Source organism: Aythya marila (assembly GCF_965140915.1).
Source record: "Aythya marila genome assembly, chromosome: 1".
NCBI classification, from domain to species: domain Eukaryota; kingdom Metazoa; phylum Chordata; class Aves; order Anseriformes; family Anatidae; genus Aythya; species Aythya marila.
Genome location: NC_139042.1, coordinates 26,896,939 through 27,185,296, shown reverse-complemented (window position 1 = coordinate 27,185,296; position 288,358 = coordinate 26,896,939). Strand labels below are relative to the sequence as shown.

Genomic DNA, 288,358 nt, shown 5'->3' with positions numbered 1-288,358 from the left:
GGAGCACCGCTGGTGACCTGGAGGAGATTTGTGTTAAGCAGTGGGGGATGTGGCCAGACTATCTTGAAGGGGATGAGCCATAAGTGCTGAGCCTGCAGGGCTGAGCCTGCAGGGATCACCCTCTGAAAATGATGTGTTTAGCAGCGTATAGCTGGTGTGGGTCTCCTGGTTTGGATGACTCCCAATTCATACATGGAAATGAGAAGCAAGGCTGGGGGACTTGCTGCAGGTCACTTCCAGTTACATGCCTTGGTATGGCCAGTTGGCTGCTGCAGAGTCCAACTGAGCTTTGTGAAGGGAAAAGGGAACAGGATTTCTACTGAATGCAGACCATTTCAGACCTGGGACCAAGCGTTTCCATAGGATGTGTGCAAAGGCGGCTACCGCAGAAGAGTATAGTACAAAAGCTCATGAAGCTTATGAAATGCAACTGGCCCTGATCGTCTTTCATGCTAGTATGAGTTACACACAGTCCAGGACACCCTGTTTCTCAGAAATGAGGACAGCGGTCCAGGAATGAAAGCCAACCCTGTGTCTGCTGCCAAAAGAAAATGAAGAAAAATGTTAGCAAAGCTGTATATCAGTGACCACAACTTAATTTCTCTCTATATAATGGAATTAGCCATTCTGATGCTTTTTTTTTTTTTTGGTGGTGATGGTGGGGGGGAAGCCCCAAAATATCATCACTTTCCCTGTTAGAGAATGTGACTCTAGTTTTATTTTAAGTGCCATTCCTAGGGAGTGTTTTTTAAATAACCAGGACTGATTATTGAAAAAGAAAAGAAATCAGTAATCCATTTTGTCGCCTCTTCTGCCCCATAATTGTCTTTGCTGTAAGTGTGTTCATCATGATCTCTGGTCTGACTAAATATCAGCTACAATATATTGACTATTTGCAGGAAAGTAGTGAGGTAGTGAGCTCTATATTTAATTCCTTCACCTGATTTTTTAAAACTCTCAGTAACAAGAACAGTTGTTTATATGCTGTGGTTTGAAACTGTGTTGGAGGCCTATTCCCCAAAGCCTTAAATACATCCAGAAGGCTGCAAGAAATCTCTTGGATTTCATCTACTCCTGTTTTCAAAACATCACGAGCAAGAGGAGCTTTGCGAGCAGTAGGCTTGCTGTGCATCTTTTTGATCATTCAGAGTGAGTTTTAATTTAAGCTGGCACTTGTAGTTGGGAGCATCGCATTGATAAAAAATAAGTCGCTTCAGGTATTTTTTGTGGTTTCTCATTTTCTGAAGCCTGGCTTATTTCGCAGGAGGCTTAGCATGAACAAAGTAATCTCATTTAATGCGGTTACATGCTAGAGCACAGTTGCCTCTGTGCAATGGTATGGAGCGCATAGCACAGGGCCTTAAGCTGGGGGCACTTCTGAGAGATTTGTGGGGCTAGTAAAGCAGCAGACAAGCTTGGCTGTGGAGGGGGGCCTGTCTCCTGAAAAACTAAGTAGCAAGATTTCCTTTTTTTTTTTTTTTTTTTTTTTTTTTTTCACATCATTTTGGACAATTCAGCAGGCGGAAGAACTGCTGCATGCCCTGAGGACCCGGACTGTGATGCACAGCCTGGACCAGTCCTACTTCTTGTAAGGCTGAGACCTGAGTGCACACCCCCACCTCAGCACATCTTTCTGCATGGTGGGGAGGACAGTTAGTTTCCAGAGGTCTCCTGGGTGGCTATGGCTGTGGGACAGCTCAGCATGAACACCTAGCAATCCCTGATGTGCTCAGGGATTTAAGACTACAAGCAGCTGGAAGATAACATATTAGGAAGCTCAATAGTAGCCAGTGCAGTCAGACCCAGGGATTAATCATATCAGCACGTTATTAATAACAGGAGATATTGTATGTCCTGCATGCATATGTGCTCATATATCTTACAAATAGATCTGCCCGTGTGTGGTCCAGCCACTGCGAACTGAGATCACCCATGTCACAGGAGGTTTGTCTTTGTTTATAAGTCAAGTAGTAAATTATACAAAATAGTAGTATTTACTAAGCTGACGTTTCAAACCAGAAGACAATGTGTTATGGGCTATGTTGTGCTTTCAGTTTTGAATGGCTTTGCTTACATCAGTGTTTAAACTGGCAAAGTGCACACAAATGCAAGGTCAGACAAAGTTTAAGCTAAAGTATTCTGTGCCATTTCTTCAAGTGGATGCTAAAAACTTAAAATAAATACACTCTGTTCAGCTGCCCTTTGGGTATTCTAGTATTTTAAGTTACACCTGAGATAAGCCTACTAAAATAGTTTAAAAGAAGAAACCTTTATTTTTTTTTTTTCACCTCTGGGTGTGGGATGAGGTTATTTTGTTCCTCCTGTACTCTCAGGGAAGTTATTTCCCCTGTTTTTCTTGGTTGCTCACAAAGCAAAAGGGGAAAGGGGAAAATGATCAGTCATGACAGAAATAAAAAAATACTTGGGAATGTAGAACCACAGGGTGCTCCAACGATATTTCAGTGTTGCTTTAAAACACCACCAGCATGTTTTGGTTTGCACTCTGTTTTTGAAGGACAGCTTTGTCAATTTGAGTCTTCTTGGCTCCATTTGAATCAATGACAAAACAATAATCAGTTTCAGAGAAAAAAAAATATTATTTCCACTGGGAACAAATTCTTTTTACTTGAGACTTAACCTGCACACTTCCTCCGGCTCCGAGTTCCTCAGACCCGATGGCTGACTAACAGAATATAACTTTGCACTCATTTAAAATGCAATTGCAGAACACACCAGAGAAAGTCATTTAGCAGTATATCGACAGAAGGGCAGCTTGTAAATCTAATAAGCTTCTTCCATTTCTAATTCCTAGGATCCCACTATTAACAATATTATATTGCCTTTGGCAATATCTGACACGCACATATGGCAATGTACCAAATGGTCTATTAATATGACAGATGCATTTCAGAAAAGAGTAACTCTCTCATCCCCCTCGGATACATAGATGAATCGAAGAATGTCTGGAACAAAGCTCGCTATTTACTCCTTTCCCATTCTCATGCTGCTTATTAAACCGGTGTGATGTAAAACCGTGGTATAAAACAGCCTGCTACACCAAACGTAATTCAATAGCCTCACTTCAAAGATAAGTATGTTGCTAACTTTCTGTTGGAATTAACCTGTCCCAGGCAGCATTTTGTAATTACAGGATAGCAACTGGACCTTCTGGACCTTTGGACCTTCTGACATATTGCACGCATTTGGTGAATGCCGGTGATTTTCACATCATAATGCAATCCTCATATTCAGTGGAAAGCCAGCACTGAAGAAATGCAGGTCTAATCAGGTAACAAAGCATGCCTGATAGTGGTCTGGAAGTGAGGAAATCTGGCATTTCAAGTGTGCCTTGGAAAGGAGTCTCTGGGGAATTCACATCCTCTGATTTGAATCTTTTCTAACTCCCTAATGACACCATCTTGAAATAAATCTTACCTGAAGCAGATGCCTCCTCCAATATACCTATATAAACCTTTTGTTCCAACACACACAAAGAACACTTCAAGTTAAATACTCTTCTAGATGGCTCTTACAAGCTGTCAGCATTAAGTTTCATAACAAACAGATGTTCATATTTTATAAGCCTCCTCCATAAAAGCCTTCCAGTATTCTCTATTTCAACAGAGGCACAATGGAAAATTATAAGGGTCTAGAAACAGTACTCCTGTGGGATCCTGCAATGACTAAGTTTGGCTGCATTAAAACACATCTACAGCTGTGGGGATATTGATAGTGAAGGGTTGGGAAGTGGTGCATGGGCAAGATTAGATAAAGGCCAAAGGTTTGACATCCTGATGCTGGTGAGATTTCCATTGGCAGTGGAAAGAGGAGGCTGCCCTGCTTTGGTGGAGGCAATGACTTCAAAACTGACATTTGGAAGAGGTGGCTAGGGGCTATTTCCTAATTCCAGCATAGGCAACAGAGCTGTGAGTCAAATATCACCCACCTGAGTTCAGTTAAGTGTGCCGTTTGACTCCTGGACACAATCACAACCAAATTTTGAGCATGGAGTCCTATAGCTCACCCTGGCTCTACGGGAACACTCCCCTCTGGGTCTGGTCCTAGCAGAGGCCGTAGGTCTGTTGCAGCCATAGCCTCCAGGCTCCTAATCCTCTGGCGCTTGGCAAACTGTGCCACAGGAGCAAGGAAAGAAGGGCAGAGCCCTGAGATAGGGCTGAGTAACCTCATTGACTGAAGAAAGGTAAATTTGTGTGCTGCTTTGCAGCCTGTCACCCTAAAACCCCTCACCTAGCATTGTCTCTGGTTTTACCCCTTTTTAAGACAAGGTATTCAAGCCATAGCAACAGCTAAAGGAGTCTCTTTGCACACTTCTTGTCCGTTATTGCAAAGGAGCAAGGATGCAGCTGGCTTAAAAGAAAATTAGAGATAGTCCAATGCTGTGCCATCCTTCCAGAGCTTGTGTTTCTGCCTCCTCCCCTATACAGCACCTCTCTCTGTACTGAAAAGCTGCCAGCCAGATCAGGGGCTCATCAGGGGCTCATCAAGATGACACAAGTCTCAACCCCTCCTCCCTCTTTTTTTTTTTTCTTTCTTTTTTTTTTTTTTTCCCCTTTTCTGCTGTGTCAGCTCACTGGTGTAGCTAAACAAAACAACCAGGGTGCCAGGTGCAAGGGAAGGAATGGCAGGGCATAGCCAAGGCTGGCAAAGCATCTTTTTTTTTTTTTTTTTTTTTTTTGGCAGTGATGCAGTCTTAAATTGGTCTAAAATGAATTTGGAACACTAGTGGAAAAGAACGATTCTGAGCTCTTTTAAAGAGCTCTGTGCTCTTTAAAAGTTCTCAAAATATAAAGGGATTTTTTTGAATTTATTTTGTCAGCATTTAATTAGCCCTTAGGCAAAAAAAAAAAAAAACAAGCAACAACAACAATAAGCTGGAGTAGGTACCTTAAAAAGATGATAAAATCTTGTCACACTGCAATCTATGGACATTCTGTTACTGAATTCAGAAGAACTAGGATTTCACCCTTGAAAAAGAGCCTTGGCTTGGTCAGTTTGGACTTGTCGCTTCAGTTACTTTGCATTCTTATTGCTCCTCAACAGGAGGAACAAACCTAACCCTTCTGAGTTTTTGTTTGCTTGTTTGTTTGTCTTCTGAAGCAGAAAGCCAATCTCAAATTTCCTTTGGACACATATTTGAGTGCTTTTACTTAATATTTACATTGAGAAGAACCTTGTTCTAACAAAATATATTGCATGAATATTTGTGGAAAGCCAAACCAGAGCAGATGCAAACAGAACTAAAGTGGATTCATTAAAAAATATTTCAACTATTTGTGGACACTTCATAACATTCATCCTGTCTGGCTGGTAGAATGAAGCAGTTTAGATTTTTGAGAGAAAAAAAAACATTCTTGCAACAGATATCTTCATGGACAAATAAGTTTGAATGACCCATTCTTCATCTGTAATTTCTTCCTGACTAGTTACAGATGGAATGAGTTGATGAGAAAGGGAAGAGAGATTCTCACCATCATGTTTTCATACGATCATGGAAATAAGAATTAAAATAAAAATCAAACAATCTCCTTCTGTCTTCTGTCTCCTTTTTTTTTTTTTTTTTTTTTTTTTTCTTTTCCTAGTTCGTTATGACCTTTAAGTGCATATTTTCCATTGGCTTTGTTCAGATTGGTGCTGCCAGTTTGTGATGAAACAGGAAAAAGAGCCATCTTTCAAAAATGTTATGAACTTTCCAAAAGAAGTGGAACCTGGTAGCTTTCACAGCTCTTGCTGCCACACAGAGTTGCCTTGGGAAGAGTGAAGGTATGAATTGGAGAAAGATGGAACACATGGGAAAAAAGGAGAAGAGTGGCTGAAATACCCAAAAAAGTGTCTGTGCATGGGTAGACCTTTTGACTCTGATATTTTAATCTGACTTTCTCCTTCTGGAAGTCATGAAATGAGCCTAGGGTACTTGCTGGGGTGGGCTCTGTGAATTTTTCACTGGATCTGTCTCTGTCTCTGTAAATGGAGAAGACAACCAGCTTAAACCAACTGCCCAGTTCAGAGTTGAGATGAATCCCTCTTTTTCATGAAGTCACAACATTTTCCTTTTTCTTTAGGATGGATATTATGGGAAAGTAATACTTGTGCTCAACTAAGGCTCAATTCAACCCAAATATCACAACAGGTTTGGGTCCCATCTTTCTCAAAGTGAGTCAGGTCTTACAAAACCTCATCTGTGAGCCAGGAAGCTGAACCAGTCAGTTCCAGTTCAGGTTCAGCCATGGATGGAGTTCCAGTTTCAGTTTGGTTCTTGTTAAACCCATCAAAACTTTCAGAAAGCAGTTTAGATTCAATATAAGAAAAAAAGTCCTGAATGATTTGGACCAAATTCAGTTCAACATTCTGTGTTAACAGAATCTGGAAAGAAGCTGATCTCCAGCTGGGACCATAAACACATTCTGAAATAAAGAGATTTACTTCTTTCATTTATCATTTAGAAAAGAATGGGAGCTACACTTGTCCTTGCACGATTTTACTGGCATTTGTACATTGTATAATGTATGCCTGCCATCCTGACAGAGATCCATTCCAGAAAATAACCCATGACCGTTATGGATGTGAATTGCATTCCTTTTAAATAACAAGAAGAGACTGGAGAAAATCTGAACTACTTTAAGAGATGACCAAGAGACACTTTTCAATAGAATGGATTTTATTCTCCTAATAAGGGAAAGTCATGTTGTACAATAACTGTATCATCTCATTCCCTCAGTAAAGTTTATGAAGAATAGACTGACACATTTTTTCTTACTGCTTATATATTATGCTGATACACGTCAGTAGGTATTAATTTAGTAAGCTGCTACTTTTGTGCAAAAATGGATTGGTATGAATAGAGCAAAAACCACCTTAGAGTGATGTTTTTAGGACTGATTTTCCCTGGCCTTGCTCTACTGATCAGATGTGGTATTCAGATTAAAACAAGAAGAGAGCCAGAACAAGGTTTCCAGCTGTTATTAATGAAGCATTTCTGCTTAATCCCCATGGAAGGCGCAAAATCAACATTGTCATGGTTCTTCTTTGAAAAATCCTTGGTCCAGTAAACTCTGGAACATGTTTGTAGAATTTTAAGTGGAGGAGAAGCTACACAGGAGGGAAATGTGGAGAGCAGGATGAACACACTGCTGAGATGTGGTGTTCCTACAGCCTCTCTTGTACGCGACCACCTACGTGCTTTGCTCATGGACAACCAAGTGAAGTCTGCAAATTCACTACCCTTCTTTTGCCTACTTTAACTCCTTTGGTCCCTGGCAAATAACCAGATCCATTGTCATTCACTTGGGGCCAGCCTTTCCCATATTCACAGAAGAAGCACAGAGAAACAGAGAGATCTTGTAATGCACTTGCTTTAAAACGTGCTGCAGCAGCCAAAAAAAAAAAAAAAAAGACCCCACCAGATTTTGAAAAGAAATAAATCTTGCTGAAAGCAATTGAATCGGGAATATGCTGGGCAAGAAGGACTTTCTACTTAAATAGTTTTTATTTTCCTGATAAGGAAAAGTCAACTGGATGCCAAAAATAGCATATACCTGTGACGTGAATGAGCCACTGTTCTTGTCTTGCTGAGAATTCACTGGACTCTGCCTGCTTCAGGGCTTTATAATGCCAGGTAACACTATAGCCTAACATTCTGCACATCACGTCTTTACAAGAAAAGGGACTTTGAGTTCCTGCTGGTGAGTCTGTCTATCAAATATTCCCCTACACCAGGGGAAAAATATCTCTCCTAACTTACACTGGTAGGCCTTCTGTAATTTAAACAAGTTTGTGCCAAGTGAGTAGAGTCCAAAATACTACACCTAAGCTTTCCAGATCTACACCAGCAAAATTAATTGTACTACTATCCTGGATCCAACCTTAGCAATTAATATATTAAAACCAATGTGTCATCTGAGTTGATAGTAAACTGGGGTTATCAAAAGCATTTTCAAGAACCAACCAAAGAAAGAATTATCATGTGGACACTGAAATAGTTGCAGAAGTTGTCACCAAGATATGTGCTGATCTGCTTGAAGGTAGGAGGGCTCTGTAGAGGGATCTGGATGGGCTAGACCAATGGGCTGAGGCCAACTGCATGAGGTTCAACAAGGCCAAGTGCCGGGTCCTGCACTTGTGGCACAACAACCCCAAGCAGTGCTGGGGGGTGCAGGCTGGGGGAGAGTGACTGGAAAGCTGCCCAGCAGAAAGGGACCTGGAGGTATTGGTCAATAGATGGCTGAATATGAGCCAGCAGTGTGCTGAGGTGGCCAATAAGGTCAACATCATCCTGGCTTGTATCAGAAATAACATGGCCAGCAGGTCTAGAGAAGTGATTGTCCCCCTGTACTCAGCTCTGGTGAGGCTGCATTTCAAGTACTGTGTTCAGTTTTGGGGCCCTTGCTACAAGGATGTTGAGGTGCTTGAGCGTGTCCAGAGAAGGGCTACAAAGTTCTTGAGGGGTCTAGAAAACAGGTCTTACAAGGAGCAGCTGAGAGAACTGGGGTTATTTAGCCTGAAGAAAAGGAGGCTTAGGAAAGTTCTTATCGTGTTGCACAGTTACCCTAAAAAAGGCTTTAGTGATGTGGGGATGGGGCTCTTCTCTCAAGCACCAAGTGATAAGATGAGGGGAAATGGCCTCAGCTTGCATCAGGTTTAGGTTATACATTGGGAGAAATTTCTTTACTGAAAGGGTTGTGTGGCATTGGGCCCCTCACTACAAGAAGGACATCGAGGTGCTTGAGCGGGTGCAGAGAAGGGCGACGAAGCTGGTGAGGAGCCTGGAGAACAAGTCCTACGAGGAGCGGCTGAGGGAGCTGGGCTTTTTCAGTCTGCAGAAAAGGAGGCTCAGGGGTGACCTTATTGCTCTTTACAGATACCTTAAAGGAGGCTGTAGCGAGGTGGGGGTTGGCCTGTTCTCCCACATGCCTGGTGACAGGACGAGGGGGAATGGGCTGAAGCTGTGCCAGGGGAGTTTTAGGTTGGATGTTAGGAAGAACTTCTTTACGGAAAGGGTTGTTAGGCATTGGAACAGGCTGCCCAGGGAAGTGGTGGAGTCACCATCCCTGGAAGTCTTTAAAAGACGTTTAGATGTAGAGCTTAGGGATATGGTTTAGTGGTGGACTTTAGTACTAGGTTAAAGGTTGGACTAGATGATCTTGGAGATCTCTTCCAACCTGAATGATTCAATGATTCGATGATCTAAATTGTGTCAAGCACATAACTGTGAATAAACTGGGTTATGAAGCACTACCATGGCACTGTGACCCCTCATCTTCTCAGGAAAGAAACTGCTTCCTAATGTCTCATTAACTGAACTCTCCCTTGAGACATGATAACGGGCTTGAAATCCTGCATGCTCACAGGCTGTATCCCCTTGGTCAACTTATTGCAAGAGAAGTAATAAATGGGGGATTTCCCTTCTCTGGACAATATAAGATCTCTCTAAACCTCTGGGAACAATAGATATAAAAATCTGTGCCATCCAGAATTAAATTATTTTGATGTAAATGACAGCCCAATGAAACATTTATCTTTAACAACAAAGGCTTTTTCATGGGTTAGTATGGTAGGATGTAGTAAAAAAATTGATTTAGTTTTTTGATTTTATGGTGTTAGAATTTTCTCAGATATGGAGATAAACGTTCTTGATAGCTATTTATGACCTTTCTAATAGTGGCAGTGCACTTAAATTTATTACTGATTCTGTAATCATGTAGTCCCACTAAATAACTGCATCTCAAAGATGCTGTTTAACAGCATCTTTAAAGATGAATGCACTCATCTTTAAAGAATAGCTGGAAGGTGATGCTCTGAGAAGTGCATCAGCTACGCTTTTTATGACAGAGCTCTGGATGAAACGATGTTGAACAGGTTTTCATCAGCACAATTAAAAGCTACGAGTAGGATTTTTTTTCCTCAGTAACAAATTACCCTAACTTGTTCTAATCCTGATCAAGTTCTGATCAAGTGACTAGGGACATGTTTTTTGTGCTTCTCTTCCAGCTCCTATCACACACAAAGGACAATCATGACCCAGAATTTGTCTTGTGGTGGTGGACCAGACAAGACATTAGGCTGAGACCCGTCTGTATGACTGTAAGATGAAAAATATCTGAACACCAACAGTGCTCTCATTGTTGTCTGAGAGCCTTAAGACTTAAACCCAGACTACAACATGCCAATCTCTTACACCAAGGCACTTCTTCACTTCTTGCCAAATATCTCTGTAAAGAAACAGTGAAATAGAACCACCTTTGCTCAGAAAAATATGTGCAAATGGATGACATTCATACAGTGCCTCCAGGCATCCACAGTGTTTAAAAAATAAGCAACTGATTTAAGTTGGAAGACCCAGATCTCCAGACAGTCAGTGCTACTGTTTTGAAAGTGGATATTTTAAAATTTTATTTTTTTCATTACCTTTTTTGAAAGTATTTTAAAAAATGGAAATGCCAAACTTTCCTTTGTGCTGCTTCTAACAGAATCTGGCAGAAATGGGCAATTCATGTAATTCTACAATCTGTGCTTCTGTAAATGATGACAACAATTTTGTTGTGAGGCCAAGACTTCACTTGAGACCCAAAGGAAGGCTCTGTCTGTGAGCCCTTGATCTAAAAATAGAAGACTTGTACCTGGGGAATTCATAGAGGAAGGGATTTCTACAGAGAGATCTAAAAAAAGATACTGCATGTTCCCCCAGGAAAGAAGCTTTTAGCCCAGAGGGCAGAGTGTAAAAACATGTGTAAGTAAAGATTAAAAATAAAAATAAAATAAAAATAATGGATAGATAAAATTCAGGAGTAGATTGAGCAGGGAGCTATACCAAGTGATTAAGTTGAACTTGCCAAGAAAGGAACAAGGGATGTTTTCCATACTATATATAGTAGGGATAGTGACCCTTCCAACTCCTCTGTGAGGAGTCCAGAAGCTGCCCCATGTTAGATAAGAGCCAGCTCTAGCCAGCTCCAAAAGGGACCCGCTGCTGGCAAGAACCAAGCCAATTAGCAATGTCTTTTGTGCCTCTGAGAGAGCAAATTAAAAAAAAAAAAAAAAAAAAAAAAAGGAAAAAATTGCTGCACAAAAGCAGCTGGGAAAGAGAGGGCTGAGAAACAGCCCTTCAGAGCCTTTCAGACCCCAAGGTCAGTGCAACAGGAGGGCAGGAGGTGCTCCAGGCATGCAGCAGCAGTTCCCCTGCGGCCTGTAGAGAGGCCCCTGGTGGACCAGGCTGTCCCCCTGCAGCCCATGGGTCCCACATGGAGCAGATCGCCACGCTGCAGCTGTGGAGGAGCCCCCAGTGGAGCAGGTGGATGTGGCCTGGAGGAGGCTACGGCCCATGGAGAGCCCCTGCAGGAGCAAGCCCCGGGCCAGAGCTGCAGCCTGTGGAGAGGAGCCCACGCAGGAGCAGGGGGCTGGGGGTGCCAGAATCCCGTGGGAGGGACCCCACAGGGAGCAGGGGCAGGGAGGGACCGTGAAGGTGTGGTGGAGACGAAGCATCAGGGACTGACCACAGCCCCCACTCCCTGTTCTCCTGCACTGCTTCAGGGGAGGATGTAGAAGAGGGTGGATGGGGGGAAGGTGTTTTCAGTTGACTTTTAGTTTCTCACTGCTCTAGCTTGTTAATAGTAGGTAATAAATTATATTATTCTCCCTATGCTGAGTCTGTTTTGCCTGTGACAATAATTGTTGAGTGATCTTCCTGTCGTTATCTCAACCCTTCAGCCATTTTCATCATATTTTCTCCCCCTTTCCCTTTGAAGACAGGTAGCGAGAGAGAGGTTTTGGTGGAGTTTGGCTGCTCAGCTGGGTAAAACTGCCACACCAACTCTACAAAACACAGCTAAATCTCCACACATCTGACAACCAGAAGACATTTATGGCACACCTCAGGGAACTGAGGGATGTGAATGTCCTTGGAGAGTTCCCAGCAGGAGATGGTAGTGGGTCTTCTGGACATGACACACTGTAGGCCTAAGGCTTCATTGCTTTCTTCCACAGCTGGGGATTAGGATGATTCATGAGCACAGATGTTGAGCTATCCATGGCCATGCGCTTTGGTCTTGTATAAACTGTTCTTAAATGGTTTTTGGTCCAAAAGTCACACACCACGCCATTGAGTCTGTGCCCATGATTTATACAACCATGATCAAAGGAACCTCCTCTACTCATCTCCTACTCACAGTCCATCTGTGGCTTCCATAGAGACAATAATAATCTCTCAAAAATACCCTGCTAGTACTAGGAAGGGGAAAAAAGATCCCAAATCTCTTGATTTATCTGAAACATAAAATATGTACATATATATATATATTTATATATCTGGGGTGCATCAAGCACGGCATTGCTAGCTGGCCAAGGGAAATGATTGTCCTAGTCTGCTTTGCACTGGTGTGGTCTCATTTCAAGTACCGTGTGCAGTTTTCGACACCACAATATAAGAACTATCTGATAAGTGTCCATAACTATCATAACTATCTGAAAGTGTCCAAGGAGGGCTACAAAGATGGTGGAAGGTCCAGAGGGTAAGATGTTTGAGGAGCAGCTGAGGTCCCTGGGTTTGCTCAGCCCAGAGCAGAGCAGGCTGAGGGGAGGCCTCATGGCGGCCTGCAGCTCTCTCACGAGGGGAGCGGAGGGGCAGGCGCTGAGCTCTGCTCTCTGGGGACAGCGACAGGACCCGAGGGAACGGCATGGAGCTGGGACAGGGGAGGGTCAGGCTGGGGGTTAGGGAAAGGTTCTTCACTGGGAGCATGGTTGGGCACTGTAACAGGCCCCCCAGGGCAGTGGTCACGGCACTGAGCCTGCTGGAGTTCAAGAAGTGTTTGGACAATGCTCTCAGACACATGGCATGATTTTGGTTGGTCCTGTGTGGAGCCAAGAGTTGGACTCAAAGATCCTTGTGGGTCCCTCCCAACTCAAAATATTCTACAATTCTGTGATTCTGTGTTATATGGTGGATTAGCTTTCTGAGATTTAACCCTACTCCCTTTCATAGGAGACTGTAACATCTTTTTGGAACTGTCATGTCAGCAGCTTAAAGGTAGCTATTAGAATCAGATTGTAACAGTGTCTTGGAACTTCAGATTACTGTGTCATTAAATAATTTTTAATGGATCCAGCTGAGATGAATTGTACTGCATGTTTTGTATTATTGGAACTCCAAAGCAGTGATGGTAGATAAGAGGCTAGGAAAGTAAGAGCATTGCAAACATTGTTTTTTTAGCAATAACTCAGGGATTTGCTGTCTTCCTGAAAAGTGGGGATGTACAGTCAGTCTCGTTTTCTTCTTGGATAGTCTCTGCTCTTTTGTCTTTGTGCTAAAAAATTCCACAAGTGCAGAAGCAGGGATGGTTGGAAGGGAACATCACTATATGTTTACATGAGAGAACAGAAATTATAGAGCAAATTCGAGTGTTGTTTTTTTCTTTTCAAGAGTGCAATACACTTGACAATATCTGTCAGTCTTTTGAAGGGAATTGGGTCAAGAAGAGAATGTATTTCTCAAGGACCTGCTTAGGAAAGTGTTTTACTCAGCAACAACAGCAGACACTACACTTATTTTAATAGCCAGTGTATGCTGCAGTGCTGAACTTCTCAACACCTTCACAATAGGGTAACCAAATGACAAAACACTCCTAGGAGGCAGAGCAGCTATACATGGTAATAACTCCTCTTATGATCTCTTTGACCATCTGGCAAATGCATTTCCCACCTCTTCTTTTGAGATTACTGCAGCCCCTCAAGTAGGTGCACTCTGTCCCACAACCACTACTTGCCCTTTAAGGTTCACAATGAGAACATGATTTGAAATATTCATACTCTAAACCACTTGATTTTACTTGCTGTTTGCATGGAGGTAAGATTTAGGAGCCCAGCAGTACTAGATTTTTTTGTGACACCTCTCCATGCTCTTCATCTAAACATAGTTTCCAGGCTGTAGGGTATAATAGCTAAGAGTGGAATAAGGGACGAAGTGAAAATAACACATGAAGAAGACATGGGAAACCTGAGTTAAGAGTGAGAAAGCACACAGTGGTCTATCAAACCCAAGGTCACAACAGAGTGGCTGCCACCACATTGGTATGACAGAGGACTGTCATATCCAGTTGTCCCCTTGACCTCTTTTCCATTCAGCAGTTAAAAGCCCCAAACTGTCAAAAACTATATCAAGAAATGCTTCAAAAAATCTTGTTCCTGGATATAAAAGCTGTCTCTTGTACCATGAAGGCTGTCTCTACACCCTTTTTTTTTCAGCCTTTAGCCACTTTTAATGTGATCACATCTGTCATGGGAGAAGGGCTTTTCATTTTAATGGATACCCTACTTCTGTGTTCAACAGGTAAAGCTGAAAGCAAATAATCAGAGCCTGTTAAAAGTCAAACTAAGTACGTACAATCACTTCAGCTTTCACCAATGCAAATCACTGGTTCTGCTGGTTAAAATATCTCTAGCAAATTTGAATGCAAAAGCTAATTTTCAGCATTACACAAATGCATAAAAATGTGTGAAATCTGCAGGCATCTGAAGAAATTAGCACAACTTCCACAAACCACTGAAAATGACCTTAGCAGGCATTTAGTAAGAAGCCTGGGAATAGAGTTTAGGGCAAGACCTAGGCTCAGGCTTGGACTTGCTGAGAAACAGCTGGGGCTGAGCCCATGAGGACCACTGTGCTGCGATGTGGCCCCCTGGACACTGTTATTCCCATGCCATGGAGGATAAGCCCCATGAGTGGGTGGCCAGCCCCACCCCTGCTTTTTCCAGCCCATCCAAAGGTGAATGCAGGACACATCAGAAAAAAATGAGAAATAAAAATCCTAATTCTACTGCCAATTTGAACCGTAATTCTTTTTCTTATTTAATGCATGTTGATATCCCATCCACATCATTTCCAAGACAAACAAACGAAAGGACAGAACAGTACAGTTCTGCTCCAATTTCACCGGGCTGTCTCTATACTACATCAGACTACTCTAGACTACTATTGCCAGGGAGCTGGGCTGGGGTTTCTCTTTGTCTGTTTTTAAGTCCCGAGCTGTCTCTATGGGCTCTAACCTCAGTCATTAATATCAATTACTGTAAGGACAGCTGCCTTGTTCTCCTTGTCAGAACTTCAGCATGGAGGGTAATAGACGGCTTCAGGCTGGCCTCCTGCCAAGAGGGCTCCATTGTGTTCATCTGTGATACACGAGGAAGAAAATAATGGGGTTAAATGAATTTGATTAGACTGAACTCAGCCTAGCATAGCATTTAGGCTCTAATTTTGCTCTTCTACAGTATGATTTTACATCCCTGAAATCAGCACAGGTTTAGACATTGATTTAAGGCTTGTTTAGAAGGTCGGTGACTCCTTTTAGGCTTTATAACTACCACCTAGACTCTCTCAGAGCTGGGTATGTTGATGTGTTTAGATTATACATAGTCTTTTTTTGTTAACAAATACCAAATAAGTTTTGAAAGAATAAATGGACATCCATTATTTCCAGGCAATGACATTTATTTTTGCATCTTGGCAAAACAGTGAGTATTTAACAAGTATTTAACACAGAAATTCTTTCTCCTGACACACATCACTTTTTTCCCCTTTTTTTAAACTCTTTATTTTATTTTATTTTATTTTATTTTATTTTATTTTATTTTATTTTATTTTATTTTATTTTATTTTATTTTATTTTATTTTATTTTATTTTATTCATCCACAGTGTAGTATCTTCTGCCAATTCATCACTTGTACCAGCCACGGGAGTCCCACACACCAGTGTGGCAAAAGGCTACAAAAGACCCAAATAAAAAATAGCAGAGAATGTGTAACACAGCTCTTCGTCACATATAAGAGAGCCACAGTATGCATCAAAGAAGATAGTTTTGCTGGAAAAGAGAAAAAAAAAAAAAAAAAAAGAAAACAAAACACATATTAATATATATACTGATAAAGTTAATGGGAATAATCCAAATGGCTTTAATCATTGTGGTATGGGGCTCCAGTCTTTTATTACAGAGATTTTAGGTTCTAAAAGCTGTCCTCACTTGGCGTCAGTTGGCATAACTCCATCTGGAGCACCACCAGTCTACCCTTTTGAATGTCTAGCCCAGGGGAGGTGCTAGCTTTATTTCAACACTGAATGAGCTGATTAAAGAAGAAAACCACTGTATAAAATGCTCAAAGAAACCATGATGTTAAATCTGGCTCTGATGAAGATGCAGGAACTCCATAACAGCATTGTAAAAAGAGCTATTCAGGTTCAGATGCAGCGGCAGGGAGAAAAAAAAAAGGAAAAAAAAAAAAAAAAAGGTTGTGGCATAGTAAATAAAAAATATTTTGAGCATTTACAGAACCCAAATGAGGCCAACCTAAAGAAGTTTACATTTTCATTTTTAGTTGAAAGACTGTTTTGTTTTTGTTTTGTTTTTCAATGTATTTGTATTTTTTCAATGTATTTGTATTTGTATGTATTCAATTACTATAACAAAATGTATGTAATTCCACGATAACAGATATGACTGTTTTGACATAACTTTAACGCTGTTGTTTGTATTATATTAATGCTGGAAATCTGTAAGAGTAAAAGTAAATATATCTCAACGCCTATCTTACTGGGAAGAACAACAGCGTAGATGCTGAGATACAATGGCATGGAGGTCAATATCAATACCACTAAATTAAGTAACAAATCTGGCCATTAGGCTGGGAACTCCCCTGACAAGACCTGCTCCATGGAGAATGGCCCCATAAATCTTCATTCAAGTGGGCAAACATACTAAGCCAGGCTGGTCTACTTGGAGATGACTCTCCATGTTTATTTGTTTGTTTTTTTTATATTTTTAATTTTAATTTAATTTTATTTTTTTGAGAAGCAATGCTGAGCAAGGGAAACTATTTACTAATTCAGTATAGTAATTCAGTAATGCAACAACACTTACAGACTTGCTTACCCTATTATCTTGAATAAGGCACTACTCATGGTAGCAAAGTGAAGCATATATACAAGCATTTGTAGGTTTCAGCTCTCAACTTTGAAATTCACATCTCAAGGATGAGTTTTTATTATGTGTGCAAAGTCAGCCTGCTGCAATGTGCTTCGTCAAATCCTTATCAAAAGTTTTAGGGCAAGCATAAATAAATGAGTAGCCACTGCTTTCCTACCTGTTAGGACATGTAAAGCTGTGTATTCACAACAATGCTGAATTAGTTCAGCTCCTGAGCACATTTCACAGGCTGTGGAGAAAAAAAAAAAAAAAAGAAAAAAAAGGAGAGAGTTTTTCCCTACCACTATGAAATAACCAGAAATTGAAAGGTCTGACATGAATCTAAAGTTTCCTGACATCTTCCTTCCTACTATCCAGACTGATGGTGAAATAACAAATACTTTAGCATGTTAAGCCTCAGTAGTAGTTTTTTTATAACTTCCAGGAGGTTCTGTGGGTGGATTTGTAACCATGTCGACTAGCTGAAGGACATTTAAGAGCAGATGTTTAAGCATAAATTTCTCTGTAATGTAAGACCTTGCCCAGCTGTAAAACCTATTCATGCTGAAAAACCACTGTGAGGTATCTGAGGATCTTTTGGAATTATAGTTACTATAAATTGAGTTCATTGGCTAGGTCTGAGTAAGGGAACAGCTTTTGGGCTTTTTATATACGATGGAATTTGTAATAAGAGAAGTTCTGCCATCTTCGTTTTGTCCTGTAAGTGTAGAGCCACATGTATGAAAACAACTGACATTTTAAAAATAGTGAAGCTGAAGGATGCAAGCCAGGGAGAAGTTTGTGACTGCCCCTATAGTTTCCTGTTCAAGTAACATGGAGGAAGATAAAATGTCAGAACAGAGTCAAGAAAAGAAAAAGCATGAGGAGTGCCATCCCTTCTGCCTCAAGAGTAGATTTACCCACCCAATGACAGGGACCAGCAGGGAGCTCTCTATGTATTTTGTGGAGAAGCTTGAGGTTAAAAAATAAATAAATAAATAAAAATAAATAAATAAATAAATAAATAAAATGGAGCTGCAAACGTGGCAAAGCCTCCTGGAAAGTAAACACCACACAGATAAAAACAGGTCCATTGAGAAACGGGAGGGGAAGAAAAAGATCAGTTATCTAGAGGAAAGCAAGTGCTGACTCAATTTCTTTCTGTTTCTGGAAACAAAATTATGGTTTCTGACTAAGCAGCTCATCAAATTGAAAAAAAAATAAAATAAATATCAGTGACATCAGATGATCAGGGGACTGCTACTGGTTTGTTACCGGTTTGTTACTGGTCCCCAGTGCCATGCAGACATTGCATTGCAGGTGAGGTGCCACTTGTTCTCCAGTGGTGCCTGGGAGTGGAGTGAGCCAGGGAAGCATGCAGGTCCTGGTGGCTGCCCCAGTGCCCGATCCCAGATGGGTTTCCATGTGGCAGGAGGTCACAGCAATAGGTTCAGGATGGTAAGGGCATGGGAGAGTTGGGGAATGTAGCTCCAGGTAAGGTGAGGGTGCTGGGGAGCTGCCTGTCTCACTGGCAGAGATGAGAGGGAGCAGAGGGGAAGGACATGTGTTGCTGCAGGGCTGTCTGCCCTCCCCTGCCACCTTACAGGCTCCGAGTGGGGCTCCTCCGTGTCCACCAGCCACACACTGCAGGGGCACAAAAAGCTCTCGGACTGACAATTACACATCCTGCAGCACATTCATTTAAAGGCTCTGCCTATTTAGCATGGTTTGCTATAAAAATGTGTTTGCTATTTATCCTAGGTTGGATTTCCTTCTTATTGCAGAGAGGAGCCTTCAGCCTGGTGATGTGCAGTGGTGCTGGGTGCTGCACATCTCAGTAGTGGGAGTGAATCCATGCAGATGGAAAGCATGGACCACGGGTGGGCATGCCAGGAGGGACTGGAGGGAGCCTGCTCAGCAAGCAGCTTTACACCCAGCTTTGCAGCCTCCACACTCCACCAACCTGGTGCTGGAGAGCTGCAAGCAAGAGCTGGCAGATGTGAGCACCTTACCTGCCTGCTGGTGCTGCCACACTGGGAATGCTTTTTAGGAGAAACAGCCTGCAGTCCTGCCGGGGGTTTTTGGAAGCTGTTCAAGATTGTTTCCACATTGCCAGGAAAACACATGGCCCAAACTTATGAGCTTAATAATCACTTTAGCCCTCAACAGCAGCTGATAGTGGCTTATCTTCTCAGGCTTGTCTACATTGCCTACTAAACGATAATCCTAATTACAGCCCTAATTATGTTTCTGCCCAGAGTATTTGTAGATAACCTTAACTCTTGATCTGTTTAGTCTAGTTTTCCAGGTGGCAACAGATTTAAAAACAGGTTTTTAAACAAGATATGACTATTACATTTCTAATAATAGGAGAATGTGATCTCAACATTGCCTGTTATTTACGGACACGTGGTACAATTGGTTGACTGTGGTGGTTGTGAATGCAAGCTCATAAATCCAAGTTCACTTCTTACTTAGTTTGTGCCTGTGTTGCCTGATTTAAATCTTTACATAGTGAATTGGAAATGTCCTGGACTGAATTGGAAATACTTTAAGTATTTCAGATACAGGCAGCTCTCCCTAATGCCAGTTTGGAGCGGGCATCTGTCAGACATTGCTTTGAAACTTGCCTCTCAAGGAAACTCTCACCATTCCTGGGAAACAGATCCCTTTTTCATCCCAACACTCTTATCTCTCACAGAAGCATCTGAGGCAGAGTCACGCTCACGGGTTCAGCCTGCGCGCTTCAGAGGTTCCCTGGCTTGCAGTGTTTGTGTCCAAGGTCACAAAGAGAGCCATAAAAATGATTTGTAGTCTGGAGAAAATGCCTTGGAGGGGAAACCTTAAAGAGTTAGGTCTAATTATCCAAAACAAGGCTTCAATATGACCCTGTTATAGGAGAAGTACCGTAATGGGTACCACTGCCTCTTGGGACAGCGTAGCATTGAGCAAAAAAGATTTGTCTAGTTGAGAGCTCAGGCCAATGTCCAGCTGCAGAAATCAGAGGACTTCAAATCAGAAAAAAGCCAAGATTTCAAATCAGAAATATGGTTATTCAGTGGAACCAGCTACATAAAGCAGTGATGGGTTTGCCATCGCTGGATACTGTTCTGAAAAAAAAAGCTTTCAGCCAGACCCAAGTTATTGAACTCAACTAAGGGTGATGGGATGCAACACTGTGGGTTGTTTCAGAAGAGGGATTGAATTTCCCCTGAGTTTTAAACTCTCTGAATCTGTTAAGCAGATCCATCATGCTTGTATAGTACTATCTAGGATGGATTAGACTTCCGTGTCATCAGAACTAGAGGGAATGTGTCCTTAAAGCTGTTACACCACTTCTCCGTATGGTCAAGAGCAGCATAACAGTAATTATTGCTGGTATTTTTCTTTTTTAAAGGGCACAGCATAAATTAGTGTATGACTTATTTATTTATTTTTTTACCACAAAACTCCACAATGTTGTATGAAACTGATGAACTCAGGCTCCTGGAACAGGCAATAATGGGGCTTCCAAGCCCTCCTGTTTCCCTGTGTAGCACCAAGCCCTCCTGTTTCCCTATGTTGCACTATAGACTGCTTCAAGGTCTGTTCCAGACACACTGTGTCACTGGGATCAGTTTGAACCTCCTTTAAGGGTGGCATGTGCAGAGCTGCACTGTGTACTACCTTTGCTCAGCTCTTCGTGCTGAGGTGGGTTTTGAATATAGGCTGTATTGGCAAGGATGTCACTTGCATACGCCTCACATGAACACAGAAAAATACTGCTGTATTCTACTTCAAATTCAATTCGTAAAGCACATTTTATTACACTCTTAATCAGAAGGGAATTACATTCCACATGAGGCTTGTTATCTGGCCCCAGCCTGATGTTTGGCTCATTAAACAGCCCTCCAGGAAGAAAAAATTAGGAACCCCGGTCTAACATCTTGTAGTCTGAACCACTCGAGCACCAGTCTGAATGCTGGAGGAAGTGCTTTAGCTAGCTTCTCTGGTTCTGTGCCTCAGGGGACCTGTAGCCTTTCGAACTTTGTTGAAACACTAGTGACTCAACCAGGCTAATGAAGATTTGTATTTGTTTGTGCTTAATTCCTCCCAACCTACTGACTTACTATGGGTTATGTTGAGTTAAGGAAATAAGATTTGTCAAGGCATTTGAAATTTCCCTGACAAACACAGAGGGCTCACTTAATCATCATTTGTCATCAGCATCAGCATCCTATTACTACTACTACATACTAGCGCTCAAAGCCATGGAAAACTTTGTGGCCATGGTAAAAGTTTTCCATACACAGAAACTGATTAGTAGATCCAAATAAAGATTTGTACAGCTGAGCAATGAGGGTGCCATGATATCCAGCTTTAAGACTTCAGGTTCTAAGTGTAATCCATAAACTTGTGTGAGATGTGTAGACCGTACACGGTGCTTGGGAGAGTTGGTCAAACCTCCAAAATAGCCAAACGCTAAGAGGGCTGTTTGAAGTTGCTAAACACTAGCCCAGAGATAGATGATAATAAAAGATCAATGGCAAGGATTGCTCCTTGAATTATTTCTCATTGACTAGAACAGGGGAATGACCTTGGACCAAGGTCTCCTTCCTCCAAAGTCAATGCCAGACCCACTGACTCTTCTTGTGTTTTCTTTCTTCAATTTTTGTTTCCCATTTTATGTCACTCCTAGGAGAGTGGAGAGGAGTGCAGCTTCTCAGGGGTGAATCTGGCTGACAGGGAGAGGCAGCGTTACACACATCAGTGCAGGATGGCACTGGACTCTGCTCCCCAGCTGCCTGCAGACATGCACTAACCAACAGCTTCTACACTTACAAGTGGCACATCCAAATCACATGGGACTGAGTGCCACTAGGCACATGGCAGCAGAGCAACAGGTCAGATCCAAACTACTTGCAGGTGGGTAAGAACAGTGATGCCTAGAAGTCTCAGGTTCTCTTGTAGGAATAAAAACAGTTCCTCATTGTCTGGGTCACTTCCACCTATAGCTAAAGAGATTGATTTCACATCAACCTCTGCACCATCTCAGTCCAGATGTTGATAAGGTAACATCACCTCAACAATAGTAGTTTTCCTTAAGTCCCTCAAGAGCCCTTCAGTCTGTGATGTGAAAGGCACGAGCTAGCCTTTTTCCTTTCCAGACGAGATAGTGGAAACTCACTGATGACAGCAGGGTAAACAACACCAACACAACATTAGCCTTCTTCTGAAGACCTGGAGGTCTCTGACCTCTTCTGAAGACCTGGAGGTCTCTGACATTGCCAGTCGTATTGCACTGATCTTAACACAAAATAGATATGCACTCATTAGGTGGGTTCCTCAAGCAGCCTAACCAAGAAAATTCCTGCTGTCTGCCCCTTGTCTGAGCTTAGACACCAACTGCGCCAGATGCCAAGCAGGAGGAAGAGTCCTTTTCATGGACTTACCTGGCTAAGGTCAAGGTCCTGTTGGCGTTGTTGTCCACCAGATCCTCTTATGCATTTTTTTTTTCCCATACGAGCAGCCCCCTGACTGTCCTGTCTCCATCTCAGATGCAAGACTTCCTCTTATTGAACTTTATGAGGTTTCTGTCAGTCTGTTTATCCAGCCTGTCCTTCAAATGTTAGCTGAGCCATTGAAACAGTGTTGAATGTTTGGTGTTATTCACAAACTTGCTAAGAGTGCACTCTGTCCCGTCATCCAGGTTGTTACTATAGTCATGAGGAAGCAATACTGATCCTTGAGGGACCCCAGTAGGTACTGGGCGTGAGCTGGCCTTTGCATCACTGACCACATCTCAAAACTGAGCAGCTCCTGCAGAAGTGAAAGCTTTTGTGTTTGGGAAGTTTTATTGCCCAGAACAGAGGCAGCTGTGGTACCTCAAGGGGTGCAGAAGACAAGCTGGGCCAACCTCCTCTCAAATCTCATGCTACACTCTCAGGCCATATACAGTGAAGCTGGAAGGGACAAGTTCTTAGCCTGTATCAACAAGAATACCTTGGTAAGGAGATCCTAATGAGGTAGAAATAACCCTAATTGTTCCACTCCTCCCAGCAGAGGGTTTATCCCAGCTATTTCCATTACCTTAAGGTTGATCTGGGCAGGATAAGCCCCAGTGAAATTCATTTTTTTTAATCCTCTACTGTCTTTTTAGAGGAGAAAAAAAAACACGCTGTTTAAAAGATGACTTTCACTGTAGAGTTGCATTCTCCATTTCACTGCCTTTGGTTCTGTTTCCAATGTTTGGTATCTCCATTAACATGTTAGGTGCAGGTCTGACAGACAGCTGCTATTCTTGGTCTTGTCGACACATTTCACTGTACTAAAATGACAGTCACAGCTGTGACTCATTACAAGAAAATGGCCTAAATATAAAATTAAGGCTGGGTCAGAAAAGCCACAAGAGTTAAAAAGAGGCTGAGATTAACAGCTTGACTGGGAACAGGTCTAGGCTTGGTGAACCAGATGAGAGAGCCTGCTGTTGCTTTTCCTATCTTCCAAATAAGCACAGAGCGAGACTTTCCGAGAAAAGGTTTCCCTTCAAGGAGCGAGTCTGTCAGCCCTCACCAAACGCCTTCGAGCACCTGCGCATTGAGTTCCTGGATGTGCCCATGCACAGTGCAGAAACAGACCGAATTATGGTAGAAAGGTAACAAAGTGACTATGTGCACCCACAAATTTGATCTCTTTTTATGGGAAGTTAGTCACGCTTTACAGTAGAGTGCATTCATTAATAGGTTAAGAAATGATTCTTGCACCTTTTAATAAATGACTAATTTTGTAGAGTCCGACAGTTTCTGAATCACTTAGCAGCAGAATTTGCAACCAACTTTAATAATTTCTTTCTGTTTTGGTAAACCTGCTTTAAAAAGTCAAAATGTTCAAGTCTGCAGCAATGTTTATAAACCATATTACAGTCCTGCTTAAAATAGAGCCCAAAAATTCTGGCAACAAGTGGTTTAATGTCTAGGTCTCAGCATCACAGGTGCTAGACTGCTGTATGTGTCCTGCTAATGACTTACTGAAAGGTGCTGTCTGAGGAGTCATTTTGTTCTCGCTGCCCCCATGCCACCGTATCAGCAGTGAGGATCCATTACCAGGTGTGTGCATAACGCCTTGATTAAATAAAGCCTCAAATTTGAGGCTGTGGGCAAAATTCCTGGTTTTAAGGGAGAACAATGCAGAGCTATTTTATACTGCAAAACTACTAGTCTTATCCTCTTCAGCCATAACTCAAAATTAAATAGGAAAGCAGATCTCCTATTCACCACATGCCACGGAAATTTTGGATACCATGAAAGCATTGCTATGACTGTGGCATGGGAGGAAGCTGGATGTGAATTTGCAGAGGAGCTGCCCTTCATCAAATTCCCTCCTTATATCTCATCTAAACCTTCACTCTTTTAGTTTAAAGCCATTACCCCTATTCTTCTCACTCCACTCCCTGACAAGGAGTCCCTCCCCAGCTTTCCTGTAGGCCCCTTTAGGTACTGGAAGGCCGCTGTAAGGTCTCCCCAGAGCCTTCTCTTCTGCAGGCTGAAAAACTCCAACTCCCTCAGCCTGTCTTCACATGTATGGTGCTCCAGCCCTCTGACCATCTTTGTGGCCCTCTTCTGGACTTGGTCTAATACTTCCATGTCCTTCTTCTGCAGGGGGCCCTAGACCTGATCGCAGCACTCCAGGTGGGGTCTCATGAGAGCAGTGTAGAGGGGGAGAACCACCTGTTGGCCACACTGCTTTTGATACGGCCCAGGATATATTTGTCTTTCTGGGCTGCAAGCACATGTTGTTGAGCTTCTTGTCAACCAACTACCCCAGGCCCTTCTCCTCAGGGCTGCTCTGCTCTTAATCCATCCTCCACCCAGCCTGTATTTGTGCTTGGGATTGCCCTGTCTCAGAAGAAGGGCCTTGCACTTGGACTTGTTGAACCTCATGAGGTTCACACTACCTGTAGACTCTTCACAGTGTCATTTTTGCCAGCATCAGAGCTAAACATACTGAGCAGGATGAGAAACCAAATGCCGTGTCATACCCCTAAGGCATGCTTGGTGTCTCTCTAGGGACAGACAGAAGGCAGTGTGCACCAAATGAGCAGCCAAACCTGCTGCTTAGCAGGGTGGAAGCTGAGGCTGTGCTTACTTCACCCTGCTTCTGATCTGTATTAGGTTGTCCTCAAAGCGACCAAGGTCAAATCTTTGTCCCACAGTACACCTCAGGCCAAGCTTGTGATATTGAGAGATGCAAAAGCACTGTATCTTTGGGGTGCCCTGAACTCTGAGACTCCCATTTAGAGCCAGCCTTGAATCCAGAGCTGTCTACAAATGTACAGCAGTGCCTGGTCTGGCATTTGCAGAAGCATGAGCCTCCTTGCCTGTGTAGCCTCTTCCAACATAGAGTTACCCTTCTATTGTTTGGGAGTAAGGGGGAAGTAAACATAGCAGGATCAGACCCTGAGACTCAAGAGTATGTTCTTCATCTTAAAGAATCTCACTGTGGGAAATCAGAACCATACACCAAAATAAATCAACGTAACATCTTATGCTTTGTAAGAGACATGAATAGCCTGCTTTATGTAAGCTTCTTCAGTAGTGTGGGAACTGCTTCATCTTCTCTGATCTCTGCACTGTTATCTTCTTCTCTTTGCAACAAGAGTGTTAAGCAGCAGAACAGCTAAGACTTTTTCTATTGTTCTGTAATACAAAACATTTTTAGGAGAGGATTGGTCACCTCATTAACTAGTATAACAACCTATATCCTAGTCCCTGTGTCAGAGGTGTGTTTCACTGCCAGCTCAACCTTCCTGCAGCCACTCAGGCTTGGTGCAACAGAAGTGACATTGCAAACATATGAGAAGAAACTTGAGAAGAAAGGGATTGTTCTCATCCAGATCCTGTGAAAAGTGTGGTCACAGATGGAAACAGTTTTGCAAATTAAACTGCTCTTGTTGGCACTGCTGTGAGCAGAGGGTTTAAACTAGATGGTCTCCAGAGGACCCTTCCAAATGATTCTGTGATCTGCCAACCACTAAGAAACCAGGTAGAAATGGAAAATATCCTCCATGCTGGTTTTGTGACTCTATCCCTTACTTTTCTTTTGTTTTTATTAAAAATAAAACAAAATGAAACATTTAGTTTCTGGTTGATCTCAGTGTTCCTTTCAACCAGAAAATTATTATTATTTTTTTTCATTTTGGCAAGAAAATCCCCAAAATATTGGTTTTGGCTTTAGCTGTGTTCTGCTGAACAGAAAAATCAATTATTTGCATAGCCCTAAGTGTAAGGTAAATCTCATCAATCTCTGTAAAGTAAAGAAACCTAATGGCCAAATCTTTTCAATGAAAGGATACATTTACTGGCATAGATGTGATATATTAAGACTATTTTCCAGCAGTTAAAAGTCTTCAAATTCTGCAAAGCCCGTGAAAACCAGTACTGGAGGGCAAAGTAGCTCATGTGCTTTAATCTCATAATAGAAACTACAAATATAACCTCTGGAATTACATATCACCCTGTGAATGTTGTTTCCTCAAGCTTGCATCTGCTGCTAAGAGGGAAAGAAGTAGAAATGTTCAGTAGCTTATAGTACCTCATCACAATTTTTTAGTGTTTCATACTTATGTGTATTTAAAGGGCTTACAGTATAACTTGATGAAACTATTATCTCTTAGCTGTAGCAGAAATAGCTGTCTTGAAAAGCTAGAGTCTTTGCAAAAGCAAAAGTGTTCTCTAAAACAGGCTGAGGAAAAAATATGATCATTCCTAGGGGCATTTTGATGTTAAAAATCCTCTATTTTTTAAAAATTTTGCATTTCCATAAGTAATTGCAGAGACAGTTTTTTTTTTTTTTTTTTTTTTTTTTTTTTTAATTTTATGTTTTTAAATAGCAAAAGACAAAATATGGGAAAGTAAAGAGGAAACTAAAAATGCCATTGGCATCGCAAAATGCAAGGGAAGATCTTACCTGCCTGCTGGTGCCATGGACAGATACAGGTTCTGTAGTAAGGGTAGAGAGAAAAGGAGAGGAGAGGAGGCTTTAATGATACACAGAGGAGGGCTTTGAGAGCATTAAGTTTTGCTATGGAATGAGTAACAGACCAATCAATTGATTATTGGACAGAATCTTCCCAACTTCAGGGAAAGGGGAAGGGAAGGGAACAGTTCAGTTGGAAAGAACCTTCAGAGATCATCTAGTCCAACCACCTGACTGCTTCAGGTCTATCTGAAAGTTAAAGCATATTATGAAGGGTATAGTCCAAATGCCTCTTGAACAGTGATGGGCATGGGGCATCAATCACCTTGCTAGGAAGCCTGTTCCAGTGTTTGACCACCCTCACAGGAGAGAGTTTTCCTAATGTCCAGTCCAAAGCTGAACCTTCCCTGGTGCAGCTTTGTGACATTCCCTCACAATCCAGCATTAGTTATCAGGGGAAGAAACCAGTATCTCCCTCTCCACTTTCCCTCCTTATTGGAAGGCAAGTCTGGGAACATGAAGGAGAAAAAGATGACAGAGGACATCCAGCATGGATTTACCAAGAGCAAATCATGCCTGACCAGGATGATTGTGTTCTTTGATGAGATGAATGGCTTGGAAATCAAGAGCACAGCATTATCAAGGCTTTAACGAGGCTTTTGACACAATTTCCCATAGCACTGTTGTGGTCAGACTGTGTGTACAAGGTTGGTGAAAAAAATTGTCTGAACTGCCCCACTGAAAGAATAAGGATCTATGTCTTGGTGGCCAGTCATGAATGGCATTGCTTAGGGCTTAATAAAGGGGGGCTGATAGTGTTTAATATCTTTATTGATGTCATGTATGATGATACAGAATGAACCTGCAGCAAGTATACCAATGACACCAATCTGGAGGGAGCACTAGAAAGTAGGATTTCCATTAAGCAGGATCATAGCAAGCTGATGAAACAAGCTGACAGAAACCTCATGAAACTCAACAACAGCATGTGCAAAGGTGGAATAACCCCATGAACTGGTATAAGTTGGGGACAAACTGGCTGAAAAGCAGCTCTGTAGACATTAACCTGGCAGTCTGTGGACAACAAGTTTGGGTGAAGAAGGCCAGCAGGATCCTGAGCTGCATCAGCAAAAGCCAGATCACAGGAAAGTGATTCTCCTTTCTATGAGGCACTCCTGTGGAACTGTGTACAGTTTTGTGTGTGTGGTCATTCTGAAGCAGGTTGCACAGAGAGGCTGGGGAAATCTTCATCCTCGGATATAATCACGTCTTGACTGGACAAGACCTTCCAGCTTCTGATCTAACTTTGAAGTTGGTTCTCAAAGGAGAAAAGGGCTGGATGAGGTGGTTGCAGAGGTCTCTTCCATCCTATATTTTTCTGTGAACATCTACTGGTAAATCTTATTTTGCTAGTTATGTATAGTCACGTTTTAGGCCCCTGTTACAATATTGTTTCGAATACCTGGTGTTTTTTTGAGGGTGAGGGAGAAGAATTTGAAGAGAAAAGGAAGTGCTTATAGATGCAAAAGATAATCAATGGATGCAGCCCTCTTCCTTGTTTAAGTGTACTCTTGCCTGGAAAAGCATCAAATATCTAATCACCCCCTTAAGCTGCCTTATAGAGTGAACAAAGTGTGTAACTGCTTTCAACCACGTGTTGCAAAAGATATCCTGGACCAGTGTGAGGAGGTTCAAATCATCACTTCCCACTGCCTGGGAAAGATCTCTATTCATCAAGTTATCTGCTACTCTTGGTGTAGGCACTGAGAGTGAAGCCAAGGGGTCTCTAGGAAACTGAAGCATTTCCAGCCCACATGATTTATTGGATCAATCCTTTAGTGCCTTCTGAACAACACACATCTTAAGTTTTCAGATGAGTAGCAAATGAAGCATATTTTAACACAGTACTGCAAAAATGTCAGTGACACTTGATAAGCTCATCTGTCAAGCAAAAAGAAAAATCAGCAATAGCTGCTGAGAACAAAATGCTCTTTTACATCTACAAAAACCAAGTGCCACTGCTGTATCTCATCAAAACTAATTTTCCTCGGTTTTAAAGTGTTAAAAAAATTTTAAGAGTTTAACTCACAAAGAAATGATTAATTTTCTTTTTAATAAGCAGTTATGGCATTAGTCATCTCTTCTGATTCACAATGAAAGCTACGGGGCACAGTGGGATGTATTTACCAGGAGAGGTGTTGAATTTAGTCTGACATGTAGACTTTTTGAAGTATTATTTCTTGAAGTTTTATGTATGAAGGAAGAAAGGCACAAAGGCTTCGAAACTGGAAATGGCTGAGTACAGAGAAACAAATGGTAGGTAGGAAAAAAATTCTTCACAAAGTCCTAGGTTTTCTTACAGGCCTTCTGCGTTTTTTGGTTGTTTGTTGGTTTTGTACACTTACACCGCCTTTGGGACTTACAGAAATGCCAGCTCTGGCTCTCCTTTCTGGGGGCATGTCCCTCAGTCATGGACTCACCATGATCAGAATGATGATCCTTGTTCTGCTTTTCTGATCCTGATCTGCTTCTCCCTCTTCTTTCAGGACTGCCGTACCTCAGGTTCACTACCTCCATCAGGATATTTGAAGAGGACAGAGGTGCTGGTCGTCTCACAGGAGGAATGTGTCATGTTGTGACAAGGATCTGTAGCAAACCATGCTTCTGTGCTCTCTGGTTTCTTGCTGAAGGGTTGGGGGGGGGGGGGGGGCTTCAAAATCTCAAAGTTACCTTGAACATCACCAGTTTTTCAACATACGTTATGCATAAGGTGGTAGGTATAATTACCTTCCCTTTAACTTTAAGCATAGCTTTGAAGTTAAGCTCTGACCTTTTCCATGTCTGTGTACATTCTAGAAAAAAGTAGATGGAGAGGAATTAAAAATGACTTAATACAGTATTATAGTAAGGAAAAATAGATAAATAAAAAATACTCATAATACTCAGTTGCCTGATGGAAGAGAAGCCTGATGGAAAAGAAGGAAGTGCTGAATGCAGTTTGCATTGCAATGGGTTGTGAAACAACATACAAAAACTTGAAAATGAGGACTGACTTTTCTGCTTCTCCTCAGCTTCCTCACAAGCCAGAGGAGTCAGAATAGTTACATTAGCCATGGTGAGAAAGTGGCTCAAACACAAGCTTCTGCTCTCATCTTCCTGCCTCCTTCAAGCAGTAACTTCCCTCAAGTCCCATCTCCTCTCTTATATTACCATGCTTTGATCAATGTTTTAAGGGTTGTTTTTATAACTGTTTGCCTTAAAGGAGTGATGTACCCACTGAGTTTAGGTAATCTGAACCCCACAGGTTCAAATTAAGAAAGAGGCTGGACTGGATTACAACTAACAGGTAAGGCCCAGAATGAGACAAGTTAGTATACCGTCTTTATGACTTTATACATCTGTAGGATGCCTCATGTTTTCAAGGTTTAGATCCTATGGTTTTACTTTTTAAAAACAAAACAAAACAAAACAAAACACACACACACAAAAAATTATTTCTTCTACTACCTTACCTGTTTTGTTTTGTTTTTAAGCTTGTTTTGCAATTTTTATCAGCCTGCAGACATTTTAGCTGGTTAGTCAGTTAAAAGATACGCACCTGAAATTTCAGAGCAGCTCAAAAGCTTGCAAAGTTTAGTGCTTACAAAAGTGAAAGAGCAACAGCGCTGGCCTGACTCATACCCTGTAGGAGTAGGTGCTAGCATAAACCTCCCCACATATATCTGCTGGTTCATCTCAGCCCTTTTAACAAGCTGTAGTCTGTTTTAACTCGTTACAGCGCAGTACTAGCAAGCTTAGGTAGGAGACTGCTTTCCTGGGTTAAAATAGCTTCTTCAGCACCTACTGAACAGAATTTTACAAGCAACAGTTTATATTATTATATACAATTGGGCTACTTGAACCAAGGTATAGCAGCTTTTATGTTAAAGGACATTGTGTGTGTCAGCAGGTGTATAGCTCAAGAACCCCTTGCCAGATTTGGGGCAGATGCTATATTTTTGTGTGGTATGTTCCCTGCCTCCTGAGTCTCTGTTGTGCCTTACAGATACAGCCTGACCTGTGGTAGAAGCCCTCTTTCAAAATCTGATCAAAAGGACTGTTTTTGCCTGAATACAACATAGATATGGGAGATATAACTGTATATGTGTTCTTTTATGCCTTTACTTTGCATTGTGCTGCAGGAGTGTAAGGGTAGGTGGTATGTGGTTGCCCCCAGGTACGGGGGCAGGCCAGCAGGGCAGAGTTAGGCTGTTTGTCTCAGACCTACGTTGTGCCTCTTGCTGGCATTGACCTACAAGGAATATTTATTGTGAATACCACTGTGCTCCTCTGGTCTGTGGCCAAGAGAGAAAAACAGGAGGAGGACCAGAAATCCTGTGCTTTGCTTTGTAAGTTCCTCTGTAGTTGTGTTTCCTCTCTGGTAGGCCCCTAACGCAGATGATACAAGCGTATGTTTATGTTTCCCTGTTTTTCTCTGAAATGGTCTTCAGTAAAGTGCTCATTCCAACTTTGTCCATGTATTTTCATTTTGCTACTTGATATGTTCAAAGTTCTTTTGCCTTCACTCCCTCCTTGCTTTTACTTTTTTTCTCTTTTTGTTATGTGAACAGGTGCTATGGAAATGATCCTGCTAGGACAAATAAAATTATTTTCTCTCCCCTTGACGTCCTAGGTCCCTGTAGAACTGGTTACAGGTGTGGAAGTGAACAGAGAAAACAGATGGAACAAAGGCTGCTTTTTGGGGGTCCGAAAAGAACAAGGGTTCAGATCTCCCACAGGACTGAGGCACCTAGATAATTTTGGCAATCTTGGCTAGCCAGGAGATGGTATGCAGTGTGAAGTGCTACAATATGTTATGGAAGGCAAAATGGCAGAATCTTGTCTGGAGTAACATTCTGGGATAGTGCTGAATTTATAAACCATTCATGCCTTTCCACAAAAAGACATGCAAAGGGACAGAAGTGTACTTAGCTGAACCACGAACAGCCTACTCCAGCGATACCTTGATTTGCTCATGCTGATACCATCTGCAAGGAGAGGGTGTTGGAAATGAGACCAAAGCATTTTTGCAAAAAGAAAAAAAAAAATAGCATTCGTCAACTTGCAAGCAATATAACTTCTGGTATTTTCCCTTCAAATTAAAAACACTTGTCAGGCAGATTTCCAGCATAGCGTGTGGTGAGTTTGTAGCAAGATTATGATGAACATAAAGAAAACACTGTTAAGTTCAGTTCAGCTCTATATCTGGGGTTTGGGAAAAAAAATAAAAAAATAAAAAAGTAACACACACACACAAAAAAAAAACACAATGCAAAGATTTATGGCTGGTGTGCTTTTTTAACAGTAATGAAAATGGTTAAGGAGAACAAGAATGCCAGCATGTCTTGCAGGGTGACCATGAGCCACACTGTGGCTGTGTTGGTGCTGAGGTTCCCCAGCCACAGTATGGAGCATCTCCTGGGGCTCAGACCGCTTCAAAGCCTATGTGACCCAACACAGATCTGGGACATATTGCTTTCTCTGGTGTTACCTCTGCTCCCCCACCAAAAAAACAAACAAAACAAAACAAACAAACAAACAAACAAACAAAAAACAACCAACCAAAACTATTCTATAGGCACCTGTCTAAAATCATGGCTTAAAAAAGCAGCTATGTTCGAGTCAGAGAGGAACCAGGGAGGGGGCAATGCAAGCATAAGATGTGAGAGCTCTTTAATAACAATCAAATATTCAAATATTTTTATCCCAGCTCTCATCCTCAGGCTATGAGTCTGCTGTGCAGGTGGCACTACCCATGTCTAACAGCACAGCAAGTCCCCAAAACATGGAATTGCCTGGTGAGGAGACCCACTGGTGGGAAGTGGCCAGGGTTTGGAGAGACACAATGTGTTTTTTTAATCAGAAAATGCCAGCATTTTAAACCCATAGCTTCCAGTGAAATTATGTTGGTGAGAGGCAGAAGAGAGGTTGGTGGGGAGAAGAACCCATCTCCCCACCCCGGGGGTGGCTGGAGACCTCACCCAGTCTCCTTCAGCATTTTTCAGGTTTCCTCTGTAAAAATAGTGAATGATGGCTTGGGTTGTATAAGTGGGTTAAAATAAATTCAAGTCCATTTTTAACGACCTGGGCCCTTCCAGTCAATAACTCTATGACTATCCTGTAATCAAGCATGGCTATTTTAAAAGCTGACAGCTCCGGTGGGGCAGAGGCAGGCATCAATTCAGCCACTGTACCTTCCCCAATCCCTGCCGAGCATCCCGAGGTGGGCCAGGGATGCGCTAATTAAAAGAAAATACAGCAGCCTCCAAAAACAGGATGCTACAAAAAGGGCATGAAAGAATCCACCGCATAACCATGTGAGTAATTTAAAAGACAAACTCGGAGTCCTGGCATGGTGAGAGCCAAATGTTCCTTTTCCTGTCATCAAATATTATTTACTCTAATGTGCAAACAATGAACAGAAGCTTTTTTTTCCCCTCCCGAACTGTGTGAATTACTGTTTAAAAGAGTTTTCCAGTGCTGCTGATCAAGTCCACACACAGAGTTAAAACACAGCCCGCCACACTGTGGCATTTATTCCTTCTCATACCTGAAGCACTTCCTCACTGGAGGCCACAGACTAAGTTTCTTCTCTTTGCATGTTGAAGAGAGTCTTTTGTCTTCCTAGCACGCACTATCAATCTGATCATTTAAAGACTACATGCACTAGTCAATTCACCCCCCTGAAACTGAAAGTGTATTCAGAAGAGCTTAGCAATAGCAGTAAAAGAAATGTTTCACTCAAGCTGTTAATTATATCCAGGACAGGCTGGGAAATTCTTCACAATAATCGTGAATGTTAAGAGCTTGAAAAATAAGCTGCTCAGGATAGTCTCCTGCAATTAGCACCAATGTGTGTGAATGAGAATCATGTATGCCAACAGCCACCCTATTACTCGACAAATCAAGACATTAAAAACCAGCTCAGTGGGATGCAGTTCTGCTTATCTGGCTCATACTTGAGATATTATGGAGAGCAGCCTGGAAATAATAATAATGAAGAGTATGATCTGTTGTGTTACCACTCTGAAGGTCACTTGAAGGCGATCATTTCATGCAGCATTGCCAATAGAATGTGTTTATATTCTGTTGCAGACTCAACAATATCAAGGCTATCATGTTTTGGATGGTGTTTTAATGGCAGCGAAGAAGTTTTTATTTTGCAGCAGAAGCACCATAAAAATGTAACAAAAAAAAAAAAAAAAAAAAAAAAAGGTGACTTCTGTTTTCGTTCTTGAACATGCTGCACCTTTTAAGGTTACATGCCGATCTCCTTAAAGGCAGCAGCAAAACTCCCCCAACTTTCACAGTAAACCTTCTTCCACTTTTCTCTAATACTCTGAATATTTGTACTGCTACTCTCAAATATAAATTATTTTGTTATGTATCCAGTCCCAGTCTTATGTCTGATTCTCTGCATTGAATTTGTGAATAAAACAGCCCCTGACTGAGGATGAAGTTGTTATGATGATGATGAAATAAGAGATGCAGTGGATGCTATCATATATCTGAGAAGCTGGGATGATGCCTCTGATTTATTTATTTTTTTATATATACTGCAGTTCTGGAGAATTTATCCAGCTGCAGGTCAGAGCAGTCAGAAACGGGTCTCCCAGATGTCCTGCCTCGATGAATTTACAGCACATTATTGAATTATATACCAGCTTCTACAGCCTGGCTCTAAGCTTGCTATAACTCTTATGTAAGTTTGCTCAATTTATGCAGTGCTCAGACCTGTCACTGCAGCAGCACTAAATCCCCATAGCAGCTTTCTTGCTCTGGCTGCACACATGTCATTGGAGAGGCAGAAAATGTGAAGGGTGGGAAGGTAATAATTGGGTCCAGCATGAGGAGGCAGCTGTGGTGAGAATGAAAGGGAAGGCTGAGGTGTACCAGGGTAACTGTAAGGGCTGCACAGCTCCTTGTGAGGCAGATAAATTGAATGCCCCTGAAAAGGGAAGCTGCATGCTGAAGAAGGAAATAATCTCTTATGGTTGGGTTGAGGGCCTCCTGTGGAAAAATCCAAGTGGGAATTTAGGCTGCCTGCCAAGGCTGCCAAACTTTGACACCTCTGCCAGTGCCCATCTCTTTAACAGAGCCTAGGGGAACATAACTTCAGATCCTGGGTGCATCCATCTTCTGTAGACTCCCTTTGCACATAAGGGTACCTCTGGAGCCCATGCATGGTGGTCTCATGGTCAGTGTTGTTGGCAGGATCTGGAGGACTTCTGCCAGAAGACGGTTCCACGTATAACTGTGGGTTTTCCTGACAGAGGGCTTGGATCTCAGGGTCAATTCTTTTCACAATTACAGTAAAATAAATGCTGAATTGAAATGTCTCAGAGGAAGAAATTTAAGCATGTGCAAAACTCTGATGGTTTTTGATTTTGCTGAGCTGGATGCCAACATAAATAGATGGTGTAAAAGGATGGACCTAGCCATTACTTCAGAGGAAGGGTAATATTTCAGCTGGAAATTGTATTTGCTGCTATGGCAATAATGAAAAAGCAACCAGGTGTGGATAAATTGTACCAAAGGAGAGAAAGAAGACAGGGCATGTTAAATTAATTTGTATAACTATCTTCAGCTTTACTAGGTCCCTTTTACATGTGGAGTGGATGTAGTGCCAAGTAAGTCCCCTCATTTTATCTCCTAGGTTTGGGTACTTCCCACTTTTGCCATCCAGGAAGCTCCATTGAACCAGAACTGACAGATTCTCCCAAGAAAGAAAAAGCTATTGTTTATGATGTGCTGGCTTGAATGCAGACAGGTACTCTGACATCTATCTCTAACACGTTGGCTTTGAGCTCATTAGTTTTTTTCCTTCCTAGTGAAGTCTCTGTGAGGCCAAGGACATATGCCATCTGTCTGTGTGAGGGCAGATCTTAAACCTTTATTCACGTGTGCATCGGGGATCTAAGAACTTTGCTTCATCTCATGGTGCCAACCATGGTTAGTATGAGTTCAAAGGCTCCAAAAACCACGTTATCATAGTCCTTGCTCCTAGCCAGCCTGCTCCCATGGCATGGCAAAGCTCATTACTCTGTACAGAGCAAAGAGAAAGCAGAAGTCTGGGGGTAGTGGACATGTTAATCCCTGGAGATAGTGAATAAAGGAGGAGGTCGGTCAGAAGAAAAGGGGCAAGATGTATTTGGGCCTAAACTCTTTCTAGATGCATGGAGTAGGAGAGCTAGTGCAGTGCTGAAGACATTTGGCTTTTGCAGCTCCAGACAGTTCATAGCCCAAGGGGAAGGCAGGGCTGCTGGTGGAAGGAGACGTGGCGGCATGCTTGGGCTTACTCTTGTCTCATTTAACATTGGGCAAAAAGGCTCCTGCAACAAGCTGAGACTTTGCAAATGCACAAAGGAGCTCCACTGCTGGTTCTGGAAGCACTGCAAGCTCCTGCCTGAGCCCCAGCGTTATCCAATGGACAAGTGTTGGCTTTGGAGTGGCAACAGGCTTCCCCCCTCCCTGCACTCGGCCAAAAAATCAACTAGCTTGTCCCTTCTGGTCAAGGACACAGCTCCAAAACAGAGTCATTTGTCTGTCTGAGCCTGAGTCATAACCCTGCATGGTATAGATGGAGAGGGCCCAAGCCAGGTCCCTCAGGCTGAAACAGGTTTGCTTGTGTAAAAACAGCTTGGTGGCTATTCTAGCTGTATGTGTCATGTTTTGTATTTAGTAACAAAACAGTCTGTATATTTAACAGGAAGAAGAATCCTGTAGGTTTGAACCTAAAAAAAAAAAAAAAAAAAAAAAAAAAAAGGAAAGAGAAAGAAAAAGTGAAGTTGTTTTTCTTGTCTGCTGAGTGTCCTTGTTCAGGAAAGGACAAAGCTTTAACAGAAGGGAATTAGGGAATTCCTGCTTGCTTAACTGGAGCTGAATCCACAGTGGAGATGTGGAGTGCCTTTAGTTAATGGATCTTGTTTGGTAGAGGAGGTGGATGGTTTCTCTGAAGTGTGGCATATATCTGGGTAAGAAAGGAGCTGGGAAAGGCTCTGATGGATGAGGTGGAGGAGTGCTCTGGGATGGCAGCATTTTCTGTGAGTGCTCCTTCTGCAGTGTGAGGTGAAGGCTAGGCTGACTGCCCTTGTCATGCAAGAAGTATGCTGCAGGATTCCTGGGTTTTGTAGCCATGAGATCTGGAAGTCCTTGCACAACTAAATCAGGAGAAGGAAGCACCTACCCTTGCTTGACTCAGTTGCTGCCCAAGAGTTACTGCTGTAACAAAGTGGGCAATGGAACAGAGTAGAAAGGATCGTTCCTTGCACTTCCACGTCTTCGTGCAAAGCTGAAATGATTATGACTCCTTCAGCTTTCTACAGACACTCCACTAAAGAATTGCTCCAAAGACTGTGACTAGGCAAGTTACAGCTAGCCCATCTAAAATGTCTGTGAAGGATAGATGCCTACTGCAGAGGCAGCAGCACCCAGTGCCCATGGGAGCATGCTGCAGAGCTGGAGTCAATCAGCTTCTTTCCTGGTGTAGACCAAAATGAAGCTCATGTACCCTAAGTCCTTTTATTGAGCCATTTACTACTAATCACATTATAATGATGAACCAGGCTTAGGAAGAGGAAAAATGCTTTATACTCTGGTAAAAGATTTGCCAACAGGCTTAATTTCAGATTTATATTCTTTGTTATGTAGCTTTTTCTTGGTGATTTATCTTATTTGGATAAAGCTCTTCTATACAGCTCTCAAGCTAATACATTATCTCTGAGATGTGCTGAATAATGGACTACACTTGATAGTTTCTTAAGATTTACAAACAGAATACCCTATGGAATTTCATTTGGCAGAAGTGTTCATGCACGTGGGATGAATTCACATTTCTTTAAACCACTCCTGAAGCAAGACAGTAGTTGAGGAACTCTAGGAAAATAAGATTTAGGAGTTATCTACATGGGGGAAATGACCAACAGATTGCACAATTTCATTATAGTTCCCTAGGTACACATTCTCTCCTGAAATAGAAGTGATTTTATCCTGGAAGAATTACTCCACTCTGATTCTAAAATTTAGTAGAAAAGGTCAAATATTCAGGGCTAGACACTCTTTTATGTTCTCGTATTCCTTATGCCCTCTAAGGATGTGGATGGGGGAATTTATCCTATTATAATTACAAAGAATTAGCTTACATAAATAGCAATTAATTGCTTAGGGTTCTGCAAGCCAGAGAAAGGTTAAGCCCCCTTAATAAAAACCTCAGCAAAACATACTAGGAATGAATGTGCATCCCCTGGTGACTGCCTGAAGTTGGCTGTTTGCTTCCTAAATGCAGTCACATGGGTGCCTGCAAGAATCTCCCAGAATGTTTAGAAATATTTTGGTCAGGGGAATGGCAGGACAGAAGATTTTTCAGTGACTCCCACAGGAAGTGGTGGGGTGGGCTGTGCATGGCTACAGGCTTTCCTGCTCCAGAATAAATTGGCCCAATGTGCACAAAACATTCTTATCTGATGAAGAATTGGAAACTGGACTGGCTTTTAATGTGCTGGAAAGACCATTGTGTTTTAGCTTTGTTCTTCTCTGGGTATTTGAAGAAGGGCTTTCTGCTCTAGTTGCTCTGGTTTCACCAAATTAAAGACCTCCTTGCCCAATTTTAATACCTCACTTCAATCTAAAGGTCAATTTGCACAGTTTCTAGTGGGACCTTATGGAAGGGCAAAGCTTGATTGCGTGAAGCATCTTGACTTTACACTGCCACTAAGAGCAGGACCATCTCACCAGTAGATGCAAACAGCAGAGACTGTATTTGGTCTGCTGAACCTTACCCTGATGCCTACATGGGGGCAGTTGGCATAATGATGGTGTTTTGCTATTCTCCTCCTGTCTCGTGCTCTTCTTCACTGTGTCTGTCCATGTGAGTAATATTTATTGTAAAATATAGCTGTAATAAAAGGCAGGGCAAGGTCTGTATGCAGAGATACTATCATCTCTTATTAAACAAACAACTATAGTTTGGAAAAGCAGGCAAGCTTTCAAACAAGCAAGCCATTTTTTCAGGGTTGAAATAGAAGCAGCAAATTCTGAAGCTGAATACAGATTGTGAACAATTGCCTGAGTGAAATCAGACAGGTATCAGAGGATCTGAGAGGAGGTAGCTGGGATCTGTGAAGAAGAACTCATTTCATTACGAAAAGAGAGGTAATGTGTCTCCTTGGAGAACAAAAAATAAGAAGGAAAATAAAGAAGGAAAGAAGGAAGGAAAGGAGGAATAAAGAAGGAAAGAAATAAAAGAGAAAGAAAATAGGGAAAGGAGAGAAGGAAGGAAGGAAGGAAGGAAGGAAGGAAGGAAGGAAGGAAGGAAGGAAGGAAGGAAGGAAGGAAGGAAGGAAGGAAGGAAGGAAGGAAGGAAGGAAGGAAGGAAGGAAGGAAGGAAGAAAGGAAGAAAGGAAGAAAGGAAGAAAGAAAGAAAGAAAGAAAGAAAGAAAGAAAGAAAGAAAGAAAGAAAGAAAGAAAGAAAGAAAGAAAGAAAGAAAGAAAGAAAGAAAGAAAGAAAGAAAGAAAGAAAGAAAGAAAGAAAAAGAAAGAAAGAAAGAAGGGAAAAGCTAATTTACAGCCTACAGCCAGTGGGGAGAGCAGGATTATGAAGGGCTGCAAAGCTGGTATCTCCACTTGTCCCAGACTTAGTGGGAAGTGGGCTTTGAGGTTGGTGTGAGTCTGCTGTGAATGAGGAACAGAGGTCTAGAAACAATAGGGAGAACCAGCAAAGACTTGAGCAGGAAAGGAAAGCAAAATTAAATGAGATTTAAATCAGTTTTGTCTGGAAGGTCCTTATGGCAGGGACATTTGCTGAAACACATTCCCTCTACTAAAAAGGGCTGTGTAGAAAACAGTTTTTTGCATTTCAAAGGAAAGTTGGTGATTCAAAAAATTTTCCTGTTCGGAATGGAACCAAAAAGAAGAAGACGAAAAAGAATAAATTGTTTAGGAGACAAAACTGAAATGAGGAAAATAATGCTTCTGGTCAGATAATTTCTTTTTGCCAAAAGAAAAATACAATGTTTTGTGGGGAATTAGAACATCTGAAAAGTTCCTAATACAAAATTGAAGCATTGCTTTGAAATGGAAAAATCAAATTTTGTCTCAAAGAGACTGAAGAGAAATGCTTTTGACTGGTGGCTTTTGCTCAGTTTTTAGAAAACAACATTTTCTGCAAGGAGTGTTTTCCTTCATGCAACCAGCATTTTCCAGCCGAGAGACACTTCATCACAGAAACAGATTAATTCATGGATTAAAAAAAAAACAAAAAACAAAAAACAGCATCCTGACTGACAATTCCTGGTAGGAGAGCAAGCATGAGGGTCCAGGATGCACTCACGTTAGCTGCTGCTGTCAGCCATCTCGGGTTTTGGAGCAAGGTTGGGTTATAAATGAGTACAGAAATGCCTGAAGCCCACACCAGCCACCTGTCTGCAGCTGGCATGGTGAGCAGACAGGCGTGACCAAAGCTCCACGGCCAGATTAAATCCTCCCTACAGCTCCTGCAGGGAAGCTCAGCGTGCGGCACACAGATACCGAACATCCCTGCCATGGCCCCATACTACTCCCAGCGCTCGCCACGCAGCCCTGGGATGAAAAATCTCATGGCCATAGCAGGCAGAGGTGGAAATGCAGTGAAGGCTCCAGATGAGAGCTGTGGTGGCAGCAATAACAGCTCAGAGACCTTTGCTCCAGCTGTCACCGAGAGACAAAGCGCTCCGTTTGCTACTGTCATTTTTTTTTTCCTTTTTATTTTTTTTGTAAGGAGCCTTTTTATATTTAGCCTTTGTAAGTGTATCAGTTAATTAAAGGCCAATAAAAACAAGCGACAACTACCACTGGGCTAAGTAATTCAGCAGCTAAGTGGTTTTCAAGCTTTTCTTCACGTACTTATGCTAATTAGAGTAACCAAATCATCTGCTCTGGCTAAATAGCTCAATCAGTTAGCCATCCAATCACTCCCTAATTTCTGGGAATTGGCTGATTATTTGTATGGATTACAGGAATGCTTTTTTTGTGTAGGCTGCTCCTGCCCTGGATGTTTTAGATATACAATAGTTGCTCTTAATGAAGTGTAATCAGTCACTCAAATCATGTGGTATTTGTCCTATCCCTTCTTTAAATGGCTGCCACTCAGAAGCTAGAGAATATACAGATATGCACTTCATAGCAATAATATTTATCTGAAATAACTATTTTTGAAAAAGTAATCTTTGAAACTCTTGGAAATCACAAGCAGGAGCTGATTCTGACATTGCTAAGCAATAAAATAACACGATATCACACAGCAAACTTGTTTCGATTCTTTCTTTCTTTTTCTTTCTTTTTTTTTTTTTTTTTTACTATTCTTTCATCACTTTTTTATATTTCATCATTTTTGTTATCATTTGATGCCATGACCCTCAGCTCCTCATTTCCTGTCTTAAACTTCTTGTTTTGTATTTGGGTTTGAAAGACGAGAGGAAAAGGAGCAGGGTGCCAAAAAGCCCATTTTCACAAATTCATGGAAGAAGAGTTCCTGGAGGTTTATTAAGTATAGCTTCAGTTCCCTGAGACATGGAGAGCTGGAATTTGGAAAGGAGCATCTGAGAAGTGCCTTCAGACTTTCCCTTTTCACTGAGGACCTTCAGATTATACCAGCAGAGAAACAATGCTGAGACACCGGGTGCTTTAGTAAGAGCCTATCTGGGCACTCTTATGGTTCAAACACCTTACAAATACCAGGAGATTTACTGAACAAAACCAGCACTGAACCCTTCTGCTCTTGCTTTAGCACATTTCTCACCACTGCTATGTCTGAGAAAGGCCTTTCTGGAGCACCTCTGCAGCTGGCTGGACTCCTTTGAGTCTGTGGTCAGGGATGCTGATCTTACTGAACCCCCTTGTCCACCGGTACCTTCAGAGAGAACTTGTCAGGGGTCCATATTTTTGAGTGCAAAAAATGTTACTGTTAAGTGTGGCTTTTTTATTTTTATTTTTATTTTAAAGTAAAAGTAGAGTTAGGAAGGAAATGTGAAGGGGAAGGGAACCATGTAGAAAGACAAAGCTTTTGAGCAAGGGTTTTGTGAAATCCACGGGGAACAAAATCTTTCCAATCTAGGTAGAACTACATTGACTTTTTCCTTTATAAATCAAGTGCCAGAATGAAATGCTTAACTAGACGTACAGTCAAGTTACCAAGCCTTGAAGTTCTGGAAAATCCCTCTAATTAACAGCTTCACAGCTGGGCTTCAGTGAACATAGGCTATTGCCTATTTTTAATTTTTCCAGGGCACACATTTCAGGGGAGGGGTCTGGTAAAGGAAAACAGAGCTGACCACTGCTGGGAGAATCTCTCCAAGCCACCAGTACCACCACAGAGGGCATCTGCGGGGACTTACTTAGGAATACTCCTTAAATAAACAAAATGACACTGGTTTTGAACTGAAGTTTAAGGGGGAGCGAGAGCTATGGAAGTCCTTCTGCATTCAGGAGTCAGTGATGCTGTTTTTTCAAATAATCCTAGAAACCCTTTATTACTGTGTGTGCAAAGGCAGAAGACTCCCAGCCCACATCCATTACAACCCTCTCAGTCCCAAGCTGCCTTTACGGTCATTCAGATGTGCTCCAGCCTGGACAGCATTCTTACACGTGCTCATCGCATTGGTATTTTACACAGCTGATACAAAATATTTACACTCTTAAGACTTTTTGAGAAGGTCATATCCGGTCTCCTCTCTGATTGGAGTGAATCTTTTATAATGCACTGTCATGCAGCAGCTTGTAAAATTGTGTTTTCATGTCCTAGCTGCTTGAAACTGGTGTAGTCGATTTAGCCTTTTTAACCCTTTTTTGTAGGATCGTTATGGTGGAGTAAGTGACAGGGTAGCACTCTGCACTCTGATGAAAGACACACACAGGTATACTAAAAGTGATCAGCAGACTTGTGCAAATTTCACTAAAACTCGCAAGCTGTTTTTATAAAATACAATAAAATAGTATCACAGTACTGAAAAAGCATGTATTGAAAGCATCAGCCATGACATTCAGCTAATGCAATGTCTGCTTTCCCACTGCACAGCTCTCGAGGTTAGCCTCAGCCTTGTTCTTTGTCTCATGTTATCCATCTAAACTAACATCTGAGTCTGTGTGGTCCTGAACTCTCTTAACACCAGAGATGCAGGCCCACAAAGATTGGAGTGATAAGATGCAGCTGAACTGACATGCCTTTAGAGAGCAAGGCGGAAAGAAATGCAAGCTCTCTTCCAAGCGGGCTTGCTTGTCCTCCTGTGCTGAGGGGGAAAGGCGAGAAGCAGGATTTGATCACTCACTTGGACAGAGTTCAAGTATTTCTGCTGGGAAATCAACCCACAGCATTTTTGAAAGGTGCAAAACTGCCCTGTTACCTCCAGAGCTGGGCCAGGCCAGCTAAACTGGAAATCTTGCAGTACAATGTAGTTAATGATCTGTCTAGCTAAACGAAATTTCACTGCTAATCTTCTTGACCTCAGAAGCATTGCCTTTCTTAACCTCACTTCAAAATATACCTTTCTACCAAGGCTCGGGAGTGTGCTGAATAGCTACCGGAAAATTTGCAGGAATACCCAGCCACACGGAAACCAAGACACAAGGGAAGCTCTCTAAGCTGTGCCTGCCAATGCACAGGACAAATCAAGTTTATTTCTTGCAGGAAAATTGCCAGTTCAAGTTAAGAGAAAGACCTGCTTTCAAGTCCTTGAGATACATCCCTGTTGCCATGATATTGCCTTTGGCTTTTGGTGCTAGGAAGGGATTGTTTTTATTCCTCAGCAACTTTGGCCATGACCTACTTACGCTGAAAGGACCTAAGATGTAGATGACCCCTTCTTTCTTCTGACTGGGCTGCAGTGGAGTCTCTAAACATCCGAGCCTTTGTTACTGAAGTCTTCAAGCTTGTTTTAGCCTCTTGCACATGACTTCTGCGGCTTCTGCTATGAGGCGGCTGGAGCAGATGTCCTTGTGCTTGCTCCAGGCCCGAGTGGCTTACCACAGCTGCTGGCAGCCGCACCGAGCAGCCACAGCTCCCCTCCCAGCCCTCCATTTCTTTGTGAGGTCTAGAAGTGGAAGGAATGAATGGTCAAGTCATTTTTAGAAGACAGATGTTTGCAAAAAAGCCAGCCAGGCCCTTGCTGAGCAAGGGGCGTGGGGCAGCTGGGGTAGCTGGGGAAGCTGAGTGCTGATGTTGTTGTTGTGTCCCCGTTTTGGTGCAGCATTCATCTTCAGGGGCTGGACCCCTGTGTGAGAGGAGCTGCGGTGCTGACCCAGGATTTGGGCAGTGTCTGGGGGTTGAAGGGGATGAGAAATGAAGGTCAGTGGGAGCCCAGGCCTGTGGGCCTTCACAAAAGTGTGTGGAACTGGCTTACCTTCAACTGTTTGCCATCTAGATAGCTCTCACAACAAAAACACCTGGATACTGTTCCCTTTCCTGATTTGTCCCTTCACAGCAGTAGTTTGGGGCAGAGATGGGGAGTGGTGAATCCACCCCACCCACCCCAGTACTTGGCTCAGATGGGAAAATCTGGTTTGTCATGGGAAATTGTCATTTTGCTTGTTACACTGCTTGCTTTGTTCAAAGGACTACAACCATGAAGGTGATTTTCCCCTCTATATCCAACACAAGAATTTTTCCTCCAGCTCCTCTGGTTTCAAAGGTTCATACATAAGAGCAAAGAATAATAAAAAAGGAAAGAAAAAAAAATAAGACGCACATGCACAAGCAAAATAATAACCAGTTTTAAAATCTGACATAGAGACACACAGATAGAGTTGGACCCCAGAACCAAGCCCAAAAACATGGAGAAAGGAAGATTTCACAAACAATCAGAATACAAAATGATAAGATTATCAGGTGTCACCATACCTGATACATGCAATAGAGGATCATACCAGTTCTCCACTGTTCCCAACTCATAAAGAAACCAAGTATCTAATAAGAAATGTTCCCACACACAAACATTATCTTGCTGCATGAAGCTATCTTGAAAGGAAGCATCCTTACATTTGCTCAGAAAAAAAAAAAAAAAAAAGCAGCAAATGAGCAAAAAATAGTTGTATGTACCATAGCAAATGCATGTAATTGTCCTTGAGATTCTCCAACTGGAATGACCAGCTAGGTCATTCTCTAGGTCAACCTCTATAGAAAATGTTTTTCTTCATATGTTGGGATTTCTTGGGCTGTTGACTGGAAGTGTAGATAATGTGACAAATGCAGCTCATGCTCTGGTATACATATAACTTGTAAGCTGGGCTGTAAATCTCTGCAAATGAAAGCCAGCCTTTTCTGGCTTGGGTCATATCAGAAATAATGCAAAGGTGGGCTGCCTCCCAGTACCGGAACAGTAGTTGAAAAAGCAGGGAAGGAAATGAAGACAAAGCAAGGACATGAAAAAGTAACAAAAAAGTAACTTAAAGCTTAAACAAACAAATGAAGACCTGTTCTATTTAATGCAAATTTGGAGTTGGCTTACTTTATCAAGAAGCTTCTGTAACTATTAAACAATTCAGGGAAATTTCCCTAAATCTGTACTAATTATTGGGTACATTCACTTTGTCCATTTCTGGAAAACATCAAGTCTTCCTGCTGCTATGTGCTGAGCACCCTACAGCTCCTATTGTTGCTTTTGAGTCACAGGTAATACTGACCCTCAATACGTACAGAGGCACCCCCTGGCCCTGCATGTCTGTGCAGCTCCTCTTGTACTTTCTGCCCTCTCATCAGGCTTTGGGAGGGTGATGGAGTTGGACAAGCACATGGGCTTATGTGAGAACAGACAAATTCTCACCATGACAGAAGGCAGAGTGGAAGTAAGACCTAACATTGATGGTACTGCATCTTCACCACGAGGAGGAGTGTGGTACAAGGCTATGGGGCAGGGTTGCAAGGCACCCAGGCTTTCAGGATCTGAACTGCAGGCCAAGTCAACATTTCAGTGCACTAGACCAGTTTCCTAGGCCAGTTTCTGCTGTGCAAGGTTCACATGAGGCCAAAGAGGACTCTATTAAAAAAAAAAAAAAAAAAAAAAAAAAGTTGTCTGATAGCAATTTGAGTCCAAATATACCTGGTAGGTGCATCATTTGAGCTGACATAGGCATACTCTCACTGATGTGCTCTGCAGCGATGAGTGTTAGCCCACAGAGAGCAATTTCAGTGAGGTCTGACGTGACAGCATAAGAGGGTTTTGCAGGATGATACAAGTTTAGTGGTGAATCAGGGCATCTGAACTTCAGAGGTGAAGAGACTGTTGCTGTGCAGTCATGAGAGTGGGCAGGAAGGCAGCGTCTAACACCAAAACATACCCCCTTATCATCATCATCATCACCCATAGGTAGGGTGTGTGCGTGCCCTCACCCTGTCACCCAGCAGCTCTGCCACCCTCAAGCACATCGAGCCATGATCACAAACAGACTGGGATGGGGGAGTGAGGAGGAGAAAAGGGAGCAAGCCCAGGCTGCATCACCAACACCACAACATGATCCAAGTCCAGCTGCATCTTCCACATGGTCACAGCAGGAGCTTGTCTCTATTGGGCTGCCTGCAGGATGTGCTTGAGTACAATCATTTCTACTCTTCTTCTGCAGAATGTGTTTTACTCTTCCTTTTGGTAATGTATTTGCTTCTGGCACACTTGTGTTTGAACCAGAACCACTCCACAAGCAGATCACATAACATGTTTTTCCAGCCCAGAAGCTGATTCCTCTGTGCTAAATGAACTGCTGTAACCTCAGTGTTACCCTGGAGAGAATTCCTCTGTATTTTGCCTTGCAAATAATTCACATGGGCTGACACAGTCTGTGAGTAGAGTATGCAGCGTTTGGTACAGTATGTGTACAGTCTGTGGCTCTCTGCAAAGCGCCACTGCATGTACATGCCTGGGATCAATTATTTTCATTGAAACAAGAGAAGCCGCATGATGAGTAAACCATTAACTATGACATTTTATTCCCACACTTGATGAATATATGCAACAAAATATACTGCAAAAGGACTCTTTAAAAACAGACTTTAATGCCAAGCATACTGAAGTCATATTTCATCTCAGGAAAAGGAACTGGGGCAGATACTAATGCCTTTGCCTCAAATCATAATGTCAAACTTAAGAGGCAAAAAAAAAAAAAAAAAAAAAAAGGTTTCCTTGCAGAATAAACACCATTCCCAAAATCATTTTGTTGCTGTCATTTCTCAGACCCTTTCAAACAACCCACTGCTGCAGAGACTTTTATTTACAGCACCACAAACCCCGCACCCAGCAAGGGAGGTGTCCTGTGCTTGTACCCCCAGCACTGCCCTGCTCCCCAGGGCACCCCAGCTCCCCACATGTGGCCAGGCTGGGCACTAGCCACAAGTGCCACCAAAGGTCTCAGCCATTCCTCACTCCCGTTTGTCAGGCTGACTTGTCCAGGGTGTATTTTTGAAGTGTTAAAGCTTTAAGAGGCTTAAAGTGATAAAGTATTCGGATAGGGTTTAAGCACATCTAAGCCTTTGAATAGGATCAAGCTGCGTGCAAAGTACCAGCAGCCTGTGCCAGGCACACAATCTTATGTCTGCTGCCCTCTGTATTATAACTGTCTTCATGTTCATTGTGTAATAACTGTAATGTGAATAAACAGAAAGAAATATCACTGCACCAGGGAACAAGTCTTCTGCTTTATTGTATTCCTGGCATCTACTAACACCTGTAAATAGACACACACCAGAAGGCATCCTCGATGAAGGAAATGTAGTGCTCCTCACTATGTATGTATAAAGCCTTCCCAGAGCCTTCTCTTCCCCAGGCTGAACAACCCCAACTCTCAGCCTGTCTTTGTAGGAGAGTTGCTCCAGCCCTTTGGTCATCCTCAAGGCCCTTCTCTGGACTCATTCTAATACTTCAATGTCCTTCTTGTGCTGGGTGCCCCAGAGCTGAACACAGTGCTCCTGATGGGGTCTCACAAGAACAGAGCAGAGGGGGACAATCACCTCCCATGTCCTGGTGGCCACAATGCTTTTGATGCAGCCCAGGATATTTTTGGCTTTCTGGGCTGCAAGTGCACATTTCTGGCTCATGTTTGCAATAGTAAGTCAGGACCATAGTGTGCAGAAAGAAGTTGAAGTCCTTTGGAGGGCATGCTGGACACCTCCTGTAGAGTTGTCACTGCAGTTTCTGAGAGAAGGGAAACTGGAGAATTTGGTGATGATGTAAAGATGCATGAACAACACCTGCATGGGTGCACCTCCATCTACCTAACAAAAGAACAAATGACTGAGCCTGCCAGAGCTTTGCTGAAGTTGTTGTTTGGACCAGCACAACTTGTCCCTTGCAGACATAAACCACTGTTATATGCAGCACTGCATGAAGTGTGTGCAGAGCCACACAAGCATTGTGTGTATAACTTCACTGTCCTGACTTTTCTAAAAACAGACCCCATCCAGATTCCCAACCAGCTCTGAAAAAAGAATGAGGGGTGAACCGTGGTGTTTTAGTATCACTGGCCAGCTCCCTTTATGGGGAGAGCTGCATGCAAGTGTATTGGTTCTGCACCTGTTTCAGCATCCTTAAGCATGTTGTTTTGAGAGGAGCCTGAAAGCTTGACACCTAGCTCCCATTGGGTTTTGACTCTTTTCTTAAAACAAACAAACAAACAAACAAACAAAAAAAAAAAAAAAAGAAAAACACACAACCAAACAACAACAACAAACAACAACAACAACAAAAAGCTTATTTTTCAATCTCAGTAAAACAAAAGTGCTACTGTGTAAATAAATGTACCTGAAGGATAAATGTACCTGGCATTTACCACTGGGACACTGTACTGAAGTGGACAGCTATATGGCAATAAAGGCAAGGTGACATTGAGGTATGAGAGTTGTCTTTGGTGCCATTTCAAAGAGGGAACAAGCATCCCAGGGGGAAAAAATTGTCATTAAACTACTCATGAATATTCAGAAATGTTGATTATCATGTCTAGTTTTAGGATCAAACAGGTTGGTGGGTAAGAGAGAACTGGACCTCATACAGTAAAATCCAGAGAGCAAACACACTGAATTTTCCAAGTACTGAAAAACAAATAAAAGATGTATTCATTTGACTGTCTGAAATAAAACCTGGGGGAAAAAAAAATAAAAGAAAGCTTCTCAAAACAATATATGTATATATATTATTGGCTGACTGAAAAGAAATTGTTTCAATTCCATGTACTTACACTTACTTACTGTGTACTTTCACATGTGTGATTTCAAAACCTGAGGAGAGATTTCTTTTGCCCAGTGTGGCTGCTGATCACTTCCCAGCTGCCATGAGCTCTGCCATTGCTGTGGAAGTTATCTGATGTCCACAGCATCTGCAACAATGCACAGCATTCTGCTGTCCTCTAGAGGTTTGGATTTAACCACGAGTAGTCCTGACACTGCCTTTGAGGAGTCCCAGACATGCCACATAAGAGATAAATAAACAAATACGCACCAAGGGGTTGGCTGCCTGTAGTAAGGTGCAGTAATACTGTTCTTCAGTTCTGAACTCATATGGTTTAGGCGTTCATTCAGGGGGTGAAAGAGGCAGGTCAAATCCTCACTGTGATTTGCATTTGGATTTAAGCCAAGTTACCTCTATCTTATAAATGCACCTTAACCATCTCTCTTGCATGTGACCTCAGAAACAATACTTCTCCCACTTAAATATTTCTTAATAAAGAATAACTATTTGATACTTAAATATTAAGTGAGAGATGTAGGAACAGTAAACTGGCAGCTGGGGACCAGGATCTGCTCCAGTGATTACTGAAATACTATGCACCATATAGAATTACTGTACTATTACTGTACATTTATAATTACTCCAGGAAGAGACACCATGACACAGTCATGGAAAGTCCTCCTTGTCTGGTGGCTGGCACACTGCTCGAGGAATGCAGGTTCAAGTTCTTCTATGCAGACAGAGCAATCCACCTAGAGAACCCCAATGCATCCTGAGGGTCCACATGCTCATCATATGAGCAGAAAATGAAAGGCCTGTTGCAGCTGTCCCAAACACAGCATGCCCAAAACACTCCTGTGGGCTGTTGCCTTAGTTTGCTTTACGGGGTCAGACCTCACTGGGCCTACATTTGTGAAAAGCACCAGTATTTTCAGAGTGTGCCAGTTCACAAAAATACCTGTTCCTGCTCTAGCTGCATCACATGCACATTTAAAGGGAGCCAAGAAGTGCCTTTGTGGCCCTGGGTATGCGGGCTGGTGTACGATGAGCTCTGTGAATGAGTGCTTCAGCGGACACCACAACCAACAGGACCACACTGTGGCTTCACTGCCCACATATGCAGGGCTTGCTCCAAGGCCTCTTAGAATTAATGGAAAAGATTGCACCCTTATTTACTTGGCATGGAAGGGAATTTTGAGGCAGAGCAGTGAAATTATTGTATACCAAGGTGAGCCGGGGTGAAGATTGCAGGAAAGTAGCCAATTACTTGCTATCCTGTTGATACGAGGGATGATTATACATTACCTCCAGTTCACTAGCTGCGCTGAGGCTTCATTTAAGGTAATTAGCTTCTTATTATGAAGTGGGATTCAGATATTACAGATAAAATCCTCCTCACCAAGTCTGCAGCAAGGGAATGAATCCCTGTGCCTCATACCTGGTATCAGCCCTTGGCTGAGCCCTCATGCAGTAGAGCTGGGGGCCACCAGGAATACCTCTCAGCTTCAGGAGGTGATGGTCACCAGGCAACTCATCCACACACGGATGTTCTCCATAAGAGTGACCCTTCATGCAGCCCACACCCCATGTGGAAAGGAGCTTGGATGAGAAGTGAAGGTGTGGGTTTTTTCCTTCATTCCCTCACAGCACTGATGCCATGATGCTCTTCTGTGGCATGGCTGGATGGGAGCTCTATATACACTTGGCTGTGCCGTGGACATGTGGGGAGATTTCCCACATAATCTTATCAAGTTTGCAGGCATGCACATGTATATCCTGTCTTTATGATGCCTGAACCCAGTGGCTTAACTTCTCAGTTTTGAGGTGTATGTGATTATAGAAGCATCTTGAAGTCAGCCCCTCCTTATGCACTAGGTCGGGCAATGGCTGATAAGCTTGTTGTTGTCCAGACATCTGAGAATCCACACAGAAAAGTGGTACTAAAGAGGTTTTATTCACCTTTTCTTTATGGCATCAGTACTTAGTGGACCACATATGTGGAAAGCATCAGAATTTTCAGTGTCATTTCCCAAAAATATGTGTTCCTGCTCTAATTCCACCCTGCTCAGGAAGCTCCAGTTTTTGCTTCTGCTGGCCTTAGGTAGTGCTTCAGACGTATGAGATGGTCCAGGCCATTTTATCCTTTTTTTTTTTGTATATATGAGAAGAAAATTTAGTAGTCATGGGCCTCAAAGTGATCATGAGCCCTACCTGGTGGGTGTTTTTTTTTTTTTTTGTTTGTCTTGTATGTATGCTTGTCCTTGTAAGAGGTGTCTCTGTAATCCCATATTACTGATGGAAATGGATTGCTGAAGAATTAGCAATTTAAGCATCCCATTCAGCAACAGCTATGCACGTAAGCAAGTGGGGCCAGCTCTCACACAGCTTAGTTTTCTCCCTTCAGTTGTGAAACAAGAGCCTTGGTCTCTTCCGAAGGTTGGCAAACAGCCCCTGTCCAAAGAGCACAGCATCACACATTTACATACGTCACCCAGAGCAGGGGGCAGCAAGCAGAGCCCACAGGTCAGCATCCCATGTGACCCATGAGAGAGATAGGCCGGGATGTTTGCTTTCCTTGGCTTCTTTATAAAAGGGAAAGCTCCTGCTGAGCCACAGCTTTGGAGGCTCCTAGTTCAGGTCAATTCAGTTTGGTACCCTCTGAGCCCTGTTTTGCAGGCTTTGTGGCTGGGAAACGGCAAACCAGGTCTCCTTCAGAAACTCTGTCGGATGAGTTATACGCATTAAGCCCTGGTACTGGCTGGGAAATGAAGTGCAAGATGGAGCTTTGGACCAGGCTTATAAGTGGAGTGAGAGCCACTTCAACGCCTTGCTTAACTTTTGCTGCTTTGCTAAAAAGCACACTCTTCAAATAACAGCTCTAAAAAACAGAGGAGGGCATCCTGGGGACTGGCAAAACGGCTGGGCTGCAGTGACTTCAGTGTCACCTGCTTGCATCAGCTGAGGGTGGACCAGCCATGAAAATAGTGCTTATCCCAGAAACACAGAAAATGCAAACTCTGCCCATCTGTCTTCTGCAGTACGAAGGCCGAGAAGGAATGTGGTTGTTTTCTTTGCTCTCTGAATCAGCGTGTTTGCTCTGTTTTACTTTTCTGATCCCTTAAATGATCAGAATAGGCATTCTTCAAACCATAAAAAGCAAGTACCCGTTTTGCTGTGCTGTTGTTCTCTCTAACATTTGTTGCCATCTATTTATTAAGGTACATCCTTTTAATAAAAACATCCAAGAAACCAGCCTTTGTTTGCTGATTATGCAGTCAGGTATTCCAGATTTATAGCGCTCATTTAGCGTAATTGAAGCTTATGATGAGTACAAATTTTCTGCTAAAAGAAAAAAAGAAAATAGCAAAACGGTACGGGGCAGCGTTCATGTAGAGATAAAGCAATGATTGTGTCATTTGTTTTGGAGGGTAGATTTGCTATTAAGCTGAAGTCTAAAGTAAGGTACATTGATTTACAGGAAATTGCTCACTTACACACATGTTAGACATTTACAAACCCTACTTCAGAAGCCCCTGAATACTGATAAGCCTTTGTGATTTCATCCAAGTATGTCATCAGTAACATCAGTGTCTGTTTATAAACATTATTTTTTCCTGATTCAGGTAGTCAAAGTTCAGGAAAATATTTGTCTTAGGTCTCTGCAAATGAATGGCTTGAAATTCAGTGACATTGCCCTCTTCAAAGGGAACCGAAGGAACCCCATCCTATTTCCTAGAAAAACCCCCGAGAAGCAAGCGATTCAATGTGGCTTTCCTGAGAAGTGGCTCCCTTCTTTATGTTTTCACCATTTAGTGGAATATAAATAAATAAATAAATATTTCCTCTAATTGTCCCCTTGGATCTTGGGAGCTTTGAAAGATGTTTTCTTGGTCTCCTGGATTACTTGTGGAAGAGTTATATACGTGAGTTGAAAGAATACATTAATAAATAAAATACCTTCCTATAATTAAGACAGAAAATTTGGACTTGGCCAGTGTCCATCTGATAGCTGGCACTGGGACCTTTTTCCTGAAAGGCTTTGGTTGATTCTGAAGGGCCTGATTTAGCAAATCACTTCAACACACGCTACTGCTAAGCAGATGTGATTAAGATTTGCTGAAATGCATCCTAGACCTTGCACATCCTCTTGTGTGTAAAACCACAGAAAACAACCTGGTTTTTATCTGTCCTGTCCGCTGAGGGAAAAAGCTCCCTGCGGAGCAGGTGCTGTCCCCGGCTGCATTTCAATACGAAGAATACACAATAACAGAATCTGGCACAAAGGCACAAATATGTGGCACAACTATCTGTTACTCTGAAGCAGGCGCTAGGAAGTGAATAATATAAATAATTACATACTAGAGGGCAGAGGACAGACCACCATGATGCAATCTTCCTCTGCTCAGAGACAGCTGCCAGTGCTGCAGGGTTTCCTTCAAAGCTGGACACTGTCCTCCTTCCCTCAGATAGACTTGGCCCTGAAATACCCCACACTGTAAAAGCAGCATGGAGACAATCTTCATATGGTGTACAGGGTTGTAATTTATTTGCTCCGCTGAGTTTCCATATCTCATCCCCACCTTGCAGTAGGGTGCTCTGCTTCCAGTCTCCAGCTGGGCAAAGCTCCAGATTTGGCTGAATGCAATATAATAACCAGAAATACATCAGTAACCAGCAGTGCATCTTGTTTTGCCTGGGGACAGGCTTTACATCAGCTAAGCTAATGACGTAGCAGAGATGTTGCTGTTCCTTAGCACTGCATTTATGCAGGGGTGTCCCATGGCACTGTCAGCTCATCCTGCTCAGGTGAGGTCCAATGCACTGGTCTTTAGGAGCACATGAACCACAAGGAGAAAATAAAAAATAAAATAAAATAAAGAAAATAAAACAACAACAAAAAACCACCTAGTTGATTTTGCCAAGCAGCACTGGCACTGTTGGATGCGATTACTCTGGAGAGGACTTTCTGTTGTGTTTTCCTACTGGAGACCCTGAGATAGATGGGGACCACATAGTGCAGAAACACTTGCATCAAACCAAAAATAATGCATGGTAATTTATCCAGATGTGCCTGTGTGGCTTCCTTGTGACAGCTGGGAGCGGAGCAGAAAGGTCCCTGGGGCTCCATCAGTGGTGCACAGGCATGACCAGCGGTGGGCCACCTCCCTGCAGCTGCGGGGACAGCCCCACAGCCCACTGAGAGTATCTCTTCAGAGCACCTATTAGTTATGAGTTGGGTTTGCCCTGAAGCCTGAGCTCTGACATCCCTAAGCTTCTTATCTCATATAATTGTGTGTATTCTCATTAAGCACATTGGTGTCTTATCCTCATTAAGTGACACCAGCTTTTTTTTTTCTTCCTGCACCCAAAAGCTGTTGTAGGGTACGGAATGTAGGGGAGGATTTACTGGTTTGTGGTTTATCCCCTTGTCAATCAATCAGCAACAATCCCATTCAGATAATAACAGAGGAATGTGTCTGTGCAGATCAGTAACTGCTCATCAGCCCTGTGAGAACCTGCTGGGACCGAGCTTGAAATCAGCGTATTGAAATACAGTATGCTGGCTGAGCTAATGAGCTGTATGAGCAACGGGGAAGGGAATAAGGAGAGGATTTTTTTACCCATAGCCTTTCCCCATAGCCTTTCTAGACCTCTTCAGATCATCATCTTAGTTCTCAGCATCTCTCCAAAGCTCCATGCCTTAAGCAGATGTGAATATGTATACATATAGCTACCTATATGTACGTATATATGTATATATATACCCTGGGGGTGAAATTGAATGGACAGCATTATGGTGCAGCTTTTGATGTGCAGTTTTGCACTCAGTCACACCTCTGCCATCAGCAGATAATTTGGGGGCTGTTGTAAGCTTCCAGACTGTGCACATGAGGTGCCTGCACCGACTGCCCCTTTTGAAGCAACCACAGCTCCTCGGGAGACACAGAGGCATCACCTGGGGGAACACCCTACTGTCTGTAGCTGTCCTTTAAATAAGGGGAACCCAGTTTTGGAGGTCATCTCCAGCATTTCGCAGGTAGCACAGGAGGAATAGTGAGTTTGTTGCTTTCTCAGCTTCACAACAAAGCTATCCAGTTCTAAAATTATCAAAGTGAAATGGAGGCTTATGAAACGTGTGTGGGTGTTAATGGAGACAGAACCATTCTTATAACTGCCTTAAAAGCTATTTCATAAAATAGTTTCATTGTCAGGGACTTTAAACATACACGATTAATATCTTAACTGACTGTGCCTCATTTTGCATTATCTCAAAGGACACATTTATGAGATGATACACACTATTTAGTCTTTATAATGCTTGCATCTGTAGCTGGCATGCTTTGGGAGAGCTTTACTATCATTGCTAGTTATAGGAACATATTAACTTGCCATAAAAGACAAGAAATAAATTAATCAGATTCACAAATGTGTTAAGGAACTAGCTGCTATATATAAACCACCAAAACAACCTGAAATCTATATGAAGTGAGGTAAATATTGCTTAGAGATATTAAACAACACATGTATAAATTATCTTAGTTTAAAGCATCCTTGAGACTACCAATTCTGTTTTGACTTGTAACATAAGGTTGTATATTTTATCAAAATACTTTTACTGGAAATGTTTAGATTTTAAAAATATGTTACAAATATTTTACAGATTTCCCATTCCATGAATTTTCATTTTAAATTTTTGAATAGTATTATTAGGGCATCCATCCATTTTATGAGGTAGTCTCGGTATGTTCAGAAGGAAAAATAATAATAAAAAAACTGATTATAGGATGCCTCAAAGCACAGTACTTTTTCAGAAATGTTTCATGCCAGGTTGTAGTCTATACACTTCAGTGTACACATTGGAATCCTTCTACTTGTTCATGTATAACTCATTGTCATAATTGCGGGATGGTCAGGGTAATGAAAACTTTTCTGCAAATGGACAATGAAAGCTGTTGGCTTCCTTAGTCTTGAAAATCAAAGACAGAAAGATATATTTGGTACCTCTAAATACATTAAGGTAAAACACCTAAAAGATCTTTCATCTAGTGGGAAATATTGGCATAGTAATAAATACACACATGTTAAGAAGACAGGAATTGTACCCAAGGTCTGTGCAGCCTAGACATCCCGCTTCTGATGTAGTAATGCTTAGGGAAAATATAAAACCTGTCCCTTTTGAGCTATCCCCAACACCCCTCAAATATTAAAGGAGTCAAGAATGATATTACAAAGCTCTGAGATTAAAGAGAGAATGTGATGCCTCGATTTTCTCAGAAAGAAAAGGTAAGCCATCCTTGTCTTCAAAGATCAGCACCAGACATCTCTCCACTGACCTGGCAGCAGGTCTCCAGGGCCCCGGGGGGAAGATCAGTCTTCAGTCTGGTCTGAAAGAGCAGCTGGGCTGTCGTACAGAAAAGGCATTGAGATTCCTGACATCAGGAGGAGAAGCAAGAAGCAAGAAGCAAGGAACGTGCTCCACAACAGGACCAACTCACACCCTGTGTTTCCATTAGCTAGATGTCTCCAGCACCCTGAACAATGTCAATTAGCCTCTGAAGACTCCCCCTGAGCCATAACACTGTTTTTAGACACCGACTCCATCCCACTAAGGCAAGGTACTAACCTTTAGACTATTCTAGTGTATATGCTGGGCACCTGAAATACACTTTCTGCCCAACACAGGATCTAGCAAACTCAACTGGTTCCTCACGTTCCACTGCATGTCCTCCAAAATGCAAGTAGTGAGAACAATGGATAATCTACATGAACTTTTTCACTCTGTAAATACATTGCTATTTTGCCATAGGGCTTCTGAATGTACACAGCCTGTGTGATCTTGAATCACAAAGCTAGCCCTAGCCTTATCTAGCAAGGAATTAGCTGTCCTTATTACCATTTTTGGAGGTGAGAATATTTTGTACTTCGGAGATCAAATTCTTAAAGATGTATTAAATTAATTCTTCATAACAAGTCTTTAAGACTGATGATACCTGCCTTCATGCTCATGTATCTTATATAGTGACAGTAAAATGTTAGAAGCCCATTTAAGACATCTTCTTGTACTTAAGAGAGAGCTTTAAAGCATGTTAAGCAACTTATGTGTTTTGCAGTGACTCTTCAGCAATAATAAATTTTAATCATTATGGAAATTAAATAACCTCAGTATGGCAGGCTGGAGAAATGAGCTGACAGGATCATCGTGCAGTTCAACAAAAGCAAATGCTGAGACCTGTACCTGGAGAGGAGAAATCTCATGTACGAGTAGATGCTGGAAGCCAAATGGCTGGAAGTGATGTTTGCAGAAAAGGTATTGGGGATCATGGTAGACACCATCCCTGGGGGTGTTCAAGAAAAGGTTGGACATGGTCCTTAGGGACATGGTTTAGTGGGTGACATTGGTGGTAGGGTGATGGCTGGACCAGATGATCTTGGAGGTCTTTTCCAACCTGAATGTTTCTATGATTCTATGATTCTATGCTTCTTTGAGCTTGTTTTCAATATCTCAGTAAACCCAGGCACAAGGCATACACATAGCAACTGTTTCTAAAAGTACCATTTTCTCTTGTCTTTGGGGTTATGTGTGAAACCCAAAAGCCTGTTGTGGCAGATGACATTCCTGTCACCCACATCCTTTGGAGGACGCTTGGATACACTGCTGAGAAAGACCTCATAAGATCTTAGAAAGAATACTAGAGAGATCTACTGGAAAACATGGCATCTACAGAAGGCATGCTCTTGCTGCTCATGCACCAACCCATTTCCACTCCTTAGTATCCTTTACTGCTTTGATTTATACCTCTGCAGAACTGCATCTCCTGCTCTACCACTGCTGCCTTCTACCCTCTTCCAGAACAGCCTCCCAAACAATTTGTCCTACTTAAAATTAGACACCAAACAAGGTAACTAAATCACCAGTGTAGGTGCATTGTCAATTAAAGGGAGACACCCCTCCAGAATGAGGTTGGGATGGGGTTTGGAGTTTCTTCCTTTTCCTTGACTGCAAGGTATATCTTGGGGTAATTACACCTCTAATTTAGATGCTACTTCTGGGGTACTAATTGTAGCTAGGATGACTCATGCAGTATAAGAGAAAAGGTGTTATCAGCTGTCAATTAACTGTCACTGTGGTGACATCTTTTTTAGCTGAGATGGTTTCAGGATTTATGTTTAAGGCTGCTCTTGCAAGTCCTGCTGGCTCAGGGCCTACTTAAAGCTCCTCTTGCCACTCTTCCACCTCCCCTCTCTTCACTTTTGGGACACAGGGGCTTGGCCTTACTGAGCATGTTGTTTTGCCTGCTAGACATCTTCCAGACCCTCCTCCCACCCCTGTAAACGAATGCCCTTGCATTGGCTAGAAGTTATTTTCAAGTGCAGAAATGTCATGGTGGAGTTTTGTCAGTTCTGAGATATTTTATTTATTCATACCCCAACAGTTTGTTGCATCTGGGTGCTTTGCAAAGTTGCTTTTAGGTGAGGTACCCCAATTCTTCATGCTTGCAGCTCTCCACCGTTTGAAGACAGTGACAGATTTATGGATTTAAATACAGAAAGTGTATTTTAAGAATAGCTAAAACATCTCCTTGTGCAAGTTCACATTGTCCAGCTGAATCATACAAAAAGGGCAGAGAAAAGAAGGGAATTGTTCACCTTTTCAGAGTTATGCCTTCAAAACGATCTTCAAATCTTCCTTCATCTTTGGGATTCTGTGTATTGGCATTACTTAAACCTTGCCTTGAACTCACAGCTTCTCTTTGCCTCTACAGATTGCACTATTTTTCCACTCTGCTTGTCGGGGTAAGTCTCCTGCTCATACACACAGGCTCAGAAATCCTAGTTGTTATTCAAGGCCAAAGCAAGAGACTTAAAAGGTAAGCAATCAACTGGATATTTGAGGTTAGACACTCTGATAGTAGCAATAGCCACCCTGCTCTAAAAATATCTTGTAAGACTACATTAAGTGCCCAAGGAGCCTGTGTGAGAGCTATTTTCACAGGAAAACAATGTCTGCGACTTTCAAGGCAAGCATATTTGTTGTTTTGCAAAAACCTTCATCTGCAGAATTTCTCTATCTTCTCCTGTTGCCTCCTGCTCACAACCCCCATCATATTTTTGTTCTTTGCACTGTTTAATGTTTATCTTCCTTTGCAAAAATAAAAGTCAGATGGGAAACTGTCTTTTCTGGCCATTCCCACAGCACATATTTGCATATTTGAATGGTATCTCCATAGCAGAGTGTTCCTCAGATAATCTGAGATCACGGGGGCTATGCAGGTAGCAATCACAGCACTATGCACAACATAGTAAGTTACTGTGCCAAGCAAGAATCAACAGCCCAGAAACAAAACACATCTGCTGAGAGTGCAAAGGTTAGCTGGCAACTTTGCCCGAATAAGTTTGTGTGGTCCCGTCTCCTGTGAACTGCAGGTTAAAGGGCAATGGCATCCTGGGATGGTGATTTCTTCCTCTGTTGTCCAACCCCAACTAATTTCAGGTATATTTTACAATGCTGTGTGGACCAGCAGCAGAGTGATATCAGTTTCCGAGGAAGCCTTTAATCTGAAGATACTTCAAAAGTTTCAGAAAACCTTGATCTAATCTGACAAATTGCAGCACCTCCAGAGGATTCATTCACCTTGAAGCATTCCTTCTTCCTTTCCTTTCCTTTCCTTTCCTTTCCTTTCCTTTCCTTTCCTTTCCTTTCCTTTCCTTTCCTTTCCTTTCCTTTCCTTTCCTTTCCTTTCCTTTCCTTTCCTTTCCTTTCCTTTCCTTTCCTTTCCTTTCCTTTCCTTTCCTTTCCTTTCCTTTCCTTTCCTTTCCTTTCCTTTCCTTCTTTCCTTTTTTTTTTTTTTTTTTTTTTTTTATCCTTAGTTGTGATGCAAGGAGGTGATAAAAGTGGCCCCCCACTGCTGACGTGAAAGGTATCCAGTTTCTCCAGTGCTGATGTTCTGACAGCTCACATAGTAAGCAACAAGGATTTATTTTATTGTTGTTACTTTTTTTTTTTTTTTTTTTTTTCCCTGCCTGCATGGGGGCTGGCACTGCATTCAAAAAGACACCACCAGCTTTAGACCACAGAAAATGACAGAGGTGGTCAGTGGTGAAATGACCAGCTACTGCTGGAAACAGTATGGCTCTTGGTGGGCCTTAAGTAACACAGGTGGGTGGAAGAGGTTTGTGTAGGAGAGGAAGATGCTAACACAAGCTTGTGTATTAAAGTAGGAGCCAGGTGTTATATTTTCACAACCTTTGGCTTGCATCCAGCTTTTAACCTCTCCATTCCCCCCTGATTCAGGAGTGCTTGGCTCTCGCTGAGCCTTGGCTGGCTTTTTGGACAACTTCATTCAGCCGTGTTGATGCCAAGCAAAGGACCCTGCTTCAAGGTTTTCAACTGGAACCACACTTTCCTGGTGTATCTCTCTTGATAAACTAAAGCTAAACAAACAGCCACTGAAACAGGTTTAAGGAGCACCAATATAAACAGGAACATTTTGCTGCTGTTTTTACTTGGCAGGATCAAATGCAGCTGCCTGCTGAACTGGGTAAATAGGGAACAGGGCAGGATTGCACTTCAACCCTTTATCAGGGTTCAAGGCAAACCTTTCCCTCCTTTTATTTATTTTATTTTTATTTTTATTTTATTTTTTTTCCCATTCTGTGTATATTTTGGAGCTGTTTTTAGAAGTTAATCTCTTTTTAATTTTCAGTCTGGGTTTCTGGAAAATGAACTAGCTGAAACTGATTGTGAAATTATTCCCTGGCAAAAGGTAGGCAGAAATCATGCAGAAATGATGACAATAGAAAGAGGTTTCCACACACACACAATAAAAATAAAAATAAATAAAAATAAAAATAGAAATAAAAAGAAAAAGAAAATTTTGTTTGTAAAATGACTAATTTGTGGGGGCTACCAATTTTATGCTTGCATGTTTAACTTTCTATGTGTATCAAATATTGCAGAAATTGCAAATCTGCCTTCCTGGACTAGACCTAAAGCTGAGCTGGGTCCTTCTCTGCGTACAGGGGCCTGGGAGAAGGAGCAAGCAGCAGGCGTCAGAAGTTCTCAAAGGGAAGCAGGGAGGAATCCATCTTCACACAAGGTCCCCGGGATGGAGTTCATCTAAATATGAAGAGTGATAAGTATTGCACAATGTTTATTCACAACATCAGATTCTGATATTCTCATTCACCTTCCACATGCGTAATGGTGCTTTAAAACCCACAGATACTGGCTTATGACACCTCCAAGTATGGACTTCAGGAGGCTTCTCTCAGCCCATTTCTCCAGCCTGTCAACGTCCCTCAGGATGGCAGCGTGCCCTCTGGTGAATCAGCCACTGTCCCCAGTTCTGTAATGTTTGCATTTAGTGGACAGAAATTTGACAACAAAAGAGGTGAGCAGCCCCCCAGATCCCAGAGGAAGGCTGGATAAAACCAGGAAATGTCTTTAATCACTAATTATTCTTTTATGTGCAACTCATCTCCTGCAGCTTAGTACAAAATGCCTACAACAATAGTGTAGGCTTTAAAGAACTTTACAGGTCTCAGTGTAAATCAGGACAGTGAGTACAGTTCTAATTGAAATTTCTCAAGTTTTGTTTAGTATCTCTTGCCTTGTAAATATCTTCTACAAATACAGAAGTGCTATTCTGCTGTTTTGTTTGTTTTGTTTATTTTCCTCCCAATTAATCTTTAAATGGAAGAAGCACAAAGCGTTCAGGAGTCTGGGGAAAGCCATTTGTCCTCCCTGAATAGCATGAGTCCTGTTTCTTGATGATCCTTGGCAATAAATGGGAAAGACAGGAACATGTTGGAAATGTCTTCCTGGCTGTCCTGGCTGTCTGGGCTGGGCGATGTTGGAGGGGAAAGCACACAAATCTTGCTGCTACCCAAGGTCTGGTGTGCAGGGTGCCTCACACAACAGTTGTAAGATTAGGGATGATATAGGGATATTGTGTGGTAAATAAATCATAGATGATGGTTCCTCTGGACAAAGAGCCAGGAGATGGAAAACAGCAGAAAGGGCTTCAGCAACTGCTGGGTGCAGAAAGAGAGGGAAAATAACTCCAAACCTTCTCTCCTAGGATTTGTGGCTTTTAAAGCAAAACAAAGGATGAGGTTAAGCAACAAGAATAACCTCTAGTACGGAGAATATGACTTAATGATCCACAAAGTAAAGAAGTTGTAGAAAAATCCACCCTGAACCCTTTTTTTTTTTTTTTTTTTCAGTAGAAAGATGATTGAAAGTAGTAACAACAAACAGTAGAGCTACTTAAATTCAGATTACCACAGGCTAAAATCCCAGTGTAAATGTCTGTGATTTTATGAAAGCAACCTAATTAGTCACAAGTGACTAGGGATATGGATTAAAATCAGGCACTATGGGAGAAGGTTAAAAGATCCTGGCTCCAGTCTGTGACAGAAGATTGCTCCAGGAAGAGAGCAGGGGGGCAATGAGGCTTTACACGGGAAGCAGGGTTTATGGGGGAAACTGCTGCAGGGACAAAAGAAAGGAGTCAAAATTGCAAGATAAATTCTGATAGAGAGAAGATAAGGCCAGAAGAAGATAAGAAAAGAGGAAAGGGTTTTAATATAGAAGGCAAAAGATCTTGAGGATTTATGTGGACAATGAAGCAAATATCTGTGCAAAGTGTCCCACTAGCACTCCCCATCACCAGCTTAGCAATGGTGTGGCAAAGTGGACCTGAAGAGCATGGGGCTGGAGAAAGCCAACTCTTCTCTGGTGTAGAAGAAACAATTCTGTGGATATTAGGCATAGCTCTGAGTGAAAGCTTTTATCTGGCTGGGTGGAAAATAAAGAAATAATCCCTCTCCATGAACATAAACAACAGCCAGAAAATAAGCAGGGCATTACACCTGCAGTTGCCTTAGGTGGGTGTTTAGGTAGGACCAAAGCTGTGTCCCCGTGGGAGCTGTTACCATTGGAGTTATGGTCCACTGAGGGCAAACATTCAGGTTTTTGTCCTGGGCTACCTTCTGTGTTTGATGTTAAGCATTTCTTTTTTTTTTTTTTTCTTCTGGCATTAAGACCTGATCTGGCAGTTAAGTGTACAGCTATCCTTACTGCCTTGCTACCTCCTAGTCCTTGCTAAGTGACATTTCAGATGAGGGCAGTGACCTGGCATCCATCCGAGACACCGCTGGAGAGGCAGAATAAGAAGGGCACGTAACCAGATTTAATCTTGTGCTGCCAGCGGGTGCTATGGGATGCGCGGTGCGGGCCGAGCGGAGCCTCCTCGCCAGCCTCCTGCCGGCTGTGGCCAGATAAGGGCACAAACAGAGCGGAAAGATTCAGATTAGACTGACAGCATCGGGGTAATAAAAGATCTGCTTATTCAGTGCTGTGGTTTTGGATGGGAGAGCAAAGCACGGGGCCCCTTTCCTCGCACACGCCTGGGTTCAGCCCCCTCCATCCCGCCGGGGCCCACGGCTATTCTCGGCTCCAGCCGAGCTGTGCACGACACCCAGAGCGGGGGAACTGAAGCACAGAGATTAAAAGTGACTTCCCCACCGGTTGTGACCACCAGGAACGTAACCCGGATTTCCTGCTGTGCAGTTTGGGGTTTTAACCACAAAGATTTCCTGCAAAACTGTCCTTTGCTTATCCCCCCCCTCTCTCCAAGCAAGCTCATCAGCAAGCAAAGCCTGCTCCCAGCACGGCATTTAGCCCGCCCTCACCACGGCTTTGCAGGATGCAAAGTATAAGGATGCATCAGTGCAAGCTGCGTGGCTATCAGGTTTGTGCAAAGGGGAGCACAACTCTGACGTTTTCTAAATAAATGCTTGACTTTTGGGTTGTTTTTTGTTTGTTTGCATCTGGCCTATAAACACCTGCAATACGGTGTCTTAACATTTCTGCCTTCTGCTATAGATGGGCCTGTCTGAGGTGTCATTACCTGAAGCCTGGAAAGCCTTTATTCTTGCACACTAGGCTCTATTTTAAATGCATGCCACAATCCTTTGCTCTGGAAAGTTCACTAGCTCCCATTTCATTCCTCCTCTTGCTCCCACTTCTTACAGCAGCTTTTGAAGCATCTTGTCACTGCCCTGCAAGCGGTGTCAGGAGCATCCTGGTGCTGTCTGCATTACACCTGCCCTGCTCGTGCTGCGCCTGCTGGCCCTGCTCCATCCCTGTCCCTGTCACTGTCCCCCTTATCTGGGCCGCAACCGCCTCCTTTATCTGCCCCCAACAGCCCTTCCTCCATCCTTGCACCCTGCCAGCAGGGTCTAGAGCGGCTTCCTGTCGTACTTTCTCTGCTGCTTGTATCTTAATTCCTGCCTTGAGTAATCTCTGCCTCCGGTGAGCATCTGCCACGCCGTGTCTTTCTGCAGACCATATATCTTGCTCTGCCTCTGTCCCTCTTGTTTCCTCCTGTCCCACTGAATCCCTTCTCTACTGGCTTGGGATTTTAGTATTTCCTGTCCTTGGGAGTCGGGATCTCTAGGCAGTATAATACAGACTTTTGATCTGGTTAAGGTATTTCAGCTAACTCCATTGCACTCACAGCGTACCTTGCACATGCTGGTTCCCCTGCTCCAGCACTGCCCCTTGCTATGCTGCTTGTGCCCAAACCTGCCTCTAATCGTGGCTGCAGCTCGGGCTGTTCACAAGGAATTGGGTATGTGGGCAACACATTTAGCAGCTGGGATATTTAATAACAGCATATATATAAGTAGAGTCAAAGAAGTTGAAAATATTTTATGCTTTATTCCTTGAAAGTCAAAAGAAGAGGCTTCATAAGAAAATACACATCTAAATTCACAGCACTCTATGTATTTCTACAGGCTTAGGAGAAATCAGGACTAGAAATCTAGTGATTATGCTTAAATATACAGACCATTAAGAAATATGTTGTGTAAAGCAGATATATGGGAAAGGACCACATCTGAGGATTTCCATGTGCCATACTCTGTTATTTAACACAACATAGCATAAAAGGTCCAAATTAACACAGTTTATCATGAAATCCACCTGTTTTGTTTTTTTTTTTCTTTCAGGAGAGGATACAAAAATAACGCAGTGACTAGATTAGTTTAAACTGAGGTTAATGAGAGATTCTTCAAAAGCAAAAATAGCAGTGGATAAACATGTTTAAACTTTGTTTGTAATTTTAACACACTTAAAAGCAGCAAGAATCAATTTCTATTGGCTTGTTAGAAACCAGTCTGTCAATGATCTTTTCCATGGGGAGAGCTGGATAGGGAGTTTTCCTCTAAGCACATTTGTTAGACTTGCTAGTCCTCAGCCAGAAGAACATTATTTCTCTGCCTTCAGTTGCACTCAGAAGTAGCTCAGATGTGCTGGGACACTCTCAGAGGTTGCTCCTAGACCATGCCTCTGCTGAGAGCCCGAACCTCAAATGAGCTCCAGCATCACTCATCCCTGATAGTAGAATTCATGAGAACACACGTGCAGATGCCACCTTCCTTTGAAACCCCCTGTTTAATTTGAAACATACACACACAATAGAATTACTCATGTACTAAAATGTATGCCTAAGTTTCTACAGTATCAGGAACTTACTGAAGAAATAAATTATTAAAAAAAAATAAAAAATCTGATGCTCCCAGCCTTCATGCTCTGCCATCCCTCCCAGGGCAGAGGCACCTGTAACAGAGCCCTGGGCTGACTTTAGTGCCCACTTAGGCAACACTTTTAACGTTTCTAGGCCAGCCTCTTTTATGTTTCAGAAAATACATTGAGGGTGAGTATGCCTAGGAAGCTAATATTCATTTGTTTCTAGTCTTAGGACATAACCAACACATTTCTGCACACAGAAAATCAGGAAAATAAAATTCAGAAAGGCTGGTGCACTGTTCCCAGAAACATGTGCTTACCTTGTGAGAAAATGTGACTTTAGGGGGTTGGGAGAAATGATACCTGCCAAATCCATGTCAAGCAATCCCTACCCAGCTTTATACACTGCACAATCCCTACAGCTTTATACACTGGCATCAACGTTTTATACACACTTTTTTTTTTTTTTTTTTTAATATAAAGTTTATATCAACTTTATATACAACAATATACACATTTTATATGAAAGTTTATATCAACTTTTTTTATACACTGGCATCAACATATATTTTATATGGTAATTAAGGGCTCTCACCCTCATTTTTTGTTGTATGTACTCAATGGCTGAGACTTGCAATGCTCAGGTTAAGTGGCATCCCAGGTGTGCTGGGGAAAACAGCTCTCCAAAGGATCCTGGAGAGGTTTGCTTTGTATCCAGAAAAATGCAGGCAGGAGTGTATGCATGTAGCTGGCTGGCTAAGTGCCCAGTGAATTATTTCATTTCTGCTGTGCCTGTGGCATTTAAGGTCGTTTTAGGCCATGACCTGGGGCTCAGGGCTCAGTCCCACCCAGGGCAGGTGGCTTGCTCTAAACTTGTCTTCTCTGCATTGTCTGAGGGAGTAAATTAGCACTTTTGCAGCACTGTCAGTCTCTTCTGAAATATTCTCCATCTGATCAGAAAAGCATCACTTTGAGCACCAGCCCTGTGCTGCTGAACTCTTTGGGAGCTATGCCTCAAACAGGACCTGTCTTTGGCTCTTGGCACCTATTGGACTAAAAGTTAAAAATTACAGCACAGTAAAAATTTGAAGTCACTTGTATATATTAAGTACATATTTAACGACACCAGCCCTTGCAAGGTTGATGCCAGTGTTCAGTTGTAGCAGGAGGGAATGTGGTAACTGCAACAGAGAGTCAGAAAAAGTGGAGTTACTCTCCACACAGAAGCCTTGTTATATTCTTTATTCCCTGTTTAACTTATGAATCTGCCTGGTGGGTGAAGTTGTGGTTTTCAGCTCTTTCCCTTGTGATCTCCCTGCCTGTTTTCTCTCCCTAAAGTTAGCCTGAGTAAATGTTTGACTTTGTCCCCTAAGCCCCCGCATACCGTTGTGTAACCTAATAAACCCTTTTATTTCATTAGCACCAGTTTACCCAATGTTCCTGACTAATTGAGAGTGGATTTCCAAGAAGAAAAAGGAAGAACATGTTCACAACCACAGACACCTCTTCACCTGTTTACGAAAGACAACGCGGTTTCTGTGGCACAGAAAAAAATATTGGCAAAAAAAAAAAAAAATCGCATCTCACCTTACTGCAATTTTGTCAATCCCTATCAGTTCCCTGAACTGAAAGCCGCATCATTCAGTGTTCAAATGAAAGGTAAAAATGCAGGTGGCTGTTTTCCTCTGCACACTGGGGATTAGTGGAGCAAATTCTGCACGTAGAGTTGCGGAGGGCACCTCCCTCTCCAGGCTCTGTTTTATGCGTGGAGGGGGCGGCTGCAAAGAAGCACAGGGGAAACGCAGGCTGCTGCTCTCTTGCGTTTAGCCACCTGCTTCAGCAGTCTGTCATCTTTATAGGGAATGAGGAATCGCAGGGAAAAAGCAAAATAGTGTTAGAAGGGATGGGCCTGCATCCCAAGTCAGTATCCTGCTGAAATTTCCTTGACCTCCAGCACTACAAGATCTGCCATGGCCAAATAACCCCTCCCAAACCTCCAACTTGTCTCAAGCAAAATTTGAAAGGGCAGCAGGAGCTTGTACAGTTTCTCATCATGGGCCCATAGTAGCTCTGACATGATACTGGCATCCAAAAAGCTGATTTGTTGTCTCAAGGCACCCTTCAGACGTCTCCAGAGGCCACCTGGCTCTCTGTGTTGGTTCTATAAGATGCTCAAATCCACTCTGTAAGTGCCCTGAATCACCTTCAGTACTACAGCTTTATGTTCAGGCATTACCGTACAGGGGCTGCACCTGAAGGAGGGGGATTGAAAGTAGCCTCAGATATCATGAAAAATAAATAAAATACAAATAAATAAATAAATAAATAAAATAAAACAACCACAAGGACTAATGGGTAGCACTCCTCATTCTGCTGTCTAATTCATATGCTATTTGTGAAACGGCTTTTGGTCCTCCTGTCATTCCAGATGATATAAAAAATAAATATCAAAGGCCTCCCTAAAGTGATCCCATGTAAGGGGAAAGCCGACATGCTTTTATCATTGCTGTGATACCCTTGTGCATCGCCAAGCTCACTTCCATTTTCTGGCATGGCCTGACTCGATGCAGGGCCCTGCCCTGTACTCCTGGCTAGCCAAAAACCCCTCTGGGCAGCCAGCCCGGTAGGCCAGCCTCAGAGGCACCCTGTCCTCAAACGGGGGACAGCATCTCTGGGGTCAGAGCCTTTTGGAGCATTGCTCCCAAGTGCACTGGATGCTGAGCTCAGGTCATTGTGCTGGAAGCCCTGCGAATCTGCTCTGTGAGCTTGCCAGTGGGGCTGTGGGAGCTGGAAGCTAGGGCCTGTCCTCACCAGCATATCCAGGAGATGCAAGGACTTGCGAAACTTCTGGATGCAATGTTTCAAGATCAAAAGTGTTATATTTGGACAGTTTCTACAATGCAGGGCACAAAGAGAACCAAGGAACTGGAATGACCAGGCAGAACTGATGAACCAGTAGGGACAAGACCCCTCCTTAAGGATTTCTCCATAACTTGGCCCTTCTGAGGCCATTTTCTGAACCATTTCTAAGGGAGAAGGATCTTTAAGAGCTTAGCTGGTCGTTTGAGAGCAGCGAGTCATCTTCTGCAAATCATTCATAAATTCCTATTTAAAGTTCACGAGGCTGCTAGGCTACAAACAAGGACACCAAAAACATTAAGAAGAAGAAGAAAAAAAAAAAGAGTTAATAAAATGTGTCCTCTTCTAACTCTGTTCTTTCAAGGTCAGCAGCAGATCCAGGGGATGAGCTCACGTCCTGCCTGCAGCCTGGCACTTCCCTGGGTCCCTTTGCAGAGCCAAGCCCAGGCCTGGCCTCAGCCAGCACCAACCTGCCCTCGCTCCACGCGCATGGCCAGGGCCCGACGCAGGGAGCACTGAGGCCGTTCTGTTTTCTTCCCTCTTTGCCTTCTCCACAGCTCCTGGAATGTGTTTGCCTATGGTGGAAAAAATGCAAGGAGCAGCGAGAGGCGGCCGGGAATGCCGCCCTCCCCGGCAGTGCTGGGTGCCAGAGCCAGGCCATGGCCAGGGCCACCACCAGCCCAGAGGTCAGGGGAGCCCCTGGTGCTTGCAGGGACGAGCTGAATTTTTGGGGTGTTTTGTTCCGGAATTTAAAAAGGCAGATGTGTCTTCTGCACCGCCTCCATGAACACAGGCTCGCAGCGAAGCCTGTTTCGGTCTGAAGGCCGGCTGGCAAGGCACACAGTCTGGTGTACAAACTTTCGAGCCCATCTTCTCCTCCCCATTTTGTTAACGGGTATCTTTTATCCTGTCCTAAGCAACAGCAACAAGACTAATTAGTTTAACGAGTACAACAAATGGTTTTATTGACAAGAAAGAACCCTTTGAAATATACATTACATTCACAAAGGATTAAATTACGCCCTATTATCCATTTTCCATAAAATAAAGATTACTTTGATAAATCACGACTAATGTTATCTTTGGCTGATAAGAACCCTGTGCTTATTTGTGTGGCTTCTATAAATAGTGTGTGCTGAATTTTTTTCTCCCTAAATATAGTTGATGATACAGTCTGCCAGGCATTTTCCTGCAATTTGACAATACCACATCTGTGTACGAGGCAGCAAATGAAAGCTTCATTGTCTGAATATGAAACATGCAACAGGATTTTTTTTTGTCAGCCCCTCTACAGTAATCTATCAAACATATTTCAGCCATATCTTGCTTGAGCAATTTTTCTTTACTACTAAAACAAGGTAGTCAAAATAAGCTTTTTTTTTTTTTTTTTTTTTTTTTTTTTTTTTTTTTAAGAGAAAACCCTTTATAGTTTGCCAAGCCTGTTATATCATGAGGGCTTTGTACCCTGATTCAGGTCATAATGTAGGGCTAAATGCCCATTGCCAGGTGTCTTTTGCACTTTGTCTTTCCATCAGCTTGCACCAGTGGATTCTGGAGATTACCAACGACTTACCCACGTTACCTTTGAGGGTTTGGACAGTCGGTCAAGGACTGAGGCAGAAGCAATGGCTTGGGTTTTAATCCTTTTCTCCCCACACCACATCAATGGCTCTTTACACAAAAATGCGGACAGCTGGGATATCAGCAGACCTTTGTGTGGTGAGAGGCACACCCACCTCTTCAGCAGAATTCAACTTTTTGAAAAAATAGCTTAATTCTGACAAACGAAGCTGGTTCCCTACCATGCAATGGATGGCTGGATACCCGTGGATTTGTTTTTTTTTTTCAGGTGTGCCACCAGCACTGTGACAGCAGCGAGCCTGCTCCCAGCCCTACAGCCTGCTCGGTGCGCTCCCGAAAACACAGGGTGCCCCGGGAATCCTGGCTACAGAGCTACAGCTATTCAGTAGTCTGATCTGAGGGTTTCTGAGCTCTCCCAGGGCCCATTGACACACAGCATCAGGCCACAACCATTCCACAGAAAACATTGGTTTTTGTTTGGAATTGGAATAAAAAAATAAGGCCCAAAGCCTTTCCTCCATAAAGGATGCTGTATGAAGGGTACAGCCTCCCTTGCCCTGTGGGACAAACATCCAGGTTTAAGTTACACTCCCCATTTTTTGAAATCCTCTCAAGAAACTAATTGGCGGCTCCAAGTTCAACTACTGCTTTGTATGTCGCTGGATGCCTCAAAGAACCTCATTTTACTCAGCCAGAGCTGGTACTGCAGTCGCAGGATTGTCCTGAGGTCTAACGCATGAAGTTTTTAAATGCAATGGGGGAAAGGATGTGGAGAGGCTCTGAAAACCTTTAGCAAGGAATCCCAGTGCGTGAAGGAGTTAAGTTCTGCAGCATACCTTTCACTTCTTCTGCCAGTTTCTTTCTCCTGACTTGTCAAACGTAACATGGGCCTAGCATCGATTTATGGCAGCGAGCCCTTCATGGCTGTTCTGGATCGGTGCCCTCGTCACACGCAAATGGCTCTTTTCGACGTTTTTCCCTCAGAAGCAGGTGGCAGCAGACTTCAAACAAACCCACACCCGTGTCTGTGCTGCTTCTAAAGGGTGTGTTTTACTCATGGAAATACGTCTGAGCCCTCCATTTCGTTTTCAAAATTTGCTAAGCTCCCCACCCCCTGGGTTGACTGCAAAGTGACTCAGCAAGGCAAGCAAAGGGATTAAATAGCAGCTAGAGGTTTTTTGAAATGAATGGAGAAGTTTAGTGGTTCTGAAAGTATTTTCCTCTAACAAACATTTCAAAAACTTTAATAAAAATAATTACAGTGGAGTCTATTAACAAACAAAATTCAGGGCTAGAGTAAATCTTAGAGAATAAGGAGGAGCACTTAAATGCTACAAAACAAATGTATTATCACCTTTCTAAACCTCCTTAAGTTTCTCTTTTCCTCTATTAGAAAAGAAAAAATCAGTGGCCGGGCTGCTGTAATTAAAACAAGGTTCAAGTTTTAGTTTTAGTATGGTGTACGTATCTAGAGAGAGGTGATGAGAAAGCTTCACAGAAAAGATTGAAGACAGAGACATTGTCACCAATGCTGGTGTACAACCTCGGGTCCAACTCAGACTCAACTCTCTTTGCTTGATACTTCTGTGCGTGATAAAGTCCTGGGATATTGATTCTGTTTCTGGGACTCATGTAATTGGAGGTCAAACATAAGGTCCCTAAGTAACAACTGGCTGAAGATCTAGCCCTCAGACTCCTCAGGAGAGCTCTCACATACATGTCACAGATCCAAACCCCTCCTTGCTTGTTCTATCTCATGCCTCCCATGCTTTACACTGGTTTCTGTGCAGCTGCTATATTCAGGAGAGAAGCATCAGAGCTGTCCCATTTCATGCTGCACAACAAGCGAGGGATTTGGGTGCTCTCCAGGAATGAGAGGGATGTTGATTCCAAACTCCTTTGGCCCAGAACCCAGTTTTCCCACTTCCCACAAAAGCGCTCGAAGCCCTTTACTCACCTACTTTCAGAACTGGGTCGTCTGAATGTCAAATGCAGAGCGCGCTGCCTACTAGTGCCAGTATTCAAACACCTCTTTTTGCAGTTTTCCCAAGCACAGTGCAGCTCGGCACAGAATAAGACTCACTCTATGAAGGCAAGCCCCTCTGTATGAAGTGTTTAAGGCCCAACAGCAGATGTGCTGACCAAACCAGCCCAGGTGAGCATCCCTTGATGCACTGTGATACTCAAGTCAGCTCTACAACTGGGGTGTATATGGAACCAGTACTGCCACCCACCACGATCCCATTCACTGCAACGCTTACAGGTCAGCCATTAAACTAAGCAATTGGAGGACCGAAGCATCACGAGTCCTGGTGTGGAAATCCTGGGTGGTATTTGTAAAATGTAAGTGCCATTTCTGGCGTGGCAGTTCAGACAAGTCAAAATCTCATCATCTTTTCCTTCCTCCTTGGAGGAAGGCAGGCAGAAGAAACACACAGAAGACAGAAGTCAGTACATCAAATGCCTTTTATTGATGTATTCGCTCACTTGTGACCCTCTGTCATTTACTTTAACTGCACAGACCAAAATTAGTGATTGATTTTAGTTTTTACAAGTTACAACTTCTATAGCTTTTCCATTATTGCTCAGTGAAGATAAAATCATGGATAAGTCTCTAGGTGGACTCAAAGACAGGAAGCAACTTCATACTAATCCTCATGCAAACTACTGACTGATTACTTGAGACGGAGGCTGAGTGTAATTTGAGGAAAAAGTTCATTCTTAAGAGTATGTTAATCTAATAACAAGCTAATTCATAACCCTTTCACAACTAATGTAATTCTCACATATTAGATAATAATTACAGGCATATTAAGCAATATTAACATTATTAAACAACAATGAACAGCCTTCTGAATATATACTACGGTAACACAAACTCTGAATAATTTAAGTGCGTTACCTAGTAAAAGCATAATTTTCCAATACAATTTTCCTAAGCTTCTAGATTTTTATTTTTTTTTCTTACAGCTCTAGTGTATTCGAACAGAATAAACCTAACATCCACATTTACAAAAGAATTTATGCCTGATCCACAAACTCCAGGGACACTTACAATTTCAAATCTTTTTATAATATACTAACAAATTATGCCCATAAAGAAGATATTATAGTGTGGTATTACCGCCAAAGCTAATTTCTAACTCGTGCAGTGAGCTTTCCAGGAGACTAAAAGGCATTGTTGCTGCTATTCTCTATTTCTTGCTATTTCACGAGCATACGCTAACGTGCAGACTTGACTGCCACTAAGCATACGTTTTATATGGGGAATATAATTATTAATAAAAGCATCCATCTTAGGTATATAACTGATTCAATATGAATGACTGCTCATCTCCCCCTTGATGCATGCAAATAACTAATGGCCACACCGCTGTGCAAACGATCTTCCTAACCTACACTGTTACTGGTCCCAACCTTAAGAGATCTGCACACTTCAACTGATAAAAGGATTGCTACAGAACAACTGCACTAAAAAAATCTTTCTAGGAAAATAAAATTATAAAAATAACTTAAAGCATGAAGTTCCAGGTTATGTACATGCAAATTACTCAAGTATTCCTTTTTCTTACAAAAAACCACCAGAGTAGCAACAAAAACAATGGATTATATATATATATATATATACATACATATATATATGAATTTTGCTTCAAAGATTTAATCAACAGCTTTGAAAAAATATATTTAATATTCTAAAATGATTTATGAGCTGCAAAAGACTTCAGACATTCAAAGCATATCAGCTGTATTAAAATGAAACAGTATCAGTGTGTATTGATGATAGGCTGAGAAAAAGAGTGAAAGAACAGGGTAAAAGAGCAAATAAAAATATTGGTGAGGTCATAAGAGACACTGGTTCAACATCTGGTCAAAAGGATTATGCATGGCAAAGAAAAGGCTTCTCTCTCCTTTACTCTTTTTCAAAGAAATTGCATATTGTCAAGGTCCATTTCCATTAGAGGAATACATCAAAATAATTTTTAATCTATATTCTATTTTCTGGCCTATAGAAGGCATTCAAAGACACAGGAAAGACTCGACTTTTGCCAAACAGATTAAACAAAACTGCATTCCTACATATTTTAAGCATATAGTTATACATCAAAATTCAAAACAGAAAAATAACTCAATTTAAATACTCAAAGACAGAATTATGCATTCAAATAAATCTGGGTGAAGCAAGACTATGAGAGAAGTGCCTGAACTTGATGAGGCGATCTGTGTAGTATGGTTTCTGGATCCTTATACTTATTTGAAGGATCCATCACAGCTGCATATATCTCACTGTAAGCTCTGCAGACCAGTTCTGTCGACTGCTTTATTATCTGCTCTCTAAAAAATAAAAATAAAACAAACATCCACATAATTTGCAAATTGTAGGGAATGTAACAGTACTACATGCAAGGAATTCACAGTATATAATACAAATATACGTTAAAAATTCAGCGTCAGTTACATTAAAAGCTATTTTGCTTCAAATATGAAAAAACGTTTTACAATGAAAGACTTTCATCTGTTTGTATTGTACACACATGAACTCAGATATATGATCTTGATAAACAAGAAGCTTTTTTTTTTATTTCTGCAATCGTGAAAAAAATGTAGAAGGAAACAACTACAGAAGGTTAATTTAGTTTTTAATTTGCATATATTAGTTGTTCACCTGCACTCCCGCAATTTTTAAGACTGATATTCTTAGTAATCTACTTTCTACTTTTTGTCATTTCTTGCTGACCTTTGTAGTTGTTTTTGTTCCTCCCTCCCTCCCTCCCCATCTACCAGCAAATATATTCTATTTGCTTTATCTTGACAACACCTATTCCATAATCTCTCAGAGGAAGAGCTGAAAGAGATAGTGGTGAGAGATTTAAAACCTACTACAGGCTTTTACCAGCAATGCTATGAAACCTGTATCGGTTTGCTTTTGTCGGATCTAAACAAGTAACAATGCATGTAGATTGCATGCTAAAATTAACAGGGAAGTTTAATACTTTTTGAAGAAAAACAAATATTTTTATTTTATGTTACCTGTTGAATGTTTGCTTAAATCACCATGGCAATGTGTTTACAGTTCCACCTGCATTTTTATCTAACAAAACGGTAACTACAACTATTTTACAGCCAAGCCCATGCATGTGGAACACCAGGAGAAGCTAAGGAAACTGAGGTAAACATGAATCCAGATTCATCAGCCCTGCTGAACTACGCAGCCAAGGAACAAAGTCACCAGAACTTCATCCACTGAAATCAGGGCTAAATTTACCAGCTCTGACCACAGTGAGTGTGGACTGAAAAGTTAAAGGAGTCTCGAATACCAAGTGTGTAGAGCCTTGTATTTTCAGGAAATATTAGCAAATGGAAGCTATGAGAAAGAAGATGAAGAGACAAATACTGCACTTGATTCTGATGCAAAGTATCCACTTTTTCAATAAACATGATCAACTGCCCCTATTACTAGGTTATTTGAATACCTGAAAAACAGACTGTCCTTATAATAGCAAATCTAGGAAGACTGTTATAATGTATTCAGCATTTTCAGGTAAACAACTGTCTCTGAACTCCGTCTAGGATCACTAAGCTACTGTAACGTGACAACCCTTTAAGAAAGTAAGTATCGCACACAGAATTTGCATAAGACTAACTGTATTTCACAAAATAATCCTAAATTAAAAGAAAAAGTTTATTAAAATATTCCATAGGACTGAACAGCATCAAACGAGTCTCTCCATCAACTAATGTCAAAGTCATTAATCAGTACATGAGGATTTCAGTTGCCATAACAACGTGATACATTTTATCACTAACACAAATGGCAGCACTCTCTAAAAATAGTAATTCCAGCATTCAGTTTCTGTGATCCAACGCAAACAAAAAGAGCTTTACAAGACCAACAACCACGTAAACAAATAGCTTAAAACTTCGTTTTAAATGAATAAAGGAATTTGAAAAGCAAATATTGGAGGGAATGCTCTTCATGGTCATAAAGCTTAAATTATTTTGCCACTGAGTATATAACATTCCCTTAACAAAAGCATGTGGTCTGGTTTTGAGAATTGAACTGTCGGGTTCCAGCTCAACAACTGGAACAGGAGATTATAATTATGTGACTTCAATGAAGAAGTCTTCAAAATGGATCACCAGTATCTGCAAAACTATCTTGAAAATTTGAGCTACTAAAGTCATTAAAATGATAGCACTGGTTAAATGTTTTTCTTGAATTTTGAGAAACTTCAGAGTTTTGCAGGTTTATTTACTACAGAAAATACTGAATACTGAATCCTACAAGCATCCATCTACGTAAATATGTATCTTCAAAAGTTTTTGTTATTAATTCTGTGCAGAAGCTAACCTGTAACATTGTTACAGGAGGTTAATAAACTCCTTTGTAGGCTGAGCTGTAGCAGCTATAGCAATCATCCTCACATAAGCTCCTCACTCACCTCTCAGCTGCCCACTGTTACAAGATAGCCCAATTTAAACCAAATTCACGTTAAGAGGGGTTTAAAAAGCTCATAAAGGGGATAAGTCTAATAGTGGGAGTGCATACGTGACCAGCTTATCTTGGTTCATCTGATAGAAAGAAATGATTAAGTCAAGGTAATTTTACCGTGTGCCTGAGTCTTTATGGTAGCATAAAATCTGCCTCTATAAGATAGGTTTTGTGTTAGCAATGTAAAAACAGAGGCTTTCCAAATTCACCTACTATGATTGTTAATTGGACCTAAATTAAAAAAATACATATCAAGAGCCAAAATACAGGTTTAAGAGCTTGACACCCAGAAGTGGAAGTTCCAGTGCGTCTATTACATTACTGCTCAAGCTGCCCTGTTTGAGCTGTACCAGTACAGGGCAACTCTTACACGACAGGGTCAGCTCTGCTGGCTGAGCTGTGAGAACAGTGACCCGAGCAGAGAGACCCAACAAACCGATGGAAAGAACCAACAGGCCAAGCCATGCACTAGGCATGCGGCAGGAAACTGGAAGTCTCTGCATGAGGAGAACGTGAGCAGCAAGTTTGCAGCAGTAAGTATTTTTTTTCCCTTGACATATGTCACTTTTTTTAATCACAAGTTGCCATAATGCAACCCCATTTGGAGAACAGGTAGCAGTAATGAGAATCCAAATGTTAAGAATGTTACACCAAAATGTGACGTGCTAGTCGCAATTTCTCGGATGTTCTGTAACCTGCATTCTTGACAAAAATACAAAAAATAATGTCAAGAAAACTTTTGGATCAGTGCAGCATATAATTCTCTGAATTTAAATACTACAAATTGCCTTCATATGGTTCACATTTAATTGGAAATAAATTCTTGGCATTTTCTCTAGCCTTACAGTTCAGTTGGCCCTTATTTGTCTTATTATACAATATATTCATGAAACAAGAGAAGAGATAAATAATACAGTTCTTACTTTTACACGTTTTTTAGTGATTTTTTCCTTTGAACCGTAGAAGTAATTTCAGCACAATATTCAATGGCACAATGTCAATACTTCATAGTACAGACAACAAATTTGATAATTTTAGACTTGATGGAGCAATGGAGATAAAAGAAATCTTGAGTAGAGAATTAAATATTTCATCTATCTTTGGAATGCTTACAAAATAGTTCTAAAACAATTTACAACTAAATTGACAAAGAATGCTGACGCAGCATAACACGTTCAAAATAGGTAATTCATTTCGACAGTCTTAAGTCAAGAGTAACTACTTCAGAAAGTTACAAAATTACATATTCCTGTTTGTTCAAAAAGAGGACAGTCAAAACTAAATTGAATTGTGAACTGAAGTACAATGCAAATGTGATTACAGCTGATAACTTGAATTCTCATCACGATCCGCTAAAACCTAATCAAATTCATCTTTCTGATTATTATACAGGCATAATAGAAATTCAAAGTTAAGATACTTACTTCACAGTGGCACTCAGAAGGAAATTCAGCTGGGACATTAACAGACTATCTGGAGCAGACAGATAGCGATCAAACTGAGCCTAGGGGTGGGAAAAAGAATATGAGATCAACATACAAAGAACTTGCTGTTACATGTGGATAGATAAAAATACAGATCTCTGAAAAAGGACTACTTTAAAATGGCGTCTTCTTACTTGATACAGTTTTCTATTTTTATGTATTTAAAACTGAAGGTAACATAATATACAGATGTTTAAAGAGGAGCTTAATACAATATCAAAAGCAAACATCTGATTTCAGCACCTGTCACCAACATTTCAAGTTTCTGACTCTGGGAAGTACAGATTGAGGAGCAAACAAATGAGAAAACAGTTTCTACAACTACCCAAGTTTTCTATATAGCTGGTACATGTTGAAGATCACCACTGAAGATCAGACCTACTCTGTTCAGTGGAATCACAGAATCCCTTAGGTTGGAAAAGACCTTTAAAATCTAGTCTGTCCAAGTTAGACATATTACTTTCATATTTTTTACATGAAGCCACTGCTTAATAATCTAGTGAGCAGTTATGCTGGGAGAAACGAGACCAACTGACCTAGTTCAGGCTGCATGAACTGCTTCTAGGCTTACTTCTCCCGCCCCACATAACAGTGGAAAATACCACAGCACTCTGATTTCTGTTAAGCTGGGAGGCAGTGAACCTACCTGTAAGTATTCCCTCCCTCCTATGGTTTAAATTCTAAGCAGAACACATTGACAGATGGGATTTATGTGGATTTGATTTCAGCATACTGGGTTCCATTCTGGTTCAAGTGTGTTCACACAAGCATACATTAAACAAAGTTACGAAGAAAAGAAAAGTTGGATTCTTTTCTAACTTTTCAAGTAGAATTATTATGTATGACTATACATCTGTAATATATATGCAATTTAAAAAAATGGTCTCCAAGCTGCAGTCTTTAGATTTCTTGTAGATCAACAAGGCTGTAATAAGGTGAAGATATTTTAAAGGCAAAATGTATAAATATTGGAAAGAATGCATGCTGATCTGAGTAAACCACTGAGTGCTCTGTGCCAGAGCTCTGTTCTTCCAAGGAGCTTAGGATACCTTTGGTTTGGAGCTTTAGTGGAGGAAAACAGGCTATACTGACACGACAAGGGATTCAACATACAATTTTTACGAAGACCCACTTCTTAATAAAAAAATACATAAACAGCCTTTCCTCTCCCTGAAATTCAAGCCACTGTGTGGTGTCTAGATTTATACTAGAACTTTTTCATGGTGTACGTGTGCACTGCTGGCTGAGCGGCCCTTATTTACAGCTAAATTTTCAGAATAAAGCAAAACTTGGCTAAGCAAGAAGAGTGACAGATCATACGCTACTGTCTACTGAACTGTGATATTGCAATCTCTATGCAAAGTACCCTTCACACACATTAAGAAAAAACAACAGCTAATAATCTGTTTTAAAATATATTGCAGCTTTCAGCTTAAAGAAATATACATTTAACTGTGGCATATGCCCAGCACCTAACTTCTTGGTTTAGCTGAAATACTTGCATAAAATCAAAGCCTTAGGACCAAAATTATAAATGATAGCAGAACCTATATTTCAAAGCATTCAGGCAAAAATAAATTTTGATGATTAAAACTAATTAGAGCTAAGTATTTGCTTTTAGCAATTTAAGATGACTCATGGGATAACGTTCTTACAAATAAAGTCCTGCTTCTTAAGACTTAGAAATTAATATTCTATTACTACCAGCTCATACATAATTTATGAATTTATTACTTCAAGTGGTCAAATTACTACAAATGAAGAAAGTATTCCCAGACATGTAATTTAGCTATTCTTGAAGAGTACGGCTTGTTAGATGAATGTCTACTACATAACACAATTAACAGAATTCTTTCCCATGTCACAGCTACACTGCTACATTATGAAATTGTAAAATGCTTACCATCGCTACCTTCAGGGACACGGAATCCAAACTTGGCAAATTTGAAAGAGGACCCTAAGAATCAGTAATCAAAAGGGGGAAAAAAAGAAGTCAATCTAGCATAAGGAAAAAGACAAAAAACTATAAATTCTACAGTCAGTTCAGTACTAAATCATTACTGGGTCCTGCTACAAGATATTACATTTTTGGAAACTGAATCACCACACCAATACTGGAAGTGCTGTAACAGTTCATTTGTATTCCACCACTCCCTTGAATCAAAGACTTGGAATACTGACTTTTTCATGTGTGCTTTCAAGTTCTTTTCTTCCTTTTTCACCATTAGATGACAAAAATGCAGGAAAATGCTTTCTACAAGGTCTGTAATGAAAACTAAACTGGCAACTGTTCAAATCCCCTTGGTGTTCCAGAATTACACAGAACAACTTCCACCTCTTTATCTGTTCCAGGACCATGCAAAATTCAACTCTGCTCCCTAGTAACTCTCCTGTGTTTACAAGGCATTACATGCTGCCTAACCTCCTGGCAAATCCTCTAAGAACCTCACCCCTGCAGCCAGGGAGAAGGACAGATGTGAAAGAAAATTGCTACTGGAAAGTCTGTCCACATTCCGTTAAACAATCTGCCCTGGTCTGTTTGAAATTGGTTTTAGAAGAGGAGATAGGCTCATGAAAAGGAAACCAAGCTGAGTTACTAATCAGATTATTTCTGCACTTCTAATTGTTCTCTAAAAATCTGTTGAGCTTGGGCACTTCACATAAAAATATCAGCCACAGAAAAACCATGAAGCTCTCTAACATAGTACTGCTTTCTCCAGAAAACACCATTATTCACCTTCTTCACAAAAGATCTTAGGCACAGGGAAGAGGGGATGTGTTAATGCCTATCATGCATGAAAGGTGGTTTGAAAGAAAAAAGAGCACAAGCTCTAAATTCCAGTTTTCAACTTGTCCTAAGAAATCTGATGTTTTCACTCTGAGAATCACACTGTCTTGGTCCTCAAATAGGTAGAGCAGTGAATAAAGACAAAAAGCCACATGATTTCAAATTACTATTAAACTCTTCCAACGTTTTTTCACAGACGAAAAATGCAGTAAATGTCTAATGCATGCAAGGCATCCACTCTTGTCTATGGTACAATAGCATGCACTTGAAAAAAAACATGAATGCCACATACCCAGTAGGTCTGATACATTCTAGATGGAAGTGGTACACACACTCACTACTTGTGTTTTAGACCCAGCTTCATTCTAATACATTCTGAGGGATATTACACTAGCTATACAGTTATTCTAAGAATGCACAGGATGCTCTGGTGTGCAGAGCCTGTTGATGGTACACAGATAAGCTGCACAGAAGGACTGATGCATCCCAAACCTGCTATAACACAGAGCATGGGAAAAACCTGTACTTCCACGTCTAATAGCCACGGTCCCACATGAAAAATCAACAGATAGTATGGAGTTTTTGCTTTCAAATGAAAATTAATTTGTAAAAATCATAGTGTCAGAATTTTTCTACTAGGCAGGAATGCACTATCATCTGAATACATCCAGTACATAATCTTACCTGTTCTGGTTTGTGTTGCTGCACGGAGTTATATATGTAACTCAGACCAGCTCTAGTTAAGACGTAGGAAGCTTGTTCGTTTATGAGTGTATCTAAATGAGCTTCAATCTGAAATTTTAAGCATCAGATATTTATAAAATGGGCAGGAGAATATTAAATATAACCACGTCCTGAGTTAAAAGGTCTAGAAACACAAATAATACTAGAATTATAAACAAACAAGGAAAAAGCACAAGTACAAACAGCATAATTTACCCATTTGCATCTTCCATATTATGAGAAGCCAATAATAAAAACAGAGCTGATTCTTTCTGTGTAACAGAAGAGACTATTTTTTTTTGTATTTGTAAATTCAGCAGCACTAAAAATTAAGAAAAACCAAAACCCCTATAAATTGTTGTATCCTTTTTTTTTTTCTACTATAATTCTTTGAAAATATTGACAACAGCATGGAAGCTTTATAATAAACAAAAGCAAAAAATGCCAGTGTTTTACAAGGAAAATTAAATTGAAACCAAGCATGATCAGTAAGGCTTCTACATTTAATACTGATAGCTGTGTGTTTGAAAAAAAAAAAAAAGTTGACAAAGAACAACAGACAATGAAGTTACAGCTATTAATTTTGCTTTATTTACCTTCATACAAAAAATATATGTATATACATTTTATATTCTGAATATAATCGTCAATTTGCCAAGAAACCTAATAAATAAATCCAGTCATAGCAGAAGCAACCACCTTTGAGTAGTCTCAGGAAGATTGGGGAATATATACATTATTACTTTGTTTTTACAGAAAACTACCCCATGCTTGTTTAGTTCTATTCTCTTAAAAAAAAAAAAAAAAGCTGAAATTCATAATATATCAAACTCTAGTAAAATGCAAGTTTTCTGTGTGATATTTTAAGAGTTCACATTTTTACTTCCTGAAATTGTTTAGAAAAAATGTACTTTTCCTTATATATTAGGAGGGAAGTCATAATCTTTCAGTTTGGAGATTTTAACTGTCTTCAGGAATTCTTTTCTCCCATGATTTTTTTTTTCTCTTACTTAATATGCCATTCTACCTCCGCTTTATTAATCTACTTAGGTATAATCTTAAAGAATTTTTCAATCTATTCCTGTATTTGTAAAACGTGTGAAGAAAGCAAATGATATTAAATGCATAACCTTCAGCTTTACTGCTTATTTTAGGAATAAATCAATTGCAACACTTACTGTGAAAAAGGAGCTCTGATAAAGGAGATTCAAAATGCCCCAGACAGTTTGGTGGGGTTGTCTGTTTGTTTGTTTCCGTGCTAAAAGGTGCTAGAAATTCTAATTAGGAGCAGATAGGGAAAAATGTCTTACAGCCCATCTTTACGGATGCCTTCAAATAAGAAGTTGTGACTTTTTTCAAAGCCCTCAAGCTCCAAAAGCTCTCCTGAGATGTATTGCAGAGATGTTCATGTAGCAAAACTATACATGGGTAGCGCCTAGGTTTTTCCAAGTGAATGGTTTATAAACTACATTTCCATTTCAAAATGGTACCAAATATGAACAACTACCCTGGCATGTGAGGTGAAACCAAACAAATGGGAAAGGAAAGGTAGAAAGAAACACTAGCAGCAACCCTCAGCTATACCGTATTAAAACCCCACATGAGCATAGCCAGCCATTTGACCAAGCTTTCAACTACTATTTGTTTCAAGTTGCAGGTATGTATTTGAAAAATTTGGATAATGAAAATTTTTCACTAATAAGGATTTATCTGCAACTAAAACAAAACAAAACTTTTCTATTAGTTTTGTGTATAAAAGATGCTGAGTACCATCATCAGCTCTAATAGCTGGTATTTGCTTATGATCTCTGGCAAGAACCTCTCCCTCTTATCCCATTTCCTTGATTTAGCATTGACCCAAAACCAATATAATCAAAGATAACTATGTTCATGTCACAACTTATTGTCTGGAAAAAAAATGAAAACAGTAATAAGTTTATTTTCTATTGGGGTTGGTTATGCTCACCTGAAACTGTAACATTTCTAGACGTTTGTCAGTGAATTCAAAGAGAGCCAAAGTAGTCTTCATCATATAAAGCGAATTTACCATGAAGGTTGCCATATCAGCTGTGCCCAAATTACTGGCAGACATAGTACACATCTGTAACAATGGATCTAGCACACAAGATAGAACCTAAAATAGAAAACATACAGAAAAGAGGGAGAGGAGGGAGGAAATCATGTCACACAGGGCTTCTAAGATCATTCTGTCTCTATCATGTATTTATTCCTCAAAGAAGAATAAAGAGGAATGAGAGTTTCCAACTGTGAAAGGAGTTTTCTACTGGATTTGTCAGCAGGTGATCGGCTACCATAGTGATGGGGAAAGTATAAAAACCTGAGAAGAACAGATTCTAACCTAGCAGGAAGAAGAATAACCCAGATTAGATAATTGGCAATTGTGCGATCTTGATGGAGTATTTACTTAATGGAGTAGTAATTGGATAACAGAATTTAGACACTGTGCTAAGAGTAGCACTCCATACTGTACTGTAATTATCCACTTAGTTAGTCACCATCTTATTCACATTAAAAACTCAGGTTTGGTAGAAGGCTCCAAAATGGGACTAGACAAAAAAGATTAATGGACCGAGACTAACTTAAATGTACTTCTTTTTTCCTTCTCTCAAAGAAGTCAAAATCCCGTGTACCTGCACAAAGTCAGCCTGACGAGCGTCCAATGGAACAACCGATGAGTCGTGAGATGCCAGAACCTCACGTAGCAAATTAAGTGTCTGATTTAGTGCAGAGCTTGGGCCCAGATCAGGAGGTGGGAGTTCAACCTAAAGAACAAAAATATCTGGTTTTGTTTGTTTTAAACTCCATTTACAGCAAACACCATCAAATCTGATAACACAGATAAAACCACCTAACTGAAAAATTACATGTAGCCATGCAGAGAAGAATTTTAATTTGGCACTGGACAAATCGTGCATGTTTCAGATTATAACTGCCTGCAACTTTCAGAATAACCACCCCATTCAGTGACAAACAAGCAAAACTGAATTTCTCCTTTCACTCAAAGCACGCCTACCTTATAATCTGTAGAAACACAAACACTACTGGTTTTGGTAGCAAAAAAAATACATTTGCTAGATTAAGTACCAGAGAACAGCCACACTGCTGGCACCACTGAGTTCACTTTGAGCAAGGCTTCCTTTAAATGCTCCATAATCTAGTGCAAGCAGAGCTCTAGGATATTAGGGCCATACTGAAACAGTCAAATGAAGTCATCTTCTTGACAAGACTGCGTAGCCCCTGTCATGCAGAGTGGCCGGGTATGAGAGCCGTGCCAGGCTTCAGTAGTCATAGATGCAACAGTCTTAATCCCTAGCAAGCTTGTGCCACAAATTACCAGTACACAAATGAACTAGCACAAGCTAACTCAAGTACACTCAAGAAACTGCAGTGAATCCTTTTTTCACTAGGAATGTAGCTGTATCTTCCCGTCTTCAGTGACACCTCAAACTGGCTTCCTGCTGCATCCAGACCCCTTACCACAACCCAAACTGCTGACCCCATTTCCTTCTGCCAACCTGTCTTCCTCTCTCCCATCTCCTGACTATTCAAGGGTAAACACAAGTCTGGCTGGATCACGTGGGAGTAAGGAGACTCCCAGAAATACAGACCAAGCGGACACATCAAAGCATAATCTCTTTCCAAAAGGGTGTGAGAACGAAATTTGGCTTGGCCTGGGACTAGCCTGTGCCACTCAAGGCGTGTGGGAGCAGCAGAGTTAGGCAGTAGGCACCTCTGCAAAGCTCTTAAGACTCCTGCTCAGCAAGAAAAGAAGGTAGCTCTGGATGGACCCTCAAGCCATGGTTAATAGGGTCCAAAGCTGTCACTAACAAGAACTCTTTTGCATCCTTCTGAATACAAAATGTTCCTCTGTGCTCACTTTCCAAGAGATGGTATAGTGAATTCGAGGAACTAATGGAGAACTGGAACTAATAAGCTCAGAGAACAGTTGTTGTTCAGCATAAATAGTCTTGAAAATTTAAAATAAATACTCTCCTAGCAATGAAGTAACTAATCTGGAAAAAGGCACTTACTCAGCGGTGATTAGTAGTAAAGTCTACTGAAATTTACAGCAGTGACTTCCTCCTTGTTTATTCCTGTTATTATTAGGGGTATTGATTGTGCCCTGAACAGCCTGTTCTCAGACCTGAACTGGACCGTGTTCAGGGATATTTTGGCATTAATTTGAGAGTAGGGACTGATAGGGCTTTCACTTCCAATACACACACAGATCATGGCAATGATAATCTCAGGCTTCTTTGCAGAGAATTTTTGTCCCTTGAAGTAGATGATGGTCAGAAGTTTCTAAATTAGCTTCATCTTTCATTTAACCTGTTCTTTTGAAGTCCACTGTTTTCTAGATGGGAACAAGGAACAACACTGCTGGAGAATAAACCACCACAAGGAAGAGAGGCTTAGATCATTAGATTCTATTAGAATTAGCTTGAAATTCCCAACTACTTTAACAGAGGCAGAATTATCAGTAAGTGTAAGGAAAATTAAAGCAGTGCTATATTCACATTGAGAATTGCAACCTTTTGCACATAAATATAGGGTGATTTTTTTTCAGAATTAGAAGCAAAAAAAAAGGTTTAAAGCAGATGTATCTTAATTTATAGATGAAGCTACTGACATCAATTTGTGAGAACTAAATTGCTGCTCTAATTAAAAAAAAAATCATGTCCTGAATGTTTTTACATGAACTAAAAAATGATTATAAATGACGCTATTTCCAGAGAAATAGATTTGAAATGCACCCTTTGAAGTACCTGGTTCACACACAAGCCAGACAAGAACTAGCTAAAAAATTCTCAGAAGAGTTCGGTTCAATAGCATTAAAACATACTCTAAGAGTATTTAAGTGTCTAATCAGCTGTAACTAGCAGTTCAGACATGCCAAAAGTAGTCCAGCCAGCTGTTCATCCAAAGAAAACAAGAAAAAAAAATCCCAATTTTTAAAATTTAATACACAAAACAGAAACTAGTTTTCCTAAAATAATAATGGATGCTACAAGTTGCATGTGAGGCTTAGTATAAAAGGTTGTATCTTCATTTAAACTTTTCAGCTTTGAAGTTCTGCATATCAGTCAGTGGGGAATAATTACCAAGAAAGTAATCTTGCACGATTTTTGTTTCTACTGATGTACTACTAGTAAGTACTGGAGCAGACATCAATGAGAGCAGTGTTCTAAGAAGCTCATATATGCACCTGAAAACACTCTATAAGCACACAATCAGAACTATTTACATACTACCCTACCTGACCATTAGAAAGTTAAGAGTGCAGAAAGACACAGACTTACTGGAGCAAGTCCAGTGAAGGTCCACAAAGATTGTGAAGGCACTGGAATGTCTCTCATACAAGGACTGGTCAGCCCCAAGAAGAGAAGGCTTGGGGGAAATGTTATCAATGTGTATAAATGCTTCACAGGACGAGTAGAGAAGAGGGAGACAAAGCTCTTCCTGGCAATGACTTGTGACAATTCGAGAGGCAATGTGAACTGACTGAAACACAAGAAATTCCATGGGATTACAGAAAACAATTTTTCAGTGTGAAATTAGTCAAACACTGGAGACAGTTGTACTACTAGGTTCTGCAGTCTCCATCCTTGGAGACACTCGATGGGACAGAGTTCTCAGCAACCTGCTCTAGATGACATTGTTTGAGCAGGATGGTTGGACTAGGTGATCTCCAGAGGTTCCTGCTGACCTCATCTATTCTGCAATTCTGTGATAGCAGTGTTAAATAAAAGACAACAGTAATTTTAAATATACAGCTCCTCAAAGAATGCACTGCTAAGAGGGAGGATGAAAATGTTAGTGGCTTTTTGAACGGCCTAATCAGCTTTTAAATTAGACTTTCAAAACCCTCACTGGCAAGGAGGCAGAGACAAAGCACTAAAGATGTGCAACCCTGTAAAAATGTATCAGGGTATTTCACCCTTTCAGTTACAACAGGCTCATATCAGCAGATGCTTCATTCTAGAAAACGAGACAACTTTCACCACGGTTAAACAGCAGCAGCATAAGAAACGTGTGCATGTCTGCCAGAGAAGCTTCAGAGCAACTGTCTAAGCTCTCCTCAGCCCTGTTAGAATCCTATCACAGATTCCAAAGGAGAATGCCTAATGGCATGCTTTTCTTTCTAGCTTTAAGTTGGACTTGGAAGAACAGACAATAGAAAAATTCTTGTTAGCTTTCCTTTGTTCACATGGATCCACTCAGACCACAACATCACTCAGACCACATCAACCTACCTCGTTTCATCTGTCCCACAGCTGTTTTCCCAGAAACCCAAGAGGCCTTATTCTGATGGGAACCAAATTATGAGGGAGAAGTTTACAGTTATTCCCATGCAATACTTTAATACCTCTCCCACTTTCCAACTTAATAGATAATGCAATTGTAACATTTAACTTGCATACATGTAGTATGCATGCTAAAAGACCAGCATTAAGTAACAAAAATCCCAAAGCCTGACCTTATGTACTCTACTAATAATCATCCTTTTCAGACAGCAGCTGACAGGTTAGCTTGGAGTAATCTCTCTTCAGTACCCTTATGATACCTTTCATTTGATTCACTCCAGTGTTTTAAATTACTCATAGAATCATAAAGGTCGGAAAAGACCTCCAAGATCATCTAGTCCAACTGTCCCCCTATCACCAATATTACTCACTAAATTCTTTCCTTTAATAATTGTTCTGGAGTACTACTGAAACCAGAGTAAGGACAGGTGTGCTTGAAAATTCCCTTATTGCAAGCTGGTCTAATAAAACATGCTGTCATAATGAGCCGTGTGTAAGAGGCTCATTAAAGTGCCTCACCAGTGGAGTCGTGATTTCAAATGCCAATTCTCTCAGCATGAGAGAACTGAAGAGTGTCCATCCACTCCAGTGCACTAGGTGTTATTAACTTTGCTTCCAGTTTCATTGGACTGGTTTGTTTTCTGATAATTATTTGCATTTAGTATTTTCCCCTGGATTTATTATCATCTGTAAAATGGTAACCTGTACCAGGTTGGTTTTATTTAGATCTAGACAGCGATTAACACAATCAGAATCCCAAATTCCTGAACATTTCATTTATCAGTGCATGGGCAAAGGAAACACAAAGGATATTTAAAGACTGAACCCACAGTTCTAAATCACTTCCCTTGCATGTTTTTGGGGGTTTGAGAAAGATATAAAGAAACAAATACCAACAAGATTTTCTGACTGGAGACACTAACGTGGGCCAAACCCCATATGGGTTCAGTAAGGAAGGTGTTCTAAGTCAGAACCTAAACATATTGTTACCAGAGCTCAAAAGCACTGGAATGACTGCCTCTGAAGGATAAAAGCCCATAGAATAAAAGTCGATGCACTGAACTTTCAATGACACAGAAGGCTAATGATGCACAGCTTCTATATGATGCCAGCATTGAGTCCTATGACAATCCAAGAATCTCAGAGCTGTGGATTGCATTTCAGACCCTGAAAACAAAGTAGCTTTGGAATTTCTGTCACCAAGCTTCACAGCAGCTTTCAAGGAGGACAGGAGACAAAGACTCCCTTGCATACTTGCTGCCTTTCTTTTGATAAGAATGAACTTACATTTAGACAGTAAGCTTAGATTTCAGATCCTAAGGAGCCACCCGAGAAGTGTGACCGTGAACAAGATAAAAAGATTCTCAGACTGAAGAATCTGAAGTTGTGAGAACTGCTGACTCTGTTATTTTCAGACTACAACCAGAATGCTTGAGGTTTTCGGATGTAATGAAAAAAACCTTTACAGGAAAGTGCATCTGAGCAAGCCAATAAGTACTCTGAAATAACTAGGGATTTTCCTGTATCATCTACAATGACGATTTGACAACCAAAGAAGAAGAATCTTGATCTAAGACTGCCTTCAACTTTCCATACAGTCCTGTGCCTGTGAAACTTGTTATGCAATATGGGACTCTTCCTCAAAAACAGATGTGAACAGGAAGCTGCTTTCTTGTCCTAGAAAGAACATCTTGAAGTCTCAGTTTCCCATTGTGCTTCAGAAACAAAACGCCAGCCAGCTTTGAAGGCAATGCTCTACCCAGAATAATCAACAACCCAGGGAATTAAGTTTTCTGTGGTAATGAGGACAGAGACAAATCTGTCCTGTCATTCCTCTACATTCAAAGGAGATGGTCTAGAGGAGTTAGCATATTTACTGAAACCTTCTTTGTCTAAAAAGTTCACAACTAGCTCTACTTAAGAGCAAGTTTTGCTTAAATACTGCTCACCTATCAACTATTAAATTGTAGATACTAGAAAAAAAATATCATAGCAAGACACAATAACAACATATCAATTTAACCTAGACAGTTCTCCCCACATTATAGCACAAGAAAATTTTCACATGGCTGAAGAAACCCCTGTCAAGTTACAAATTCATCAGTAATGATGACTAAATCTTCTGGAATTGAGTAGCTATGCACAGTAATTACAAAAACACTTACATTCTCTTTAAATGAAATAAAAATTGTAGAACTGATTTCCATTTCAAATTATTTGCTTGTGATTTCTAGATTATTATCAACAACTGCTGATATTGAGGGAATACTATCATCAAAATGGTGATTTAATCAAAGTAACGGACAGTCGATATTCTTTGAAACAGGCTTATCAACTGCTTAAAATGCAAAATGTAAGCAGAATTATGAAAAAAACATGGTTTCCAGACTGTAGAAGTGAAAAGTAATTTAATAATTTTACAAGTGAGTATCCTCTTTGTGCATAATGGATCAGCAGCAAAGCCTTTGCAATCATATATGTAAGCACAAACGTCTGTTCTCCAGTACTTTACTCTTCTCTGAAAATAAAAACAGAAAATCTGGAAACGGATGCAGTGGGATGCATAGCAAAAACCTAGTTGGGATGCGAAGAGACTCATACTCACACACAGGCATTGTTTTGGTCTGAACACACGTTAGCAACAAAAAATAAAAACCCTGGATGATAAAAAGCAGTCTTGAGAGTCCTCAAAATATAAAACCATTGTGACTTCCAGTGCTATATTAATGGAGACGTATGAAAAGGCATAAAAGTTGGTTATCTGCGTATTAACACAATAAAGTAACAGGAAAATAAAATTTATGACAAAATAAACGTCTATATCAGCTGAAAACTAATGTTTCTGAGTGTAATTGAGCCTACTAATTTTGCATTTTTTGTGAAGTAAAACTAATTTTAGTCATGAGAAAATAGGACATGATTCTATCAATTTAGTAGCCCATTTATAAAGGGAAATAATATATAGTGATTCACTGGCTAAAACTCTTTTACAAATACTACATATCACTACAGTCAGGCTTCTTCTCACCCTAATGGTTACCAGAGCTAACTCTGAAAGTGCATATTAATAAATAATTGCAAAAGCCTTTGTTACTCATACATCTAATCAACTTCTGAGTCTCTTTAATCCATTGACCTCAATTATATCCTGAGGAAAGATCTTCAGAGTGCATATATGCAAAGTACAACTGACAATTTCAGATTTAATATACAGAATGTGTTTACAAGAAAGAACAATACTACGATCTTATGGGATACACAGTAGGCTGGGTATGCCACTTCATCCTGAATGACTTGCACTGAAATGCCATTGAAGGTTGCACGCACAACCACCATCTTCATTTAAAGTCAGTAAACCCAAATTCAACTCCTTTATAAAACAAGGCAGCGTCTAGAGGCAGCTACATCCAGGCCAGAGACTGGGGGAATGGAACTAAGAGGTCAAAGAGGATTACACAACCTTCCCTTAGTGACCACAAAAAGAACAGACACCATTAATTGGGGGATCACAATTTCTTTATCACCCCTCCTTAATTCTACTCATCTCCAAACTGAAAACAGCCTACCGTCCAAACCAAAAGTACAAAGATTGAGTTATGTAAGCAGAAAAATTATGCTGGATCCCGTCTGAGTAAGATGCAAAACCCAGAAAGTTAAACACAACAGAGCTAAATATAACAGAGATGAATACAGCCCAAAGCCAAGAAAACTTTTGTTAAACACTACTTTGCACATTCTTTCTAAGCAGTCGTAGTTCTTTGCTAAGGTCCAATACTGATTTCTCTTCATAAAAAGAGCAAATACACAAACAAATAGTTTATTTCAGATTAGGCATTAGGAAAGAAAATATTCTGAGGAACTAATATGCAGCTAGCATACACCATAAGCTTTATTTGTTCATACTTGGGTAAAATCACATGGTCTCTGTTCATTGTACTTTTCATGAACTCACCATCAGTAGTAGAGAAACTACTGTTCTGATGACACTATATTGAAATGGAAACACCCCATGACAACAAACAATGTGCTAGGTGGACTTGGCAGTAAGGACTGGGGGACCAGCAGCAACCAATGAGTCATCTGATGAAGGGTATAAAACCACTGAAAGGAGTCACTGAAATATAAGGAAGGAAAGAAGAAGAGGAACAACTATTCCCTTGAGAAAGGCATTCCTCAGACTTTGCAGAAGGGCAAGGAAGCAGAACCAGAGGCAAACAGCAGAATGAGAAAACTACCTTGGGACCACAGAACAACATTAGCCAAACTCAGAACATCCCAGTGACTACTCGGGGAACTACGAGGTTTTGCACAAAGATTAGCTTCTGCAAATCTACATGTATTCTGTGCTTTTCCATTGGGTTAAATACAACTAATTCAGAAATGCATTTACAAAATTTTAGTGTTTGTTTTCCACTTTCAAACCGCGTTTCTAAGCTGAAAAAACAGAAACGTGGGGACTTCTTTGCCAAACTCTGGAGTTGTGCAATGCCTTGGAAAAGTCACCTCTTCCTGATTCTAAGACCTAGGCAACCTACCACATCTCAAATAGGGATGTTGGATAAAGATCAGATCCCTAGCAAATGGAAAAGGATATGCAGCCTAACAATTTGCTTTTACTTTGCTTAGATCTCAGGAAGGTGAGATTTATTTGGTGGATCCACCATCAGCAACCAGATACGAATACAGCGGGCAGAGCTTAACAAGAACTGTATTAGGTACTGAAGAATGGAAAGTTCACTGAAATGCAAACAGGAGAAGAAAACATACCAAGGAAGTGATGCTGGCTTAGGGACAGGTGTTTTTTTGGTTTAACAAAAGTCTATTCTCCTTTTAACAACAGCCATGTTCACGGTATAGAATTGTTTTTATAAAAGACAGAAAAGTTTAAGTTTTGCTTTTACTCAGCTTAGCTTCCTGGGATATATTCATAACTTCAAGAAAGGAATTACACACATGAGTAATTGACTACTGATCTGATGATGCATTAATACAAGTTATCTAGCTCAATCAGCTGACCTTGCTTTACTGCACTTTGGGAAATTTCACAATCAGTACTTTTGTTGGTTGTAGATTTTAGAACTATGTAAACTTCTCTGCCGCTCTGTTATCAAATGCTGCTAATAACATTATTTCTAAACATATTTACCCACAGTAATTAAAGAATTAAAAAACTTCTTAATTTTTAACGATATCCCTTTTCTAGAATATAGACACAACATAACTGATTTTGGGAAAAGCTGAAGTCTAAAACAGCTATTCATCTAATAATCTTACTAGACAAAACAGAAATGAAAGTTTTGGTTTTGAAATATGAAAGCCGCATGATGTTGAAACAAACCTTGTCCATGAGTTTACTTGCATGAAGGCTCAGACTATTAAAGAATATCTTCTTACTCAACAAATGCATTTCTTCAATTGTTGTCAACAGTGTGGCTGCACTGTTTCCCACAATACCACTGAAAACAAAATTAAGATTAACTACATAATCTGAAGGGAGGGAGGAATAAGACAGGATCAGAAACTTGAGACAGCATTTCAAACACAAATTTTTCAGAGTTCAAAACGTACAACAAGTCACTGTAGGAAACAGTTCTCCATATTGGCTTTCTGAGAGATTCACTCATAAGATGACTGTGAGAACAAGCATTATCAAAAGTAACATCTGCTTGATGACATGGTTAAGTACAGTCTATCTAAAGTTGAGTACAAACATTTTAGTATAATTCTAACATTTACTGGATTTTTGTTTTGTTATTATGCAAATCTACTTGTTATACAAAACAGATTACATAAACAAAAAGGGTTGATAGCTTTATTCTATCACACTGTCCTCTAGGGATAGCATCCTACCTCTATTCAGTGTGATGTGAGGCATCTCCAGTGATACAAGAATTCATGCCTTGCTGTTCTGAGTGTCAGGCTATTACATTTAACATAACTACTGCATAAACCCTAAACTACCTTACCTGACTATGAACGTCTCACTAATCTACCTTTTGTCAAAAGTAAAAACACTTCTACGCTACCAAAATGGCAGGTTAAAAAATTGCATCATAATGGAGCTAATTCTTGTAGCTTGATTTTCAGAACACAATCTTGTTGCATTTAATGGGTCATTTCTCCAAGCGGGTTTTCCCTTCATTACTTGGGTGGACTTCCTGTATACAGAGGAAATTACTCAGCTGACAGAAGGTGCTTCAGTGGTCTTTAGGCAATGTATCATAGCAGGAGAGAAAGCAACAGATTTCCTAAGGAGGGTCTGCCTAAGACCCTCCTCCATTTTAACATCACATATTCAATTGCTTTACTACCACCGGGAAACAGACTTTGGAGACAGAGAAACAGCAAAAATATTGAAACTGTTTTTGGCAACAAAATTAGGAATAAAACATTTTGCTCAATATTATAAAAGAAAAAAGGTCTGATATGTGTTCTACCATAGACCTGTAGTGCCATCACACGTGAAGACTTGAGGAGATGCCCATGAACCATTGGCAATTAACCAATATATAAATACCAGAAAATAGTAGTTATATTAGTGACTCAAATTCTCAGCAGTTCAGTCCAGGGCTGTGGCTGAAAATTTTCCTGCTACTGCTGTTTCTAGCCAATATGAACTACTCTAAATGCCACAATCTATAAAAAACAGAGGTTCTGGCTTGTCTCTTGGTTCACTGATCTTGGTGGCACCTGACAGGTTGGAAGATTATTGGTGTACCTTGAACAGCCAGATACAGAATAAGGCAAGCATCTTCGCAACAGGAAAATGCAAGTGCACAGTCAGAAAAAATGGTATCCAAACATAGCTGTTTAAGGAAGAAAAATTGAATTTCAAGAGAGAATTTAATTCTATCACTTTCTCAAAGGGATACTTCATCATCTTAGTGCATATATATCTATATATACATATATAGATATAAATAAAACATCTATCAACACAATAAAATTTATTTATCGATTTTTAAAAATTGATGCCATATTCCAAAGCAGACTCCATATGAATTGATGGGAGTGAACAGATAAATGGCATCTGCTAAGGCCAAGAATACCATTTTTAATATAGTAATCTTCATGCTTACAATAAATAATAGTAATAAAAGTTATATCCTTAACATACTTTGTAGTTTGTATACCTGATTGTATGGTGGTAGAACTTGAGAAGATTGGAAATCTTGTACAGTAAAACTGCTCCTGGCTCAGCAACAATCACCTGCTCAATTCTAACCTGCAGAAAAAACAAACATCCTTCAGGTCAAACACCCTAAAAGCCAACCTCTATGATTTTATATACAATACAATGCTGACTTCTGAGAAATAAATTTGAACAGAAATAAATTCAACAAGAGACAATGCCCAGTTAACTCTAGCTTTCTGCTTGAACCAAAGTGTTTCTTGGGTGCAAAGCCTCTGGGTAGAAAACAAGCAGGTATATTCTTAAAAACTAAACTAAAGTAATCCCACTGCTGCGAATATTTCTCTATAGGTTTTTGTTGCAACTTGTTATTGAAAATTTCAAAATAATGAGATCACTTTATGGATTAACACCAGTACATACTGGAATTCTCCCCAGCACTGAACAGAGCAAGAACAGCTGCAGAATCCCTAATCTACAACCGCTGATCATTAGCATCATGCAGCAATTCCAAACATCCGAAGTATGAGGTATTTTACCCAAAAGACAAAACTTCACCTGGATTAATCTCTCCTTTATTAAAGAAGATATCATGTACCTGCTATCCGTATGTAATTATTTATTACTAACAGCTATGTTGCCTGTTTATCTCAACCAGGAGATATTGGTTAGGCAGACCAAAACAGTGCTGACTTTCTTTACACTTGGACAGTCGATGTCTTGTCTTGTCTCCATGGTACACACAGTCTCAATTCACTCATAAAAGGCTGCGCCAAGGTCAAGCTCTGGGCACTCATGAAGCAGTGATAGTCAGTGACTTATCACTGCCCTATTCTCCCACGTGCCTGTGTGTGAAAGGGCTACACACAAATCACCCGCCGCCACCCGCCCTCCCAAGTTATTTGTCTGCTGTTCAAAGGAGCGCAATGTGCAGCAGTGCCTTCTTGTCACCGCCAGCTGCACAGAGAAGGAACTAAGATTATGCTCCCTTGGCATCTAGGTCAGAGACCAAAAATGCAGAATATTTGTTGACTCTAATTTGCAAAGCTCGATGCACGAAGTTAATTTCAACATTCAGGTGTACTTTGTTCTTCAAAGCATGAATAAATACAGACGTACACATACAAATACCCATTTCCATTGTGTGAAAGGACATTTGGGCAGGGGCATAGTACTGAGTACAGTCTCTTGGCCTGAGTATAGCCTAAAAATTTTAAAGAATACCACAGAAGTAAAAAAAAGGTCCAGAGAAAGGTAACAAGATGATCAAAGATTTTGAAAATGGTTTCTGTACTGTTCTGGTGACAGTAAACTAAGGCGAAGCTGTGGAGGGATATGCCAGAAATCCAGCAAATCAGGTGGGCACAAAGATGATAACTAGGAAACGATTTTTCACAGTCTCTTTCAATACAAGAGCTGGAGTTATTAAACATAACAAACCCAAAAGGAGCTGGCTTTTCAAACAGTACAGTTGAACTGTGCACTTCCCTCCTGCTGGATATGTTGTGAACATAATTTCATACCAACTTGACATATTCAAGGAAGAAAAATATATTGTGGTGTATCAAATACAGAGGAGTAGCTATGGCTCAGTAAGTCCTCAATAAGTCCACAAACAGGCAAAGGAACTATTCCACAGAAGTATCTTGACACACTTGCACAAACTGTACACTCTTCCCCTAAGCATATAAAACAGACACTAGAAAAACCAGGGTACTAAGCTAAAATGATTTTTCATTTGACCCACTACAGTCATTCCGATACCCTTATCCTAAAGCTAAATTTTTTGCACCTAAGCAGATAGGCTGCACTGATGGGCTGAGGTCAACTGCATGAAGTTCAACAAGGCCAAGTGCTGGGTCCTGCACCTGGGGCGCAATAACCCCAAGCAGAGCTACAGGCTGGGAGAGGAATGGTTGGAGAGCTGCCAGGCAGAGAAGGACCTGGGAGTGATGGTGGATAGTCGGCTGAATATGAGCCAGCAGTGTGCTCAGGTGGCCAAGAAGGCCAACGGCATCCTGGCTTGTATCAGGAACAGTGTGACCAGCAGGGCTAGGGAGGTGATCGTCCCCCTGTACTCAGCTCTGGTGAGGCCGCACCTCGAGTACTGTGTTCAGTTTTGGGCCCCTCGCTACAAGAAGGACATCGAGGTGCTTGAGCGGGTGCAGAGAAGGGCGACGAAGCTGGTGAGGGGCCTGGAGAACAAGTCCTACGAGGAGCGGCTGAGGGAGCTGGGCTTGTTCAGCCTGGAGAAGAGAAGGTTCAGGGGCGACCTAATCGCTCTCTATGGGTACCTCAAGGGAGGCTGTAGCGAGGTGGTGGTTGGTCTGTTCTCCCACGTGCCTGGTGACAGGACGAGGGGGAATGGGCTTAAGTTGAGCCAGGGGAGTTTTAGGTTAGATGTTAGGAAGAACTTCTTCACTGAAAGGGTTGTGAGGCACTGGAACAGGCTGCCCAGGGAAGTGGTGGAGTCACCATCCCTGGAAGTCTTCAAAAGACGTTTAGATGTAGAGCTTAGGGATATGGTTTAGTGGAGGGCTGTTAGCGTTAGGTCAGAGGTTGGACTCGATGACCTTGAGGTCTCTTCCAACCTAGAAAATTCTGTGATTCTGTGATCATTAAACTTTAAGAAAAGTAAAAGAAAATCAAGATACAGATTTACTATCCTAGTATCTCTCACTATACAACTATTTATTATCATACCATGAACTACCTATCTGTGAACTACTGGACCTTTAATTTTGAAGGGTTTTATGATTTTTAAAGCTGATAACCTAACACAAACAAGGAAAATGAAAATACATTGTAGAGATAGGGCATGGGACCTGGAAAAACCCTACAGAACTTTTTTTTTAAATGATTTTTAGAGTTCTAAGAAAAGCAATACACCTCACCTTTAGAGGTCTGCAGACACCTTCTGTGATGTGCCCAACTACTTCTTGAATATTTTCTTCCACACCTATAGTTAAAGCAAGCACATGCTAAGAATATGCAAATTTAATTCTCTTTTCGTCTATTATAAAACAAATAAACACATGTAAGAGCTATTCTTCCATAAAAAAGCATTATGAACTACATGTCCTTTTCTCCACAGGACTAGTTTACACCTCCACTGAACTTCACATCTAGCCATTAAGAAATGCTTGCATGACAAACCATAGTCCTGAAAAGTCACTACCTTATGCTATGTGATTGCTTCCTAGCACAATGCAGTGCCTGGGGATTTGAGGCAGAAGGAAAAAAGGAAAGAGTAAATGATCTAGCCAGAAGCTGTCACAGTAAGGCAGTTCTCAAAACTAAACAGGAAAAAAAAAGGGCACTGGGATGTTCAAGGAGCAACAGTACTTATCATTTTGAAAGGCCCGAACTATAAGTACATGCATCTATCAGTGTTGGGTAGTGACATGCTTGTTGTAGTGTTACAAATTAAATCACACACGTACCTGCACACTGCAGTGTACTACTACAGCATTAGCAAATGCTTCCTCTCTAGCAGCAGTTGAAACTGATCTTTCAGAGAACAAACTATATACAAAAGAGAATATTGCCCTATCTTATTGTGAAACACAAATGAATTGTTGCATGGCAACCAGCACTGTCATAAATCAATCAAACTGAAAGCAACAGATCTTCAAGCTCTCACTTCAGTAACAACTCAGAATAGATTTATGGAGACAGCAATACTTTAATTCTAATTTAAAACTTGTCAACAGGAGTTCATCTTCAGATGGGACCCATGCAATGAACAGTAAACAAACTGACTGTGACATGTGATAAAAATCAGGTGATCTGAAGCTATATTTTGCAGATCTCATTTCACACTAGCAGAGAATACCTCTAAGAGAAAAAAAAAAAAAAAAAAAAAACATATAAAAGATTAAAGATGTGTGACAAAGCCTCTTTAGACCAAAATACATGAAAAGCCACATAAGCATAAACAACTAAATTCGGCGTGGTGGTTGTCTTGAAGCATACTACGTTGGTAAGTAATAAAAACATGTCTGTATATTGAAGTATCAATACTAAGGAAGATAGCAAGATTACAAACCACAAGATTTGTGGCCTGTTATGTAATGGCTAACTCCCAGACACACCCTAATAATTTAGGCAATTTTTGGTAGGAGCAGCCACTTTTGTTCGAGCACACATTTGCAGTCGTGTATCTAGACCAGATTGACTTAATAACGAATTCTTGGATATGAAAGTTTTAGCTGCAAAAATATACGAGTTTAAATACCAAGGGAGATGGAATTACAATTTTGATATATCACATGCTTGTGCTGTCAAATACACTTTCATGTCCAATTAGAATATTTTAGACTCAGCAAACAGGAAAAATAAATCTCCCAACATGATTGATTATATAACTGTTGCAAGTATTAGCACATCACAGTGACATGGAAGAATTATGGATTAAACAATTCTTATGGACTCAGAATCACTTTTAGGAAACAGTTCATTACTGAACATATGCTTTTGGCTGCCTGCTACACCATATATAATTTTACTCTGCATACCCTTCTGTAAGAGACATCTTTCTTGTACCTTCATGTGGCTTCTGCTCTCCAGTTAGCTTCTTGTAACTCCATAAAAAATAGGTTTCTACTGCTTCTCTTAAACAGAATGCCTGCGATTCTCCCTTCTTTTCAAGTACAAGTTCTCTACAGGACTGGAAAGCTCCCTACCAGCAGCATACCTGAGCTCCACAGAAGAGAACCAGATGCTTTATGTCTGTCCAGTACAATACAAAATCATTAATCTTTTCTGAATGTGTTTTAAATGCTTAAAATTTTTGAAGTATTTTGGTCAGGTTAATTTTCAAGGGTTAACATTTGCAAGCTTATAAAACTTTTAAAAAGTTATTCTTGAATATTTATTTGTGGGCTATTTAGATCGTTCTCTCTACACTCAAAACTGTGAACATCTCTCCAAAATAGCATTCACACAGTTTTGCTTCCACTGGGATCAAACCTACATCTGCCTCCATCTGTAGATAGCTAGATGTATCTTTTCTTTTCTCTCTCATTTTTTCTTTTTTTACAGAAAGGGGGAATATTTTTGTTTAGATGCAATTTATCACCTTCTCCACAGTCCTGAAATTATAATTATATAGACTTTATAGGAGAATTTAAACAATAATCTGAACTCAGAGAATCCTGATTTCAAATTACAAAAATGGTTTTACTTCCAAAATAGATCTCCAGGCTGAAACTGAAGTTAAAACATTTGACTGACCTATTACAGAGAAAGCTTATTTCACTTAAATTTTGCCTTCAAATTCACTTGCCTACTCTATGCTAGCTTCTTGGGCTCCCTCTATAGGAAAGAGGGAAAAAACAGAACAGAACAAACAGTTCTGATGAAGCCTCTGAAAATGCCCCTATCAGACCTACCTTTTGTTAGGAAGATTTGCTTTCTGGAGACACAAATCACTCTCATGATTTATCATCAAAATCAACAAGATGCCCACTTTTTAAATGGGCAAGTTAAACCAATTTAACTTTTCCTGTAGCCTGTGCAACAAGACACCTGAAGACTGTATAACAATACAGATAATTCATCTTGAATCTCTCAGTACAATACATGCTGTGCTCACTGGATTAGTCAGCACCAACTCAGGATGTATAGCTATATGATGCATATCATCTTAATCTACTTAATCTGAATCATAATGCTGCACATTCCACTTAATGGTCCTTGTTAAACTCAGTGGTATCCCATTAAATACTGTTTCATCTTCAAGACCTTATCCTACAACTATCATCATCAGTATTTCTCCCAAAGATGCAGAGGAACAGTTAATGGATGCATCCTCTAGGCTTTGTTGCTCCCCCTGTGAAGGTAAGAATCCCTCCCTAGGTTTCCTAAAAACTGGGCAACAGTGATGGCAAAGCCATTCCTGATAAGCTCTCAAAAACATTTTTGCTTCAGACAGTGAAACTCTTGTTTATAACAGTCCCTTGGGAAAAAAAAAAAAAAAAGCTTTGTCTTGGTGATATTTTTGGGAATTTTTTCTCCAAAACATTTCTACTCCCTGAATTCTCAACTACTTTACCCTGGCCTATGGCTGAAATTCTCAAAATATATCTATATTCGAAGGACGTAGTATCTGAGCCTGACTTCCTGCCAGAAGACTAGAGTATTTAATAGTTAAACAAAGCACTGCACAAGGGAGGAGAACTTCAGAACAGAATGGAAGACTGGGCAATAGCAGAGTCAGCTGCAGAACCAGATGCAGTAACATTCTCTGTGTGGCCAGCTTTTCCTGAACAACTCCCTGTTTACAGCTAAAGCATCAGATCTTCACGTACAGAATTACCATGTCTTTTTCTCCACCATGCAGGCATCACGAGGTCTGCGTTCTTGACTCTCTGAGATATTATCACTGTGTAAAATTAAATTCACTTCTACAGTATGCTGTAACTGTAGCTAAAACCCAACAACATTCCTTTGGTTTGATTTACAACAGTCCTACTTTAAACAGCCTACTTGCTCATATACCTTTAATTACAAAAGCTATTTAATACTTCCAGCAGCAAGGAAAATGAGAATGCATATTAACTTTAAATCCCAGAGCAGGACTCAATTAAGACATACAATCTGAGAAACTCACCAAAAATACAGATTAAACATCAGCTCTTAACGCTGAGGTTTGTTACAACTGAACATACATGTTTTATTTGTTTAGTAAGTCTTTGGCTTAAGCCATACAGGCTAAACATATTACAGCTTCTACATGAAAAGTTTCTTAAAAGCATGGTTCAATCTACTTAAAAAACAGCAAAGGGGATGAAGAATCTGTGTTAGAATCTGTAGATGCATTAATAAAGGAGAGCCTTGATATTAAAAAGCTTCACACATCTATGAGTGACCTGCTTTGACCTTCAGAAACCTACGCTGGTATGTTACAAGACAGAAGAAAACTCCATTTTACTTGCAGGAAGGAAGGAACAGAATTATTGAAATAAATTACTAAGCAAATGATCAAGAGATAATAATCCTTAACAGATCAACAAGTAATCTATCACAATATTTTCATAGAGACAATTTTGAACTCTTTGTCCCTTTATAAATTTAGCGTAAACCTATTCTGAGTAAAGTGAAAAGAGTAAAATTTGAAGTACTCATCTTTGCTAAGGGCTTTCTTCTGGCAAAATGCAACCTACGCTATTCTGAAGTTAATTCCAGGAAAATGAAAGTTCAACTCTCATAACTTAAGCCCAGTCTAACAAATTACTCACACTTTTTAACTTATTTTCTTATCGCTTCCCAATATATGTTTCAAAATCTAGTACTACCTTGAATAGTTACAAGCTTTAGCATCGCTTCTAGATGTTCTTTTTCAGACGCTGTAGCTTGATGCAGCCAGGCCAGCATATCCCCGACGTACCTAAACAAAGACAGAAATTTCTGTGTAAATCAGGGGTTCACAGTGTGAGAGATTTAAAGTGTGAAAAGAAGAATTATTTCTTACACATTCTTACTAGTACAGTACCTCAGAGGATCGTGGGAGTGCATTTCAATAGGGCGGGGAGTACCTCCTAGACCTCCTCTAGTAAGAGCATCTATAAAGCCTCGGACTACAGCACTCCTTCGAGCTGTTCCGAACTCATCCAGAGTGTACCTGTTATCAAAACATGAAAATGAGTAAAACAAAGTAGTTCACCTGATTGCACTGGATTAGTTCAGCTTTACAGCTAATACAAGTAACTGTTTCTACAGTTCCAGACAACTTGCAGCAATGCTTCTACTATAAAGCATTCAAAACTTCCTGATTGTCTTGACTCCTCATTAACAGATACTAAGGATGGCTTCCCTTTGCTTATCACACACAAATAAATAAATGAAAAATCATCTTTTTTCAGTTTTGCACATATAAGCATGTATTGACAGGTCTAGAAGTCCTGTTCACATCTGGTTCACAGCTAAATGGCAGAAGCAGCAACTTACTCCACCACAACACAAGGCTTTCCATCTCCTTCTTCTAGGCCACCAGATGAATAATGGTGACAGTTATTTATTTGATGGTTTCTCTATGTCAATCAACTGAGTCTTACTTAAGATACTTAATGCACGGACACTACAGACCAGACTGCTTAACACCAAATGGCATGCTGGTAAAAGAGGAGGTACCCAGGGGATACACACAGCTCATTTTTGGAGCAGCCTGCTTTCCTGTTGGGGCTGAAGCACAATACCAAGTGATGGGAAATGAACACTGCTAATATCCTCGCTTATCTGCTTAGAAACAGGACCTTTGCAAGCAATGGAACGCTTTTTTTTTTTTTTTTTTTCAACAACAGAATTTAAGTATTTTGAACAAAGCACACAAACTACAATGGAAAAAAAAAAAAAAAAAAAAAGAAATAAAAAACACAACAGCTTATTTTTCCCATATAATTGAAGAAATGCCACAGAGTAGGCTTGGTGTCACTTACCCATGACACCCAGCAGCTGAACAGATGTAAAAATAAAATAATAATAATAGAAAGCACGTTACTCACTGACTGAAGTTAAATGAGCACTACGCTCGCAATTAAACAGATGCGGAGGACAAAATACAAAAGGAAATAATAACTTGAAACATTTTTGACACAGCGTAAGTTCAATTAGATTTCTCTTATGCTATAAATAATCTAATGGATCCTTCATTATTTTTTTTTGCTCTGTTACTATTTAAGGGAGAATAAGGAGGGAACACAGTGAAGAATCAGGAAATTTCTTTTTACATCTTTTTTCTCCCCACACACTGTACTTGCTCACTTGCAGAGTAAAGATCAATCTATCTAAACTTTAAAGGCTGGTAAGCCTATAACAAATCAGTACTCACACAAATTATGCAATTAAGAGTGGAAGAGTTCTGGGATCTGCTGACTACCCATGGTCCAGGAATAGCAGCACCGCAGTGAAAAACCTCAAGTGTTTGGAGAAACCAGTTAAGCTCCCCACCACACTCCAATAAACAGCCGTATCATTAAAAATACAGCAGCATAATAGCACGATGTTTGTTTTGAAAACAGCAGTTAGTAATGATAATTTTGTTTAAAAAGAAAAAAAGACTCATTTTGCTTTTGCTCTCAGTAGAAAAGGGTATTGCTATGACAAAATCCTGCATGCATAAAAAATCATTAGTAACTATTATTTACACTAGAAACACAGTATTTAATACTATGTTATTACATGTGTTCATGATAGGGTAAGAAAACAACATTTGTATTCTTTTCAGCTCTGCTCCAATTTTTCCAGAACCCAGTGAAGTAATAATCATTAGTGGGGAGAGGAAGAAGGCAGTGGAAAAGCTCTGAAAATCAGAGTGGAGGATGGAAGAAGCACACTGCTTCCAGCTATGACTCCATGCACTATCTATGAAACAGTTTTCAATTTTTCTGTTAGAAACAGGAAGAAAAGCAAACATTTATTTTAGATCCCTACTGGCTGCAGTTCCCAAAAGTCCATCCATGGTACAATCTTTCTTCCACTGCAAAGTTAAGGAAACATAACTCAAAATAAGTAAACAAGAATTTGTAGTCTTGTTTCTAAACTCCTGTCCTTCTCCATCTTATTTTCATCCAACCAAATCACAACCTTTATCAGATACAAGGACTGTGATTTGGAAGAAAAAGTAAGTTTAGCAGCAGTGCTTAAATGCATAAGAACAACAACAAACTGAAGTTTTCTCCTATGAGATAACTGTTATATTTTGATCTCAGCAGTTGGAATGTACAAAGGCATATAAATAATCTTTAGATTTCAACTATAAAGCATGAGTTCTGTTGTTTTGGCAATACTGCTGTAGAAAGTGATTAAGCATGGTTATCTGTGGTGAGAGACATGGCTCCATCTTCTACAGTAATGTTTACTTTTGCCTTTGAGAGAAAAGAAGTCCTATCAATGCCCTACTTCAGGTTACATTAGTATTGCTTTTCGTAAGAAAGACGTCAGATGAAAAATGAAGTCTCTTTAGCAGATTCATTTTAAACTGGACAGATGTGAGTTCCTACAGAAGATAGTTTAGTTTTATTTTTAAGTGTTAAGAAAGCAAAGCTATAGTTTTGTAAAGTCTGAAAGTAACTTCATAAAACAAAATATTTGTTGTAGAAACTACGTATTTATAAAGAATCCTATAAAATGTTGTGAACAATCCTATGCAGCTGTGAAAAAGGGCCTGGTGGACAGGCTGCAAAAAGGGGTCTGCAACCCTCAGCTCTGGCCTAATATAGGAGCTGGCTGTAGAGCATGTACGGAGCATTAGCACCACCAGCAATAGCTGGAGAGGTCAAGTGGCACCAACTCTTCCTATAATTACTAGCAGATCTGACAGAGCCCGTAGAGATGTGCACTGTCTCTCATACTGACAGAATGTTTAATGTCCATTCACACTACACATTTTACCCATGAAAATGTACAGTATGACAGAGCTAAAGACAAAGATAGCCTTTGAAAGACAGCTGAGTGTTCTGCTCTCCTGCATGCCTGCGGCTAAGAGTAATTTGCAATAGTTGCAAAATATGGTAAATGCATTTAAATTAAAAACAAAAATCAAAACAAAAATCAAACCAAATCAAAGACTCAAACCTTTGCTCACAAGCAAAGAAGTTAAATGTACTAGGATTAACGATAAAACAGTTCCTCCTCAGGTGTATGGTCACCCCAATATAAAACGTTCTTAGAGTGCCACCTCGTGGTTACGTTGTCTACTTACTTACTAGTTGTGAACTAACTCATTCAAGTTAACAATCCCTTCAGCAAATTCTGGACAAGAACTAAAAACTAGTATATAATGTACATATCTAAGTACCCCTATGCTTCGGAGGCCCAAATTTAGTAGACTTTTTTTAACATATACTGAACAATTCATAATGGAAGACATTCTCACTACCAGGAGCACTTCAGTTAAAGCTAATTAGCATTTGTCAAATTTTTACTTTGGGATTTTAAAGGAGAAACCCACATGCTTTGCATTGCTTTTTTTTTTTTTCTTTTCCTTCGGAAAAACCCTACAAGGAGAGCAGCAGAAATTCACAATTCTTTTAAGTTAAAATCCAAATTTTGACATTTTAATTTAATTTCAAAGCAGTAAGTTGGAGAAAGTCCAACATTTACTGTATCATAATTATGTCAAAAAGACTTTTGAATTTAGAGAAGTGTGATTTTATATTAATTTTTAAATCTGATGCTAACTAAATTGTCACTGTCCTTTGCACTGCAACTCATGGAGATATAACTTAAGTTTCACAGGCTGAAAATGCTCATTTCTGTTAGAGATGATGATGAACGTTTACTTACTTATACAGGACAGGTCTATCTTGTAAGGCTTCCATGGCTTGAGCAAGAACTGGAGAAATGTCACACGACTCTTGTGTCAAAGTCCTGCACTCATCTATAAAATAACAGTGGTAAAAGTGCTTTCTTTACACTGCAGTATCTTTTTATACCAGGCTGATAAACAAGAAAATGGGTTAAAAACTCAAAGGCTTCTGATTTTGAATTGTAGAATATGCTACCTGCCCTTGTTTGTACTAAGGTAATTAAACTCTCTCCTTAAGCAGTACTTTGACTAAAATGGATGCCCATCGCTATTCTCAAGAATAGCAATGAAAAGAAGCTTATTATGTGGTTGCACCCACGTGTAAGTGTTAACTCATTCAACCATCAACACTCTGTTAGGCTCCTTTATAAAAGGCTGACACTTTACAGGTAAATTACTGAGAAAAAAAGGAAGCAAGTATGCAACCAAGCTGTGAGGGCTTTTTGTTTGTTTTGCTTTAGTGTTGTAACTATATAATCTTGTACTTTCCATATAAGAATGTGGAAATCGCATAGGCTAAATCACACAACAGCATAATAATGCTTAATTTTCATTAAGGAGGAACTGCAAACATTATCTGAGACTTTGGTATCCACAGAAGAATAGCCAATTAAATTAATCTCCTATTGCACCAGCTTTTTTCACACCTCTTCCTGTCAACAGAGAAGAGAGACATAATTCAAAAGCATCTACATTTTACACTATCAAGATGTTTTATCAACCACTGAGACTTGGATCCAGAAAACATGTGAAAAAATAATCACCTACAATCAATCAAAAAATCATGCAATCCAATATGGTTTTGTTTGTTTTTAAACAATAAGCCACTCCTCACACTAAACTAAATGTTACTAGCAAATTGTCAAAAACAAGAACTTCCTTGTGACCTGCAAGAAAATGAAATGCAATACACTTCACAATTGGCTTAGAATACCAAATTGTAAATATTGTTCTCTGTGGAAAAACATCTGAAAACAGAAATAAATAATACAGATTTACAAACAGGACAAAAAGGGGTGAATCTCCAGCTAATCATTTAGTTTACAAAAGCAAACACAAAGCTTCATTAATGAATCTTGGAAAGGGTTTTTACTGAGTTCAATCCACATCAAGAAATTAAAGGAACCATCATCATAATATTCATAAACATAAAAACAATTGTAGTCCTACTTTGAGTCCATCTGTAAAGTCGTTCATAAGATGTCTCTTGCAGTAAAGCCATCTGTTCCATAATTTCCAACCTACATGATAAAAATATTTTATTTGCAAATACTATTTTTAGTAGTACTACCATAGGCATGTGAAAACATAAGAAGTACCACTAGAAAAATAAGAAAACTTAAAAACTTTATTACTCTTCATTTTGATGTGAAATACTCTATACAGATATATAAAGTAAAAATGACACCGTGCTGTAACTTCTGCTTGTAACTACCAAATGGTTGTCTTGCACTCTTCCAAGTAACACTCACCCTGCCCTTTGCTGATTTGTCCGGAGGAGAATCTTGACATCATCATGAATTTGCTTTACTCGTCCTAAGGCCTTGAAAAAATCCTAAACCAATACATAAAATAAAAAGAGGGTCAAAAAGCAGTAACATCTCGTTCACACCTCTAGCGCTCTGTACTTTCCATTTCACATACAGACTAAACTGAGAATTTCAGGGATGTTTTCACCCCAAATAACTTATTGCTATCAGTGAAAAAAAAAAACAAACAACTCAAGAAAAACTCTAGATGGACATTTGTACAAAAAGGTTATTTTGTTACTGTTTGAGAGCCTTAATAGAAATATACTAACATTATCAAACAGGGTCTTATGAATGAAGTCATCTTTCAGACACTAGGAAAGAGTCCAGAAAATTCAGATGTAACTGCATGTTTCTTTTTTGACCTGAGCACAGTTTACCTCAGAAAAAAGGAGTTCTGTTCTGGTTCAAGTCATGTAAAAATACATATTTTCTCTAAGTGAAGTACTCAATGATTTAACATACTGCCTTGCACCACCTATGTTGAAGACCATGTGTTTATAAAAACCCAAATCACTCTTTCTTCAGGAAAAAAAAAAATCTCCCCAAAACAGGAGTCTGACTTACATGATGTTCTAAACACAATGGTTGATTCTATCCTAGGTGAAAAGCACCTACATGACTTTACTGAAGTCTGCAACTTCAGTAGCACAGCTAGGATCATACCTCAGTTACTTCTGCATATTTTTTTTTAGGTATCTCAAGGTATCACGAGGACTAATACTTGTTCTGCTGCAAACCAAGCACTGAATACATGGCACAGTGTTGCTTGAATATTCTTTCATGGTAGTAGTTGGTACAAAAGCATACAGCAATTACTCAAGTGCATAATCATTTAACACATTCCATTTATGCTTTCGTTAGCATTGTTTATGGTTATCTGTTCCATGTCTTTAATAATGCTTTAACTGCAAACAGGATGCCTGTGGAAATGAGATACTGCATCTCAGCAGATAGTCTGAGTTAAAGCAAAGGTTTCCATGCAACTACAATAATAAAATCTATTAATGATACTCAATGCTCTCATTATTCAGTTTGCTTGTACTGCAGAACAATAAGACTTCTTATAAAAAAAAAAAAAAAAAAAAAAAAGAAGAACAGATTCAAAAACTTGTTTTGGAAGGTTGCTAAAAGTGAATCGGTACCTAATAGCTTCATCAACAAAACAATAATGAGAGAAAATTCTAAATTCTATTATTTCAAGTTCCTGAATACCAATATATACATATAGATGCACATGAACAAGGGCAGTACTACATATTACCGAAGACAACCAAATTTCTCATTTGCTTTAGTCGAGCGTGTAGTAATTTTAAAACATCTTAGCTAAAAATTGAGGTTCCATAGAAGCCTTTTTGAAGTGTAGAAACACGATAGCTCTTATTGCCCCATAAACTCATTATACAAGCTAGAACTTAATGCTGATTTTCTTTCTTGTTACTAGAATCTTTCATTGCACATTTCAAACTCATCAGAAACTTACCACTGTGTTAAAAGGTACATTCCTCCATTAAAAAAAGAAGCTACAAAACTGATAATAAGATCTCATGTACAATTCAGCTAGGATGTTTTTTATATTTAAGTTCAGGGCAAAGCTTTTAATGTTTGCTGAGTTACCTCGGTAATTGGCTCATCTTTTGTGCCTCGAAGGAGGTTCATTTCATCCGGTGTCAGCTGGAATTTTGCTATGAATGCATCTGCAACTTGTGCTTTCATTTCTAGTCGCTGACTGTAATAAAACAAAGTGAAAAGGACATTAGCTTTTAATCCTTATCTCCGACTCATTTTGCATATTCATACCTTTGGAAATATAATAAGCATTAGAAACCAATGCTATTAAATTCTAATAGTACATTTGCCATCAAACACTTGAGTTGCATCTTCATGTACAATTTTCCATTACCTTAAATATATTACTGAGTAAAACAACGCAAAGTTAACGCATCTGAAAACTATGAAGTTCTTTACAAATATTCCCTTAGCATTTGTAACACAAGATATCTAATCCTGATACTTTGTGCTTCTACAATTTAATGCTTGCAATTATCTCCTTTCAAATTCATCCAGGAAAGAATGGGCTTTCAGCTCATGTTCTCAGAAAGACACAAAAAGCTGCAGCATCCAAAATGAGAAAATGATCATTAGATTAATCTACTATTCTGCAGAAGAGATGCATTTCTGTTTAACAATATACTGATGGGATACAAATGTACTAATCTCACAAGCAATCAAAATGTAATGGCTAATTGCCTTCTTAGTTACCCTTCCTGAAATAAACACAACAGGGATTTAATATCCAAACTCCATCTTGTGAGCAGCAGGCGTTTTGTCACACACCTTACAACCACAGAAGGACCCAAATGAATCTCGCTTTTTTCCACAGGGAGGGACTGGAATTCCACTAGCAACGGAAATTCAAACTGTGGTTTGGGTACAGAATATTCTGTGAAATAAATACTTTTGTTTTCTAGGCACAGAAACAAGTGCTGTCACAACATTAAGACCATTTCAGCTTCTAGTGTACTTATTGCAAGATAAATACGCTGCTATAATAGAGTGGTAAGACAGAAAGGTCCACTTCTAATACTGGCTGACATAATTAAATTTTCTTACAAGACCAAAGCTTGAAAATGAAGCTTTTACTTATTTACCAGTTCTCTACTATCCAACTATTCTCTGGACTGCATTCAGCTGAAGCAGCACAGAAAACAGACTTCCCTTCTGTAGATGTCGATGACCTTCCCACCCTGCAGTTGTGCAAACTTTTTCAGAGGTCAAACGAAATGTTTTGCAATTGTCATAGCATACAGAAAAGCGAAAAGGAAAGGAGTATAAAATCCAAAACTGCTTAACAGAAAAGAAAATAAACAAAAAGCCCAGTATTTAAGTTACATAGAAAAAATGTAAACAAAACAGAAAACCAAAACCTCTCATGATTTAATACCGCATCTTTAAATGACATGTCAGGTTTCACAAGGGTCCAATGCAGATGTGGTATTTATGCCTTTACATTGACAACTTCCCAATGCATATAAACATAAACTAAATGCATATGCCTTAGCTACTCAAATTGGAAATCAGGCATGGACACTTCAGATTTCATGAAATGCTGGTGCTTTAAGCAACGCGTTGCTGCTCCACGCTACTGTGATGAGGAATTTTAATCCATCAATGTCACCAGCACTGGATTCGGTTGAAACAACAGCCAATGTTGCTCAGTGAATTATCTTTAATTAGTTGCTCTCTTCTCTTGTGAGGGAGGTTCCTATTTTATATTTAACTACAAATCTGAGTAGATTTACACTGGACTATCCTTCCCTTTAGGGAAGAGAAAGAAGATAAAAAAGGCTGAAAAAAACAAATGCAAAATTATCTTTGGTTTCAGCTGAAGAAATGAGATCTCCCGTAAACACAGGAACAACTGGGATGTAGAGGCATTTGGTCTGAGCATAAAGATTTTTTAAAAGTTCTTACAAAATATTTCCATTTACAATTATATCTCATTTGTCAGATTTTTAAAATATATTTTTACAGGAGCTTTCAGCAGTAGCCTGTACAGTTTCACCAAACTGGGGCAGGGTGAAATCTGGTTTTAAGAAGTGCAGTATACCAGACATACAATTTATGTTTTTTCAGTTTGTTTTGCTTATTTGTTGGAATTAGTGTTGTAGACTTCCAAAGTACAAAGCCCAGAGTCAGGAAACATACATAAAGGCACTGTTAGTCAGCTCTGGGATTCTGTGCCCCATTTACTCCTGTAAAGGAAAATCCTGCAAATGAGAAATCACACAGAAATTAACTACCAAATCTCTCTCCTTCTGCAAGTCGTCACTCTACACAGCCCTCCTATTTTTTTTTCTTTTTTTCCTGCTGCTACAAAGAACGAGGCTCCATCAAAATTCATGCTTTAAAGCCATTCCCATCTCTGGCTGTGCCTTGGCTAACCCCTGCCATAACTGTTCATTGGCCCACTCTGCACATTCTCAGCAATCTACTTACAAAAAAAAAAAAAAAGTCAATACATTGTTGTCTAACATACTGCTAAGTTAAAAGTTCCACGATGTAAGCCTAAAATAACCACCTCAAGGTGGCAGCAACGCTTCATGTATTTTTCTCAAGACTGTGATTTGGAAGTGATGAAAAGCATCTATCCTAAATCCACAAGCACACATCTTTGACTTTTGATAAAGCTAGTTCATTTGGGCCCTGCGCAAAAGACATGGCATTTCAACGACCTGCTTGAATCCAGTTTCAAAAACCAGGTTAGCCATCCCTGCTTACACTTACTGTGTAAATTGTCTTGATTATCAATCTGCATGAGAAAGAGATCCTGTTTCCTACAAGATGACTGATCAGTAGCAAAACATGTGTGTTTTGTACCCTTGCCTTCTACCTGGCAGCACCCAGTATTAATGAGACCAACACGCTCACACGGGTATTAAATGACATCGGTATTTCCTCAGAGATAAACAGATTTTTAACTAGAATTTAATGAATATTATTAAACCAGGGAAATTGATTACAGTATCTCTCAAGCTTGCTACAGTTATTTCACTGGGTTAAGTGCTGTGCAAAGCCCCAAGAAAAGCTGCAATGAGGCCACTTTGCCTACATCCCACAGGAACTGGGATCCGTGGAGACATTCAGGGACTTCGAGACCCCCAGCCCTTTCTGTCAACCTAAACATTTCTACACTGTGTTCTTGGCATGCACAGTACAGAAGAAGAAAAGCCAAAGTGTGTTGTCATCCCGGAGGATGGTTGGTTGTTTTCCTACAAAAGTTACCCCTGCATAAAGGCTCACAGGGCGCGGGAGCACAGCGCTGATGCAAAGCAGGGAAGTGCCAAACACTGGTGGACTTCTGAGCTTGGATGGGGGACAGGACTCCAACAAAGAGCAATTTCCCCTGTTTTAGTCGTTACCACGGAGACAGAATTCTTTTGCAAGAGAACTCAAAAGGCTGGGAAAACTATGCACTTCATGCACTTTTCCCTCAAACTAAATACAAATGCACACTGTTTGTTAGGATTATCACCTAGACAGCTCGAAAAATGAGGTGGAGGAGAAACAGACTTCCCCAAAATTTAATTCTATCTCACCACCAAAGCATACTATAACAATTTGCTAGCGTCCTTTTCTTAGGAAGGCAGAGCATAATTTTCTGAAAGTCCTTTATTTTTCACTATTGAGGACTCAATGTTCATATTTTTAAAGACTCAAAAGATATCTTTAGTATTTTTAACTCAAAAAATAATAATAACAACCATCTTCAACAGATATAAGTGCTCTTCAGCAGAAGCTGGAAAAATTACTTTTCTATGATGTTTTTGTGGAAGGCAAATATATGCAATTATACAACAAAAAACCTACACACAAGTATCCATTCCTAAAAAAAAGTACCAGCTGTATAAGTAAAAATGCATTTGTAGAACAAATGTTTATGGTACATTTTGACTGTCAAACAGACATCTTTTATTAAAAAGAGAACACAGTCATTATGTGAAGGTGTTTGGTGACCAATTCCATCTTAGAATATAATTATTATATTTTCTGCTAGAGTGAAAACCAGGAAGGCACACAGTGAATTGTCTAACGTATTTCCAGGATAAAGAAAAATAGCATTATTATTACAGAAAGCTTTAGTGAGACCTCATCTGGAAAGCATCATAAACCCGATTATCTGTGTTCAAGAACAATGGACTCCCATCAGACCAGAGCTAGCAGGGACAGTGGGAATGGAGAACCTGTTTTATGAGAGGAGACTTCAAGATGATCTGCCTAAGAATCTTCCCCAGATGAAAGCTGAGAGGACAGATGATTGTTGTCTGAAGACATATAAGGAAAAAAATAAAATACACATATCCTTTAAGATCAAGAACAAGATGAGCAAATGGTTGATTTACATCTAAGAATTAAGTGGGAAATGAGGAAAACGCTTGAAAGACCAACAAGCTTTTAAGGTAAGTGCTCCAAGAACAGCAGCAGGAACAAAATGCAAAAATAATTAAGTACTTCTCTGTTGATGAGTTTCTGAAAGACGTTATGCAAATGAGAGCTGAAAGCAGGAAAGTGGACTTGAACTTAGGTTTCTCCAAGCTGAAGTCCCAATCTAAAGACAGTAAACCTGCAATGCAGTAGCTGTGCTATATAATACATTCCACTCTAAAAACAAATGGATTTAAAAAATAAAATCAAAAATGGTAAATGGAAAGGTTAACAACGTAAGATATTAACTGCACCAAAATGATTCAAATCTTGTCCGATTACTAAACACTAGAATTAAAAAGCTTATATGCTCTAAATAAAGTCACAGAGCTTTTTGGTTTTTTGTTTTTCCCTGACATAACCATCAGGCTTTCTATGGACATCATCTGTGTTTACAGAACAGTCTGGATAAGATTTTCACATGCAGAACTTCACAGCAGTCATTTGAGGTATATACTTACTAGATATATCAGTGTTTAGCAATTGTTAAGATACAATACATGGTTTCTAACCTGTGAAGAGAGATTAAATTTAAAGAAGCATGTTTCCAGTAGATAGATTCTTTTGCATCTTGTAGAGGTGAGATACTGTCACATCAAATGGGCTGATATCTTCAGCACATTTTTTATATGATCTGATAGAACAGCATTTGAAATGGGACTGCTTGGTCTAGTCTTTGAATTTGTTATCAAATTGTAAAATGTCACCAAAGGCATGGAAACAGCACGCTGTTCTCTGTATTGACTTGGAGTAGTATCAGAGCTTAACCAGCAGCAAAAGGAAAACTAAATCAGATATTAGGGAAACAACAAAGAACCCAAATCAATTTCCAGGGAACACCATGGGCTCTCTGCTCGGGGACTTTTCTCCTAAGAGCAGATCACACAAATATCAGTCAGGAATGCTATCATATAACTGACTGCGCACTTCTGAGAAATGTTTCTCCATCTGTAAATCCATGCCTCATTTCATATTGATCAAGAATATGCCTCATGCGAATACAGGATTGAGCACATAGGAAATCAAATCAGGCCCTGTTTTTTTTTTCCCCCTTTTGCTGCTCATTTTCCCCCTTTTTGCTGCCAGAATGTGACAAATTAGTTTGTTTTTTTTTTTGCCTTCAGGTTCATTACAGCTGCTTTGATTCCTGCGTTATGCCCCATCACCTATGCTTTACTGTGGTACAAATCAGGAAAGGAAACTAGGTGCACAATTTCAAAAACTCACACACACACACCCAAAATTATAATTCATTTTAGGCAATTACTGCTTTTTCTCATGAAGAATTTTCACAGGAATAAATGTAACTACAAGTTTCAATAGGTCATGCCATGAAATATATCTCCTTAATGCAAACCACCAGATCGCCACTTTTCTCAGCATACCTCTCCAAACCTCCTACAAATAGTGCTGAACTGCCTGAGTCACTTCCAAATTGACTATGACAAAAAAGTTGTTTCTGAAAACAGAAAAGAAAATGGAAAAGTATCCCTAAGAGACAAGCATGAGAGACCTGTAGTATATTGAAGCAGAGCTATTGAAGCAGCAGATGTTCACTGAGAAGCATTTTTCCTAAGGCTTTTGACCTTGCATTGAGCACTGAGGTGACACTCAAATCATTCACTGAACTCCAAGAACCGTGGCTGTTGAATTTAAATAAATAGCAAGTTTCAACATAATTCAATTAAAACAAATTGAAGTACATGCTGCTTTTCAAAATAGAAATCACCTTTTTTTTTTAAAAAAAAAAAAAAAGCAAAACAATACTAGTACTACAAAAACTAATTTTCCAGTATCAACAGAACTAATAAGGACTCTAACACTGAAACACATTTTGCTCCATTTAAGATTACAATTAATAGAAATTAGCAATGTAAGATAATGTGTAAAGCTGTTCAAGGGCATAATCTCAATGAAAGCCCCGCAATCTTTTAGCCTGTCTCAAAAATAACTGTCCAATCCATTTCCATTCTCATTCTTTTATACAGTTTTCAGACTATGGTCTTCTTTCTTTACAGAAGAAATCTCCTTGTGATCTCCCTGCACACTTGCATACACTAAATCACTTTTATTTACTTTTATAAGTCTTTTTACTTTTATTTACTTTTACATTGTAACTTATCTTCTGGTGTCATTCTTCAGTTGTTAAGTCCACAACTGTCATTTGTGACTAATCTCAAAAACAATCCTGCAAAACACCTTACATTAAACAGCTGGTAGCACTACTATGAAGCCAGGCTTCTGCCATTCTGTACACAAAATTTTGGAACTGCACTGTAATTTCTTTGGTTCTGGAATTGTATTGAGCTCCAGGAAACTTGCTCCCAGTGTAAGGTAAAGAAGTTTGTACTGCAAGTAGGCTTTTGGCTTCATACAAAGAAGAAAAAAAGAATTAAACTTGTATACAGCAAGAGAACTGACAAGTCACAGAAAGCTTTTATTAAAAAAAAAAAATCACACTTCAAGGAACATGATCATTTTTCTGTCAGCCTATTAGCAAAGGGAATAAACAAACCCACATATTTTAAGAAACAGCAGATGTTGTTTGAAAACAAATTACTCTTTACTATACATACAAAGCCTAATGCAACCTGAAAGCAATATTAGCCTGCTAAAGTAAATGTACAGCAATTTACTGAAGATACTGAAGAGGATTTTCAGCGGTTCACGGAAATTGCCAAAATTAACTACTGCAGTTTTTCTTTATTATTGAAGGTTATTATGAAATACATTAAAACATTCTATTAAACACTCCACATCACTGAACATCAATAAATTAATCTTATGTTGTAGAGAGATGGGCTAAATGGGTTAGACTACACTATTTCACATTGCGTGGTTCTATCAAGTTGTGATCTTAATTTCTAAAGACACTAGAGAAAAAAAACAAAAACTAGTTCCTACATTAAGCAAATTCCATAACCTAAGTAATGTGAAGGAAAACTGCCCTGCTTCTAATGTACAATACAACTATTTCAACTAGCAAACAATTTGAGAATGCCATAGCTTTAACTGAAATCTGAGATGAGCATCTTATTTTCTTCCCCAGCTATTTAACCAAGTGTCTTAATCGTGCATGTTACCAACATAGGAAGTCCCAAATAGCTCATTACCTACATGATGCTGCAGAGGGACCACTGCACCTTCAAATCACAAATTCGAGAGGCTAGAAAAAGCAACCAGGAGTTCAGGTAGGAAGCTTAGGAACATGAAAATGGAACTTAGGAAATGGAAGTACAGTTAACAACAGTGATAAAACTATGCAAAAAAATAACAGGTGACCATAATAAACCAAATCCCTGCATGGAACCACTGACACAGCCACTCCTCTGCAAGTATTGCAGGAGAGAAAGAACACCTGGCAAAGCCAAAAGCATGAATAAGCATTCTCAGTTAAAAGTGTTCATATTTCACAGTTATTATACTGTTCTTGGGGAAAAAAAAAAAAAAAAAAAAAAAAAAAAGAGAGAAAAAAACCAGACTATGCAGGTTCAAAAGCCACATAGGGAAAATTCTGACGAGATACTTACGTTTGCAAGGTCAAAAACCACTGCAATCTAAGAAAACAGACCACAGTATTTCAATGCTTCCTTTACGTATTTGCTTTGTGTATCTCAGGGAATAAAGTTACAACTGCAGTTAGAAAGCCTTTCCCTGATTTTGCAGTCAACATTGTTCTTCTAATTGCAATTTGATTTAAACTTGATACTAATTGCAACACTTTTTGACAAAATTTACTTCCCTGAGAACAGGTCAGGCATGAAGAATGCTTACCCAAGTCAAAGGTTCCACCTGTCATTTACTGAAAACAGCCTTAAGAGTACAGAAAGATGAGACATCTTTGATCAAACCAAGGGCTAACAGTTACATAAAACTATGTTCTTCGAAAATGAAGGGAAGTAAATAAAACTCTGAACTACTAACTCTATTAGTACCTAACATAGGTAACTTGCTAACTTCATCAGGTTATCTGAGTGAAGATACCAGCTCTTTTTCCCTAAAATTTGTCAGATACAAAAACAACACGTTTTAAAAAAAGTAATTCCCTAATTGCCTTAAATATATGAAATTCATCTGAAAGTTTACTGCCTTCCTTCAATTTTAGGACAATGAATCAAATCAAAACATTTTCCTCATAGGAGGAAACAGTCAGCTGAAGTAAATCAGATAAATGCTAATCACGATAGAAGGAATTATTTTTTTCATCTATAGCTAGTACAGCAAACCCAGTATGGTGTGATTTCTGAAGTTATTAAAAAAAAAAAAAAAAAAGCTAAAAAGGTAAAAAGAGATGAGGACTTAATGTAGAACTTTGTGAGAAGGTCAGAGCCAAAATAACTTTCCTGAAGGACAGCGTAAATATCTGGTTCAGCAAAATGAAAGATTTATCTCTGCTATTACAAAATGTTCAGCAACTACTAGTGGGAGAAAGAAGTATATAACTAATATAAAAAAGAATAACACCATTAATTCCATTTTTTCAGGGCAACGTTTAAAAACATTTAATTCAAAAGCACTGATTTAAGAACTTAAAGAATTCATAAATACAAATTTGTAGTATGCAAAATGGAATTTGGTTTTGAAAAAAATATTTAGATGTTAAAAATTACACAGAAAAATCTACTATACTAATCCTATTTGAATACAAATACACATTATACTGAACTTTCATCAACTTCTAACTAACTCATTTTCTTGTGAAAAGCCTATAATAAAATAAATGGTAGGACCACAGAGGGTAGAAGTAGAAATTTGGGACTGATGAAATTTGCAGATGAGTTCTGTAACTTCCTCAGTAAGGTAAGAAAGGGGACATCTTCATTCTTATAGGAAGAATTCTAAAGAATGAATATCCTCAGCAGCTACTGCCGCTTTCTAGACTGACTGTTCTTGCTTTAGACTCACTGTTTCAGTTGCCCTGGTTTTGGATGGGCCCAGCTTTCACTTTCTCTGCATTGCAATCAGCATTTTAGGACAACCCTCAGAAAAGAAGGTATGGCCTCCCAGTTTCACCTTTTATTCTTTTTCTGTCTAAGATATGTTGCCTGTTAAGGTGAAGGGTTGAAAATACAAGACCTGTATTTTTTCGGACTGTAGGCAAGTATTCAGCTTTTCAAAAAACCCTGAACATTTGATCAAAGAGGTCTCTTCCTGTGCCTGATTTAAATCACAGAGATGCGTAAGAAGAAACAATGAGTCAAAAGAAGAGATGACTCAGGTATCTCACATGGAACAAAACAGCCTTCTCTTTGTGGCTTGACAAAATAAAATTAATAACAACAACAACAACTCTTCTTTAAAATTGCCATAAATTTAGCCAGGGGAAAAAAAAAAAGTTAACCTTGTTAATAAACGGCACTGTGAGTCTTCCACAACCATTACATTGTAAAATGACAAATACTGCTTGGCTACTGCTAGTGTGAGTGCTTTCATGGTATGCTTACAGAATTGCCTTTCAAAATACAACTTTTTCCTAGGTGTGCACTCTGAAGTCACAGAGTGCCTTAAGGACAGGTTACTTCCTTTACATTTTTTTCTCCTCATGCTAGAGGGATGTTCTGTACCTGACATGTTAGTTTGCAGGAAGCCTTTTAAGTAAGTTATTTTGTAAGGAATATATTGTAGAAGTACTGATGTACAGTCTGCATAATTCTCCTTTCTAAGCCCCGACTTCTGCTCACTTACTTAAACCATCATTTTGCCAAATCCTTCATTTTATACCAACCAGTACTGTACTTTATGCAGTTATTGTACATTCGACTTTATACTATGTACAGATTATACTCTAACCTCACATTCAGACTCTCACAGGAGGTAATCCACTTGCTACTGAAGTCCACAACATGAACCCATTAATTTTGAAAGTACACCCAGAGCTATCCAATGTCATAACTTCTACTAGAAACTTATCGCTGGAAATAATTACTTCTAATCTCTAGTGAGCTATATATAATTTTCACAAGAAAGTTGGTAAAGGAAGGAGATTCATCCTTCTGAACTGACAAAGGCTAAAGCTGTAAAACAAGATGCCTTAGCCATAAAAACGATAAAGATTACATGAACCTGTCATGGGCTATTATCATCTTCTTCCTATGAATAAAAATACTGAAAATAGCAAAATACAAATCTTTCACAAGAAGCTGGAGAACCAAGGAAAAAAGTGGTCTCCATTAGGCTCATTAAGGTACCTATATATTTCACAGTTAGCTTTAAAGATGGAAAAGTAGGTCATAAACCAACTCTCTTCTTACGTCCAGTCCCTGCACAAGAGTGATTTCTAATGGATGTAAAGCATTAACACCACCACAAAGCCCACAAAACTAATGCAAGACTCAGTGCTGAACTACTTTTGGTAAGGTCTTATCAGTACAGGAATTACCCCAAGGTCACAAACTTTTTAAAAGTACAAATCCCAGTTCCTTCCCTCCCTACTACCTTTCCTGTGAAGTCTAAACCTACACTGTTCTTCCTTGCACAAATATTAGAGCACAAAAATAAAATAAACAAAAATAACAGCCAACAATTTCTCTCTATTTACGTATTCGTAGCTTGAAGGAGTTCGCTTGAATGAGATGAACACACCTTGTTTTGTTCAGTGATTGTCCTTCATGTAACAAATGTTTCTTTGTAACATGAAAAAGCTCACAGCAAATAATAGATACTTTTGTATCTATTGCACAAAATTTGTGCATGTCTCTGAATTATACAGGAAATACCAATCAGACAGTCATTGGCATTACACTACAGGAACACCAAACCGGAGGAAAAAAAACTAACTTCAGACAATGTCGTGGTTTAACCCGGCTGGCAGCTAAACACCACGCAGCCGTTCGCTCACCTGTTCTAACTGAAACCAGGACAGACAATTAAAATAAAAGTCAACAAACCTTAACTGTTACCAAATAACATATTCTAAGTTTAAAGTTTCTGAAACTCTACTCTAAAAATTTAAGTCCAAAATGCAAAATAACATACTAATGTTTAAAGAATTTTGATCTTGTAGGACTGTATCTATTATAAAATTATTTAACTTACATCATCAACTGACATAGGTAAAGCAAATCCCTACTCAGCACACTGTACAACTATAACTGTTTCTCTTCCCTAAAAGGTCAATTTTTATGACAATAAGCATTAACATATTCTTAGCTTTTTGTATCCTTTAGTAATAAACTTAAGAGTTCTACATTTTTATTCTAATTGAGCTACAAACACAGGAGAGTGTTAAAAATGACATACAAATGAAAAAAAAAAAAAACACCAACAGTCCTTACACAAAAATAAAAGTGGCAGTACCAGACCTAAAATAAAATTACATCAGTATTTTCATGTTTTCAAGAAATAAATAAGGTGGCATACATACTTTTCTGCTTGGAGCTTTGTTGTTTTTACTATCAAGTCCTGGGTTTGTTCCTTTGCTGCCTAGAATACAATTAGAATCATCAAGAATGTGAAAAGCACAAACATGTCAAATGCATTACACAATTTCTAAAATATATAATACATTTGAAGTATTTCTCAACTATCCCAATTTTCAGGCATTAAAAAGAAAACAACAATCTTATCTATACATATTTTTGTCATTATATATATTCTTATTTGCACACCAGCCTGTTGTTTGGACTGCATGATACCACAATCTTACAAAACAAAAAAGGTAAAGAGCTTTCTGATTAATGAATACAGTCCCTTTCATATCTTATATTTGTTCTGCTCTCTTAATATGCTACTTTTTAAGCACTCTTATGCCTTATATGCTATGGATATTCCTATTCATAGGTTGTTTTCTCTCTATTCTTAGTACATTGATGCCTTCTTATTCAACTAGAACACATGCTTGGAAGTCTTGATGTCCTATTACAGATAAAACAGCAGAATGTTTGACAACCAAGTGCTAATTCCTGGCCCTGTTAACTTACTTTCTATTCATACAGCTAAAGAAAACATGTGTTGAATTAAGACAAGTTGTGAGTGCTAAAGGGCACTAGCAGAAACCTCCTCTGGGGCACAGCACAAAACTACCTACTGATTTTAACAGAAAAAGAGATCGCCGTGGGATGGCTCTAGCATAAAAAGAAAAAAAAAAAATCACAGATGACAGCTACGCTTCATGATCTAAAGACAGAAAAGAACAAAAAGCTGCATGGACACTCAACTCATTTCCACATCTGACAGTTTAGTCAAACTGCTCCTGAACTGCATTAGGGAATACATCCAGATTAACAGCATTCAAAGAGATGTCAGACCTCAGAGCTACATTACTCATCGCTTTCCAAAACTGAAAATTAAGTACTGCAGCGGGCTAACTGTATTCTCACACTTTTTGGCACAAGTTCATCAAACTACAAGCATTCTCAGGAGGATTACGTATCATTTCCATGAAACCTCTTCACTTAATTACCTTTTGAGTACACATCAGGGGAAAAAGGAAAGGTTATCACAGGAGACTTTAGTGAAGAATCCTCATTCACACGCTACAATTTATGTGCTGTACTCAGAACAGATTTGGTTTGGCAAACATCTACACTTCAGTATCCATAATCCTTTTAAACTCATGACTGTTCTGAATATTGAACTTGTACATTGAAACCAGATAAGATTTAGCAATGTGTTATGAAACACCTACATTGTGGCTTCGGGATTAATATGGAACAAATTGCTTTTGTTGCACAAAGGCATCCTGAGACATGTTATGAAACAAAACCAACAGAATCAAGATGGTACACTAGACTGTTCTTGCTCAATGGATAACAAGATAATTTCTTATAAATATACTTGATGTATTTATGTGAACATGTAATTCAACAGCTTTAGTCGGTGTGAATGATTCAAATTTTAAATCAAAAACCACAAAAATAGTTAACCCTTTAATCTATCACACATGTAATCTAATGAAATATTTTCTCTCCACTCAAACACAAATGCTACCTTGATATTCTCAGAGAAGTATATTGCTATGTTCAAAATTTGAACTTGGAAGAAAGCAAAATAATTTCCTCAACACATTTTTCAAGTAAAAAGAAACATTAATATTTTAAAATACATAATACACATACTAGTGAAACATCTGTGTCACTGTTAATCCTCCAAAATAACTATTCTTCTAAAAGAAAATAGTTAAATCCTAAAAAGAAAAATACGCAGAGCACATCTATTCATATATTACCTTTAAACGACTGGACATATCTTCACAGCAGCTGCTCATCGCTTGAACATCTTCATTTATACTCTCAAGCTCCTAAATAAGTTAAAATAACAGTAAGAGAGAGTCCAAAGGAAGGCCATGAAGACAACCAAAGGGCTGGAGAACCTGCCCTCTGCAGAAAAACTGAAGGAGTTAGTTCTGTTCACCTAGAAAAATCAATGGTACATGGCAGATCCCCTTTACTGGAGGTTTACAAGATGCAATTGGACTGGGTGCCAGATAATCTCATCTAGGCCCTCCTTTTCCCATGAAAGGTTGGACCTGATGATCTTCTGAAGTGTCTTCCAACCTGAGCTGGCCTGATGATTCTATATAATCAATGGAGAGAAAGCACCCCTAAAGATCAATGTTCGCCTGAATCTTTTTTTGTTTGTTTGAAATATCACCTGTGTGCAATGTTTTCATCAAATGGTATAAACGATTAAACATTTTTATTGTAAATGTATATTTGTCTAGGAAAAAATAATGATTTCTCATAACCCTTTTTTCTTTTTTAAAATTATACAGCAGTACTCTGACAAGATAGCTAATCAAACTGTAAAACTGCTACCTCTTTAACTTGCTTGAATATGTGGACAAATTCTTCATTTATGGCTAAGCTTCGTCGTTCAATGTCTCCACGCAAATTTCTTCGGGTCCGCAAGCTATTTTCAACAAAAAAGGTTGAGAGAGCCTTGAGTGCTTCCAGCATTTCCTAAAAAGTAGAAGGGCAAATGAAATTAATATTTCAGTAGGTTACAAAGAAGCACGTTGCATAGCCTGCAGCCACCCCAAATTCACTGCTTTAGACAAAAAGGTACAGTATAGAATCACAGGATCATGAAGGTTGGAAAAGACCTTCAAGATCATTTGGTCCAACCATCCCCCTTCCACCAGTGTCACCCACTAAACCATGTCCCCAGGCACCATGTCCAACCTCTCCTTGAACACCCCCAGGGACGGTGACTCCACCACCTCCCTGGGCAACCCGTCCCAGTGCCTGACTGCTCTTTCTGAGCAGAAATGTCTCCTCATTGCCAACCTGAACCTCCCTGGCACAGCTTGAGGCCATTCCCTCTGGTCCTATCACTGGTTACCTGTGAGCAGAGGCCGACCCCCAGCTCCCCACACCTTCCTTTCAGGCAGCTGCAGAGAGCAATGAGGTCTCCCTGAGCCTCCTCTTCCCCAGCCCAAACACCCCCAGCTCCCTCAGCCGCTCCTGGTGAAGGGCTTTGTGCTCCAGGCCCTTCACCAGCTTTGTAGCCCTGCTCTGAACACGCTGCAGGGCCTCCATGTCCTTCTTGTAGCGAGGGGCCCAAAACTGAACACAGTACTCGAGGTGCGGCCTCACCAGAGCTGAGTACAGGGGGACGATCACCTCCCTGCTCCTGCTGGCCACACTGCTCCTGACACAAGCCAGGATGCCGTTGGCCTTCTTGGCCACCTGGACACACTGCTGGCTCAGGTCTCTCGTCTTTGTATGTGTTTTAACAGACTCTTACCTATTTTTTTTTCTTGATAACAGCTTCAACCAGAAGGGTCACAGCTGGTTAAAACATGACTACAAAACACCTAAACCCGGAGAAGCCTCAGCGGTGCCACCCCAACTACGTGGCACCAGCGTCCCCAGCACGGGCAGCGATGCGGGGCATACCCAAAGGGGCCAAAACCCAACTTTTATCCCCGATTCCCACTGCAGACCCCTGCCTGCCCCCTGGGTCAGAGCAGGGGGCTCCCTTCTCCCTTCGGGGAGCCCGCGGGGGCCCTGCGGCCCCCGGCCCGGCTCTGCCGCCCCCTTCGCCCCCCTCAGCGGCGGTGCCGGAGCCCGTGTCCCCACCTTGTCGTTGTCCAGCCGTGTCTCCAGGATTTTGTTGAGCTTTCGGGCCAGCGGGTTGATGCCGGGGCCCGCCGGGGCTGCGACCTGCGGCGGGGCAGCGGTGTCGGCCATGGCTGCGTGCGGCGGCGGAGCGGCTCCCGAGGAAACGCGCTCCCCGGGCTTTGGTTCCTCCTGCAAGGCTGGCGCTGTGTGACAGACAGACACACAGACAGACACCGACAGACACACAGAAAGTCACCCTGTGCCTGCTCCACAAGCGTGGTGCCGGCTACGGTCCCGAGATCCTGCAGCTTGCAGGGCGGGAGCCGAGTTGAGTCCGTCTGGGGGGCGTGGAGGGGACACAGGCTCACAGAGGCCGCCGAGGGGCTTTAAAAGATTAACCTTTTAAAGTTGGAATTGTAAAAGATTTCTCTGTTTTACTTACACACTGCATTCCTGGAATACCTATATGTAATCCTGCAAACATACTTTATTAGTATCTGAAATGGGGTTCGTTACCATTCAGGTTGGTTATGAGACCAAAATACACGACCCTTGGTACATGCAGTTCTCAGGGGAACAAGAAAAATTTGGGGATTTGTGATAAGGAAAAAAGATTCTCTTCCTGAGGTCACATGGCTGTATTCATTTCATGCTTGCTGTGTAAACGCGTGTAACTAAACAAAGAAATGTAAAAGAAATGGGCTATTGTTATACAAATGAAAGTAAAAGCATGTTAAAATGGGGAGATCTTACGTTGGCCGTTCATTTACTGAAACAGATTATAGCTCAGACGTTTGTTTTCTTCTTGTCATGTCATTTTCTTCTTGTCGATAGTCAGCAAACAGATCTTCACATGTTTTTAGACACATAGTTTCCCTCCTTAGCTTCTGTTTCTCTGCCCTATTTTGTTGGTGTTCCCTCTTCCCAGACGTCCCTTACTTCTGACCAAGCTTCCAGGAGCCAGGATCTTCCTTCTCCATGTCAAGAATCTGCTTTAGACAGATTAGACAGATTTAGACAGGTTTAATTTTTTAAAAAATTAAGAGATAAAACATGCATTCACAGGTGCATGCCATCACAGATGTGAGCAATTATATTTAAGCATGTAAAGAAAACTCCATTATTAGAAAGATCGCATCCCAACTTGAAATTGGATATTGCTACCAGCCTGAACAAAGATTCCAATGCCATTAACCTGTTGGATGAGTTGACACAGCAAAGGCACACCTTGAACTCAGAAGGACTTTAACATCTGAAGAACCACAAGTGTCAAGATAAAATCATTGCCAAGCCTCTTCCAGCAAGTTATACCACAGACACATAAGGAACCACAAACATTTTCCTCTGTCAGTTGGTTCATGCACTGTCTTTTGAAGCATCCACTTTTGCTTTCAGACGCTCCTTGATGGAAGTGTATCTTTTCATGAATTTGTTTCATGAGACAGGTTACTTCTAGGTAAGTCAGTAACCTATAGGATTTTGAAACAGTATGTGTTTATCTGTGCATGTGTTCCCCAAGAAAAATAAAAAGAAATAATCAAGGGAACACATTTTAATCTCCTATAACTGAGAGAAGCATTTGTATAAGGGCACCAGGGCTTATATATATATATATATACGCACATATATACCGCATGTGTGTCTAGGAATATTAGATGCATCTACAAAGACAATAACAAGCAAATAAATCATTTATTTTAATGTTTACAGGCTAGATTTTTCCTAAAAAATGATTAAAAAAATATATATTCAAATGTGATCATGCAGTGAGATCACTGCCTAAAACTCAGCTGCTGTCTCACGGCTCGTAAACGTCGTAGTGTCATGAGGGAACTTTTGACATGGCATTCTTACCGACTTACTTGTCCACCAGCAAATTGTTTCCTGTTAAGTCAACCAGATGAATATTGTGGGATAAAATGACTGGGTGTTTGTGATCTGTAACTGCCAGAGGGTGCTTTGATTTCAGATAGCAGTCTCTGTGTGCCAGTAGAAGACACTTTGTGTATTGTGCAAGCATAATTCTCCTCACTAAAGCTAGATATGGCAGCAAAACTATAGGTGTCAGCAAAGAAATGTCTGGTACATAGTGTTTTCTGTTAATTCGCTTATCTCAGTTCCTTATTATGGTGAAAGTGTTCACAAAACACACATTTGGTGTGCAACAGATAGGAGCACAGTTTATCCTGTGGAACAACTCCTGTGGAATGCCACCTGCTGTTTAAGTAGCCCAAGCTAATATTGCAATTGTATCTTCAAACGCTTGGAGTTACATGTGTGTTTGGAAGGGAAAGACAAAAGCATTTGCAGTAGTCGCCTGAATCTGTTTCTCAAAAGGCTAAATAAGAGGAAAAATCCACTGGATAGATAGATTGGCTGGGATCAGACAAAGATGCGGCCAGAGCTGGTATTTCACTGCCCCTAGTATTTCCCTAGCATTTCCCTACCTATGGTAAAAGATGTGTGACAGAGCACAACATAAAGATAACGTTTCCTTAAATATAGAGAGGGGAGAATAGCTCTTGCTATAAATGTCATCAGAAGCAAATGACAGTGAGAAAGGAGAATTTTTGTGATGAAGGAAGAAGAGAATGTAAAAATGCATTGAAAGTAGAGTAATAGAAGAGACTGAGGAATCTTTTGGGGAGGTAGAGAAGGAGGAGGGAAGTGAGAACAAAGGAGGAAAAACAGAAGGAGGGAAGGAAGGAAGGAGGAAAAGAAGGAAGGAAGGAAGGAAGGAAGGAAGGAAGGAAGGAAGGAAGGAAGGAAGGAAGGAAGGAAGGAAGGAAGGAAGGAAGGAAGGAAGGAAGGAAGGAAAAACAGGAAGACTATTATAGAGTTTGCCTCAGTATGATGCATAATTAGTAGTATTTTCTCACAGTGTAATAGATAAAAAGACTATTGACAATGCTACTGTTACATACAGTTTGTAGGCCTTGATCATTTCAGATGTATCAAGGAAGAGTATCTGCAGGAAGCTGGCCATTGTAACTTGCTGCTCAGCTACCCCATCCCTGGTGAGGTGACAGCAGCTCTCTGTGTCATGGTCCCCAGAGAAATTCACAGAATCATAGAATGGTTCAGGTTGGAAAGGACCCTAAAGATCCCCTAGTTCCAGTCCCCCTGTCATGTGCCTGGATACCTTCCGCTAGATCAGGTTGCTCACAAGAATATCAGGTGAGTTGGACTTGGCTCTGCCAGGCTCTCCAAATGCAGGGTCCTTTATTGGGATGGGACAATCCAAAGCACAAACACAGGCTGGGCAGATAATGTACTGAAAGAAGCCCTAGTGAGAAGGACCTGGGGGTATTGGTTGATGAGAAGCTTGACATGAGCCAGCACTGTGCACTTTCAGCCCAGTAACCAACCATATCCTGGGCTGCATCAAAAGCAGGGTGGCCAGCAGGGCGAGGGAGGGGATTCTCCCCCTCTGCTCTGCTCTTGTGAGACCCCACCTGGAGTTTTGCCTTCAGCTCTGGGGTCCCCAGCACAAGAAGGACATAGATATATTAGAATGAGTCCAGAGGAGGGCCATGAAGATGATCAGAGGGCCAGAGTACCCTTCCTATGAAGACAGGCTGAGGGAGCTGGGGATGTTCAGCCTAGACAAGAGAAGGCTCTGGGGAGACCTTACAGTGGCCTTCCCATCCCTAAAGGGGGCCTACAGGAAAGCTGGGGAGGGACTCTTTGTCAAGAAAGAGGTTACTATTGTAGATACTTTTCACCAGACCAAACCAACCCATTCCTTAAGCTAACCACTTTTCAAAAGCTCAGACAGCATTGACCTGATCTGATCTGACTTGATCTGTAAATTAAGGTATGACTCTATGAGTGATTTGGCCAGAGATCACCCTGACAGCAACCTGTAGTCATGTAGCAAAACATGTCTGCATCCCTCGAAGCTCCAGAAAAATGTAAAGTTCTGCAGTTTTTGGTTAGCTCATGCTATCTCACTTGAGGATTTATTGTCATACCTCACGGTCAGCAGCATTGGCTATAATATATGTGATGCTGAATCAGCCACCTGGTTGAGGAGCTGTAAAACTCCTGTTTGTTATAACTCACTGAAAAAGATAACGCTAGCAGTACAGTATGCACTTTAATGCATACCAAACCTATGAAATCTTGCTGTTCATCTCCTGCTAAAAAAACAACCATTGATTTCAGGGGAAATACTGTGTCAGCAAAGCTAACAGGATTTGGTTGAAATATATTCAGCTCTAGACCTCTACTGGACTTCTCCAAGGAAGCTCTTGTCTAGATTATGTGGCTGAATTCCCAGCAAAGCCAATAACATTGGTCATGGCACTGCCACTAACTTCAGTGAGAACCAGACTTGCATCTAGAAAAAGGAAGAAAAATTTTCTGAAGAAACAAATGGCTTAGATGGTGGAGCCAAGAGCACTAGTATCTTCTTGTGGCTCTGTGCTCAGGTATAAAGCTTATCATTCTTTGCATATGCCTTTAGCATGTTGATAAGAACTTTAATACGGAAGATTATTATTAACATGATAATGTAGTAATGAAGGGGATTTATTTATTTATTTTTTTTTGGGTGGGGGGAGGCAGGGGGAAGAAGAAGTAGAAACAGGATATGATTAATACATGATGTAATGCTAATGATGTATACCAGACCTGCTATCCTTTCTCTTCTAACAATGCCCACCTATGTCCTGCTACTAAAAAGTAGCAGGCGCAAAACAACATCACTTATTGGCTCAGCTCTGGAAAACAATGGGGCCCTTCCCAAACATGGGGCAGCTTCTAGATCTTTCTCACAGAAACCACCCCTATGGCTCCCTGCTACCAAAACCTTGCCACGTAAACCCACTACATTCCACCCCTCGCCTCTGTTAAAAGCATATTTAAGATTACTCACGATATACTCTTACTTTACAATTATCACAACAACCTTCACAAACTTCACTTACATCAAAAAGAAAAAGAATTCACCACACCAAAGTAAACATTAAATCATCACAGCACCGACAAGGTGGACATTTTACACACACACCACCCCTCGTCCCTTCACCACAGTAACATCTCACAGTTAATGCTTTCTTAAATTCTTCACAACTTGTACGTTCCTAACAATCATCCTGTGCATATTTTGCCCGTTACTTCTACCAACTATCATCCTTATCTCAAATTCCTCGAGCCCCACGTTGGGCGCCAAAAAAGACTGTCGTGGTTCAGCTCGAGTGGGCAGCCGAGCTCCACCACAGCCGCTCTCTCACTCCCCCTCCTCAAAGAGGAATGGGGAGAAAATATGTGAAAAGGGCTCAAGGGTTGAGATAAGGACGAGAAAATCATGCAATAATTATTGTAACGGGCAAAACAGACTCAGCATAAGAAGATAGTAAGATTTATTGCCTATTACTAACAAGTGAGAGAAGTGAGAAACAAAGGAAAAAAAAAAAACAAAAGCACCTTCCCCCCATCCACCCTCTTCCACCTCCTCCCCCCGAGCGGCGCAGGGGAACGGGGGAATGGGGGTTATGGTCAGTCTACAGCACTTCTTCTCTGCCGCTCCTTCTCGGTCACTCTTGTCCCCTGTGCTGTGGGGTCCCACCCACGGGATGCAGTCCTTGATGAACTGACCCAGCGTGGGCTTCCCACAGGTAGCAGCTCTTCCAGAACTGCTCCAGATATGGGTCCGTACCAGGGATCCATCCCTCAGGAGAAAACTGCTCCAACCTGGCTCCCCTACGGGCAGCAGCTCCTGCCAGGTCACCTGCTCCTGCGTGGGCTCCTCTCCACGGGCTACGGGTCCGGCCCGGAATCTGCTCTGGCAGGGGTCTTCCACAGGCAGCAGCCTCCGTCGGTGCAGGGCCACCTGCTCCACTGTGGTCTCCTCCACGGGCTGCAGTGTGGAACCCTGCTCCACCGTGGTACTCCATGGGCTGCAGGGGGACATCCTGCTTCACCATGGTGCTCACCACAGGCCGCAGAGGACTTCTGCTCCGGCGCCTGGAGCACCTCTCCCCCTCCTTCTACACTGACCTTGGCACCTGAAAGGCTGTTCCTCACTCCCTTCACTCTCCCAGCTGCTGTGTGGCGCAGCGTTTTTTCCCGTCTTAAATATGCTCTCACAGAGGCGCAAAACAACATCGCTTATTGGCTCAGCTCTGGAAAACAATGGGGCCCTTCCCAAACATGGGGCAGCTTCTAGATCTTTCTCACAGAAACCACCCCTATGGCCCCCTGCTACCAAAACCTTGCCACGTAAACCCACTACACATGTGCACCCCAAGACCAACACCCCATCATGACCAACCTTCTGGCGATGCCACGGGGCTGCCTGGGGCTAAAGAGGGAGGCAGGGACAAAGCGTACGTCACAGAGGAGAGGGGGGACTAAACAAGGCCTGTGGAGGTCTGGGCAAAAAGCTGCACCTCAGCGCTAACCAACAACACACAGGAATATCAAAAAGACACAAAAACAAAAACAAAAAAACAAAACAAAAAAAAAAAACAGATGCTCAGGAACTGCTCGTTGTTCTCCTACTGCCACCACGGTCTTGCACTTCTTCATCCCAACACAACCTTAGTAAGCAAACAGCAGCATCCTTCAACACCACCACCCGTGACAGTCCAACCCGGTCAGCACAGAACAGCACAGCATCCCACACACCACCAGCTGCTCCTTTACCTTGACCACCACCCCAAAAAACACTGCCCCAGCTGCTTTACCCCAACAAGTAAGCTAGGGCAAGAAAACAACAATGCCCAGTACCTCCAGGCTCCTCCTGGAGAGGGGAAAGAGGCCGTTCTCAATGCTGTCACACCACCTCCAACATATCATTACTGCAAAGATACTGCTCTGGGCAAAAGCAAACAGAGATGTCGCTTGCAACTGAGAAGTGAAGGAACAAATGTACTCAGGCACACAGCACAAGCCCTCCCACAGCAGCCTCCAGCTCCCGGTCATACCATAATCCTCCTCATGTTACTCCTAATCCTGCAATCCCAGAAAGGGGGACCTGACTGACTCTGTCTTGTGAGGTAGCTGCAGAGAGCAACCCTCCTCTTAAGAACAAAACACGAGAGAAACGCAGGAAATTCACAAATGACTTTCAAACTTACAAAACTGAAAGATAAGTATTATCTTTATCATTAATGTGATAAAATACCAAAAAAGGGATCAGGGAGGTCACAGAATGTCCATCCCTAGAGATGCTCAAAAGTTTCGTTCAATAACTCCCTCGGGAAACTGAGGGAAACTACCCTCAGCATCTCAAAAGACTTATTCCAAAATACATCATACAAGAATTTCAAAACATGAAATGATGCACTGAGTCATTAAAAAACACGGAAACAGAGAAACAGAGAAGTTCCTACAGTACAAGATGATTACAAGGAAAATGTATTTACCAGGCAAGAAAACCTAAAATTGAAAAAATGCAATTGCTAATGATAAGACCTTTCTTTCACACAGCACACTGAGACACTTTTATTGAAAATTTGCTCAACTGACAAAAGCAGCAAAACTATACTGAAATATTCTTGCCTGACACTCCATCACTGAACACGAAAGACCTCAAAAGAGACTCCTCAGGAAGTTTAAAAGTGTTCAAAGAGAAGAAAGGCAAAACAAAACACTGCAAGCACTCCATCAGTCAAACTCACTCAAACCTACAAACAAAAGCCACTACCTTCAGGACAAGCCATGCTCGAGAGCTCCAGAGATTCATAGAATCACAGAATCATTAAGGCTAGAAGAGACCTCCAAGATCATCTCTCTAACCAACCCCCTGTCCCCAACGTCACCCACTAAACCCTCACCCTAAGCATCACATCCAACCTTTCCTTAAACACCCCCAGGGACAGTGATGACACCACCTCCCTGGGAAACCCCGTTCAACACCTGACCTCTATTTCAGAGAGGAAAAGTCTCAGAATTTCCAACCTAAACCTTCCCTGGCACAACTTGAGGCTATTCCCTCTTCCATCACTAGTTGTCTATGGGAAGAGGCCAACCTGCAGCTCCCCACAACTTCCTTTCAGGTAGCTATAGAGAGCCATAAGCTCTGCCCTGAGCCTCCTCTTCTCGAGAAGAAACACCCCCAGTTCCCTCAGTCACTCCTCATTAACACTTGTGGTCCAGGCCCTTCACCAGCTTCGTAGCCCTTCTCTGGGCACGCTCCAGGGCCTTGATGTCTTTCTTGTAGTGAGGGCCCCAAAGCTAAACACAGTACTCTGTTCTGTTGAGGCTGCACCTCGAGTACAGGGGGATGATCACCTCCCTGGTCCTGCTGGCCATCCTATTCCTGACACAAGCCAGGATGCCATTGGTCTTCCTGGCTGCCTAGGCACGCTGCCAGTATCATTTTCAAAGTACTACAAAACGTAAAAAGCAATGACGAATTACTACCAAAAAAAGAGCCAAAAAACGAAACTCAAAGAAAAGCCACAAAAACTACCACCATTTCAAAAATGAAAAAAATAAATGCTTTATATGGTTGGGAAACTTTACCGGAAATAAGACATACCACACAGGAAAAAAGGGAAGCCATAAAAAGTTCTCAGACAAAGCTCCCTGGACACCCTCTCCCCACCACTTTCACATCCCCCACACAAACACTAAGGACAGATTAACCACCACCTCGCAAAAAAAAAAAAAAAAAAATAAAAAATAAGCCAAGGACCTCCAAAACCTGTCCCAGGCTCGGGGGAAACTCACCAACACACTTCCCTACACACCATACCACCAACAACCTTTGTTCAGTCCACAGAAGACGAGACTGAGTAAAGGACTCACGGTAGCTGCAGCTTTCTCAGAAATCTCCTCTCAAACTACCACCACAAAGCAATGGTTACACCAGACAACTCCCTTAGGTTCCATTGAAGAACCAAACTTCACAATACTTAAAAAAGACACAGAAACATCAACACATACAAGGGAATCCAGAGGAAACACATTAGTGGTACAAAGAAGGCAACCTAACACTATGGCATTGCAAAGCGAAACAAGGCTTGTGCAGAAAGAGAAATTTCAGTGTAGCTATGATGCAAAGATGCTTGTTTAAAACAAAATGGAAACCAGAAATAGGAAACAAACACAACATCTGTGGCACACCTTTCCCCACAACTTTCTCGAAACCACTTTCACTTCCCCGCCTCCAAATACGCCAAAAAATATCCACCACAACATGAGCCAAGGACCTACAGCTTGCGCACCGCACTCAGGGCCAAACCCACCAAGGCATTTCCCCTCAAACCACAACCAATCCAAACTGAAAACCACAGCCAAAACAACCTCGAAGACCTGAAAGTGATGAATGGAAAGGAAGATGCAGCACTGCATAAAGCTCGACACCCAGCAGCACCCCGAGCACCAACACCACCCAGCCCCAACAGGCTCTTGCCCAGCACAACCCAAGAGCCACCATGCCTGGGCCATCAGCCCCACCACCACCAGCCATCTACAGCGCCCTCCTGGCCCTCCTGCTCCTCCTCACGCCTCCCGCCAACGCCTTCTCCTGCGGCCCCCTGCGCCTCCACGACAGCACCTTCACCTGGGACAGCCTCCAGCTCCTCCGCAAGATGGCTCCCAGCCCTACAGAGCCTTGCCTCCATCAACACGCATTTTTTCCCTTCCCGGACATCCTCTTGGACACCGACAACACAGAGCAAGCCGCACACACTGCCCTCCACCTCCTCAAACACCTCTTCAACATCCTCAGCAGTCCAAGCATCCCTGTGCACTGGCTCCACACCGCAAGCCACGACCTCCTCAACCAGCTCAACCACTACATCTACCACCTCGAGCGCTGCATCCCAGCCGACGCCATGCGCCTCCACAGGCGAGGGCCCCGCAACCTTCACCTCAGCATCAACAAGTACTTCAGGAGCATCCAACACTTTCTCCAGAGCCACAACTACAGCCCCTGTGCGTGGGACCACGTCTGCCTCGAGGCTCGCGCCTGCTTCCAGCGCCTGGACACGCTGATACGGCGGATGAAGAGCCAAGCATCTCCCAGCCTCTTCAGAAGCCATCTGCACCTTATGACTGTCCCCAGCCAACGCCAGTGGACACCGAGCAAGAGGCACCAGCTGCAGCACAGACGGGGTCGGCTCAGCACTGCTCAGCCCTCCTCCAGCCACAAGCCCATAGTGTCAGGGAAACAGCCGTGACTGCGCTGAGGCCAGGCCTGGTCCTGGCTGCGGGACAGTGTATCCAGCCGTGTGGCGTGCACCATGGACACTTCACTGCTAGGGGAGGGGGAAGACACAGCTATGTCGCACACCCAGGGGACGGCCGTGAGGCGATGGGGATACATGAATTTATTACCCGTGGGGCTGTGTTGCCTGTCTGGACTGCAGCCTCTCCTGACGGAAGGGGAAGGCGTCGATGGGCACTTTTTGCGGACTTGGACATGTCAATGACTATTTATTGCAGGACTTTATTTATCATGCCTTTGTTTATTTATCCCCCTTTTTTATTTATTCATCCTTATTTATTTGCACTTAGTATTTATTCACTCTTTTTCTGGAAATAAAGATTTTATATTTTATAAAAAAGACAAGAAGTGGTGGTCATCTTTCATAGGCGCCACAGGCAGAGTCGGGCTCCCTGAGGCCAGCAGAGCCTTGCTTCCTGCAACCTGTCCCACTGACGGCCTCTGTCACTGGTTGAGGGCTCTGGGCTGCTAACTGCTACCACAGGCCTGTCGGGGAGCAGCGCCTCTCCCAAGCCCACCAAGCCCATGGGCAATCTCCCACCAACACCAGACCTAATGGTGCATGCCTGCCCTGGAAACATGGCGCCTGCATCACACACTCCTCGTCTGCCACCTCCCACCTGCTCCCTTCCCAGTCCTCTCCCACTGCCACGGTGTGAAAGCCACCTTCATGTTGTCGTGGTTCCGCTCGAGTGGGCAGCCGAGCTCCACCACAGCCGCTCTCTAACTCCCCCTCCTCAAAGAGGAATGGGGAGAAAATATGTAAAAAGGGCTCAAGGGTTGAGATAAGGACAAGAAAATCATGCAATAATTATTGTAACGGGCAAAACAGACTCAGCATAAGAAGATAGTAAGATTTATTGCCTATTACTAACAAGCTAGAGAAGTGAGAAACAAAGGAAAGAAACCAAAAGCACCTTCCCCCCCCATCCACCCTCTTCCACCTCCTCCCCCCGAGCGGCGCAGGGGAACGGGGGAATGGGGGTTATGGTCAGTCTACAGCACTTCTTCTCTGCCGCTCCTTCTCGGTCACTCTTGTCCCCTGTGCTGTGGGGTCCCACCCACGGGATGCAGTCCTTGATGAACTGACCCAGCGTGGGCTTCCCACAGGTAGCAGCTCTTCCAGAACTGCTCCAGATATGGGTCCGTACCAGGGATCCATCCCTCAGGAGAAAACTGCTCCAACCTGGCTCCCCTACGGGCAGCAGCTCCTGCCAGGTCACCTGCTCCTGCGTGGGCTCCTCTCCACGGGCTACGGGTCCGGCCCGGAATCTGCTCTGGCAGGGGTCTTCCACAGGCAGCAGCCTCCATCGGTGCAGGGCCACCTGCTCCACTGTGGTCTCCTCCACGGGCTGCAGTGTGGAACCCTGCTCCACCGTGGTACTCCATGGGCTGCAGGGGGACATTCTGCTTCACCATGGTGCTCACCACAGGCCGCAGAGGACTTCTGCTCCGGCGCCTGGAGCACCTCTCCCCCTCTTTCTACACTGACCTTGGCACCTGAAAGGCTGTTCCTCACTCCCTTCACTCTCCCAGCTGCTGTGTATCGCAGCGTTTTTTTTTCCCTGTCTTAAATATGCTCTCACAGAGGCGCAAAACAACATCGCTTATTGGCTCAGCTCTGGAAAACAATGGGGCCCTTCCCAAACATGGGGCAGCTTCTAGATCTTTCTCACAGAAACCACCCCTATGGCCCCCTGCTACCAAAACCTTGCCACGTAAACCCACTACAGTCCTGCTACTAAAAAGTCTCTGGAATGCATTCTCTTTTTACAGGTGAAGTGAAAGTAGTCCAAACATCTGAACAATATGAACAACAATAACAACAAAATATTCACCATCAGGTAAAGAAACAGCTCTCTTTACTGTGGTTCTGATCTCAGCTGAGGTCAGTCTCTGGCAAAGAAAACCTAGCTAATGATAGAGAATGACAATTACAGGGCACTGCCTTTGCATCAGCCCATCAGTGTGAGGCCATCTATAGGATCATAACACAGAGGCAGGAACAATTCATAGAATCATAGAATCATAGAATCATAGATTTGTTTGGGTTAGGAGGCAGCCTTAATGATCTGATGCCCGCCTGAACATGAGCCGGCAGTGTGCTCAGGTGGCCAAGAAGGCCAGCATCATCTGGGCTTGTATTGGGAATAGTGTAGCCAGCAGGACCGAGGAGGTGATCATTTCCCTGTACTCTGCTCTGGTGAGGCTGCACCTCAAGTACTGTGTTCAGCTTTGGACCCTACAGTACAAGAAGAACATCGAGGCCATGGAGCATGCCCAGATAAGGACTATGAAGCTGGTGAAAGGTCTGGAACACAAGTCCTATGAGGAGTGGCTGAGGGAGCAGGGGGTATTTAGTCTGGAGAAAAGGAGGTTCAGGGGAGACCTTATTGCTCTCTACAACTAACTGAAGGGAAGTTATGGGGAGCTGGGGATCAGCCTTTTCTCACAGGTAGCTTGTGATAGGACTGGAGGAAATGGCCTCAAGTTGTACCAGGGAGGTGTAGGTTAGAAATTAGATGTTTCTTCTCAGACCAGTCAGGCGCTGTAACAGGTTGTCCAGGGAAGTGATGGCATCACCGTCCTTTTGGGTGTTCAAGGAAAGATTAGATGTGGTGCTTAGGGACATGGTTTAGTGGGTGACATCGGTAGTAGGGTGATTGCTGGACCAGATGATCTTGGAGGTCTTTTCCAACATTAAAGATTCTATGGCCGTGACATGGATCATGAGAAGCCAACGGTAGGTAGATAAATCATAGCAATGGGCCTAACCAACTGCATGGATTTCTAATAGGAGCAGAAAAAAATGCCTTTTGAGCAAGTACATCATCAGCACAAGTTTTAACACGGACCATACCTGCTGCAAACTTGGCAGAGTTCCCTTTTCAGACAGCTCCTCAAGCTGCTGTATTTAAACCCAAACTTGTGGGTCAAATTGTCCCTGTCTTAAGCATGTCAATAGAATGATACTTTTTCTTCCCCTGAATTTTCTGCCATGTTTCCTGTGAACAGACTGTTTGTTGTGATCTCTTTATGGAAATTGAAGTCCATACCACTACTTTAAGCCCCCATAGATAGTGATGAACCATGACTATTCATCACTGAAATGCCTGCAAAGCTTAGGTGTTCTTACTTTCCCCAGAACCCAATTACGGTTGCTTTGTGTTTACAGTTCAGGTTGCTGGACAAACACAATAAAAGTAGCATATATTGTGTCATTCAGGATTCCAAAATACTATTACTTTACTTGCCAGGACAAGAGATGTACGAATATATACCTAATAATAAAATATGCGATGAAGTGCTTTTTGCAGACTTCCTCCACTTCATTTTCTCTGTTGTGTTCATTAGTTGGTCTCTGTTTTGAAGCCTGTTTGTCTTTTCCAGAGCCTCATTTTAAACCCCTGTTGTGTAACTTCTGCCCTTTTGGCCTTTTCCTGCACACTTCTGCCATGCAGGCAGGCTGCAATGACTGGCTTCTCTCAGCTCTGGCCAATTTCTTTACCACAGGAATTATTCAAAGTACAGTCTTTTGTATTAATAACTGCTATACTGGGTCCAGTAGCTGATGTAGTTGCATAAAATGATAGATTTCTCACCTCAGCGTCCCAGCAAATCCTGCACAAATACAAGTATTGGCAAAGAAGAGATAGGAGCATATGGTTAGGAAGACCTTTGGTATAGGACTTCCCTTTTAAATGGCAGCTGACAATTTTGCCAGGAAAAAGTGAATCTGGAACCATGAGGGAAGAAGGAACTTTTGAAGGAACAAGCAATGGTGTGGCATAGTGGCAAAAGTCAAGCAGCTTCACCACAAAGGCCATTATCTTGTGAAACTGCACCTTAGAGATGTTGCCAGAGCAGGTCACAAAAACTGGTCACAAACATGGCCATTTTTATTTCAGCATTATGACATAAACCTAACTGTGCATGTATGGGTGCAAAAAACAGGCTTCCCCAGTACTCATTACAATTTTGTTTGGGAGAATTTAATGGAACTTCTTTGCTACAGCAGCAAAAGTTTCCAAAATGCCAGGAGAAGTCACACTCTGTGTCATCTCTCAGGAGGGAAGCAAAAAACACCTCTCAGCAACTCCGCTGTGGAACTACCTGGTATATTTAGACTTGATTCCCTCTGTAAAGTTGTCTCAGAAGTGTCCTCCAGGCTTGCCTCAACAATTCATCTTTGTGTGTCAGCTGAAGCAGCCTTTCCAAAGCCTTGGCGAGATGCCATCACCCTCAGAGATGCTGGAGAGCTGCAGTGGATAAAAATAACTTATTACTTAATGGCTGACACTGGTCTCAGTCACTGCAGATGAGCTGCAAACAATTTCTCTGCAAAGATCTCCCCACCTCCAGAAGAAGTGTGTTTAAGTGTGTTTAAGAAGTGTGTTTTAAGTGTGTGTTTCTTGCTAAAATGACCAGCCATTCCTTTCTGGTGGTCATTTCTGCCTTCATGGCATTATTGCAGGGCTGGCATCCCTAAGGCTGGTGCACTGGAAGCCAATAATTATGTCCCTGGAGGACAGCAAAGGTTATAGGAAGCAACTTTTTTTCTAAACTTCAGTGTCTTTGGTGCCTCTGTGTGCATTTGCGATCTGTAATAGTGAAGCTGGACTTGGCCTGGGCAGCTCTGCCAGGAATAGATGGGAATGGCCCGATCCTGGCCTCGCCGTGTGGCTATGGGATGGCTGGTGGAAGCCTAGTAATGCTGACAGGCTGCCTACCGTTAAATGCAGAGGGAGGACAGCTCAGCCTTGCCACCCTGGCTGCTGTCAGATGGCTGGATGGTATTGATGTCACTCTGTGATTACATCTGAAGGAACAAGTGTTGCACATTTCGCTGCTCACACGAGCATTTTGCCAACGCAGGGGTTCTGTGTAAGCATGTACAGCAGCCGAGTAGGTTGCTTCGGCTGGTGTACAGTACAGCCTCAACAGCTTTGTGAAACACTCACATTCCCTGGCAGGAACTCAACGAGCATTTCCAGCACCTCCAATTATGGTATTAATTACAAGAGATTATCAACTTCCCCAGGATAGACCCCAAGCTTCCTTTTGCATGCCAACCAGCAAGGACTATCCTGTCCATGCAGGTAGAGCTGTCTGCAGAACACCGTCAGCCTGTCTGTACCTCATGCATCAGGTAACTTCATGTCAGCATTGAGACCTTAAACCACTGTTGTGCATGCAGAGCACATGCCTTTCTGAAAGCCAAGTTCATGCTGGGTGAACTGCCAGTCTGGAGGTTTTGAATATTTTAATGTTAATTTTGATGGTTAGTGGCTTCTTTCTACTTCTGTCCCATACATGGCCCTTTGTATGATAAAATCCAGAGCCCTGGTAATATAGGCAGAGTAACACCGTAAAATGAAACATCAGGTACCTTAAGCAGCAGCAGGCTGCAGCACTAACTGGCAGAAATTAGCAGGCTGTTTTCAAGCAATATTTGTGCCTCACTGCGGAAATGTGAAGGCAACAAATGCTGATGCTGACGTGGAGTTAGGCTTTCCTCCCACTTGTCCAAAAGCAGACTATTTGGGGGCTTTAGCAGTGGTGTGACTGCTGGTATAGGGAGCTCTGAATAGGATCTGAGTCTCTTCTCTCTTGAGCCTGTATGCCTGAAGTCATAATTAAGTACCTGTGGTGGGATGCATCTCACCGACCTTCTACCATCTAAAAGTCCATGGTGAAGGCCATAGCTAATTGTCCAGACCTCATATCTATCAAAGGAGTGAAAGAAACAGATGGTTAGAAGTAATTTCATCCTAAAGTTCTTACCTAGTCCTCTCAACTAGGAGCCTAGTACACTTGTATCATTGACCTCATTGACCCCTACTAGGTCTGACTGTGGTTTTTGACTTTGCTGCAAATGATACAGAGAATATACTCCAGCATCAGTGCAGTGGAAATGACATCCTGTATGTGAATGCTGTTCTTATACTCATGGGGAAGGGAGTGAAAAAAAAATAAAACAAACAGAATGTTTTATTTTGCAATGAAGTAAATGGAAAGTCTTATTTTCACAGTAAAATGATCCACTTGGTGCCTGTGGGCATGTGACATATCAGGCAGATGCATATCATCTTGGGTGACATATCATTGACTTGCCAGTTGCGAAGGTGGAACTGCCCAAAGGCTAGTTTATTTTTTGCACCTGAATCACAAAAACTTCTAGATATTCATTCATAAATCAATGGTATAATCTAGTTCATACCTGCTTCTTCTCTTTCCTCTTCTTCTCTATCTCATTTTTTCACTCACTTTGTCACCTCCTCTCCATCTTCCTATCCAAATCCATCTCTCAGAGGCATGTGTTTCACTCTATCATAGATAAGCCTACTTGGGATGCGTGACTCCCTTTCTTGGATACCAATATTAATCCATTTTTCCTTTAGCGTGGTGAGATTTGGGCACAATTTTTTATTATCTGTAACAGAGATAATGTGCCGGCACAGCTCCACAGGGATATCAGCTTATGTTTGATTCATTGAAATGAATAGCTGTTTTACTAGAAGCTTGAGAGAGAGCAGGAATATGTGTGTTGAGCTTCATTCTCCAAAGTGTCGGGCACTGGCTTGAAGATGTGTGTAAGCGCTTGGTGACTCACGGCCGGCGTTTCTGTGCTTTCCAAGGTTGAGCCAAAGTTCCTTTATTTTGTCAGTTGCTGAAGTTAGCAGAAGAACTCATGTATGCATATTGCAGTGTAAATCAACTTCAGCTGAAGAAATGAGATGGTTGTGAACAGGGAAGACAACTCTCACTGCATCAATCAAAGAGAAAGGATGCATTGCCTTCCTGAATTTGGAGGTAGAGGGTAAGGATTAATTCCCTGCTCAGCATTGTCTCGGCCCCATTCTGCCTCATTTTGCTCCAGATCATTAAACATCCATGGGACGGGCAGTTCTTTAATATTCAGAGCTACCACAGAGTCCTCTCGTCTCAGACAAACACGTGAAAGTGGCTTACAAAATATCTAGCTTTTCTAAGGACAGCCTGTGGTGTATAGTTAAGTAAGGGATTTTTTATTTTTTTTTAAAGAGTCTTCAGTTTAATGGGTAATTTCCTTTGAAAATGGTAAACTGCAAATTAAATGGCAAAAAGCAATTAATTATTGAAATGATAATATCCTTGTAAAGGTTAAGAGGTAATATAAATGAAGTTCCTGGGAGCACATTAATGGTATTACTATCTTCCCCTTTACAAGTGGCAACTGTAACGACCTAGCTAATTAGCTTTTTCATCACAAAAAGGAATATTGAAATATGTAGTTATATTGCAGAAGCACAGTCTATGACTATGTTATTTTGCTACAACAAAATATAGAGAAAACCGTTTTACGTGCTGCTAAGAGCTCTTTCCAGAGCACACAGCTTTTGATGGAAGGAGGAAAAAGTGTTTTTTAATGACACAGGATGAACAACTTGTAATGTGGAAGGAAAACACGGGCCAAAGCCAAAGATTAACGGAGATACATCCCTCTTTGTCTTGCTGCAGCTGCCCTGTGCACACAAGGCTTGGCTAGAATATGTGGCTGAATAGGGGCCTGACCCCCCTCCATCTGCAGCAGAGGTCAGGTAGCCTGGGGTCTACAGCTACACAGAGTGAATTTGAGTCTCACTGACTCCCTGTGCTGTATTTTTATTATATATATATATATGTAGGTATAATTATATATGCATAACACATCAATGCATACACATATACATATGTGGATGCTATTTATTGACTTTTAGACAGCTTTATAAAAAATGAACTTGTTTCTTCCCCTGCTGAGAGCATCCACTGTGTTTTGGATGGGGATAAACCAGAAAGGGGGCACTGCTTGGGTTTCAAGTCAGTGTTAGTGTGACATTTTTTCCACGAATGAAGCCATGAAAGAGTCCAGAGGTTCCAGCTTCTCAGAGGGCCTGAGAGCTGTATGAACCTCTGTGTGTGATCTGGGGAAAATGAGCTTCCACTTGTACGATGAATTGCCCTTTGTCCCCAACAAGAGGATTTTCAGCTTTCCTTTCAAACCCACCAGAAAACATTAGCCTCATCCATGGGAATGTGATCTAATATGGTGACCTAGATGCAGGCAATTGCTGCAGCTCGGGGGGAGAGGCAGCTCAGCTCCAGTCCTGCAGCAAAAAGCTGGGGGGAGAAACACGGCGATGCCTTGCATCCCGTTCACACAGACACAGTTTATGCAAAACATGCCAGGGAAGGCAGCCTCACATGTTCTGCAAACGCAGCTCATGAACCTTAGGACTGGAATAGGGTAGTTATGAATCAGATAAATTTTGTGGCGAACACAAAGAAGCTCAGATCCCTGCCCCCACCTTTCCCACACCCACCCTGCCCCACCAGCAGCCTGCGGAACCGGTGGCAGGAGCACCAAACCCTTCAGGGGTAGCAACCAAGTCACCTCCCACCCAAGCAAGGACACGAGGGCACGCAGTCTCCCCATGCTGGCATACTAGCCCCCCTCTACCCTTGTGGACTTGGGCACTGTCACTTTCCACCCCTGATTTCTAAATGCGATGAAAACCAATCTCTAACCATGGCTTTAAATTCAAAGGGAAAATCTTCGTCCCATTAAATGAGTGGTTAAACAATCATTCCTCCAAAGATGTGCTCCCAAAAGGGCAAGAAGGCACTGTGGCAGGACCTGCACTTAGGACATTCCCTAGATCTTTCTTCCATGCTGTTGAAACAACGTCTGGGGAAGATAGACAAATTCCCTTGGTAAATAAGATGCCACGATTAAATTGCTTGCATCGGTCTGTATGCACAGGGAATGGGCTGCCAGTAAATGAGTGTCTGAGAAATCACTTGTTCACAATCCAGATGTTCCTTGTTTTTCCAAGCCTGCTTGGGAAGAGTGGAAATTTAGGATTAAAATCACCCGTGCAGTTCTCCTTCATCTGTGCAGGACTAAGCCAATTCCCTGTTGAAGGAGGATGGGTCTGGGACCTGTCACCCCTGAGCTCCATCGTCTTGGCAGAGTTTGTGAGGGCAGAGCAGGCTTTTCCCCTCCTTGGCCGTGGGGTTGGTGCAGAATGAACCTCCCCAGCTTCTCCCGCAGCCACCAGGCTCATTAGCAACAGGACATGAAAGAGATAATCAGGAGCTTGATTTGCTGTAGCTGCTATTTGGGAGCACCTGATGGCTTTTATGTAATACATAATAAGTAATAACGGTATAAAGATGAAACAGCATAAGGAGGGCTTATTGCACATAACGAAGGATGCTTCCCTTTTTTTTCTTATTCATTGACATGTTGTTTGTAGGTGCGTCCAGAGATCACGACTGATGTTAGCAACAGGAGCAGTGTTTCCAGTGAGACAGCTGTGCTTCAGAAATGCGTCCTGTTCATGAATTTTCAGTAATGTGATCTGTAAAATTTACCACCATAACCACCATAAAAATAGATCCTAATCATAATATAGCATTGGAAAGGAACTGGAGAGAGGATGTTTTGCCTAGAGCTAAGTTTTTAGGCCAGGATTTAGGTTCAAGTGTGACAGCCCCAACTCTCTGGAGTGCACTTCCACCCACGCTAGAAAACATACAATGTGTTTGATTTGGAAGAGACACCATACAGATGTATGATGATTTAGTGACTTGAGTTTCTTTTCTTACGTTCCTCTGGCTGAGAAATTTGCAGGTGTTAGACTTGAGATTCTACTTTTTTTCCCCCCTGATTAGTTGTTGTTTCTTTCCTACTGCTATGCAGAATTTAAAGTAAATGTATTAATTATCAGATGGCTCCCTGTAATACTTGTCTGCTTGGTCTGTAGTGACTATATTTGAATAATTGAGTTGACTTTCTGTTGCTCCCAGTACATAGCCTCAAGTCTGTTGTTGTGCCTACACCTTTCTTTTTCATTTAAAATCGAGTACAGACATGACCTGAAGATCCAGTTTTGTAAGATGCTCGGAACCATGTAGACGCTATCACTCTCCTATGGACCACACAAGAGAAAGCCAGATGGTGGCCTGCAAAAGAAAAGCTTCTTTTTTTCCTTTTTTCTTGTTAAAGATTGAAAAAAGAGATGGAGGTTCAGTATCTGTTTCATTTTCAGGAACATACGTACTCCCCTATGGCATTTTATATGGTGGTGGATTGTCTTACAGGATATGCTATAATGAAAGATTCTTTGGCCGAGGCTGTGGTGTGTGCGAGCTGGATTGATTTAGGTGCACTGACAGGATTTTTTCTCTCTTTATTCTGCTGCACTGATTAGCTCCATCAAGGCTGTAGGACCCCAGATGTAACAGCAGCTTAGTCAATGGATCAGGGAGAAGAGAGACGGTAAAATCTATAAGCATATTTTCCCATCTCCCTGCTACGGCAGTTTTCTGACAGTGTGCTCGTGGGCGTTTGATCCAGTCTGATTTCTGGTGGTTCCAGCAGTGGGAATTCCACATCTCGCATTCCTGCACCAGCTCTGAGGCTCTATCAAAAGAGGATTCTCTTAAATATCAAAACACCTGAACAATTCTAAAGCCAGTTGCTATTTCAGTATAGACAAGACCCCAGGGACCAGGACTTTTGTTATTGCTCTGCTCTGAGGAGGTGTCTGCTTTTGTGGCTACAAGAAAGACCGTGGGTCCAGAAGCGCCATGTAGCAACCCCCTTTTTCTTTCAGACAGGTTAGATGTGGGTTGAAATATTTTGGTTTCCACAGTGAAAATACATCTAAGCACAATGTTCCCTGAAAAGGGCAGCAAATGTTGATATAGTTGAAGCATGTTGAATTGCAAACATTGGGGGGGGGGGGGGAAAGGAATAACAATTTGGATGTTAACTTATACATGCAATGTGTTTACTTTGTCCCTAATCAAAACAAAACTACTTGTCTCTCTGACAGAAAATGGATGGTGAAATAAAGCTTATTCCCCCACAAGTGAGTATGCCATGCGGCCAGCTTGCGGGGGCACTCGGAGACAGTTGGCAAGATAAGATGCTCCAGGAGAGATGCAGAACGCAGTGTGCAGTCTCCATGAGGGAATGTGGAATGGCAGCAGCTCAGGGAGTGAATATAAAGGCCATATAAGGGAAGCAAATGGACTGCTGTAGAGATGCCATTAGCAAAGCAAACACTGACTTGGGGACCTTGGCATATACCATGGAAGAGATAAATTGCATGAATAAATGCAGACTTGTTTGCCTCTCCCTAGGTTTACAAAGTTAGTTTTAACTGAGAGGCTTTACATGCGTGAAATAGAGTTTTTGCACACTCACTGTACTGCCAAGCAATTTCTACCCATATCTAATCCCAATGTGCACCTAATTTAGATACATTTATCATTGTTTCATTCTAATCAAGGCCTTTGGCTAAAGACAGAATGTAAGACCAGGTCTTTAGGCAATTGCAAACGTAATAATGGTACACTGAACTCCTCTTTCTTTATACCAAGAGCACAGTTCAAATTTCACAGCATTAGCTTCGTACCCCTGTCATTTCCCACATTGGAAAAATGACCAGCAGGAGATGAAACTCCCGAGCCAAGTGCTGGCTGAAGGCATGAGACCAGTCACTGAAGAGCACCTGTGTTCATCGGGAAGTGCACAGCTCTGTGCAAAAGTGGAGCCGGGTGCTGGTGCACTTTCTGGGTGGAGGCTTGGCAGCAGGCAGAAAGGTGATGTGAGGGGAGGGTGCTAGCAAGGTATGTGGCAGAGCAGGCTCCGTCTCTCACCCCTGGGAAAGTCATCCTGGCGCCCTTTCACTAAGTCACCCGATGGGCACATCCCCATTTGTGTTTTGGCGTGGATCAAGGGCACACTTTCGGGGCGAGTCTCCAGATCATCCTCCCTTAACCACATTTTAGTTTACCCTGCAGTGATGTGTACACAAAGAGGATGCTGTTCAGATGAGACTAAGCAAGAAGACAGGTTTTGGAAGGGCATCTAATAAGTCTTGAGTGCTAGAGTGAATCAGAAGACACATGAATATCCATCAGGTCTTCGAACACCAACCGGTTTGCTGCAGAGATTGGGTCAGGCTGATCCACAACAGTTGCTAATACAGATGAAGGCTTTGTGGATGTAGCTAGGGGTGGGGGGGAGGCATGGCTATTTTGGAGGTATGCCTTTATTGTCTGCCTTGTGAAGCACATCACTGAATAGCTTCCAGCACTGAACCTATATGTAGCCTGCTTCTTTTATTTGAAGCACTTTTCCTCAAAGAATATGCTTGAAATGCTAGAGTGGAAAACTAGCTCTTGCTATGTACTTCCCCATCCATTTTTTATCCCTTGAGAAAACACACATTTTCAGTAGTGTTCTGATTTTAAGACTTTGCATTACAGGGAAAAAATGGAGAATCTTTTTTTTTTTTTTTTTTTTTTTTTTTTTTTAAATCCAATAAAGTGGCTTTATAATTTAATTCTGAACATGGCTGTTGTTACTATTAAATGGTGTAAATACAGACTGAGCGCAATAAACCTCACTTCCATTTAGCATTAATAATATTAATGATCAGTACTTAAATCACACGCCATGTTCCCGGACTGTAAAAGAAACATTACCAAAGAGATTTTGCGCGTCTGGTGCCGCCATAAATTAAACGTGGCATAAAATTGTCTTCTGTCTGCGGGAATTTGTTCAAGCTGCGGGGAGGAGAGGAAGGAGCAGGAGGAGGAAATCTCCGTCTCCCAGCGGCTCTGCCCGCACCATCCCTCCCCAAAAGTTTCCCACTTCAGGCGGTGGGAAGGGAAGGGAAGGGAAGGGAGCGGGACTCCCCTCTCCGCCTGGCCCTGGCGCAGCCGGGCTGAGCTGCTTGGTACTCCGCTCACATTTGCTCTCGCCTCCCAAAACTGTTGCGATCAAAACGCTGGATCAGCAGCAGCTCGCACGCACACGCCATCGGCAGATTTCCCCATTTTATTTTATTTTTTCCCCATCTAAGGGCTGCAGCCTCCCCTTTTTGACACCCTCCCACCCCTCCGGCTTTTTTTCCCCCTCGCCCCCCGGCTCCAGCGCCCCGCTCACCCCGGGGGAGGGCTGGGGGAGCCGGGACCCCCCCGGGCCGGCCCCACGGAGCCGGGACCCCCCAGCTCCTCTCGGGGAGGGCTCGGGGAAGCTCCCCCCGATCCCCCGACCCCTCGCCCCCGGCCCCGATCGCGGCGGGTCCCGCCCGGGGAGGCGGCGGCCGGGGAAGTGGGAGGAGAGGCGGCGGAGCGCCTTGCCTCCCGAGGCATCAGACGTGGGGAAAGGGAGGGGAGAGAGGGAGAGAAAGAGAGAGAAACGCGCCGAGGAAGGCAGGGAAGGACTGGGGAGGCCGGGCTGGGGAGGGTCCCGGTCCCTCCCGTGTCCGGAGGACCAAGGGGACAGTCGCTTTGGGGCGGCCACCCCCGCGCCCCCCCCCTCCTCGGCGGGGCTCTCCCATGTGCTGCCGGCACCGGCCTGCGAGTAAGTACCCGGCTGCCCCCGGAGCCCCGGGACCCCCTTCCCTCCCCCACCGCCTTCTTTCCCCTTCCCTTCCCCGCAGCGACACCCGGCTGCATCCCCTCCCCGTCCCAGCGGACCCCCCGGTCCCCCTTCCCCTCCTGCCCTCCCAACCCCACACCTTCCAGCATCCCTTCCCCTCCTCGCCCCCCGTCTTTCCCGGATCCCCCAGCCGCTCCGGACCTCTCTCCCTTTCCCTCTCCCCTCTCTGTCCTCCTGCTCCCCCCGGACCCCCCCTGCAGCCCTGCCAGCCCCTCGCCCCCCTCCCGCCCCGCAGCCTTCCCCTAGCATCACCCCGGCGAGTTTCGCTTCCCGGCCCCCGCTTTCCCTTGCCCCCCCCCCCCAGCTCTCCACCGCCCCCTCCTGCTTTAGGGCTGGGGTTTTGGGGCCAAATTGGTGAGTCCCGCTCCCCAGAGAGAGTCCCGGGCGTTGGCTGGCAGCCCGCGGGAGGTGGGGGGTCCTGCTGGGGGATTTGTAGGGTCCTGCTGGATTTGTAGGGTCCTGCCCCTGGAAGCCTCCATGTTGTCCCCTATTTCCAGCCGTGTCTCCTCTGCCGGTTGAGGGAACGCTTTCCCCGCGTGCCGTGACCCACTTTGCCGTAGCCGCTTGGTGCCACGCCAAGGCACGGGCGGATCCTTCCCCGAGAAGATGCCTCTGGAGGGATGGGGGCAGCCCGTGCCCTCCGCCAAGTTTCTGTCCCTCGGGGTTTGGGGCTTTTGCAGGTTGGGAGGCATTTCTGCAGATGGGCTACGTCTGCGAGGAGGTAGGCGTGTGCTTCTTGGGAAGCGGCACAGGCCTTTGCCAACGTTAGGGAAAAGACTTCTTTTTCGCAGTGTTGTAAAAGTAAACAAAACTTTTGTGCGGTGCACATGCTTAATTTCACTTCCAGACTCTTCCCCTACGTTCCCTCCTTGTGCAGAAGGAGTTTTAATTTTATTGCTGGCACATTAATTGCGTTCACTGATTGGCGTCTAATCATGCTTAGAAAAAAAGCCCCTGTAAATAGCTATCGGGATTAATTTGGCAGCAACGGTGAGAGATGATCATAAATTTACAAATGCGCTAGGAGCAGCGATCCAGCATGGACTGAACAAGAAATGTGCCCCCAGCCTCTGGGGTGCAGCGTTTCTGTGACAGCCAAAAGCGCTCGGTCATGCCGGTACAGAGCTCAGAGGCTGGGAATTTTCTGAGGAGGAAGCAGAGGAGTTAAAGGTCCTGGCTTTGGGCTGGGAAGAGGCAAAGAAGAGGAGGCTTTGTGTTAGCGAGGTTTTCTGCTGCCACAGGGGTCCAGGCTTAAAAAGCCATGGACAGTTTTGCACTGAAGCTGCAGGGCCCCATCTAAAGTACATTCCCCAGGCGTTGCAGGAGGAAGGATAACAACCGAGACCTCGCCTGGGAAAGATGAAGATGTACGGGGGTGAGAAGCGAGTGGGGAAGTAGGCAGGGAAGCCCTGGCGGTGGCTGCACAGCCTGCACAGCCACGCCGCCTCCCGTCACCGTCCCCACAGCTGCCGGCAGCGGTGCTAGTGGCCGCTCGCAAGGATGGGACAGAGGCATGAGATGTCTTCATGAAAAGTGCTGCAGGAAGGAGAAATGCTCTGGCAGATAAACGTTGCTTTTCCCTAATCTCAATGGTTCTGAACTTGCCTTTTTCTTCTTTTTTTTTGTTGTTGTTCTTTCATCAGGGACCTTTGTCTTCATGATGGGAGGAAACATCCCCCTTGCTGTTAGGATCCGGGCTTCTCCCAGCGCAAGGATTTGTCAAGGCTGAGAGACTCTGGATTATCCCCAAACCTCCTCTAAAACACACAGGAGCTTTCCTGTCCCCCCATCGCGAGGGGGCTCGGCGCGCACGTAAAGATGGCCTCCAGCCTCACCTGCGCCGGCGTGGTCTGGGCTTTCCTCTCCTTCCTTTGTGCTGCAGCCTCCTGCGTGGGCTTCTTCATGCCCTACTGGCTCTTGGGGTCCCAGCTGGAGAAGTCTGTTTCCTTCGGCACTTTCCGGCGGTGTTCCTACCCGGTGCGGGACGAGAGCCGCCAGACGACCGTGATGGTGGAGCAGTGCGGCCGCTATGCCTCCTTCCAGGCCATCCCCAGCGCCGAGTGGAGGATCTGCACGGTGGTGACGGGGCTGGGCTGCGGGCTGCTCCTCCTGGTGGCCCTGACGGCCCTCATGGGCTGCTGTGTGTCCGAGCTCATCTCCAGGACCGTGGGCAGGGTGGCAGGAGGCATCCAGTTCCTGGGGGGTAAGTGCTGCCTGCTCGTGCGGGGACGGGGGCGTCTTCAGGCTGCAGGTATCCACGTGTGGTGCTTTGGGGAGAGGAGGGATTGATGCCAAGTTTCCGCTAGTGAAGGAGACCTCTTGGCTCCCTTGACCATTGAGCTGGTTGTCTGGATGGCTTGAACGTGGCCTAAAGGCTTGGTCACCTGTGGTCGCTCTCTTGCGCGTAAATCCCTGCTCGGTTGTTGTATGACCTTTGAGACTTGCACGACAGGTTCAGCTTGCTGGGTGCAGCTCTGTGTGCTGAAGACCAACTAACTTGTGTCTTTGTGGAGGTTTTTTTGTAGGCTTTGTAGGCTTGCAGCAGAGCTTAGCTCAGGTGGTGGCACCTGGAGGAGTGTGGGGGCCGTAGAGCCCTGCAAAGTGTTGCAGAGTAGAGGCTGTGTGACTGTGAGGACAGCCCTGGCTCTCCTCCTTCTCCTTCCCACTCCTGTCACCAACAGCTCCCTCCACCATCTGGCAAGTCTGTGGCCGCCGTTGGAAGCAGGGAACCTTTATCCCTGGTAGATGTGGCCCACGAGCTGCCAGGAGGAGCCCTGCCAGGTCCACGCTGCCTGGTGGGGTGTGGGGTTTGTGGAGCCTGTGGTCTAGACAGTGCGTGGGAGAATTACCTCCCCTCCTTTTTTTAGCCTGCGAACTGCACGGCCTTAGCCGTGGAGTGTTTGAAGGGTACGAGACAATAAGCAGGATCCTCCAGTGTGTTTTTTATAGGGCTGTTTTCCGAGTAAATCATCGCGCTCCTGTCATCGCTGACATGCGTCTCGGTGGCACTCACTGTCACCTCGTGCTGCTCGGCGTGCGCTCGCCCCCGTAAGGGGATGGGTTTCTCTGCCCAGGCACCAGCATTTGGGATGTGCCTCTGGGTCTGCTTTCAGCTAAGGGGGGGCTTCTGCCCCTCTGCCCTGCAAAGTGGGATGCACCCAGGCAGGGCAGCACATGCACATCGCCAGCATGCAGCCAGGAGGAGGCACAAGATGAAAAAGGTGCAGCTTGGGGGACACAGCTGAGGCTCTGGAAGGGACCTGTGCCAAGCCCACAGCCAGGCCATGTTGGCACGGCTCTCTCCTGGCTGCCAGGAGCCCTGGCTCTGACTTTTTGGGCGTTTTCCACGCTTTACAGCAAAGTGCCCCTGTCACTTCGCCCTTCCCTCGGTGCTGCATTCCTGTGTTTAATCTGGCTGACAATTGGAAAACGCAGCAGCTGCCTGAGAGTTAACTCTGCTGGAAGCTGCTGCTTCATGAAGGCTGCTCCTTTATAAAACTCCGGTCGGGCAGCTGGGGGGTGGAGAGGATTTTCGATTCAGTGACGCTCTGCAAGTCCACTCGGTCTGGCTGTTCTCACCGAGAGCCATCACAGGCTCTGCTTGTGCTTTAACCGCCCCCCTCCTTCCAATTGCTGCCTCTGCTCATCTGGTTTTAATTTGCGTTTGGTGGTGCTGTGTGCCTGGGTCTGGTTACAGCCACCTTGGTGAAAGATGACAGCCCAAGGGGTGGCCGGACAAACAGACAAGGGACAGGGGAGGTGTGGGGAAACCTGTGCCCATGGTGTGGACTGAAGGTATGCACCCTTCTGCCAGGCAGGATGCTCAAGGAGGACTCTTCAGACCATGCCATGACCGCTCCTGGAGCTTGCCCCAGGTGACTGCGCAGCATCCTTTCCCTCCAGGAAGGGTGTGAGCATGTAGTGCTTCTCCTCAGTCGGTGACAATTCAAAGATCCGTGAACCTGTGGTAGAAAATCAGAATTGCCAACAACTTTATTCACAGATCAGAAATTATTTACACAGCATGTCCAATTTTCCCCTCTGCTGGGTTTTATGGTTGTCTCTCATTTCGCTCAGCGCTGCTGGAAATGTGTGAGAAATGAACAAAGCGAGAACCCATCATTTCTTAACCTGCTTAAAAACTGACTCTGGGGTCATCAGGGAGAGAGGCCAGGTGGTGCAGGCAATAATTTGGCTGAACTGAAGGCACAGATTAAGGTAAAGTTCAGATCCTTACATCCTTCATCAGATCTTTAGCTGCCATCAGTCAGCATAGCTTCATTGCTTAAATGACATGACAACATTTATCCAGATGTTGAAATTAGGCTCTGTAATTATTAGGTTGTTTTAAATCAAGATAGTCATGAGCTGTTCAGATTACTTGCTATCTAGGAATGCCAGGTCTTTGTTCCCTGTGTAACCATTATAGATTTAGTTATATACCATGGGGTGTGCTTTGACTGTGGCTCAGTGGCACTTTTGTGATTGTCACTTTAATTGGCCTCCAGCTGGAGATCTAACCAAATAAAACCCTCACAAATATTTTTCTTGGGGGTAAAAGAACCCCCTGCCATCTTTATTGTGAAGAAAAAGCCTGCGGAAAAATAAGCAGAGCACTGAGAGATGCTGTTAATTCATCCTCTGTGCCTTTCTCTGCGTTGGGCAAGGAGATGGAGAGGCAGTTTCACTTTCTGTTTCTTCTCATCTGAGTCACCTGCACCAACACGATTGCTACTTTCAGTGGCGGAGGGTGGGTGTCTGAATAAACTGTATTTTTCTTGAACTTAGAAATCAGCATGGTCATGCTCGGCGTAGCTAGTTTAAAGTTTTAATGGTGTTCTGTTAGTCTGGGATCTAAATAATTTTCTCAGCATGATCTAAGAACATGGACTTGATGAAGAACTTAGCCAATTGACAGTGGCATATTACAGGAGGCCCGTGGGTGGGTGAGATGTATGCTGCCCTGCAGCTGTGGTGGGCCAGAGCACCAGGGCTGCTAAAACTAGCTTAATCCAATACTGGAGACATGTTTACTGCTGTGAAGAGGTGGCAGGGAGGTGTAATCTCCAGAGGTGGTAAGCAAACAGCCTGATCCTCTTCTTCCAGCAGGGCAAGGAAAAGTAACTCCAAGTAGGTCAGTGGAATAGCACCTGTACAGAAGTAGCGCGAGCTAAGTGGTGCCAAGGTTTTACAGCTGGGATTTCCCCCAGTTGTATGTGGCAACTCATGCGAGTGAATTATTCATGAGTGCTTATACCATAAATCTGCTCTTATAAAAAATTGAGTGGCAGAGCCTGCAGGAAACTGCAGATCTGTGCAGAGTCAGAAGAGCTCTGTAGATACTCGTTGTTTTTACATACTTAGCCCGTGTGTGCTATTTCAGATAATCCCAGCTACAGAGCATACGTATATTTTAAGATGACTCTGGGATGCACTGAGTCTATGTCTCTAATAGAAAGGTTGCATCACGACTTTTCCACCCATTTGCAATTATAGGAACCACTTCCTTTCCCATGGAAGATCACGTGGCAGCTCTGTAGCCATTGCAGCAACTCCTTCCACAAAAAAACAATGCTATTTTGAGCCTCTTCCAAGGCAAAACATGGTAGCGGGTGACGAGAAGCAGCCAACACCCCAAGGCTGGCCATTTCTTCAGTGGCTGTCAGCGGCCTGCAGTTTATGGTCTGCAAACTGCTGCTGCAGTATCTCAGCAGCATGCTTCGTGAACATTGCTGCTGAAGTGCTTCGAAGAGCTGACAACCGAGGTGAAAGTTATGCTGTCTGTAACCTCTTGAGGGCACAGTTATGTAGATGGATACAGTCTTCACTGATAGCAGTAAGTGCAGTGTTTCCAGCTGGTTTCCTTTGAATGTTTGGAAGACAGAGGGATATGTAATCTAGCTAGAACAGATTGCAGGGATGCATCTCTGACCATAACTATTGAGGGCATGACAGCAGGAAGTGAAGTTTAACAAATCTATGGCAAATTGGAGTCTGTAATTATTGATCTTCTTTTCATTGTGCGTTGGCAAGTCAATTCCACTTAAGTGAGGAGACTAGAAATTTGCGGGTAGGTAGCTCAGATATGACATACTAATTTGGTGAATAGCTTCACTCTGTGAATGCAGAGCAATGATTTTAAGAACAGAGCAATAATTTTAAGAACATAATGAACTGAAAGGTTAGCCAGTTTTATGTGAGGCAGTGGATCAAAAGACGCAAGCGTTGCAAGGATGGTCAATTTAAAGAGCGTTATGCTGGCAAGGTGAAGTTTTTCATTAAAATGGTCAGCACGCAGGAATTATGGCTGAAATCTACACTTGCTCAGGATTCCCTTTAGCTCTGTAGGACACCTAAGCCAAGCTCAGAGGGGTAAGAATCCAAGGGGACAGAGCATGAAATAGCCTCCTGACTTGGAGACCTCTCTGAATCTGACACTTTGACCTTGATTCTGAGTGACATGTGAGAAGCGAGCACTCTCCGTAATTGTGGGTAGCCATGTGGTCTGTCATCTTTAGTGCTCATCACTCACTCTTTGTACCCATTAAATGCACAAGTTTTGCTGCTCCTTTTAGTAAAGTTTTCAGCAGCACTTTCTCTTCCTCTCCTTATTTCTCTGTCTTGTTTCCCTTGTGTCTCATGGGAGTGCTAAAATTCCCGAAACAATGGTCCTTTAATTGCTGGTTGGAAAATACGGAGAGCTCTTAAGTGGGCAGTGGTAAAAGGAGCATTTAGTTAGAGAAGAGGATGCAGAGCCTAGCAACTTCTGATTTTGTCTCTGAAAGAATGTGGCCTTTTGGAGGCTTGCTCACAAGTAGTTTTTGCTGAGTGTGGAGTTATGAATAATAATTAGTGCTTGATCAAGAGAGAATATTGAGTGTGGGTGATGGCTCTGTGTTGCCTGTCAGGAAATCACAGAGAAACCCTTTGAGGTTTAAAAGAGACAGAGCCAAAGGAAATCTTCAAATTGTCATATTAGTGGCTGGGTCTGACTTAGCAGGTGAGATGCTGAAGCTCTAAAATATAGGGGAAAAAAAGGGAAGAGGACTAAGGTCAGGGCACTGTGGGACCATGTAGAGAAGCTGTCCCTCAAAGGAAATGCTTGTGGAAACAGCTGAAGAAGAAAGAGGAGCTCTTGGGAGAGGTGGAGTCACTGAACCTAAGGGACAGTCAAGCTTCGGGAAACGTGGCTTGCAGTCAAAGGCATCCCGTGGGCAAGGAGAATGAAGGCAGCCTCAGTTTGGAGACTGGCTAAGAAGAAGTCAGCAGTGGCTTTGGTGAGGGTAGTTCCAGTTGACTACAGGGGCTAGAAACTGTCCTGGGGGAGGTTTGCGTGGAGCTGTAGGGAAAGAACTGCAGGCAGTGACCAGTAACCATTATTTTGTCTGACAGCTGAAGTGAGACTTTCTGCCTGGAAGACTAAGGTCAGGATCATTTTCTGCCTATAGGGAGAAAATGTAAGCACGAGAAAATGAACCTCGATGGGGACAGGAAGGATCTAAGATGGTCCAGAGGCTTCCAGGAAGCAAATGGTTACCCCAAACTCATTTGCAGTTCTTCTAAGCCTATCTCATCCATTTCTTCCATCTATACATGTTCCTCCAAATTCCTGAAATTTGCACCTAAAAAAAATGAAAAAAAAAAAGCAGTCATAAGAACACACAAAAAGAGCTTTTTAGTTCTTATATCCTCTTTAGCTTAAAATATTTTTCAAAGGGTAACTTTTAGGGAGAGGGTAGGGAGCAGGATCTGTTTCTGCCCAAAGCCAAGCTCTCTTCTTCCCCTGCAAGTTAGCTGCTCATGGCTGTTTTGCCACGTCTTCTCCTCTCTTTCCTCTTGTCAGATGGAAAGCTTCAGTGACTTTGCTCATGTAGACATGTGACAGGGCAATCCTCATCCTAGACAAAGACAAACTGCATGCTAGGTATTAATCCAATGTATTCATGCACCTATACAGGCACAGCAAGAGGGGAATTTTTAAGAAACAGATGCCTCACCAGGAGGTAACAGAAGAACATACAAGGAACAGGCCACCATTAAATGTGGCTTGTGAGTGATTATATGTCATGTCATAGCCTCGTAGATTCAGCAGTAATAAGGTCAGCAGAGAGCACTGTGACTATTTAGACTAAGGTCTGCTGTAGCATAGGTCATAGGACAGCTTTCATATAATTCCTGTTTAAACAAGAGTATATCTCTGAGAGGAAGAAAACCGCACACACCCACAAAAATAGCCAAAAAAAAATCTCTCCTTCTAGTCTGAATTTAATTCCTTACAGAAAAGCAGGATCTTCATAAGTTGTTCCAGTGGAGAATTACCCTGACTGCTTTTCCTCCAGATTATTAATGCAAATATTAAAAAGTGTAGCACCAAGAATAGATCACTGCAAAATCACATTTGCTTAAGGATCATTACAATTATTATTTTTTTTCAAGATTCATCAGTTAGTTTGCTTTTAATCCCTTTAAACTGTGCTATGCTGTGCTTTCTTTACCAAAACCAGTATAGAGGCAGCTTCATAGCTGCTGTGTTTCACAGCAACTATCACTCCATTTTTCTACAGGTATCCCCCAAGAGATTAAGTGCAGTGTATAGTTTTGCAGCTTCATCCTTTTTTAGCTTGACTGTGCTTCACTTTGTCTTGCTGAACTGCATCCTGTGACTGCTAATGCTGATGCTCAGTATTTGCTTCCCAGCACTACAAGGCGCCTTCATATACTGTGATACAGCACAGAGTCAAATTCTTGGATTTGGGTTTGGAGTCCAGCTGAGTAAGGCATGGAAGTGTTTGGGAAGACGTTCAGAACAAGGGAATTTAGAAGGTGATGTTATCTTTAGCGGATTTTGTAGCATATGTTCTGTTGAAGATTAGCCAGCTCTCTCTGCTGTAGTCAGACAGAAAGGAGTTAAACTACTAGACAAATTCAGGACCAAAGCTGAACTGATGCAACATATGTCCTCTGTTGCTCTTGGCTTATCAATGACATTACTTAAGAGTTCTACTCACTTAATTGGGTGTAGCCTGTATTGCTTGAATCTTTCATCTGTGCATGGCCCACCAAATCTGACTGGAGGAGAATCAAAGTTATCAGGTACTTGTATGCAGTGCGTTTACAAAAACATGCAGACTGACATTCAGCATATTCTCAAGAGACAATCTCCTTTCCTGTGGCTACCTTCACCTTGGTTCAGTCCTCTGTGGAGCCCTGCTAAAGGCTGCTGCCCTGCCAGATCTACCAGCACAGCTCTTTGTGCAATTGTTCCCCAAGGAGTTCAACCGAAGGAGACCTGAGTTAGTGATGATTTCCTGTTGTAGCTAACACCAACCATTTTAATGGAGCAGGTTAGCAAGCAAGAATCAGTAATAAATGTCACTGGTCACAAAGTGCAGAATCAGAGGACGTCCCTGCCAGCAAGGTCACGAGCAGCACAGAGCAAGTAGGGAGTTGTAATGCTCTTGGAATATCGGAGATGCAACCTGAAGAAGAAAAGATAGTAGTCTTCATACTTAGGTCTTTGTTCTTTCTGTCACCAGCCAGTTGAGCTATCTTGACTCTTTCTTTTTTTTTTTTTTTTTTTTTTTTTCAAAATCTTGCTAAAAAAGTGGCAAGGCCCTTCTCAGCTGCAGATTTCCATAGGTCCTTTGAAGTCAATGATGCTTAGTACAAATCACGTCAATATTTCTTAGAAGATTATTTGTTTGCAACATTACTTTAAAATGGGTGAGGCTCCAAGGCTGAGTTTCTTCTCAAAGAGCTACCCAAGTGAATTAGCTTGTTTATAGTGAATTATGCACCCCAAACAGGCCTTCTTTTTATTTTTTTTTCCCCCAATTATTTCAATTAATTCACTTCTAATATAATATTCAGCTAAATACAGAGGAAAAAACATGCTAAGTTTCAGCCTGGAGCAAGTTAGATTTTAGATGCCTTGAAAGCACATTTAAAATGGAAATGCTGATGTATTAGGAAAAAATAAAAGATGCTGCTAAAATATTGGAAAGAGTCACTTGACTTCTCTTGGCTTTCCTATTGATGTTGAATAAAAAAGTGATGTTTTGAATATTGTTGCAGCTGTGTTGGGTTAAAGTAGATTTTTGCATTAAGAACAGAATTTTTGATCTAAAGAAGTCCTGGAGTGCTGTTTTATTTATCTGCAGTTCAGGCTTCTTGATTTTTTTTTTCTTTTTGTCCTCTTTCATTAGAAAGGAACAATGATGCTCGGCACTTCTGTGATGCTCTTCATTTCAAAGGGCTTTGCTTGCGTAACCCAGTGAAACTTCAGGAAATGTGAGGCAGGGGAGCAAATAATCTATTTTGCTGGTGCAGTCAAAGTAAACTCAGAGTTATTTCACTTCAGATCCTCCGCATTTGTGTTGATTAGAGCAAAATCTGGGGAGGGGAGTTGACACTTTTGTTTCTGCGTTGAAAGATCTGGCTTGTTTTGGTTCCTGAGCTCCATGAGATATTTGAACATTGCTGGGAGCTTCACTCAGATATCAAAGTGTTGCAATACTTTCCAGTGCAGATGAAGTCATATTCCCCACAGACAGGATGGGATTGTTCCCAATGGTGCATTTTCCAGGATTTTGTCCAGTCTGGTGTTAAGTGTCTATGTAATGTTTTTCTTCCATCTTTCAGGAAACACAACTTAAGGCTGTGAAAAAATTACATTTGGAATTTTTTCATGATATTCAACCTGAATTTTCCTTTCTTTGCTCATATCCCTTTACTTCTCCAATGCACATTTTTACCTTCTGAGCTCTTTGACTTTGGCTTTATAAAGTAGAATAAGACAACTGAGGTATGGTTTCCATGCAATGAAAACTGAATGTGAATGTGAAAACTGAATGAATGAGCTGGAAGGAGCATGCCCTAATGAAGAATGTTGGAATATATGTGTACCACCTGAACTTCACCCACAGCCGCAAGCCTTGCAGTGGCCATCATTTTGCCTGTCTCCCTGTTCAAGGATTTCCTTTGTCTCTCTGAAATATCTTTGCTGGCTTTAGAGTTGTGAAGCTTTCTCTGTTGCTCAAGTCTAAGGCTCAAAGTGACATTCAGACCGCATGGAGGTAGTCTTAAGTTGCAGAGGACCAAGAAGTGCATCCTCTCCTCGGTCTTGGGATGGCTCTGCCACCACAAGACATCACAGGTCAGAGAGGCAATATTGCTTTTGACAAATCTCTTCTAGCAGCTGTCCTGTATCTTCTCAGGCATGAGAAATTGGGCATGGTCAATGCACCCTGACAATGCTGGTGGTATGGCTGACTCACTAGGCCTGATTAGATCTCATTTACATTGTTTGTTCACTGTCAGTCCCCTGATGTCACAGGTACCTCTGAGAACAGACGCAGACATTTTCCCCCTCTGGATTGGCCTTCCTCTCTAAGGAAAACCTTAGAGCCTGGTCTGTTGAAATCAACAACAATATTCCTCCATGGGAACCAGGGCAGGACAGGACCAAGAGCTCAGTGCTGTTGCTACTCATTGAGCTAGTGGGATTTGGAGGAGGTTGGTGTTGCATAGCAATGCAGAGAACTTTATGGGATGCCAGATCCTACCTAATTCTCTGGATACTAAATAGTAATTGCATCAGGACTAAAAGCAAACAAACAAATAAAAACCTTCTTCTGTTTAAAGGGTTGCTGCACCATGAACTGAGACCACCTGTTTCTGCATAAGCCTGATAAACCCCAATCTCTCCTGAAGACTGACTACTCTGAATTTATTTGTAGGTAAAATTTGTAGGCTAACAGACTTTTAAGTGAGTTTGGGAGTAGTTGGAAGGAAAATAAAGAAAATGTTAATGAAAGAAAACCTAAACAATTACAACCTATTACAAATTGTTGTTATTTTTATCTTTTAACTTGATCCAAAAAGCTCCAGAGAGAATGAAGCAGAAAATGCAGTGTTCTGCTAAACACCATATCGTTTCTGTAGTAATGTAAAGATTTCATCCTTCCCTTTGCAATCTGACAGTTTAGTTGTCTCGCATTGTCTCCCAATAAAGATGCCTTTGTAATATAAAGTGAAATTGTTGATTTGAGAAGAATGGTTTTCTAATAAACGCGCAGGGTCACAGCGCTTGTCCCTTGCATTGAGGAGAAAGGATTTGAGATAAAGCCGTGAATGATCAATCTGAAATAACAAAAGCTGCTTCTGAAATACAGCACCCTGTGAAAGGATATGGAACCCACGAGCACAGTGGAGTGTAAGAAATAGCCCTAAGGCCTCGTAAGTATGTGCTTCATGACTTCTTCACAAGTTGGAGCTTTCGTCTGAGTCTGCAGCTAACTGAAGGCCTATTTATGAATGCATTACAAAAATCAGAATAAACTTGATATTCAGAGCATCACGAGCAATTTAGGTCAGGCACTATACAGCTGAATGCCAATTATTGGAATGGATTACTAGAACATGTTAAAAAGCACTTAGCTTCAAAAATATGTAGAAACTGGGGTAACATGATGTTAGGGGACCTTTCTGAGTGCATGTGTAACACTCTTTGGATTTTGTTTCGAGCTTTGCTTTGACTTGGCCCAGATGCTGCTGTATGACTACAACTTCATCTGTCCTTTGGAGATTTGTACGACTGCCTGGCAAATTAGTGCAAAAAACACCCTCAGTCATACAGCGTTGCTGCTGTCGTTCTGGTGGTGGTTGTTGTAACGTAGGCGGTTCTAGAAACTCCTCGTGCAGAGCACTAGGGGAGGAGAGACAGCTGCTACTGCAAAGAAATCAGAAGCAAACTTAGGCCAGGAAACTGGGGGCACTTTGAGTTCATGACATCTTTAAATACCTTCAGACATACATCTTGTGTGCTACTGCTGAGCTGCAGAGGGGTTTTCAGGTGCTGCATGGGTTGCATGCAGTAAAATACAAAACTTCAGAGCTGGCCTGTGCTGTCCAGCACCTACTGCCCACTGCCTCCTCTCCTTGTGCTTTAGCTTTGAAGGAATTCCATTCGTTTTCAATCATTTTTCTGCCACATCAGTAAAAACATGATGAACAGCACTAAACACTGGCACAAAGCTCTTTACAGCTAAGACAACCCCCCAAACTGTTGCAGGCACATTTTGCAAAATCAAGAGGTTGTTATAAAAGTTATTTTTTACAATAATTCCTTTTATAGGAATCCCAATGGCTGGTTTTGGAGAGCTTTGTTCAGTCCCCAGACTCTCTCTAACCAGAAGCTTTCTGCTTTCTCGATGTGCAGTATTTTGGGGTGAGCAGGGTCTGGCTGCTCAGGCCAGGTCATTGCTGATGAAACCCATCGGCAAGGCAAAGCTGCAGACCCTGAGCATCGCTGTGTGGCTGGGGTCCAAGGCAAATACCAATGTGCTCTTCCCGTCCATCCTCCAAGCTACTCATCACTCTGCAAAGCCCTGAAATAAGGAATGTAGGGAAAGCCGTGTCCAACAAACAAGATGGGCTGCACAGCTTTATAGTTCCTTGTGGTGCCATGGTGTGAGGGACTGCTCCCATAAATGAATGTAAGCGCAGTTCTGTTTGACAGATCAGGCTTTTTCTTAAGTGTTTCAAAATAATGCTGTGTAATTAAGGAGCAAATTGCTTTCTTAACTTCCTACAGGGGGGTGATGTTTTGGAAACCATTCTCCTTGTGAGCACCGAGCCATCTGCTGAAAGTTGTCCATTGCTTCCTTCTTCTCTTGTGTTTGCATTATATTTATATTCTTTTCTCTTCCATTGGCTTCAGTTCCCTTCCCAGACGGTGGAAAGGGACACCATGGCTGAAGACAGCTTATGCTGAGCCATTAAGGACTCTGTTTAGCTCGCTCCCCTTTTCCATAACTATTTGCAATAAAAACTGTGTCGGGAAAGAGCCCTTTTGTGTAACGCTCAGTGACCTGCAAGGGCTGGGACCAGCCTTGCGCTGGGGATGGCAAATTCCCTTTGAGGCCACTAAGCCGGAGATCCGGTGCTAAGAACACAGGAAGCTGGGAGGATAAATACTGTAACTTTTCATCTCATGCATAAGAATTGCCGTCTGTTTTGATCTCGTGATAGAGAAAAGTCATTCTGCTTATCTCATCTAACACAGTGGCTAGTCCGATTACAAGCTTCCCTGCCTGGCACCTTTTTAAATTCAATTTGGCTGCCTGTGCCTTTGGCACACAGTAGGTTTCATTAAATTTCACAGCAGTTAGTTTTCATTCCCTCTGTGACACCTTTTTATCAACATTTGACTCTAGTGTAATTTCAAGAAATTGTACTTTTTTTTTCTTTTTTTTTTTTTTTTCCAAAGTGCTTGTACCATAATAATTCAGCAGAGCAGGTGGGGGAAGAAGATGCAGATACTGTTGCAAATCCATGTAGAAAACTAATATATGGGATGGCAGGTCAGCTTGCAAGTGTTTTTTACATGCGATGATAACAAAAAGGAGCTGCTTCCCTTCCTTCTCAGTCGTTATCATCCAAAACTGTCAAAAGCGCAGTTTAAGAACTTGCTGTAAAAGGCAAATTTCATTTCTTTCAGGTTAATCACAGCTTTATTTTAAAAGCAGAGCTCTCGGAGTGCTGCTGAATTGACAGTGTAAGGTTGTGAGACAAGCCTTGTGAAACCTCGGCTAGGTAACGATGGGAGTTTTCTTTTCAAAACCAGATGAGGAAGCTGGTTTGCGAGGAAGGTGTGTGTGCAGGGATGCATGCAGGAACACAGAGAGCAAACGTGGTGGTTTTCCATTTAGTATGCGATGCCTGGTCCCTGGTAAGTGGGTTGAGGAAAGGTGGGCACCCCAGCATGGACCTGGCACTTCTCGGTCACATCACCTCTACCTCCTCCCCAACACAGAGCGGTGTTTTCTCAAGTCTGTGCCCAAGGCAGGTGCTGGGCAGGTTTTTGTCAGTAGAGGTGGTTTTGAGGCTCTCTCTGAAAGGTCTTAATTTGCAGAGCGTCAGCCTGTCTGAAATGCCAGCCTTTTGTAGTCTGCTGGGGTAATAAGAACATGCAAAACTAATGTGTCATGGCTTCTCAGTAAAATTTAAAAAAGCTAATTAAAACGAAGTTTAAGAGTGCCTAAAAGCAAGCTCTGCATGCAGGCATAACTCAGAGACTGACAGAGCCGTGTCTCACTGCAAGCCAAGGGCAGCCGGGCGTGGGAGGCCATAAATCATTTTCAGAATGAGACTTCTGATTGATGAAACTTTTCCTTCTGTCCTTTCAAAGGAATTAGTTTAACAAATGGAGCAGCTTACTTCCCTCTACCCAACGGTCTCCATAATTCCCGTTGCTGATAAAATATTTCCAAATGCATACAGTCTTGGGAAGGACCTTGAACACCTTGGGGAAGCTGGAGGTGCTCCCCACCTCCCTCTCAGGGAAAGGTTTCCCATGTATTTCCCACTGGTCAGCCTATACATATATAATGTATATTTTTGGTGGGTTGGCAGGCTGTAATTTCCATCTCAGGCAGCAGCTTGAGTTGTTGGGGAGTGCCAAGGAAGCAAGGGTGCCTTGCTAGTAGTGTCTCCACATGTCCCCTGCTGTCTCCAGAGAGCAGTGGCTGCCAGAGAGCTGCGGAAGCCTTGCAACCAGGGAGCCAGATAAACGGTGTGTGTAAGTTGGCATGGTGCTGCTGAAGTGAGCCCTGGCTCACAGCTGGCTGGAAGAGGTGGCCTCATCCTTTCTTCTGGGGGTGGAAAATGTCTTTCCAGAGCACAGCTTGAGCGCACGGACCTCTGGCTACGGACTGAAGTCTTGCTTGTTTTTTCCAGGTTGACTGAGTGTGTTCACTTAAGGGTGAAGGCACAAGTAAGAGTTCCTGTGAGCTTTGTTTTTCCTACTAAGCTGAACATAAGAGTAAGGATTATTCCTTGTTCTTAGTATGAAGGCACAGAGTTCAGGATCTTTACTCTGCTGTTTCCAGCACAAAATGGTCCAGTGTAATTAGCAGGCATCCTACAAGCAGACTGCTCAACAACAAGATAGCTCTGGGGGATGTTTCTTCCCATTTCAGATAATTAATCATTATTTTATGTCCTGAAGTCTTGAGATTCCTCTAAATTGTGTATCTGGTGTAATGGTGGAGGTTTACATCACAGCAATCACATTATGATTAACATGTAATTATGCAGGTATTCAGTAGACAGGATTAGCTGAGACATCCAGAATTTCTAAAAATGTGTTTCCAGTGTGGCCAGTGGCAGGTCTGAAAGAGTAAAGAGTAATCAGAAGATTATTTGAGAATGCAGGTAGGTATAAATCCTAGAAGAGTTTTAATCTTCATATTTTATGACTTACTAAGACTTTAAAATAGGACTGCTTCCTATTGTTTCAAGATGACATATTCCAGTATCAGTGCTGATGAACACATGACTTGGTGGCCCTTCAGCTGGAATGAGGCAAGACTGCTAATGATATACGGCTTCTGACAGGTTCCTCTGAGTATTTATGGGCCTCAATATGTATGCAATCTATGGATATTTCAAAACTGATTAACATTTCTGAACCTAAGTTAAAGTTTATAGTTGGCATTTCAATGGTGTCAAAGCAAAATTAATCAGAGCTCAAAAGATATGCAGTCTTCCTGACATGCTGGTGACAGCGAAAATATAAACCACTGAGAAATAGCTTGCTGAAAGACAGAACGTAGCCTGGATTTTGGAAAGAGATCCGCAAAAATGGCTTACTGCCACAGACAGACTGTGAGGGTGTGTGCGATGGTGGAGCTGGTATTTACTATGGCACTAGCTTAAAAAACTCAAGATTCTGTGCCGAGTTACTTGTCCCGTAATAAGTTACTTGGAAATCTTATCTGTGAAACTTTAGCATATTTAATATGCAAACTAATCTCTTGAAACAGTTCAGATAAGCAGTGTTCTTAAATGTACTCTGTCAAGACATTTTTCAGTCAATGAAGCTTAGCAAGCAAATGCTTTCATTTCAGTGGCCCTCGTGAGAATAGTCAAAATTTATACTTTGTTGTGATGTTAGGCTGCATGGCTGTCTGTCTGTAATGAAAATGGAACAAACTGTGACGGAGTTTTTTTTCTTTCTTTCTTTTTTTCTTTTCATTTTTTTTTCTGTGTTTATCTCTGTTTTAAATAGGTCAGTGATGGCCTTTCTGCATTTCAAAAGATTGCTAACAGCCTCAGTGAAAGCTTTTAGGATCCAGTTTGAAAAGCATCAGAACAAATAACTAGGTTTTATTTGTTCTGTAAAAAGAAAACTATAAATCATAAAATCATAGAATGGTTTGGGTTGGAAGGGACCTTAGAGATAATCTAGATCCACCCCCCTGCCATGTGCAGGGACACCTCCCACCAGACCAGGTTGCCCAAAGCCCCATCCAACCTGGCCTTGAACACCTCCAGGGATGGGGCATCCACAGCTTCTCTAGGCAACCTGTTCCACTGCCTCAATACCTTCATAAAAACTGTTTCAGTGCCTCACCACCTTCATAAATGAGGTATAAGTTGTAGTTTAATAATGCCAGGTACCTGTGCAAAGATAAGATGGTCTGCGTGTCGAGATGAGTCTTCCCAAGAGAAATGCAATTTAGTCTTTCTGGGTGCGGTGGAGCTTGACGGCATTTTTAGGTGGAGAGGGAGCATAAGCTAATTGTTAAATTAGTTTTGAAACTGCAAATCTGTTGCTATATTTTCAGTCTGAAAGAGACCACCTAGTGAGCAGTTGAAAGGAAATCAAGATCTGCACAGAACCAGCTGGTACTCCAAACACTAAGATCAAGGTAGTCAGAGAGGACCCAGGAGAGCAGGAAGTTTCAGTGGAAGCGGTGTTGGGCTATGTTAGTTTCTTTCCCCTGTCTAACTTAATATTTACATTTTTCTGTTTACTTGTTGCAAAATTGTCTTAACTTCTACTCTGGCAAGAGTATAACAACCCTCACTACTTCCATTTACCTCTGGATTTAGCACATTGTGAGCTATGTACTGATCCATTGGCACAGAGACTTGGATTTGATCTTCATCTGGAAGTCATTCATGCCTCTCTCATAAAATCTCTTTGATTCCTTTGCACATTTTCCCGCTTTCCTCCCAGGACACTTTCTGAAGTACTTTACTCCACATCCAGCAAGAATGCCTTAATCATTGTGGTAGTGGTTGTTCCCACTTGAATCCAGACTGCTCAGGTGCTCTTTAAGATATCAGAGTTTTTTTTTTCTTAACCTTTAAAGCTACAAGGACAATGGAGAATCCTCTATCTTGCAAACAGATGGTCAGAGGTGTTGCTTCCAGATCGTGAATAAAAGTTGACTTTGAAAATAGAGTTGGGTTGCTACAAACCAAAGGGAGAGGGGGCATGGTTTTCTGTGAGCTTGAACAGTACATAAACCAGAATGGAAAGCACTTGTTGGCAGACGCCTACAGTCTCAACAGGTTTAAATACAAATGCACAAGTTACAACCAGATTTTTCATTGCAGCCTCTCTCCAAATATTTAGAAGTAAAACTGAGGAGGCAGGTGTATCTTGAACAAAGACAGTCTTTGAGATGGGTAATGCAGGCAAAACAGAATAGCTGAAAAAGTAAGATTTGAGGGAACTTAAAACTTTTTTTTTTTCTTTTTTTTTTTTTTTTTTACATTATTCAGGCACAAAAATTGATGTCATTTCTGCTGGCAAACTTGAATGACAGAATTCAATATTCAAAGCTATAAAAGTACCTTTGCATAAAATCCTTATCTTCACAGTGTTTCTTAGCACAGATGCAAGGAATATTTCCATTTTGCAGATAGGAGGCTAGAAACTTACTGAAGGTAGCTTATAAAACCTATAGTTAAGTAAGTATTGATTAGAGACCTTCCAAGTCTTATGCTCATGAGCAGCCACTGAAACAGCTGCTATATGGAAACATGACTTCAATATACAGGTGTAATAATGTGCCTCTTCCTTACACTGAGTTATGACTACAGGATTATCTGCTTAGCATTTCTGAGGCAGAGAGAAGCTTACACTGTGTGCAGCCTGAGCTGATGGGCAACTGATGGGCAACTGTACAAACACTGTTGGTCACAAGCTAACACACACAGATGAACTACTCTTGAGATATCCTTTATTAGGGGAGCAGGGGAACACAGATACAAAACATTGCAGAAAAGCTCCCTCTTTCCACTCTCTTTTTGCATCTTAGCCTTTAATCTGCAGGAGTCTGAGTTCTTCTTTCTTTCAAATCTTCTGATTTCGGAAAGGGGATGCTCACCTGGGTACCTCAGTGGAGGATGAACCATCTCTTTGAAATATGTCCCTATATCCTTCACCCTGTTCAAGGAGAAGACTTGGTATCTACATCTGATACCTGAAAAAGAACCAAGGTGTAGAGATACCCCAGGGCAAAAATGTCAAGGAACCCTGTATAACTCAGCCCGCCAGGCAAATGACCCTCTGGCACATCACAGTGATGGGACCCTACAGAGGTGGGCCCATGAAGAAGTGGGGCAGCTCTTTTATGTTCTGGCATGTAAGAAAAAGTGCCGAACAGAAAGTCTTGTGATAATGTGATCACAAGATTAATTTTCACAAGCAGCTAGCAGAGGACACGTAGAAATGGAATATATGCATTTCCATGTGAAATGAGTGAGTCAGAATGACTTTGTACTTGTTGCCTATTATGCATGTCGCATATATTTGATATTTTAATACTTCTTGTTATTGTTTTCATGATTATTTTTAATTTTCTGAATTACCTCAGTGTGAAAGCATATCACAAAAGATGCTGATACTTTTTATTTATGTAAGATGCTTAAATTATACTTTTGAAGTTACTTACCCAGCATTTTATTTATCTTACAATCATAATTATTCAGTGCCTCCTCCATCTGCTTTGATTTAATTATGGCTGTATAGACAGCAGTCACAGAGATAAGTCTCTTCAGGTTGATTGGTTGCATATAGCACCTTCCACGCTCTATAAAGAGTAAGCTCGACACCTGGCAATTAAATGAAGTAGACATTTTGTCTCATCTGTTCATGAGGGTTGGAGTGATATCAGGCATCCAGCGATGTAGCTTGGTTCTCAGACACGTGGCAGACTCCCTGGCAGTATGAAAAGGACAGGTGAAATAAATTATAGAGTTGCCAGCTGCTTTAAACATTCCTGTTCAGCATCGTAACCCAATCTTGTCAAGTTTCTGGGGTTTGAGGCATTTTTGTGTGAATATCTTCTTCAGTCTTTTCAACAGTTGCCAGAGAGAACCTCCTACTGAAGTTATTACTGCCTAAAATTCAAGAGTGCTTTCAACTTCCTCTCTAAGGCAGGGTTTTCTACTGAATAAAGGTATTTCTTATCATGCTGCTGTATTTAATATGTCCTTTTTGATGCCATAAGCAGTGGTGAAGTGACTGGAGTCTGTACTCCTGTCAGCTGAAATTATACTTTCTTATTCACTTGTTTACTGCCAGGACAATGCTGTTGGCTCCCATGGGATTTCTCTTTCAGGTTCACTCCTAGTGCACCTGAAATCCTGAAATCCAGATAAATATCTGCCTGCTTTCTGTGGTACACAAGCAGTCCCAATTCCCTTTACAAGGAACAAGGAAAGGAGTATGACCCATGTGCCATGTGTTCCTTTTTTTTTTTTTTTTTCCACTCTTGGATTTACATATATCCTAACTCTTCATGGACATAACTTGGATCTACACTTATTCAGCTCAGTGGAAATAAGATATTAATTTAAGAGATTATTGGAAGCTTTGCCTCTGAGAATATGTCTATTGCATGTCCTCAAAAGTAACTTTGCCTTTCTTTTGCTTATGTTTATACTTATACTCTCTGGGAGCAGTGTACCTGAGATCAGTGCTATGACTTTGAGCTACAAGCCATTTCCATAAGAGTGCTTAGTTTGTCATTTAAAGAAGCAACGATTTTCATTAATTTAACAGTAGGCTAAAATCTGTTCATTTTGATCAAAACATCGGAAAAACTCTTTGAACTTACCTTAAAACAATGATGAACCAGACGTATTTCCCAGTGGTTTCTAATGTGACTTGAATCTGCTCTGTCTTAATCTGCATCATACCACTCAGTTACCCACTGGGAAATAAAATGCACTGTCATTAAAAGGCAACTCCCAGAGAGACAGCAAAATTTGCCTAATGGAGGCTGATACAGGAACAATGAAAGAAATTCTAAATTATTTTTTCGAACGTTAATGTGTCTTTCTACTTGGCCACATTCATCTGGGTGCTTTTATTAACAAACCACTGCAGCCTCACCCCAGTAATAGCAGTTTCAGCCCGGGTTCCCAGACAGCAATACCCACCACCCAGGGAGGTTGTGCAAGCTGCCTGGTGAACGGATGCACTTCTCCAGCAGGTTTTTTGCAGGTTGGCAGGTTTCTGCTGGGTTGCTCTGGTGGGACCTCTGTGCTGTCTCTTACAGTTTCCTTGGCCTGCATGGAAAGCCTAGGTACCCAGATGACTCCTTGCGGAGCAGCCACGTTGGCCAGCCAGCTCCTCGGTTCTGCCTGGAGGAGACAAACGGGTGTTCAATGTCAATCGCTTCACTGCCTGGTTTGGGAAAGGAGAAAAGAACTTGGTTTCACGCTGGTTAATTTTATATTCCAGGCTTGCTTAGAGGCTTACTTACTCATCTCCCAGAGTTAAAAGCTTAATTTTGATCTTGAGGAGTAATAGTTCCAGGAGGAATAGCCCAAACAACCTGGTGAAACTGAGGAAGAGTACAAGCAGTGAAGGGGTTCCCAGGATGACATTTTGATACTCTGTTCTCTGTGATGCCAAACACTGGTCTGTGGATGATCCCTGTCTTATTGCAGCATTGATGTACATCTACACTTAGATTTTTTTTTTCTTGCTCCTTTGGTTTGGAGTACTGCTGCTGTTTGCTTCAAGTTTCCACGCTACAGACAACTTTTTCATCCAGACTTCTGTCTCTCCTCTTCTTGAGCCAGTGGACCAACTCACAGCACTTTAACATCCTCCTACTAAAGACAAAAAATACAGAACATATTGATAGATTTTTGGCTATCTTTGAACATTACTTAGCAACTGGTGGCAAGGAGCCCCAGGACTGGTGGAGAGTGTGCTCTGTTAGAGAAGTGCCTACAGTATCCCTGGCACACTGCAAACCTGGCATTATCCAAAGGGCTCAGATCTTTCCCTTTCTTTACCAGCCAAGGCTGACTCTGAAGTCCTTCCTTTAATTCTCACCTGTCTCTACAGATTTCTGTTTCTGTGTTGTTGCCACTGGGAGAGGATGAAACATGACTTGGAAGTTGAGCCCAGTTCCTTGTTGGACACATTTAGTCTGGAAGTGTTGACACCACATCTACTCACCAAACTGTCCTCCCACCATTGCTTGAACATTTTCCAATACCTACAATGCTGCTTACTGATGTCTCACTAGTTTCTCACCTTCTTTCCTCTCTCTTTCATCCTCTGGCTACTCTATTTCTACTGTTTCTCTTCAGTCTTTTCTAAGGTGTTTAAGGGAAACTTCTCTTTCATATAATTTCTGTCCCTGTCTTTACATTGATCAGCAATGTCACTTGTTTGTTTGTTTGTTTTTTTGTACGTGTGCGCCAGGTTATAGCATGTTTCATTACTTCCTATCTTCTTTAAGAGATAAGGACGTCAGGCCTGGCCTGAGTTTGTTAGTGAAGTTTTAGAAAACTATTATGGATATCTAGCAGTTCTCCTTACATCCAGCATTTTTTGTTTAAGCCATTTATTTCTTGAAGGACTAGTACAATAAATAGCAAGCATAAGAATTTAGCAAGTCTGTCACGGAGTGGCTGTGTGGGGTTGCCTGTTGTGTTCCTGGTGTGGGTGAGAAACCACAAGTATTGCCAGACCATGGTGGCGTGTTGTCCAGGCCCATGCTCCAGGAAGGCTACAGGATGGTCTCATCTCTCCATGCTGAGCCCTCCTACTCCCTTGGTAAGACTCAATGTTGCATCAGGCCTGAGGGCTTCTGCCAGTTTCGGTGTTTGCGTTCTGCAAACGTGGTTAATAATTGTGTTTGGCCAGGTCACAGTACAGAAGAACCCCTGGCAAGCAGGCTGGAGAACCATGCTAGTGTCCTCACAACAGTGATCCTCTTCTGAAAACTCATACCTGATATCCCAATCAGTTTAAGCAAGCATAACCAGGCACTGGGGTGGCAGGAAGGCGTCCTGCTCTCCCAGCCCCACCTCCTGATCCTGCAGCACACCAGCTTTCCATCAGCCCACCGCAAGTGAGCTGCATCAGGAACTGCTCTGCCTGAAAACTGACTTAGGAAAAAAAAAAGTTATTTTTAGCTGGATCAATTTCCCTATCCGATTCTCGGCACAGCTCCACAAATGTTTGTGCTGGCCCAGCTGAAAGTTTGCTGTGGGAGTGGGAGTGACTAGCCACAAGGAGGAAACCAGGAACTGTGTGCATCACCCTGAAAAATGGCCATGCACTTGTAGCATTTCATGATGAATGTGGTAAGTAAATGTTTTCATGTAAGTGAGGCAGCCAGAACAGTCTGAGAAGCAATGTTGGGAGTTGCAGAGCAAGAAGTTTTAACAGAGCTTTGCTGATCCTGAGAGGGCTTTTTCAGTGAACATAACAGCATCATCACAAAAGCGGCACATTCTCTCCCACAATCAGATTTTTCTGAGTACACACTGCAAGTGAGAAATGTATGGGATAAACAGTTGCATGCTTAATTGCTTAGAAAAGAATTAACTTCTATTATAATGCTACTATTATAATGTTTGCAGTGGCAGCCTCCAGGTTCCCTACCTTTTAGCATCGATGACCAAATCCTTAGTCACAGCTCGGGGCTGCAGAACATTGTCATTATTCAGTGGATAATGCAGAGATTTCAGTAATCCCCAAAGAAAAAAAATAAAAAAAAAGAAAGAAAGAAAGAAACCTCCCACCAATGAGCTTTCCAAAGCCAGAGTTTATGCACTGTATATTTAATGAGCCTAAGTGAAGCACTTTTATTGTTTGTTTCCAGGATGGTTTCAAGCCTGTACTGACTGCTTGTCAGTGGGATTCCTGTAGCTAACATTTAAACAATACTTTCTAGGGGGAAGAAAGTAGATTTGAAATTCAAAGTCATGGATATTTCTAATACAGTTTTTTAGGGTTTAATTTTGCATGTAATCATGACACAGGCTGGCTTTCTCTGTGAAACCTAATGTCGTAATACATCACCGCACTTTTATCTGGGAGCTGATTGTTGCTTAATGCCTGCAACCAGGTTGTGAAAATTTGAGGCTTTTTCTCTGCAAAGTGAGCACTCATAAAGAAGGTATTTTTCAGAGCCCTGTCAGCTGAAGTGTTTTTGTTATTATGCTTGGGTGCTTTATGATGCTGTTAGCATCCTCCTTACATAGCACGCCAAACTGATCCATCATGTTGTGTTAGTAGCTTCACTACTTAATCTCCCTTGCATTTGTGTAGCATTTTAAACTTAAGTCACGATCCTCTAAATGCAACTTTCTTCTATTTGTGGTTGTAAACTCACATAGAACAAGTTTACTGAGGATTGCATTATTCAATATTTTTTGTTTACAAAAAGGAGAGCTGCAGAAGTGTCTGTGTTCCCAGGGACTTTGATCTACTCGAAGCTTTCTGTTTCCAAATAACGGAGGAGAAGCTGTCAAAGGCTCCAGAAATCTTACCAAGCTCCAAAGAATTGTGATGGTATCGCAGGCTGAACTGAATTGACTCCGTGCCTTTTATTCTAAGTACCACCAGTTCAGACCACTGCTTTCTCAGTGTCTGTGAATGGGAGAGCCCCTTTCAGAGACCCAGTGGATTTCAAATCTCTCACTTAAAGTGCAAAATAATGTAATTTATTTTTATCTCTCCCATTGCTCTGCAGTGTATTTGCTTGCTACAGGTCCAGTCTGAGGTCTGATGGAGCTGGCACACTATGTCATTTTAAGATGAACATAAATACCAAAACCACAATACCAAAATTATAGCCCAAGTTCATTGTGCTCTATTTTAGCCTTCTCCTCACATCTCTAATTTTCAGTGGGCTGCTGGAGTTAGCTCCTACCGCATGGCTGCCCATCGTGCAGCTGGTGCCCACGATCTCTTGGTTTTTCTATGGAACTGGCTGGGTACGAGGGGAAACTCGTGATCCCGGTAGCAGTGATAACAATGCAGAGCTGGATCCTGACACGCAGGGAAGCTGGGGTTGGAAGTTGGCAGCCAAACAAAAAGAGGCCGGTTTTAAACCACCGTGCTAAATTATCCTAACACTTCAGATTAAACATGGAGTTGTTTTTGACACGCGCGCAGTCTCTCACATTGGAGTAGGTCATTTCTTGGTTCGGAATAGTTATCTGATATTTCTGCATCCCGTGCTTCAAGCAGGGTTACACAATCAGTTTTAAATGCTTTGTGATAATGTCTTTGAGCATGCCATAAAGATAGCAGAGTAGCTTCTCTACAAGCAGTGACTTTCCAGAAATAGTAGATGTCTCTGCTCTGAAAGGCTGTTCCAGACCCTCAGCCCTTTGATGGTTACAAGTCTTTTTGTCTCCAGGCGGAACAATGTATTGTTAGTACATACTTATTTGCTCTTGGGCCAGTGTTGACCCTTACCTTAAATAGCTCCGATGTATTTATATAAACAGCAATCATATCTCTAGTCAGGCTTTACTTCTATTACAATATTAAGAAAAAATCTTGAGTTGTTTTGCCTACTCTTATAAGCCAGAGTTCGCAGTCATCTGCCTCTGTTAGTCCTCGTCACAAACGTGCACAAAATTTCTTGCTCCTGTTTTTCATTTTGGCAGCCCTCAGTGCTTAAGGTGTATGGTTTCACCAGTTCTCATGGTTTTCTACCTTCAGTGAAGGGAGATCAGTACCTCCAGCAGGAGCCTGGCCCCACCTGTATTAGATCCCACCTGTATTAATAGAGAATATTTTTTCTGCTGAAGGTGCCTTTGGCCAGTATGGAGAGATCTTTACAGTTAGTTCATATTCAATTAGCTCTGATTCATATAAGATGCTCATATAAGGTGGCTAGAGTTTGGTAAGACGAATCCTGCCCTCACTGAACAGCCATGTGTGGTAGCAGTCAGTCTCTTGTAAGACTAGGAGATGATGTATGAGTGCAGATAATGACACCCATGCCACATATTGATGTGGTTCTCCTCCTTCAAGCTGGCTTTGTAGGGCATGAAAACACCTCACAATCTTTTTTGGAATCAGTTCATGGATACCATGGCATAATCCTTTATCATCTGTTACGCTTTGCTGCACTGAGCACATCCCATAGGAGAGCTTTGGAAGGAAGTGGTAGCCTGCTGTCCATGTGGAAGGCCTCTTTCCCTGATTGATTTTCCATCTGCATTTCACACTTCAAATCAGAGAAGTCTTTCTGAAGAATGCTAACACTGGCAATATAAGTATTTCCTTACTCAGCATCAGGGGCAACATTACTAATTTTTGTACTTGGGCTTCGAGATCTGCTCTGGGTGATCCCATGTCTGTGTATCTACGTGATGGGAGACCCTGTGCATTTGCTCGCATGGATAATGACAGCATCCTCTGTACTCTTATTAAGCTTAGCAATTAAATGTGAAATTTGTATCTGCACAGCAGACTACTCAGAAGGCCATGAAGTATGTAAACTCCTTTTCTGGATTAGGTAGACCTTTCTCATGACCCACTCCATAGGGATGAAATTGTCCCATGAGTGAAAAGATGTGTTTGAAAAGTAAGGCTCAAGTGTGACACACACCAATGCAGTCTGTTAATGTCTTCAACAACTGTAGTTGGTTTTCAATTATTTATGGTAATATCTTCTAGCCTGGCAGTAAACATACTGTAATAGGTTTTTTTTTTTTTTTTTTTTTTTTTTTTTTTTTAAGTAATGAAGTACTAGAAATATGAGATCTTGCTACTAGCATAAATTAAAGTTCAGCTGAGAAGCGGGATGAGTCCCCATAGGGGTAAGAGGGGCTGGGGAGTTCTTTAAATATGTGTGGATTAGCAGTAAGAATTAATGAGCTGTTTTTATTTATAGAAGCAACATCTGATCAGTCTTTCCTCGTAATTTACAGTTCCCCAAACATGGATTTACTTTGCTTTTCCTCAGCTAGAGGCTTTAAACTCAGTTATAGTTTTTCTATGTAACCAAGATTCATCAGTATTTTAAATGGGAACTCCATTTTGTCCTAGAATAATTACTCCTGATTTATGCTCTGTCTGTCTTGCATACAGTGGGCCAAGTTCCTAGTTAAAATTCACATAGCCCCACTCATGTCAAAGAGGCTTGTACCTGTTCAGAGACAGAAGAAGGCAGCTGTAGAGATGCCTGAAGCCACAATTCAGGCCAGAAATTTCATTTACGATCCTAACCGAGTCCCTCAGGGTGGGATTTATCCACCTGCAGGCAAGATTCCTTCCTTAAGCTGCTCTCCTGGGCTCTCTCTACAGTTAGAGGAGAGAGCAGTTTGTAGGTTGGGTCACTGATTCCACTCCAAAATTGTTGTCCCATAGGGCAGAGGTTTGGTGTTCCTGCTATGTGGTGCTCCTGCATGAACTTCTGGACTTGCCTGGAAGCCACCCTGGGTGACTCAGTGAATGATTCCCCACTGACAGTTACCTCTCAAGTGTTCTAGACAATCTTAAATGCATTATTTATGTAAGTGAATGATATCAGTGTTGTAATAACTCCTACCACAGCTGCAGTTGCATCTTATCTGTATTTTAAAAGGAACAACGAGGAATAAATGGCAGTGATTTTGGCACCAGGGAGACAGTACACCATGACATGGGATTTCACGTATGATGTCTGTCTGTCTGAAGTGTCAGTGTTATCCCAACACTCTCTCTGTGTTAGCAAAGTATCTGAACCACTAGGATCCACCACTTGAGAGTCCCCCTTTAATACAGATTTGTAAACTGTAGCCGCTGTGATTATTTCAGGTCCGTAATCTCATTGCCTAAACACTCCTGTATTGAACAGTCTGATTTAATTACTATCCTGTAAACTGATTTATTCCAGTCTCCTCTGAACGTGCTTGCTTTTGTCTTCTTATGGCTGGAAATGCTTCTGTGCCTTCTGCCTCATGCTGCAGGCATCCCTTATACTACTGTCCCTTCCCCAGTCCTCCCAGTGCTCTTGCAGGTGGCTTCTGTTTCCATAGGTGAAAACGCTCCTGATTTCTCTGAGTACCTTAATTGCTTATTCACAGTCCTGCTTTTGCTCTCCTTTTTATTTTCTCTTTAGTCTTGAGTATATTTTCTTGCTGTCTCTTCAAAATTCTATTTAGTAGCTTCCTTGATGGTTTCATTTTCTATAGGTATGACATATTACAATAACCCTAACTCAGATATGTAGGTGTCTTTTCCTATTATTACCATTATTATGCCTGCCACATTCATTACCAACTGGCAGCCACAGGCTTTCCATATTAAATATTTTCCCCTTGAGTACCCTCTATTTCTCCTCTCTCAAGTTTATTTTCCTCTCAGAGTATGGGGACAAATTATATGCATAACTACCATTAATGGTAATGGGAACTGTGTCTGTAAATCTCCCTTGCATCAAAAGGAGAATGGGCCTCCTTGTTTCTTGTCATCTCATATGTCACCCCAGTGGGCTTTCTCAGAGCTTCCCCTGTGAGATTTACAGAATTTCCCCCCTTGCCATCACACCCTGGCACACGAATATGCAACTTGCAGGGAAAGCAGGGCACAAGTAACAGCACATTGAGCAGATATCAAAATCCATATTGAAAAATGGGTGAGCTGTGGTGGCGAGGTGTAGAATAGAGGCAGTCACTAAGGAGGATGAATGTGAGCTGTGCCATGAATAATTAGATGAAACATAAATAAAACAGTGACATGATTTGTTTCCCCAGTTGCTTCGCGAATTGGAGACACCAGCCCTGCCTGTTCCGTACCAGAGGGGAAGCACTGGGTTCGGTGGTGTTCATCCTGATCTGCACTGATGAAAGCGAAGAAAAATTGGTTTTATTTTGAGAGATGATATTGAGGGAGTCATTGGAGAATAATGAAGCTATTGGGCTGGCTGTTTAAAGTCTCCTGTTACAGCCTTGTGTATGTCAGGGCAGAACTCATACCTCCCCAGTGAGATAAATTAGTATTTACCCTGGAGCAGATATATATATGTTATAGTATCAATGTGTCTCATGAGCGAGATGGGAGACTGAACCATGACAGAAAGGAAAATGCAAGGGAATTAAGCCATTTGGCATGGTAAAGGAGGCCGTATTGTGAAGGATAACAGGGTTTAATACAAGAAATAGCAGTGCCACGTGATGAGTTCAGTAGGGTGCTTTAGCATATTGAACAAAGCTACTTAACTGAAACAAAAAGCTGGCCCACATTAATGAATATTTTGAAGGGGTTTTCTATGTGTTTTTCTTCAGAGGTCACAAACAGACCACATACTGAATATTGCTTTTTGCTCACAATGGAAGGCTCTGAGCTGTGAACAGAAGTCCCATTGGTTTCAGTAGAACAGGATCCATTCATGAGGGCTGGCTTCTCATGCTGGCACCATTGTTATTATTCTTTATTAATTTGTATAGCATCCAAACAAGCACTTTGCAGACAGACGAAGTAAGGTTTTTGCCCTGAGGAGCATGAGAGTATAATTAACCCATAGCAGTAACTTTAACAGGATAATTCCAGCACTTAAAATTAAATACATGTTGTTTCTAGAATCAGAACTGGGAGAAGGTAGGGGCCGCTCCTGCAAAGCTGGGACATCTCCCCCAGAAAGCCCAAATTCTTTCCTTCCCCTGCCAACGTCTCATGTACTCTATGATTTTTGACCTTTGGGCTTTGATGTCTAGGAAGGAAGAAGTCCCAAAGCTGTACAGCTGCAGGTGTACACTCAAAAAATGACCCACTAGGAAATGTACAGGACTTTACAAGCTCGTGGTAGAGCTGCTCCCTCTTGCTCCTTGTCTAGACTGAGATACAGAAGTTGTGGAGGTGATGTCCTCACAAGTGATCTTTGTCCTCAGCAAAGGGTAGGGGAAAACTGCCTCATGCTGCAGCTTAAAATTAGAACACTACAATTTCATAGATATTTTGAATGTATTCCTATAAGACATATAGTCAACTATTATTTCTACTCATGAGTTATTTTTAATAATTCCATGGTTTTGATTTCTATTTTATTCAGAGCCAGTTCAGTCCTGTAATAAGAAAGAGCAGCTCCAAGGCAAACCTAAGGATCAAATGTAAAATGAGGCTCCAAAGTCACGTCTGATCTCATTTGGCAATGGGATGGGTGCTGTTATGCGACAGGAGGGCATGACTTGGCTTTTGCACTTATTTTTGGCTTTGTCGTAATTGTCTTGGTGTCTGTACTCTTAGTTATATGTCCATGTAAGGTTTTACATCCCTGTGAGTGGCTGGAGACTTGAACCTAGAAAGGACCTTTTACAAGACAAGGGTTGTTCACAGCTGATGCACCATTTATGTTTTGCTTGAATGAAACCATTCTGAATACAGAGAAACAAAGACTTTGCTGAACCCGAAAGCTAGTTTAACTGACTTCTCTTTTTTTGAGTCCTTAAATTCTTCTAACTGAAAAAAGTAGCATTGTAATCTGCATTAAAATTACAAGTAATAATCATAATAATGATATCCAGATTTTATGTACCATTTGTATTTCTTATTAGGGGTAGTCTCCAGCTATGATGATAATGTGTGAAATAATTTCCATGGGATCATGCTCTTGCTATGAAAATATGAGTTCAACCCATAGTTTTCAGTGAACACTTTGTTAGAAAGAGTCTTTATTAAAAAAAAAATGGTCACTTGGGAAGCAATTACTAATAATTACAGAATCCTTCATCACTGCTTTTGATCTTTCACATGCATGGATCTAAACCCCTAATATTCACGTTGCTGACAGTACAGCACTGTTCAACAATAGCTTTGATGCCAGTAAGAACAAAAGGGCTTTTTAAAAATATTCAATTCAGCAATTACTGTCACAGCCCTACTCCTTGAATGCAACTGTGTGTGTTCTTTGCAGTTAATGAATTCATACTACCTTTTAAAATTTACAATACTTTTTCTAGTCCTTAGAGTTTTTAGATGCGAATTGTATCAGTAGTGATATCCATCATCTCTAGGTGCTTGCTCTGTGAGCGTGTGTTGCTCTCTGTGCAATGTGTACGATTACTTTTGAACCACAGACAAGATAATAGTTGGGCCATTTCATGCCCTAGGCAGGGGACATCTGCCAAGCATATATTGTACTCTACCAATAGGTCTTCAATCTTTCACATCCCCGTGAAATTAATTTTTCCTGGGGCTGTAGATAATTTGTCTTGTCTAATGAAAGTACAGTCATTTCACAAATGACAGACAGAATGATTCTGGAAACTTGTATTATAGAAAATACCTTATTTTTTTGATATGAAAAGCCTATTTGTTCTATGAGAATAGTTTTCTATTTAATTTTCTTAATAAATATGAAAAGAAAGCATAGAATGAGAGAAACAGATTGTTATGCTAAGGCAGAGGTATTTAGAATAGGTCTGTAATGTGAAATATAGGAGACATCTCTATAACTCCTGCCATACACACATAAATTGTGTAAGGTGAAATCGAGCCAACACTGTTTGCTCGGTTGTAAGCTACAACATTGTTTGCCTGTTTAGACTATGAAGCTTTTAGGACGAGGGACCACCCCACTGTTCTGCATCTCAACAGCTTCTGGAGCCCTCAGAGTGCTCCTACTAGATTGCTGCTGCCTCGTGCTTAGTTGCTGAAAGGTTTTCAGCCACATGATGGAGAAAGGCCTCCGTGGGTCATACTGCAGGGGTGCAGCCTTCCCTTTCTCTGTCCTGAGGCAGGAGATGCACAGAGTTGTTCTCTGACCAGGGACCACCAAGAGCTGGGTTGTGGCTGGCGTGTGTGCCATCTAGCAGGGCCTCTCTCAGCATGGGGCTGAGTTCGATCATGTCTACACCACAGTAGCCGAGGATTGAGGTCTCTTTCCATCTTTATGCTCTCCTGTACAGTATGTGCCTATCTGGCAGATGCTGGGGGCAAAATAAATGGCTCTGCCTTGCTATGGGGTCAGGGAATAGGAGAGGAACTGGCTGTTAGACAAGGACTCATCATCGTGAAATAGTCAGTGTAGGTGGGATACACTAGAGAACTACAAATCCTGAATATGGAGAGGGTATATAAAGGCTAAACATTCACAGTCTCATCCTGAGTGAGGATGAATATCCATCAGATGGAGTTATTTGGGAGTCAGGTTCAGAAGATGGCAGTTCTCAGTGTAACAGGCAATGGGTCCATGGGACTCCCTGCCAAAGGGTGTTGTGAATGAAGAAAATAAAGGAAAAACTGGACAAGTGCTTGGAAGAGAGATTTTACAAAGGATTATTAACCAAGCAAAGCACATCAGGCTTAGAAAATCTCCTCAGCTGGAAATACTCAGAAGCTGAGATAGTCTGCAGGGGAAATACTGTAAATGTTTGCCCATTTCTTATTTTTAACTGGGTGTGTACTTATTGATGCTGCTGGAGACAGAAACTGATGGACCCTTCACTTGAACCAAAATGACCATTCATATGTCCTCACGTAAACCACGGTGCTGTGGTGAAAGGCAGTCGTGGCTGTCACCTGCACGAAGGCAGCAGTCACTTAACGATGGTCCTGATGTTCCTCGGACATGACTGGAAATCAGCCAAAGCAGTGCATGCCTGGGGCCTGCAGGAATATACCCTGGGATCTGTCTGGCTTGGCTGTCCTTTCATCCTTTCTGAGCCTTGAAGTCATTTATTTGCAGAGGATTTTGAACGCTTGCTATTGCAGGCTGGAAGCTTGCCACTGTTGTTCTGCATCCGAATCTCTGGGGATTTGCTGAATGTTTTGGTTGAGTCAATTCCACTTTAAATACACTTCCAATTTTAAATGGTGGCCCCAGCAGCAGATTCAATCATCAACAACCTAAAATAACTCTCCTTCCTCTCTGCCTGGGCTCTTTTGCCACAACTCCTGATATGCTCCTGGATCTGAGGTGGCTGTGGAGTTTCAATGACGTGGCTTATCTCATTCTGTCAATTTAAACAAGAAAAAACTTCTTAATAAATCATGTAATTACAAGTTACCCTGAGATAGGAGTCTGAAACCTGCTGGATTAGGGAGCTCTACCTACCATTTACTTCCCTAGAAGCCAAAAAATTACCCCTGACACTCCCCCTACCCTCCTGCTGTGTCTTTTGTTATTTGCATCCCTTGATGAGTTTGCAGTGGACTTGTAGACCTCCTTCCACATTAATCAGCTCAGGGTTACACTCAAATAAATCAATATTTTATCATGCGGTGTTTCCACTGCTGGGCTAAACACTTTGCTTCTTTCTGGAAATGGCTTGAAGAAGAACTGGGTACTCAGAAGCTTGCCCGTTTCCCTAGCTACATCAGTTGGTTTAACAACAACATCAACAAATAAATAGTTTCTTCCTGCATACTTTGCCTTTCTGATACCCTTACGTGGTCTCTATGATACCAGAACTAGTGCAGCAGGAAAGCTATTGATAGCTTATTAAAAAGCTCCCATAAATTATTTTGATTTCTAAATGAGTTCCTATTTTTATGAACTTTGCTTCATTTGAAAAATCATTTTCAGTGGCCTTTACAGTAAAGGATAGATTTCTACATTTTCCTTCCATACAGAATGCTGATAGATTCTCTTTTCTAAGAAAAATATCTGAGGTTATAATATAACTCATACTTTCTGAGCAAACTAGGAGCAAAGATGATTACAGACAAGATGATACCTACATACTTTTTGTTTTTACGTAATATTTTCATTTGAGACCTGGCCCTCCATGCTTTGCAGAAGGGAGCTTTAACTTTGCAAGAAGGAAGGGTCACATCCTGAGCTGATGATGGAGAAAGCATGGGATCGGGTGCTGCCACAGCAGCTGCAAGGAGACACAAAGTCAACAGGGTCCTGAGTGAGACCTCCAGTAGAGGACAGCCTGGTGAGAGGCTTTCTGGCCTGCCAAGGCACGAGATCTCCATTGTCCTCTTCAATCCAAATATGCTAATATGTAATATCCAACTGCTTTTGTTGTGCTCATCACCACACTAAGTGCCTGCAGGAATCATGCTTGTCTTTTTTTTTTTCCTTTTTTTCTTTTCTTTTTTTTTTTTTTCCCACAAACTCAGCAAAGAGTAGATTAATGGCACTTTCTGTTCCTCCTACTTTTCCTCCTACTCATTCATTTGCTTCGGGCAGCAATAAACTCAGCAATTATAGCAGCAGCAGCAGCCGCCGCCAGCTTCCAAACAACGCATTCGGCCAAGAAGAAAGGCTTCTTCAGGCCTGTGCCGTGCTGCCCAGCCCACGGTCAGAACAAAGTTTGTGCCTCCCAACAGTGAGGAAGGCAAACGCGCTAGAACAGAGGCTTGCAAACACCCTTCCCTTCCTCCCTTGCCAAAAGTAAACACTGAACTGGTTTGCAAACCTGCTTGAGGACGAGGAACTGCCCTGGTTTCCACGTATTTAAAACAAGAACTTCCCCTTTCCTCGACCAGGACAGCAGCTCCAAAGGATGGAGCTCCAAAATGCTCCATTTTGAAGCAGAAGTCCTGGAGAAAGTTGCCAAGTAATGAGAACATGGTGGCACAAAGTGATGTGGGGAGATCTTTACCTGTCAATACCACTGGCCCTACACAGAGGGGCATTTCATCCCTAGCCTTGGTCTTCAGAGCATTGCTCTTGGTAATGTTCTGTTAGCTACAATGGGTTGAACTCTGCAAGAAGGGACACTTAGTACATTAAGTCAGAGTTTGCCTGAGTAAATTCGGGTTTTCATTAGATTACCTTTTATTACAGTGAACCTACTCTTTGAATGTTTATCACAGTTCCCAGGTGAATCAACGTCAGAAGAGAAAATTGATATCTTCAATTAATATAGGCAATGATGACCACAGACTGAAGTCTCCTGGATCTTACCATTAGGATCAAGAGGATCTACAATGGCCACCAATCTTTATTTCTTTTTCAAATCTAAAGAGAAAATTGAATTTTCTGTTTGCAGTAAATTGTATGTCAGTTTAGGACCTACCAGGATTTATAAGGTCAAACCCTAGCCTCTGCTGGCTTCAGGGGCAGCATTTCACTTGTGTCTAAGGACAAAGCATACTCCACCTTTCAGCGTGTCTTCTTCCCTCTCCGTTGACAGGCAGTGTTTTGAATTTAAAGTGAAGTTGCAAAGCCAGAGTGACGTCTCTAATGAACATTTATTCTTGCTTTTGTTTCCCTTAATCAGAGCCAAACCCAATAAATATCACCTATACTGAACATTTATATACTTGTGCTTCTTGGGTGGGTGCTTGTGAGCCACTTTGCTCAGATACTCACTCCTGCCTGTGAGTCAGTTTGAGTTTCTGGACCAGCAGGTCTGTTCATTTGCTATTCTTTTTTCCTTCTTCTGAAAAAGAACCAGTTTGGGGAATCCCTGTTTGCACTCATTAACAGAGGTTGCCCTGTGGACTGCAGTTCCTTTGTGTCTACAAACATGCCTCGGGAAAGATGAGAGGTGTGCCTTCTGCAGTTGAAAATAATTAAATGAAATAGCATTGCCGATTGAGAAAGCCAGGGAGGCCTTTGACCTTTAGAATAAGCAATGCCAGAAATAAAATAACGTGTTAGGGTGTTGTACGAATTAAGTGTATTATTGAGTCTAGTGGGAAGAAAGCCAGCATCTTAAATGGAGGGCACCGGAGTCTCATGTTGATTGCAAATGACACTGCGATGCAAATCGCAAGCCAATGTTTCAGGCTATGCTGTTCACCTCTTGCCACTCCGGGGACGTGTCTGTGCTCACTTCATCAAGAGAAAGAAGCAGTTCTCCCAGAGGTATGCAGGGACCCGGGTGGCCAAGCCAACCTACGGACTCCTGAGTAGCTGAAATCTCCCACTGAGCCACAGGAACAGAGAAAATCCCAAGGAATCTAATACTTGACTATTGTAGGGCATGGGTACCTTCTTTTAGCTGGGGGGAAAGCAGAATAATCATTGGAGAAGGAGTGTATTTGTGTTTTTATTTCTGTCTTAGCACTCCCCTGCTTCTGCCTCTCAGAAGACTGCGGAGGTGGTGCTGTGTCTGCTCCTTTCCTTGTATAGCCAGGATGAAGAATCTGTTATTTCAGGAGTGTGGGCAAATTTCAGCCCCTGTCTAACTCCACTTCACACACGGTGAGGATCAGCTATCGTTCTCTGTGTTTACACCAGGCTGTGAACTGCAGCATTAGCTGATGTATGTATTCTCCCTGGCTATCCTAACGCTGATGTTCCAAGAGCACACAAAGAACAAAATAAGATATAAACCCCCTCTTCTCCATAAACAGATGTGTAAAGTACTGTAACTCTTCTGCAGGAAAGGCTTTCTCTTTTCACCCATGCGTGACAGAGGATCTGTTAAATAGCCGCCGTACTTAAGGATTTAAAAAAGAGTGTAGCGTGATCCCTGCGGACAATTATGTTACACTTTAAACAAATGAATTACCAGCAGAATATGAAAGGGAATATACTTGAGGCCAAATGTCTCCATAACCCACTGGAATAACAAGGAGGCTCATTCTCTTTTAGGCTCTCTGCAGCTGCCCATGCTGCATTGCAATGCCCATTATAAGCAGAGGAGTGACCCTGAATTTTGCCTTTAAACCTCCACCAATTGTTCTGTTATAATACTGAGCCATTTTATATTTTCTAAGCCTTTCCCCACAGATATGAGAACAATGCTAAGAAGAATTTAAAGAGCAGTTGTCGTGACTCTTCTTTAAGGGGGGTGAGTATTCACAACCTGCTTGTCCCAAGGGCTGAATCCCAACGGGAACCAAGGGTCTCAGTGGTTGTCTGCGCTTCTGCGATTTGCCCAAGGCCATACAGCAGGGGCAGAGGCAGGGTCTGAGATCAGCAATTCTCCAGGCAGATCCCATTCCATTCCAACCTTGAAAAAGTAGAATTCCCAATCCCTCCTTATGGGCATTAGTTAAAATCGAAGCACATTTTCTTAAATACTCAAGCAGCCAGACACCTTGCTTTTTTTTTTTTTTTTTGTCCCTCGGTTCTACTGTCTCTGGGAGCCTCACTCAAGAGCTAAGCCTATTTAAGTTTCCTATAATGATGCATATTGTTAAAGTTTATTACAACGGAATTTAATGGTCGGGAAGCAAAAGTCTGCAGGCTGAAGCATTATATCAAAGGTAACCTTTTAATAGAAAATTTTGCAGACATGGTAAATTTAATCCAACTCAACTATTTTACTCTTCATGGTGTCTTTCTCATATCTCCGCCAGGCGGGGAGAAAACAGACCTGATTCCCCCCCCCGCCTTGCATAATTATTTATACTTCTATGAAGCAGATATAAAGTGCTTCCAAATCCCGGTGGCAGCATTTTCCACGCAATTGGCAGGGAAGCTGAGAAGTGCTCAGGGGATCAAGCAACAGAGAACTGGGGACTACGGCTCAGCTTCATCCCTCCCCGCTTCAGGCACGTATGGAAACAGACTTCTGCATGTGGCTGCCGTAGGTGTCCTCTGATGTCAGCGATGAGAAATAGGCCACCTGCAATGGGAAATTCAGGTCTAAAATGTGCTGAATCGGTATCTGTGGTTAACTCTGTCTGTCACCAACCTAAAAAGTTCCATTCAGTTGCTGTAACACAGGTGTTTAGCATCATTTGAGATGCCCAAAGAAATCCTAACTGACCTCCAGCTGCCTCACCAGAATTGCGTGGGTTTCTCATAGATCTTGTGTCATATGTGCCAGGCTTGTGCAGACATCTTAGATACCCTAGGGAAACTCAGATGGCACCAGATGCTTATGTTAAAGCAACTGACTGAAAGTGAAATTAATTACACAGCCCCCTAGATTCTGGGTGGGTGAACTGGGATGAGGGAAATGCAAAGTTTGTTATAGGCAGCCTGTTGTTCTTGAACTGAGGAAGAACAACTGATTTCCATCACCATAGGCTAACCCCTTTAGCTAACAAGACCTTGACCTCAGAGAGGGGCAGGAAAAAAGGTTCAAGTGAGACCTTCAAAAACCTACTGTGGACTTGCCTTGCCTTGCCTTCCTCTTTATTGCCAGGTGATTGGGATACAAGTCCAAGCATTGGAGAACAGATTGTGTGGAAATCACAATTGCTTGCTTCTCTGATCAGTTTCTGGATGCTCCTGATCAGATCTTTTCACAGATCTGTACCTCAGCTTCCTTTTCCATAACTGGATGGCATGATGCTGAGATCCCTTGCAAGGAGGTTTGACAGGCTATAGGAAAGGCTGTGTGATGATTTGATTTTGGGGAAGACCTGGTATCTGTTGTACTCTGGAGATGCAGTGTGTTAACTATATAGGAATATTTTATAGAAGAAGTAGTGTCTGTATGTTCTTTCCCAGCTTCAGGTTAGTGCTGTGGATACATGATCCTCCCTAGCAAGAAAATATTGCATTCTGATACTTTGAGAAATGAATCACAGTATCTGTCTGTATGTAAAACCAGAAGAGAAACACTGAAATTCTCTGAGATATGATTGTTACTGCTCTCCATCACACTTGTCATAAAGCTTGATCTAGCATATATAATAATGTGACACTGACTAGCGAAGTTCTTGCCCAGCTTGAATAAGAATTTCATTTTTGCTGTTGCCTTTAGCGTGGTTCAATCCTTTACTCCTTCTGTCTCCCCCTGATTACCTAGGAAACCTATTGTGTTCCTTCCATTACTCTCAGAAATTCTTCCACTGAGAGCTGTCATGATCTACAGTGCACATCCTAAGCGCCAGGTGACAAATCACCTAGAGAGATTTCCCATGGCCAACTGAATGCAAATTATGCAGTCCTGGAGCAATCAGTTCTTCTCTTAAAAAGGATGCTGACCCCCACCGCTGTCACAAATACTCACTATATTAATGTTGAGCCAAGCTCAGTTTCCACACAGCATTTGACCTTGTCTCCTTATGGAGACATCTATAATGTTCCACAGGGAAGTTAGCACTCTTCCAGGCTGTCTGATAGGATTCTATATAAAATTATTCTAAAATGGGCAGGCTATTTTAAGGAATGCAAACACCCTTTTTAAAGCTAATTTGAACCATTTTGCATCATGCCACGAGACAGACATTGACCTCAGTTCAATGCAGGGAGATTATTCAAACATCCCCGGGAAAATATTATTTTCCTTTACATTTTCTAGATTTTTCTCATAATACATTTAGTGGTTGAGTTGGAGCAGCACTGGGGTTCAGTAGTACATCTCCTGAGAGGATTTTTTTAAGTGGCAATCCCCTGTTCAGTCCTTTAAACCTTCCCAGGTATAATGTTCTCCAGGCCCTTAGTTCCCCTTGGTGTTTTGGTGGTAGATATCCTTCACAACTAATTATCCTTTAAGCGAAAGGAAGTCCATTTCTAGTCTAAAGGCAGAACCTAGATGTATGTTTAATTTGGTTTAATGACTTCAATTTAAACGATCATTTTCAGATACTTGTATTAATGTTCTTAACTGCTTCCTGTCAGTAAGAATCTTGCCATCATATGACATTACCTACATTTTCCAGCAAAAGGCTGCACAAAGCCTTGTTCAGACTAGTGGCATGCATCTCCCTAGCATGAAGGTGAAAGAAGGACTGGATCAGGTTCAACAGCTGCAGAGAAAGGACATTGCAGGAGGCATACACCAGTAAAGTACGCAGCAGCATGACTGTAGTGTGCATGCATGCATGTTCTGGGTTTGCACAGCACCTTATCTCAATTTCCTAGGTGCTACTAGCATAAATAATTGGTCTCGGCATCGCGATAGGAGGCTGTGAAGGACATCTAATGAAGCTTCCCCTAGGGGAAAACTCATTTGTCAAAAAAGATATAAAAAGTATCACTTTGTTATAGGGAACTCATTACACAGGATGATAGGCAATGGATTGATAGCCACCTCCTATGGTGCAGTAATCTTTTGTCTTTATGATATATTGGCATGCCATTATCATAGGCTCTTGTAATAGGGGTGATGTTCAGCAAGGGAATGGGCCTCAACCGAGCTACCGAAAGCTTCATTTGATGTGCAAATGGAAGGTCCAGTTCAACAGGGAACACATGTACCAAATGTGTGTACATGAAACTCCACTTAATTTCTGCCAGAGCCTTCAAAGAACACAGTGTATCAGATAAGACCGGACCCCTTGAGGGACTGCTTATCTTAATGTCACTAGCAGGGGTAAATTGAGCTTTCAGCCTGGAAAAGCTTTTCATTCAAAGTGAACAGCTTGAGATGCGTCGTGGCCCTGATTAGAGAGTGAACTCATGAACTGAAGGTTGAAAATTATCATACATAACAAGAATAGAGCAGGAAGAGACCCTCAGGCATATCCTAAATCCGTATATTCCTGAAAACAAAGCTTTTAGGGAAAAATCCTAACAGACTATTCCTTCATAATCTTTTCTTCCTAAAAGTGCCTTGAAAATCACCCAGCTTTGTGGAGGAAGGAGAAAGAAAGAGATCACATTTCCCCAAAAGAAAGACAAGCATCCTCTATAAGTGTCTGTTTCTTGCCAAACTGTGAAACTCGGAGAAGCTGCCACTATTTTCAGTGAGGCTTCACACCTGCCAAAGATCCACTCAGAACATCCTAAAACTAACTCAGGGTGACAGCTCTTGTTTCCAGTAAACAGCATAACACTTCAGATGATGTATCTTGAACTTCAGTGTAGTGCAAACAGGTCTAAGGTGAGTGGTTGAGTACAATGGGAAGAATCAGATCGTACCCTTAGAAGGTATGTGAAACCAAAATAATTCAGATTATGCAGTGTACTTTTGGTTAAGCCAGAGTGAAGACAAACAGCCTTTGTTTGATTTTAACAGAGCTACTTGCAAAATAAAGAACTACTCAGTCTGAACAGATGTGAAGAAATCTGGCCCTACGACATGAAACTAAATAAAACCAATCTTTCTCCCCTGCATACAGTAGCTAAAAGGAACTGTTCTTGAAAACATCTATTTTCCCTCACTCAGAGGCTATGTTAAGTAATTACTTAGTGGCAGGCAGATCAAATTCCAGCTATGTTAAAGGGTACTCGAAACAGTAGAAACATTTAAAGTGAAATATTTAAAGCTGGATCTGTGAGGGTCAGGACTAATTTGTGAATCATCAAATGGCTGAACGGCAGCCTGCATATAAATGTTCAGTTTTGTGCTTTGGTTTGTCTTCATCATAAAAATTGATTCTTCTGGGCTGCATGACTAATATTTATAGGCAAGACTCCTTGGTGGAACAGAGGTTATAATAAAAGACTCTGTCTGCCCAGGTAAGATAAGAATCAGATGCAAATTTACAGTGCTCTTGATACTCCGTACTGCCTCCCCACAGGGTCCCTTTGCTGGTTGGATGTATCACAGATATAACATTATAGATCTTCTTAAGGTGACTGGTGTAGAACCCCTTGACAACCAACAAGGAGAAATGAGTATCTCCACGCTAGAAGAGAGGATATGTGCTGCTACACACCTTCCTCCCTATATAGGGGTATCTGCAAAGGGCTTTTAGGAAAGACTTTTTGCTGAGCAGTGGTAGAAGAAATGATTTTCACCTTCTGGACAAAGTAGCAAGTTCTGCATTGCATCTAAGAAAGTTATTTCACACCAAAGCATTTTCAGACATGCCCACTCTAGGGGCCATGTTTTGCTCCTTGATGGATTATTTTGGATTTGCACAAGAGTAACTGCAAAGTGTTTTTTGCCCCGTAATGGCCAAAGTTACTTATTAGAAAGATAAAATTTTGGCACTGAAAGATAAATTTTGGCAGGGAAAAATAGAAGATGCAGTTCAAAAATTAGAAAGTTAGATTTATATAGAAACCTCCAGTAGAATGGAAAGTAAAATACAAGTTAACTTACTAGGGTAGCGACAGAGAAAAATGTATATGTAATAAGAGAGAATAAAAGTGTGACATGCAGGAAAGCTGGCAAATGATGTCTTTTATTTTATGGATGCAGTCACCTAAGAGGAATAAATCTGGCTTCCTAGGCAGGGGTCAGTCTTCCTTCATCCTGCCATTTCAGAGGTGACGAAATGATTTCCCTAGGGAAAGCATTGTGAATGACAGCAGAAAACCAGGAAAAAAAAATCATTATAAAATGTGCTACTGCTGCACTATCTTATACTATTATTTAACCCACTGCTGTACCCCTGACTACAAGGCATGCTGCTTTGAAGTGTTCTTGCTCTTTGTTTTCTTTCTAAGGATGCAGACCATGCCAAAAGCTAGTAGGAGCAGTGGGCCAAATTGGTTTTTCTCTTGGCCACATCATGTGTTTTTGTGGTAAGATGTGAGAATTACACCGAATCCTGACTCTGCAGGGCTGGCTGCCATTTATTTCCTTTTTTTTTTTTTTTTTTTTTCCTTTTATTTTCTTTTCTGCTCCCACTCTGCCACTGCTGTGAGCACTACTGGACAGAAGTCAAATTGCAGAGCCACACAGGAACAAGGCTCTGTTGCACTTGTTCTTCTGCAGACATCTGCTAGTTCTCCAGCGAGTACTGGAGCTTGCTGTTTTAAAATCAGGCTTCTCTGTGGCATGCTGAGTGCTCTTATCCATTACCCAGGACGTGCCTCGAATCAGCTGGAATGTAAAATATGCTTTTCGGGAGTTGCAAGAAGACTGTGTCAACACTGCAGGGTTTATGTTTTAGCTCACCAGTTAATGTTCTTTGGTCAAGATTCTTCAGTTCTTAGTGGTGATCACTGGGAAAAATATTTTCTGTGTTGAATGCTACTGCTCCACGCTAAGCTAATGGCACACGTCCCAAGGGACAGATTCAGAGCCTCTGGAGGTGCTTCTTCATTACTGGGCCACTTGGGCCTCTACCAGGTGAATGTGCTGTGGCTTCATGTTCAGGTTTCAAGAGATTTACTTTCCCTTTTTATTACTCCTGACTATTTATTGCATGTCCACATAATTATATTTGACACTTGGTATAGATGGAGGCCAGATGTTGTAGCATCCCTTGTACCTTGCTGGGCTGCTTACAGCCTTACTCACATTTTAAGCCTTCCAGTACTCACAATACACAGCAAAAAATGATCACAGAGCAGACAGCTTGGTCCCAGAATGAGACTTTTGGGTACTCAGTGCCTCTCGGGAGGTGAAGTTGTCCCCTCTGGTAGTCATGCCCACAGGAAAAGTCTCTTGGGTAAGCACTCCCTTGCCCCCTTTAGCCATTCTCCCCCGTCCCCTCCATTTGGGGACACAGCCTTCTATGCCGCTGTGTGGGACTCAGCTAATTGCCAAAGAAACCTGTAAGCAAAATCACTGAGAGGGGTGAGGGAGAACCCCATTGAGAAGGTGGAGCAGCAGTTTTTGGGGGCCTAGTCAGGAGGCCAGTCTGCTGAGACACTGCTTTGAGGTGGGGAAACTCCTTGGGGGTTTGGTGATGGTTGGGTAGCCAAAAGCTCACTTTTGAAGGCTTCAGCCTGAAAAGTACTGCCGTTACTGACATCACCTTGCAGTGAGGCTGTGCCCATGGGTTTCATGAGCATGATGGCACCTGCACCCCAGTGTTCAAAGGTGCTGGGTGCGTGCAGGTTCCCGGCCTGTTCTCTAAAGTCACAGGACACATTTTCTCACACGTTTCCAGTCTGTGTTTGCACCTGTGAGGAGATCTGAATCATGATATGGTATTTGGGAAAATGCTATTTGCCGAGTGGGAGTTATTTACTCAGCGGTTGAATATTGGGCTTCACTGAGGCAGGCTTTGATCTTTTGTTCTGGGGCTTTAAGAGTCACGCAGTCAGTCTCTGGCAGATTGGTAGCCAGAGCTTTTTGTCAGTAATCTCCTTTAAAAGCCAAGTCACTTTGGCTACCTTGAGGTCTGAAGATTCCTCGTCTATAAATTAGATGATTTTCTGGGAAGTGGATTCACGCTTTAATCTGCATTTGAGCATCCACCTTGCAAATCCATTTAAGCTGCTTGAATTATTTGGCATTGTAACAGAACCCCAAAGTGTGAGCTTGCTTTCCCAGGCAAGACTTTCACTCATGCAAATTCGGGTTTTGAATGCTGCCAGTGAAAAAGCAGAACAAAGGAGAAACTCTGCCACCTGAACAGGGATTCCTCTCTACACCTGGTCGGCTTTGTTTGTCAGGCTGTGAATTAACAGCTGAATGAATGCACAGAAACACTTCCCTACTTGTAGCTACCTATTGTACAGCGAATGTACTCTAATTAATTTAGAAAAATGAAAATACTGGAGGGCCCGAGGCAGCAAATTAAATATTTTTTTTCCCAAGTTCAGGTAATGCCTCAAGAAGATCTATTTTTATAGCTGCTGACAAATTACATCTATGCTTTTTTCTTCCTGAGTATAATTCTTGGGCAGTTAAGCACAGAGTAACTTTCCATTGCTTTGCTCTGATGTTTTTTTTGTGAGTTAAAATACTGTAACTGATAGATAAATGGACCAACAAGACAGCCAGACAGATAGCTGTAATATTCTCCTGTAGTCGGATGCCTCTTGAATCACTACCCCTGTAACAATTTTTAATTAACTTAATATTCCCATCAGCACTGAGAAAGAAACAACTGCTTCAGGGAGAGTTACCTTCTTTGTAAACCCCTCACAAACAGCAATATGTGTACAGGAGAAGAGCTTAGAGGAGCTGCTTTAGGAAGTATTTTGTCTCTGGTGCTGCCTCTTTGGCAGATCCTCTTCTACCTTCAGCTTCTGCTTATGCAGCTTTCTTAATTCACCTCGACAATTGACACTTGTTATGTTTCCAGCAACAAAATCTGTAGTGACACAGTGACTTAGCATTTCTGTGTTTCCTGGGAGAGCAAAGGGAATTATGTTGTGCATTGCTGTCTGACCCTCATTATGTGTTGCATCTGTTCTGGCTGGGTGCTGAAAGAAGTGCTAATTCCTATCTTGCCATCTGCCTGAAATTGTCAAAGTCCTTCAAAGCCACAGACACATTTTTGTATCTTGCCACCTAATTTATGCATTTAATTAGGCAACTTCTAGGGCTTGGGTAGCTGGTCCCGTGTTTTATTTATTCCTTAATAAGAAAAGAACAGCATTAAGTGTAGACGAGGGTGCTGAGCCCACAGCGGAGGGCTGGGTCCATGCACCAACCTCACAGGAATGTGAGGGGTGATGCAAAGTGCTGCAGCAGCTCTTCAGAGGCTGTTGGTGAGCTCCCTCCCCAGCCACTCACTTCAGTGGACGATGCTCAGCAGGACAGATGTACAGGAGGTGCTTGCTGGTGGTGGCAGCGGAGGGGTCTGGTGACTTCTGACACCCTTTTGGGCATTGTGTCTTGACTGTAAGGCAGCAGGTAATGTACCTGGGATAGTCTTGCAAGTATAGCTGGGTGGCAAGTCCTTTCTGGTTCTTTCTGGGTGGGAGAGAAGCTTGGGGCCTGTGCTGCACACATGTGGAAGACACGGTGCTGCTGGTGGAGGAACATGACCAGCACATGCTGGAGACATAAAGCCAGCCTGGGAGACCCTTGGGGATCAGACAATGGTGCAGGCTATTCTGGACTTCAAATGAGGGTCATGTATGATGCCTCTGAGATGAAATCTGCACTCATCTCCTTCCCTGCAAATGAGAAGCCCTGGCCAAAGCAGCTCCAGCACCCATAATAGCGACGGGGTGCAGGCGCGGAGCATGCAGCCCCTTTCTTCTCACCCCTGCTTTTGGAAATCTCACCTTTTGCCTTTGGAAACCTGTTGCTTTTAGGCTGGTGCTTTGGAGAAGCAGCCTTTGGAAAACAGAGAGTATTTTTATTTTAGATGACTCCGGGAGAATCTCCCCTGGCACTGGGTATCACTGCGTGGGGCCAAGCTGTCAGCAGCTTGGTGGGTTGCAGACACAGCACAGGAGCCCTTATCTGCCTTCATTTCTCCTGGGAGAAATCCCATTTATTTTCCCTTAGTGGTGTAGCGTGGTGCTCCCCCATGGACATCCCAATCTTATCTGGCACCTGCTCCATCAGGAGTGCCCAGAGGCTGCTTGGGGTGAGGGGTGGTAGAAAGGAGATGTTGCAAAATGTAATAATAAGCTTTCACATTGATGAATGGTCTCTCCCAGGCTTTTCTGGGTATCTGATCCTGTGCTAGTGCATACTGACAGTGGTCCACACACTGTGCTGCCTGTATCTGGCTTAAAAGACCCACAAATCCTTACTCACATGCATTATTCTTCCGCAAGTCATCCCACTGGGGTATATTATGTGAAGAAACATCTGAAGGGCTCAGTCCTGTGGAAACCACTAGTATCAGTGGAGCTGGAAAGCTGTTATCGCTTCCTGTGGAAATCTCTGAGCTGCAAACTCGCATGGCAGGATAAGGAGACATTTTCTGCCAAAACATTTCATCTTTACTTTATGCCACACATGTCTGTCATCATTTGAGGTAGTCCTGTGCTAGGTGAACCTCTACTGTCTGTCCTGGGTTGGTGAGAAGTAACAGTTTGTTCTTCACCTGGCATTTCTGAATCCCTTCTCAGCAAAGCCAATAATAGCTAATGACCTTGCTGCTGACATTAAATATTCCAAAAGTATTTTCTTTTTTTTTCAAATTAAGTAAAAATATTTATATATAATTAAAAAGAAGAATTGTATTTCCTTCCAAAGGAAACAAAAATGTAAAAGCAACTGCATGCACTTTACACAAGAAACTCTGAGAGAATAAATTTGTAGGCTGCAAATTTGTAGAGAGGTTTTTATTGCTTTTATCAGTTAGGGTATAGATGAGAGCTTTGACACGGGCAAACACAGGCATGCATGCATGAAATTAATGAGAAGATTCTCAGAAGTCCAATAATTAGCAAATGTGCTAGGTCTCACTTTTATAGCTGGACTTCTACAACGTGTGGTGCAATTTACATTTGGCACATAGTGTTACTGAAATAGGAAAGGAACAGCAGAAGCATGAAGTTGTCCAGCTTGTTCCTGGTGGGGAATGAGTGGCTCTGCAGGATGCAGGTGTGAGAGGCTCCCCATCCATCACAAGCAGCTCCCTGCCCCCAATTCTGTTGTCCCAGGGACCACCAGGCATGGACAGATGCCCACGGAGCTGTCAGCATGACATGCCAGCATCGCTCCCCACCAGCTGCCTAGATGAACACCAAGAAACTCTTCCCTCTTCCCTCCAGCAATAATTAAGATTTTTCTTAAAACAGGCCTGGACAGGAGGTGGTATTGCCACAGGTCATTTGGAAGCATTTGCTAATGACCTTCTTGGTCCCGCTGCTAAATGCTAATTTACATTATGCATTTCACTCCATGGCAGTGTGCTCGCTGTCAGAAATGCTGACTCAAGATGCCATGAGGTGAAGATGCTGGGGCTAGCAGAGATATTTAGTAAATCTGCCCAGGCTGCACTAATCAGGAAAGAAAGGGATAAAAATTCTGATTAGAAGTGACATCATTTAGCTTAATGCAATTTTTCTAATGCTTTTAAGGACATCATCTTGCTGAAGGTTCACATGCTATCTGCATCTTAAACCAAAGCTGTTAAAAAAGCCTTGCATATAATATCCAGATCTAATCTTACTCTGCCAGCCAGCAAGTTTCCAGGAAAAGCAGTGAGGATCTTTAATATAATAGCATTTAGTATAATGTGCAATTGATGCCAAGAGAAGAAAATGTAGAATTAGCTGTACTAACTTTGAAGGGCTTGAAACAAAGAGGGAATATTCATGAATAGCTGGAGATTCCTCAGATAATAGTAATGTCATAAATTTAGAATATTGTAACATACTTTGTAAAGCAAAGTAATTTTATATTCTAAGTAGAGAGCACATATAAAGAGCTTTCCTAGAGCGTGCTGCAGATTAATGAATTTCAAACAGATACATCAAAGCAAATCTAACAATAACACTGCCACAAATAAAAAACCAACAGGAAAAAGTTAAAACACAAAGACAAAGGGCCAGTTTTTGCTCTCATTATCCGTATGTAGATCCAGTGTAACTTTGTTGATCTCTTCTGTGTCTCCAGGTCTGGGTGGGGATGACAAAGAACAGAATTTGACTCACGCTTGCATTAAAAGAGAGGAAAGCACAGAGCCATGAGAAAAAAAAAAAAAAAAAAAAAAGCAAAAAAAAAAAAGCTCCAGGGTTTTTGTGAGATGAGAGAGCTGGAAAGAACTGAGAGGAAAGCCCTAGAGAGGATGATGATGAGGTATCTGAGAGGCAGAGCTGCCTTTTGTGCTGGCACAGCGTTATCGGGGCTGTGGCATCCCTGTTTGGATGAGAGCACGATCCAAAGGGAGCTGAAGGGAGGGATACATGTAGCTTGTTCCTAGGAAAACGTGGGGTTTTGGAAAGGCTTAGAGGCGAGGGGGGGGGAATTTAAAGTATGCTTGGGAGCATGGAGAAGGAACGGGGGAGGGAGAAGAGGACTGGTCCCCTGCTTCATCCCGATGTGTGTGCTGCTCCCCTGTGGTGGGCCCACCCTGGGGGTGAAGGAGCCACAGCGGGGTGGTGGGAGAGCATGGTGACCTCCAGGCCAGGACTGGCAGGGGGTGGGCAGCAGGCCTCTGAGGATACTAGGCCCATCACAGTCACGGCACCTGCACATCTCCTTCTCCTTACAGCATCGGCCACTTTGGACCAGCCGTGGCTTTGCCTCAAATCTTCGCCCACCATGGGGCTGATGTGGGGAGGCTCACATGGTCCTGTGCCACCAGCTCTGGTTCTCCTAATTCTGCCCAGGCAGTGGAAGGGCGATGAAGGAGGGCTTGTCAGGTGGCTTTTGAATCCTCAGGGCTGACAGTGATGCTTGAGAATCTTGAATGTTTCAGGTGGAGTTAATAAATATGCAGATGCATCTGCTCACTGGGTGACTTCAGCAAATGTATGGAGACGGCAAGGCACCAGAGCCTGCACACAATGAACGTAGCTAAATATTTTCCCTGGAAGCTGCTCAATTGTTACAGTCAGGGAAGGTACATTTAAGGTTGACACGTCCTCTCCCTTCTGTTGGCTTTATTCTGCCTTTCATTGCTTTTGTCCTAAAAAGCACATATACACATACATAAAGTAGGAGGCTGGGTAATGATGAGACTTGGCATGACATTGTGTTTGGGCTTTGCAGACACCCAGTGAAGTGCCACTTGCCGGGTTCCCATTCAACCTGAAGGGATCAGGCTGTCCACGCATCACATAGCAAAGGATTGCTTAAAAACAGAGAGTACTTGTGTCAAACTTGGAGGAAGTTTTGATTGAAGCCTGAAGAGGAGTTACTGCTTCCTTCAGTGTTTCTAATCTGTCTAAATGACCCGCACAAAGAGCCCAGCTGCAGGCTTCTTATGTTTGCTCTTACCTGTAAGTGCAGAGCAGGCAGCAAAAAGAAATCAAAGGGATGTCAGATGTACTGAGAAACTGGGTCAGTGCACAGCAAATGGAATTTAATGTCAAAATATAAAGAAAATGGTGGGTAAAAACATGAAATAAATGAAGCTAATAAGAACAGCTCACAAAGAAAAGCCTTTGGAATAGCAGTTGCCTCGTTTACTGAAAGGACTGAACGTTTGAGAGATTAGTTTCCAGACAATAAGTCAAAACCTGAGAACCTGCTAAAACACCTGACCACAGCAGTCAGCTCTTTAGCTTGGGAGAACTGCTTTCGTTACTTGGGTTATGGTCGGGGAGCTGACCCTGAGCAGGATGTGGAGCCTGCTCTGATTTCTGCAGATTTCCTCATTTTCAGCCGTTGCAGCTGAAATTCTTCTGAAGTTGTGAGGAAAATTGAACTTAGTCCTTCTTCTGGGGAGAGCCACAGAATCTTTCGTCCATCAGAGCAAGGGGAAGGGTCTCTGGGAGGCCTTGGGAGAAAACCAATTACAAAATCCATGGGGGATTTTAAAACATCTGTTTTTAAAATTGTGGATCAAACAAAGAGCTCCTTGTTGAAAGCTTCTAAAAGGGAGCAGGATGAGGAAACGGAGCAGGTCCTAAGCAAGCGATTTTCCCTGGTACTCTGCTGGAGGCCTAGGGATGCTGCATGTACACCCTAATGGGAACAGGCAGTTGCAGCTCAGGAAGCCACAGAGAAAAAGTAGGAAGGAAAACTGGGAAATTAATTGGAAAACTGTGAAAACTTCCATTCTATTTCTTCTTTCCATATTGTGGCATTTAAGTTCAGGTGTAACCTCAGGACACTTCTCCACAGTGGGTGGGATGCTGCATGCCAACTTTCGGTAGAGATGTGGGGGCTGAACAAGAAATGCACCTGCACATTTGTCTTATTCAGTCCCGTGCCAAATGGTTTCTGGGCTGGGGTGTAAACCAGTAGCGATGCCAAAGGTGTTAGGCCAGTAAATGGGAAGGATGGTAAAAGTAAAGATCTGAATTACCTAAATTGGTGGTAGCACCCAACAGGGATAGGTAGAGAATGGAAGGACAGGTGATGTGTACTGAATGCCTTCATCACAAACATTTATCTTTGAGGTAGAAAGACACTGGTGTTATTCAGTAAATCATAAGCTGCCTTTTCAGAGGAAATAGAGCGTTAAATAGAAAACCTAAGTGAACTTTGATGAACCAAATGGTTCTATCATTTTTTCGTAATTGCACCAGGTGGCTCTCTCTGGGTCTTTCAGTGTATACCTGAATACTCTGCTGTATTTCTGAATTGCCACCTGGACTCTGACTGAAGGAAGCCTAAGGTGTCTTCCCCAGAAGCCGCCGGAGTGATTCAGATAGGGGCTTGAGAGGCCTGTGCAAGGCAGAGTTTGCTGCCCCCAGTAACTGAGGCTGTTAGGGTGTAAACCAGCCTCTCCAAAACACAACAGTTCCAGAAATTACTCTTTTCTGCCCTTTTTTCCCCCTGTATTTCTTCCTCCTGAGGGCAAGATGGCTTTCACGCAGACTCCTACCTGGGCATGGGGTGGAGGCATAAAGCATGTGCCCTTCTACAGCCAAACCCAAGCACAGCACTGCCCTACCTTGAGAAGAATCTTTTTTGGCAGCTCTTGTAGATGAACGAGTTTTTCTTTAGGCCTCTAGTTTCTTTGTTCTTGTCACTTCAGATGCTGCTGAGCCTGTATATTGATGGCAGTGTGTCCCTTAGATAAAGGATGTCGGTTGCCAATGCGGGGTATTGATTTCTGCTGATTGCTAATGAGTAGGTTGAACTGTAACTTTGCATGGAGAAATTGAGCCGATTCAGGCCGTTGGAAGTGTCACTCAGGCTGGTGGAAATTTCCCAGCCAGTGATTATCTGTGTGCTTCTTTGGCAAAGGCAGTTCCCTGGGGAAAAATTCTCACCCTCTCTTTCCCTTGGTCTCCAAAGCATGTTTTCACGAAACTGGTGCCTCGCCCTAGCTTAGGGTGGGGAATTCAAGGGAGCAGAGATGAGCCCTCACATCAGGAAATGAAGCAAGGCAACGTATTCATATTCTTAAAGCAACTGCCTCTGGACTGTTGAAGTTCATCTACCTTCAGAATAATATCACTCCATACATACTGTGTATGTATAATGCAATGATGTGATAATGTAGAGTACCTCCAAGGGTAGGCAGCCAGCTACCTCCCATCCCTACTGGATACACAACTCCCTAACCTTATTTTCATGGATATTTTATCCGTACCAACTGGTAGCTTCAAGTCACAGACCCTGGCCTCTATGGAATCATTTCTGATGGGTCTTGAAAAAAAGTTCACTTTGGTTCACTTTGTAGGAATGGAGTTACAGTACACCAAAAAAAAAAAAAAAAAAAAAAAAAAGGACTGATTCATGCAAACAAGTTGAAAAATCCTTCTAGATGAGTTCTAAACGATGGATCCTCTGTCATCCCTTGAGATTTATTCAGCTGAATTTTGATATTTTGATGTATCTCCTTTGCACTTTGATATATTTTTCTCCCTGTCAGCAAGTCACATCTGAAGCAGCAGCAGAATCTTTGCAATTAACTAGCATTTTGAAGAGTCACAACTCCCTTTTCCCCTTCCCTCTCCCCCTCCAGTCTTCATCTAGTGTTATTCTTGCAAAGTCAGTGGCAGCTGGAGATCTAATCCCTTTAACCTCACTGTAGGATTTCTGAAATTAACTTCCTAGGAAGGATACTTACTCTTTTTCTGCACATTGAGGCTTCAGAATTACTCACTCCCCTTGAGCTATGCTGCTTTGATATCCCCATGATGGATGCTGTAGAAAACTTAAGACAGGTATTCATGTTAACAACTTTAGTCAAAAGTTGTATTAGGATGTAGGTATGGTTATAGGAGATGAGACTAATGCTCCAGCTAGTACAGACCCACCTTGAGCTACTAAGAAGGGTTCAAGTGGTTATCTGTGTAATTTTTATCCTCTTCAACTTGATACCAAAACGAAGGCTTGTCTAACACCATATTGATCTTTAAGTTCTCTTCTGAGAGATGGACAGCTCAGAAGAGGTGTCCTAAAGCTCAGAAGACATGTCTTCTGTTTAGTCGTAGGTGTTTTTCCTCCCAGCTATGTTATTTTGTCCCTTATGTGGAAATGATGAAGTTACCTAAGAAAGCTTGTTTGGATTAATTTAGAAATAGCATATATTTTTTATAAGGGTCCTTCTTTCAGCTCATTTCATGGCTTGGTTTAACAAGCTCTAAGGAGGTTGGATGGCTTTGCTGAGGTCACACAAAGCTGTCTTACAATGTCAGCTTTGAAGAGATCTCTGATCCCAGTAGGTGTAGAGGCATTATGGATGCTTTAGCCTGTGAAACGTAGCAGAGGAATGTGAGGTGGCTTGTAAATAAATTACATCATTTGGATGGTATGAAAGCTGGCTGGAAATGTTTTGTATTCCTTTCCTGGAGGCTCCTGGATGTGCAGAATAGCTGTTAAGGGTCTTTGTTGTTGTTGATGTTGTTGCTGCAGGGCCCTAAGTTTGCTGATAACATATGTTAAGTGTGACTTACAAGAAGATGCACCAAAGGGACTCAGCAGCATGAAACTGTAATTAAGCCTCCACAGAATTTGGGCTTTTGGGGCATGCAAGTTAACACAGGGAAAACTTGGTGTGACTTTAATTGAAAAATACCTACGGTGAACAAAGCAGAGCTTGTAATTAGCTCCCCAGAAACCTCTGCATTGTGGAACTTGTTACACTTATTTATATATGTTGAAATCAAGGGTTTAACCAGGCAAGATTGGCCTCTCAGCCAGTGACAGTATTCATCATTCCTGGAGAAGGCCTTGCTCTTGAACCTCTGCCATAGCTAAATGCCATCCCTTTCATACATGAGAACAAAAGGGGACCTGGACCATCAAATCTAGCCCTCTGATATCACAAGCACCCACACCGTGTGATAACATCAGTGCCAAATGAACTTCTTGTAACATCCTTATATTAATTCCTCAGTATGGCATGGGAGGGGAAAGCACCTGGGGTGCAGAGAGCCTGCTGGGGAAGGATGGATGCCTACCATGTCTCCAATGCATCCCTGCTGCCCCCTCCAGTCCACCTACCCCACCAGGCAGTGAGGAAGGCATCTGGAGCAGAGCCCTGGAGCATAGTATGGTAACTTCTCAGCCAAAGCCAAAGGAGGAAAAAGGTTTGAGCTGCTGAGTCACTCCAACGGCTGCAATTTGTGAGCGAGGGAGGTGTGGGGAAGGAGCTTGCTCTTGTCGTTAGATATGCGATCCATCTCTTATTGAATTTTGGCCTTAATAATCTATGAGCAACTCATTTTTTTTTCTCCACTTCAGTATGTGGCATAGCAATGGGAAACCATCGCAGACCTGATGTTAGTACACAGATAATCAGCACACTAGTTAATCTCACCATTCAGATTGCTCTGAGCCTGCCTTGCTTCTTGGCAGAGATAAATTAGGGAATGAGAGTGATATAAAACAATATTTTAAAACTATTAAAAACCAAGGCTGCATTTCAGAAGTTATTCTACCAATTACAGTGCTGATGGGAAGTCTGTTCTCTTTTCTTTGTATAGAATATGCATACGTATAAGTAATTGACAGTGATGGAGGTTTTTCTATTATTAAAGTTACTGTTTATCAATGAAAGTGATGAATGTCTGCTTTGTCCCCAGACTGTGTGAGGTCATTAAGTACAGAGCCTAGAGCTCCTTCCTCTGTATCTCTGGAGAACCAAAAATCTCCAGGTCTCTTTGAAAACGGATGCAGCAGTTCAGGAGGATGCAGCTTCCAGGGGTGCCGTGCACCTGGATCTGCAGGATAGGTTGCAGTGGATCTTACATCTTTGCAGATCTGCCATTGGTATCTATGTAGACTTCCCTGAAAGTTTTCTGAGAAATGCCTTCGTCTTTGTGGACCCCAAATCTTGTGGATATGGTGTCAGAATGAAATGCTGAGGTTTGTAGAGAAGCTTCAGGGAGGCTGAGTTGTGCTGTTCAGAGAAGACCAGCTCTGCATGACCAGTTCAAACTCCTTCCAAGTCGCTGCACAAGACTTTGTGAAATGATTGAAGAGAAGGTTTTGTGACCTTTGTAATCACCTGATTATATACAGATGATATCAGTAAAGAAGACCTCCAGATGCTATTTTGTTTGTTTGTTTGCTTGTTTGTTTTCTAAAAAGAAACACACTAAATGTTAGTATTTAGACATTCAGAAAAGTTCCTCACTGGTAGCAATTTGGCATTGAAGCCAGCACAAAACCTATGTATCCTCTAAGCCACACGCACACACTTAGCATTTAATTCCAAACACATTTAGACTTCAAACTGGCCTTCTGCATGACATGAGTTGCTTGAGAAGCATATGGGTATTTAAAGGATGTAACTACTTATCAATATTAAATCATTTTCTTATCAGGGTGGTGCTTGTACAACAGCTGCCATATCTCAGCACACTGAATTTTTTGCCTTCCTGGTTTTCAAAACATTTTCTGTGCAAAGGTTTTGTTCCAGTGGAGATGGTGAAAGACTTTGTGGTCTAATCCCACTGGATGAGTGGACTTGTGTTTTCCTAACCTAAAAAGCAAGGAGCACCTACTCGTGAAAGATCTTTGATGAGCTTTTGGATGATGCTGGGATGAGTTAACTTTTGCCTCTTGTTGCATGCATCTTGTTATGCAGTTGTGTACAGAATTGCACATCTGAAAGAGCTGCTGGCTTTGAAACATCAAGCTTTTCTGATCAGGAGCTGGGGACACTGGCAGAAACACTTCTGCAGCAGTACCATTGCGCCTTCTCCTCTCCATGGCTGTTTGGACAGAAATAAAATCTGGTCCCAGTCCCAAGCCTGTGCTTAGACTTGTTTTTAGTTCTGTCCTGCCACAGTAGGACAGTAGCACAACAGTACCTGGTTGTGACATTGAGGTACCTTTTTTTGTTCCCGAGAACCCAGATACTTTGATGAACCTCAGGACATTGCAATGGAATGAAAAGCCTATTCAGAGCCAGCTATAATGGGAGAGGTGTCTTGGGACCTACAGGAGGTTTTTCTTTAATCCATACCCCAGGTAACCTTTATAAACCGTGAGCTGCATTCTCAGTTTTGTGACCATCAAGACTTTTTTTTTTTTTTTTTTTTTTTTTTTTTTCTCAGCAGCACTGAATAACAAAGCATTTAAGAATACCTAAGCATAAACTCATGACCTCTGAGAGTTTTTCAGAGCAGTGCTTTGCTATGTTGCAGTTTTGGGAGACAGCCCAAAAATCTCCCTGAGGAGAGACCAGAATAGCATCCTTAGAAATGTGTGTGAGTTGGAAAGGATTATAAGGATTAAAGAATGCTCATAGCACTCCTTAGGTAGAGGCTGACTTGCAAACCTGAACCAAAACCCAGTTTTTGGGTTTAAAACAAGTAATTTTGAGAGCTCAATGTTGCATCCCTCCAGTGCTGTTGTTAATTAACTGATAGTCTTCTGTAAGGCTTTATGCTTGGGAAAACCTGTCTGGGAGAGCCCAAATCACCATCCTTACTAGTTACAACAGCAATCCTTCCGTTGATGTCCCTTGGCTTTGGGTCAGGCCCTAAATGTATATAATATCAAATTATGTGGCAACTTTGCATTTTCCATTGAACTCAGCAACAACAAAGCAGTCTCCCACTGTGCATTATTGGGAAAAGTGGACTCCACAGAAAAGTGAGAAAAGCCTCCCACTGGCATTTGTTCAATTGTTGGCTGCTGCAACTTTCATTAGAGGAAATATTTGCTTATAATTGTTACTCTTTCTGGTCACTTGCTGGCAATGTTCATAAACCAGTGACAAAGCTGTGTCAGAAGATGCCAGCTCTGATTTATCCACCCTTGGGGGCAAATACAAGCCAGGGAGGAGCTTTGAAACCTGTTAGGGCAAACTGTGGCTGCAGTGTCAGGCTTCTCAGGTAGGGAAACCCACATTTCCTTGTCTGAAAGTGGTGTTAATAGCATTCACGAAGGCTGGTCAGTTATTGTTGAGTTTGTCTAAAGGGTAAGGGCACCTGCCCATTTAGTGTAAACACTCTGCTTGGGAAGCCCTTTGTGGTGCATAAAGGAGATGACTGTGAATGACTGAGAGGGATTACTGATTGCTGTCTCTGGATCCAGACAGACCCTGTGATTCCCTGGCTCATGGGACAAAACGAAGCAGATTTATCACCAAATATCACCCGAAGAAACAGCAGGGACTGCTGACTGCTCCACCTCGACGTGAGTGGAAGCTGCCTGGGTCAGACTGCAGCAACAAATACGGGAACCTACGTGCAGCCACATTGGACCATGCTGGACTATGATGCTTCTGACAAACAGGCAGCAATGCAGTTATTGTCCGAAGAGGGTAACCCAAACTTGCCTGGATAATGAGATTTTTCCATGCAGTCCCCACAAGATTTTTGTTTGTTCAAGAAACAAGCATAACAGGACTTTTAAGTCTATAAATGAGACCATATCTCTCCTCTTCATATTTACAACATGGATAACTCTGTTGTCTTTGGTATCAACACCAGAAGGACTGTTTGCTCAGAAAACAAGCCCTCATGGTTCAGGAAATTACCATTTAAATTTATTTTATTAAACTTCTACTGTTTGGCTACCCACAGTGCAGGAGCACTGGAACGTACACAAAGCAGCAAGCCTGCCGAAGTCTAAATCAGACTTTAATAAGGGAATGTCATGTTTCATTTAAAAGCTTCTCCTTACCTTCCTTTTTCGTGCCGTCAAGTGAAAATAAAACTAGGGTTATAATTACATAGCTGCCTCCGCTCCACATTATCTGCGAGATCTCTCACATTTCTTTCCACACCTTTTCCTCTCCTCCCTAGCTTTGCCGCTTGCTTAACAGGCTGTCAGGATCCCGGCGCTCCCTCGAATAAGCAGATGACTAGCTGTGGTCCTTGTTCATTATGAGGTGACAAGCTAAAGGAGTAAATGCCTACAACATGGAAAGTTTCATGCCGCAGGGTGTCAGCCCGATGTGGTTGGGTGGAAAATGAGGTGGCCTGAGTTCCCCACTCTCTCTGGAGTGTGAAATTGGACAGAGACCGACTCTGACAGATGCTCACCCTCCTTGGGATCTTGCTGCTGCTTTTCAGATCCACCCTGCCACGTTACTGCATTATGCTCGTGCAAAATGCTGTCACGCCTTGCTTCTCCTTTGAGTGCTTGATAAATGTTTTAGCCCAAATCCTTCTTTTTATTCTCCCTTAGCCTTTCCTTTTCCTTTTGCACCTGTACCTTATACCCTTTTTTTTCCTGCTGTTTCATGTTCTGCTTCTTCACACTTTTCCCCCTTCCTTTCTCTCCCGTTCTTCTCTTTTTCCTTCAAATGTGAACAAGCCTGTTGATCCCCAAAGATCAACAGCCCTGTGTTTCTTGGCCTGCCCTGAGGTCCTGCCTCCCAGTTCTGGTCCATTCCCTGCCTTGTGGTACCCCCACATGGCTCCCAGGACTCCAGAGCAACTCCACGCACCCACTGGGTTGGCTCTCAGGTAACTGGGACCACAGCCTGTAGTTTTTCCAGGCAAGGATCTTCTGCCTCTGTGTTGACTAAATGGCAGAGGGGCTGGAAGACATCCCTGACCTTCAGGCTAAATAGTATTGAATGACTGCATCTCTGATACTTAAGATATCTAGAGTAGGTTTATTTTGGAGAACGCTACTTGGATCTGGCAAAAACAGACCTGGAAGGTGTGTTTACCATAGGAGTAGGGGCAACCAATGGCCCAGAGCTGGAGCTCAGTCCCTACCCCTCTTTTATTTAGTAGGTTGCCATTATGTTTGGTATTTGTGTGTCTGTACAATCATTAATAGAAGAAAGCACTGATCCTGAGGTCAGTCGTGGTATGTTATTAATAGGTAATAATAAGATTATGAAATTACAAAGAAACTCCAGTGATGTTGAGTTTAGTTTAGTACTGCAGGTGATCATGTCATACAACAGCCTTACTTTCTTTTGCGATGGATGTTTGTCTCCTTAAATTAGGAAAGCATGTTGATGAATGCTATATTCATTATGGGATTTTGCCTTTTGAACATTAATCTGTGGTTATAAAGATTCTCTCATCCCAGAGACATCAATGCTGCCTCCAAGAGTGGCTGGCCCACCTTCTTCTCTACCTGAGGTGGCTTGTTCTTGCCAACTCCCTTGAGCAGCATCAGCTTTCATACACTTGCATGGCTGTACAGGTTAGGTAAGTGATGCAGCTGAAAGATAAGTTCATGGAAAAAAAATAAAAATATTAACCTGACTTGATGAGATGAGCCCCACCATGCAGCTATACGAACACTGGAGCTAGAGCTGTGGCACTGTAGGGAAGAAGAGCCAGGGGTGTGCAGGAGGACCTCTTCTGAGCACCCTAGATTTATAACAAGGCTGAAGTGACTCTGTTATTGCAACCTTAAAATTGCCACTTTTGCTAGCCCTCACAAGAGATGAGAATGAACTAACTGCACTTTCACTGTGCTTTATCTGATGAAGCCTCTTTCAAGGTCTTCATAAAAGTATGTGGCATTGTTCTGAGCACAAGAGAAATGTGCTCAGAAATGCCGTTTAGTGGGAAAAATAGTGGCTGAACATTTGATAGTTAAAGTGCCAGCCATTGGCATGGACAGGCTCACACTGAATGCTAATCTAGCCCAGGCAGCAGAGAGGAGCACAGAGGTTATGTGACACAACTGGTTGCTCTCTGATGCTGGAGCTCTCTGATAATACGGATCTCTTCATCTGGAATAGCTGCTTGAACACATCACTGTGACAAGAAGCCATATTCTGTTTAAACTGCTTTAAGCTAGTACACTTAGTAATTTACCATGCTCCGGCTTTTAATAAACATTTATCAGAAATAATTCATGGTAATTTTTGATCAGGTACATGCGAACATGCAGTAGCAGCACTCAGTGGAGATTTCAGGAGCTTTGCAGCTAAAGCCTCTCAGATGATCTGAATTCATTTGTAGGCCCACTGATCAAAAGGAAACCACTATTGGCATCTAAATATTAAAGATTCAGTTTGTAAATGATCATACTCCTTTGTAAAGCCCAATGAATGGGAATAATTTTAAAGGATTTAAACATTTATTTTTTTATTTTTTTGCCTTGCTTATTCGTATTATCTGTGGCAAGATGCTGGAGCAAAGCACAGGATTAATCTGACCAATTTTATCATTTACTGCCATGATAATTTATTGTACACGGAAGTCTGTGGATGTGCCAAGCAACATATTATTTACTGAATATAAAACCTATTATTTGTTTCCTAGTGTATACAGACAGTGGACTGATAGGAAACACAACCTGTCAAAGCCCACTGCTTTTGCTACATGAAGTATTTGGCACTAACGTAACTCCGCAATAGTAGACCCTAATAACAATCCATGAAATGGAATGGTTCCAGTAAGGGTTGACATCCATTATGATTCCTTTTATTTAAACAAAAAAAACCACATTTGGAGGTGCTATACATAAAGGACGGATGGACTCAAAGTTCAGCCTAGAATTTACTTGCCAAACCTGAGTTTCCTGGAATTAGTGCAAAGTGCAAAATATGTTTGATCCTGCCTCAGAACAAGGGCTGGATTGCATCTTTTGTCCCTTCCAGCTCAATGTTTTATGATTCCGTGGAGTCAGTGACAAAATATCATGGAGCAGATGAGAGTTTTACCTTGCAGATCAAAAAAGGCAGACAGATAAAGTGACGCCAGGAAACTGTATCAGCAGAAAAGCACCAAATACAGGCAAAAGCAGTTTCTGTTTTATTGTCCTTTATCTCCTGCTGGGAAATTTTCCTGCTCTATAATTCCAAGCTGTTCTCTGTTTCACGTATACCATATAGATTTGCTGATTTATAGTTGTGGCACTTTTATTACCTTTAATATTGCCTGTGAGTGTAGCTCACACAGGCGTCACTTTTCAAACACAATTGTGGAATTGGAATAATGCAGTGGATAAGTACTTGTTTCTTCTTATTCTCTCCTTTAAAGAAATAAGGCCACTGTGTGTTGCTTTCACGTTTTGAGTTAGCCTTTCTTTCGTACTAGTTGTGTTCTAAACAAAGCATCCTGATTTGTTTTCCAGGTCATTTCCAAGTTTTGTTCTTCTTAATTGCCCAGCACCCCGTGTTAGTTGGTTTCTCATGGACAAACAAATGGGATGTCAAAACACATTTGCTTGGTGGTGCCAAGCACAAAACTCATCATCACTGAATTTAAATGTAATGCGCTTTGCAGAAACCAAATACTGTTACCAATACAGTTGAGACATGCAAATAAAGAAAATCAGCTTGTAAACATGCAATTAAAACAACTTGACACATTTTCCTTTGTTTCCCTCCTTCTTTTTCTGTTTTGTGCTTAATATCTTTGCCCATAACATGATCATCTCACATCATTTTCTCCTTCATCACACACTTATAATAAATACAAGTTGTGGTAGCATAAACCCTATGTGCTTTGTTTGCGAAACAGCAGTGTTTTTAATTCAAAGTCATTATGTTGATAGACTTCGGAGTGTTAAAATACTGTTGTTTCTTTTCAAAGTTTTTTTTTTTTTCTTCTTGGGTGCTTTGTGTTAGTATTACAGCCTTGTGCCTGTGGCTGAGATTGGCGTTTTTACACCTGCTGTGGAGTTGCTAGTGCTGGTGCTAACTCTGCTGTCTCCCATTTCTGGTGAAATCGATGGTTTTGGGTCCTCTTTGATCTATGTTAATTACAGAGGGGCATGAAAGCAATGTTAATTGCTTAGTTTCTGACTCTGGTTCTTGTACTCAGAAATGCATTTCCCCTCCCATATTGACTCTGTGGATGCTAACGCATGGGTTTTATCCACCAACGGGCCATGCCTTTGCCCCTTCTCTGTGACCAGACTTTGAGCAGCAATTCATTCTGTTCAAATGTATGCTGACCGGTGCAAGAGTAGGCTCCTTGCCTCCGAATTGCTTCCTGTTGGGTGTGAAACCTGAGCAAATAATTCTCTTTCCGAAGAGAAAGCTTATATTGTTTTCTGGATGTTATCCCCCACTGTGTAGGTATTAATCTCTCTATTATAGGCAATATTAATAATTGACAGAGGGCAGGAAATACAAACAGCTTTAATCTGAGCTTCATACATTTATTTAACAACAATGTATTCATTTTTAATGGCATTATGGATTTTTAAGTAGGGAAAAAAGTGCATTCAGTCACTGGGGTGTGATTGAGGTCTTACATTCCTACATGGGAGAAAAAGTTCAGAGCTGACCTTGAGGCATTTAAACATAATCTTAAATAGTCATGATAGTATTGAAACCTACTAATTCTTGTAGAAGTATCTTCAAAGGAAACCGTGATAGGGTGCGATCACTGGAATGTATTTATATAGATCTGTGAATTGCTACCTAAACCCATAACATGCAAGATAGCACCTCAGTTGACCTTTATTAAATAGCCCATTATTTGAGGGACAGGTCATAGAACCTACCACTGTTTAATATACTTAATATCTTTTGGAGGACTGTACAAACAAAAGCCTCCAAGCTAACTCCCAAGGCCAAGTGTGATGCCAGATACTACCCTATTGTAGTCTACCTTGCTATTCAGATATACCAGAGATAATCAATCTCGTATCTTTAAGTGCCCAAAATACCTTTGAAAATATAGCCCATAGAAATTTTTCTCTATCAGGCTATTGAGCATCCCTTTCCTGTGTGATGTGCTCTCTAACTAATCTACTTGCTGCCTCCTCTAGGCAAGGAGGGATTAAGGTGTTGGTGTTGGTACCTCATGATATTTCAGAAAACATTACTGAGATCATTCTAAAGGAGAACAGGAAACATTTTTGAAATCCCAGGAAATTCTGAGGACAGGAAAGCATGTTTCCAGTTCAGCCTAATCCAGAACAGCCAAAAGGCTTGGGAGGGGTATGAATTTTAGGTGCCATGAGGGATATAACTGGTGATAAGTGGTAACATGCATACATTGCTTTTTTTTTATTATTATTATTTTTTATTTTTATTTTTCCTTCTTTGATTACCTTTGGCCAAGATAGAGATAACAAAAACATCTACTGCATACTTTGGCATCGAAATATTTCCATACATGTGGGCAGAAGTTGCCTGCAGCTGACTATGGGTGGTAGCTTGTGTTTATTTTGTGATGGTTGTCTTAGACAAAATCCTTTGGGGATCAGGGGCTTTCCCAGCTGAAGCTAAACTGTCAAGGAAATTATTCCACACTGATATGTGATAGATATACTGCCACCTTGGCTTCCCAAGGTCTGGTTCAGCTGAGCTTTACTCCTATGAGTAAGCCTTCCTCAGGCTAGTTTTCTCTCATCAGATTTTGGTCGGTAGGAATCACTTTGATGTAAAGGATATCAGGCTGATGAGAGATCTTGTGCCTTCAACTCTGATTTCATCAAATGCAGGATAGCAGCATGCCTTCAGTATCTGTAAAGCTGCCCTAGCGCCAGGTTGTGTTTGGGTTAAGCGTATCTTCTTTCTCAGCGTATTATCTGAAAGACCTGGAAGAAGATTTAGCTTTAGCACATTACTTCGGTAATGTGGCTATAAAGTCTTCCAGACCAGAGCAGGTAGTAGGCTGCTTAGCTCGTAACACAAGTAATGCCTGGGTATGCCTACCTGTCTGTTAGATATGCAGTGAACCTCTCTTTCTGTAACAAGATTGAACAAGATTGTGTCTAACATGATTACCTTGAAAGATGTGTGCCCCTGCAGTGACGAAATACTCTTACTCTGCTACTTTCTGCAGAGAATGTCCCACAGCCCCAAACCAGAAATCCTATGCCCCCAAACTCCTCTCCTTTCCACAACCGCTGCTACTTCAGCAAGCTCATCAGTATAATTTACAAACCAGGATAAAGAACAACCGGAGGCACCTTCTGAATTAGTGGATAACTGGCTAACAATAGAGAACCATCTCTAAAGCCCTGTTATTATTCCTGAGGAGAATCATTTTGTCCAGTGCCAGTTTTGCTTAAGGAAAGATATCAAAGGAAGGAGTAAAAGAAAGAAGAGCTATTATAGGCATGAACACCTTCATTTCCCTTCATCCAGCAGAATTGGGTCTCATCATTTGCAAATTCTGTTTTTTTTTTTTTTTTTTTTTTTTTTTTTTTTTTTTTTTGTGCACCTCCAGTCATTTCAAGCTTTTGAATAGATGTGGTGACACAATGGCTTTCCCTGTCATGGCCATGATGCTCCCTCTGATAATTCTGTCTCCTGAACTCCATCTGTACCCCCAGCCCAAAGTTTAAATAGGGCATGGCTGGAGCCTTTCATCTGCTTTTGGTGGGACTTTACTGCTTTGCAGTCATGTTAAAGCTGATATATAGCTCAATCTACACTGCCCACAAAAGGTAATTGTTCAATTTTATTTTTATAGTGCTTCAATTTACAGCAGGTAGTTAGATTTTGTATAGGCTTATGCATTTCAGATGGCAAAGCCCTATCATTTTAGTGCAAAGGTTTCATGTAGCCACCTGCAGATTGTATTTTATAAAGCCTCGCAATTTCTTGTTCTGGGTTCTGGGACAACTTTGTTACACCTGTGGTTTAATATCATGTAGGATTAATCATACCCTATAGGCAACTCTGCAGCTTTTGTCTTTGCCTCTGAAAGAAATGCTGTAGAGGTGTCCAACCACATTAAGGGGGAAAACATTCTCTATGTTATTACTTTGCCATTTTTCCATGATAGACTGGCCATTGTGATGTTGTGATGGTCCTGCAGCTGCAGGCATTGCATGTGAGTTTGACCTTGCATCAAGCTATTTCATCTGTTAAAACTGCATTCCTGGGGTCCCAGGCCTATTACGAGCTTTGGAGACTAGCCCAGGCTATGAATGCTATTATTAATTTAATTATTTCCCCCAGATCAGATAAACCTTATGGGACACTAAAAAAAAAAAAAGAAGAATCTGAATGTCTTGGATGGCAGTAACCTAGATTAGAAGGCAACCAAAAAGAAAGCAAAGCAATTTGGCTTTCAAAGGAGACCTCACAATGGTTCCTCATTGACTGGTACCTCATTAAATCAGATCTACTAGTTGGAATTGAGTTTTGAGCCTGTGGAATGTTTGTTGGTAGTTTCCCTGTGCCAAAGTCTTATGTCTTTGTCTAATGTCTCACTTGGAGGTTACAGGGGAGCAGACAACTGTCTGTTCTGAGCTGTCAGGAAAGTTACTCTAGTATCCTCTCACCAGTAATGGTTGATGTATCTGAAAAAGAAGTTCTGGATGCAGAAAAGTTCAGAATGCTAATGGCAAAATCTCTTTCAAAATTGTATCAACAGAGAGCACACATAGACAAAAATATTTTTCCTTCTCAAATCTCAATTGCTGCTGAAAGGTTAAGCATGAATAATTTTGTCACTCGTAACTGTTGCTCTTGCTTCTGTATCATTAATAAGTACATTAACCAACAGTTCTAGTGTGGAATTTGTGGGCATCCTGCTGTTAATCTTTTGCCACATTAAAACTAAGCTGACTATTTTTGTTCTTTGATCTCAGTCTCTTAGCCACTTTCCAATGCATGACAAAATGTTACCTCCCATCCTGTGACTACTCATTTTTCATAACAGTCTCTAGTGAGGGACTTGGTCAAAAGCTTTAGCAAGTTAAAATAAATGGTCTCTGGTGGTTGCTAAGGGACAGGGCATTTTGGCTCTCCCTGTGAAATGTGTGAACTGCAAAAGTATTTGAAGGCCAAGCTTTCTTACCAGCAAGATATGACCACAGGAGTCGGATTCATCTCAGCTGCCTGTAGCAGTCTACCTGCCAGTTGCCTAATCCAAGTTAGTTATCTAGGCTATGCCTTTAGTCACTGTAGAGGAAAAGAACCTCCAAAGGGCAGTTCATTCCATCCTAAAAAAGCATGTTTAAATGTTTCATTTACTGTAATTCTTGTTTCAGTGGCAAAACTGGTTTAAGTAGCTGCCACTCCCAAATTTGCAATTCATGTCTCTTAGCATATGCTGGTACAGCTGTTGCTGGGACCATGCTAGAAGAAGACAAATAGATCTGAATAGATTTGTGTTTTTTTTTTTTTTTTTTTTTTTTAACCTCACAAGAGACTCTTCTGGAAATGAAGGATATGGTTTCACAGGCAGCTGAGTTGATCTAATGGCTAATTAGCACTGAGAGGTGGAGGTCTCAGTCATCTCCCCTCCTCCTCTCTGACAGGAGTGGTCTACTACTCCCTTCCCTGCCCAGCCATGTGTTTCTGTCCTCTCTCTGTCAGCACGATGCTCCTGTACTTGCATGATGAATTTGTCAGGGAAGTGACAGAGCAGAAAATGAATGATACCAATAATAACTTTTATAAATATATAACAAATAACAACTTTTTTTTAGCCACATCAAGCTCTTGTTGTTGTATCTACCAGAATGGTAGCACTGGTGGTGAGGGAACAGACTGAGAAGGAGGTTGGACCAAACCCTTGGTGGTAGTGTGTGTTTCCTCAGATGCAAAATGACTCCTGAAACCCACTACATGGTCACTGGGTGAGAGGCAAAGGTTATACAGTCACAGGATCATAGATTTTGTGTTGTGCTTTATGCTGTGCTTTAGAGCAGGTTGCCCTGGACCGTGCCCAGATATTCAAAACCTGACTGGACATGGCCACTGACTGGGCAACCTGGTCTAGGTGGCCCTGATTGAACAGAGGGTTTAGACTAAGGGGAAAAAATAGGAAATTTTAGTTTGGAAGAAACAGTTAGGAAAAATTTATTCTCAGAAAGAATGGTTAGGCATTGAAACAGGTTGCCCAGGGAAGTGGTGGAGTCATTGTCCCCAAGGAAAGGTTGGATATGGTGCTTAGGGACATGGCTTAATGGGCAGTATTGGTGGCAGGTGGATGGTTGGATAAGATGATCTTGGAAGTCTTTTTCATCCTTAACGATTCTATGATTCTGTGAAAGGTTCTCAAGAGGTGCTTTCCAACCTCAACAACTCAGTGGTTCCCTGATTAGGAGCTGTCTCCCACTTTTATATGGCTTTTATATGTCAGCCAGATCAGCATCTTTTTGAGCAACCTTTATATATCTGGGAGGAGTTTTGTTCACTCCAGGTACCTATTTCACATCATCATTTGTAGGTGGAGTCTTGATGCTGCTCAGACTAAATGGCTAGCTCAGATGGCTGAGGTTTGGCAAGATGAGTGTCACTGTAAGCAGCTAAATATAAGTGCTCCTTGAGGCCCAGAATGCAGCTGTTGTGAAGGATTGGAAGGCTCAGGGAATGTCTTTCATGATATGTTAAAATCAATTCACTCCTGGGCCTGGTTTTTGATGTTAATGTTGTGCTTAGAAACCTCAGCTGATCACTGCACTTTTCTGACTTCCTGTCTCTAACTGATTTAAGTGGGGACTCCATTAGGACATCACAAACGATGTGGTAATTTGGTATTCTTGGAGTCTCTTCACTTATTTAAAAAGAACGAAGGCTATGGGTGAGTCATCCATTATTTATTGATAGCACTTAAGGCACTGCAGAAGATGCTGTTGCAAATGGATATACCATGTGATTGAGAAATTAAAGCCTCTGGATGACACTTTCTGAAGATTCTTTGAAAAGGTCTTTCAAAAGGAAAAGTTTACAAGCTTTGACAGTTTTGAAAGGGTTGCTTGGAAGATCTTGCTTAGTTACATGAATGGCTACTTTCAGATGGCACCAAAAAGCCACATAAATTCTTCTGCATCCTCAGCTGCTCAGATGTTGTACATACCAGGAGAGAACAGGACCTAGAACATAGCTTTCCACACCACCTTCAAGACTTGCTGATCTTCAGGGTGTTTCTCCAAGGCAGGACCTCCTTAGAGGGGCTGTGAATGTGCTAAGTCACAGCAAAGGAGGGATCCAAGACGAGGGACCCTTCTCTTCTCTGTAGAGTTCTCAATCACACATTCTTTTGCTTTCTTGCCAAATATAAAGCATATTAGATTTTAATCCATGTTTTGTTGTCTGATAACATAAACCTACTCAGAAACTTCCTTTCTTATAACCAGTATATCTAAAATAAGATATTAATACTATCTAATATAACGTATTTAATATACATGAGTTAAACCGATCAGGAGTCAAACATAACTGCTGGCCCTAGAAACAGGGTATGATAGAAAAATACTGGGCTAAAATATTAAACTGGGACCCATCACCCCATTTTGGAATGCTTACAATGTAATATTTATGTCTGAAATAATTATCTAGACACTCTTCATACTCCAAGGGAGGAAATGGGCACTTCAGAGCTGTGATTCATCTGGCCAGTTTTAAATGTTTTGCTTTGTCTCAGAAACTTCTGTTTCTCTCAGCTGACTACGAAGGAAGACTAGGTGAGCAGAACAGATGAAGAAATCCAAATGGAAGTAAGATGAGGCCTCTCGTAGTGTGTACCAGCCATAGCCATATATTTGCATGTATTCTCCCTTTCTGTGTGTGGGTGGGAATCAGCCTTTTCTGTAGAAATCAGACTGCTGCAACCCAACAAGTGTAATAAAAACTTGAATTCAGCTGGCTTTCAGGAAATGAGAAAATCAGTGTGTGGCTGGAGGAAGAATATAAAGGAGGAGGCTTTACTGGTTTAAAAGCACCAAGACAAATATAAAACTGCTGGTCTGTTCTTTAGGCTCCTGGAAAATAGGTCCAGTCTGTTGTTCCTATGAGCATTTCACTAAAAAATGCAACCCCTTTGCCAGGTGAGATATTTGCTTTTAAGTTTTTGCAGGATGTGGAGACATTCAAACTCATATCCTTCTCTGCTATTTGTACATGTTGCAACACTTTCCACTTTTTCTAAGTGTCTTACCAATGTGCAGAAAGGTTACTAGGTGCAGCCTTGAGCCAACTGAAGATTCTCCATCTGTACTTGAAAACTGCAAAATTGCCGTGTCTCTGTACATAATTAGTTTGAGCACTGTGCCAGACTAATAGTACTGCATAGCTTCCAGATTATATCTGGAGAGATGGAGACATCAGTAAATTAGGCATCTACCGTGCTGGGTTGAGACATATGCTTGTGATACCAAACACTTTTTTTTTTTTTTTTTTTTTTCTGTTGAGTGTAGTGTAAAAAAAAAAATCATTAGTGTGATGTGGTCTACTTTCCTTGTAGATTGGTTCCCAGTGCTAAAGTCCTGTACTTAATCTTTAGAGGAGATTTGAACTCTGCCACAGGGTTCTTCTCCCAATGCATTTATTTTGTGAAGTGTGCCTTTGTTGTTGTGCTGCTGTATCTGAGTGGAAGAGAAAACTTGCAGTAAACAGGAAGTCAGAGGAGATAAACACGGGGTCTCTTTTTAGGTTTTGTGGAACTCTGAAGGACGAGTCATTCTGCACCAGTGCTGAAAGTGTTGCATACATGTTAATATCAAAAACTGCCAACCCCAAAAAGTATCTGGTTTCCACTGGCAGGAGAAATAAAAAAAAGATTTATATATATATATATATATAAATACATATATCCTTTACATATATATATATATATATATATATATAAATGATAGTTTTCCTTGCTTTCACAAATCCTGGGTATTTCTAGAATAGACTTTCTGTGTTCAACCACCCCCAACAATTAAAATAATATGATTGATTAGCTCCATGTATTTTTAGTGTTGATGCTGGAAGCCTGGAGGATACTTGTCTCCTGACCTTTCCCATGGCAGACTGCAGAGGAGCTGGTGACCAAAAACAAGAAACCAAAATCAGTCTTATGCTACTGTGCAGGGTTGCTTGAACTTTTCCAAAGCTTTGCCTATATGAAAGATTTAAAAATGATGAATCAGTAAATTCTGGGGGAAGGAGCGGTTGAGTGGAATTTTCCTATCCCCTCTTTTCTGCCCAGGTCACTGGCAACACTCCCATTTATATAAATGGAATCAAGGTTTCGTGTACATTCTTGGCTGTAATATTGTGCCGATAGGTGTTTTTTCTGAAAACTTTCTATGGAAAATATTTTTGTGAAAAATCTAATTTTCTTCTCCCATCATTAAGTTGCATAGGGAAACAACCCTTAAGCACTGTGAGCTGTAGCACAGCAGGTTAATAAAATCATTTGCATTTTATCAAAGACTAATGAAATGTTCTCAAAAAAGTTCCAAATCTGTCAGTACCTGCTGATGTAATTTCATTAATTTACAGTAAAATGATAGGTCCTGGTCACCCTGCTTATAGATATTTTCCATGACCTCTTACAGAATAGGAGAAGCAGTTTCTGCTGTTAGGAAGGAAAGCAGGTAAACTCAAGGCGAAACAGTCATCCTGCCTCAGCCTATTTGGTGTGAAGGGAGTTGGGATTTCTGAGGAATAACTGGGGGGAAGCATAGGTTTTCATTGATAAATATAAATATAGCCCAAGTGCCATAGTTCATTGCTGAGGTGACAAATGCCTTTGGAAATCCAAAAGTCCAGAGCAACCACCCAAACGGCTTGGAGAGCCTCTGCTCCCATTGCTGCCACAGGAACAGATGTGCATGCCTTTTTCTTCTGTTTAATAGTAAAGTCCACCTGTGAGTGTCAAAGCAATGGTGGTATTGTCCAAAGAGTCTAGATGAGGGAAGCTCCCTGACAAGAGGGACAGGCTTTGCCTCAGGTGACTTCAGCTCCCTAAGGGTCAAATATGTACTGTAAAAGAACACATTCTTGAATTTATCTTTTAAATAGATGAAATACATATAAAACAAATACTTTAAAGTAGCACTCTTGGCAGGACAAACTGTCTCTCTCTCTGCCTTTCTCTTTCTCTTTCTCCCCCTCCCTCAGATGCATGTTTTTTCAGCTGGACAAGTTCTGTCATCTGTTTCACAGGATACCCTCTCAAAATGTTTGCACCAACACCTCTGAGGAGCAGTGGAGTATGGGGAGGAAAGAGGGGATGGAAAACCTGTGTACTGCCAATGCCAAAACTGTAAACTGGTGTTCAAAATATGTATCTCCCAGCATGGGATAATCATCTTCCAGAGGTGCCTGTCTATCTGTTGACCACGTAGGTGAAGAAACTTAGATGAATGAACCCATTTAGGTGCCAAAGCAGAGGTGCCTGCTGCACATTGTGTACCTCAGAGAGCACTGGGCCTCTAGCTGACGCTCCAGAGGGTAAGTCCTTTGTCGTACCTGCCAGGCCTATGCAGGTATCTTCTCTCTGCAAGGATGTCTAAAGTGGCACTACATGTATTTTCCTGGGCACTTGAATTGCTCTTATAGTTCAGCTTGAGACAGTTATGGTTAACTTCAGTTAACAAGGTGTGTGGTGGTCTCTCTCTAGTGTTATACACAAAGACCACGCATGGACCTCATGTCCCAGCCTTTTTCACCAAGTCTGGAGCTGTCTACAGGAAGGCTCATTGTGTGTCTCTTTTTGTGTGAGTGGTAGGGAGCAGAGTACAAAAAACAAGTATGAAAACAGTGCAGCCAGGGCTAACCGATAACACACCCCTGTTTGAGTTCTAGTGGATGGAAAAAAAAAGGAAAATAGCTCAAATCATCCTTGAAAGAAAGTGCTTTTTAAGTGGTTATGCAATGAAATAAAGGAATGATTTCCAAGGGAGGTATAGACCCCAAACAAAGTGCAGAGGAGGAGGACTCGTGGTCTTGCATCTTCCTTCTCTGTACTACCCTTGTTCTGGATATCATCTGTGGCGTTGTGAGCATGTGCCTGTGGCTTCCAGCAGCATCCCCCAGCAGGAGCAATTATTCTGCTTGTGCACCTGGGAAGCAATTTGCTGCTGCCATGAACTAGCAGTAAAGCATCTCGTGTTACTGGCCAGTAGGCTTGAGGGCTTCACCTGTTCCATCTTTGGCTGCCTACCAGCCCTGTAAAGGGAGTGAATATCTTTTATTCTGTGCCTACATTAGCCATAGGAAGGAAATAATGACTGGAGGAGTTTCTTATTCCCTTGCAAGAGTGTGTGGTCCAAGCTGTAGTCTCACTCCATGCACATGAATTTTAATTCATTTTAACATGCTATTTTTTAAAAAGAACTTATGGAGAAATCTCCCTCTTGCTTTCCAGTATATCCATGGAAGGCCCGTGTGCTTAAAATCCTTGGGCATGCCATAGAAGATACAACCTGTTTTAATTATATGTTGTTTGCTGACCATTAAATAAAGATGGAATAAATTGTCCCATTTTCTGTCTCCGGGGCTGGTTATTTGAGCGTATTACTCATCTGGGGAGAGTGCATTGTATTGCCAAGGCTGAGAGCACACACATTTATCATTAGTAACAGCACAGGGATGACTTGCTTTCCTGTAGCCTTGTCTTTTGTTCGTGAGATTAACTTGTTTTCAACATTGCAAATTCAATGTTACGGAACAATTCCATACTCAGTCATTGGAGAGCTGAATATGTTTTTTCCTTCTGTAGCAGTGCAGGGTTTTCCTTTCTTGACTCTGCTTTTGAGATTTTACAGCTATTACTTAGAAGTGTAATAGTGCATCAGGCTTTAAATACAGGGGAAGGCAAGGTGTTTTCACTCTGCAGGTGGACACATGTGGTCTTCCTTTGGATCCATTCTGCTTGCCAATGAAAATATTGCACCTGAAGAGTTTATGGACTCGAACATAATGGCACCTTTAATCCAAAATCCGGCATTTACTCAAACCCAAACCAAAACCATTTCATATTCAGAGCTGGGGACTCTGCTCAGCCCTCTCTCTGATTTTTGACCCTACTGCAAAGTCAAGTTTCTCCATTTGGGTGTGAAATACGAATTTAAATGCATGACATTGTTACCCTTCGTTTTCTAACAGTGATAGATTTGTTGACTTCAGTGACAAGATGGACAAGGTAGGAAGAAGGACTGATGTAAGTGAAGGTGGTCATTTATTCTGCCCTGTCTAATGTGATGCGACAGTCAAGATCTTGCTTTGTTTTGTGCTTAAAGAGATTCTGTGGAGACATCTTAAAAGTGAGGCTTGGGTAGGTGCACGTGAAAAGGAGGGAGAAGAGCTTCACCGCTACCTTTCAGCACTCATGTCAGAACTTGCTGCTAACTTCCAGCTGGAGTTCCCACCAGAAACCAAGCTCCAAAGCCATCAGTGGGTTTGATCTGTGGTCCCTTACCAGCCGCGCTTCTATGAATCCACGGCAGCAGGAGGTCATTGCTAGGCTTAGATCTCCAAAGAGTCCCCTGGGGATCACGCTGCCTTTCCCTCAGATGCTGCAAAGAAAAGCAGCTTCCAGATGCCTGTGCCCATCCACTGTCAGTTTCTTGCTCCATCTAATGAATTAATAACAGCATGGCAACTTATTAGTGCTCCTGGGGCACTTCCCAGCACCTCCTGGTGTCTCAGTGGAAGAGGGGAGAGCAGTCTCTTTGAGGCAGGGGAGATTTTATTCCCTGTCACATAGAGCTTGGTGCAGACAGCCTGTCACACAGGTGAGGAGACCTGCCTTCAAAGTGAGAAGGGAAGGCAGCGGCTGGCTCACGTCTGGGCTGCCTCCCGCCAGCCAGCCCACTGGCAGGGGATGAATATTGCATTATTCCCCGGGAACAAAGGATACGGATTCTTTGCGCTTATAGGGAAAAGGTTGGAGGCAGCTCCAGGGCACTGTGTGAAAGGAAATAAAAAAGCAATTGTAAATCATTACAACCCAATGAGGGGAAAAAAAAAAAAAGAAAAAAGAAAATAAAAAAGGAGCCTATTGTGTTTTATTACTGCACTAAATCAATGAGAAAGGAGGTGGGTGATTTATCAAGGTGGAATCCACATTGCTTACAATGCCCGAATTTGCGTTCATTAGAACGTCAGTTTTCTGATCAAATGATTTTGCTTTCATTAGCCTTCCTCTACATTCAGCCCCACAAAAGAGCTTGCTCCTGCTCTCAAGTAAAAAATCCCAACTGCGGAGAAGTGGAGTGGCAATGTAACTCTCTCTCTCAAGGTGAGCACAATTAGATTTAAAAACCCTAGCAAACCCCAGGGCCCCCAGATCTCTTTACATAGTCACAGCAATAACTAATAATGCTGAATGCTCTGACTGGCTTTTATCCCTGTTATTGAAAGCCATCACTAGGGCATACGCTAGCATAAATAACTCATCGCAAACAGCAAAAAGAAAGTTGAACGACAGCAAAAAGAAAGTTGAACTAAGCTGTTTGACAAACGCTTTGTTCAAAATTAGGTGATGGTTAATTCCAAGCATAGAAAGAACATTGTTATAAAATACTTTAATTTCACCTCCATTGTCAATATTCCCCTTTTATATGCTATCTATGCTGTTTTATTGCACTTTCTCTTTTCATTAATCCCTGATCCTCCATAATGCTGTGGGACAGCTTCAGCAGACACTCACACATTCATAAGGACGATCGTCTTGGTGTCTCCACGTAAATTAATTGAAGGGAAGAGAGGACAGTGTGTGTGCAGAATGGAAATCTCTTCACAGCTGAGTAGATCTTGGGGGCAGAGAGAGAAAAGATACTACAGAAGCTATCATGTTGTTACTTGGTAATGAAAACATCTGAAACATAACTTTGGATAGGACAATATATCATATGTGATAAATGTGCCTGCATGGTAGATACGTATGGAGGGGATGTGAACTTGGTGGTTGGTGTCTGGAGGAGAAACAGGTTAACGGTACCATAGAGGTAATGAGAGAACTGTAATAAAAATGGTAACATTTGCTAAAAGCTTCAGACTAGCTTTTACATAAGGAAAGGCTAACTAGGTAGGACTATTCAGCTTGGAAAAGAGGTTACTGAAAAGGTTATGGCACGGGCTTATGAGTTATAAGGAACAGTGAACAGCAGACTCTCCCATCCACTTTAAAAACTAAAGGGCATCAAAGAAGATTAGCAAGTAGCAAGCTGAAAACAAACAAAAGGAGTTATTTCTTCACACAGGTAGTAAGTAATGTTCATAGCAGTTGGTGGAAATGCTGAACTGCCTCTTATGAAACAGTAATTCATAGCAGAAAAATTCTACATGGGCTGTTGAGTTTAAGGAAATTGCCTTTGGCTGGCAAAGTCCTTGAGCTGCAAAACCTGCAAGCCTGGAGGAGTATCTGGGGAAATGTCTGTACATGCTGGCTCTGTTCTTCTTCAGATGGCCAGATAGGGAACTAGGAGGATCTTTGATCTGACCCAGTAAAGCCCTGCTTGCGGTCTTAACATTCAGGAAGGGTTTCTGTCCCTCTGTGTCTGTTCCAGAGGCTTGTCTGTGGGAGGGTCGGCTTGAAACATTTTGAAAGGTTTTCTTGTTCTTCCACATGCACACTGCTGCTCGCTGGTTTAACCATATGGGTGCACACTCCTGTTGCTACAGCCTGGGAGACTGGCATGCCGAATGGAACAAAATCCTGTGCTTATTCTCTTAAAGTATGTTCGTAGTACTTTTTAAAACATTTTTTTTTCTTTTTATTTTTCCCAATCACAAAAAACACAGCTATACACTAATGAGCTAAATGTACTGGGCTTAATTATCTGTTTCTGTACTAGGGAAAGACTTGGGAAGTGAAAGATAGCATAAGTTACCATGGGAATTTTGGGGGTCCACTGTTTTCCAGAGTGCATTGCAAGGTCTGCCAGCTCCTGATATGAAGATAGCTACTTCAGAGCTGCTCTAATTTATGCTTATCTTTCTACAAGCTTTGGGAAACAAGTAGCAGGAGAGTAGTGCACTTCAATTAAGTCCTTGATGCACTCCTTATCCTGAGGACCGTAAGCGTGACAGCCTTTATTGTCTGCTCCTTGTGTCTGCTTCTAGAGGATACACAGCAAAAGGGACAAAGAGATGAAGGGAGGGAAGTCCTCTGTAGGTAACAGGAGGGTCATTTCTTCTGGTTTTAAATACCTTTGGGATTCTTTTTTTTTTTTTTTTTTTTTCCTATTGTTGAAAATGCAGCCTATTGCTGGTGATCTAAGCTCACTTTAGTTTGTCAGGCCTGCTAGATTGCTGCAGGCAAATTGAACATAGGTTTAGAGACTTCCTGAGCTCTCCTGTCTTTGTTGATTGGAATTCCTCCACCCTCATCATCAGCCCACCCTCTGCATACTGCATCCACTTGCCTAATTCACGTCAGTGAAATGAACAAGAGAATGCATCCTTCCAAAATGAAAATATCAGCTGGGAACCCACTGCCTTGTCATTTCCCTCCTCCCCACCTTTTCTTGCTCTCTCAGAAATGTTTATGCTTTCATTCCTCCCCAGCCTGCCAGGAGCAGCCACTAAGCCATTTGACTTTAAATGATGAGTCTGTAGTTGGGGAGGGCACGAGGGTGGTCTCCTAAGCACGGCTGGGAGTTATTACTGCAGGTTAATTACTAGGGGAATTTATGTGGTGAGCATCAATCAAATCAGAGGCACATCAAATTCTGCTGTATAAGCTGGCCTGTGCTCAGACTGCATAAGATGACTTTTGTCTTAATATTATTACTTTATTTGTCAACTGAATATATAGCCCAAACATATTCTGAAAAGGGGAGCTCAAAAACCCTCAGATGTCGCAGGACTATGAATGTCAGGCTGCATATCAAACATAGAGTTGGACTGCCTGGGGTGAGTGAGTGATTATAACAATTTGGCATTGGTGGGAAAGCACTGGTAATGGATGACAACACATTGCCTTTGCTTAGGGTTACTGAATCATGTAAGAGAATTATGGAGTGAAGGGTAATATGTATGGGCCAGTTCTGCTGGTGGGAGTGAGGGAATGCACCAGACAAAAGCAGGCTTGTTGCACTGGTATTTCCTTCGTCAGATGAGAGCCTCTTTTAAACACGTGCAAACAAATGCATATTGCTCCCTTCTGGAACTGAGAAGGCAATGTTTGCCAAATAAAAATGATCGGTTGATCCATGGTAATAAATGCTATTTTTAACTGTTCCATACAGGATACAAGAGAATCAGAGGGGAAGAAAACTGCAAAAAAAAATAATATATATATATATATATATATATATATATATATATATGTTTAGAAAAAACTCAGCTGCCCCATTAAAGTCAGAGCCCAAGCCAAAGAGGCAACCTGCTCCCATCCTACTGCATCGTAACACTTCCCTTGTCCCCCAGTTCACCATAAGAAGTGGCTCCCAGGTGTTCCTCAGCATTTCCTCTTGTGCCCTGTGGGACGCATCGTGTTGGTCCCAAGCTACTGGTTTCATCTCTTCTTGGCCTCATAGGGATGGCTCAGAGAAAGGTGTGTGAGACATGAGCTGGATATTTCTTGCCCATGGGCCTTGCCCTTTCCCATGCTGGAAACACTGGGGTGACACTGCTCACTGTGTTCAGACCAGCACAGAGCTTCAGGGCTTTTATGAGCTGCTGGGATCCTTCAGCTCTGGGACATTGTGGAAGTCCTCCTCACTGCTGAGTTGGTGTTTCCAGAGGGAGGAGTAAGCTGAAGCACATTCATTTTTTCACTGCTCTAGATGTTCTTATTATCTGAAGTGCTTCAGGTGAACTCATGGCTTGGGGCTTCATTTGGAGGGCCACAAAGATGTGGTGACCGATTTCCTCAAGCACTTAGCCAGGTGTAGGCACAGCAGTGGCTGCGAGTGCCTGTCCCCTCTGGGGCCACCACAGAAGGGAGATGGGCTCAGCTGGGACTACAAGCTGGATTTGGCCCTCAGGTGACTCCCTCATTGAACTGGGTGCAAAGGAAAGGCCTATCTGATATTAGGTCAAATGAATTAAATGATGACCAATGAAACTCAGTAACCTACAGATTAACAGTTCCAGTGGACAAATGTATTTTAAAGAAAAGATTGAACAAAACCGCAAAGGTTATAAAAAGGTATGCAAGCTCACCCTTTACTTTGTAAAACCATTCTGTTTAAAGCCTTTATGGCCCTTTCACAGCCACAAGATGCAGAACGTGCAAGAGCAGGGCTGTAAAAAAGGCCAGGAGTGTACATGAGGCACCAGCAAGCATAGGCACTGCTGCAGCGACTGCTGCTCGCTGCGGTGAGGTGGTCCGAGGAGATAAACCGTGCCGTGCTCAGACAGCCCAGCAATCGATGAGCCCCCATTGACGGCCTGTGCTCTGTCAGCCTGGAGTGGAAAATCTGCTAAATGTCTGCCTGGTTCAATAAAGTTTTCCTATTAACATTCCTCTGTTGTAAACCTTGGGCATGTGCCATGTAACCACAGAGGGAAACCCAGGAGTGTTATTGCCAAGAGGGGAACGCGTGGCCCCCGGGGTGGTGTAGTGGGATGTCAGCTGGTGTTGGGAGGAGAATGAAGGCAAGAGAAAGAAAGAAGTGTGGGTGGGGGAAAGCAGAGGAGTGGGAATGCTAAGAGATGCAGTTCATAGAACTGTAGGTCAGCCCAAGTTGGAAGGGACCTCGAAAGATCATCAGGTCTGACCTTTTGTAGGAAAAGGGAGCCTCAATGAGGTTATCCAGCACCCTGTGCAATTGCATCTTGAAAGCTTCCAGTGATGGGGCTTCTACCGTGTCCCTGGGGAGCTTGTTCCAGCCATGGATTGTTCTCACTGTTGTACAAAATGTCATTCTTCTGTCAAGAGGAAACCTTTCTTGGTGTGGCCTGTACCCATTACCCCTTGTCTTCTCCATGGAGCTGTTTGTGAAGACAGAGCCTCCACCCTCTCCTTTGCCACCCTTTAAGTACTACAATACTGTGATGAGGTCCGCTGATGGCTTGTGGATATTTTCAATCATTATATCACCCATGTTGTTGACACAGTTACTCACAAGGATGACATACTGCACAGCCACTGAATGTGGCTGTTAACCCTCTCCTATGGATGTATCCTTCCGATGGGAAACAAGATTTAGAAATGTTGTAGAAAAGACCCAGAGGCTATTTTTATTTTTCAACTGGGGGTTATGAAGCGCCAAAGAGAGGAGGAACAGCAGCTGGGAACTTGGAAGAGGATGGGGAACATAGGAACCAAGCTCTCCGTGACTTTCCTGTTTGGCACTTTTCCTGGTGAAAATTTCAGCTTTCACGGTGAAGAAAGCACCTACTGTTCATCTTCAGAAACCCCATTTTCCAGGAGGAAAAGGAGTGGATATCTGGGTGGATACCAGAGAAAACTTCATTTCTTCAGTGACCACCTTTCTTCTGTGAATAGCGGTGGAGATTTATAACATATCCATGCCATGCAATAAGGTCCAAGGCTATGCTGATAGCTATGAAGCTTATGTGCCAAACCCTCCTCAGCACCCTCTGGTTTTATAGCAGAAGGATGCATCCCTCTGCTGTTGCTGGAGCAGTGCAGAGGGAGCTCTGTGCATCAAGACTGGCATTCCCAAGTGGGCTGTAATCTGCTCTCACATAAATAAACAGCATGTAGCTGTCACAAAGGCTTTCATGGATGCAGGGCAGAAAAAAAAAAAAAAAAAGAAAAAAAAAAAGAAAAAAAAAAAAAAAAAAAGAGAGGATAAAGATATGTGGCAATTAAAATATTTTATATTTGAATGAGCCTGGTATCCCATAGAGCTGACCCAGAGTGGGCTCTTGTTAGTAAAAGTAAAGCCAGGCAACTGAATGCTTTTCTTACTCAGCAAAGTAAGGGACTGCTGCAGCTGATCTGATGCTCTCTGCTGACCTATTCCTGCCCTGATGAAGGTGAATCAGACACTGCCTGAAATGTCATTGTCACACAAAACGTCAAGCATTGTCCTCAGATCCTCCAACTTATGACCCTCCTTAAGCCAACAAACTGACTGATTCCCTTTCCTCCTGCTTTCCTTTGTGGTGTCAAGCAAAAACAACTTTCTTTCATGCATTTCATGAAGTCTGCAAAATGCCCTGATGGGTGGAAAATGTACCTCCAGTTTATTGACCAGGTCATAAAATATTTTAAACCCTATAAACAGACAAATAAGCCAAAATGGTTAATCTAAAGACATACGAAATGCTCAAGAATCTATTCACTCCAGGATTTTTGCCAGTTTGCAGCTGCAGTGGTAATTTTGGTGGCTGTGGTTTTAAAGTAGAACAAGTGTGGATGCTACCCTGGTTAACGTACAATACAATGCTAATGTAATGCCAATTATAGATAAACATCTTAATTAAAAACTGAGGAAAGCATGCTTAGATATTTTCTAGAAAGTGAGATTGGAATGTAATCCGAAGCTTTATGAATACAACGTGGGATAAAATAATCTTGATGTTCTGAGGCTTTTCAGTTGGAAATGGCATTTATTTTGAAACAGTGAGGCCCTTCTGCACAGTAATGATCCTGTTTTCAGAAAAGCTGCCTACCATGTTGACAAAAGAAATCAGGTTTTGTCCTCAAACACAAGACGTATGAATATTTTTTATGTCTTGAAATAATGAGCGCTTTTTCAAAAAAAGGGCTAATTGACCAGCCTGTGCGATTATTGAAACATGAGGCATTTTTGGCAAATGCTCTACACAATAAGGCTGTTGTGGTCATGCAGTCAGCTTATTTTTGCTTGCTTCTCACAGATGCCTGTTAATAAAACACAACAGCTGAATTCAGACCTGATGCAGGCAGAGTCTCTAAGTTCCCTGCTGCTCTCAGGGTAAGGAACATAAGTGGAGGAGGATGCTAATGATATTTTGCTGAGGACAGCTGAGGTTAAACAGCAGTCGGGTGTAACTCTTGGTCAGGTAGTTCAGAAGTATCACTGGCCACATCCTCAGGTGGTGCAAGCTGGAGGTCCATCGCACTCCGTGGGCTGTGTTCCTTTCTCCTGGGGTGTTCAGGCACAGCACTACTGCCACTTTCTACCCTGACTTTTTATGCATCAGAAGTCTCTGAATCAAATCTCTAGGGGGTACGTAGGATGAAAAGCACAATGAATTTAGGAGCAGCTACCCAGAAAGCTAACTTAGTGATAAGAACTTGCTAATGAAGTACTCGATTTAAAAAGGAACTGATATTTGAGAGTAACAGGCCAACAATGTAGCTCAGAGAAAATGTTTCAGGCTCTCAGATGTCCCAGCTGATTTTTGAGCTGAATAGATATCAGACAGTCAGAGCTATCTGCACACTGGAGACCAGTGCAAAACGTGCTGCGAAGTCTGCCTTCCAGCTGACAAAACAGTCAAGCCATTACGAGGCAATCTGGCTAGCATTATATCTTTTAATATATTTCCAGACTTTAGTTTCTGAGATCTCCAGAGGATCATGAGCCTCCAAGGTCATCAGGGTTTCGACCTTTCTTTTATTGCCATAGCAACCAAAGCTGTCTTTAGTGTTTAAATTAGTTAATCAATTGCAGCCCTTGATTTACGCTGGTTGGCAGCAGCCATCCTTGAAAGCTATTTCTTGACTAATATGTGCTTTTATCACAGAAGGGTATTCCCACACCTCAGCTGAATAAGACCCTTTGATAGAAGAATTCACTTCATCATCTGAATTCAGTGCCTCATCAGGGGCCAACTAGCATGAATTACTATTATAGATTTATTTTTTTTTTTCTCCAGAATCATCTTAATTCTGGTTTACAACCCCTTAGAAGAAGACAGGGGGTCACTTAATTGGGAAAAAGCACAGGCTCTAATTGCTTCCATAGAAGAGGAGAACGTTCCACCTTTGAACTGTGTGTAAATGAAATTACAATGCACAAACAAATTAATCACTTCAAAGAACTCTTTTTGAGTGAGGTCAAAATAGGAACCACTTTCTGTTTAACTGGCATATTCTGATAATCCCCGATTCTTCTGAGAAATATCGTGGAATAACAAAGTGAGGGCAAGGTCACTGACTGAAATGCCCTGGGACCTGAGGCTGTCCATTGATTTACTGTGTGGGTCTGGGTACATTAGCCAGCCCTCTGTGACTCAGTTCCCTGAATTGTGAAGTGCAGCTAATGCCTACCTTGCTCAAGTGGATCAGAGGGGTTAATCAGTGAGTGCTTACTTGTTTCAGATGTCCCCTTCTTCTCTATGTCTCTTCCTCTGTACAACAGGGGGTATCTGTACAAGTACTGGGGCTTGCAATCAATTGTGCTTGTGCACCAAGCTGTCTTAAGAGTCACAGGTTGATGTGGATGGGAAGGGGCCTCTGGAGGTCTCTAGTTCAAGCTGCTGCTCAAAGCAAGTTGTTCAGGATGTGCTGAGACAAGTTTTGAATATCTCCAAGAATGGAGATCCCACAACCTCTCAGGGCAACCTGCAACTTGAGCTGACACTGCTTCACCTCTGCAGAGATGCATTTATGAGGACTACACTCTCTTACCAATACTTTTTCATTCACTAATGTATTTTATTAGGTTTGCACTTAAACCTGCTTCGCCTTCTTAGGCAATCAGTAAAGTTAGGCTGTGGCTGTTTTGTGCCTCTGTAGGCACTTCCTAACAAATCACAAACACATGCTTTCCACAGCAGCTCTGTATTAAAAGTAACTTCTAAAGGTTGGTCAAACTCTGATGTGTCAGTTTTCTTTCTTTGGGTTTTCTTTCTCTTCCAGTCATTGGTGGCAGCTTTACAAATGACAGCATAGAAAAAGTTGGGAAGTTATTGCTGAACTAGTAGAAAACAAGGATAATGTTGTCTCTGTTTTTGATTTTTTTCTCATCTGGATTCCTGGATCTCCCAGCCAACAACATTTAGTTGAAATAATGAACAATCACCTTATTTTTGATGGATGAGAAGTGACGAGTGCCATTTGCAGAGTAAAAAATAATCCCTGCAGTCCAGCATGGTGCTTCTTTCCTTTGCCGTATGGCGGTGGCCCCTCGGGACGTGTTCATTGGGGCTCACTTCTGACAACATGACCTCATCATTATGCTAAACCTATGTTCTTCCTGTCTTTACACAAATAGTCTTGCAACCCAAATGAGCACGCTCTTTGTTATTTTAAAGAGTGGCTGGTACCAAAGCGAATCATTTTTCTTTTGATTAGCATTTTCAAAGGATAACCTTCGTGAAATTTCCACAGAGGCTGCTTCTGCTGCACGGTGCATCTGGTTGAGTTTTAATCATTTAACAATTCTTGGCCTCAAAATGATGTTGTTCCTGGGACTTCTTGGAAGTTGTGACATGACGGCCAGCAGGGACAATGCCTTTTTCCTGATTTGCATTCACTGTGTGATGGGATTCATGTTTTACACTCTGTTTTCTGCCAAGAAGGCTGTTGTTGAGGGGAAGGTGAAAGCAAAGAAGAGTCGTCTTTGTAATGTGTGATGGGAAGGTATCTGTGAAAGTTGTTCGACTGAGTGCCAGCTTGGAGAATTAATAAAATCAGAATAATTTTCATATTCTTGCTAAGATCCTTGGGCATATTTCCCCTGCACTTCTAAGAGGACTTTCATTTGGCTAAGTGTTGGTGCAACTTTGATCACAAAGTCGAGAGGCTTTGCCACATGTATCAAGTGCTATCAAATGAGCTGACAAGCACCAGATTTGCAATTCCTCTGGAACAGCACTATCCATTTGCAGAGGGATCAATTAGTTTTGGTGCCCAGAGAAAGGATTTCAGTAGCAACTTAAGGAATTTATTGCTTAAATAAATGAAGTGGGGAAGGCGATGGAGATTAGGATGCAGCTTGCTGGCATTTTGTCTCCTTTATTTTGTTATATTTTAAGCTGATTGCAGGTAGATGGAGTAGTTTGACTATCACTTTGGCACAGGTTGGCATCAGCACTGAACCTTTTAATTCAATCTTATTTTTGGATGTGACTCTGTGGCTGAGAGACACCCTAGCCCTTTGTGGAGTTCACCAAACAAGACTAATCGTACTGGTGCTGTGCCAAATGCCTTGGTGAGTCGTCCTCGCTATGCTCACATGGACAGCAGTCGTGTTGTGGTTTTGGTTGTAGTCGGGATTCCTCAGGGCCCAGTGGTTGCTGGACACTTTAAAAAGTAACTATAAAAACAAGAGGATGTGGTCAGGGGTGTCCTCTCCCTCAAGAGAGGGCAAACCAACAAGATTTAAGAAGACAAGGTCATGGCACCTCAGAGGAGGTTCGCATTTGACGTTTGAATTCATTCTGGGCTTTTTGGTCCTACGCAGGCTGCATTCCTTTATGGGGCAACACCGTATCACTGCTGGTGTGTGGGGGATGATGTATATTCAGGCCTTGGTTGTATAGGAAACCTTTTAAATCATTTCACAACAGCACCCCTTATGGGAGTAAAACTTAAGTGTGAAAACTGCCTAACAGGGGAAGCAGAGCGAGAGGAACCTTACAAATTAAAAGAAAGACGTAGTGTTTTCTCATTTCAGATATCGAGTACTAAAGCCATAGGATGGCATCTGAAGAGTCAAACTGATGAACAGTCACTGAGTAAAGAAACCTGTGCTAACAGACGCGTGCAAACTGCAAAAAGCAGAGTATGCCTTTGAAGTCCATGCTAGGGAATGTTTTAATTGTGTGCAGATCATTATGTCTTACATTAATTTCAAGTTGCATATGCTTTGCTCTCTTTTTTTTTTTTTTTTTTTTTTTTTCTCCTCTGCACTTCTCCTTTTCTTAGCTTATTTATTTATTTATTTATTTATTTATTTATTTATTTATTTATTTTTCCTTTATTTTTTTCTCTCTGCCCTCCCTCACCCCCCCAGGTTGTTCTTTATTTAAAAAGAAATGGCAGAAACTCTCTATTTCTGTCTTACCATCTGCTCTCACTCCACGGTGGCTTTCCTGTTAGAACGCTGCCACTAGAGCTGCATAGCAGGTACATGCCACTGCAGGCACATACATTTTCTAAAAGCAGCTGTTACTACAGTGGTGTTTGCTTGGAAAATGCTTCAAAGTCAATTAGCATTATAATTGGTTTTAACCCAGGATATTTAAAAGCATGGCAAAATTAAACCAAGGTCTTTATTTAAAAGGAGAAGAGGAATCTAATCTTTACAGCTATTTTTCACTCTTCATTTCAAGTATCAGAAATTTATCATGTCATTTTCTCCTTTCCTTTTTCAAATAGAAGTTTTCCATTTCCTTACAGGCAATCTTCCCTTCCCTTCCCTTCCCTTCCCTTCCCTTCCCTTCCCTTCCCTTCCCTTCCCTTCCCTTCCCTTCCCTTCCCTTCCCTTCCCTTCCCTTCCCTTCCCTTCCCTTCCCTTCCCTTCCCTTCCCTTCCCTTCCCTTCCCTTCCCTTCCCTTCCCTTCCCTTCCCTTCCCTTCCCTTCCCTTCCCCAGGATTCATCACTGTAGTGTCCAAGTGTCTTCCACCATGAGACTCATCATTGTCCTGTACTGCCCTGTCCCTGTTCCTCAGAGTAGCAGAATGTTCAGTGGCATCATTCTGCAAGTAGTAGGAAGAGTTTCTGTTTTGGTTTTGGTTCCTTTTTTTTTTTTTTTAACCCCCCCCCCCTTTTTTTTTTTTTTTTTTTTTTTTTTCCCACCTTCCAATTAGTGCACAGGGGCTTTCATTTTTCCCTTTCTTTTCCTGTTTGCTCTAATAGCCTTCAATTTCTTCAACCATTCTCAGAGCATCTCCACCTCACAAATATATCTGGATCCGAGCTGATTAATCATGGCGTAGCAGTTTATTGTCTCGGAGGTGTACATAGCAGAGGAAGATTTAATGGGCTTCAAAGGACGAACTCTCAGAGGAACAGAAAGACTTTTAAATTCTCTTTTTGGAGAGCTAGAGAAATTGTCAGGGAAACAATAATAGTGATATAGATAGATATTACAGTGGGCACTGTGGGGAGAGGAGAGGATTTACTTGTAAAATGCACTAGCAGGGGACTCCTTTACTGCCTGACAATGCAAGTTACTCCTGAAAGCCTGCTTTTAAAACTCATTTTATCCACTCTGATCTCTTCATCCAGGATCATTTCTAACAAGTGAAAGATCATAAAAGACTGACTTCTCCAAATTAGCCAGGGATGGTGTTTTCCCTTATTTGATGAAACTGAACTGCAACAAAACCAGGTGAAGCACTCACCAAGAGGGAAAACCTCCGGTTCCTGCAAGCCCTGAGCAGTGTTCCTCCCACCCATTCCCCTTTGCTGAGCAGTTTCTGTGTTGAAAAGTGTGGCTTTTAGTCATCCTGAAAGTATTTGGAAGCTTGCCTTGAGGTTGCTGAAGAGGTTTTCAGGACTAGGGTCACCAGTGGGGACCCCAACATGGGACTAGGGGAAGGAGAGGCACAGTGGGGAACTACATCTGACACTGAGGTGCTCTGGGTGGATTCATGAACTGGTGGGCAATAGGCAATGCCCTGGGACGAACGTGCCAGAAGCAAGACTTTTTTATAGCCTTTGCTATTGTTCAAGGTGCTGAATTTGTTTGGGATTTTTCTTTCATTAACAAATACAAAAAAATATATATATATCTGGCTTTATCTGATTAATATTTCAATCCAATGCTGTTTTCATTTTCAGTACAGAGGCCAATTATGACATAATCCTGCTAGAAATAATATAGGGGATTACTCAATAGTTATTTCTCTCTGCATTTTCTTTACTGAACTCCTTCAGTTTCAGCTTTGTTGTTTTACCTACTTGACAGCAGCCTTCACTTTATAGCTTAACGCTGTTAAAAGTGCTATCATCTGCTTTCTCATTTTATAACTCTGTTTAGCACTAATGATTCATGTGGATAATGTATACACTGTGTAACTGAAAATAAATACCATGGGGTTTGCTGGAAGAAAAGGTAATACAATATTTGAGAGCCTTGTTCCCTGGAGAAAAGGCACTGTAATTGTTTCCATAATGCTCCTGCCTGATTACTGTTGAGCTTTGTAGGCAATGGGACTGTGCTTCTCTTCCCTGCACCTTCCCATCCAGCCCTGAGGACACCCCAGGTGTCCAGCAAGGAAGGAGGGGCACAGCTCAGCCCCGCAGCCCTGGTCCTTTGTCATCCCTTCGGGTCAGCACTCCTCGACCCACCTAACTTACCGAACCTTGTGGCCAAACTGCCTGGTTTCATCTTGGGTAGTTATATTCCAAATGTTTGCGGCTGGGCTGCTGGGTTTTGGTGGATGTGACTCAACGCCATGCTGTAGTCACAGGAACACACTTCATCCATCACATAACGCCGGGGAGAATTGCTGAGTTTCTGAGGCATGCTGTTTTAATCTGCACGGCCCGCAGTGCTCTTGGTGGAGGGAGCTCACCACAAATCACAGCCACAGGTGTTTTGTTTTTCTTTTTTCTTCTTTCTGAAATCCAGAGGGTATAACACATGGTTTACAGTTTCAAAAGTAACCGGTGATTATGTTGCCTCACCACTGACGGGGATCTCCTTGCAGAAGGCTGAGTTTCAGATGCTGAATGCTTAATGCCAGGGAAGGAGTCAGCCAAGTGTGTTAAGCCTCTCTCATTTCATTTGTGATTCTCTGAGGTGGTCACCATGAGTACCCAGCTCCCCTCCTTGCCCATTAGTCCTTGGGACAGAAATCAGGCCATCGGTCCATGTTCATTAGTTCCGGATCTCAGCACTGCAAAATCACCTGGCCGTACAAGAGTGACCTGGGACAGGCATGAAACCACGGTCATATTCCTGTTGAATTAACCAAGATGCATATTAAGTTTTGTGATGGCTGTTGGGTGACAGAAGATGTGGTACAGCCTGAATTAGAGTGCTTTAGGTCACTTGAAACAAAGTCATCAAGGAAAAAGCAATCCTTTTTTTTTTTTTTTTTTTTTTTTTTTTAATCAAACTTGAATAATCATAGTAACAATTTACCTGTTCAGTACTTTCATGTTTTCAATATCCTAAATCTGGATATTGAGTCTTGTGGACCCACCACCACACTTAGTCCCACAAAATACTGCAAATCCTGAATACACAAATTGCACCCCATGACCGCAGTTCGGGCTCCTCGTAGAAAATTCCCTTCAGCTCTTACCTCTCCCAACTTTGTGTTTTTGTCATTTGCTGAACAGATTGTAGCTTCAGACAAATAGCTTCCCAAAAATAACTAGAGGTGGTAGCAGCCATGTCAAGGATATTATAAAATCCTGCTGTCTGTGCTGTTTTGCTTAATCCTGAGAACACAGCCAAGAGAATCAAGCTCTGAACAGAAGGGATGTAAAATCTCCTTATTCAGTATAATGACAGATAGCATACTTTGCCCTTTTGCAGATCTTTATGAATGGTTAAAGTTATGGCTAGGCTTGGATTAAGCAGCATTTCTACCAAAATATTGCATTTGGGTCTTTCAGACATTGAGTTGCTTGAAAGATGGAGGAACATTTAATCTTACGCCCACACAGACATCTTAATTTCCAAAACAGGATCTTTCCTGACGTTTAATGACTCTCCAGCATGTGTTGAAACTGAATACTGAAAGGAAAATACATCAGTCAGCAAGGGAGTGCTAAAGCTCTTTCTGTACTCATTCAAACATCATTGTCAGCATCTTTTGGGGGGTTTATACATGCTAAGTGTTCTGGACAATGCTCTTTATATCCTGGAAGATCTTTGTCATGTGTATTTCACGTAGCAACTACTCTTTTTCATGAATGCCACAGCAGTATTTCACTAGCCAGTTCTTTCTTACTCTGAGCAAAATGCTCCAGTTCTCCAGGAGCCGGTTCTCTGCCTTGCCTGGGTTACTGATTTCGTCTGTGTCCGGTCCTTTCCACAAGTCATTTGTGCCTCTTGAGCTTGACTCAGACCAGCTGGAAAATGGAATGAAAAATAGAAACTCTGGAAACTGCTTACTGCTTCTCATTTGAGCTCTCCTCCATAGATGCAGTTCATTTAAAAATATACACATATAGGTGTTGGAGATTAAATACCATGTAATTCTAATCTCTTTCCTGTTTTAATGACAAAATTTTCTAAATTAGAATTTTTGTGAATGAGGGAGACTTTAAGCGAATGCTGTTGTGTCACTCAGTCAGTATTAGGGCTGAGAGCTGTCAACGAAATAAAGGCAAGGCTTTGTATGATCTCTAATTATAGTTGATTTTTAGTCTGGTTAATTTGCCACCTTTTTAATGGGCTTGGCAGCATTTGAAGGTGTCAGGAGCTTATGTGAGGATGAGAATATCCCTTAGTGGTGTTCAGTGCCTTGCTGGGACCGGACTCCCCTGCAACTGCTCCCTGCATCTGCAGGACTGCTGGGCCCAGGTATTTGTTCCCCTGCTGACCCCCTCCAGATGTCTTGCTGTCAGTGGGGAGCATAACACAACTGTTAATACCAAATGAAATAATGCAGTGACTCTCTCCTTCCCTCCCACAATTATTTGTGTCTCACTGAGTCCTGGCTGAACGAATTTTTAACTTTTACTGTGGAAAAAAATGTCAAAATGAAATGTAGCAGCAGGCATTTTTTTCTGGCAGCTAGATCTCTGCTGTTTTTTTTTTTTTTTTTTTTTTTTTTTTTCCTCCTAAAAAAGGGACAAATTCTCTTTATTTCCTTTACATTAGTTTTGATCATTCATTTTTTCTTCTGATTGCAAAAAGATTTAAAAAAATAGGGATTTAGAGAAGAGGGTGAAATAGTAAATTTGATCTTCTCACTAGCTGCAACTTTGAAATATGAATTGTAATACCAGCAGCATCCATGGGTATAGGAGAACACTAAATGTTTGTTTTTTTTTTTTTTTTTTCTATCTGCTTTTTGGCACTGGCCCACTATTGCTCCATTCAGAATCACTTTCTGTGAAGACAGAAGTCCTTCTGGGGAGAGTGGCCTCAGCTCGGTTGCACAGACATGGCCAGGAGGTGCTGGTTCGATAGCACCTGGGTAAGAAAAACACTCAGACTGTGCTTTGAAGAGCTTAGTGGTATGGTTTAGAGGAGGTCTTGTTAGTGTTAGGTCAGAGGTTGGACTAGGTGATCTCGGAGGTCTCTTCCAACCTAGATGATTCTGTGATTCTGTGAATTACTGGTTTAGATGCTGTTTGTTGGGGCTAACAAGGAAGGCAGTAGCACAGATAATCTTGGGTCCTGTGAAATGTCAGGAACCCTGAGCTGTGAACTGTTGGATGGTCTACATTCAGGGCATGCAACAGTTACTCCAGTTTGGTCATTCAAGTTCTTATAGGATTTTCCTACAAGAAAGCAGCTCTATTCATCATTCGTGCTGTCAAAAAAAGAGGATTTCTTCCTGAGAGGTTGTTGCTGTACCTTTAGATAAAGGCAGGGCCACGCAGGGGGGGCAATCACTGGCACCAAGTGGAGCTGCCTGCAGGCTCCTGTTACCAACACCCCTTTATCCGATGGCTGATGGAGATGTGCAGCACACCACAGCCCTGAAATTAGTCTGCAATCAAATGCATGGCTTTGTCAAAAAGTTCTCATGCAGAATAGGTGCCTTAATTTCATTTTAATAGGTGCAGTACTCTCTGCACTGCCATTTGTTAGCAAATGCCTCTGTTAAACTCAGAAGTGTTTTTTCGTGGTTGATTAGTTTTATTCTGCTCCTTGGGAAAGGTATATAGTTATCAGTATGCTTAGTCCTTCTATAAAGTTAAATCATTTAGTATCCAAAAGATAGTAATTGTAATTTACATCTTGAAACAAAATTGGTATGAAATATACTGAGATAAAACAATCCAAAATTTCATTTTTTAAATCCTTTAAAATATAAATAGATTGAAACAGTGATTTTGAATAGATTCAAATTCTGCTGAACCAGTAACAAACACTATTGAACTTTTATTGATATTGTTTTGGCTTGGAATTTTCTTTTGTTCAGTTGCTCCGTTTGCATGATTCCTTAGGAAAAGGCATTTTTGAAAGAGATAGGAAAGAACGAGAAAGAAAGATTTTTAGCCATAAATCTATTGCTTTTCCTCTTGCTGGCATACGGTGCCTACTTTAATTTTCTTCAAATTAAAAAAATGGCAGAAGAATTGCTGTGCTGAAGCTGCAGACACATCTTTCTGACTTTAATCGTCTTCTACACATTATGTCTGTAACTGCTTGTCCCTGCTGCTCAGTAGTTGCATTATTCAAATCTGAACTTTTCATCTGACTTTCCTTCTAAAGTTTGTCAGAAACTATCGAATTCACAATTTCACGTCTAAATTTGTTTTTACTGAAATGTCAATTAAAAAAAAAAACCTGGTCCAGTTTCCAAGTTAACGTACAAAGAGATTTCAATTCTATTTTATTTTTTTTCCCTGCATACAGAGCTGGTAGAGGAAAATCCCTCAACAGGATTTACAAGAGTGCAAGGTCTCCTTTTTCAATAGATCCTGCTTGCTTCTTTCCATACGTCTTGCCAGCTATAGCGAATGTTTCCTTCTCATCCTTCCCCATGGAGGTTGTTCACTGGTCCATCACTGCCTCCTCCACTGCCTCCTTAGCTGTTCCTTTTTTCACAGTGCTCATGGAGAGGTAATTCAGCAATTCTGACTTAAACAACATTCAGGTAGATATTCTTCCTATCAAAGCAGAGGTAATACTCATTATAACTATTTCCTTACCTTTCCACTGACTTGTTTATCAATGTCTGACTTTTGATTTGGTTGCTTAAGTAGTTCATGGCAGGATAAATGAAAGCCCATGGAGTATAGGCTTGTTTTAGTCAGAGAATGCACACTGTTAATGTTGAAGTGCAAACTCTGGTCTGCTTAAAGCACAAAAAGGTAAATGTTCAAAAATCAAGGGTAAATTCTCCTTCATACATTTTTTATAAGCACATATAATCTCTTGACTTCTCTTCCTTTTTTGATAAGATTCATTTTGATCTCTGAAAGAAGAAATAAGATGATCTGTAATGGGTATTTCTTGTGCCTGGAGCATCCATCATGACATATAAGCAAAAATGGTTTGTCTTTTCTGAGATGTACTGGCAGCAGTGGAAGGGAGTGGGTCAGCTTCATAACAGGAGCTCTGTCAGGCTCCATGTAATCAGTGTCTGTTTTAGAAAGCATCTGATTTTAGAAAGCTAGATGGTCTAACAGTGGCTGAATTGGTTCTTTCCTAAAGTTGTTCTTGTTCTTCCTGTCAAGTTCTGAAACACTGAAAGAGAGCAGGTGGAAGAGGTAGGACACGTAAGGCTTCTTCACTTTTAAAGGATTAAGGCATTTCATATCTGCACTGCTCCTTGTGATGCCAGTAGAAATCTTACATACGGTGCAAAGGTAGAGCTGTGGCCCGAGGACTGCAGAACATAGGGAAAATACAGGCTCTCCGCTTGCTCATTAAGAGTATTCTTTTCTTATCTACAAATATATGCAGATAGGATGCTAATTATGTGTATCCATCTGTTGTATTTAAAGTGTCATAAATGTAGATACTAAGTCTAAAGCTGTTCATAGAAACTTAGTATATTTCAAGTCCTTCTTTTTAGAGCATGTTTTTTTAGAATACAATTTGCATCTGGAACAAAGTTTAAGAGGCCGGAAGGCCTGCAGGTTGCTTGCCAGATACTGATGAACCATATCTTTCTTCTTGTTTGGGAGCTTCCATGACAAAATATTTAACTCAGCCTGGCCACAGCTCTTACCATTTCTCTGACATCTGCTCCCAGCACAAGGACTGTACATCTTCTAAATGCTAGGGGCAGAGGTGGCCAGGATGCTTTCCTTCTTTCTTCAGCAAGTGACCGTTGTGACCAGGTAACCTGCTGGAGAATTAAATCACTCTGAGTATTTCTGTGACTTATTTTTACATGACTTATTTGCCATGTATGCAGGATTTTTGCGACATTCTCTGGCACAAATAAAGCTTTGGAAAGGAGAAAGAGGAAAGTGTTTTAAGGTACCTTACAGAAAGGTGGTAGGACTGCCAGAAATAAACTGGAATTTTTATTTCAGAACTAAAAAAAAAAAAAAAAACAAAACACAAACTTTTCAGAACTAAAATTCAAAAATAAATAAATAAGTAAAATAAAAGAATCAGGGAAAGATCAAGGCAATGCATTGATACAGCAGATGAAGAGTTCCAGATGTCTAGCACTCTCTTTTCCTCTTCCAGTTCAAAGCAAACCCACGTAACACATGGCTTGCTTAAGGAACAAAGCTTTTGAATTTGCCTCCTGAGCATTATTTTAAAAATGAGGATTGCTTGCACAACAGCTCTGACAAGAAGCCTCCTGAGGTAGCAGAGTGGATTTTCCCCCATCCTTGCCTGACCGCCCAGCACAGACCCTGACCCTGGCAGTGTTCCTGCCTTCACCCTCTCTCTCAGATGTGGCTTCAGAGATCTGGGTGACAAAAAGACCTGGATATTTATAGTTTTGTAGTTTCCTGCTGTGATCCAGTGAGGAGTGCTGCTTTATGGAGACTCCAGCTCTGTTACAGCAGCTGATAAGAACCTGCATTAGATGATATCACAAAACACTAGGTGCTTTTCAGAAAAGGCAAGCAGCTGCTTTTCAAGCAAGATGAACCAACAATAAATAAGGAGAGGGAAAATAAATCTGTCTGCTGGTGGCTTCAGTCCGACACTGAAGCATTGCAGGAAAGCAGACAGGTACCATCCTGGTAAGTCTTGGTGAGACCTGCTATGAGATCAGGGAGCTACAAACAAGTAGTGAGCCTCAATATGCTAGGAGGCCATTGGATCTGGATACTGAAGGGGTCTCTATGTAGTTCTGTCCTCGTTTTTACTGCAGTTTGATATCTGTGCCTGGTAAGGACACAGACAGAGATCATGGAGCATGTACAAGATTGCCTTCAGAGAGACGTTATCTTAGCAATAAGATGAGCTCATCCTTGTCTTGCTGAGGAAAGAGCATTAAGGGCAATATCCTTGTATCTCATACTGCATTCTTGCTTGCACGTATTAACATCAATTGGTATTAGCCAGAAAGTTTGCTGAGGGCATCTTAGAAGTTTATGTGTATCACATGGAAGAATCAGGAGGATCTTTTTCCTGAAATGTTTTAATGTTAAAGTAATTTCCGTCACACCACAGCTTCCACACTGCCACCAAGGAGAAGGAGGCTAAACTAAAGCTCAGGTCAGATTCAGGATCTAAGGTCCTTGCATTCTTGTGATGTAGAAGCTTCAAAAAAATGCAACACTCAACCAACACTGAGTCACCTTATGTGACAGATGTCTAGGGACCATTCTAGGAATCTGCTTTTTCTCAGTTACTGACACTGCATTGGGCACTACACAGCTGTTGGGTCACTGAGAAATATTTCTTGTTGGAAGTCAGCATGCAATAAGGTGATGTGCCTCTTCCCAGAGGCTCATGGCTACTGGAAGTGAAGCTTTGTGAACGTGTGAATAGCTTCCCAGGCACATTGAGGAAGATTTGACAAGAGATAGGTAATACCTATTGAAAGCAAGTCCTACTGCATTCTCCAAGTTCTATCAGGAATGCTTAACCAAGTCTGAACAGCTTCAGGCTGGCAGGCAATAGCTATTAAAGCTGCAAAGAAATGTAATCGATTTATATTTTGTATATTGACTACTACACTTTCCAAGTACCCCTTCCTTTATCGATGCTGTCACAGTCGGTGTGCCATCAGCAGTAACACAGTCGGTGTTTTTCTTCATGGATGGAGCAATGGAAGTGTAGCTAATGCAATCCATCACCCAGCCTGAGATGCTCCAGGATTTGCAGCAAAAGAGGGTTGACATATTTTCAAAATTTTGAGAAGAGTTTCTCCCCCTATGACCTGAATTGGGAGTTATACAGAAGTCTTTTTAATATTAAAGTATTTCCTTTTTTCTATGAGGTCTTTAAAATAAAGCCTTTGGGGCTGTTAATATCTCTGATGTTATTGCTTTGAAGACTGCATAATATGATTTTAAAGGAGAAAGCTTTTAAAGGACTCATCCATTTCAAACATTGGCAATCAGGCTGACTTTGTAGCTCTAGATGCAAGTGGAAACTTTGATATGACAGAAGTTAAAGGCAAAAGATTTTACATGACAGTTTGAACAGATGCGTGTTTCTAAGTGCTGAACTTTCATTTGCTAGGATTTCATTTATTGAAGGATGCTCTATAAAACTGCAACTATCTCACTGCATCTGACTGTAAATTGTTAAATGTAAAAGATCTACTTCTGGCTTTTATGTAGCTAATTCAATAAAGATAAAAATAAGCTTTTCTACTCAATAGTGAAGAATCCATAAGAATTTTAGCACATGAAGCCCTGTGTCAACTTGGAAGGAAAAACTAGACAGAACAAGCAGTATCTTCTTTAAAAAGGCCAGAAAGGAATGTCTGATAAAAAATGTAAAAAGTTTTAAAATTGACTTCAGTTCTATTGAGATTTATTCTTACAAGTTGCTATGAGGAAGAGCTTGTGGAAAAAAAAAGCTTCCTGTTTCGCAACATGGTTTCCTATTTTCCATTTCCGAGAATTCAAAATAATATCAAACTTTGAATGTTAAGATTTTTCAAGATTTTTCAAAACCAAACAAAACTTTAAAGGTTAAGTGAAAGGTGAATAACCTGTGAGCGTTAAGTGGTGGTGTGTGACTTTTACATTATACTTCAGGAGGATCAAACAATTCCAGAAAGAGAGGAATCTGTCTGGTAAGAGTACCAAACCTGTCTGATGGGGCACTTAGCCCTGAGAAACAAATTTAAAGTTTTGTTATGAGATCCTGGAGTTCACATGTCCTAGGCATTTCCCATTGGGCCTTGCCTTTCACCCTTATTTTAGGGCAGTGGTTCCATTTTCAGTTTAAGAAATATTTAAGAATGAAAGGGAAAAAAAAATATTTTTTGAAAAATGAGACACCCCAGTAAAATCCTGTTCCATTCAATCTATTTTGTTCCATCTTATGTAACTGAGTTCCTCATCTTGGTCGATCCAAGGTTCTTCTAGCAGTAAGAGTCCCATAACTACAGGAAGTGTGATGATGGATTCCTTACTTCCAGATCAATATGGAACCTCTGATATTGTTGAACTAGACTCAGTCTGCTCTTTTAAGCATCTTTTCTGTCCTACCCAACACTTCTTCAGCCTTTCCCTTATGTACTTTCACCTATTGTGTTAAAATCTAAATATTACATTTCCTTAGAAACAGATTTTTGGGGTTGTTACTTCATTATTCTGAAGAAATAAATATGACATAAGTTGACTACATCTCTGCAAGTGGAAAAGACATCACCATATGAACTTTTTATTTATAAATCTTTATATCTACACAGCTGCACAGATCTCACTGGGGATCATGTTTCTCTTATGTCTCAAATTATTTTTACATTTCTAATACTGCAGCTGTTTAGATTACTTATTTCCTTCCATGTCTTTGAGTCATTTCCTCTGTTTACATTTTTCACTGGAATCTTTCATTTTTTTTTAGTTTACAAGATATTTGTGCTTTTTTTTTTTTTTTTTTTTTTTTTTTTTTTTACATGACTTTGCAATATCATGTAGAAGGAAGACTATATACCAGACAGATGAACTTTTCACAATATGGAAATTAGTGGATTATAAATGCTCACTCTGACTAAAGCTTTCTGGTTTCAAGCTAGAAGTACGTGGTATATGTGACGTCTCAAAGTTTTAAGCTCATCATTTCTGGGGGAATATAAATATAACATTTAAATATATTTTGAGTCATTATTCAAAATTTCAAGGAAGAAGTATTAATCTGGCTGATACTGTAACCAGCCTCTTAGAGAGACAAGCAGCCTTTCTCAAAATGGGATCTGTTGTAATTGTGTTACATCTGTTTATATTTGGTCTATTTATATTTGATCTACTTGTAATAGTGTTTTGTAGGATTATTCCCATTCGGCTAGTACAAAAAATCTGCTTGGTAATCACTGCCAAAGGAGCAGTATCCACCTAGCCAGATAAAGTGTAATTGAGTACACCTGAAAAGGACATTGATCTTAGCTGAAGTTGAAATACCTGGGCCAGCCTGACATTTGGTCTAACTTTGCAATTCAGAACAACATACATTTCAAAGTGTATGCTGCCCGTAAGACAAAGTGCTTACTTTTGAAAAGACTTATGTATCAAGACCCTTCCCTCCACCAAACACGGGTGTGCATGAGTTTGTGAATGTGGTCGGGTGAATCCAGGAGGACAATAAAGGGCAGTGAAAAAATAAAAATACTCCCCAGTGTCAGACTTCTTTTTGGTGAGCCTCTCAGACAAGCAGAACAGATCTGTTTCCAGTGCACTGTGGAGTCCTGGCCCCACAGTTACCCTCTCTGTTTGTGTCCCTAGGTTAAGCTAAGAATGTGCATACTTTTTCTTGTACCAACATACAGTCGGGATGCAGCAAAAGCCAAGTCATTGGCTTGGTTTGGCTGGTAATGGAGAGGGAGATGGGATTTGCCTGAGTTGCTGTGCATGATTTTAGCATCTCTCACAATGGGGAGGAAGCAGACCGAGGAAGCCAGCTGGGACAAGTTAGCAGGGCAGCATAACGAGACATTGAAACCATGTTTTTACAATGCTGATTAGACTCACGAACTCGTGCAAAATGAGCCCTGCCCTTGCCTACCCAGCACTGGTGAGGCCAGGGAGGGGACATTTCTCCTCCTTTGCTTCAGGGACCAGTCGCTGTCTGGCAGCAGCTCTCGGAGCAGGAATGTGATTCATGGTATCCAACATGCCAGTCAGGATTTACAGTATGTCGAGGGGACTGTAATCCGCTGCTTAAAGTGCCTGTGAAGAAAGGCTTCATGAAAGCCAGGCACTCTGTTGCATTAGTTAATGTTTATTGCTATTCTGGTAGAGTACTTTCAGGTGTCATAATTTTTTGCCCGATCTGAGCTCTGAGCAGGGAGGCATAAATTTCTGTGGGAATGCTGCTTATGCTGGACCTCCTCCACACGCTCTCTTCAGGAGGATGCGGCTGCATGGAAGTGGAGCATCAATGAGCATCCTCCTCCTGAGGACTTTGGGGGGGACGTTAGGGTTCAGAGGGAATTGCTAGCACAGCCATTCACCTCTGCACACCGATCCAAGAGACGCAGAAATAAGGAGTAAAATGGGGAAGGCCTGCCCAGTTTTAGAGGAAGCTGTGGAATGATGGAGATGGGGATTTAACCTTGTGTTAAATGACCCAGATTCTGACTGTTCACCTAGAAAAAAATAATTTGCAGTGATTATTGAGAAAGCTGTACTTCAGGGATTAAAAAAGGCCTTTTTCCCCACCTCTGTTTATACTGAAGTCATGTCAGACTGAGCAAAGAGCAGAAATAGAAAATGCAACATGTCCCTCAGCACTGAATAATTCGCATGATTTATTTAGCATCTTCTTTGCCAAGTGAGAAAATAACACATTATTACCTCTTTTCCTCTGATATACCAGTGCTTGCCCTGCTATCTCAAAGTAGCTGTTCAGGGTGTACCAAATATAACAAGAAATATGTTACCAGATGTTTTCAGTTTAACATGAAACAGAGCCTGGCTCTTTGTTTTCCTAATGGGCCGGCGTGCGCTCCCCTCTCTGAGGGGAACAAACTTGGAGCCAGGTTGGTCACTCACCCGTAGATGGAGCAAGGTTAATGTTTGGATGGAAACGAAAATAATTATGATTCGAGTAGATCAGATTTCTCAGAGTATGAAATAATACACTGGGCAAAAGCTATAATTCACATGGCACAGTCACTTGCTAATGACATTTCTGGGTTGTTTCTGAGTGATTTCAAGACACTGTGCCATAAAATCTTAATGCATTTTATTAGAATAAGCATGTGTTTTATATGTAATGATCAGCAAGCTCCGGGGCATGAATGGAATGTTGAGGGGCTTTCTTAGAGCATTTTTGTTGCATGATTTATTGTGCCTTTTTCAGAACTGACATTTGTGAGTGATAAGTATTTTTTTTCTGCCTGTTAAGGTGGCTGGAAACAAAACCACATAGAAAAATAATATACGTCGGTATTGTACATATGCAGTTAATACTCTATTACAAGTTCTCAAAAAATTAGTTCATGTCACAATATGAAACTGTTAAATACACCAACTGATCTTGCACAGAGGGAGTCCTGTGATGAAGGTCTTGATTGTTCCTGGATAAATAAAAAGCAGTCTCGCAGATTTCATAATGATTCATAACAAAGTGATTCATAGCAACTGAACTGTTCAAGTCTTTGAAGAAGCTTGCGACCTGAATTTTATGTGCCTTAGAAATATTTTGTTCCATTTTGATGGAGTTAAGGAGCAGTGAGTGAGACATAAATGGCCTCTCTGATCACTTAAAAGTACTCCTGAACCAGCAGAATTGTGACAATTTTTTGGACTGCCTTCTGGATCTGTGATTTTCCCTGGGAGCACACCGAGCTGGTGCTAAGGGGAGTTAGGTGTCCCTGGAGGAAAGGTTTAATGCCTCAGAGTGGTGGATGGTGTGGCCACCCAGCACGCAGTGCCTCAGCCTCCTGGCCTGGCGTTTATTGAGCAGTACAGTTAAACTCAGGAACGCTCCCATGGGACAAAAGCGTTTAACTTATCCCTCTGTGCAGAATCCTTGTGCACATCCTTGACTTCTTACTTTCTTGACTCTACATTAATCTACTGAACTGACACTTTGTTCATGCTTGTCTCTTGTTCCCATGTGTTCGCTTCAAGTTCCCGTATGACCTCTCCTCCCATCACCCCATGTTCCCTCTAGCTCCCGCCAGTTATCTCATGTCTCACATCATAGCTCACAAAAGTTGCATTTTCCTAGTTTACAAGCATTCCTATTTCAGCTTTTCCTTGCCTTTTGACCCCATTCCAGGCTCTTTAGCTAGATTATTTCTATTCAGTGCTTTTTAGTGCTAGAAATCTTAAACATGGGTGCTTGCCCACATAAACTGATCACACTACATCCAAGTCATGTAATAATAATAATTATTATTACTCAATGAACTTGATACTACGTGCGAATATTGTCTCTCTACAGAAAGAAGCATAATCCAGGACTTTAATAAAGCTGAACCTTCACAATCCATCTGCTGGGCATTGTGGAGTGTGATGATATAATTAAACTGTGCTTTGCAACTTTCTGCTCTTTTGTGTTAATCTCTCACTGAGCTCCAGATTAATTTGGCTGTTTACATGCTGTAAAACCCACAGTGGGTTTTGCAATTGTGGGACTTTGATGTTAATGCGAAAGATCCAGTGAGTCCTGAAAAGTCAGGGTTGCCTAATTTTCTGAGATACCACAATCCTGTGAGGTTTTGGTGGCTAAACCAGTTATTTTACTTGGAAAACTTTGGAAAATTTGCAGCTGTGACATTGTGGCTCAAAGACTGCTGCTTTATTGAGAGACATGCAGATAGATGTCTGTTATTCAAAGCACGAGATAATCATCAGTGTCTGAGCAAATTCAAACTGATATCAGCTTCTGCTCATTTTATTATGCAATTTCCACTTACTCCATCTGTCACTCATACTACAAAAAAGAAGATGCATTGATAAAATAGAGGATTTACATGCTTCCTGGAAGTAAAACCTCAATAACCAAACAGTAGCATCTGGTTTCCACAACCATTAATGGCTGTGATCTCTTTTTTAATGCAGGCCTGAACCAAAATACACTAAAATTTGGCAAAAACTGCTCCACCCTTGCAGTCCAGCTCTTGGCCCCTGAGGCCCTGAAATTACCACAGCCTAAAAGCTGCCCCCACAGAATGTTTCACCTGCAGAAACTGTGTTTTGATCCCACTGACTTGTATCCAAAAATGTGTATGTAAATCAGACTTCACAGCTGTAGTCGTAGTGTAATTGCGTTGCAGAGCAGGTTGCATAGCAGGTACCCCTCACAGCGTTTTTAACACCTAGAAAAGGAAATCAGGAACTGATGTTACTTTTTTTAATGTGCTTAAGAAAATCTGAGGGAGAAAATAAACACCATTATTAAGACACTTCAGTGTTGCTGAAGCAAGGCCTCTTCTGCATCTTCCCACATTTTTGGTGCCGATGTGTCACCTAGGCTTGGCTGTGTTTGACGGAGAGATAGCCTAGAAATGAAGGAACATCCATTAATCCCATTCTCCCTCCTACTAATGCTTTAAATCCTCTGACGATACCATCTCAATGGCTGCAAATCCCCAGCTCGTTTTTATGCTGAAGAGCCCTGTCACGTATCGAGGCACAGGCACGGGCCAGCCCTGGGGTCTGATCCTGCCGGGGGGATGGAGGGGAGATGCTTCCACACATAGCATGGGGCTGCTGGAGGGGGGTTAGAGTTCACCAACACCCTGAATGATGACAAAGGCACAATTCCTTGCTGGAAGTTCAAGACAGGGAAGGGGGAGGGCAGGGGAGAAATGGGGGCAGAGCTGTTGGGAGCAGTGCATTCAGTCACCAGCTGCTGCAGGACCTTGCAGGGTTTGGGTGTGCTGCTTCAGGCTGAGTCTCCTCTCCCTCGATGAAGACCTTAGGCTTATCATTAATGTAGTAATAAACCCTACACTCTAATTTGGAAAAGTATCGCATTAAAATAATTGGCAAAGTGACACCAGTAGATAATGCATTTCTCCCAGGAGTTCGGGCAGAAATCAAACCCAGCCCCCGCACACACCACAACCTCCCATGAAATCGGGCACAGGGCTGCTGCTCCTCATTCACACTGTTTTTCCGAGCCACATCGCCTGCCTTTGTTGCAGTGATTTGACCTAATTTAGCTCCATCCATCAAGCCTGTGGGTGCAGGAGAAAGGGAGCGGGCTGGCTCAGCTGCCTGTCCCGTCCCTGCCTTTTAGGAAAGGTGCTGCTGTGCTCCCACCTCCATAACAGGATCAGGATGATCTCCTTGGCTGTGAAGTTGATGTCAAGCAGCAGCATTAACTCTTTTCATTAACTCTTTTTTTTTTTTTTTTTTTTTTTTTTTTTTTGCTGGTGAGGTGAGGAAGGAGACCCACACATAATAAACTCTCTGGATCTTTTATTTTATTTCTGACACAAGCATTTTGTTTGCTCCCTGGAGAAAGCAATATTCTATCCAAGAGCTGAAATAGGATTTGCTGTATATTAATGTCTTATTTTTTCTACTCTTTGTCCCCAGCTTCTTCCATCTGTACGTAATCAGTCACACTAGCTCACCTGAAATGTGTCAGATAAGATCTACCTCTACTGAAACTCAGGAAAAGCAGGTCTTATTAAAATAAAATGGCAGCTTAAGGCAAGAAACCTTGTGATGATGATGATTTTCTTTTCTACTATGGGCAAAATGGGAATCTTTCACATCTCTCTGCTAAATGGAACTTCTAAGCATTTCATTTCTTCTTCATTGTTCACAAAAAGCAGCCATTGGTGCCCAATGCTCCCAGTGCAAGGACTGTTTCTGGACACCTCTACTCTAAAGTTTCACCTGGAAAGGCTGTTGAAGGGATCATCCAGTTTCCCACCTCCCCTTTTAATAGCCAAGGAGCATCAGTGAAAACTGAACAGGTATTTGCACAGCTGGGACAAGGTTACACAGAAGTCACTCTTGTCTTCCACAGGATCTGCATGTAGTCAGCCCCTCTCTAACAACCCTGGGGACTGCAGGATGGACTCACTGGAAATATCCACGAAATGCAGGCATTGTGTCAACACTGAAATATGCAGGGCTTGACTGGTTGCCCCATATCAACTGAGCTGCAGCAACCCCAGGGCAAACGCTTCCCCTGCCACAAATGCAAAACAGTTTGACTTACCTTGACCTTCTTTCATTGTCTCTCCTCTTGGTATGAGGCAGATTATTCCTGCAGACAGCTCAGCCCTAACTTCTGATTTGAACTGGTATTTAAGTAAAATATCACGCTGCCTTTCTCTCTTCCCACTCCCATTAAAAGGTATCTGTGTTATGGTTCTGCTGGTAAAAGCATCATCTGTCTAAGGAAAGACATCTGGCTCGGGGATTTGCTCCAGGTAGCAATAACAGAATAAGGGTTGTCCTTGATTTCAAGAGCTGGAGGAAATAATTACTGCATAGCATTCCCATAGCAGAAGAGCTTCTTCACAAAGGCAGGATGCAAACCAAGGGGATTCCAGCCCAGAGAACCCCTCAGAAGAGAATGTAAATTCCAGTTTCTCTGTCTGCACTTTTCATGGACCCTACTGATGGGAGAGTTTTACTGACACTCATCTACATCATTCATTTGCAACAGTCACTTTTTACATACAGGACATGTTTTAACTGTCAGAGACAAGCAAAAAGACAGATTTAATCACTGGGGAAGGCTTAAATATAATTGAACATGGAAGCTACTCTTCTTTTTTACAGTTCTGAGAACAACATTGTCTCGATTAGTGCTTGTAGACCTGTCAGTAGCTATGTACAGCTGAGTACAACACTACCTCATCCTAATTCATGGCACAGAGTCCTCTGTGCATGCAACGAGCACCAACGTTGTGTGGTGCTTTGTGCACCTCTGCTTTCAGCACCCCATGAAGGTAGTCACCAGAAGATGGGTGTCAAAGACTCCTTTGACAATGGGTCTGCAGAGGGAAGGCAAGCTGCACCCCTGGAGTTGGGAGAGGCATTAACGTTGCAAACTGTCCACCTAACCTTGTTGTATGATGCAAAGAATCAGTAAATAAAGCTGTTTGCATCTCTACACTGTCTTCTGTTTGGGAGATATCCCAAACCAGCTGAATTATTGTCAGCTGAGTGACATGGCAATGATGGGGGAGCTCTCAGATAGCCTGCCTTGTGATAGGTCACAAAGAATTAGAAAACATTGCCTTTGCACAGCTTTGCAGAGGACTTTTCGTAATGCGTGGTACAATAAATCTATCTGACAATTGTCAGCAACATATTTTCAGTACTGCCACTAGCTGGGAGGGGTTTCCACCCAGATGAGATTTGGAGGCATCTTCACCTCCAGTAGGAGTAATGAGTTCTGAGTGTTGATAATGCTCTTTGTGAGTACAGTGCCTGCGTTCAAAGGGAATATTGCAGGGAGACCACCCTTCTTGCCCTGGGAGTTAAGCTCCCTTCAGTGGTATATACATCGCTCACCATGGCAATGGGAATTGAATTTTCCGCTCCCTGAGCTCTCCTGGATACTTAAACCAGCCTCATGTAATACCATTGTGGCCGGCATCATTGCACCACTGAAAACTAAATGAATGAATAAATTAGAGCGGTGGTGTTTTGGATTGCTGAATCGCATCCAAGCTTTTTATTGCAGTCATGAACTCCTTTTCTGATGACAGACGGAATGATACTTATTAGGCAGTTAGGCAGGTCATTATAACAAACGAATTTGGGTAGTACAGTAGCAAGGCTGTATATCAGAGAACTGAGAAGGGATTATCTCTTAAGAAACCTCTTTTCCAACACCAATTGCCTTTTGACTGGAGGGCCCCTTCATATTACACAACAGTTTATTCTCCCTTATTGATGCAAGTAATCTAAGTTTATGGCTCCTATCACAATCTTTTCCTCCTTGGCCTTTTAACTGCCTTTAATATAGAAGCTATTCCCATGTTCTTGAAAGTTGGTGCCCCTTCAGCTTTTAGCCTTCATCCTGCTCCTATTTCATATGCCTCTGACTATCCTTCAATGTCACATTTGCAGCTGTTAGTGCCCTCCTTGTCTCATTTCTGTGCAGTTGCCTCCAAAGCTATTTTGTCAGCCCAACTTACCCCATCGCTCCACAGCCGCTCTCAGCCATGGGCAGCGCTGCGGGTCCCCTTGGCTCTGCCCATTTGGTGGGCTGTCAGACTGCTGCCAGGATGCCCTTGTTCCCTTGATGTATGCAGGTTGCAGTCCTGACCTGTTTGGGTCATTTTCGATGCACAGTGGGCTTAAAATGGCCTGGACTATGGTTTTCATTTTCCCTAGGTGATTCACTGGGTACCCAGGAGGAGGTGGCCCTTTGACAATCTTTTTGCCCATCAGTAAGCCATGTTTGAGAATTAAAGCCAGCAGAATAACCATATAAAAATCAGTCTTTATTATTTTATTATTTTATTTTATTTTATTTTATTTTATTTTATTTTATTTTATTTTATTTTATTTTATTTTATTTTATTTTATTTTATTTTATTTTATTTTATTTTATTTTATTTTATTTTATTTTATTTTATTTTATTTTTATTTTTTCCCCCTCTGTGTATTTCCCTGAACTGGCTCATATTAGCCTGAAGTGGCCCAAAGGAAGAGGCAAGATGACATAGCTGGGAACATACAGAGGTGCCAACTACACTTTCAAAGTTAGCATACCATTAGATCTGCTCAGCTTTGACATGAAATTCACCCCGAAGTCATATTTGTGTCCTGTTAACCACAGAAGGAGAGCTCTTAAGTGCAGGTGCTTAACTTTCAAAATATGTTTTCCTGGTGAGAGAGAGATATAAGTCTCCATTTAACCACACCCCTGACGTCAGACCAAAGTGATCCACTTGGCCATGGAATAGTTGCAACAGGAAAGCCATAAACTTTATTGCCTGGGGACCTTTGAAACTGGACTGGCTGCACCATGGTCTTCAGCACAGATGAGAGCAACGTGCTTCAGGGAACCGAGCACCACAGACTACCATGGGGAGCAAACCTCCTGAAGGGAGGGAATGGATGCAATTTGTTCTTTCCCACCTCTGATTTCTGCAACTCTTCTGGACCTGTTATGCTCAGAGACCTGGGACACAGCAATCTGATGTAGGCTGAAGTTGCACAAATGTTTATTTTTTTATAGCTTAAGCTTGTTTAAGTATTTATTGCTTGCTGGCCTCTTATTCCTGACTCTGTGGTGCCCCTTGCCCTCAGGAAATAAAAAATGCTCATATTCTACTGTGTCAGTTCCCAAGCAGCCATGTAAATGCTTGTGGCATTATCCTGCTTCATCCTGAGGAAGACGTGATGATGGGACAGTTGTAAACAGAAGGGTTGCAGACAGGGAGAAGGAAACCTTTCAAACCATACCTCAGTTCCAGCCAGGTGGGAAGATAGCTTTATCCAGGTTTCTGCTGCTGACCTTGCTGAAGTTAATGTGACACTGCTCTTGTGGGTTTACAGGGGCAGATTCAGACCCAGACTGTAGACACCAGAACCTTGTCTTGGTCAGTTTTCAGATAAAAGTTAATTTCTAGGGACATTTTAACCCAAAATTACAGGTGTTTACACTAATAAGTTTTGTTGTTGTTGCCTGTGAACTGCAAAAAGTATCTCATGTTTAATTTATTGTTATTTCACTTCTTTAAAAGCAGACAAAATGTGTGCTCATAAACACTGAGGTAGAAGATCAGTTCTTTTACTGATACTTATGCACCATTTCCCAGGAACGTGTTGCTCCGGATGGAGTTAGGTAGCCACTGAGATCATCATAAGTGAAGGAGGGTACAAAATAGAAAAGATACCATGGTTTTTTTTTCATTGCTGGAAATGTGAGATTTGTCAGCCCATTGCTTAGTGCATCCTCTGGCAGTAGCCAGCCCTTGTTGCTATTGCAAGAGGAACACTTACCGTATCCCAGCCTTTTCAGAGCACAGCTTGATATGCTGGGTTAAATGGCTAATTGAAGGTGAGTGCTTCAGTGTACATTAGTCAAACCCTGTAGTTAATACGGCAGATAATTTCTTTGTAGCTGTGCACAAAGTCAAATGTCTTTATTTCTTTTGTTCATTGCCATCCCTGCAGCCAGCTATGAAGGTCTGCTGAGTTAATTGTATAATCTAGCAGGGCCCCGTGGTAAAGCTTTAACTTAACCATACCTAAGGCATTTATGTTACACAGCCACTTTTCCTTCTGCTTTCTTCTTTCTATGCAATCGTTCTACGTCTGTGTTAAGCCACATGGAGATATTGAAAGATACTGTAGACCCAGCTGTCTGCTAGAGTCAGACTGTGTAATTACCTGTGGCCACATTGACACTATTTGGGGAATAATGTTTCATTTTGGTGCCAACAGTTGTGTGTTCAGGCTCCAGGACACCACATCCAGGCTGTGGAGGTAGCTGTGCCCACTCCTCCTGGAGCAAGGGCTGTGGTGGGCTCTGTACTTGGGAAAGCTGGGCTTATTTACTTGCTTCTTGGTTTGATTTTTTGTTTTAAGTTTTCTTTTTCCTAGTTAAAGAAAAGGACAGAAAGTTGAAATGAGCTTCAGTTCAGCCTAAGTCCTCTAATAAAATCACAATTCACCCAATGAAATTTTGTCCCATACTGTTCAAACTCTGTATGAACACCTTCCCTCCTTCTTGCTGCTGTCCCCCAAAGTCTCCAGGCACCACATATTTAAAGGCAAGAAATCTCTGTGCCTTTTGGAACTAGTATCCCCTCTACTTGTATAGGGAAAGAAGACTTCAAGGGAGTGAGTACCAACGGTTGCACATAATCCTGCATAGGGATGGGGCAGGCTGCAACCTTTGTGGCTCATCAGGTCTCTGTAGTGATCACGGCAACGTTTTTCAACCATTATAGCAGCAACTTCTTTTGCTTCAAAAAGTAGCATCCTGTCAATTAAAGACAAAAACATTTTTATTTATTTTTTTTTTTATAAGCAGTCCACTGGGACACTGTATATGTATGTTCAACCTCATCTGTCCTGCAGTATTCACTTTACTCTTTGGATCCTACCAGCTGAGGGACAGTCAGAGCTGCTTTACTTACACCCAGCCTTCACCCAAGCGCTGGCAGAGTATGGAAGTTGCACCAGAAAGGCAGAGCAGGCAGGGTGAGAAGTGCTCTTTGGGCCTTGGCCTTTTCTGCTTCATTACCGTGAAAAGCCTACAATTGAATATCAATTCATTCATATTCAACCTGGTCATTCTGCTTCCAGACCTCCTTTCTTTTCTGCATCTGACAGGATGTCACAAGGAAGTGACAGGGCAGTGACAGTCTGTGTGTCATGGTCCACTTCTATTTAAACTTGATTTTTATCTAGTAATGAATCAAACCACAGGAGTCCAGTCTGGGAAAAGAATAAAAAAGTGTCCCAAGGAAGCAAGTTGAAGCTAGAAACTTTTTCAGTCCATTTGGAAATAAGAATGCATTACAATGTGCTTTTTTCCCTCCATACCAGACCCCTGTTTTCTCACAAGGTAGACTGGGTATAAAAGGGGTTTTGCATTATTTATTAGTGTGCCTCTGTCACACATAATGAGGGCTATAAAGTATGTAAGAGTTTATAATTGGCTATCTGCAAGAAGTAATCCTAAGGGGGCTGTGTAAGGATCAAATAAATTATGCTTCATTAAAGTAGTTATGCCAAGGATATTGAAAATTGTTTTTAGTTGGAGGAAGAAAAAGGAGAAGCAGAAAAAGGAAAAAAAAAATCAACTCATTACTTCCCAGACCCACTTCTGTCAAAGCTTTTACAGTTTGAGGCAACATTTCAGTCCTCCTCTTTAAAATTCCTGATGTGTTCAAGATGCTAAATAAGGAGTTGCCAAGATCCTTGTTCAAATAACGCATAAATGGAGTTTATCTAAATTGTTTTATTAATAAACTTAACTCTCCCATGCAGTTAAGCAGGGTTCCCAATTCCCCACTATCCACTGTTGGCACATCAGCTTTCAGAAATGAAACTTTTATCTATCCTTCTCAGGGGAATATGAATGCCTGCCCCCCCTTCCCTGAATCTAATTATTGTTCTGATAATTCAGAACGAGGATTCAGTGGAAGTAAAATACAAAGAAAAAGGATGAGCAGCTGGACCTAGAAGCTGTGATGGTGTCATTTTAAAATGAACATTTACATTTCAGAAAAGCCACGATGAAAGTGATCTCCATGTTTCTGACTTAGTTACAGGGCTCTTCTGATCCTTCTGGAGATAATTTGTGTTACAGTGGAGTTGCCCCTGGAGTACATAAGTCAGACAAGGAAAAGTCTTGTCAGATCCAGGAGGGAGAGACTATCACTTCCCTCAAAGCAATTACTGGGTGTTATTCTCATTTTAAGCAGAAAGCTGAGGAAGGACAGAGTTTCTCTCATGATGCAGTATACTTGGTTTTGAACAATTTCTGGCAGTCAGAAGTAGCTGTAGAAGGTCATGTGCATTTTTGCGTGCTAAATGGCAATATTTTGAGAAGTCTAAAAATATACCCCATAACCCTTATGGGGCCATAGCTGCTCCAGCACTTGTCCAAGCCATAAGAGAAAGTCATGTTTTTTATGTAATTCATTGGTAAAACTTCTTTTTCTGTGAAGAGGTTTGAATTTGATTGTAACATTTTTGCATTTAGCATTACTGTAAGTATTCAGCACTCTAGGACACAAGATCAAGTAGCATGTAAATATTTGGCACATGTTAAAGGGGTCAAGGAGGGCTCTAAGGATGAGACCCTCATCAACATTTTCTAACAGGATGCTATTTTGTGAAAATCATGGCAAGCATGAGCCACCTGCACGAACCAAGAGCAATGGAGGGATTGCAGCTGAGCTTCTGTAACCAGCTTGGGGCAACCTGCACACCAGAAACCTAACCCCAGATCCAGTCTTGGGCTATTTGCTGGATGAACAGCTCTGTTGAACAACTTTGGCTTGGAGACATTTGCAGGTGGTCTTATTTGTGCCACAGTAAACACTGTGCCATTAACAAGGTCACCTGTATCAGATCTGAAATAAAAAATTGAGGGAACTCAAGCAAGGATCAGTGGTACAAATGGCCAGTGAGGACCACAGGAGATAGCTGGTTTTGAATGAGGAATGAAGATAATGGTTTCTACACAAGGAGGAAAAAAAAAAAAAAAAAAAAAAAAAGGACTTTCCCTCTTTCTCCTTAAAGGCTTTACTAGTAGTCTAAGTGCCATCATTCATTGCATCTGAAGCCATCTAACATTGTCTCATACCTGGTTTATTTTCTTTGTTTATGTGTTTTGCTTACATTCTCCCTCGGTCCCTGTAGGAGGTCCAACAAATGCTACTGCTGCTGCTCAGCACTCCCTGCTCCCTGGTCCCAATAAGAATGCATGCTTGTACCTAGCAATTGCATGCTCCAGTCACCAAGTATTAATCCATTAAGCCAATGATCTTGTAAATTGGAGCAAAAATATTAAGTGCTGGGGATGGCATCCAGGCACTGATAGGCTTTTATCAAGGACAGCCTTTATAGCAAAGTTGTTCTTGAAGAGTCTTTTGCTGATCATAAACACTGTTTCTGAAAAGTTTGTGGGAAGAGAGAATAGCAATGAGCTCCCAGAGCCAGACAATTCATTTTAGGGTTTTGCTAGTTACTGCTACCATCACCTTTGAGGTCTTCATTTAACTTGATTTCTCTCTCATTCATTTCTCTCTTTCTGCTGAATGCAATGAGACTGATTCATTATTTGGTTGGTCTGATAGTATTCTAGCATAGTTTTTAAATTTTTGAAGGAAAAATCAGAAAGATGAATGCGCTCCTGCATGGGATCCTCTCCATGGGCTGCAGGGGGACAGCCTGCTCCACCAGGGGCCTCTCCACAGGCCACAGGGGAACTGCTGCTGTGTGCCTGGAGCACCTCCTGCCCTCCTGTTGCACCGAGCTTGGGGGCTGCAGGCCTGCTTCTCACTCGTCTTTCCCAGCTGCTGTTGCACATCAGTTTTCTTCCTTTCCTAAGTCTGCTCTCCCAGAGTCACAAACATCATTGGCTTGGCTCTAGACAGCGGTGGATCACTTTGGAGCTGGCTGAAACTGGCCCTTATCTAACATGAGGCAGCTTTTGGACTCTGCTCACAAAGGCCAACCCTGCAGCCCCCTGTATCAAAACTTTGTCATGTAAAACCAATACAGGGGCTTAGCAAAGTCTGTGGATTAAGGAGTGAACTTAAACTATCAGAAGAAAGATTTAGGTTAGATAATATGAAAAGCTTCTGTTGCAGACACAGAAACACAAAAACAGATTGTCTTAGAAAAGGGTGGGATCTCCATTGTAAGAGCCTTATAAGAAGAGATAAGACAGTTATTTGCCTTGGAAGATACAAGGGAGCTTATCCTGACTTGAGGCAGAAGGATGGGTTAGATGACTTCTTGATAGGACAATTCCAACCCATTTCCAAGATATTTTTGTATGTGTGTGTGTTTAAGTATGCTCTGTGTATAAAAGAATTTCCTAAATGATACAGGAGAAAGACAGAAAGCAAAATCCTCTCAACATGAAGAGCTGGAGGGTGCTGAGACATTCTATTGCTTTGGGATAACCCACAGGTGGGTGACGAGAAGATTTTAAAATGAGATCAGAGGTGGACTCTTGTACCCATCATGGAAGAAGCATACCCAGGTAGATTAGCAAGAGTTAAGTGTGCTTGGGATTTTGATAAGTTTGTCCATATGGATTCTCTATGGAGAGGATAAGTGGCAGCACCATATGTTTCTGAACTACAGATGTGCAATATATTTGTAACAAACTACAGCTCCTCTCCAAAATTATGATTTATCACACTTTATGACAAACTGAAAAATGGGACCTATTTGAGGGAGACTGACTTGATAGAGCATTTTTTCCTCTGCAAATTGGTTCAGTTGCTGAGTTTGAACACCTTTGGAAAGTAAGTATAGAAAATTTTGTGGTTTTAATTTGCTTTTAAAAAATATTAAAAAAAATCCCTTTCTTGGGTATGTCATATGAAACAAACTTTAGAGCATGTAAAAATAGTGGGGAGAAAAAATTGACAGTATGCAAAGGGTATTTTGAGCGCTACACAGTTCCCATTGGAGATGTGCTGAACCTTGTTATTCCTCTTACTGAAAACAAAGTAGCTGGGAACGGGTCTATAGTTGTTTTCAGTTTAACTGGGAAAGCCATAGGAATGACTCATTTCACATCAAGTCTGTTATTGCTTAGATTGAACTCTGTTTATTTTAATTTTACACTATAATTTCAGCACAAAGGCAAATTGCATTGAGTACAACTCTGTTCATGCATACATTAATTCATGTGCTTAACTGCATGCTCTGCATGTAGCCTCATGGATGTGGAAGGTATTTTAAAAAGCTGTTAAAAAGTGTTGCAGCTGCAGTAGCAAACAATAAATTAAACTGCCTTCTCCTTCACCAATTTCCAGGTATTTCATAACACTTCAGTTGTCTATGACACCCATCAGAGAGCTCTACGCTCTCTGATATGTGTTTGATGACTATGGGCCTGTGTGTCAACTAAGCTGGTGTGTACATTTTAGTAGAGAAGAGGGAGGCTAAAGCCTGTGAATCACCACTGAAAATAGTGGAAAGGGAAAAGTGAGTCTCAGCTGTGTTTGCCAGTGACTTTTACAGCATTATAGTTGTTTATCTTACTAATTGTCTTTTATAGAAAAGTGTCCTCAAGACTGATGGGGAGCAGACCTAGTATGTAGCATTCCCCTACTGGATATATGCTTTGCATCGGTTCCAGTTCCCCTCTCATTCTGGGGATCTGCCACCAAAGTGAAGTAATTGTCTGGACAGCTTTGTTGCGTTATCCAGCATCTACAAACTATTCTTCTTCACAGATTACTAACCTAATAAACATGGAAAAGTAATTCTGTGGGGTTTAATCCATGTCTGATTATTTCCAAATGCTGGGGTAAGCTAGAGGCGACATCGCTGAAGTGGTGGTGCTTAGGAGAGTTGGGCTGAATTTCTGCTGCAGACTTTTCCTTGTGCTTACAAACAATCTTAGACTGCTTAGTTTGCATTCAAAAGATGTGGCAATGCCTGCCCATTTATCTTTTTTGTCAGCCTAGGCATATTCACTGACATAGACTATCTTTCCTTATTTCTCTCCTCATGGTCCTGCATGAGATCCGTTCATGTACTAGGAAATCCTTAGAGCCTGGCACTTCTGCAAAGCTTCTGGCTGGTTTTATCTAGCGACCAGGTGCTATCAAAATTCATATTAATGAAAAAGAATATCCCCTTCACTACAATGGCTACATGGAGAATTATGTAGTTTGAGAAGATAATTATTAAATTACTCTTTATTAATTACAGTAGGCATCCTTGTGTTTCTAATGGAGTGATTTCTATTTAAATACACTATGTCATATGCCATATGCTGCTTTAGACTCTTTGAACTGTCAAGCATTTGATTCCGAGCCACAAAATGATGGGGTGAGCATACAGATGGGTTGTCACATAAAGAAGTCTGATGGCATGTGATAACTCTCAGGCATATTTATTTTTTTTTTCTCCATAAAGCTCATAATGTACAAGCAGTGATCATGGTTTGCCAAACAAAATGAGCTGACAGTCAAGGGAGTTCTTCAGGCATTTCAGTTCCACTTTGCAGCTTCACTCTGCCTTTAGCAGGACCAGGTCACACCCTTTCCAGAAAAAGAGGTGTCAATCTTTTTTTTTTTTTTTTAATATTTTGTTTATTTATTTATTTTTATAATTATCAGACTGTGGGGAACTGTGAAGAGACTTGCCAAAGCAAGTCCTGAGTGGTCTAGCTTGGTGGTGGCAATTGAGACAGGTCAGGGTCATTTTGAAGCAGCAACTTGTTTCCATAGAAATAATTTCAAGATATAGCATACAGGTTTCCACTCAGGAACAAGGCAGTTTTTCCTTTAATCGCCTGTTCTCCCCTAGCATTCAGGTCATTTCCCATAAAGGAAGGCAGGGTTTGTGACAGGAATTGAGGCATTTGCATCTTCAGGGCAGAATGAGGGCAGAAAGATAGAAGATAAGGGCTCAAAATAAAGCGTAGGTAACTTTGGGCGTGATTTAATTACAGATTCATACAGGTTTTTTCGAAGGTGTTTACAATACAGATATTTTCCCTTGAAGTAGGTTTCTAAGTTTACATTAAGATCAATAGATATCTAGGGTGAAACTCATTAGCCTAAATCTTGATGCTTTGTGCTGTTAGAGATACTCTAGGGTCTGCAAGACCTCTCTGCATGGGCTGGCAGGTATGTGAGAGGACTTCGGGGAGACTTGTATTTCCCTAAACAGGTATCTGGAGGCCAAGTGAGATCCTGAACAGTGCTGGAACTGGTGAAAGGTGCTGTGTTTGGGCAGCCAAATCCCACTCTGAGCCAGTACTGCTGGTGGAGCATAATTCGGCGGCTGACCTACCTGTCTATTCCCATTCAAGATGCCCTTGGCTATCCGACCTCCATCTGCCAGTCCAGGAGGGTCTGGCTTTCCCAGCTGGCCCCGTTTCTTGTCTTTCAGTCCCCTGTGAATATCTTTGCTGACTTAGTTAGACAGAGTTCGATGTGTCCTAAACGTAGACCTATCTTTATGTATTCTTTAGGATGAGAAATATAGCTTTTTAGACTCCATTGCTTATACTAACAAGGATCTAAATTAATTTGTCTCTTCATGGGCATCTTCATAGGTTTCCTGTGCCCTGTGCCATGTAAGGCACCTTGAAAACAAAACCTCTTTTGGAGCAGGAGTTAGTTACCAGGTAGGATACCACACTCAAACGCCAGTAGTCCTATACAAACACTTGACTTGAGCCCCCACTGCCTTAAGCTGAGGTGCCTGAATGATGGAAAAACAGATTCCTAAAGTCTTACAGGTTGAAAGGGTTATCAGGAGGTCTTATGGTTCAACCTTCTGCTTAAAGCAGGACCAGTCCTGAATCATGACCACAATAAGCACTTTCATACCTCCAGGTGTTCCCTTTGACAAAAGCAGCCAAATCTGGGTTTATCCAAACTGCTTCATGCTGTGCCTCATGGCTAAACACTGGAGCATTCAGTCTTGCTTATCCTCTACTTACCTCATCCACGGGAACATAACCAGCACATACTGCATGAAGCCCAAAGGAGAAAACCTTGGGATGCCAGAATCTCTTATATCCAATGGCCCACACCCAGCACTCACTGGCCAGGAGAAATAGCCATGGACAATAGCCATGGACAATAGCCAAGGACATCCCACTTTGTACCAAATACTTGCATCTTCATTGTCTGAGAGAATGGAAGTATAAGAAGGACTGTGTGATCTGATAGTAAGGGACTCAGTCTGTAGTCCCTGCTTTGGTGAATATTAATTCTCTAATCGATTGGTGTGACCTCTAGATAGCCTCCACAGTGAGTCTGGGGTCTCCCTTAGCCTCACTTAACCATAAGCAATAAGATGTAAATTGCACAAGCAGGTGCCTGTCTTCTTGGATCTCTCTAAATCCCTCTGAATGTGAATGGTGCTGTATAATAAATAGTAATAAAGGGGTTTTCAGTGAAACATCCATCTAGCAGATGTTGTAATTCAACTATTTCTCAAAAATCATATTACTCCTCCTACTGCATACATAAAATAGGATTAAACTCTAGGGTATTCTATTATCTAGTACCAACCCATGTAGGCTGTGGGATATGAGTCCTGCTGCTTTATAAAATCCAACTACAAGTTCTTCCAGTGGTGATTTTCAGTGGTTGGAAGTGGTGGGAGCTGCAGCCTCCTGGATCTCCCTGCACGAGCACCAGTTTGGAATGGCTTTGAAAACGAAGCTGGATCTTTCCTTTCCGTGGCATCAGCTGTCACAGTGCTGCCACTCGTGCTTTTATCAAACGGGTCTTACTAAATCACTTCTTTTTATTAACAGGTCTGTGATTTCTCTACTCTTCCCACTTCTCCATTTCTGTTGGGTTTTTCCCATCCCTGACTCTTATTTTCTGAAGCCTTCAGCATTGTTTTAAAACCTCCCAGGGACAAATAAAACAGACAAGGCCATTACTCTGCTACCTGGTGGGTAGCACAGCATCTCTGGGTGAGGATTTCCCCCTCCAAGCCTGAAGCACCTCTGTAGTAATGAGCCCACCACCTTTGATCAGATCGATGGTGCCCCTGGTTAGCACCACAGCTCCTTGTTGTGCCGCGTGATGGCAGCTGGCAGGCAGCTGCAACGCCTGCTGTAGGATTCTGTTCTCGGGGATTTCTGTTGTTGTTCTTATGTTTCGTTGTGTTTTGCACTCAGACAAGTGATTCCCTTATTGAGTTTATTCACATACTATGCAAGTGTACCTCTCTCAACATACACACTTTCCATTCAGCCTCAAGGAACCAGTTATATGCCCTATGTTCAGTGACTACTGATTTGGCAGAGAACTGCTGCCCAAAGTTTAGATACCATGCTTAAACTTGCTAAAAGCCCAGGTCAAGTGCGTGCCTGGATTTTCTGGAGAACATGCTGAGCAGTAGTGGAAGGGACTGACATAATTACTTTTCTCTAATGGGGCAACAGACAAGAAAAAAAAGGACAGAGGGATGATGTCAGGAGAAGCAGTAGGAGTGTGACCTTAAAGAGGGAAAATGAAGTACTTCACATCATGGTTTTTAACCAATCCCTTTCAAACGCTAAAGTACATCTCAAAGCAGCAGACGATCTTCATGTGCCAGCTCAATTTTACATGTACACTGCAGGCTCATTTTTAGGTAAATGGTGAGAAGAGTTTTTAAATCACAAGAACCAGAGAGTCAAAGTCTGTGCCTCATCTAAAAACTGGTTTTGCTTTGCTTGTAGATATTTGTCGTGGTTTAACCCGACCGGCAGCTAAACACCACGCAGCCGTTCGCTCACCCTCCCCCCTCCCTCTCTGGGACGGGGGAGAGAAATGGAAAGTGAAGCCCGTGAGTTGAGATAAAGACAGTTTAATAAGACAGGAAAAAAAAATAACAAAATAATAATAACAATAATAATAATGATGATACAATGGTGATAATACGAAAGTAATAATAGTATGTACAAACAAGTGATGCACAATGCAATTGCTCACCACCCGCTGACCGATGCCCAGCCTAACCCCGAGCAGTCCGGCCCCCTCCCCCCGGCTAGCCACCCCTATATATTGTTTAGCATGACGTCAGATGGTATGGAATACCCCTTTGGCTAGTTTGGGTCACCTGTCCTGGGTCTGTCCCCTCCCAGCTCTTACTGCACCCCCCAGCCTGCCCGTTGGCAGGACAGAGCAAAGGCTGAGATGTCCTTGGCTTAGTATAAGCACTGCTCTGCAACAATTAAAACATCGGGGTGTTATCAGCACTCTTCTCATTCTAAGCCAAAACACAGCATTCCACCAGCTACTAGGAAGAAAATTAATTCTGTGCTAACTGAAACCAGGACAATATTACTATACCTTCAAGTGACAGATGGGAGTGTGAAAACTTTCTATCATCCTTGAAGATTCAGACCAGCTTAATAGAGAAAAGATGTGAAAGGAAAAATCATCATTAAAATGGTCTTGAAAGGGATGACTTCCAAATTATTGTCTGACAGCTTCTCCAGATGGCTTGAATATCTGTCAGATATGAGCGGCATTCATTAAAGATGCCTAGAGGAAAAAAAATAAAATATAAATAAAAAAAAAATCCAAGGTTTCTTTTTGGTCAGAGAAAGGGGAGAAAGTAGGAGAGAAGGGGAAAGAAAGGAGGAACATATTTTAAAGATATTTTTTTCCCCACTAGAAAGAAACCACACAACAGGCAGCCTTCAGTTCTGTTGTTATTTTCTCTCAGCAGTGCACAGATCATGCTTGATCCATTTTCTTTTTTTCTAGGTGCAAATTCAGTGTGTTTTCCCAGTGGCCCTGGGCTCCTTCCAGGTGCAGAAAGCTTCCCAGGAGGCCACAGCCAGGCAGACTGTCCCTGCATGCTGCCCACAGAGGTCCTTCCTGATGCCTAGGCAGTCCCTCTGGCTGTGTTGGTAGGGTATAACTGTAGCTGGGATGTACAAAGAGGAATACAGTTTCCAGTGTCCATGCAAAAAGCATTGCAGACACTTAAAAAGGCCAGAATAAAGGAAAACCATTATTGGTTCTCTTCCCATTTGAAAATGCATTTTCTAGCAGCAAGACTTGGAGGCTAAGTCCAATGCTAAGAGCCCCACTTACTGCCATCACGACCTCTCTTTATTGATCAAACTGATGGGTTTTCCCATCAGATTTGTCTGAATCATGCACTTAGGTTTATCCTATTCAAGGGAGAAGGAAGGACGCTGGGAAATGTTTGGCTTTATTTTAACAGATTTTGGTGATGCAATGATCAAATGGGCTGGCACAAAAAAGAAAAGAGCCATGAAACAACTGGACACACTATGACTTCAACAAGAGAGAGGAAGAGCTGAGCCTGTAAACCAAGGCTTTCTAGCTATGTACTGTTATGAGAATTACAGACAATTAATTTATGGTGATGACTACAAGGGTTATTGAAGCACATTGTTGGGTGGAGGCTCCTGTTTAAGCCACAGAAGCAGGCTGAGGACTGCCCACCGCAGGGAATTGCAACCTTCAGGTTTTATGCATTGGCTTTTCCTGATCACTGTTGGCCTTACTGAGCCCAGTGATGTAGGGAAATCTGGTTATGTCTCTCAATTTATTAATCCTTCTCTAGCTATTGTTTGAGAACTGCTGTTCCTGGGGTTATTAATAGTGGTTGGTATTTACCTCTTGGAGGAAGCGGATTGCTACACGCCACAAATCATGCCTTTATCACTTCAAAGATGAAACCTCCATCTGTGCCAAACCACTGATATAATTACTGCCCCTTCCCTACCACCCCCTGCTCAGCAGCATCAGCTGTGTGCAGAACCTGCTAGATGCAATTATTTTCAATCACACCTCCGGACAAACAAGATCATCTTTCAGATACTAAGGGTTGCTAAAGTACAACCGTGCGTTATACCTGCAGCAAGAGTGACAGGGAGGGCAGTGGGGTGGATGAGGATCACTCTGAATAGTTTATCACTGAGGTGGCTCCTCCCCTGGTTTGTAGTGTCACAACTTGTAGGACCTGGGGATGCTGCAGCTTCAGGGAGTTGTGGTGTGCTGCTTGTATAAGGTCAGTGCAGTCAGCCAGGAGGGGCAGCAGGGCTCGCACAGCTGCAGGTTCACAACAGCTGCCATGTGGGAAACCACTGGCTCAGGATTTCTAAAAGCAGGTCCAGTGTTTTGTGTTGAGAAGGTCTGGGCAGCTCTTCACCTAGCACATAGGCTGGTTTTAGCTTGCTTTTTGGAAGTATCCACCTCCCTGCATGGACTATAAAAAGAACCAAGTGGCTAGATGGGACTCTTAAACATTGAAGCCAGGCTCTTAATTCCAGCTTTGTGTAGCCAAAGTTGGCTGTGTTTAAGTCATGACACTTACAACAGCAGTGTTTCATGGCCCCTCAGGCTCAGCACTGAGCAAGAAGCCCTTTTCACTCCTGAATGCAGAACTGCTCCAGAAGAGGTGGTCTGGGACAGTGCCAACACCTCCACTGGCACATGGTGCAGCATCCCAAACAGCAGCCATGTGCCACCAGCACCTCTGCTGCCTGCTGGCCCCATCCCAGCAATCAGCACCTCAAAGCTTCAGCCCCTTTTTGAAGCAGCCATTTAGGGACCTGCACATTTCCTTCCCCTTTCTATTTCTTTTAATGACTGTAGCGGATAATGGAAGATGACAGATGATGGTAATTACAGCACTATGGGTGTTTTTTTTTCCTTTTCTCAAGGAATGTTATAGGCATCCTAAGCATTTTAAGCAGCTGTAAAGATGGGTGTGGTGCCCTGGGTAGAATAGCTAGCTAAATACGTTAACTGTAGGGCAGGCCGGGATGTGACTCTTGAGCTAAACCAGCCACCTCTCTCTACTGAAGCAGCAAAATTAGCTTAAGTTTTTCTGTTGGGTCTGTGGCCTTTCTATTTAATTTACTTAACTGAAGGTTGCAGCTATTCCATGGAATCTGCGTTCTCTGTGATTAAACAGATAGGATGAGAGCACATGTATGAATTATTAGAGATAATAGTGTGCAGTCTTTTTGCTTTCCCAGGATCTGGTCCACACACTGAGTTGCTTACAAGCATGAATGGATTGACTGGAAGGGGAGGAGGGGCTGAGGGCTTTTGTCCAAGTCCTGTTAACATCATGGGCTTTGAGGCACACCCCAGATTTAATGCATAAAATAAGGGTGGTGGTACTAGCCCTGTTGCAGTCATGCGGAATCCTGCTGAAAGCAATAGGACAGATTCTGTCCCATCACACACATGCAATCATGCATATATATGTACCACAGGGTAGAAGGCAAAACTTGTGCAAATTTAAAGTCTAATGACTAGTGGGCTCTAAGTCTCAGTGGAAATGCACAGAAGGTAGGTCCATGCGTTGGCCCTCACCCTGTCTGTGAGAAGAACCAGGAACATAACTGCTTTGTCAATAGGCTTAAATCCATACCAGTCTACCAGTGCCACTGCAGGAAACGTTTGAAGGTGAATCAAAACCAATGGAATAACAGATATCACAAGAGATGTCAAAATGACAGCTTTAGGAGTTGTGGCCACTTGGTACTTGTAACAAAACCAGGTGCAAGCCTTTTTGCCCGATGGCAACGTGTCACTCTGCTCCTGGCAGCCCCCTCGGCCTCTGGCAGCTTTTGTGGTTGCTAAAAGGAGTGTGTGTTTGCCCATGGCTTTCTACCTCGACCTTAGCATGTAAGCATGCTGCCCCTTGCACCTGGGGACCACACCACAGCAATGCTAATCCTACTTGGACCTTAGAGTCTCTTGGGTATGGTGTTACATGCTCTGCTCCTGCTGTCCTTGGTCATTCAGAAATGGGTTCTTGGTAGAGGGGTCCATGGCGACATTGGCATTGTGCTCCATGAAAGAAACTCAGCCCTGCCAAATTTCATTCTCAACTGAAGAAGCAGTTGTCCCATTTATAGAGAGTTTTTCTGACGCAGCATGCTATTTTGTCTGTATTGGGTTTATTCGTTTCTGGAAGGCACAGGTAGTGGTGAGGCAGTGGGTTATTAGACAGTAATTACTCTGGTTATTAAACAATATGGGCTGGCTTTCAGGATAAGCACCCTCATGGGAGTGAAGTTACGTCTTTGGAGCAACTTAACATTACAGTATATTGGACTACTAATGTATTTTTAACTGTATCTCTGGGGTTTTAGTATAAAAAAAGATCCTGATTCTATTCTCCTAGTACATTCTCAACCATCCCCTAATTTAATTTTTTGAGATTTAAATGACTTGATCAGAGAACAGGGCTAGACATTATGTCTGTGCCTAAGCAAGGCTTACATTCGAGGCTGTTACTCTGTAGAGTACATAAGAGTTTCCTGGTTTTGTGAAAGAAACAAGGAAATCTAGGATTATTTCTAATAGTAATTATTCTGATCAATAAATAATAATTTCATTTTAGACCAAAGGAGAGGCAAGATTTTAATTCATGACCAGATACTCCCATACGAGGTACTTTAAAAACCCATAGGTTTTAAAACTGGCACAGCCTGACCCCCAAAATTAAATTTTGACTGAAACTGGGCTTTGAGTTTACAAAGATGTACTTACAGAAAAGGGACAGAGGGTATGAAATGGGGGTGAAGAGGCCTGGCTGAGGTTTGGTAGCCAAGGCCTGCAGCCTCTGTATGTAATTTAGCATTGAGGGCAGGCAGAGTGAATTGGTACGAGGTGTTTGGAAGAGGATGTGCTCTGGAGGGTGGCAGAGGAAAATGTTGTGATTAATATTCGTGGGAAAATAAATAAATAAATAAATAAAATAAACAACCAACAAGCAACAAACTATTGCTGCAACAAATCTCAAAGGGAGCTGAAAACAAACAGCCCTCTGTGAATGCAGTGTGCACCAGAGACTATTGCCACCTGAGGAGAGTAATTGGCAAGTGCCGAGCAAGAGCTTGTTCTGGGTTTGGAAGGGCAGCATTGTCATGCTAATGGTCCTTTCACTTGCCTGCAGTGCTGCTGTTGTGCTCTCCTGGAAGAGTGGGGCAGAAGGCTTTCCCAGGACCTATTTGTGCAGAAGGGCTGGCTGCTGCTCCGCCTGCCCTCCTACCCCTGCACCCGCCTCCCTGCCCCTCGCAATGCAGCCCTTTAAGCATTTGTGAGGGCTGGGACCCAAGCTGATTGAAACCAGGCAATAGGGCTGGCCAGGGCTCCATCACCCTGTGAGACTCTCTCTGGTACCTGGGTGCTCATCCTCCCTTCCCCAGCCTTTCTTATCACTGATGGTGAAGTGTCTCCTTGCCCGACAGGGTCCTGCCCCACTCTATGCTCTAATTGTTTCACAGTGCCCTTCTTGCTTTAACAGCTCATGTGAGAATCAGTCTTTTTTTTTTTTTTTTTTTTTTTTTTTTTTGCAAGAATCTTAAGCTGTCGTTGACAAATATAGACTCAGTTTTGGCTGAAGTTCTCTTGTCTGAGAAATATCCTTTCAGAGAATTTAAGTGTAAGGTACTCTCGTTTACATGGATCCTACCAGCTGCTGTCAGCTCTGCAGCCCCAGGGGAAAAAAAATTCAGATGATACTGTGAATGCTGCTAGTGAGAACATTAAAAGCAACCATATCCAGGTCAGGTGAAGTTCTGAAAATGTCTAGCATTCATGTGCCCTTAATTGCTTTTCTGCCTGTACAGCTGTGGGTCAATGCACCATCCGTGAGGGGCCTGCCTCCAGAATTTCTTTTCTATTATATAACATAGATATGGAGAGAGGAGCAGGCAGAGGCTACTCAGTGAAGAAAGGAAGTAGACTTGAGTAGCAGGAAGAAATTTGAATTTATAGGGGGAAGTTCTAATATTGGGCCTGACCAGGGGCAGGTAGGCCTGGAGGAGCTGCTGGGTTCCTCTGCTAATTGCTAAGGTGCTAAGAGCATCAAACATCAGGAGAAAGATGGGACAGAGCTTCTTTATGTCTTTAAGTGAGTCAATAAAATAATAAGGTGATTGCTATATCTTACTGGAGCATCAGCAACATGAAAAATGTAGATATCATCAGGATAGAGACTGTAGAAATGTAGAGACTGTAGAAATGTGCAGATACGTCCAGGCCCTGAGTCAGAATCACCCTCAGGACTCCTGTGAGACTGGTGTGACATCCCCAGGGCCTCTGTCACCACATCCAGGGCTTTGCTGCACTAGGAGCATACCACCAGAATAGCTCTGCCAGGGAGCACATTGTCTCTATTCCTATTGCCAAGAGAGGAAAAGTGAGGTGGTGTGAGCTCAAGGAATTTGCTCAAAGCCATACAGCTGTGGTTGTAGGGCTTGAAACCCTGTTCCAGCCTACCTAACAGGTAAAAGGCACTACTGAAAACCCATGCTGCAAACTTTCTGAGGAACTGTCTGCCTCTTCATCCTGCAAAGTATGAGGTGCACCCAAGCTGTTATCTACATAGTGACTCACTTCCAGTCTTATAAGATCTGACACAAAGGAGGTAAAATTAAATGATTTAGTACACATTCAACTATTCTCTTTAGGCTGTCCTTGTTAAAAGAAAAAAAAATAACAGAAAGATCTTTGCCAGCTACACCTGCTTTTTGGCAGCTGCTGCAGTGACAGCTGAGAATGCAATATGATAAAAATGCCACTTCTACGAAATAATCATGTCCCGTTGAGTGATTCCCAGCAAGATCTGGTGAAGGAAAAGACTTAGCTGAAGCACATCTGTTCTGGACAGCATGAGGACTGGCGAAAGCAAAGCATACTGTGAATGCTAAGCTGAGCACAACAACAGGTAGAATGGCTCAAGAGCTCGGTTGTTTTGCTGAAATAATGTGAGAAAACTTTGTGCAGCTTGTACCTGCAGTATGAATTGATCAGGTGACATGAAATGACTCTTCCTTGACTTTTGAAGGGGTGAAAAATAAAGGAAAACAACGAGGGATTAGCACAACTGTCAGTTCACTTTCTCCTGTTGGAACCATGATAAACTCTGGTTGATTGTTGTTTTAATTAATCAGAAGCAATCAGCTTGTAAATGCTGTGATTAACACAGCTTCTGTTTAACCCCGTGTTGAGTTTTCCAAGCAGTGTATGCAACAGTTCTGCAGAGACAAGGGAAGTTTAAAAGCTCTCAGACAGAAGCTGAGGTTGGCATCTGATGCTGAATAGCCAAGTCTGCCTCCAGCACACCAACCAGCTGTAAAACCATGTAGCAGATTGAAGCAGTACAAGCCCAAATGATTTCCTACTGTTCTCAGGACAAAAAGAGTGGTTTTTGTTTGTTGGTGTGTTTGTGCGTTTTGTTTTAAATCTGAGATTCCCAAGGGGCGGCTTGTGTAAACTTCTATTTTCTGTTCTCTTGTAGGTTTGTTGATTGGCTCTGGTTGTGCTCTCTATCCTCTTGGCTGGGACAGTGAAGAAGTCAGACAAACTTGTGGTAACCTTTCCAACCAGTTTGAATTGGGTAAGTCATTATCAGAGCATCTCAGGGACATTATACTCTTCTGTTTCTTGTCCGTGAAAGCAAAAGAGACGAGTGCAGTCTTGGAGGAACAGCCCAGTTGTGTGCTGTAGGGTATTCATATTGCATGTTTCTGACGTGGTGCTAAGGCAGGGGACTTAAGGCTTCCTGGGAATGTTTTCCAGCAGAATATTATAAAATAAATGAAGAAATGTATGTATGTATATTTATATTTAAGACATCAGATTTAATAGTCTTGCAATCGGTGAGTTAACATCCCTAGAAATCAGGACAGGGACAGATCAGAGATATCGTGTCAATGGGTTGAGGTAATTCACAATAAGAGCAGTTAACTATCTTTGCAGTCTGGCATGCTTATGGGCTTCTAAACTAAGTGTAGGAGTATGGTTTTGGTTACTCACAACCTCAGAAAGCTGGTAAATAACATTTGCTCCCTATGACAGCCTTTTCTGCAACAAACAACTGGTCTTACCGGTGATGTCTGCACTGAGCTAAATGAGAGCCAAGGATGCGGTGAAGCTGGGCTCACACCCACACAGCATGGGGTGAGCATCTTGTAGAGAGCTCATTGGGGTGATAGAAAACAGAGGCCCAGCAGGGAGCTAAGGATTAAGCAATGTGAATGATCAGGATCTGATTAAATGAACATGCAAGTCCTTTTTTAGTGAGAAGGGTGGATGCAGATGCTGCTATCCTGCTCTATAAGTACTCTTTGGTCCTGTGTCACTCGAGGAAGAGAGGGATCTGCAATCATCCTGCAGGAGCAAAAGAAACTGATCATCCCAGCCCTCTGCACACTGAGCTCCAGCTCCCAGGAAGGCATACACACATCTCTGAGATCCTGCGAGCTAAGCCTTACAGTTCCTGTCAGAAACTCTTTCCATAGCTTTGTGTGGACAGCTCATGGAAGCCTGGCAGTAATCACAGTGCAAAGAACAGTGGACAGAAACGTTCTCCTGGGGTTAAATGCAAACCTGCTGCATTGTCTTTTAATTTTGTCCTGATATTTTGGGCAGGCTTCAAGAGCAAGGGGTTTTGTTTCCAACTCAGAGATGTTTCTTCTGTCTGGTGGAACTAGATGATCTTCAAGGTCCCTTCCAACCCCCAAAATTCTATAATTCTATGATTTTCAAATCAATTCAGATCAAAAGGTAAAGGATTGCACAAATAGCTTCATATATATATATATATATGTATATATATATACATATATGGAAGAGATGCTTCAGGTCACCCTCCCTTACACTATTCGTGTGGTGTATTGCAGTGCATTTGTTCTGGCATGGGACCAGAAATTCTCATTACCAGCAACAACATCTACCTATACCACTGCCACTGCTGATGGTACCAGCATCTACTTAATGGTGTTGCTCAGGGAATGTGTTATGTGCCCTAGTACCTTTACCTTGTTATTCTGAACTTCAATATCCTTTTGAGCTATTAATGTTTAATTTTCTTTTCAACAAAGTATGCAAAATTTGCTCCCATGACACCTGCTTGTACCTCCTGACAGCCTGCCCCTTCCCAGGCTTCACTCACCACTCTCCCCAGAGTGCAGAAAAGGGTTACCTTTCCAAGTTCTTTATCTGAAAACCCATGAGGATGTGGGTCTCACACCAATGTGAACTCCTTGAGGACAGTACTTAGACAGCTACAAACTATAACCCTAAACACAGTTGTGCTCTCAATCAAAGCACTCTCTGAGACCACCTTCAACACCTGCTTCTTGAGTCATTTATTTGCCTAAATTAAATCATTTTGCCATTAAAGGCAGTGAAGAAACCCATGTGAAAGATTTCAGCTTTCCTTCTAGGTACACATAAGGGATATAAGCAGGGGACGTACTGTATTAACTGTGAACGTGTGTATGCCTATTTTATTCTGGACCCGTGTAAAGCATGTGCTCTGCATGCCTAGACTTGGTGTCAATGCTGATCTGCAGGAATCGCATGTTAACACATTCATTAACAGATTATAATGAGCTGAAATCTGCTGTAGTGATTTTCACTAGGAAGCTCTGCCACTAAAACATTTCTTCTCCACATACACCAGCAGTAAATTTAGATGTGTGGCTTTGATTTTTTTAAGGTAATGTCAGTGTTTGGTTGATGCTGTGTTACCAAGGTCATTTGTGAAGAAGTTGTACTGTCCAAAGTCTGTTTAATAGCCATGATGCTCATCTCACTTGATAAATATATTTTGGTTAATGATAACCCAAACCCTCTAGTAGTTTCTGCATCATTAGAGATTGGTTTACTCATTATAGCCTGCAGACCAAAAATGATGTTTCAAAGACTTAATCTCACCAACTCTCAAGACAAATTTTAGTAATTATTGCTTTCATTTGAATATTTAATTTGATTAAGCCACAATGATATGTTTTCTATTCCCGAGTCTGTGAAACGAGTTGCCTCAAGATCCACGCATACATGCACTGCATTCAAAACCTTCCCTTAGGAGCTGCTGTGAACTCTGGGCTGACTTGCTGATGGGGTAAATGGTGGCAATGGGAGTGCTGGTCCTGCTCCTCCTGCTGCCAGGGGTGCTAGCATGGACGGCAACAGAAGCCTGATTTGGTGCATGTGGTTATGCTCAAAGCAGAGGGATGTTGAACACGAGACAGCTTCAGCCTCCTCTTCAAGGATGGCAGAGCAGCTGGTGCAGCATGGATGAAGGGAGCCTTGGAGAGCACGGGTGTTAGTAAAAGTCAAAGCTTACCAGATTTGACCACAGAGCCAGCAAAGATAGGGCTTCAGCAGCTAGTAAGATTTTCTGGGGACCTGCAAAAGATAAGATGAAAAAAAGAAAAAGGTTGACATTGGATGTAGAAAAGAAAAACCAGGAGCTGCATCTACATCACAGGAGAATGAGAAGGGCAAGAGGCAGGTGCAGAGGAGGGATTGCAAGGACTCAGTTGAGAAGCAGCTGGATTGTGATACCTGAAATGTAATGCTAACCAGAAATATTCCAAAATTAGCAATTAAATGAAAATGGCTTTAACAAAACACGACAAAAAAAGTCTGTTATATGCTCATAACTAGATAGAAGAAATAAATAGCAATGCTAAGAACCCATAAAAAGCCTAATCCATAGTGGGTGTGCTAGATAAGAAATGCTTCTCTGTGTCTTCAGGCACTCTGAAAAGGCATTAGACTAATAGGCTCTCCAAATAGTGCTGAGATAGCCCAGATTGTGAAGAGGGGACCCTTGTCCTCCGCCCCCATCAAACACACATTTCTGTGTAAATTCCAAAGCAATATTTAAAAAGGCTGCAGGAAAAATAACCATGCCTTTCATTTACATGTAAGTGGATTAGGTTATTCTCTTCTAGAAAACCTGAGCTGACATTGTGAAATGCCCAGAGGTTTGCTGCTCTCTTTAAAACTGGATATTTGTTTTTTATTAACTGAACTACGTCCAAATGGTTTACTTAAACATTTGTGTATTTAATTGGTCTAATTTTTTTTTCAACCAAATGAAAGCATTTGTACAACTCTATCTCTAAAAAGAGGACTCATTCTTCAGTTGAAGATGCTGTGCCAAAGACAACCCCATTTGTTGATTAAATCACGTTCAATAGATGAGCTGTTTTGCTAATGAGGATGGGGAGTAACCTCTAAATAGACTTGTGCACCTGTAGAAGGACCTGCTGTCTGCTCATCTCAAGCAATCTGTTTTTACCAACATGGAAAAAAAAAAAAAAAAAATCACAACGATAAATCAGGACTTTGACAAACGAACTCTGGCAAATTTTGTTGCAGGAAGGTTGAGGTCATGTTGTTCCTGGGTCTCTGTTGTGCACCTCTGCTTGTGACTCCCAGCTCCCCAGCATTAGGTGGGACCTGTGTGGAGGCAGTGTTCCACCTTGGCATCCTAGTTTGTATCCTGGGTAGAGCTGAGTTCCCACCAAACCATGAGACTATGAGCCAGAGAAGTCCTCTGGTGATGTTTTTCGGGTGGTAACTCGTAGAAGGAGGGCAATATTAGTAAATAGGGTGAGAAGAAAGATGTTCGTGTTTAAAACCAACATAATAGTTTGGTCAGTGACTGGGTGAAAGTCCTTTGTCTAATTACCATTGCCTTAGATAGAGACTGGAGTTATAAACTACCAGTGCACATGCTAAGTGACTGCCTTTTTCTTCTACCAAATGTCTGAGGAAGGATTGCAATCTCTCATCACTGTGCAAACTGTTATTGTTGTGCTGCATTATTTACACCCCAGAGTCACCTGTGAGCCCATGCAGGACAGCACTGATGTGGCATGTCAGGCTCAGCAGTACAGAGCTGCTGTCTGAGGGGTGTGCACAATCCTGTGGTCTGCAAAAGGAATTTGCAAGCAATTTCCCCAAAACAACCATCTTTATAAGCATATCATATAACACACATTCAATTTTGCTGAGCTCGAGGTACTAATGCCTTGGTTTGTTTTCATTCCTAAATGTACCACAGAAGAATAACAGCTGAAAAATGAGTGTTTTTTTTTTGTTTTTTTTTTTTGTTTTGTTTGTTTTTTTTTAAGCAGGAAATTCATTAAAGTGAGGGGGCCTGCCTTAAAGTAAGACTGCATCAGATATTTGCAAAGGAATGCATATTTTGCAAAACTTCAACTGTGTGAAGAAAACTTCTGGACTTGCACGTATTTTTTAAAGGACTACATGGGTGTATATGTGTGTTTACATTATAATTGGCTTTGAATGTCTAAACTCAGTAAGAGACTTCATTTTAGGCCATCAATTTCCCTAGACGCATATGCAGAGGCTGCTCAGTTGTTGCATGCTTATCTCAGTTGTGATGGGTGTGGAGGTAGCTAAATCCCACAGAAAGTGTTGGAGAGGACAGGACATGTTCAGTTTAATTCACAAAATCAAGCCTTGGTTGGCATCTGGTAAAACAGCAACACAAGACCAATACCTAAATGCCTGAACAGCAAAATGCTTATCTAGAGTGAGATTCATTTGTCTAAACGTAGATGACTCATGCCATTTTAGGTGCCCTAGGAAATTTAATCTCACCTCCAGCTGCCACTCCCCTACCATCAGATGTAAGAAATGATATTATGCACTTACCTTATTAACCCGAAAGGATGAAGATACTACATTTAAGATGAACTTCAATTTTTAAGTTGAACTACATCAAGAAAAAACCTCTTCCTTTGAGGGGATACAGTGTACTTGGGCAGCCAGGGCTCAGCCTGGGTGATTAGTGCTTGAGAATATTTTATGTCCTACTCCTTTTTGTGAGATATTACTTTTTATGTTGTGTGTGTCCTGCTTCAGCTCTCTTTTTATTTTTATTATTTTTTCTGCTGGGTGATCATTTATGCTAAGGAGCATCCCACAGACATAGCTTGGTGTGCATACCTACCTTTTGGGTTCACCTTTGAGTTTTGTGATGCTTTTATTTGCTAATAAAGTAAATGAAAATTGCAGATCTGGCAGCAAGGGCTTGAACAACTCAGGCGTGGCTGTAGGCACGCTATGCCCTGCCTACCCACCTGGGTGCTGCTGCCACAGCCTGCCTGAAATGCATTCTGTGCTTGTTTGAGTTCATGCCATCCTTCCAAGGCTGGGAACATCCCCTTCCCTCTTTCTTCTGCAAGTCCTACTAGATCCTCTCCCATTGTTTCATGTTCTCCAGCTGTCACGCTCCGTTGCTGCCCATCATGCACAGGGACATCCTAGGCCTGGGGCAAGGCTGCAGCAGCAACCAAAGCAGCCCAGGCAGATGGCTCCAAACATGCACCTTTGCTTGTCCTCCGTGGTGGTTCGTCTTTGAACTGCTGTGAAAAGGCTCTCCTGGCCATAGCGGTTGTCTGGAGAGCAGGTTAAAAAAGTTAAAAGGCTGGCTGCTGTCCTGAACTAAACAAGCAGTTGAATTGTCCTCAAAAGCTCTCAGAAGCTTCTCCGTGCAGGCAGGGCTATTTGTTTCCAAAAAATGTTATTAAGGTTCACTTTTGCTACTTTTAGAGTGCTTGAAATATCTTAAACAGGACTGTTAACTTGATAATTGTTTTTTTTTTTTTTTTTTTTTTTTTTTTTTCTATAGAAATATTTGAGTAAATGATCTTTAAAAGCAAACAGTGCAGTTACTAAAACAACAACATAAAACAAAACAAAACAGAACAGAACACAGAAAGCAGTGAAAAAAAAAAAAAAAAAAAAAGAAGCTTTGTCAACTAGCTAATTGGCCTTAGGTGGCATCATTTCAGCATCTGGCTGAGTGTTGACATACAGTGCCACCACTATCAAGAAAAGTGTTTAGAGGGTAGGACAATTTATTAGAATCTTATTAAAGGCAAGGGCTTCAAAGCTGTATGTTTATGAGCAGTCTATCTGACAAAGCTGGGTTCTTTATTCACAGATTCTCTGCAAACAACTCAAAAGTTTTTACCAGTTAAGTTTTTTTGACTGTGGCTGAGTGCAGTTTTTGTAAGCTTCCCTGAGCTACAGCTGCTGAGTTCTCAGATAAATGCATGAGTCAGCCTACATGCTAGTAAAGAAAGTGTTTCATCAAGGAACTTTTCCTCTCTGGTGCTACCCAGCTATCTTTTATTCTTAATTCTTTGTAAGCCTCTCGTGATTATGTCAAGGTCAAGGTATTCTGTCTAACCTAAAGGACTTACCTTAGTTGCCTGAGCCAGACCATGCAGGGACCCTCTGGAGTCAATGGAGACAAGCAGGAATTTACAGATGGGGACCCAGACCACCTGGGAGCAAGTACCCGCTGCTTCTTATTGCTTGAAAAGGGCAACTGAAGTAGTTACTTGGGATCCCTTAATAGTTAAAGAAATTTTAAAATAGGTGCTACTAGGGTAGGGTTCACCATATGTACCTTAGATGACTACCTTAAGATGAAATGCATCACTCTTTATAACTGGCTTTTTCTCCCCTTTGTCTCCTGAGGGAATCTGGAGAACTAGTCCAGTGTGGATTTCTGCACTGTGGATGTCCAAAGAGAGGTGAAATTAAGTTAAGTAAATTAACTTAGCTGCACTAAGTGAGCTTTCTGCTGACTTCTTTTAGTGAGCTAGGAGAGCTCTTCATTGCCAGGACATGAGTTATTTTTCTCTTGAGATTTTGAGCGTTGTAATTGTTACAAGGTCATAGAATCATAGAATGGCTTGGGTTGGAAGGGACCATCTGGTTCCAGCTCCCCTGCCATGGGCAGGGACACCTCCCACCAGACCAGGTTGCCCAAAGCCCCATCCAGCCTGGCCTTGAACACCTCCAGGGATGGGACATCCACAGCTTCTCTGGGCAACCTGTGCCAGTGCCTCACCCTCTGAGTGAAGAATTTCCTCCTAACCTCTAATCTAAATCTCTCCTTTTGTAGTTTAAAACCATTCTCTTTCTCCTGTCATTGTCTGCCTGAGCAAAAAGTGGCTCTCCATCTTTTTGTAAGCCTCCTTTAAGTACTGAAAATCTGTAATGAAGTCACCCTGGAACCTTCTCCAGGCTGAACATCTCCAGTTCTCAGCTTTTCTTCATTGGAGAGGTGCTCCAACCCTCTGATGAACTTTGTAGCCTTCCTCTGGACCTGTTCTAACAGCCCCACATCTTTCTTGTGCTGGGGGCCCCAGACCTGGATGCAGTGCTCCAAGTGGAGCCACACAAGGGCAGAGTAGAGGCTTTTCTGCCCCCATCCTGTACACCCAGGCAGCATACTTGTACTCTTCCCAGGCCACATGTCCCTGTCTTCCCTGCCTGTGCATTTCCTTCTTGCACCTCAGTCTGACCAGCATGTCGTTGCCCACCCATGCTGGTTCCCTTCCCTTGCTGCCTACTTTTTACCCAGGGGGGTGGAGAGTTCTTGCGTTCTAAGGAAACCATCCTTAAAGAGTTGCCAGCTCTGCTCAGCTCCATTGTCCCTGAGGACAGAGTTCCAGTGGATCTCATCCACTAGATCTTTAAATAGCTTGAAGTTCACTCTTCAGCGAAGTATTGAAGAGGTATGGGACAAGGTATCGGTTCCCCTTCCATTGTTCCACCTTACATTCATGCAGCAAATTTGAGTTTTTATTAAACAAAATCATGCAATCCTCCAAAGAAAGGGAGATTTAGTCACAGGAGTGTCTGCAAACAGCAGAGCTGGAGAATTTCAACGTTGTCATTTCCTTGCCAGTTTTACACTTCTGAACTTTATGAGACACCATGCATTTAATTACATACCAAAATGCCCATGCAATTGACTTGACCAATTATAATTAAGCAAAATATCTTGATCTGTACATGTGAAGGAAAGAATACATTTTTTAAAAGACCTTGAGAAAGTCCTACCCATACAACAGACAGAAAGAAAACACCTTCGCCAAATTCATTATTGCATATTAAACTATTTGTTCAGCTGCATTTTTACCTTACATAGAGTACTTTCTTTGTTTCATGAAACTACTTTAATCCTTTCTGGATGCATTCCAAGTTTTGAGTTCTTTTCCTGCTTTTGTAGCTGATTTCATGTGATGGTTTTTCATTGTGTAACTGTGTCAAGAAAAAAAAAAAAAAAAGATTCCTCAACTATTTAATTTATCTTGGCTTTGTTTCAAAATAATCATGCCTTCTTATTAATTAGCTGATTATCTTTTACATTCATTCGTGGCTTTCATATCTCCAAATCCCTGTATATTCCTTAACATCACATTCCTTGCTTTCTTCACTGATTACTTTTTCCAACACCCTCATTGATTACATGAATTCACATTCCCCTGTAGTACTGGACTCTCATATGAAGCTGTTAATTGGAGTTCCTGCACAGGCTTTTGCAAGAAAGAATTGTAGGTTTTATTTTTAAAGCTGTATCATTTGTATTCTTCAGCCTGGGTAGTTCTAAAAACCTTTTTTCTTCATCTTGGAAAAGAGGCTGTAGCTAGGGTTAAATGATTACAGAGTCTGCCAAATACTGGCAGTCTGCATGCCCAGGATAGTCTTAACATTAACAGCAAAGAAGGTGCAAATATTTAAGAAACTTAGCCTTGCAATTAACAAATTTGCATCCAAGACACTTTCATATTCTGGATATTTTCCATAAGTGTCATTTATTGGTTATTTTAGATGAACATCATATGTTATTTCCAGGACCTTGATAACTATGTGTTTTTTATAAGACATCACAAATAGAAATCCTGGTAAAACTCTGCTTTGGCAACTGGATCCTGGCACAGCTCCACAAGAGATCAAGTATCCACAGAGTTTTTGTTGCCAAAGTTCACTCACTCCCAAATTTGTCTTAATCTGTATTTGCCTTATATATTGGAGCGTGAGAAGGAACTAGGGGACACATATCACAGCCTTGAAGATTACCTTAGAAATCAGGAAAAGGCAAAGAAGTGTTTTCTAATAAGCTCTTCCATCCAAAACTAACCTTTCACATTCTTTGACTTCTTTGAATGTAGCAAGTACTGTCTTATATTCTATGGGACTCCTTTCTGTGGAGTCTTCTTTTCATACTGTCCTCATTCACCTTGCTTTTGTCCTTTAAAATAAGGGGCTGCAATTTCTTTCAGTCCTTTTATAAAAGAGAGGAACATCATGTTGTCACTCTCGTCTCCTTTTATTTGCTTGGAAAGTGGCCATCCAGCCCAATAGCTGTGAGACCTATGATTCTCTGATTTCAGAGTTAATCATGACACTATTTTACTGCCAATCCCAGTAAAACCAAATGTGAAAACAGAGTTCTTAATGGTCAGCTACAAATTTACCTGAGCTGACTTGGACAGCCCTGTTTCACTGAGCAACCAGAAGGCAAGAACTTCAATTATTTATGCTCTCTTCCCTGCCTTCCCCTCTCCTTTCTTTCCTCCTTTCCCCCCAAATAGGATCCAGAACTAAAAAATAAATAAATAAATAAAAAATGAAGCTACAACTTCTCCTCCATAGCTGTTAGGAAAAGACTATTTCATTAAAAGCAACACCACTTCTGTGCAGAGAAAGAAGCTGCTGTGGGCACATCATCTCTATCAGCTAGAAGAGTACTTGAACTGGTGGGGAATTTACTTTGGCATGAAACCAGATCAGCAATCTTATGAGCAAGAACATGTATACATTCTTGCATGCCTCTCCACACCCCCCAGCAGACTGGCACACTTCTACATGTATATACGTATTCTTATGCACCCTTGAGGAAAACAACAGCTTTTGTGTTTGCATGAAAACTGACAAGTTTTCACTTAATTGTTTTAATTCTATCAGGTAGTCTAGCTTTTTATTTTATAGATTTGACACAAACAAGGAAAATGGGAAACTGCAGTGCAACGTTTCTAACATTTAATATGATGGGCTCTATGAAAGTGAAGTGCCCTACTTGATGGTGAAATTTAAGCCCAGTTCTACAAAGCACTTAACCATCTCCTTGCTTCTGAATACATGACTAGTTCTACTGATGTCAGTGAAATAAAAGCTGAACATGAGAAAGGGTTCTTCAACAGCACTTGTTATCACCTGTTATTGCAATATTTGTAAAACTACGAAGTCAGAAAGCAAAGTCTATCTTCTCTATGATAAAACATTTCTATAGGTGTATTTCTTCTCATTTTGTGTTGCGTTTAATTACTCATCAACCCTGCTTTTTATAAATCTTCATGTTTCTTATAAATTGAGAATTTAATATCACAGTGAAACAAAAGTAATTCTGCAATTTAAATTGCAGTTCAATTACCCAATTATTGACAACTAACAATATTTCTTTAGGCTACAGTGGATTAAAATAGCTCATACACATATTAAAATGAGAATACCAGAGCAGAAAAATTATCTTCAAATTTATTTTTTTCCCTTGTACAGTACAGCCTTATAAAAGGGGTACCATTATTTCAGTTTGACATGCGGCTAGCAGTGTGGACAATCATTCAACAGGTGCCTTTGAAATGGATTCTCTCTGGTCTTATAGCTATACTTAGCTATGAACTTAGGACTTGGCTATACTTAAAATGAAAAGAATGTCTAAGTCCTATACCCTTAGACACCTTCCCCGCTGCAGGTTCTTATTCAGCACAATAGCTTGAAATGCTGTTCTGCTCAGTGTCATCCAAGCACAGATCAAACTATTTTGTCTAAGGCCTCCCATTGCTCCTGACACAGGCTGGAAATAATGGCCAGGTTTATTGCTGTGTTATTATTGCTCTAAGGTCAGGCTCCCTACTCGTTCATCCATTGTTCCGCACTCTCCCGTTCTTGCATTTGTTCATCTTGACCCAGCTCACACTTGTGAACTGCATTGCATTTGTTAGATCAAGAGGCTGCCTGCCATGCCTTAGAGCACTAAGTAGGACAGTGGTCCTTAGGGTAAATGGAGCATGGTATGGAGAAACAAATGTTATTCTCCTCATCCAAGACTGAAATGTGCATGTTGTATTTGTTGGCACATCTCTGACACTGACTTAACAGTTCTTTCTTTCTTCTTAATATGTATCAGGCGCTCTTTCCCCCTCTCCCATGGTTACTGCACAAAAGTTGAAATAATACCACACAAAAGGTGAAATTTACTTCATTCTGTTCCATATAGGTCACAGCTTTGGGCAGTGCAAGCAGGCAAATCTTTAAACTATTCTTAAAATAGCGTTTTAACATTTATTTTCTCTACTTGGAAGCATCACGATGAGAAAGATTTAATTTTTCAAGCTGCCACTACAAGTCTTTAGTAGTTTTAGAATACCTAGCTGTTCAAAAAAACCTATCAGTTTTTTTTTCCATAGTATCAAAATAAATGCTTTAGCACCTCCCACTCTAGTGTAAATACTATAATTTTCAAAGCAGCCCAATGGATTTAGATGTACAGTATATGCTTATTTCTGGTTTTGAAATTCTCAACATAAGCCATAGGTTTGTGTGCACAGGCAAAGGAATTGTTCTAGACAGGTCTGTCTAGGAGCTGCTGTACAGTCAGACAAGGATCAGTGTCAGAGACATTGTCAGGCACTTGGCGGCTCTTTGTGGTTTCTGATGGTCTTCTCTGTAGGAAGTCAGACTCTTTGTGTGGTCTTCTGTAATGGAGCCAAAAATGATGTCGATATACAGAGCATAACAAGATTACAAAACCAAATAAATCTCTCTCTACTACAGCACATTAAGGAGAGAGACTAATGAGCCCAAACCAAGATCTCAGCTTCTGAAGTCCTCCGGTCATGTCAGGATTTTTGTTTCATTCGACCTTTCATTTTAATTAAAAAATTGATACTTTTGAAGAAAAGACGCAGTATACTGTGTGCTGTGGTGTTGCCCTGAGATCTTCAGAGCAGCCATGAGCATAAGCGTTGCCTCCCACTGACATCTCTTCACAAGGCTGCCAGTATCCTGCAGACAGTTGATGGACGTGCTGTTTGCCTTCAGGCATGTTAATGCATTTGACGTGTTGGGGTGTACAGACATCTCGTGTATCTTGTGCCTAAGGCAGGATTAGCAGACTTGATAATTGCCTGACCCAAAGCCTGACCCTAGAGCACACCATTAGGACAGAGTACGGACATGCCACCTGTTTCAGCTCTTTCTAGCTGGAAACTGTTTTTACCTCCTGTTCTCTGGAGGGGAGGAAAATGAGTTTTGCTGCTTTTTCCAGAGGGTGGAAAAAGATGTTGTATTTCTGCTTGTACCTTACTGAGAGCACTCACTGTTCAAAGCAGGGAGGTGTCACCCAAGATGGGGACACTTCAGTTGAAGGAGAACTTCAGTTGTAATGAGTCCCAAGCAGTCAAAATCAAGATGACCAACATGGTGCAGCCAAAGTGAAAATGACTTTTGAGATGAGCTGAAACTCTGAGGAGTAGCAGCAGTCACCTCTTTATTTTCTGAGAGCTCTGCAAGGAGGCTTAGTCTCTTCAGTAGCTGCTGTTTTTGTGATCATCTAATCTACTGCATGCACAGTGGTGCCTGGAAGGGGAGCAATGACTTTATGGTTCACTGTGGGATTCCCCAACACTATGCACTGGTGATGACTTTGGCTCCATATGGATACTGAAACCTTTGAATGCGTTCAAGGCCATATTGTTGTGACACTATTAAAACACACCGGATTAAAGATCTGTGAAGTTTTAAGTGGAGTCATTGGTTAGGGACAGAGAAGTGTCTTGCTTTTTGCACTTTAATTAAACTTGTGCTCACTGGCACTGTGACCTTAGTGGGAGCTAAGGATCAGTCCTTAAGTCTGTTCTGTTTGTGGTGGCAACTTGTGAAAGTACTGGGATCCACTGGGATCTTTACTTGCACTGCACCAGCACACAACCATTTTGCTGTCACTATTAGTCCTATACTGTTATGATACTACTGGTGTGCTGATGTCTCTGTCACTGCTCTACGTGCACACTGCCTGCTGACCCTACTGGCAGGGTACGTAAGAGGCAGGACTTGTAGACTCCGCTTGCATAGAAGCCCCTGTGCTCCTTCACCCTGGAGAGCCTCTGTTTCATCTCTTGAAAATCCATTGTCCTGGTCTTTATCTCACGCCATATCATGCTCTGCCAGATGGAGACATCTGCCATGTGGTCCTAATGCGTGAGATGGTGGAGCATGGCATGGTAGGTATAGCTGTGCTGCTTCAAGTCCTGCCCCAAATCAGTCTTCTTGGAAAGCAGTTTTCAAAGGCCCTTCTCATTGTGTGACTACACAGGCAGGAGCACCTTCATCACAGATGAACCCACACATCCTGAATATATGCTTAGAGGTCTGGTAGCTCATTTATTTGGTCAGTAAATGCATACCACTAGAGCAGAGATATAGGAGAGAAAATAGCTCCTAAATAATTCTCTGCCCTGCCTTCCTCAAGGTTTTGGTTGCAGGGGCAAAGCAATAAAAGAAAGCATTTCAGTGTGGCCTGGTCAGGATTTACGCTGGTGGGATTGGGACATGATTGTCCTTGTCACTTGATGGCTTGCACTTGGGTTCAGTTTGAGTGATGGCAGAGGTGGATCCGCCTGGCTCCTTCTGAAGGGAGCCAGGCCCCATCCTGTATGACATGCATTGGCACTGGGTGTACTGCTGGAACAAACAAGTAAACCCTCAAAAGCTGTCTGGAGAAGGAGAAAATGTGAAAGGGGGGAAAAGCCCTCTTCTGACAGCAGCTGCTGTGGAAAATGGTGCCACAGGCTCTCCTTGGCCTTGGTAGGCCAAGGGGCGCCTTCTCCACTGCTGACATATTTGTGGAGACAACAACCTCAGATTTCTCAATCATCTCTCTCTCTGTTTCCCTTGCAGGAACCTGCGAAATTGGCTGGGCTTATTACTGCACAGGTGGGGGTGCAGCCGCGGCCATGCTGGTGTGCACCTGGCTGGCCTGCTTCTCAGGCAAGAAGCAGAAGCAGTACCCCTACTGAGCGGCCCAGGGTACGGGCTGCCACCAGGAGCATGAGGGGCTTGCAGGCATCTTCTGGACCACAACGACAACAAAAAGGAAATTTTTAAGTGCTTTCACTCTGAAGCGGTGCAGGGAGGGATGGTGGGTGGTGCTGGGAGCCCTGGGGAATGGGTTGGACTGTGGACCAAAGCCACCCCACCAGGTTGGATGGGGAAGGGCTTCTTCACCAGAGCGCACCTGTGGTCTACTCCACAAATACATGACTGTGTAAGCAAGGAAAGCTCCATTTTGGCAAATTGTGACATTCTGCGTGCACCAATTAATTGAGGGATTGGTGAAAAGATGGTGCTGGAGGCCTTGAGTAGTAAGTACCTGGTGGTCCCTTCAGCACGGTGTTCCTGAAAGCACAGACACACACACGGATGTTGACCATGGCACAAAATGAGTAGAGAGGAAACCTTTTTGGTGCGATTCTTCTTTCTTTTCCTTTTATTTTTTTATTTTTAATTTCTTTTTGGTGGTTTAAAATTCAGTGTTACAACATTTTTTAATCTATACATTAAACTTAATAAAAGGACCAATAAGCCACTTTGTCAGTATTTCAGTATTTTGTATATTCTCTACACATTTCTCTTCCCCAAACATTTAGCCACTGCTTATTCAGCCCTATAGATCTTTTATTAAGCCTCTGTGTTTTCAGCGTTATTACAAAAAATGCAACATAATAACTTGGCATATGTAGCCTTTGCCTATAGTACTTTTATGAAGTGCAGTAAATGGACGTTTTTCTGTCCATTGAAAATTCCACTTACAGTACTGTAGAACTCTGTTGGTTCTGTACGACTGACAGGAAAACTTCTTCCAGACATAGATTTTTGTCGCTGTTATGTTTAGCTCATTGATGTTGTATTGTGCTGTACCATGTTTATTATTTCAATATTCATTTTTGTAAAAATATATATATATATAAATGTGCTATTTTATGTTTGTATTTGAAAAATCTCTGTAAATAAATTTTTCCTTGATCAGTATTTGCAATTTGTGCTTGTGTCATGGAAATAATCATGACCTTCAAACCATGCTGTATCCTTTTTCCCTGTAAAACACATACATTTAGGGTTCAGTTGCATTGCCCGAGGATAGATGTCTATTATCACTTGAGATGTGCCAGCATATCCAATAGTTTTGCCTGATGCTGTTAGGCAGGATGCAGGACTTCAGGGAGACCTTCTCCATTCTGGCTTGGCAGCTGTCGACTCAGCATCTCACGAAGTGCTGTGTACCCCCGTTTAGTTGACTGAAACAAGCCCTTCCTTTTTTAATAGCAGCCGCACTGATTAAATGCCTGCCAGGAGGTAATCCCTCCACAAGGCACTGGCACCATGCATACAAAACTCAAAACAAAAAAGTTATTTTCTTTAAGAAAAAAACAAACATGAAGAATAACAATTTGTAAGAGCTTTTCAATCATGGCTTTAACTGATGTTATTCTGGTTCAAATGTGTTTTTCTGCTCTGTTTTCTCGATATGATATTTCTGTCATTGTGTATTTCAAAGCTACCATGTATGTTTTAGTTACAGTTCTTCTGGTTCTTCTGGTTGAAGCTGTTGTAACTCTGAAATTGTGCAGTTGCTCCATACGTTACTCTCAGCAGCTTTTCAGAGGTTTGTAGAAATAGCAACGTCAGTTACAGAGATCAATCCTGATATTGCTGAACTGGATTTTATTGAGTTTCATTATAAGCTAAGCAGTATTTATTCACTTTATGGTGCTGTGTGGTGAATATAAAATTGTACGTTACCCTTCACAAATTAGCCCATAATAGCCACATCACATCCAACTACAATTTTGCTGAGAACCACACCAACCATGCCATGGAGATGTGGGCTTGCCTCCCTGTAATATCTTCCAGTGGTACCAGCAGCAGTAGGACATTGAGCACTGCACTCTTCCCTCCTGCTTCCAGGTTTTCTAGGCTCACCCCTTTTCACAAGTGCTCAGGGCCCTTCCAAACCTGCTGCTCGAGGTCAGTGGCATTCCATATATCTTCATGGTAAGTACAAGATTGCCCATTGGAGTTGTGAATTGACACTTTATTAAAACCAAGAGAGGTATAAACGCAACTTTGGCTGTGGTTCCCAAGGCGCCAGCTAGATCTTTGGCAAGTATCTCAGAAAAATGCTGCCTTTCAACGGCATGCAACTGTGGAAACATGTCTTTCCTTCCACTGATATTGCAGTTTGCTGTACAAAGTTTCAATGACTTGGCTATAAAAATATGTGTTATTATTCTAAATTTGACCCTCCCTAGATTATATCCTTGTCCTTGCATCATAGAGAACATTTTGAATTTGTTTCGATCTTCCCGTGGTCAGGTTCTGGCTTGATTTATCATGATAAACTGGAACTATGCAATTACTTCACAAAGAAAATTATTTTTTTGTTTTGTTACAATGCCATACAATATAACATGACTGACTTTCTCTGAATCTGTATACAATCTCCTTTTTAATTTGGAGTTGAATGAAGTACTGATTTTTAATAATCAGGCC

The 288,358-nt window shown here is 41.8% G+C and overlaps 3 protein-coding genes across 4 annotated transcripts; 2 read left to right on the top strand and 1 right to left on the bottom strand.

The window, feature by feature from the left end:
- Positions 1-72,568: 72,568 nt before the first annotated feature.
- Positions 72,569-125,099, bottom strand: COG6 (component of oligomeric golgi complex 6). Its single transcript, XM_082752019.1, has 19 exons — positions 124,897-125,099; positions 123,631-123,774; positions 123,042-123,113; positions 121,239-121,297; positions 109,508-109,619; positions 107,834-107,916; positions 107,532-107,602; positions 106,340-106,433; positions 102,549-102,677; positions 102,352-102,443; positions 97,948-98,012; positions 95,055-95,146; positions 93,260-93,377; positions 84,247-84,378; positions 83,562-83,729; positions 81,557-81,664; positions 79,988-80,041; positions 78,025-78,104; positions 72,569-74,442 (listed from the first exon to the last, which is right to left on the bottom strand). The coding sequence occupies exons 1-19, from the start codon at positions 125,005-125,007 to the stop codon at positions 74,295-74,297; spliced, it is 1,932 nt and encodes a 643-aa protein (XP_082608145.1). The 5' UTR covers positions 125,008-125,099; the 3' UTR covers positions 72,569-74,294.
- A 9,168-nt stretch (positions 125,100-134,267) lies between these two features.
- LOC309873930 (interferon-like) lies at positions 134,268-135,014 on the top strand (the record flags this gene model as incomplete). The annotated part of the gene is made up of 1 exon (XM_082751745.1): positions 134,268-135,014. One exon carries the CDS (start codon positions 134,268-134,270, stop codon positions 135,012-135,014), a length of 747 nt encoding a protein of 248 aa, XP_082607871.1.
- Positions 135,015-148,126: 13,112 nt separating this feature from the next.
- On the top strand, positions 148,127-286,831 carry LHFPL6 (LHFPL tetraspan subfamily member 6). 2 transcript variants are annotated; one of them, XM_082782594.1, is made up of 4 exons: positions 148,131-148,466; positions 150,188-150,747; positions 271,413-271,511; positions 285,707-286,831. In XM_082782594.1, the coding sequence occupies exons 2-4, from the start codon at positions 150,363-150,365 to the stop codon at positions 285,823-285,825; spliced, it is 603 nt and encodes a 200-aa protein (XP_082638720.1). In that variant the 5' UTR covers positions 148,131-148,466; positions 150,188-150,362; the 3' UTR covers positions 285,826-286,831. The 2 variants fall into 2 exon arrangements, with proteins under 2 accessions (XP_082638721.1, XP_082638720.1); XM_082782595.1 differs by lacking the exon at positions 271,413-271,511 and having other exon boundaries at positions 148,127-148,466.
- The last annotated feature ends 1,527 nt before the right edge of the window (positions 286,832-288,358 follow it).

What these genes read in the sequence shown, in the direction of transcription:
- LHFPL6 (XM_082782594.1), top strand. Translation starts at nt 150,363, where the DNA reads ATGGCCTCCAGCCTCACCTGCGCCGGCGTGGTCTGGGCTTTCCTCTCC. An exon ending in AGGCATCCAGTTCCTGGGGG is followed by an intron (nt 150,748 to 271,412) that starts GTAAGTGCTGCC and finishes GTTCTCTTGTAG; the next exon opens with GTTTGTTGATTGGCTCTGGT. An exon ending in TTCCAACCAGTTTGAATTGG is followed by an intron (nt 271,512 to 285,706) that starts GTAAGTCATTAT and finishes TTTCCCTTGCAG; the next exon opens with GAACCTGCGAAATTGGCTGG.
- COG6 (XM_082752019.1), bottom strand. Translation starts at nt 125,007, where the DNA reads ATGGCCGACACCGCTGCCCCGCCGCAGGTCGCAGCCCCGGCGGGCCCC. An exon ending in GTCAGGCTGACTTTGTGCAG is followed by an intron (nt 83,730 to 84,246) that starts GTACACGGGATT and finishes TTTCTATTTTAG; the next exon opens with GTTCTATCTTGTGTGCTAGA. An exon ending in AGCAACACAAACCAGAACAG is followed by an intron (nt 80,042 to 81,556) that starts GTAAGATTATGT and finishes ACTGATTCTTAG; the next exon opens with GGTCCTCTTTCAAATTTGCC.